Source organism: Struthio camelus, chromosome 6 (genome assembly GCF_040807025.1).
Source record: "Struthio camelus isolate bStrCam1 chromosome 6, bStrCam1.hap1, whole genome shotgun sequence".
NCBI classification, from domain to species: Eukaryota; Metazoa; Chordata; class Aves; order Struthioniformes; family Struthionidae; genus Struthio; species Struthio camelus.
In genome coordinates, this window is record NC_090947.1 from 14,381,579 (window position 1) to 14,616,046 (window position 234,468).

The following is a 234,468-nucleotide window of genomic DNA, read 5'->3' on the forward strand; positions in this document are numbered from 1 at the left end:
AAAGTTAAAAAATACCACAAAAAGATATTAGCACCAGTTTAACTGAAAACCTATTGCTCAGTTCTCAAGAGTTCACAGAACAGTGGTTTCCTTCTGACAAAAGATAACGCTAGTGATGTAGGTTATCTGCATTACAGTAGCTATCGTAGCAGCACTTCTCAGTTTCTGGGTCACAAGTAGGTCATATACCACCACACTGCAGTTTGCAAAACAAGCTACACACAAAGTGAAATTTTTGAAAGATATACATACATTCTTAGGCATGGAAAGAACTAAACAAAACCAACACCGGAAGAATAAGATCTAGATGAACATTCAGAAGCTTGCTTAATTTTTCAGTTGTAGAAGAAAACTACTCTGGCAGCACTTCATCGTGCACCTAACGGACTTAGGCAATGCCCAGATTTTTTCCAATAAATTTAAGAGGCCATTTGATTAACAGAAATTTGAGAAGCACTGACCAAGATGATTTAACCATCAGGATTCCATGTCTGAAAATCTAGGTCTCAAATTCTCATCAGGCAGATGCTAGGCATTATAAGCTAGAACAAAGAGGAAGAAAACTGACATCACATATTTCCACTCATGTTGTTTTTAGGATCAATGATACAAACTGCAAAGAGGAGCTCTTTATTCTGTACTCTAAATATTGAGAAGCATTAAAAATACATATACTTAAATATTATAAAATTTATTCAAAGAACATTAGAAAAAAGGATTATATTTTTAAAAAGTACCTTTATAGTACCTACAATTTTCATATTTTGGCAACATATACATTACTACATTTACAAAGAAAGGGAAAAAGCCCTTTTCTAGTTCTTGTTAGCCAATGTGAGTTTAACACAAGCCTGAGTGCTGGGGATGTCACTCCAGCAAACTAATGCCTAACAAGGACAGATTCGATGATATCTTAATAGTTTTTCAGTATGACCCGGCAACTCAACTGCTACCACCTATGTGAACAAAATAGCAACGACAAAGCTGTTTGCTGTCTAACACAAGTTAGCATATCAAAGTAAATCTTAGCCTCATCTTTAATAGGTAACAAAAGCCCAAAAGCATTTAAAATGAAATTGGGATGGCTTTCAGGAGCCCAGCTGAGAAATGCAATCCTCAAGACAACTGTCCAGTCTTTGAAACACCTAGAATATGTGGGCCTCTGAGTTATGTCATCAGAGTTCTGCTGCTCATATCCAGATGTGTTTAACAGCTTGGTGCCCATTTCATTACCACAAAAATTTGGGTTCAGGACTCTCTTGTGAGGTGAACTTTGGTGTGTTCACATCAGAGCACAAGCACAGATAACACATGACAGGCAAAACAGTCTCTGGGAGGAGCTCCTGCCATGGACACGTTGCCCTTCTCTTCAACACTATAGACTACTTTGCAACAAAGTATATTAATAAATAAAATCCAGTATTTAGCGCATTCACCAGGACCCAGAGAGCTGGGTTCAGTTCCCTTATCAGATTGAGGGAATCCAGACATTCTCTCTTCTCTTCTCTCAGAGGATTCCCATAATCCTGAAACCACAGGCTGCTGCAGGGTATTACAGAGGGCAGATGAGGAGTGCTTTCCCCCACAGCTGAAGCTGGGCCGCTTCATCAGCCCAGAGACCAGGAACAAAAGCCTAACACTGTGAGCCCTCAGCTCTTACTAGGAAGAAAGCTGCAGTGCAATTCCTGCTCCGTGTACACTAGATATAATGACTGCTTCACATAAAATGCTCTTCATATAAAGTCTTATTTCTTTCTTCATCCTATCTTACACTAGCAGATCTTCCAATTATCTCCTACTGAAAATAAGCCTGTTTTAACTTCCAGTATGACCCAATCATACTGAAAATTGATTCATACTGAAAATTTTGAAACATACTGGAAAAAGTTGCATGGAGAACTCAGAAACAATACTGATTTTCAAAATATATACAGGATCATCACACTGATCCATATCAACCTTCCTTCTCCCCTCCACCATGGGATTTTGTACTAAATGATGGAAATGCCAGTTTGCAACTAACCTTCTCATAACAAGGGCCCTTACTTATAGTGCGTTGAGGGGCTGAGTTCCAGGAAAAAGCAGGTTTGTAGAAGAAAAATCTAATCCCAGCTGGCTAGGATTTGTTACAGGAGGCGAAGAGGAATGGAGAGAACAAAGCAAATTCTACTTTCATGCATCTTAGAAACGCTAGAAGAAAAACAATGAGCACACAATAGACATGGGATTGCCACACTCCTTGTGCTATACAATGAAATTAATTGTACAGCTACTCCACAAGTTTGTTGATTTTGTATTGCTTAGCCAAGGAAAAAAGCTGAGGTTATTTCTGAGGGCACATGCCTTAAAATAAAATAAATAATAAATAAATAATATAAATGAAAAAGATGTTTCAGAGAGTAATGTAAATCAAGAGGCTCTTTTGGTACCATCAGAGTTAAAACCTATAACTTTAATATGGAATATTTCAAATATTATCAAGCAGAGATAATCAAACTTCAGTTTAATTGCTCCCTTTGTGAAAAGATTGCTAAATTAATCACGTTATCTTCTCATAGTATGATTCATTATTAATTCTAAAATTATCGATCTTTTTATTTAGAGGTCACTGTTCAGCATCAAACAATGAAAACAAACTTTTCTGCAATTAGCTTACGCTAGCAAGCTCACTAAAACTCAGGGACTCCTCTACAATCCTATTAGACTGCAAAATGGCAATTTCTGAGCATATTTCAGAATATGTTCAATATGCATAGTCCTCCTGATCCTAGGTAAAGAAGGTAATAAGAACTTAAGTAATTATTGAGAGCATGTGTCCTGATTGAGCTTATTACGAAAAATTCTCTTTTCTCTTGTCTAGTCAATATTAATTTTCACACTAATCAAACTGCATCACCAAGACACTCCCCACATTGCCCTCCAGGTTACACCTAACAGGAATATACACATAAAAATCACAGTATTCTCCAAATCACATTAACTTTGTATTCCTTTTTCACACTCTACCCTGGAAAACAGTAATATCAAAGCTCTTGACTTCTGTGCTAACAAGAGTGATCATTAGCAATTATGTATTAAATAAATAAATAAATTCAACATCCTGAGCATCCACACAGTTCACTAAATAGAAAAGCCTATTAAAACAGCACTACAATAATTCCTAATAATCTACAGAACTAAAACCAAAAAAAGGAAACCTGACTCTAAAGTAATTCAGGAAAAGTAAAAGTTAAGTTTGCATGATATCATTTAGGAACTGGAAAGGTTAAAGCAATCATATGTATTGCATGTTGCAAATTGCTGAAAAACTACTTACTGGGGGAGGGATGCAAGGTAAAGTAGATTTACAATGATATTCTATATATGCACTATAAAAAGGAAGTTTAATTTACACTACAAGATAACATAAGGCCCCAAGAGTCCCTTTAAGGAAAGCCTTGCTCTTCTTAACTAATTTTTGTGCCACTTCTTTCCATGCATCCTCCCTTTCTGTAAGCAATAACAGACTGACATTCAGGTGGGATTTCAGGCCTTTCAGGTAACTTTTCCCAGCTTTCATTTTGTCAACACGCAAGTTAGCACGGTTACTATAGGATCCCAAGTGGCACTGGCTTCTTTCCCTTCAGTGGGGTACCTTATTCACAGAAAAACCTCACCAGAATATCCAAATCTTTCTTGAGAGCCAATATTATGGGTTTTCCCAGGATATACATTAAGCTGTCCCATATGAAATTACAAATACAAGATCGTAAGGCGAAAAGAGAAATAAGGCCTGCATCAAACTAACACACCCTCATTGTTCAGAGACAATGGAAGAAGAGCTCCCAACACCTTTGTCCCTGCCAACCAGATGACCCTTTCTGTCAGCTCACTGTACGGAGACAGAACATCCCCCTCTCTGGCAGCAAAGCTGGGTGGCAACCTTCTCTCTTCCTGCAAAGGTCTGGCCACAGCAAGCCACAGCCCCGCATGGGCTGGGATCCTGAGCACTGCTGGCTCAGCCACAAGTCACAGTCACAATCAGCAGTCAGAAAAGCTAATCCCTTACTTACAGGACACTCGTTCTGACCTAATTCCAAATCATGGAGGCAATCCCTCTATCCTCCCGTGCCAAAAAAACAAAGCAGCAGCACGCATCCATAGTACAGCATTCCCGTGCTGACTGTAACAGCAAAAGGCCGTACTGCCGTGAAAGCAGAGACCTGAGCCAAACTCAGTGGGAGACAACTTCATTTTTCATAATTCCTAATTTCTCATTATTCTCCACATGGTAAGTTAATTACTTTTTCTAGCCATCATCATCATGAATGGTGAGATATGCAGCCTTACTTCATCACATTTGTACATCAGTTTTTTTATTGCTGGGAAGAGGAAACAGTAAGTTTTGCAGCAATTTAGAAAAACAAACTAAACAAAAATCTTTTCTATGCATAACAATCATTCTTTTAACCACACACAAACACAGAGCAAAGAGATCTTTCCAGTATTCATAAACCTATGTAACTTCAGGACAGCATTATTGTTCTTTTTTCTCCAAATAGAGGACAGAAAGGGATGTCACCTGCACACAGTAGTTCTGACTTACGTTATGCTGACTGGGAGGAATTACACCACCAATAAGACAATTTCTCACGATTACAGGGTTTACTAGTCTCACTGAGAACAGAAGTCCGAGTTTTGAATATAAGAAGGAAAATTATGAACAGGTCAGATACAAGACATAACGCATGTATAGGATGTACAAGCTAAGCGTTTCTTGTATGTAAGAGATAAACGGCACATACTCCAGTTAAAGGGTATGTCAAGAAGTATGATGACTACAGGCCAAATATTAGACACTATAACCTTAATTACAGGTTGGTCAGCTGATCAGAGTAATAAACGGGCTCAGTATTCTTAGGAGCAGATTTGTGAACTTTTGATTAGAAGATTACTGCATCCAGAATTCCTTTTTCATCACCTGAAACAACTTCTTCCCTTTAAATAGCTCATACAATTTAGACACTTACTTCTTATCCTCCTGTTTTTACTGATGCTCAAGCATGGATATAGTGGAATGAAATGCTACACAGTAAAAACTTACCAAAAAAACACCCCACTTTATTACCATTCACTGGAATGAAAATATTAAGTTGACTGACAAATTTAACTTCAACAAAAATCTACCTAAGGTAAATCTATGAGTTTAACCACAGGTTATTTTTCACTGTTTCTGCCCCAGCAAAAAAGGAGAGCCACAGGAATCACTGAAAGAGTATCAAGGAAGTAGAGGAAGGAGCAAGAAGCTACAATATTATCCCAAACACGACAAGGCACAGGCACGACAGGTGGGACTTTCACAAGGTGGTCACTTGTCTAACTAGCTAAGGTAGCATAGGCATAATGCAAAAGGGAAGACCAAAGGACAAGGCCAAAATTTGAAAGTGGAGAATTTGCCCCCTTTGATAGTATTTTGTTCCCAGCTCTTCATCTTTAAGTACTGAAAGTGCCCTGTTCTAGACAATACAAAATGAAAAAAAAGAGATTGTGACAGCCTTCAAAAACAGCCACCTGAAAGGAAGACGACTCTTATGCCCAGTCCAAGAATGTGGCAGCTTTTTTCCCCCAAGAAAAGCATGAAGTCTGGATGCACCACTGTGCATCTCTGTTAATGCGGATCATCTTCATATTCTGGGCCCTTAGCTTGACTTTTTCCTCATGCAAGAGTTTCTCTCCTTAGTTCTTCTTCCACCTAACTTAGATTCAGAGTCTGAGCTGGGATTATTTTCAGTCCTTCATCCTCTTTACTCCCCCTCCTTCCTCCCAGGTTTTACCTCATCGTTTTTGCCTCCTGGTCTGGCCTGGCCAGGCGCTCTCTCTCTCTCCTTCTGCAAGCATATACTGCTCACATCAACTCAGACAACCTCTCTCCTTCCAGAGCTACTCCATCACTTTCCATTTCCTGCCTGGTCACTTCTCCTATTCAGCTAATGCCCTTGTCCACATGCCGCGTGAAACCACCAGTCTCCTTCTGAACGTCTGCCTGAAGCATTTACCTCCTCCCTCCCCACCCACCACTTCCTGCCTTGAACCTTCCCTGGCCTGTGCCCATCCAAACACCTCTGAGTCCCCACCTCCACACTTGCCTTTCTATTAACAGACCTACCTCAGTTAGAGCATCGTCCCCCAGAGCTGCAGCCTGCCCCACCACTCTACCACTGTGACTCAGGGTAGCTTAAGAAATTCCTTCCTCCCTCAGAGGCTGCCCTAGGCCTCCCCATAGCTCTTTGCTGCATTGCACCCTACTCTGGGGGCATCATTTCAGCCTGTCCTGCCTTGCCAACATGCCTTGCTGAACTCCTTGCCCTAGAGCTTCTTGTGTCAGCCCACACAGCCCTGGAGCAGCTGCCTCCTTCACACCTTCTCATGGGTTACCTCAGCGCTAATTACTGCATAGCCTGTGCTGACTCTACTAGGACCTTATCCGCTTAGCTCCCTTGAGCTGACCTAGCCCATCTTTTTCTTCATATCTCAGTCCTGCTCACAGCAGTTTCCCTTACAGCTCCAAGCATTAACACATCCCTCATGGTGTACCAGCATATCCCACTGACCCTTCTTCCAAGGGCACAGTCTCTCACTTAGCCCTCCCTCCTCCAGCACAACTACTTTTCAACAAGCTCAGGCTGATTCTTTCTCACTCATCTTCCCTCTCAAATGTTCCTTCAGCTCTTTCCACTGAAGCTACCTTGTTCCCAGCTCTGACCACCTCCATAACTCCAGCTTCTCTTCCCCATTACCTACAATGATCTGTTCCTAATACCCTCTAACCTTCTGATACTGGCTTCAGCATTTTTCATCTAAATCCTCCTTGCAGCCCCCAGTTTCTCTGCTTCAGGCAGCAATCTCTTAGCCCTTATTACCCTTATTACCTACCTTATTAGCCTGCTGTGCTATTCCCCACTCTTATCTCCCCCACCTGTGCCCCTCACACAGCCTACCCTCACTGCTCAGGCTGCCTTGTCTTCCCAGGTGCACTCCAGGCAGTAGGGGCCTTTCCACCTCACCCCCTTTGATCAGCCAGCTCTGGTGCCCTGGGCCTGCAAATGTTTTTTTATTCCCCTCCTCCAAATAAAGTACACTTCCCTTCCACCCTCTCCAAAGAGCTTCTGTAAAAGCTGTGAGTTCCCTGGCTTTACCACCTCATCTCGGCTGACTGCACCCATTTCCCTGCAAGCCCAGCACCCCTCACTGCACGAATCACCTCCCAACACTGCCTGCCTCTGCAGCCATGTCCCATCCACATCACCCTGCCTTCCCTGCACAGCTGCTTTAACAGCTGCTCTCAGCCCTGGCGACCCATGTGTCCTCACTGCAATGCGCACCAGAACGGGGAGGAGGAGGGAGGAAGGACATGGGGAATAGGAACCGTCTTCCCAGAAACTTATCTCCCTGAACTTAGGACAAGGAACGGCCTCTGACTACCCTAGGCTTTGGGAACGATACTTAACTTTTTCTCATGGGCTCTTGAAACAAATTTGAATAGAGATTGGTAGAGGATGACAGGAAGCATTGTATCATCTCAACAGCAAGCATTCCACTATATAAATTCCTTTCCAGGTTGGTGGAGAGACAGCAAGCAAAAAGTAGGGTGATTTGATCCCTCTTTCTTTATTGGGATGATATGAACTATCTGTTTTCTTATCATTGGGGATATCAGTTATGTAAGGATGCTTAGACAATGAGATGGGTACTTAATCTACAAGGAAAAATAAATAGTTATCAATATTTATTCAAAAGCAAAAGAAAAAGTACAGTGCAATAGTTCCCCCTACTGACAGCACAAAAGCAAATTACTAATAAATGTTATTTCCTGGACTGTCCCCAAATCACTAAGTCAAAGTCCCAAAGCTGAGGTACCCTCAGAAGCTTACTGGTACACAGTAAACCACATGAAATTCAGTTACATTAGAAGACTACTAAGATTTGCCAAATGCTAGACAACAAAATCTGACAAAATCCTGTTGGTCGCTAAGGTCATAGATCATGTATACAAAATGACAGCATGCAGTCTCACGGAAAGAGAGCTATAAAATGTAGGTGAGCACGTGTATTCTGAATGAAATACAGAGATACCCACCAGCACAGAAGGGAACCATACCCAAAGTGCAGTTGTTTCAGTCTCTATGACTGCTGAAGTCTAAAGGACATATGACAGGTCTGGGTAGAGACTTGCCAAATTCTGCTGTATTTCAGGACTGAACTCTTCAGACAAAGAGTAGGTCTGACACGTTGGTGTTCAAATTAGTCCCCAGTTCCTGAAAAAAAGAAGTGAAAACACTGCCATTCTGCTTCAGTGTCACCTCATCTGATTCAACAACAGCTGAGATAAATCAGGCCCAATGACCTACCACTGTTGCTGCTTCCAGAAATCAAAATGGAATTTGGGATTAGATGTCTACCTGGACATCAACGGAAACAGAAGCATTCTTCTGGCCTTATATGCATACCATTTGTTCCTAGGTTGTAAAGCTAACACACTAGTCAACTAGCAAAAAAAAAAAAAAGTCTGGAGAAAAGCCTCTGATACATTAAATTCTAATATCACTTGAGAAATGCAATGAAAAAATACACAATAATACAATGGAAAAGAATAACAGAAATAAATACAGAGACTATTGAAATACGCACTGGATCACAAAATTCTATAAATCAGAATTTTGAAGAGTCCTGTTATGATCTTGGCAAATACAAATGCCCCTGAAAAATTAAATGCTATTAACGAAAATACCAACACTCATTTCAAGCACTTTTTATAGTGGATATGATGCCTACCCAGCAAATACTCAGCTGCAGATCAACTGCCAACACTTGTAGTATGGTCTTCTGAAATGTACTTCCTATATCAATGATTCTCACATCACTGTAAATATAAATGTATAATACAATATGGAAAAAGAGCAGCCTCTGCTCTATCTGCAAAATGTCATTACACCTCAGTAGTGACACACACCTTCCTTCAAGTACCTCTCCAGCATCTGGCTTTTTCACTTGAAGGAGGTTTCACTTGTGTGAGGCTTTCCCAGGCCGCAGAACGTGTAATACCTTTGCCAGGCTAGTGAACTTCTCACTGTCGCTCTCTGTGAGCATGCCCTTTAGTCACGATTTGTACAGTCCAGCACAGGGAAGGCTCAGCCTGGACTGGAGTTGCTGGTAATACAAAATATGATAAATAAAATAATAATCGCTCAAAAGGATCAGGATCCTCCTTAGGGCAGACTGCAGCTGCTTCACACCACATCAGATCCTGGTGTTCATGGTCTGCATGGCGCAGGGATCTGAAATGCTCATATTTTTGCATTTTCCATTCGCCTTGGTTTTAGGAGCGCTGCATCTGATATGACAGAAATCTTCTTTCCAATACTGTGTTTACTTAGGAAAAAAGTACTTGGAGCATGTATCTATTGCCATAATCCATGCTGTAATAATATATATGTATACAGATGATCTCAGGAGTATTAATTATTTAGGACAGGGACTGAGCCTTTATATCCTGGAGAGACGCTCATGCATCTTGGCTAGGATTTGAAATGAGACGCACTGGTAGCGGCAGCAGTACGTCACCAAGTGTGGTATTTCCACTCTCCAGCACCACCTCCAGCGCCAAGTCCCAAGGGCTGCCCTTTTCCTTTTAACCACCCGAGTTGGAGAGTAAAGTATGTGTGTCGAAAAGTCGGTCACTCACACACCTCATATGGGCCTGGCAAAGCAAAGGCTGGCTCTGGGCGAGGCGCCGGCGGCCGGGCCGGCGGGCCAGGAAAGCCAGCCCGCCGGCCAGCGCCCAGTCCTCGGTAAGGACTGACAGTCGATATTTGGGGGTCTTCTAACGAAAAGCAGCCTGCTTCTTCCTCTAAACCTTTCCCAAGTAATTGTCAGCGTCGTGCGTTCCTCCGGTATCCGTCCTGGATGCTTTGTGTCGTCTAAAACCGTGATGAGACCGCTCAGCGGTTAGTTATCCGTTAGCGGCTCGGCAGAGCGCTGCGCTGCGCCTCAGCCCGAGCGCTGGCCCGCCGCGGCCGACGGCGGGAGCGGCGCGCGCTCGGCCAACGGCCAACGGCCGCGGCGGGCGGTTGGGCCGGGGCGCGGCGCGGGGCTGGGGGGAGAGGGGGGCAGGCGGAGGGCCGAGCCGCGGCGAGGGGCGGCCGGGGGCGAGGCCCACAGGAAGGCGCGGCGCTGCCGTTGACGCACAGGAAAGCCACGAGCGGCAGCGCCGGCGGGGCGGGCGGCGCAGCATAAAGCGTGCGGCGGCGGCGGCAGGCAGGGAGCGAGCGAGGCGCTGCCTCAGGACGCCGCCGGCCGGCAGGGGCTCGGCCCGGACCCGCGCGCACAGGCAAGTCGGGGCGGCGGGAGCGGCGCGGGGGGCCGGGGCGAGGGCAGCCGGCGGCGGGAGCGGCGGGAGCGGCGTGGCGGCCCCCGCCGCCGCCCCCCGGGCCTCTGCCACCGTGACGTGAGGAACCGGCTCACGCGTATAGCCTAAAAGTGATGCGTGAAAGAGCTGCGCTGTCAATATTTCCTTCACTGAAAGTTTACACTGTTTTGTTCTGCTTTTGAAACCTCGTGAATCTCTGCCGGATGTGAAATAAGCTACGCGTGCTCTGCGCTTTTTAACCTGCGGCTCCTAAGAAAAGGAGAACGTATGCCAGGATGCGTTGTTCTGAACGGGTTACACAAATCCCGCTGAGCGGTCGAAGCTTTGCCGTGCGAGCGCCCGCGCGCGTCAGCATCCCCGCGCCTTGCTTGGAGGCCTCCGGAGGCGGCCGCCTGACCGCAGTCTTGCTCCTTTTAGTTAACAAAGTTAAGTTTCCTTACTGAGTTTTGTCAGGACATAGTAAATACTAGGATTTGCCAAAAACTGCAAGCAGAACTCCCACTGAAAATGAACGTACTTATGAATCTTAATTCTTTTGATGAAAAAGAGTTACTAAAACATTGTGATTCAATTTCTCAAGAAATAGTCTGTGAGGGCACATAATTATCAGTGTAGCAAAAAGGAGTAAAATGTACCTATGTATTACTTTTTCTAACTAATTTAAAGACATAAGGTAAAACAATCAGCAATATTTTCCCCTTTACGTACTAGAAGTAATAGGAAGGAGGGAAATGCCGTTGGGCACATTCCCGCTGAGCTGCTCTAGTGTCCTCCATAACACACACGCAATCATCCCATCCAGCCTTTATTATAAAGGAGAAGCTAACGCTGATCACCTCTGCTTTGGCACGAGTCAGTACTCAGGACTCCATTACACCCTGAGATACCTCATCTTTTTAATTTTTTTTCTTTCTGACTCAAGAAAAAGCAAAATGAGAGAACACAATATTAAAAATGCGATTTATTCTGTACTACATTGACATTCTGGAACTATGATTCAACACTAGAAATAGAAAAGTTGTTTCTAAAAAGGTCAACTTTTTATAAAAATGTCAGCTTTGATGAAATCTCTTTTTTTTTTTTTTGCAGGAAAAAATTCCATTAGAACCATTCAAACAGATGTAATATTGACCTGCTGCAACCTTTAATCCATGACTCTGGATTTTATGTAGTTTGTTAACATGAACAAACATAGTATCATAATAAAAGAGATGATGACCTTGTTTATAATGGGTTTCATATCATTTCCTTTTGTTATTCTGAGGCATAGAAAATAGTGATGTGCAGCAGTGTTTACTAAGGATTTCCACAGCATAATAACATAATTATATTAACAACCAAAAAAAAGTAAACTGGATGAGTTACAGCCTAGCAGCTCTGGCTGCCTGACAAGGCTTGGGGCATTGCTGTAGGTGATCCAAACCTGAATACTCCTTCCAGCGTTTTTGTGCTCGATCTTAAAGTGCATTACAGTTTCTGTTCCTCCAGCATACCCAGCCTTCCTCTGGGAAGGGGGAGCGATATGCAGCCCATCTCCCTCTGGCACAGGATCTGGGTACAGGCAGAGCACAGTCAGGGACCAGGATGCCAGGGCAGGCCCCACGGCATCCCTCTGTTCCACTCATCTTCTGAATCGGCTAAGGCAGCAAATCAGTTACTACTTTTCTACTGTATGCACACATTTGAGCTCTTTCCTCTTCTGCTTTTGGCTAATCTTTCCTGCACTAAAAAAAAGCTATGAAAATCGTGTTTTAACAAGTGGAATTAATGATGATGTGGTGCAACCCTAGAGTGCAGATACCAAAAAAAGTAGTGCTCTTCCAAATGGAAATATTCATTTAGGCTGGAGCCTACTTTGAGAGCCTACTCACCTAAAACACCTCAAAACAGGCTCTAGAGAGAAACAGATATTCAAAGACAATTCACCTAATCTAAAATCTGGAACAACTGAGCTTCCAACTCCAATGTCTCACTAAGCAGTCAAAAGTGAATTGGGATAGTTATTCCAGTTAAGAATTTCAGAGCCTATCTTTGGGTGATGCTATTTCTGTTTGTCTTTTATTTTTCATATGGCTTTCCACTTCCTGGGGTTTTTCTTTTGTTAACATCAAATCCCAGACTTCCATACTAAGAAAAAATGGAAAAGATATACTAGATCAACAATTTATGTTGCAAAGCAAGCAGTACTCTCCAAATAGAGAAGATGTGGGGCTTTAGGAACAGCAGAAAAACATACAACATTTAGTGGCCTAAGGAGAAATTTGAGTGGCTGAATTTACCAATAAGAGCAAATTCTTTGCTTTCTGCCCCTGTTTCGTAAGAATTGTTTTACCTGCCTTTGAGATGTACAATTATGTACTTCTCTTCAAAGATGCTATGCAAATGAATGATTACTCATCTGCCTACTTTGTAAGCATCATACAGTACCCCAAAACATTTGCATTAAGGAGGAAAAATGGCAAAGGTGCCCATTCAGTTGTAAAATCTAGAACTTCTCTTACTGGCCTTGCTCTCTTTTCTCCCTCTTTTAACTGATTAACTTCATTTTCAACCCAACTAAGGCTTGGAAAGAGAAATAAAATTTGGAAATGGAAATGAATTTGGACATTGGATATGGAAATTTAAATTGGGAAAGACAAAAGAGAATAAACAAGAATATTGAAGTATGTAACAAAAAAGAGCTATCATGAAAATAAGAGGCTTACACACTGTGGATTATTAATGCAATGTCAGATATCCAACTTTCAATAATAAACATGTTTAACCATTTATTTTGCAGTATGTCCCAATGGAGTCAAGTTCAACAATTGGAAATAAAGTTTTTGGAGCAGGTAGACCAGTTCTATGATGATAACTTCCCAATGGAAATCCGGCATCTACTAGCACAATGGATAGAAAGCCAAGATTGGTAGGATGAAATTTATTCCCTCTTTTAAGATTTGAGTCATGAATCATTTTTTCCTTATTTGGCAGGTTTTTAGGGTGCTTATTTCTGAACTGTACAGGCATCTGTGTTCCAGGAATACTATTCCTCTATTTATGGATTAAGCCTGTTGTTGAACTAGTCTTACCTTTCATTTAAATAAAGGATTAAAGAGGGATTCAGAATGTCAGTAAAGCATTCATAAGGCTTCAAAGTTCTTACTCTAATTCATTGAACAAAAATTTCCATTGTACATATTTTATAAGTCATGGACATGCTTATATTAAAACAGAACAAAATAAGGACATTTGTTTTTGGCTTCTCCTCCTAATAAATGCTAACTACTGCATACTACATGAAAGACAAGGCAGTGCTTTTGAAGAAAAAAAGTAAATGCAATTGGGTATTTTTTGTGCATATGTTGAAATAATGACTTTAAAGAAAAGCAACAAATGTAAAGCTTAATATAATTATGCATATAATCAATGTATACAAATTCTAAATTTGATGGATTTTGTTAGAGAACAGTTTTCTGTCCCTTGCAACTTTAAACTTAAGGCTTGTCTGGGGGTGAGGTTTTGTTTGAACTTATTCCTAAACAAAATCCATTAAGATTGGTTTAGCAATTTAATGATATTACAGCTATTTCATGGAAAAAAATAATGGGCCAGTTTTCAATGGAAATGTTATTTGCTTGTATTTCCAGCACACAATTATTCCACTCATCCAAAACTGCAGTTTAAACTGGATGCATAATTTTGGGGGGCAAGCCAGCTATTTGCAGAAACTATTGTCTAGAAGGTGAATTCATGAACAAATTTGGATTGAATTCATTGGGCATTTGTCTTAAGAAAATTCAGAACTAAATGTCAAAAAAGTCTGTATTAGTAGTACTGGAAAGAGACATTTCAATTTTTCAAGGTAAATCCACAAGATTATTAGAATGCTATTGCAAAAACCTGCTAAGGAATATAATCTTTCCTAACAATTTATAGCCCAGTGTTTACAGGGCTATGGGAATATGGGAAACGGATTAAAATCTCCTCTGCCAGATTTAGAAGGCATATCTCAAACAGGCATCTGCCATTTAGGGGGCAAAGAGAGAGAGCGTGTCCTTAGGACAAGAATGCCACGCAGTCCAAAGGGTATCTTCCTCCATTCTGCTCACTAACGTTATTGCCCTTCATGTAGCAAGCTGCTCCATAAACAGCAGTAGTAGTCAAGCTGTTTTTCCTATGTATTTGTGTCCTTTGTCCCCTACCTACCTTTCACTGGTATTCTCAGCGTCTTCCTGTATCCCCAAATAGTCTGGCTGGGCAAAGGCTCATCTGGTGCCTGGTGTGAAGATACGTATGTGCTGATTGGCCATCTGGCTATTGCCTCCTGGAGCAAGTTATCACTGCCTTTTCCTCAGTGGAGACAGTAATTTAGATCCCTCTGCTCTACCAACCTGCCAGTTTCCTATGAAAGTTGTAAGACCATTGTATCTTTTGGACTTCAAGCCCACGGTCAACTTTGTCTGAAGCTGGGCAGCATGTTCAGAAACTGTATTTGTGTGACTGACAAAGAGGGAGACAGACTGTATGCATAAGCCTAATTTCCTCTGGAAAGCTGACTAAAGATATTTAAATGTTCAGTGGAACAGAGACTAGACCCCTGGCTGTCTTCCCACTGAGTGACTCCTTGGCCTGTGCTCACAACATCCTCATTCTCTCTCTATAGCTGCATATCTAGGGGAATATAAGCCAAAGGATCACAAAATCAATTCTATACATAGCTCTAAGTATATACAAGAAGTAACTATATTTTTAATGCTTTTCTTTACTATCTTAATTTCTGAATGGATTAGAATATTTTGTGCAAATAGTTTGACACTTACTAGGACATTTTTGTTTATTAACATACATGTTTCGCATTCATTTATTCTTCTATAGGGAGGCTGCATCCAACAACGAAGCAATGGCAACAATCCTTTTACAGAATTTGCTAATACAAGTGGATGAACAGTTAGATCGAGTTTCACAAGAAAAGAATCTTCTCTTGATACACAACCTGAAAAGAATCAGGAAGCTTCTTCAGGTAGGTTGTTATTTCAGATAACAAACCTTATACTCTTAGTGATTTCTAAACGTAATGTCCAACCTCTGAAAGTTCAGAGCTGTCCTCATCACTGTAGACTCTGAGCAGCTGTGGGAAGACCAAGCCTTAAACAAGATAAGTCAGATAGTAATTCTGCTGCCAGTTACATTTGTGGAACAGTATTTCACATTTTTAATGGATATTGCTCAGATACAACAATGCTGTGACCTGTTAGCTCAATGTGTCTTTGGTGTCTTCAGTTCTTAAAAATAAGAATGTTTAGTACTTATGGATGTTAATATTTATTACAAATGTAATTACTGGCTTTTCAGACACATATAGGTGTTTAACTATGATTAGTTGTGATTATTGCAGGAATAAAAATGCATATTTGAGCCTTAATAAAACAGCAGCCTGCAAAAGGAACCACTGGAAATCAATAGCATGTTTGCTATTTTATGCTTAGCTTGAATTATTTTTTATGAATCGCTTAAAGGATTTTCCATTAGGCTTTTGCAGAGTGATATTTATTTTGACTGTCTGAATGTTTCTCTAATAACTGTTTATTTTTAAAGCAAGAATTCTCGGAGTTCCACTTCATTAGTCATTTACTTCCTGCCATCTATGTCTTTACATAAAACAGATACACATCTGAGTTTAATGAAAGTTTGGGGGTTTTTCTCTTCTTTGATGGTGTTTTCCATAGGTACTCCAATGACAGTTATATTGCTTGCAAAATATTATCTTTATTTTATATATATGTTTTGGTCTGGAAAATCTTAACATGGCATTGTCAATTATTTTGTTCTCTTTATAGTTGTGTATCTTTCTATTCTGTATCCTTAATGGTGGCCTCTTAAAGATGTGACAATATTTCCATCATTACCACTTTTTCTTCCAGCATTCTGCAAGCAGTCTCATTTACTTGAAACTAAGGTTGCTTTTAATTTCTTTTCTGGTATGTGTAGCAGTATTATCCATAATTTCAGTACGGCTCAAACAACAAATGTAGTTAACTGCTTTTGGAGTTAACTACAAGTTGAGCAGAAAGGTTAATCCTATTATTTCTGTTGCGGTCTTAGTACACGTTACCATACTCGGGTTGAGAGAGAGCTGTATCACCTTAGTATAGTGTGGTTCTTTTTTTTTTCTTTTGCAACAGCATGCATGTAGAAAGTGTGTTTCAGGACGCTAAAGTGAGCAGTTGCATTGCTGTATCACTGGCTTAGGAGATGGTGCATTTATGATTACATTGTCACAATGTGCATATGCAGAGGGATTGGTATATATTTACATACAGGCTCTACAAAATTTGAATCTCTCAGTGTTCCTTCTCCTCCTCTCACCTCTCTTTTATTTTTAAAATTTCACCAAAATTTAGAGTGGCAGCTCTATATAGCCAAATGTGTAGTCTGTGAAATGTGTCAGCTGAGACAATAATCAGGTCTTGGGCCATGCATGAGTTTACATAATATAGTGCCATTGTGAAAACAGCCAGAATAAAAACCATGTCCCTTAAGTCCTGGCACGTGTGAAGATTATATTATGGTGTGCTTCTGAAGAGCACAAAACAAATGAGGCATAATCCAGGAAGGGGAGAGAAGGGGAGTTTTAAGTGATTTCTGATTAAGTGTTTTCTCAGATGGCAAAGACTCGAGTTAAGTTTCTAGAACAAGCTAAAATGCAGAGGAGTCTCCTTTACAACTGCACAGCTACACTACAGTTGCCATATACTAGTTACAGCAGTGGTAAAGCTGGCACGAGAGTTGATCTTTTCCTTCTTTAGACAAAGCAGCAGTAGAAGTTTCATAGGGGTTTGCCTAACCCATCATTTCACTTGATTGCTGGCTTTCTGAAAAGAAGTGCCATGCAGGTTATGATGTGCATCAAGTAGCTTTCTGTATTGCTCTGTAGGATTGATAAGTAAGGCTGTGATTTAACAAGCTGTTTCAGCAGAAAGATCTCTGCTCCATTGGACCTCAAAGGTTTATAGGTTTGCAATTTAAAGCATTATGAATTCCTTGAGAGGACATTTGTGATGCTGGAACTATGCTGCTTATTAAAAAGGGCCTCAGTCTTGAGCTTTGTGGTAAAATGTTTCCAGTTAAGAAAAAAATACAACATCTCTCCCCATTACTAATAATGTTGGCTTTTCTCCATTCTATCAAGACAGCAAATAACCTATTTTTAGATAAAAAGCTACTTGTACAGTTTCAGAATGCACATGCGAACCAGCAGATACCAAATAGCACTTTCACTATTAGAGCTTTTCCTGATTTCTTATATGACCTTTAATACTATGACCCACAGTATATTCTGTTTTCCAAAATAACTTCTGCAGGTTGGAGCAGAACCAGACTTTTGTGTTGCTGGTGGGTTTTTTTTTTTTTTTTTTTTTGATGGAGCAAGTATCTTGAAGTATGTCTTTCTAAGAAAAATCTGTAACACACATTTTGGATTTTTGTTTAAAATGTTACATTTAAAATATGTTCCAACTAGTAATTTTAAAAACATATGATAATTGCATCTTAAAACAAAGTAGGGGGTGCATGTTCTTTAGGGCTGTGCATGCAGCCTTCTGAGCTTCAGCTGTTAAAATCAGGTAACTGTATCAGTGGTCAGGTAACTGTATTAGGGGAAATGTTATGGTACTTGTGATGAACTGATATCCTTACTATTATCTGTCAGTTATTAACAACGGACTATGAGCTGCACATGGCACACAGTATTCACCGTTGTTGCTGTAATGTCCTTAAATTTGAGTATACCAATTATATAATTAGAGAAGTTGTGGCATTTCTTTTCAGATTTACATTTGAGGATTAGGCCCCTGATTTCTGAATGCATCACTGATTGTATTTTATTGCTGAATATCTAAGAAGCTTGGCACTGGGCATTTGGGTCCATTGCCCAAAGCTGGACACACTTGCAGATACAAAACTCCTGTAATTTGGGCTAATTTCTGACAGTTTTGTGAAACAAGACCAGAAGAGGTGGCTGAGGTATACAGTATACTTCCCTAGCCCTTTTTATCCCAACATACCACCTAGAGAAAGGGAGATTGGAAGGGTAAGCTGTAAAATTAAAGAGATTTTTCACTGGCTTTGATGGGGAAAAGATTAGGTCCTTACATAGGAGAGGAAGCTACATTTGTAAACATCTTTTCATTTCTGGTGACTCTGTGAACAGTGTTGGTTTGACTTTCTCTGGAGGTTAGTTACCATTACCCACCTTATCTCTGCTTTGCTCTCTAGCGCAACACTTCTTTGAAATTTCACAGTTCACTCCTCTTCCTTCCCCTCTATACCACACACTTAGGCATACAGACATGTAGAGCACACACACACATAAAGCTGTTCAACCTCAATACATGGTCTGAATGTGACGCTTATTATTTTCAGCCAAATTATATCAAAATATTAAGTAATACTTGTCAAGAAAGGTAATGTTGGAAACCAGCATTTATCTCTAAGTATGCAGAATGGTACCTTGCACTATGATAGAGGTTCCTAAACACTATGATAATAACAATAATAAAATAATTACAAGTACAAAACACACAAAAGCCATACAAAAACAGTCTGTAATTCTTGACAAAAGATAAAAGGTGGGACTAATGTTTAATTAATAACACAGATCTTTAATGAGGAGCTGCTTTAGCAGGGGAAGCAATACACACTTTACAAACGGCCTGTGCAGCTATTTTCTAGACAGCAAACAAATGGTTGGGATCTAGATTCCTGGTGCTGTTGCTGAACTTAGAGACAATTTTGTTTGCTAGTTACTAGTATCACAGCCAAGCACACTCAGTCTGAAAGATATCATTAAGTCTCAGGTTTATTATCAAACAGAGAATATGCTCTGTTCTGAGCTTCACCTGAAATGTCTTTCTGTAAATGCCTTAGTTACTCCATGGAAATAATGATGGAAGTAGTGGAAGAAGTGACAGCTTGCCTGCCTCTGACTTGCTATATGAAACTTTGATCAATCTTAAGAGTTGTAAAGTGCAAAGAGTTGAACTGTTAGCCAAAAGACAGCTCTGTCTAGCGCTCTTCTTTTAGGCCACAGGGACCATCCCTCTTCCTTTAACTTTAGAGAAATACCTATGGAACACGACACTTTTGCTTGGACTGTTGACATTTCCAAAATTATGTTGAGGCAAAAGCAAACATTGACCAGGAAATATGAAATCCAACTAAGCTATAAGTACTTGAAAAAGCACTAAGCAACCTAGCTAAGCAGCTGTGGTTGCGGCTAGTTTTTGTGTCGTACATATAGCTCTCAGTAATTTGCTTCTCCATTCATTTCTTGCTTTTGCTGAAACATCACTTCCTAGCATTCATCTAGCATAAATGTGCACATTATATTAAAATCTGGATCAGAGTTTTAAGCTGAAATCCTTCATATTTACTTCTTATGTTTTTCTTATTTCTCTAGCCAGCAAACTAATTTTGTTTTTATAGCAGTCATTTTCTGCAGAGTGGCCTTTTGTTACTGTACTCTTCAGTGGAAGCGATTATGATACATTGACTTAGTAAGGTTAGATTCCCCTTCCTTCTTTCCACAGAACTCCCATTCACGCAGACTGCAGTTCTGTACAGGGATGAAGGAGTGGAAGCCTTTTGAGGCAGTGCAGGAAGGAGGGAGGAAACTCTGCCTAGGGTTCTTTCTCCTGCTTAAAAACTAGATAGAGAAAAGCAAAGCAAATTAGTCACAAGTACATGGTTTGTGCTGTTGCTATAACAACAAAATGTAAAAGGCATGCGTGAAGCCAATAAGAGCTACCTATCACTTCTAAGAAAGAAATTTTGGATGCAACAGTCTACAAGACCTTAGCCCATGAACAATTACATCTTAGTTTTTAAAAGGATTTTTCTAAAGTGACGGTATGCTTGTCCCTGATGTAAGCCTCTCTGCAATATGTGAGTAGATTCAGCGCACAAGAAGACTGATGAAATGCACAGAGCTTCATGTAAGAAATAAAATGTCAGTATTCCTGACTCACATGCCAAAATGTTGGTTTATTTAAGAGCAGCAGGACAGCTGCAGCACGCCTGTGAGAGCCAAGGGACCAGCAGGCTCTGAGTAGCCCAGGAGTCAGAGAGGGGCACTGTTTCCCCAGCATCCCACTACTCCCACTGCTTTTGGAGTGGTGGTGGGGTGTGACTGTATGTGCATCTCAGAGTAATCCAGTGATTTTCATCTCAGAAGTCCCCATGTCCTTGCTTTTTCCTCCAAGAGCTGGAGATTTGGAGCGCTCAGCAGGTACCTGCCAGCTCAGACTTAGTGCAATGCGATGCAGCCCTGCTGTCTGAGCTATATTTGAGTTATATATTTGAGCTGCCTACAGCTCAAGAGCCACAGGTTGCCTGTGCTGTGTATTACAATGGATATGTGACAATTACATGAGGAAAAAGCAGAAATTCCCTGAATCATCCTACTCACAACTGAAGCTAATATATATACTCTACTCTCAAGCAATCCCCTCTCATTAATGACAGCATGATGTGTCACATCACTGTTTACAACATGCAGAGGAAAACTGATTTCATGAATATTTCTTCATAAAAGTAAAATAACAGATCTCAGGAAAAGGAAGAAGAGCTACTCTGCTCATCTACCATTGAAGCCTGAGTTAACAAGTACACTGTGTACTTTGGGGGATTTTTTTTGCTGTAAATGATGCGTATTAATGATATTCAGTTAATACTAATGGCAGATTCTCAGGTATTGGTGAAATTTACCCGCTCACCAGCCCTGTGGGAGCCTAAGATGAGAAGAGGGCAGGCAGCGGGGATTCTGCCAGAAAAGCATGTCTGTATACACACCATGCATATCTGGGGAAGCTCTTACAAAAAAGGAACACAGGATTTGCTGCTACACATCCACCATTTATATGAAAATGGACTTTTTGGAAGGACTATGTTTGTATTATGGAGTTGTGAATTAGTACTTTGATTATACCTTTTCCTCCCGCACAGCCCTACTTTTGTTACACAGTGATCTGGAAAGGCATGTTAAAGTATCTTCTGCCATCTTAATTGATACATATTAACATTATGGCACTTCTTTCCATATAACCCTGTTTCTAAGCAGTACAAACAAATAGCATCTTACTTTACATGATGTTACTCACAATCCTAACACAGCAGGGTGTTCCTGGTTCTGTTTCGGTTTCTCGGTTACACTGCACAGCCTGTTTCCAACCGTAATGAGAACGGAACATCTTTGTGCTTCTCCAGACAGGAACTAAAATGAACATATGAAGGTTTTTATTTTATTTCAGGACTGTTTATGCAAGTCACTGTACCAGAAATGAAAAGCATGAGGGATATTTCCTAACATTATTTATTTTAGTGCATCAAAGAAAACTGACAAAATAGCATTAGATCTGAAAGAGGATATTCCAGTTGGTACTTAACAAATACTTCTAATAAGCAGTGTACTGAGAAATAGTTGCAAAGAATGGAAACATAGCCATTGAAGTTTAAGTTGCAGTTTCCTGTTGAACAACAGGGTGAGAATGGAACAAAACAGAGAAACAGTTTTTAATACACAACAGAAGAACCATTTAAAAATGCTATTTACATATATGTAGTGTCCATGCAACCTGCCACATCAACAAAGCAACAAATTATAGTAGGAAATGTGTTTCTAACCAATATGATCTGCTGCCTAATAAAATTCAAACCAAATTTTCATATAACCATCTTGCCCCCAATAAGTTTTCTGGAGCAACCACTGAGACAGTTTACTAAAAATTTTGGCCTACAAAGGGGAAACTGGCGACAGTAGACTGTATTCTAAAGTAGCTAACCAATTTGCTGTTAGTGATTTCAGATTAACTACTGAACATTAGCTAATAAAGATTAAAAAAAATTCTAATATAAGACTGAAAGAAGGTTAATTATTAGAGTTAAAATTGAGTTCCCAATTATTATTTAATGAATTCAACCCAAACAGTTTATATACATTTTCATTTGCCTTTGTAGAACAGATGTGAATTAGCTTACAAATTGAAGTAAAAAGACCCAAGCAAACAAGAAACCAAGCAACCTCTTGTGGCTTTTGCGCATTCTTGAGTATTAAGGTCCCAGTTGTGGACAAATATCTGCCAGAGAGATTAGTTAATAATGCTGTGGACTTTGTGTCCATAAGATGGAGAAAAAAAGATCAGTCCTCTTTCACCTATACTTTTTTCTTTGCCCTCTTTTGTAAGGGTCATAGCATTTTTTATTTATTTTGAAATAAATCCCATTTAAATAAGAAGCATCACTGCATTATTCATCCATCGTTGCAGCACAGTTCTACTGTTAGATGATGAGATCTACAGCCATATATTTTTCTGTAAATACATCTCACCTTATGCGCTTAGAAAACTACTGTTTCTATAAACCATTCCTTGACTCTTTTTAGTGTCTGCTGGGAGGTACTTGGTGCATTTTGGGGGCAAATTGAGGGGGGGGGTTGGAAAATAAGATCTCTATCTTCACAGCTTTATTCACTCTGCTCTTACAGTTTGCCTATTGGCTTGTGGTTGCATATGCCCTAAAGAATTTTATGATATTTTGAAAATTATGCATTATACTTTGTGAGAAAAGCAGAAATGCAGCATTCCATACCTGTGTTTTAGGACTTCTCAATAGCATATGAGTTATCTAAAAAAAAAAAAAAAAAACACTTGCCTTTAAAGTTCTCTTATGTATTTTGAGGGGGGGAGGAGGGGAAATATAAAAATAAAAGTCTAAGAACATTGCAAATAGATAGCGTCACAGGTACTTCCTCTTAAAGACCTAGATAAAATAGAGCCATGCTTTTATTAGAATAAGACTTTTAGTAAGAATAGTGCTTGTTTATATACAAGCTTTTAAAAACTCCTAAGTACATTACAAAGAAAGAATCAGTCCTTGTGATCCATCTAAGAGAGAGGTAGTTTAGTACTGTCTTCATTATATTTTCTGTCTGGATACATAAATAGAGGTAGAAAGAGGTAGAAAATAAATCAAGGCAAAATGTTGTTTGCCACATTTGAAGGTGAATTGAAAAAGAGAAATAAGTATGTGTGGTTATGCCTTCCCACCCACACATTTCTTTGAGATACACAAATATAAAAAGTTTTTTTCTTAAAAAAATAAAATGAAAGAGTTTTTTTTCTCCTTGTTGTATATTACATAAAAGATGACATATCTGCTTACCTAGAAAGATGCTTAGAACCAGACTTCGTAAAATAAGGATATCACAAGTGACCAATGAGGAAGGAAATATATTTTCACTTGACTTGGTAATCCTGTTTCCTACCTCTTTGTGTCCCACCTCTCTTTCATCAGCTTCTTTTAAATATTCTTTTAATTTCAACAACTATATCGACAGTCATATTAGTTACCAGTTCCATGCTTCCAATAAAGATCTTGTCATATACACTTTAAAACCATAAGGAAGGGTTTTTTTAGTAGAACCAAGAAAAACCAGAGCTACTGTTTCTGATGCCTTAAAAGAAGAAGCAGAAGAAAGAGAAGCAGGGAAAACCAACTAAATTTTACAGTACTAAAATCTACTCAGGTCCTTTTTCCTCAAAACCAGAGTAGATAATCAGGTAAAACTCTGACTGACTTCTAAAGGTTGTACAGCACATCCTTGTACATTAGAAGTAGGAAACAATAGTCTTAATACCTAGTCCCCTCCTTTAATCACTGAAGACTGAATCAGGATGCTCAGGCAGTGCATATAGAAGTATTCTTCTATAGATGTGCATGGTATAGAGAGACCTTTGACACAGGAAAAGAAAACTGGCAAATATTACTGTGACTGGGAGTGATCCGCTTTGTGATGGAGACGCCCACAGGAAACTCTGTTAAACAAATTTTTGAGCATTTAAAAAAAAGAGAGAGAAAGAGAGAGAGAATGAGAATGAAAATGAATCTCTGGTCTAGATTTCTTCAGTCTTCTCAGAGAAAGCAGTAAATATCAGATACTAAAACTGCCAGTTGTTAGGTGTCTTTTTTAAAAACATATATTTTAAAGGTTTGTAATATGTATTTTAAAATTTCTCCATTATCTTATGACTTACACATCAGTCTTGAATTTCCCCAAGCACTGTTTAATTTTTCTAAAAATATCCTAAATAGTTCAAGCTGTTTTAAAATGTGACTAACAGGGTCTCAACTCTGCCGCTATAACGTATGAATTGTTTTTTACATTAATGCCTTTTGGTTTTCGTCATTATCTAGCAAGACAGGACTACAACAGATGTCTCTGAAGTAGAGCCAATGCATTCTGGGATGTGGCAGGAGACTTTTCTCCCTAGTAAATGTCATCAGCATTCAGAGAAAAAATTTACCTCTTCAGAATGAAAGGGTTTTTTTCTCCATTTGTTTAAATTTATCACATGCTGATAGTTACTGGGAAAGAGCAAGCTCAGATAATATCATTTGTTCTTTATTGTAAATCACAATATGAAAGACCTCATTGATTAGGAAATGGAAGAAAGGAGAAAGAAAATTTCTAAGGAAAACAGAACTACAGTAAAATTAGCAGATAAGAGTAACATTTCCATTTGAAAATTCATCTGAAAAGTGTGATGAAAGATGAAAGAATTCCCAATTTCTCCACTTTGCTGGTATTTAGGAGAAGATGACTGTAAGTTTGCTCTGTAAATATATATGTATTTAAACTTAATGCAAGCTTCCATAACTATGGAATCCATGCCCTCCCTCCTTTGCTGGCTGTTAAGGCTTATGTCACACGTTAGGCTAGGATTCCCATATCTCAAGCTTTTTTTTTGTTTTGTTTTGTTATATTTTCTTATTTTCCAACTTCTACCACTTTTTCAATGTTGGCAAGTCATTTTCTGTTTGTCATTTAGAAGTTAAGTTCAGCTTGAGCAAATTCTGCCCTGAACCAAAGACAAAATTGAAGTACAGACCAGGAAGAGTTTGCTGTAAACTATTAACAAGGGAATACTGACTGAAGTGTGATTATCTTGGAGAAGCATAAGATGAAGGGAGAAAAAATTCTGTATTTACTATTGTTTTGACAGCGAGTCAAATACATGAGTTTTGTTATTGTTACTTTTAAGACAATATTTAACAAGTTGCAATCCTTTACTAGTATTAGTGCAAAAGAGGCTATTAATAGAGTATATATTGCACAATCATAGGAGTTTTGGGATAGAGAGCTAAAGACTGAGAGAAGGGAACCTCCATTCTGGTTAGGGCACACAGCTCAGCTCGGTGCCAGCTGTCCAGAGCTCAAAACATGTTTGCAGTTTGTATATCAGAAAGGCAATGCTCATTCCTGCCCTTTAGTCACAAACATTTGTATTGCGGCGTGACAGCATTTGCAAAGCATTATTCCAGCTTTTCTTTCAGAGGGGCAACAGCCCTGAGCTCTGGTGTTGCACGAAGGCAGGTGACAATTCTCTGCCTCCTGCTCACTTTCTGCTGGAACAGCAAACTGGATTATATGGCATCAAACAAGTGCTAGACAGGCACAGCTCAGGGAATTGCTACAGTACAGCTTATTACTAGGGCTTTATGCGTTCGAGAAGAAAAAAAAAAAATCTTCATCTCTTGGGTCAGACATTTTTCCCTTGATAAAACAGAGAGAAAAAAGTTTTTAAAAAGTTTTGCATATGAATGGTATCTAGAAATGCTAGGAAAGTCCCTAATACCTAGCATTTATGGTGGGGGATTTTAAGTCATCCCATTGTCATAAGATTTTTTGAAATGTTTTTTCTATGTAAATATGTTTTCCAGCTCCAAGAGAGGATTTTCAATTCCTGTTGATGTTTTTAAATAGCTTTTGTTTGAACTCTTTCTGTCACAGCACAATGATGAAAGGCAGCTATCAGTCCTCAGGGGCTCTGAAGGGTGATGGGTACTTTCTTTTTGGATTGCAATTTCAGTACTGAAATGCAGTGGCATTTCCTCCAGCCTGCCTTGATTTTTCCTCTTTCCCTCCTTACGCTCAAGATTGAATCCTAAAAGAGCCTCAGAGGCGTAGCCCAAAGTGATAAAAGCAACACTTTCGTTAATGCTGTTAGTTATCCCAATTGCAATCCCTGCTTTCAGACTTTTGTATCCCGAAGTTCCTTGTAAACACAAGGACCTCCCTGGTTGCAGGATTGCATCTTTGGATTTAAAGCGCTTTCTAGCTGCTTCCACTCTGTTACATATCAGTTAAATTCTGCCAGGCAGGGGTAAGCCCAGACTAAACACTTCTCAAGCTTTTTAACTTCAGATAGCTTGTAGAGATCCCATCACACGGTGTAGCCCTCACATGCTAGGCATCTCCAGACAAACAACTGTGTATGAAAGGTGGTGCTCTGTTCTACCAGCAAAAAAATAACAGCAACAACTAGAAAACAACAGATATTAATGCATAAATTAATAAACACATCAGTGAATTTATACCAATCATAGATTTCTCACCACAGCTTTTATCCCAAGGCTTTTGAAAAGAGGATCAGTTTTCCTCCAGTCATGGAGCAAACCAATGAGATAGGTTAACAATCTAACCTAGCATAGCTGAAACAAGGCAGGCCTGCCCTGCCCTTTCCCAGACAGACACTCCCGACTTCACTTGTGCTAGTCCTTAACAGCCAACTCATCCTTTGATGAGCAATTTCAGTCCAGTGAGGGGCAGAAAACCAATTCAGAAAAAAAGTGAGTAATTTTCATCTCAGTTAGCAATCTGAATTGGCTCACTAAAAGAGTCAGATGGTCACCAGACCAGCATGAGAAGGGCTGGCACTGCACAGCTAAGAGCAGGCCAGGGGAGGGCATGACCATCCTTTTCAGCAATTAATTTGCTCCAGCTGTTCCTGTTGAACCCTGCCTTAAGCCACTTCGTCTTGAAGCTCCATTCTGCTATTAATCTTTTGCAGGAAAATGGTATGTCATTTCCCACGTTCCAGTGTTCCCTTCACAAAGTTGCTTTCTGAAGTTACTCAGACATGGATTGGGAATATCCTCTGTAAAGGAGACTAGTGATATAGCCTGGCCCTGAAGTGCAGCGGTGCTGAAGGAAGTATGCAGCAAGAACATAGTTACTAATCTTATAACCAAGAGCATAGCCACCCTGCTGGCCAGCACAGCTGAGTAGGGGAGAAAAAGCAGTTGTCATTTGATGCAGAAATCAGCAGCGTGCTCATAATGTCGAGAACCGCTGCTGCTGCTGCTGCTGCTCTGCACAGAGGTGGCAGGGAGGGGATTCTGTTTGAGAAGGTAGAATTTCATCTGGGATATAGTGTTTCCTGTGGTGGTATTAGTCACCACTGCTGTGTTCAGAGATATTCCTAATCACAGTTTAGCCCTTAACTCTCATTCCTCAGTGAAACTGGTACAGATGATTGCTGGAGTGAAGCATAATCCTAAACAGCTTTTGAATAAATCTAAGGAGGCACAACACTGGGACTGGTTTGGATGTGCGCTAGTTGCAACGTGGGGCACGTAACCTTATTTATCCTTCTGGCAAAACCTCAGAAGCCCTGAAGAAGTTAGAGAGATTAGTTTCATTGCTAACAATGCCATGACAGTCAAAGTTTCTTTAGAAAGAAACATCTCATACATCACTTATGTGGCTGCAGGCAGTCCTATGTCTTTCACTTGAGTCTCTGTGTTGAAACAGAATATTATCAAAAGCATGGTATTCAATACTGAGCAGCTAGAACCTAGTCTTATTAAAGTCTAGTGATTAAAATGATCATTTTTAATATAAAATTCTTCTACCTTGTAACGGAAGTCAAAACAAACACTGAAAAAATATTTAGATTTCATGCAAAAACACACATTTATTTATTTATTTATCTAGTAAAAAATTACTAAGAATACAAGTATGCTGTCATAGTAAGAGGTGAACGTAAATGGAGTGTGCTCACATTTCTATAACATATGTTCACACCCTTGGTTTCTAATAGAGAAACAGGTGTAAGATATCAAGGGAAAATACAGCATTGCTCTACGTATGTGTAAGCTTAATCATGCCAGGTTCAGAAAAAGTAAAAATAAGTAGGTAGTTCTAAATAGTAACAAAATAAGTTGAGAATAAAAACTAATAAGAAAGATGAGAAAAAAGAATAAATTCAAGAGAAAACTGTGCAGGAAAAGAAGTGAACTGGATTAATTCTAATGAACGGCAGAAAAATAGCAGGATATATGAACACTGACGTCTGAATGAACGATGCACAAATACTGAATTAAAGGCATGAAAGATACTGAGAAACACCAAACAAGTAACATCAGCATGAAAGATGCTGCTTCAGAGTACTCGAGCTTTCCAGTTTGATAAAGATAGCACAAACTAAAATTTGTTCAACCTGTGTCCATTTCTCAGTCACCCATCAACAGTTCTGCTCCTTATTTATAGTACTGTGAAAAAAGAGAAAATTTAGGTTCTCTGGCTTGGGATGAGAGCTGCTTCATCTTAGGCACGTTATTTGTTAACGGAGAAAAATTATTTCATAGACTAAATTTATTTTTTGTTCTTTATGCTGAGGAGGCTTTTCTGACTGCATTATTGCTATATTGATAGGCTTACAATTTTTCAGTAGAGAGGCTACATGCTAACAATAACATCTTATTGAAAAGAGAAAACATGATAAAATCACACATAGAATAGGCTGACAGGAAAGCCCTTTCAGAACAGCTGTGTTAGCAATGAAACAATTTGATCTTCAAATGATTTTCATCTCAGAGTTGTATCTTTATAATCTCCATATAACATTGTTAAGAACATTTTAAAACGATGGCACTAACTGATGCTGCACTGCAAAGCTGCACCAGCACTAGCAAAGGTCGAGAACATTAGGGGAATCTTTTTCACCCACACAAAGGTGTAACTTGTAGACAGTGAAATCACATTATTTGTGATTTCCAGAGGGACACCCTTTATTCTTAATTCTTGACAGTGGTATTTACTTGTGCTTGCAGGGGAAATATCATGGTAATCCCATGCATATAGCAGTGATCATCTCAAACTGTTTAAGAGAAGAAAGAAGAATATTAGCTGCAGCTAGCATGCCTGTACAGGTAATGAATTACATTTCATTAATCTGCTTCCTGTTTAATCTGCTCACTGCTTTTAGGACTGAATCCTCTCCTGTCATTATGAATCCCACTAGAGTGTTTTGCGTGCACTGGGGCTAGAGGGCCAAACTCATGTGTGCACTTCACTAATGGTTCTACTACTGGCAACACTGATAGAAGTGACTTCTATGTCACAGTTTATCTTCAGAGACTTTAATCTGTGGGAAGTGCCTTAGAGAAATTATTCTTTGCAAAGTACATGTGTATGTTTTAAATTATGCAATTCGCTAATTATTCATATTAATTATGCAATGCAAAAGTCATTCCATTCTATGTGTTACAAAGGCGTTGATAGTTTTTATGTTGTTTGAAGAAAGAAATTTTAAAATTAGCTAAAGAAAAACTATTTTGGGGAAACTGTTGTATGGGTAGACCCCAGACAGAATTTTTTCTGAGTCGGCTGTGTTCTGTTGACAACCTGCATATACAATAGTATCCTATTAATCTCGTGTGGCTGTAATATGTATTCTTACATGAATGTTGTGATATAGATTTTTTTAGAAATCTAATAATTTATGTTTCAGTTTCTTTAATTTACTAGATGTTTAACATTTGCAGCATATCCGTATCCTGTCACCTTCTTGATTTCAAAGTTAAAGCAGCATGTTTTTCAAGTCCATGCTAAATCTACATAGATTTAGCTATCTGATCTCTAGCCAGCTGAAGATCTGGTTCTAAATTCTATCTCTGTGCTAGAAGTTGCAGTACAGTTACTTGTCTGAAATATTTTAAGTATAGAGGAAATAGCATTGCTGATTTTAAGCACCACAACTCATCCGCTTATTATTTGTTCAATGTGTTCTAGGGGCCACTGGAAAAGTCTTTGCAGAATTCCGTGGTTTCAGAAAGACAAAGAAATGTAGAACACAAAGTGTCAGCCATTAAGAACAGTGCTCAGGTATTTTGTTTGTCCTGTTTTTTGTTTACACAGCCATGATTTTCTTACAGACATCCTTTACCTATTGTTAAGCCTGACAGCACAAACACTTGCACTAATGTGCCACTCCAGTCATTTCATTATTCTAAAGGATCTCAGCACAGGCCAGCTACTCAAGATATGCCTGGAATCTCAGGCAGGTTTTCACAGCTCCTCTGGATTCAGTGCAAGAGCTAGCTGTTTTAAAGCTATCACACTCATCCTTTTGCAAATTGCAGTCAGAGCACTGAGTGCAGTAAGAAGAGATCTACTGCCTCTAAAAAGGTGGGAGGTTCAGTAAATGTATTTCTGCAACGTCTTTCCATTTATTTGGGTCAGAAGTAGGCAACCTTCCTGGCCTCTGAGTCGCATACCGAGATTTTTGAAAGGCTGAAGGCTACATGGCATAATTACTTGTTTTGGAGACCTGACAGAAGAAGAAGGTTGGGACCCGATGGTAACGATTCTCCAGGAATTGTCATGTGGGGGTAGAACTGGGCTGAGCCAGCCATGTAGCTATATCCCATAGAGACTTGGAAACTTCAGTCACAAAATATTTGCAGGTTCATTTCAAGTCAGGGTAAGGATTCAGATTACCTGCAGCTTTTTTGCCATTACTGCCCCACTTTCGGCTATGTGGCAGTCTTAATGTGGAAGTTATATTTGAATTATTTGTATATGCCATTCAAGAACAACAGTATTGGTATACTGGAAAGAGGTCCCAGTAGCTTTCTCTCATAAGTGTCTGCTTACATGGGGAAGCAGGACAGAGAAATGAAACCCCTAAAAGGATAAAGCTAGCTTTAGAAGAATGTGGGTATACTAGATCTCTATCAATATAGAGCTATAAGATAAGTGTTGCAGAACAAAGGCAGCCAAAGCTGCAGCCCGATAGCCTACCACACTGCTCTTTCAGCCTGTGTCTAGCAAGCATGGACTCCTTTCAACAAATTTTCATGTAAAACCTGTTTGTGGGCCTCTACATGGGGAAGTGCAGCCATCCCTGACGGACCAGTAAAAATGAGAATAATTTCTAGATACAAGATTTTTTAGTAGGTAATTAAGTTGAACACAGAAATCAGCCAGATCCTCATTTATGCAATTTCATACTGTACACATGTAAATCCAAAGTTTAATCCCCAAAATGAAGAGGAAAACAAATTGTTAATTCTGTATGTCCTACTTTAGCAAATGAGCTTTTATACTTTTCACAAATGCTTAGTTTGCATATCTCAGGAAACTAAAAAGGATTGTTTGCAAGTTGTTGGCAGAATCAAGGCTTCCTATTAATGACACAGAAACAGACCCCAGAAATAAGCCAGAAGATTTTCTAGTTTATTTTCCTTCTTTTGAGATGTCTTTTCAATTATCTTTGTAAATTGTATGATTACTAGAAAATATCTTCGAGACTTTTTGTAGTGAGCATGAAAACAAAACCTTACAAAAAGCCAAAGCAGTAAAAAGGTTTTGTTTCTTTACCCAAGTTCTTAAACATTTATCTAAAAATAAAGCCTGTGAACTCTAAACAGACTTGCTGTCTCTGGCTCCACCTTTCTGGTTTTTGCAGGCCCCATTCCATTTCCTATTGAAGTCAATGCAAAGTTATTCATTGGCCTAAATTGTGTAGGATCACACATTTCAGGGAATGTAATCCTATTTTAAGATTGTCTTGTACAAAGGTGGAATAGGGGGCTTTTGAGATAAAATATTGATCTCTATCAAGTTCTCAGATCTTCAAATTTTAATGTATAACAAACAAACGTTCAGAAGAATAAATGAAAATCTGAAGCTCTCAAGAAAGACATTCTACTTTGTGACACCGTCCATGGACAGGTGCTGCTGTTCACAGAGTTAGAGGAATTAGTTTTCCAAAATTACTGCTTGACTTGGGCTTTTAAAAACAAGAATAGCTGCATATAATTCTTGATTTTCACTTTTCAGGGAACATTAATCCACCATGTCAGTCATGGTATTATTTAAGATGCTAACAGAGGTGGGAAAATCTTTGCCCTGCTTTAAAGTTGCAAGCAGAGAGTTACATTATTGGCATAATAATTTAAATTTAACTTAGGCTAAATGTAATAATTTCTGCCTTGCACTAAATCATTGAACAAACAAACAATCATTGAACTAACGATCAGTTGTATCAACTAAAATTTTACTGTGGGTAAGAGAATAAGAGTTGACTTTCTGAATAAGTGAAATAAATCTGTCTAGTTATAAATGTGTAATACAACATTCATTATTCTATCATCTTTTTTTCTAGGAATTTTCAAATGGCAGGAAAGGAAAATACTACATTATGCATTTGTCCATTATAAAACAAATTTATTTTCATGTCACTATAATTACCCAAATAATTTCTTTCTTTTTATTTTCCCTGGGAAAGATGACAGACCAAGATGTCAAATACTTGGAAGACTTGCAAGAGGAGTTTGACTTCAGGTATAAAACAATACAAAGCTTAGGTAAGACTTTTTTGTAATAATTTTTAGATTATCTAGGAAAAGGCTAGAGACAAGTCTCAGTTGTTTTTCATGTATTACCCAGCTAATATATGTAAGGACAAAAACAAATTCTTAGGAAGTTTTTTATGAAATTGTAGTCTGCGACATAATGACTCTTTTGGGTTAAGAGGGTAAATATGATCTCATTGATCAAGTACAGTTATTTTCTATAAATAAGCTGTATAACAGCACAGAAATAGTAATTTTCTTAATTTAAAGAACATATTTTTCAGTTTCCTGTCTGACACGGCCCTTCCTTGGCAGGAGGTGGAAGAGCATCTTATTTCCCATAGTGGAGTTGCATAAAACTAATTTCAATCTCTAACCTGACTTTCTGTTCTTTTTTGACCGCAGTGGTTATAACGAACTGGTAAATATTCTGCATGCATGTTTTACCAGCCTATGATGGTTCTGAGAACTGCACATTGCAAGAGTCCTTGCATGATCTCTTTCAGAAAGGAAACTAGGGTCCACCTGTGTCTGCACAAATATCTTCACGTTACCTCCCTTTTGAACACGAAGAGATACCTGGGGCTTAAAATGTCCAAGTTCTTAAACGTGCCAGTCCTATGTGTTTAAGGCGGGATATGGCCAGGCAGTCAGAAGAGATCAGGTTGCCATAGTTTAATGAGTTGCTGATCATCAGCTCAACCATCACTATTGACCATGCAGATGATTGAAACCTGCCCCACTTGTGAAATAAAACATGCTCGCTTAAATGACTTTCAGAGCTGAAAATCTGACTGCATCAACAAATGCTGTATACTAGCACAGACAGCTTGAAGTGCCTTAAAATGTGTGTGTGAGCAATTGCTGTAGCTGAGTTGACAATCAGTTACTTGTCTGTCTCTTTTGAAACATATACTCTGATGTAATGGGAAGACACTGATCCAGAGCTCAGCAGACACAGTTGGCACCAATTTCTTTTTTGAAGGTAGCATGAAAGACATAAGAAGAGCAAAATGAGAGGGATGGGGGGATGGTCTGCATGTGAAAGAAAATGGGACAAGCTTGGAACTATTGCATGATCCAAAGAAGAAAAAGTGTTGTGGAGAGAGGGCAACACTGAGTGATGAGTACTCACAGCTGCTGAAATCCCCATAGTAATGAACACTTCATCTCCATTTCAAAAGCCTAACCTTCATTCCCTCAACCAGACATGTAATTCACATCGAGTCCAAAGAGCTTTAGTCCAACTGCTGACACCATGAGCACACTTCAGTAGTGCACAGCAGATCAACCATTGATCTAAGCCAAACTTATATAATGCATGAGTGTGTACATGAATAAGAAATGTATAGATTTTTATGCATCTTTTCTACCTTTTCCTGTTCTGTATGCACATACACATATAAAAAGTGAGGTCATAAATCCATATCTTAAATTTGTATTAAAGTTAGTCTATTCAAATGAAATGCATTGTTACATAATTACTGATGTCTGCAGTGAATTTTTTCACTACTTCACATTGCAGTCTGGTTATGGTTTTTCCCCCTCCCCCTACTATAAACACACAGACACACACCCACGCACACATTTACACTGAATTTACTAGGTAATTTTTTTTCATCCCCCTGCAGAGCAGAGTGAAAAAAACAGTGCCCTCATTAAACAGGAAATGTTGACGTTGCAGGCTATGCTCAATACTTTAGACTACAAGAGAAAGGTTAGTGACATGTTTTGTCATTTGTGGTTCCTTTGCTTTCTCCTCTTATTCCCACACTGAACAATCTAATGTGTACGTATGCCTTTTTAAATCCTCTTCTCAAAAGAGCAGACAAATAGAGCATGAGTTTGAAATACACAAAAGGTTTCATGCGCGTGTTTTTTGGACTAGCAGTTAAGAAACTGGCAGTTAAGTAACAGTCCAATCAGAGACATCATTCTGTACACACTAGAAAGAAGGTGAGGGCATCACTTCACATGACTTACGTACCGTGCTAGATGGATAAATTAAATGGAAATCTATAGCTTTTAAAGTAAAGAAAAAGTATTCAAAGTAAATGTAATAAATAAATGCAAAAAACTCACCCACAACAGTACCTTGCTCTGCTCAGCAGCACAGAGAGTATGACATAAACATGATCAGTATTCCCTTGACCAGTTCCTTGCTTGTACAGAAGGCAGATTTAGTTAATTTGTTTGAGTCCATGTGGTTTTTACATTTGAAAGCAAGCAGCCTAACAAAAAATGTCCAAACTGTGCATTGGCTACCAGACAAAATAAAAGAAGGACTTTTTGACCTTGACAGTGCTTGTAAATGTCCATGTCCTGGAATTAGTATGTCTGCAATGATTACAACAATCCCTGTACACTCCCACTCCTAAAAAGAAATTTTACTGAAGATTTCATCAACATTCAGGGTTAATTTTAAGTACAACGGGTGATGAATACAATCACCTATGAATTAAAAAGAAACTAAAGTGGTAGGGGCTAAATACTTTCAAAATAATTCAGAAATGTAATCAGCACTCTATGATAATTGCTGAATTTTGTGGCTGTTCCCTGTGGTCAGTTTGTGACAACTTTCCTATTCTACAGGAAGTACTCAGTAAAATAGGACGTGTGATTCATGAAATTGATGTATTGGTGAACAACATGCTGACTGAAGAGTTGCTAGACTGGAAGAGACGCCAGCAGATTGCCTGCATTGGAGGTCCTCTCCATGGTGGGCTTGACCAGCTCCAGAACTGGTAAAATTACATTTAACTTATGTTTCCACTGAAAACCACAGGAAGCCTGCTGCTTGACAGTGAGAACGAAATCATGATCGCTTTAGATCAGCTGGCTTGCTACCTTGCAACAGCAGCAAGTTCATTAGCAGCTAAGCAAATAAATAACTAAAATATAGTTGGTTTTGGTAGACAATATTTGCTGTTAGAATGAATGACATCTCAGTGAACTGCTGAGACTGAGCCGTTGCAGTTGGTTTTTTGGTTTGACGACTGTTCCAGGTTCATGATACACATCTTGTAGGGAGTTTTGCTTGAGTAAGAACTGTGCTGACCTGAGTTTGTCACTAAGGATAGTGGGAGTTTTGTCTAGGTAGGAGCTGGGTAGACACTTCATGCTTTGAGTCACTAGGTACATCACTCCTCCAGACTTAAAACTAAGCAGGAATTAAATGGCAAAAGTACTTTGTGGTGGGTAGAACATGACTCTAAAGAAGCTGATTGCAACTAAAACCAAAAAGCACTATGTTTAAAAAGATAATGCAGACAGAGAACGTAACCATCGTGTTCATTTCTCTCCTATCAAACTTTTCTACTCTTCTGGAAAAGATGAGGTAAACAGTAAGAAAAAAAAGAAAAAGAAAGGAGAACAACCACAAACTTTATGATTTTATATATACATTTCCTATTAAACTGTTAGCAAGCACATTTGGATTTGATTTTCATTGTCATGGTTTTCATGTTTCTGAAAAATTTACTTCCTCAGACTTGATAACTTGTTCTTTTTATATAAATGTTGTCCTTTTAAAGGGCACATTTTGCAAAACTACTCCTACTAAGCTGTAGGAGAGAAATAAAATTGGCGTAAGTGCCCTGTGTGCAAATCATGACCATGCATATATTTCTTCTAAATCTCATCACAGACAATGTTGCATTGCTGTTAATGAAACCTTCTGAGAAACTAGTTATCTTTGAAAATAAAACAGGAGAGTTTGCCTAATATATTTACATGCTCATGTCAAATGATGATGAGTGGACATTAGTTTGCATAAAGCTAAAAAGCATCAATTAGTACCGATTCTGATTTCCCTAAGCAAGAACTTTAGTATGCATTATGCTCTAATAAATAATTTACAGGAAAGAATGCAAACTAATCTTTTGTCCTGCTGCAGTTTTACACTGTTGGCAGAGAGTCTTTTTCAAGTTAGAAGGCAGCTGGAAAAACTGGATGAACTGTTGACCAGACTGACTTATGATGGGGATCCTATCCCAGTGCAAAGACCTCAGCTGCTGGAAAAAGTCAATTTTCTGCTCTACAATCTTTTCCGAAAGTACGTAAGCTATTGTAAATTTACATCGTTTATTTGAACTGACACAATATATTGGCAACAATGAGGCTATATTGTTACGAAGAAAAAAAGAAAAAGGGCTGAGTCTGCAGAGATTTAAAAAATTGAGTTCCTAATGTAAGAAGTATGTACAGCTTTAATCAAAACTCATAGAAGTTGATGGTGCCAGGCAACTCCTCATGTGTAGCCCTTAATGGTTTGTGGTCAAGTTCTGCCTCTAGGTGAACACAAAAAATCCACTTATTTCAGCAGAAGCCATGCACATACTGCTGAGAAAAGTTCTTAAAGTCATTTGAGTCAATTCCTTCCTTGTCTTTCCTCTTCCCCACCAAGACATTCTTCCCTGCCAAATTCACTCATCTGTTAACATATAAAATATTTACTGTCGTTATTCCTCTTCCCTTTCATATTGGCTATACTAGAGATATACCACAAGTGACTATTCTGTTAGCTTTGTCTGAAAGAAACATAGTTAATTGTCTTTTCAAAAATGAAAAAGAGAAAATGATTATTTAATTTCACTGGAGCCAGGTTCAATGTATTTTCATTTTTAGTTTTATGGTTATGATATATGCCTGGATCTTCCAAGTGAATGTGATGGCTCAATGCTATGGAGTTTGTTCTGAGCTCTAACATATTCCAAATATCTGTTTCTTATGGGAATAATTCAATTGCAGGTTAGACCACTAGCTCATTTAGAGAACTCAGAGTTGGAATATGTACCTCCCACTTCAGCATCTGTAGAGAAATAAGCCTCAGTGAGATAACAGTGCTTTTTTCCCCCCCTAACTACAACTGTTCATTTATGCATATTCCTACCAGTCTATTTATTTCATTTCTTTTCATACTAGTTCATTTGTGGTTGAAAGGCAGCCCTGCATGCCAACACATCCCCAGAGACCAATGGTTCTTAAAACCTTAATACAGTTCACTGTTAAATTAAGGTAAGGAAAGGAAATCTCATATACATTCCTTAATTTGTGTACATTTTATCCTAGGAGACCATTTCAGAATTTTAAAAACAAAGCAGAGCAAATTCTGTTTAGAGTCAGGCAGAGATCCTTCCAACTCCAGTGAGAGTTTTCCTGAGTGCAGATATAAGCGCTGCAGAATCCGTCACTCACAGTAAGTGACAATAAGCAGCAAATCAGTGTAAGGAAGGCAGGCAGATTTGGGGCAAAAGTCAGCACCTTCAGGATTTTTTTTATGTATTGGATTCTTGCTTTAATGACTTTGCAAATGAAGCCAATAGTGATCCATATCATGCAGGCCATTACTAGAATAGTTTCAGAGCCACTCTTGCTCTTAGGAAAGAGAAATTTCTGCATTTTTGGAGGCTCTGGTGTCTCCATGACAGAAATTTTTTCTCTCCTTACCCACTTTGGGAGGAGAGACAAGATTGGAGGGGAACTCGCATTTCATTTTCATCTAGCAGCAAAAAATGTATGGAATGTGTGGGGGTCAGGAATAAAAAAGGGTACATGAAGGAAAGTACACGTACATGTACAATGCAGTTGCAGATTATGCAAAGTCTGTCTCTTGGTTTTCTTTTTTGTTGTCCCTCTACCCATTCCCTCAAACATATACTAACTTTTTCACATACGTGGAGGGAGGGAAAAACACTTGCCATTGGAATCAGCTCTTCCCTTCTTTCTGAGGATGGGACCCTTTGAATCATGGTATAATCCTAGGCACTTAATTTGTTTTTGGATTAGAATCATTGTAGATACTTTGGTGTGGAGATACTGGTCTCTAATATTTTCTGTTGACAAACAAGTTTATTCTGTAAGAGTTTCTGAGTTTGATTGTTAATTTTTACACTTTCTGTTTCAAAGGCTGCTAATTAAATTGCCAGAGCTGAACTACCAGATCAGAGTGAAAGCAACTATTGACAAGTAAGAAACTTTAAAGTGAAGTATTAGACAACTCTCTTCTTCCTACAGAAATAATAAAGGTTTATCAGTTGCTACCCTATTTGATTTAGAAGACACTTTAAAAAGGGTGGGGGAGGGGGGAAGAGAAGTTGAAACATTAAGAAAATTCATTTGTTTCAGAAATACAGGGGAAGGATTTTTATGTTTTTTAAAAAAGCTATTTTTATTTTTCAAATGGGAGACAAGAAGTCTATTTAAGGTTTGTTTCAAGACTTGGATGAAATTCGTCAATCTCAAATAGTAGCATCACACTAAGACTTTGAATTAAGTTCTATTCCATTTATAGGATATATTGTTTTGAAATGTCGCTTATCTTGTGTTCATAGTCCCAGTACGTTCAGTGCAGCTGCTCCAATTAGTACAATAAGTTGGTGCTTGGAAAGCTGATGCTGTAATTAGCAGCTATGGTAGCTTAGAGAGTTTTACCCCTGTCTGAAATTAAGGCTGTTACATAAAATCCTCCTCTATAAGGGGTTCAGTACTCCTTCATGCTTCCATTATTTCTTACAGCGGTCCAGAGTAAACAGGATCCCCAGCTTCTTTGGCTGTTTATAATTTTCTGAGAAAAAGATATCTCAGAGCCTATTTATGTTATGTTTGTGAAAACAGCGTTCATACTACCTGGAGTATCTCTATTTGAGTGATGCATCTTCTCACCAATGTTTATTATTTTCAGTACTATGCAAGACCCATACTCCCTAATGGTAGAGCAAGCTTGGTTAAAGATAGATCAGGGCCCTCTAGCATGATAAAACATGGGGCAGAAGACTTGCTGTCAAAGTGCGACTTCAAAATCAGGAAAGCTGATCCAAGGCCTTGCTGGCCACAGTCCTCCTATCCCTAACCACAGGTACCTGCCATCTGCCTTGTTCAGGCTGCTGTACTTCTGCAGCCCCCTAAAAACACTCTGATCAAATTCACCACATAGACACAGGTGTTGGCCCAAAGGTAGGAGGGAAGACATCTGTCTCGGAAGGAGCAGGAGAGAAGACAGAACTTTCTCTCAAAAGCTATGTACTGTCCAATCTGCTGCTGTGAAAGTGTTCTCCCAGCATACCACAACAATGTACACAGGCTCGCATTCTCCCGGAACATGCTGATGAAAACAATTAGATACCGTAGCAGTTCTAAATTCCCACATATCCTTCCCGTGGCAGGAAAAAAGGCTAGGTGTGAAACATATTACTTTAATTTCACCAGAGCAAATGTCTAACTGATGGAAGTTTCAGTTATTTGCTTAAACAATTGCATTTGCATTGGTAATATGTGTTAACTTTAACAGACAAAGCAAAATTACTGTCTCAAAACATGTTTCTCAATGTAAGTATGGTTTACACATTCACCGATTCACAAGTCTGTTTCTTCCCTCTGCCCCTCTTCTATTTTAGGAATGTTTCAACTGTAAGGTAAGAAAATAAAATACGAGATTGCTTAAATTATCCAATATGATATTGTTTGCCATCGAGTACATTAAGTGTAATGTCTTCCCTAGTAATCGTAGATTCGTTCTATGTGGAACTCACGTGAAGGCTATGAACATGGATGAATCAGCAAATGGAAGTCTGTCTGTAGAATTTCGACATTTGGTAAGTTTGCTCTTTTCTTGTTATGCACCTCTGGTATAGAAATCAGAACTGTACTACTGTTGAATCTACACTTAGGTTTTTTCCTCCTTATATAGAAAGTTTACTCCTAGAACCTCTTAACCCTGTTCCATACTTCTGTGAGATAAACATAACACATTTTCACAGAAAGGACAAAGCAAATCCTATTTTAATGCCAGTAAAGGAAAAGATTAGTCATGCTGAATTACACAGCTCTTAAACTGAGTTTTATAATAAATAAAAAATAAAGTCTATGGGAATTATCTAATTGAATGTTTTAGATTTGATTGAAATTAATGCCTGAGATGACTATCCTTTGCAGGACTGCACTACTGCTTCTGTAACTTCTCTAATATCCTGATGAGTTTTACTTTCTAAGTAGATCCCTTCACCTATGGTATTTTTGTGGCTTAACAACAGATGCAGTGTATCATTGTAGTTTTGCAAAAGAACCTGGAAGTTGAAGGTCTTTACTTCTATGTTGTATTATATACTGAGCAAGCACCCTAATTAAAGCTTTACTACATTAACCTTATTATAAGCTAGTCACTTAAAAAATTCTTTTAAAATATCAAGACATTATTTACTGAATGGACTTCTCAAGGCCTAGTGTCAGAGCCTTCATTAGAGCATATTCATATACTGTAAATAAATCCTAATTATACACATACATTAAGAATATCATGGTTACAAATGGTATTCCTTATGTACTTCTGTCTAATTTATTTTCTACATAAATATTGTTTTGCTTTATACAGCAACCCAAAGAAATGAAATCGAGTGCTGGAAGCAAAGGAAATGAGGTTTGTAGATTTATTTTACATGGTATTTTTGAATACTCTCAGATGTATTTCGGGCTGGCTTTTATTTAATTCATACAGCAACCATATTTAAGTATATTAGATTTTGAAATATACAGTATCCTTATAAAAAGAATAGGATCCAATTATCATATGACAGGATAATGAGACATTTTTTAAAGTAAGTACTCATAGAAATTTTAATTATATGCCTCAAATTTGTGTATTAAAAAGTTACAATGAAGGTAGGAAGTAATAATCTGGATGTATGCATTCCTCTTTAATGCCTTCTTTTTGGTCTGACATTTACATTTTGAAAAAATAAGCTTTTTGAGCTTTGTTTAATACAGGTTTCCAATAGGAATGGTTCTTTAAATGTATACTCTGTTGGCCAAGTTTATAGCTGAAATAAGGCTTTAATTATAGTTCCATCAAAGAGTTTTGTTTGCCTCAACTGGGCCAAATGTGTGATTAGTTTATTAATATTCATCTGAATCTAGTCTTACGTTCCCTCTTGTGGTCATCTTATATTATGACATGTTAAACCTAACAAACAGCATCTTTGCAGTATTCAGACTGCACAAGACATGCATATCAGCTGGCATGTAAAGTGAACAGGTGTTGCAAGTGATTGTCTCCTAGCAGAGGAGCTCAAAATCTGTACATTCCTGTTTTCTGAGAGCCAATTGGGATTTTCAGATAACTTGGTAATTCGCACTGTGGCATACATTTCTCTCACCCCAACATCCCATGCTATACCACACACATCCTCATACTTAGCACACCTGTACTCTGTATCTATGCTCCAACTTCCCAAAGCAAAAGACATCCATTCCAACACACAACTGCTTCCTGCAGCACAGCCAACATGGAGCCTCCACCGCTCCTCGTTACTCCTCCATCCTACGACTCCCACTCACCAGCGCTAATCCACATGCAGAACTGCGTGCCCTGCGCTCCCCACCTCACAGAGCACTCCCACCTTCCTGTGCCATCCCCAGCACCCCTCGCGTCCACATCACTGCTCTGCGTTTCTTCCTCTCCCCCTGCTCCTCACCCTCTGCACAGCTCTACCCTATGTCTTTTTAGTTCACAGCTCTGACTTCCTACAAGCCACTATTCACCCGTGTGCCCCAGCTTTCATAGATGTATTTCCCCTCACAGGCAGAACTGCCTGTCAGGGGTTCCCTCGTCCTTCCCCAGCGGGAGGGAAAGCAGAACTCCTGAGAAGGACAGGAGATGTCATGGATGTCATCCAGCAACTGAAGACAGTGGGGAGGGAGGGGAAAAACACAAATAGATAGCAAGTCTAGGGTGACCATGGGCCAACACCATAAATTTAGCCTTGCTATTTAACAGCAAAAATCTGCAGGTAAATCTCTGACTGAAGCAAGAGTCAAAGCTTGCAATCAATGATTCAGCCACTGCCAGTGCTACCAGAACATGAAAGTCTCCCAAGATAACTGAAGTTATATAAAATGCTTATATGAATGCCATATCCTTACCTAGGAAGTGAAATAGACTATACTGGTTTAAGGCACCTAACAGTAGCCCAACTTTTTTACACAGCAGAAATGATGAGGGTAAAGTTGCATTAGTAAATTAAAAAAAAAAACAAAACTCATATCACAACCAAAATAGATGGAATTATACAAGTACAAAAGTTATTACAAATAGTCTTTAAGTACAAAACAAAGGTGTGATCAGCATGGATAATTTTAGCCAAAAACATAAGCAGAAGATACTTGTGCATGCTTAAGCTTAACACTCTGTTTCTGAATGGAATAACTTGCAACTTGATTAGCAAGACTGAAACTCAAAACCTGCTTCTGAATTACTTTGCTACTTACAAAGTCATTTGCATCAAGTTAAGCAAGTACAAAATGTAGGTGTAAAAATGTTGGTATTTACTTTTGGTACCATTTTACACCCACTTTCGTGTATTCTGCATATATAGCTATATGCAACTATATGGCCGTGGAGAATGAGGACAGCCGTGACATGGTTGCCTGCTAACTGATTTCCTCAAATGGAACTTCTCCTAGGTCAAAGCACAATCTGTGCAATCGTTATTTGTGTGAACAAGCTGTATGATTAACAGCACCTATGATAATACAGAAACTTGTTTTGTTATAGGGTGTTTAGTAAGCTGAGAGCACAGTTGTGAGTTATGACTTACCTTGTAAAAAAAACAAGTGAAAGCTCTCTATATTTGAGGTCATATCTTATACTTTCATATGGATATGCCTTTTTGGCTCAGTGATTTTTTTCCATGGGAAAATTTCAGTTTCTGCAAAATCATAATGAGGGGTGAGGGGAGTTTCACCAACCTTTTTCAACTTTTTGTCAGCAATAGAATTTGAATTAGATTGATTCTACCTGTATGAAAACATTTGAGTTTATTCAATGGATGCAGCTCTATGCTGCATTTTCCTATTACATGGCAAATTTGTAATTCAGATGCCTGAGGCTCTCTTGTGGTCCCAACCCCTCATTCATACAGTATCTTTTGCTGTAGCGTCCTGTACATGCCCAGAAGGAGGTGCTTCATGGGACAGATGAAGCCATGAGGCGCTTTCCTCAAGGAACAGTTTTATTTTTACATTGAGTCAAAGTGGAATATTTCAGTAAATGGAAATGGAAGTATTTTGATTCAGGAACACAAAGATTTCTGTTCTTTTTTTAAAAAGTCTGTCAAAACAAATGTCTGACGATGAAAAAAAACAGGAAAAGCAAAAAAGCTTTTTATATTTTGACTTCTGGGGATCAAAATAAATTTCCAAAGAGCTGTTTCCCAAGAGTAGAGATTCTGATCTTTACTGAGCTATGCTTGTTTGTAACCAAACCAAAAAGTTTCTACTACAAAGTTTTATCAACCATGCCAAGCAGATTTTCTTTTCTCTGAAAGAAAAGCTTGTTTTTTATACCAGATTTACTTTGGATTAATGATTTAGGTCCCTAGTCCTTCAACTAGTGCCATCATAGTATACTAAAAAAACCATGCTCTAAGATGGGGGCCTACTTGTCATTAAAGACCTATCTTCTATAATTGTTTTTTGTTTTATTTCTAGTTTGAAGTTTAACATCTCTAGTTAAATTAGAATTGTCAGTCAGTAAAGAAACTTTAAGAAAAAAGGTTGAGACGATCTTCATCAGACAAAAAATGATCTGCTAACTTTTTGAATGTGCAACACCATGTTTAAATGTAACACTTTAAATGTTAGAAACAAAAGTTAAAAGTTTAATAGTGTTGCTTTGCCAATGCTTAGAGTGTTTTTTAGATTCTTCAGAAAAACCACGAGATTTCTGGACTGATTTAATGTCACAGTGTTTAACAAACAAATTATTTTCTTCATTTCCTTCCTTTCCTGCTCTACTTGTAAATTTGATATATGTTTTCTTTGAATGTTGTGTGATCTCAACAGTTCAGCGTACCAAGACAGTGTTAAATGCCAACTGTGCATTCACGGTTTTATAATCTACTTATTCACATAGGGCCCTCATATGGTGACTGAAGAACTGCACTCCATCAGCTTTGAAACACAGGTCTGCCTGTATGGATTGACTATAAATTTGGAAGTGAGTATTCTAGCCAATTTTCTGTGGCAAGAATAAAAAATATTTTCCAGCTGCTTACATAAGAAAATCATGCTGGGCCAGACCACAGGTCCATGTATCCTAGATCCTTCAGCAGTAACCATAAGCAGATGCAAGACTTTCAGAACTTCTGGACAGAAATATGCAGAGATTTATAGGAACATTTTTTAGCCCTTCTTTTCATAAGCTCAAATACTAGCTCATGTTGTAATTTTGAAAAGCTACACAAAGGCAATACATCTTCCTAAGCAAAGACTCTAAGACCTATTGAAGTCAGTGACAAAATCCTTACCGCATTCACTGGAAGGCACATCCGTGGCATTAAGCGTGATAAATTATGGCTCTGGAGAAAGTCTGATACCAACTGCAAGTCAGAGGCAAAGGAAATCCCTGTGTACCCCATATGATCTTTAGAACCTCTCTGACTGACAAGGACTACCATAAATCCTTTTTCTGGCTGCCAGCAGTCATGCAGTCACTGTTCTGTATAGTTGTCAAGAAGGCATCACATAGCTATGGCTAAGCTTGCTAGTTAGGTTCAGCTAACTGAGTCCTGAACGCCCTCTGAAATTCTGCCCATGTCTCAAAACACAGGCTAAACAAAAGATAAACATCAGTTGGTCCTGCTACATTAAGCTGGAAGATCCCAGGCTAAAGTATAGTACTTTTGGGGGGGGGGGGGGGGAGGGAAAAAGGACGAGAGGGGAAGGAGGAGGAGGAGGTTAAAAGGAAACAAAACATAATGCAGCACTAACGCTTTCCTCTGCAACATTCACGTACTCCGTTCTTTCTCTCCACCAGACAAGCTCTTTGCCAGTTGTGATGATTTCCAATGTCAGCCAATTACCCAATGCTTGGGCTTCTATTATTTGGTACAATCTATCAACCAATGATCCTCAGGTAAATACTGGCTTCCTGCATTTTCAAGTTTCCATTATTTGGTTGCCAAATACATCCCAACATATACAGAAAAAAAAAAAAAAAGGTGTGTTTTCCTCTTACATTGGCCTTATTTTCTTCACATACACCATTCTTATACCCATTTTTAGCTGGTATGAACATCATACTGTGATGTTGTTTGCCTTCCTTTTTGTTCCCTGCCCAGGCATAAAACCATATCCACTGTTACCCTTCACTTTCGTAGGCTAAAGTAGTAGTTCTCAAACTAAGGAAAGATAATAGGCCGTCTCCACAACTTTTCTAGTTTGAATTTGTTTTTCTTGAATGCATTTGAGCAAAACTGTACATGTGCTCCTCAAGAAATAAAAAAAAAAATTCTACTAATACAACACAAAGCTGTCAAACTCAGTGTACAGGTGAGTCTGTACTGTACTTAAGTGCTCTTTTCCTCAGGAATTTCATAGAAAGTAATCCTTTTCTTGGAGCAGATCATAAGCGTCAGGTAGCACCTTCTAGTACCTCTAATGCTGAGCAAAAGCAGGACCATTGTTTCTCAGTCTCCTGCTGGGCTGGGTCAGCACATATTTTAGATTCAGTCCCATCTGTTGCTATTTTTGTAGAATAGTGCTGTCAATAGCTCTCTTAAGTTTTCAGTCAGTGATTAGTTGCTGTCATATAGATGTTCTGAGGAGAGAAAGGGCAAGATAGCTTACCATAGAATGCCTTTAAGAACCATGGCAGGTCAGCTGACCATCAGCCTGGACTTCACTATAACTCTGTGATGCTCCTAAGAGTCTTTTGCATTGGCATCAGTACGTTCATTAGAGGAATAGTCCAAAAATCAAATAAAAAATGAGCCAAATAATTCAGCAACATATTACTGTACAGCTGTGTAATATTGTAAGATTTCCACGTGCCAAATATATTAAAGTATGCCGAGAATATCTGCATTTGTTGAATAGGTTTTAAGCATATTTTCATGGTCCTAACACACGATGCTACCTGAAACATTGCAAGGTATTTCATCATTCAAGACACACACATACTCTTTCATTCTCTCTCTCATCTCCCTCTTCTCCTTCCCCTAGCATTCTTCTTAGCCACCTGAGTAAAACTTGCTGGATGGCAACAGGTGGGAGATCTAGGGCATATTTGCCCCAGTTTTCCCCTGCACCCCACCCTGTTTTTAACACTTCTAGATTCTGCTTAATTACTTACAGCTTTCTTCTGCACCCTGTAGTGGTTTTTTAGGGTTGTTAACTGTCTAAACAAAGCATTAATTCTGTTGCAGAATTTGTCTTTCTTTAACAATCCTCCAGCTGCCACTTTGAGTCAGCTCTTAGAAGTACTGAGCTGGCAGTTTTCATCATATGTTGGTCGGGGACTCAATTCTGAGCAGCTCAACATGCTGGCAGAAAAACTGACAGGTAAGTTTATAGAAACATACAGACTGCATTTGCTTTTAGGCTTTTATATGCGATAGTCACAGGTAATAACTTTTAGCATGAGATTCATTTCCAGTGCTGACTTCAAAAATGCCACTATGACATTTTTTTCTTTAAAGAAAAGTACACGTCAGCTTATTCTTACCACAAAGTGATTCAACTTCGGAACTTCTAAGGCTGCTAAGCTGAAGAAAGAGGGCATCAGAGTCACACTGAACTTCACTTTGTTTCCTCACATGCGTTTGAAATCAAGAAGTCCTTTTGCTTGTTTATATGGTTTGATTCGATTTAGATGGGGGGGGGGGTTGTTCATTTTGGGGTTTTTTTGAGAACCTGTCCTTTTGGGCACGTTAGTTCTGCGATCCATCCTTCAATGATGATGACATAGAAAAGAGGCCCTGCATGGCTTAAGTTCAACAGCAAGATGAACAGCTGAACACTTCATTCTGACTGTTCTCCAGAAAGGAGAGGCTTTAGGGAAAGCTGGCAGAATTAAAGAAAGTTTAATCTGTTTGTTGAGTAGAACAATTGTAAAATATGTCATAAGCTATAAGAAACTCCAAGCTGAAATTTGGTTTGCTGAAAGTACAGGGTGTAACAATACCTCTACTGTCAGGCAAGAACAAAAGCATTTGAACTGCTTTCGTATCTAGGAAGCTAAAACCAGTTTCTCTGGGTAACAAAGTTACCCTTTCTAAAGGTTTTTTTGGATGTTTCTTGGTTAGTGGAGGTAGCGGAGTTGAGAGGTGCCACTGCAAATCAGTAAAAACATGCATGTCGTAAGAAAATAAATCTTAGAACACAGGCTCGAGTGACAGCCAGGAGAAGTAAACCTCAGATTAGAAACCGAAACTGAGCACATAGTGGTGCAGAAACAAAGTCCCAGATTGCTTTAAGCAGTTTTCCAAAGCTACCATTTGTAGTAGCTTCTAAAGGATACGCAAAAGCTGCTGAATGCCACTGAACGCTCTCTCCATGTACACAGCCATCTACAGTCCCTTAGCATGCCCCTCTGAATCCCTCTCCAAGTCAACATGTACGATACTTTTTTTTTTAAACTATACAGATGTCAAACAAATCTATTTCAGAAGCTTCAGAAAAACAGACTCATATTTTTTGCTTTTAGGGCAACAAGTCAATTACAATGATTATCAACTATCCTGGGCAAAGTTCTGCAAGGTAAGATTCTGAAAGTGCAAATAGATTCTTCTTTCTCTCGTTGTCTGCATGCACGCCTAACTCCATTCCGCTGATGTTAGTGACAAGATTCCTACTTGCCATCTGCGGGACTCCTAGGCCCAGCAAAGATCACACCAATTCTAAAAATGTAATTATGAAAATCGTATTTCTAGAATGTTAACGCTTGGGCTAAGAGAGAGAATTAGTTCCATTACTACAGATTTGAGACTGTGGGTAGCTCTTGAACGTTCTAGTCAGTTTATGATTCATTCACTTTAGAAAACATTATACTCAAGAATGCCCTGTGTGTTTCTGTAAATGGTCAGTACAGTTTGTGCTATCAAAGCATGCAGTAAGTAAATTTTTGCTGTCAAAGTATACAATAAGTAAATTTCCATATGCTCAGTTGTGGCCTAAATTAGTTTAAGTCAGTCAATATATTAATTTTGACAGGAATAGACAAAATTATTGAGAAGGAAGGGTAAATCCATTTTGTTGATATTAACTACGTTATATAAAAACATATAGACATAGAACATATAGAACCTTGGAAGAAAATTCAACTTTCTCCCTGTCGTTTCTCTCAAAATAGGATTTCACAATAAGAAAGAAACATTGAATGTGAATTTTCTTTAAAAATGAAAGAGGCGCTTCCAACACTTATTTTAAAAATAAATTGTTTTTACATCAGACAAAGAGAAACGTTAACTCTGAGCAGCAATTCAGATTTGTCATTCTCACTGGAACACGAACTATATTATTCCTAAGAAACTGAGATAGACATGCCATATGGATGTTGTGCAAAAGACAACAGTGCTCTTTTTATGTGCCTTTTTTTCCCCCTACCATTAGGAACATTTACCTGGAAAGTCTTTTACCTTTTGGGTTTGGCTCGAAGCCATCCTGGACTTAATTAAGAAACACATTCTTCCTCTTTGGATTGATGGGTAAGCAATAAGGAAACAGCTGTATATTGATCTCTCTCTACTTTTTCTTTCTTCTTTATTGAGCTCAGTTTTAGCTATACAGAAGATAATTTGCAAAAAGTTGAATACTTCTGTCTACATCTTCCTGTTGCATAACTTTTCAAAAATTTTGCCAAAAGGGAACACCACTGAATCTATTAAAAATACAGTTTTAGACTTCTCTTTTATCAGTTGTTAGTACACAGTCAAGTACTGTGCTGAATTTCATTATGTTTCATAGTTCTTTGAGCTCAGTGCCATATTCCACATGTAATTCATGTGAAGCTTTTGTGACGTTTTCAGGATGATATAAGCCTTTGCAACCAGACTTTCCACACATACCTAGATTGCTATATAAAGTTTGGCCAGATGCATTACACAGAATGAAGTGTATGAAGAATGAATAATCTTTCCAAAAGTAGAACCATGATTTTCCATTAAATTTCAGGTACATAATGGGATTTGTGAGCAAAGAGAAGGAACGAATTCTGCTCAAAGACAAGACACCAGGAACATTTTTATTAAGGTTTAGTGAAAGCAATCTAGGTGGAATTACCTTTACCTGGGTGGATCAATTAGAAAATGGTAAGTATAATTAACAAAAAAATAACACCATAGAACTCATTCCGCAATGCACTTGCAATGCAAGAGCCACAGTTTCTTTGGTTTATAACACTTGTGTCTCGTGGCTTAGTTTGGTTTTGGGCAAGGTACAAGCATTTTATTTACTGAAACACAAATCAACACTAAGAGCCAGTTCTTTACATTTATGTATTCATTAGATTCCTGCAGGCTTTAAATTTGGTTCCATAAGCGCATACTTGAAAGATATTGATTTAAAAAAAGTAAAACTCACGCCAGTTTAAGCTACAAAAGAAAGGTGAACTATGTTCGAGCTACAGCTGTTCAGTTATTTTCATTATCAACAATTGTGGTGCCTTTGTATTTTTACAGGAGAAGTAAGATTCCATTCTGTGGAACCCTATAATAAAGGTCGTTTAACTGCACTGCCCTTCGCTGACATACTGCGAGATTACAAAGTTATTATGGCAGACAACGTTCCTGAAAACCCTCTGAAGTATCTGTATCCAGACATTCCCAAAGATAAGGCCTTTGGCAAACACTACAGCTGTCAGCCAAATGAAGGTTGGGCTCCAGTTCTCTATTTACCTCTTCTGAAAAGCAACTTCAAAGTCACAGGCTACTTGATACATTTGGGGAGAGGAGGAAGGGAACAGATTCAGATGCTTCCTTTAATCAATATCTTCAAGAGAACTGTTTTAATTTTAGACAGCTTCATTTTGCAAATATATCCATGGATTTAGAGGTTATATTAGAGGCTATCGCAACAATATTTAAAAGAAGCTAAGAAATAGACCTTGGGGTAGAAAGAGTAAACAAGGTGGTGGTTTTTTTCTGAGCGCTACATTACAACTCAGATGTTGAAAGGAGATGAAACTGAAAACTCACCCTGCTTATCTGCTTAAAAATTGTGAAATCCTGTAGCATGCTGTTTCTTTCATTTCAAGCAATTTTGTATTTTCCAAACAGCTTGGAAAACCTGCTTTAATTCCCCATCCAGACAGCAGTATAACCCCTGGCTATGCAAAAAAGGCTAGACAAGAATAGTTCTGAATGGGTGCAGGCCCATGCTCCTTCCTATTGAGTTACAAGTCAAGCCATTTTTAAATCAAGCTTGCTCTCCCTAAAAAAAAAAAAAAAAAAAAAAAAAACTAGGTAATACACATTCTTCTTGACTTTCAGTATAATAGGATACAACTCCATCTGAACTCAAGTCCCTGTACCACTCAAAGATATTTGCAGGCTACAAGTGCTTTTCCTCTTCGTTTTAAATCAGTGGATTTTGCCTACTGCTCCAATTCTCTAAATATTTATATATATACGTTTAACTTCATGCAAAATGCGTCTCTGAAGCTTTATCTGTATAGATAAGACTCCATTCAAGCTTTGTGGAACTGAAATCTAAAGGCTGAGACATACGAAGCTTTTAGAGTAACTAAGTATTCCCTTTTGAAGTCCTAATGAGATCTCTTTCAGCAGTTACCGTATGATAGTCTCGCATGGTGATGTAGGTATTTTTCCTATTAAGTGAGCACACTTTTGTGACTAAGGCCTGAATGCAAAGACTGAACTCAGGAATTTCCCTCATGTTTATGACTATTTAAACAGACACATTTCTCTTTTCATATATTATGGTCTGCAGCTCTTAAAGCAGACAATAATTTTCAATAAATAGCAATATTGCTAGGCCCTATTTAATTTCTGTAATATTAATTTTTAGTCTCAAAGCCCTCTGAAGGAGGAGTCAAAGGTTATGTTCCTTCTGTATTTATCCCAGTCTCCAAAATGTGAGTAACTTTAAAGATTTATTACATTTTGTTATTTTCAGTAAGTTTACATACTGTTTCCAACTTTTCTCTGCCTACTTTCCCCTATCCAACTAGTTAGGGATATGTTTTTGTTTGGCCAAGGACTGCCAAAGGCAAATGAAGAACTTCATTTCTGGAGTGCTTTTCCCATCCATGTGGAAAAAACATTTGTAAAAACATAATGCAGGCTTTATGGTACTGTGATCTACATCATCTTTCACTGTCATCCTCTTTTTCTCCCCAGTAGTAATTATTACAGAGTCAGTTTTAACATCTCTTCCTTTGCTCATATCTCCTGCATTTTTAAATATATACCAGGTTGTTGGTAAACACTCACAGAGCTAACAGCAAGCCTCAGTACAGTCTTAATGAACTTAATTAAGCATTCACCATCAGTGATACACCATACTCCACTGCTATGCACCAAGGTAGAGGGATTTAAGTTGCTTTTAACTTTTTTCTTTTTTTTTTTTAAAGCTTAAATGACTCCACAGATCCACATTCTCCATCAGATCTTCTTCCTATGTCTCCAAGCGTTTATGCTGTGCTGAGAGAACACCTGAGTCCCACAGTGATTGAAACAGCGGTATGTTGCAAACTTTTCCGTTCATAGTTTAATACTAAGCAAATGGAACATTTAACACACATGCTGCTTATAAAATAGGCTTTTGCAGTTATGACAAAATTAGAGCTTTTTCATCAGTTGCTGTATTACATTTTGAAATAGCAATGCAGATATTTCCTATTCTAATTAGGCCAACACACTGCAGTGTACTTGGAGGCACTGCTGTATAGGAAATTATCCAATATGCTGGCCAGTGAACCATGAACTTCATAATGCAAAGATCTTGGAGTTCTTACACAAATTAATTAGGCTTTTACACTCACAGATATATAGAAATTGCACTAATTTTATTGATAATACAAAGGACTTGGTTTTGCTGAAGGAGGCTGCACAAGGAGCATAAAAAGTTCAGATTCAACAAATTCGCACAACTTTTCTGTGCTGTAAGTTTCTACATGCAGTACCTAACCTAAAAGCGAACTGAAACATTTTTAGTAACTAAAACAATCACTAAGAGTACATAGAAAGATTTGGGAAATAACATACCAACGTTATATTAAAAATATTTTGTTTTTTTATTTACTGACTAGAAATTGTATTCCCAACTCTGCACTTCTACAGCACAGATCATTTCAGCTTTCAAATTACAAGGCCTGAACTGGCCTAAATAATCATGGCTTAAAGTGGCACTAATTTATACCCACTGCGAATCTGTCCAGCAGAATTATATCAGGAAACACAGCAGTAGTTTGGCCTTAGCAGCTTTAAAAGAAAATATTGATTTTTTTTTTTTAATACTACATTTTAACTTTTAGTTTTTAATATATTCTATGATTTATGATCTTAAACTGGTTATGTATTTAAAAGCCTGTCAAATCACCTTCAAATACTTCTGTGTAAACATTTCTCCTCACTCCCAATAAAACAAACGATACACCAGAATCCTGACTAACAATTGTCTAATCAGTGCAGGAGGTATAAATAGCAAAAATTATTTGGCTGCACAATGAAACTTTAAGTATAAGTAGAGAAATTCTTTATTATAGAACAAACTGAAGAGCTGATTGCGTACCACACAATCTGAGACATGTCTTCACCCGTTTGTCATTTGTTTTATATCTATGAAAACAGTTCCGACTTTAGAAACTGCATTTGTGAACTATATGTATGTTTGCATTTCTTTAAGTTTTGGCAGTGAAAAGAATAGTTGGCTTCACTTTTGTTTATCATCAGGTACCAAGCATTTTCAGTTTCCTTTCGCATGCACAGGAATTCTCAAACCAGCTCTGTGAGGAGCTTCCAAACCACCAGCTGTGATCAGCACCATCTCTTGGGGTCACAAAAAGAAAGTGTTTGCTGCTGAGTTGGGAGAATCGAATGTAATCATGTTGCAATTTAAGGGTACTAGAGAAGTAGTTCAGTGCTGCCAGATGGTAGGTGGATTTCTGGAGGCTCTTGCTAGATACGTTTTCTTCTAATAATTAGGGGAGAAAATAGTCTTTGAAGATTTCAAGACAATTTTCTACTTTTTTTTTTTTCCATTACTCTGCTGAATGAAAATGAGGGAAATTTGGAGTTTTTTACTTTATTCATCTCAAATTCACACATGATGACCTCTGCTAGTGAGTAGCCGGCTAAGTTCAGTAAGCAGCCAGTTTGCATTATTAAAGCGACAGTGTCTCTTCACTTTTTCTCCATGAGATGTCAGTGAAAGAGATCACTGTCTGAGAGGCAGAGAACAAGAGTGAAAGCTGTGGCAGGAAAAAATATCTTACAACTCAGTGACTTGATCCTAGCAAGATATACTTTCTGCAGTCTTGTTGGATTCCCTTTCCATTCCCCTCCTCTAGATTCTCCTACCCATCTGGGAAATGGGACTCAGGAAAAACCTTGCTCTACATATCCATGGGCTACAAGAACCACAGAAGTTCATGTACTTTTATTGCAACTGTTCCCAATAAGTCTTTTCTAATGAATATTACTAGGTTTTGTGAGGGATTAGAAGGGGTATCTTCAGAGCCTTACAAGTTTTTATTAGAGTGTGCAAATGAGACTGCAATTACTTTGAGCCAGAGAGGGCTTGATTTGCAGTAACTTTTGAATGAGCAGCAGCAACTGTCTTGAGGCTGATATTTTTATTCTTTTCTTCTAGCTGAGTTCTCCTTATTCAACTGACTGAAGTTCAGGTACTGGAAAAACAAAGAATCATGTGGACACTGCATGGGTTAAATGAAGTCAATATTTATCATCTTTGTAAATTACCATTTCCTGAAAATGATTGTGATGCTATTCTTGGGCCTTGTTCTGCTTTCAAATACAAGTAAACCAAGAATCTTCTCTGTAGAGTCAGTGGGATTATAAATAGCTTCCTGGAATTCAGAATTGCCATCTTCGCTGATAGAAGGCCAAATCCTTTCTGGCTTCTAGGTCCTTTGACTTCTGTGGGGTCCAGTAGGCACAAATTTGACTTGTAAAATAAACGGCTGTAGGATTGCTGTAAATATGACATTATAAGAAAATGTTTTGCTTCTGAGAACCACCTGAAAGCAGCCTATGGGGATAACTAAAGAGATTAAGGTTTGGGTGGATTAGGATTTCTTCTGCCAAACAGCTTCTATTATACTGTTGGTTTGACTTCTATTTTAAAGAGAAGATTCTCATCCCTCTGAGTTTGATTGTCCCAAAGGTATCTGGGGTTTGTTTTTTCTAGAGATGAACCACCTTCAGCACAGAGGGCCAGAGGTTTTTATCCCACCACAGCAAAAGCCATGGAAGGGAGGAAGGCAAGGCTGGGAAGAGAAGGGAGTTCTAGAAAGTGAACGGACACAAAACTTGGAGTCAAAAAAGCGCTCTGTCTCCATTTTACACCTGGAAGACAGGATTAGTAAAACCTCCCCCTCTCACAGGATAGTTGCAGAGGTAAATCGATTGGTGTGAAGCACTCAGATACTATTGTAAGCACTATCAGGAAGCCTACAAAGAAAATCCTGATCTGGCGCAGTATTTGGATGCTATCTGGTAAGATGCAGACTAGGAAGCACAGTTTGAAAAAATAATTACTGAAGAACTGCGTCATTTGCTGACCACGGGGCAACCTGCAATAGATGATGGAGTGTCACATGCCAGGGGGAGGCTCCTTTAATAAACAGAGTAACTAGTTTTTAAATAAATGGTAAATTGCCTTTTAAAAACATTCTTCTTTCTTGCAGTCACAGTTTAACTTTCTTTTTTCAATATTATCCCTAAAAAAGCCTGTTTATAGAATAATAAACTGGCAATTCTGTGGTCTCTGTCTTTCAAGTATACAGGCTCATTGAATGGCAACTGTATATATAGTTTGGTAACCTCTGTAATTTATATGACTGATATGAATAAAAACAAATATCGGCTTAAAGTTACCTGGTCTTTTGTGGAATTTTTCAAGGTGCATTGAAAACAGAGGCTTGCTTTCTCCTTGCGGATCTTAAATCTAAACTACAAGCAGTAACGTGGACTTCTAAAGTAGCAAACATAACTTCACCTAGCATCAACTACTGTATGATTTTTCATTCTAATCTGTTCTCGCAATTTTAATCCAAAAAAAATGGGAAATGTGCTATACTTTTGATCACTGGAATAGTGTGAAAAGTACTGTGAAAAAGTCTAGTGGTCCAAATGTCACATGTGAACCAATCTTCTCTTCTCTCCTTCCTCCTTGCCCCCCATGCAGTGCAATTATCTGGCTTGACTTGAACTCAGCACTTTTTATGTTACTGGATAGGACTGAGGATCAGGTTTTGGCATTACTATTTTCGTTGTCCTTTTAAAAATTTTGCAAAAGGCAGCTTTAACATTTCATTGGAATGCATGCAATTTCAATTCAGTTCACTGCTTTTAAGAAACACAGAAGTCATCTTCTATAAGATAAACATCTTAAGCCAAAGCCTTCTTCCATAAAAAGGAAGACTTTTGTCCTTAAGTCAGTATGAGTAAGATTAGGGCTCTAATAAAATAGAATGAGAAAATGTTGAAAATTACATTCTTGGATACTGACAGAAAAGATGAAACATGTGCTTTCAAGTGCTTTCACCATGTTTTGCAGCTGCAAAGTCAAAAACAACAGGAAAAAAAAATCACTAAGTGCTTTGTGTTTGACCACATCACCATGATTCAAGTTAAACGAAAACTGCTAGTTACCATCAACTATAGCATTAAAAATCTGTACACAGTACTTGGTACGATTTAAGACTTCATATCATTTCCTCCATTTTGAGGAGAAAGGGATCCAAACTAAGCCAGAAAAAGGTCTGCGCCGCTGGAGACCGGCGCCACAGCCTGAGCTGCGGTTGTAACCGGTCAGAAACAAACGAGACCCGGCACGACCGGGGGGAGCAGTGCAGTCCTAACAGACAAAACGGCTCGCACAGAGAGGGGCACGAGGAAAGGAAAACTGCCAAAACAATTCATTGGGGGGGGGGGAGGGGGGGAGAGCGGGGAATCCCAACCGGCAACATATCCGGAAAGATTATAAACACTCTTTTGTTTGCAGCTCTCATTCTTAAAAGTCACTGCAACTTAGATAGGAAACTGGGCTGCAGTTCATAAACTGACTGCCTTTCTACCAGACCTGTGCCAGTTACGTTCGTTTCTTCCACGAAGAGACGGACGAGACCGTTGCCCTTCCGCCGGCTCGGCCGGCCGCCCGCCGCCGCCGCCGCTCCTTTCGCTTTCGCCTTCCCCTCAGCCGGCCCGTTCCCCGAAATCACGTGACGCGGCTGTTCCCGGGCCTCGCTGCCCCCCCCCGCCGCGGGGAGCCGCGCCTGCGCTCTGGCGCGCGCCCGGCCGGGGGCCGTTGGTAACGGCCGCCCTCTCCCCCCCCCCCCCCAAGGAGGCGGATGCACACGCGTTCCGTGTCGGAACTTGGGTCGGGGTCAGTTTTACACTCTTTCCTCCTAGGACAGGGGCTGTCTTTTCCTACAGCCTGTTACTCCCGACACCTAACCTTCCTTCCTGTTGGCCACCTTTCCTGCAGTATCATTTGCTTCTCTTCCCCGTGTTATATTTACTCATGCGGGTTTCCGTAGGCATCGCGCACCTTTTCGTTCCTTGCTCCTAGCTGGCATATTCTCTCACATATATCCAGCTACGCTTCTAAACTTTTTTTTTTGTGCTAATATTCTTTGCAAAAGCTAGAAATCAAGAAAAATGCAGGCCTGTGCCCTAGAATGACGTTGCGCGCGGTATTTCTGCTTCATCTACTATTGGCAACGTCATTGCTGCTCCATCACACAGCAAGCGGTCGAAACCTCGGCGCATTTGGTGTTTGGCCCGCAGATTGGGCATAGTTCTGCACAGGTAGTCGGCTGGCCAGGCACCCGGACGACAGCCGTCAGGGCGGCAGCGCCCGGCCCGGCCCAGGCCGGGGTGGCGGGGGAGCCGCCCCGGGACCGCCCTGCCTCCCCGCTGCGAGAGCGAGAGGGCAAGGGCAGGGGGCGGGGCGGGGCGAGCGCGGCGGCACCGCGAGCCCATTGGCCGGGGCGGCGAAAGCGAGGCTCCCATTGGCTCTCGGGCGGGCCGTGGGGCTGCGGCTTTGCGAGTATTTCTCGGTACGGGTGGCCGTCGCGGTGCAGAGCTGGAGCGCAGCCTCGTCTTCGAGTAAGTGTGCGCGTGCGGGCCAACGGCCGCGGGGGAGGGGGGTCGCGCGAGAAGGGGGCTACTGCCGCCGCTGCCCCCCGGCCCGCGGTGGGGGGGGGGGATGGAGGGGGGTGCAGGCTCCCAGCCAGCCGGGACGGCTGCCCTGCGCTCGGCCCCCCATCTGCGAGCGCCTGCTTCGCTGGCCGTCAGCCGGAGAGCCAGAAACGATACTAAACATGAGTTGTGACAAGGCGAGCGCGGCGCCCGGCGAGGAGGGGGCGAAGCCCTGTCGCCTCGCAGCGGGAGCGGGCGGCTGCCGGCGGGACACGAAGCCGCACACAGCGGCGGGGGCTGCCGGGGAGACAGGGCCCTGCTGCCCGCAGAGAGGCACGCCGGCTGCCCTTGGGTCACCCTGACCGCCCCGGGGGAGGTGAAGCAGCAAAGCAGCCTTTCCTCCCTGCCAGTTTGCCAGGGCCGGCCTGAGCCCCCCTGCCCTGCCCTGCCACGGGTCTCGCTAACCGTTTCTCCCCGAGCGGTACCGACTTCCTCCCCGCGTGAGCGTTTCCCTGCTCGCCTCTCCAAGGATCACGCCTGCTACGTGATCACGTTGCTCTGTAACCCCCAATTCAGAGGGTTCTCCGCCAGGCTTCCCAAGCCCCTGTCCAATGTGGTTGCTTTAAGACACAGGAGGATTAGAGTACCTTATAGCAGTATTTAAGCAGTGCTTTTAAAAAGAAAGAAAGAAAAAAAACTTTGTGCATTTGGATACCCCCTTCCAGCTTTCCTCACCAGTATCATGCTTTAATTGTTGGCCTTGGTGCCACTACAGTATATTCAAATTAACTACAGTATATTCAAACTAACTGCTGTGTTTTCTAGAGTTGGAATCTTGCCCACACCAAAAAGCCCCAAAGCCCTTACTTTAAACATCATAGCATTTTTTACCTTACACTTGCTCTCGCATAGGCTATATGCAACTCTACAGTTGAGGGATCTGGCATACAAACACTAATGGATTTGGCAACAGCCCATACACAAGGTACTGCTTCACCCCCGAGTGTACATTGTCCTTTGGATAAGTCTTATCACCTTTTTGAAGAGGTTGCAGATGCAAGCGGGGTTACATGTCTCCACCTGAGCCTGACAGCTATTCCCTGGACATATCTTTACCTGCCACTACTGCAAGACACTAACCTGCAGACCAGAAAGGAGGAGATAACTGCTTTCCAGCAAGAGTCCATACATCAGAGCTAACAGCCACTCTATAACAACTCTTAACTGCGCAGCATGGCTTCTCTCAGTCATACTAGTTAATTCTAGATAACCCATGTCTACTGCAGAGACTTGAATTTAGCCTGAAAATCTGATCATAACTACTAAAGCATAATACAAAGAGAATATCTTTCAAATACGTCTCCATTTAAAGCAACCTGAGGTCTAGGCCATTTTCAGAGCAGGTAGGTAGAGACACATGTAGTACCTGAAAGTGAGCCCCTAGAAGTTTCTTTACTTTTCCAGTTACTTCTTCCACCTCTGGGGATTGGCAGGGACAATATCTGCACAGATGAAAATGGGATCTTGATCCTACCGAGTACAGGTACAGGGCACATAGCTGCTCATACATATTTAGGGATATACCCCCTTAACAGGGGGTAAGGAAGAAAGAAAGAATAGAGAATAACACTACTAGTACCCTAAGTGCTGTGAACATGGATTCAAAGGAAAAAAGAAATGCAAGTTTCCATAAAACGTGATTGAACTTTGACTTACTTGTCATGAAATAGTATGGTGACTGTCTTAATTTGCTGTATTTTTTTTAAATTAAAATGGGCATGGAAAAATTGTATTCAGTTTGATGAGTAGCTTTCTCTTGTTACATCTAAAAACCTATGTTTTTACTGAAAACACTTTTCCTTCCTGCTCATCCAATTTTACCATTTTTAATGAGAACTTTAAATGAGTGACTTTTCACTAGCTAAGTCCAAATATTAATTATTTACATTGATTTATTTTTTTTCCCTAGGATGACTCAGTGGTATCAGCTGCAGCAACTTGATTCCAAGTTTTTGGAGCAAGTTCACCAGCTGTATGATGACAGCTTTCCTATGGAAATTAGACAGTACCTAGCTCAGTGGCTGGAAAACCAAGACTGGTAAGCCTGAAGGACAGTGGTGATGTGCATAGAAACTGGCCTTCAGGTTACATGACAAGCAGTGCTCTCATGCGGAGTCACAGGCAGCAAAAAAGTTCTGGGGAAGCAAGCTGCTAGGTAGACCTATGCTGGCAAGGACGTTCAGTAGCTATATCTCTGCTAGTCCATGTTCCCGTCCCTCTTCAGGGCTTTCGAGAGGGGCCTGATGTTTAGACTAAGTATATTATCCTATTTTTCCTTTGGTTGGTCTGTCATGGAAGCAGCCATTTTAAGAAAGACCTGTTACCTTGGTGTCTTAGTCTCTCGCTAGTTGCTGGCTTTAAACATTTACCAAGATGTTTATGGAGCGTCTTCTTATAGGACTGTGGTACAACATGCACATGCATCAAGTTCACTTTAGGCTTCCTGATGTTCATGGAACGGGTAAATGAAGTTAAGACGGTATGTGGTGAGAATACTATAGAGGAAAAGACAGCATTTCTTTATCACAGAAAATGAGATTAGAAGGGAATGAAAGTGGGTTACCTTTACAAGTAATTCTTACTGCTTGCAAACTACAACTGGAGTCAGGGAGAAAAACATGTAGTACACCACTTTGTGTTTCTTGAGTACCTGCTGAAAGTGTATTTAACATAAGCATGCCTTAAATTATTCCAGGGAACATGCAGCCAACAACGTATCTTTTGCTACAGTGCTATTCCATGACCTGCTGTCACAGCTTGATGATCAGTTTAGTCGATTTTTGATAGAAAACAACTTCTTGCTGCAACACAACATAAGGAAAAGCAAACGTAATCTTCAGGTAGGCCTGGGACATATGCCTGTACATTTGCTTGAATTGTTTCAGTTTTACAATTGGATCCCTCTAAGACTACCTTGACATGAGGTATTTTTACACAGTATTTGTGAGAAACCTAATTTAAGAAGTCAGAATTTAAACATTACTCTGTTTTGGTTTTATTTGTCTACAGTTCAACTGTTTTTGAGATCTCTAGAAATAAAAAGTTAAGTTGTACTTTGTAAGGTATTTACTCTGTGTATTTGGCAGTGCTTCTACAAATGGAGTTTCATTTACCTTACCCCTTCCCAATCAGTATCCTCAGTATCCTAATAAATCTCTGAGGCAGCAGAAGAAACAGGGGGACACAGGGGAATAAATTCTTTCCATGTAACTATAGAATCGCAGTTGATAACAAAGGACCTGTGATGAGACACCACTTCTGTGGACCATATTGTACTGATAAAGAAAAGGACCAAAGCAGTTTGTGTAGAGTGTAGCACTGCAGAACACATCTGTAGTGGATTTCATTATTTTTCCTTAGCTGGTCTTCCCCTCCTCCCTGTTCTTTATAAGCTTGCAGAAGGAACTGCTGTAGGACTCTAGAGAATCTTTCACAGTCCCCTTTCCTGCAGCCTGTTCCCACACACCTGGTTTATCCTTACTGCAGATCACCACCGGGGACATGTTTTCTGGGGAGGGCAGGAGAACATGACCACACTGTGCTTATCTGATTATATACCAGCAATGACAGAGATCAGTCAAGAAGGCTGGGACAGCTCAGTGATTCCTGGGGCAGCAGCATCCTGGACAGGGCAGTACTCAGTCCAGAGCACACTTCAACCTTGTGTATGTAAAATGCGTCTAGCCTTGACCCTGTTCATAAACAACAGCAGACCTTTCTCCTTCACATGCCTCAGCAAGGGCTGTACCTGTCAAACTAGAGCAATAACCCTTCAAATCCAGCAACTGCACCTCAAAGGAGTGGAGGGGTGGATGTCAGGAAAGGATGAGCTCTCCCTATGACTATGGTGTAGTATCTCTCTTCTCCCAAACGCAGTTCTTTCCATTTTGTGTGGAGTCCCATCTCTTTTTGTACTAATGAAGTAGACTAGCTGGCAAAGAAATGCATTATTTTAAACAGTGAGGGAATTGCAGCTGTTGCACTCCCTATAATCTTAGGGGACGCTATGACCAGTGTGTGCCCTTGAGGCTTAAGCAATAGTCACTTGCTAATCTTTTTGCCAGTCAGTTTGCTCGAGGACAAGAGATTCAAGGTATGCATGTTTAACAATAGACCGTCTCTAATGCCAGGATAACTTCCAAGAAGACCCAATACACATGGCAATGATCATCTACAACTGTCTGAAAGAGGAGAGGAAAATACTGAGCAATGCCCAGTTGTCAAATCAGGTAATTTAGTCTTATAATCGCTATTGCAGTTTTATCTGCTTCTTCTATTACTTGAGGCAAAGGGAGCGGGGAAAAAACACTGAAAGAAGCAGCAGGTCATTCTCCCTCTGCCCAACAACTCATCTTTTTAAAGACATGAATGTTATGAATGAATGAATATTAATATGCACCATTTGCACAATGTAGCATGTTTGAGCTGCTTGAGATATTTGAAGGGGAAAGAGGCAGGAAGTAAATTTTATTTATTTGAGCAATGTAAAATCTAAGCTGTTTTCCATGCTACTGTAGTATAGCTTGATATGCTCATCAGGTTTCTTACAGTTTAACAAGTAGGGCTTGCCTCATCTCTCCAAGATGATTTTAGCTTTTCCCTCTACATTTTACTCCCAAATTTACTCTATTGAGCAGCTGAGCCTTGGTACTTCTCTGGACTGTCTCTCTGGGTATTTCTCTCTCTCATTATTTCTTAAGTGAAGTCCATTTCTTTCCTCTGAACCATAGGTAAAGCCGTATTATTCTCTACCCTCCTGTGTTCTGAGGCTTCATCTTTTTGTTTTTCCCTCTATAAGGAAAACGGTTTTGCAATAAAAATCTGCAGCTGGGAAAGGTGTGCAATCTGTATAGCTAGATGTAATTCATTTGTGTAGTAATAACATAATGATTGGCCAAGCCCATTGAGTTTCAATACTGAAATACCTTCCTTTATGACAAATTTTGGCCACAGTTTGTAGAGAGTGGGGCGAGTACTTGGTAATGAGCTTAAAGGAGCTAACGCAACAGCATTCAAAATAGCTCCTTTAAAAAGTCATTCCCAGATGCTTTGCAGCTGCAGTACACCTTATTTCATTACATGACACAGAGCCCACACAACTGCCTTTTGAGCATGCCAGGTGTTCTGGGGGAAATCAAAAAGGGAAACTAATTCTTCTATACTGTGTACTTGTTGACGCTAGGTACAATACCACATCCTACTTCTGCCTTTTAATAAAAGTTTCTAATTTTCCAAAGCTGAGAAGATAAAATGCAAAGCAAGCGTAACTATAAGCATCATAAAAACAAAGGATTGTCCCAAAGGTTAAAGTATGCTTAGATTGCTTTAATAGTCTTACTGAAATCTATGAAGAGGACCCTTTCCAGTTTGTATAAGCTAAGGTAATCTAAAGAATTTAAGTTAAAGAATTAATCAAAACAACCCTTAGAAAAGCGTGCATACCAGATTGCCCTGAGTTTTTACACCAATTATATTGTTAAGTGCAGAGTGAAAAAAATCTCGTCTTTCAAATTGCTGCAACTCTGTGTGATGTTATGCTATAAACTTCCTGAACGATAATGAAGTAAGTTTCCAAAGTCACCCTCTTTGCCTTTACACACACACCCCTCCCTTATTCTTAGCCTGTTTCTCCCTTTTTGCCCTTACCCTGTATGGGAGTGTCTTACATTTCATGTAGATGTGATTCAGCCTTCTCCAGCAAGCTTGCCTTTTCCCTAAAACGTGCTTTGAAATTACATGAAGATAGTCAAACAAAAGGAATTTGTGCAGAGAGTAAACAGAAATTTTCTTTAGCATTGTTATGATAGACAAGGAGCGTAACCACACAAATGGAATTTCTTGATCCCATGTTCTTTGCAAACTCACTTGAGCTCGATTATTTTATAATACAAAACTTTTATGAATCATTAGAACAAGCCATGCTTTATTAGCCTCTTTGTCAACAAAGTCACTTATCTGTGTTAGTGAGAAAAATATATATTTGCTGTCACTGTTCTCCCTGGTATGACTTTTGTTGTTGTTCTGTTTACCTCCCCCAGATGGAGGTCGGAAGCATACAGAACACCGTGATTGGGATGCTGGACAAACAGAAGGAGCTAGATGCGAAAGTTAAGGCTGTAAAAAACAGCGTTATAGTAAGTAAAGTCAGATTAGGACCATATTTAAAGTTGTGTTTGTCAATTCATAAGTGTTTAAAAGCTTTCAGTGTATAAAACTGACTTTAAATGGCAAGTAAAAGTAAAATTGAGATAACTGATTTTCAATTTTATCACTAGTGAACATTTGAAAATAGTAAGTAAGTATTTGTCAAAGCTCAGTAATACAGATTTTAGTGATAGGAAATAGTATTGTCTTTTAAAAATACTTCCTGGTGCTCAAGTTTTGGCAATGAAAACATTTCAGCCATCAGAAATACCAGCACTGAGGAAAAATTCTAAAAAGTTATATACTGACTTTTTTTGTTATTAACTACAAGCTAGATTTTCAGTTAGCGTATAGATAGTTACCGACTACAGAACAAATAAGGTAATGACTGAAAGCTTTTTCCAAGCAATACTTGAGCATATGGTAGTTTGTTTGAAATGCTAGCTAGTGGCCCAAATGTTGCCTTCCATAGCCTAAGTTCTCGTAAATTCTGTGAAGCTTGCATGGCTAGACTGTATAAGAGCTTTTCCATACTTCATTATGAACAGACTTTTGTTAGCAGAGAAGAGGGAGGGTGAATAGGAAGCAGTTAAGTTTGGAGGCGTTTCTTATTAAGGAGTTCCAGGAAAAGGTGTTACTGTAAAACCAGAATTCATCTGCGTAAATGGCTAATGCTAGGCAGTTCCTAACCAGCAAAAGTCTTGCATTATATGAAAATATTAAATAATTGTGGCCAACTTCATTCGTGCTTTATAGGATGTGGAGCAAGACATCAAGACATTAGAGGATGTGCAAGACGAATATGACTTTAAATGTAAAACTTTGCAGAACAGAGGTGAGAATTTTTACAGGACAAATCCTATTGCATGCAGTTGATAAGAGTAACCGTGCTGTCTTATATCAGGAAACTAAAATTAATGATATGCAGCCAATCTTACTGATCACATCCCTCCTTCATTAACTCTGTTTTATGCTGAAACTTAATTCCTGAAAGTGTTTTGTGTCTATTCTTATGAGAAGTAAGAGAGCCTATTTGTTAATAGCGTTCCTTTGCACTTTACATCCCTTTGCTGCTAGAAACAGCAAACCCATGGACTCCGTGATCGTTCAACCACACATCTAAATAGTTAAGTTTAGGCTTCTCTTTGCCATCTTGTGTTTCACACATGCCTTCCCACTTCAAGTTTTGTGAGTCCTCATCCACCAAGCTAAGCACATGCATCTAAACTCATCACTAGTTTCATTATGTAGATCTGTCTCTAAACACTTACTAGGCAAAGATAGAAAATACCTTTCTGTACCGACACTTTACGTGCTTCCTCTAAGCCAGGGAAACACACACGCATGCAATTTCAAATGCTGGGGAAGGCATTAGTTTGAAATAGTTAAAAGGCCCTACATTTCTTTCTCCAAAGGAATCTAATGCTGTGCCAAGTAAGTTAGTGGGATTTCTGGTGATACAGCTGAGGTTCATATTTCCATTTCTAACTACTCCATTCTAGAGAGGTTTCAGTTTCCAGCACAATGTGGCAGTTGGCTAGCCCTCAGAAGGCAGACACATTTGGAAGATACTAGGAGAAGCACTAACCTCCCGATCCTTCCCTCTTTGTACTTAGCCACAGGTAGTGCTTCCATGGGGCAGTCAAGAGTTTCTAACGTAAGGTCAGTAATCAGCAGTAGCTGGGGAGACTATATAGCAGCTCTCAGGCTGGGCTAACCTCAGGAGGCTGTAATTACCCTCCCTTGAAATAACACTTAACTTCAGTTGCCAGTTCAGTGTCATGAATGATTCATGTTTGAAGTCAGTATGAGAACAAATTGCTGTATTGTAAAAACAATCATTATTTTGAACTGCATTCTTGGTATCAGGAAACAAGCAAACTCACACTTCAGTTATTCACACACAAAAAAAAAGGGGAGGGGGCAAAAAGCCTTTGCTTTGCATTAGTGTTCGAGGTGTATTCTCTGCCCTTTCAGAAGGGGGAAAAGGAGGAATCAAAAAAAGTTCTAGAGGACAATATTTCCTCCCTTAAGCTTTAAGGATATACTTCAGTTGACGTGAGCCAGTTAGGTCCCCTCCCTCTCTCAGGGCTTCCCCTACCTCTTTTCCCAGAATGGCCCAACCCATCATGTGCCTCACTGCAACTGCAGGCACTCATGAAACTCAATCTCATCAGGCATGCTGTGGATTTTCTGTGCAAACCTGTACAGGTGTTTGTTTTATAATTTGAATTTATTTTACAGAGCATGAACCCAGTGGTGTGTCACAAGATGAATATAAGAAAGAACAGATGAATCTCAAGAAGATGTTTTTATTACTTGATATCAAGAGAAAGGTAGTGCTCTAGTTTTCTTTCAGAGCACAACAGCACTTCATTTCAAACGTTCATTTTCAGTGGGCTGACATATCAAATTATATAATAGTCGTAAACAAGCTTTTTGTTTACTTGAAGCAAAATTTCACCCTTTGCATTATTACTGAAAATCTAGAATCACTTTAAGCTGCTGTGTTTCTCTTCTCCTAGCAATCTTTCTTTATCAAACACTTGAGTAAAGCTAAGGACAGAAAAAAAAAATCTCATTAGTCATGTTTTTGAGGAAAAAATGGTTTCAAAAAGTTGTAGCCATGTTAGAGTTGAACATGTTCACCAATGCTGCAGTCCTTGAATCTAGAGCAAGAACCAGTTGATCCAGTTATTCACTTAGAAGACGTATGGGCAAGAGAAGTCAGTGTCGCTAACAGTGCGATATATCTCCACTTCTAGCAAATACTCCAGCTAAAAAGAAGCAGGCCTTTTAGGAAACATCCTCTTTTAACAGTAGCTGTTTGAGATCCTTGCAAAGTTTTGCAAGACAGTTGCACTCTGTATGAAGTAACTTTATAAACAAATTAATCTCATTCTCCTTAGGAAGTGGTGAACAAAATAATACAGCTATTGAACACCACAGAGCATACTCAGAGCGCTCTTATTAATGAGGAGCTGGTGGAGTGGAAACACAGGCAACAAACTGCATGTATTGGTGGCCCACCCAACGCCTGTCTTGACCAGCTACAGAGCTGGTAAGTCTCTAGCCAGCAGCTGCATTGAACAGGAGCTTAAAGTATGCTAAGAAGGAACACCAAATCTGCCAAATGTACTGATTATTTGTATTGTGCTCGTCTGTTTTGTCATAGCATAACTTAAATTCACTGAAATTATTACCTCACCACATCTCTAATGAGCAAGAACTGTTCTCTGTGCACTGTGTAGTGCTTAAGGACAGTTGTCTCACCAGTGTACTAGCATTATTACAATACAAAAACATGGTAAAAATAGTAAGACTGTGTAATTTTAGGTTCACCATTGTTGCTGAAAGTCTACAGCAAGTTCGTCAACAGCTAAAAAAGCTTGAGGAACTGGAGCAGAAATTTACCTACGACCCTGATCCCATCACAAAAAACAAACAAGTTCTGCAGGACCGAACGTACAGTCTTTTCAAACAACTGATCCAGAGGTAACAGACAAGAAGGATCATGTGGTCATTGTGCAAATGAATGCATGGAGAGCGCTCCTTCCCTTCTGTTTCTTCAAAATTTCAGCACACCAGCTTTGTGTTTTCTGAGGTTTTCTTTGGTTAGTCACAAAAACTCAGCTAAATGACCATTTTTTGAGATTTATCCTATAGGCTAGTAGAAGGGGTTCACAATCTATCATTTAAGCCAGTATGAGATCTGCTACAATATCCATTGACTGCAGGATCAGACTCGTAGTCTCTCAGTCCATTTCTTGCTTTTGCCCCAAACTTGCAAGGAAGCTCAAGTAAACGGAGACAGGAAACCATCTACACCAAGCAATGACCAAGATAAATATGCACTAGACTCTCTCTCCCTTTGTCTCTTGACCCATTCTCCTTGACTCCAGCATAGGGAGCCCAGCCCTACCTCTCTACAGGTGCTTTGATGCAAGATAGTCTAGCTGGTAGATGCCCCACTTAAGAGTCCCAGTCTTTAAATATACAGTAGGCAACAATTTGCGCTGCCAAAGGCTTGCAAACTAACAGACAAGTGAAGGGGCTTATCTATAATATGTAACCTTCTATGCGGGAACTAAAACCACTAAGAACTAAAACTTAGGTTTCTTAAGTCCTCTTCAAATGCTTTGAGCACTGGTCTTCAGTTGGAAGACACAGGTAGTTTTCAAAGCGAAGAGAAATAAGGAAGAGCTGTAGAAGTCCAGCTGCTGTTTAGTTATCTTGCCTGTGAGTACAGTGGAAGAAAAGTCTTGGTTCTGCCTAGGACTCGGTAAAAAAACAGGAATGCTTTAGGGTTTGTATCTACACAGTACAATGCTATGCAAGAGGTGCCCGAGCTAGCAAGAGTATTGAGGGCATCAGAATAGGTTAACCCCAGAAGTTCATGTCCCCTTGGGGATGGCTAGCCCTCCTCAAATACCCTGCTAACTCATCTAGGTCTGTGTTGCTACAAAACACTCTTTCACAACATTATACCCATAAGAGTTTAAGGGGTGCTGAAAACGAAAAAATGAAGTGATACTCCTCACTTTCAGATTATACTAGTTACATCACAATATTTACATGCCATATGATTTCAGGGAAGTTTGAAATTGCGCTTTCTTCCCCAAGCCACTAACATATTTAGAAAAAAAAAGACAACCCTTAAGAAATCATTTACACTTGCAGTATTTCTAGCCCTGTTGAGACAAAAGCCAAAGGAATGCACGCATGGACATTACAAAGATTGAAACAAGCAGTAGATAATGGTGACTGACTGACACTACTGTATGCTTTATTTTTTTAAGTTTATTTTGTATGTAATTTTTTTCCTTAACAAAAGGATTTATTAATGTTCTGTCATCTGTTTTTTCCATAGCTCCTTTGTGGTGGAAAGGCAGCCTTGCATGCCAACACATCCTCAGAGGCCATTAGTCCTGAAGACTGGAGTACAGTTTACTGTGAAGTTGAGGTATTTTTCCCCTTTCCTCTTCCTACTTTGTGATAAACCTTTCATTTCATTGACTTCCTATAGCTGAGAGGCTTGCACGCTAGACTAATTGCCCAAGTCAGGTGCAGGCAGGAGGGAAGTGCCCTGTGGCAGGGGATGCCATCTGTCAAAGCTTAATATGCATTTAAGTTTTTACACTTTACCAGGAGTTAGGAGCATTGAGTGTATGAGAACACAACCAAATAGCTAAACAGACACACGCAGACCATTCTGTCATGCAAAAGAGTAACTTATTTGCCAATCTGGCTTGATCTCTAGACAAGGAAGAGGGGGCAGTATCTATGGGCCTTGCTAATTTATCCTGTCATTGGATCTGCACCATCTTGTATGGAACAAGCTTGGGCCCTGGGCTGTGCAGTTTAAATATAACCTGTGATAAGCAGCACTGTAAAAGAAAAGATTTTTTGCAGTTGCAATTACTTTTTTTTTTAATTTCTCTTTCCAGATTGCTGGTGAAGTTGCAGGAGTTGAACTATAACTTGAAAGTGAAGGTTTTATTTGATAAGTATGTTGCATTTTTCTCATCCCTGTGTATGCTAATGATAAGCAGTCCCTGCATTGAAAAATCCAAAAGGCAGTCATGTTTTAGTGTTGGAGTTTGCGAGGAGCATGCTGCTTCTCTGTGGCAGCAGGTTTACTCTCCCCTTTACTCTTCATTAGGGGCATTAGCCCAAAGCAGGGGGAGGCCTCAGTTTCCCGCCACCAGCTCCGCTCAGGATTGTGGAAGGGGGCTCACTGCCACATCTGTCTGGGCACAGAGTAGCACTTGGTCCTCATGTGCACTGCAGACCACTTTTCTCTGCTGTGGGTGTTTCACTCAGGCTAGTGCTAGCTGAAGGCATAGCACTGAACTCTGTTTCCAGTCTCACACAGCTTCCCTACTTTGCAGGTGTTTCTCTAAAATAGCTTACTTTTTGAATAGCTTTAGGATAGCCTCTAGTGAGGAATCTGGCTATCTTTGACAAACTAGTGCCCTTAAGCAACATTTGACATACAGTGTTAGTGAAAACTTGCAGTTATCTAAACAGACATCTACCAATCCTTTGTAAGCAAGTTCAGCTGTTTACAAACACAGAAGATAAATTTAACACTTGTTTTTAAGAGGCCAGGGATGAGGGAGGACACCTAACAGGCTCTCCAAAATCATGACAGTGGCTGTAAGGTCATGAGAGGGGTTTGTGCTTTTAAAAATTGAGATGGTTTTCGCCTTCGAGTTTGGATCTTCAGGGGACGTTCTTTTTACTCAGAACAGCTCTGGGGCCCAGAAACTTTCTTGCAGGCATAGGGTTGGGGAAGAAAAATTCTAATGGGGATCTGGAAGCTGAGGCTTTGAGAAGTACATCAGATAAGACTTGGTAAAACCCCAAAAGGTGGGAGAGCTGATTCAAGTGATGCAGTAATTTCTTCAAGCTGTACAAAAGTAGATTTGAAAAGAGATGGAGGATGACAGTACTGTATCAGTTGTTTCAGAACAAAGTTACAGCCTGTGTAGTAAAAGAACAGATTTACTTCCGTAAAGCCACCACAGCAAATTTTACACCTCAATAGAAGATAGCCAGTGCAATGCAATGTTTGTTTTGTTTTGACTGCCAGAACTGATTACCTCTTTTGCATGAAAGAAAAAATTTTCACAGGAGTGTTTCACCAGTTCTCAGCTCTGTGAGCTGCTAAAACAGATACCCACATTCTGTGTCTGCAGAAGTTTTAAAAGTGTTTTTTTTTTTTTTGACAGAGATGTAAGTGAGAAGAACTCAGTCAAAGGGTATGTGGCATCATGTTTTAACATACTATTTTGGGGTACTTTGAATGAATTTAAAACTCCTAATTCTTTTTTTCCCCCTCTTTGTGAAGGTTCAGGAAATTTAATATTTTGGGAACAAACACAAAGGTAATGAACATGGAAGAATCTACTAATGGAAGTCTAGCAGCAGAATTCAGACACTTGGTAGGTTTTTTTTTATTGCCACATCCATTTGATTGTGCAGGCAGAGGGTGTGGTAGGAAGACAAGTTATTTTTAATATTGAAGTCACTGTTTACTTTTGTGTTAGAGGAAACATGAAGGCTTCTCCCCTTTCTTTATTTTTTCTACCCCTTTTTTGAAATTTTTGGCTTGTTCCAATTGAACTAGTATTACTTTTGACCCCAAAATATGGCCAGAAAGGCAAACAGTATTTGCCGTTGTAATGTCTACATTGTAATGGATTCCTTGGAGGAGGAGGAGATAAAGAAGCCTAGAAATACTGTTTGGGGCCCCTTCAGGGTAGGGCTCATGGATAGGAAAGCTTGGAGTAGCTTAAAGCTCTTCAAGACTGGAAGAGGAAAATTGTCTAAGGAGGGACTGCTACAAGAAAATCTATGCTTTCAGTAGACTGTGCAACACTTTTGCTCTAACAATGCAAGTTAGATGGATTGCATCATAACAACTGGGAAGGAACTTGCATTTAGTTCTGAACCAGCCAGCACAGAATTCCCCCTTCCCTTCATTATCCAGTAGTCACTAACAACATCTGGAGTTTGTTGTCAAATTCCAAGGAGTACTTGGATAAACTACTACTTTATCTGATCCTTCCTGATTTCACCTGCTTCTGTTCCTGTAAAGCCTCTTGTACAAAGGTGTTGCATCATAAGGCTGCAATATCTATTTGCACAGCTGAATGCTTTATAAAGGATAGTAGTTACCTATAGTTTAATCCTTTGGCTTCCACAGCTGGGAGGCAAGTAGATTCAGACACTAGCACAGCAAGTTTCCATCCATTTAAGCACCTAGGGCACACAAATGTTTCCATTCCCTACCTGCTTTCATTTGTGGCTTAAGTAGATAAGCCATTTTTTTTTCTTCTTGTTTGTTTGCAGCAATTGAAGGAACAGAAAAATGCAGGAAGCAGAACAAATGAGGTAAGCAGCACTTTGTTGACAGAACATTTGCATAATAACCAAAAAGGCAGTTGAACACTTAAGACAGAGCTCCACTCAGCACCATGGGATGAGACAATAATAAACACACAGGATGAGACATTAATAGTAGAGGAGCTCAGTACTTCTAGGAAATGAAGCATCCGTGTAGGAGCCATGCAGAAGAGGGAACTACTGCCAGAACAGCGCCTACTGGACTTTTCCCTCATTGGCAGCTAGCTTTAATGGGACTTTCTGCTAGTGACAGACTTTTCTGTGGCTTCCAGATAGCAGCCATAAAAGGGATGCCTAGAGAGCTCCTACTAAGAGGCAAACAGTTTGTAGGAAGTTACCACTGTCTGTGTCTACTGTAATCTGTAAATAGTTTCTGAAGTCAAGAGGAGGGGATATTCCAGAGCAAGGGCCCTCTAGAGAAGTGAGCTTTCCTCATGCTTGGGCAGAGAAGGTTTTGCCGTGATGTATTCCTCACACCCCCCCATATAAATAGACTTTTTACTCCTGGAAGTTTTAGCAAGAAGTAAATATTAGGGTACTGACAAAGCATTTTGTTAAAAGGTAGGCCAGAAGGAAGAAAACTATAGTTTGTCTGTCTAATTTAGGAGACTATAGATTGAAAAAGAAAATCTCCACCCTCTGATACCCATCTTAATTCCTTGAAACATTCATTTGAATGTCTTAGGGAAGAATGATTCACAGGGGACTTAATCTGTATCAACTACCAAATGCTAAAGGGAACAATTTTGCAGTATTGGTTCAGCTGAAATAATCAAGTAGGACTCAAGTAAGAATGCAGTGTTTGTTTCTGAACATTATTTAATGCAATATTAGGAGGCAATAGCAAGGCTACCGTCCTCAAACAACTGTGAGATTTTTAGTTAATTTTATGATTTTTCTTTCTTTGAAGGGTCCTCTCATTGTAACAGAGGAACTTCACTCTTTGAGCTTTGAGACACAGCTGTGCCAGCCTGGCTTGGTAATAGATCTGGAGGTACGTCTTAAGTAAAAGATAGGTGGAATGAACTCCCTGTATATCACTCACACTGAAAAATCTAAACAAAAAAACTTGTATATTAAACACTTTCAATTGTTTCCAAACATACAGATGACATTTCACAATATCTGTGCAAGAAGCAGGGAACATGCTTTGCAAAACATTTAGTAACTAATTCTGTGTTGTAAGTTCTCCAGATATCAGTTTCCATTTATTTCAGAAGCAGTACATGAACTGTGTTATTAGTAAAGTGCTGTAATAACTGGTATTAAGTGAAAGCCTTTATCAAAGTAATCAGACAAAAATCACTTGAATCTTCCTTTCTAGTACTTCACCATGCTGAAATTCTGTACTGCATGCAAACTTCAAGTAGAAAAGCTAGGATCGCACGAGCAGGGAATTATAGTGGAAACTCATTTGTAGCTAATCTAGAGAAGGACTGCAGCAAGAGTACAGGATAGTCCGACATGTTTCCTCCTGTATCTTTTTCAGACCACATCCCTTCCCATTATTGTGATCTCAAATGTGAGCCAGCTTCCAAGCGGATGGGCTTCTATCTTATGGTTCAACATGCTCTCTACTGATCCCAAGGTATTTGCAGAAAACCAAACCAATTTGTGTTACTTTCAAAGATTGTCTTTTACATAAGTGACTTAGGTAGTTTTTTCAATGCAGATGACTTTGTTAATGGCCTTTGGATGTAGAAGGAAAGGCAGAGAGAGTCATTTCACTGTCCTAATAAGAGGAGTGTTTGGAGCACATGTAGAAATATTGTACATTGTATTCAGTATATACAGTGAGAGGCTAGATATATACCTGAGAATTCAAATCCACTGCACTTGATTAATCTAAGTCTTCTCCCACTGGGAGAAATCGATGTCCAAAAGAAAGTGCTTTTCCAGTAAAGAGTACCCATCAGAATAGCAGCCTTCTTTTCCAGATCTATCTCAAGCTGACGTCCTTTCCCAAATCTCTATTTTTTGGTAGGATGTGCTTACATATTACCTAACTGTATGTTTTATTTTTCCCCTCCGTTCTAGAACTTGTCCTTCTTTCTGAATCCACCTTATGCAAAGTGGTCTAAGCTTTCTGAAGTTCTGAGTTGGCAGTTTTCTTCTGTAACGAAGAGAGGACTTAATGCAGATCAACTGAGCATGCTGGGAGAGAAGCTACTCGGTATGGTCTTATTTCAGCACTCCACACCTTTTGCTTCTGCTGAAGAAGAAATGGCATGTTTGGCTTGAGGCTAATTCTGCCTATCTTCTGCAATTAACTTAAGATTTTTTACTTCCTCTCAATCCTTTCCCCTCACATAGTATCTCATATGCGAGGAAAGTGTTTTCCAGTCTTTAGTAGGGTAGAGTTCAGAAGCAAGTGAAATCTAACAGGATACAACTCACATACTGCTTTTGTGATGTAAAATTTGACAGAATCTCAGTCTCTAATGCTAGCAGTATGAGAAACTAGCTTCCTAACTAAACTTGTTCTTGGACGAGAAGGAAGAAAAGCCGATTTCTGACATAACCGAAATCCATAGCATGGTCAATAATGGGAAGAATTGGGCAAGAATATAGAAGAATATAGGCAAGGGCTGCAAACCTTTAGCTACTGTAGTCAGTGCAAAGAAGTCTTACACTGAGGAAGTGACTACGAAACATGGTTGACATGATTAAAACAAGAAAAAAAACACACTTGATTGTAACAGGAATGAAGAGAGTCCCTGCCTGCTCCAGGCAGGCCTAGGAGTCAGGTTATGGGGCACAAGCCTACAAGTCACCAGAATTGAGACAGCAAAAATGCATAATCTTACAGTGATGTTGTGGGGGGGGGGGTCTACTGAGCTCCTAGATAAGAGGAGCATGCCTTGCAATTTTCTTGTTTTGCTGGATAAGAGATGCAAGAGATTCAGATCCCTTTTCTGGAAGTGTTTTAAAACTGAGAAGTGCTACAGGTAACAGCATAGCAAATGTCAGAATGAATTAAATCCTATTATGCAAGGTCTGCATTGCTCTGTGTGGCCTGTTAAAACAGCTTTTTGTCATTTTTCAGTGAATGTTTCTGGAGGGAAGCCTTACAAGCCACTATGCTCTCCCTACTTTAGCCAGGGAAATACAGTAGCTATTCATTTCTTCTAGTCCAACAGCTAAGACAGTTGTAAATAAACACTTAGAACTTGGTGCTATAGGCAATTTACTTTCCATAAGTAACTTAATGTGACTGAAGTCAATTTATTCAATTTAGGGCCAACAAGTGGAGGATCACATGATGGCCTTATTCCTTGGACAAGATTCTGCAAGGTATGAACTCAGTTTAAAAATTGAGAGAGAACACAGAGCTTTGTTTTGATTCCCCCCCCTCCAGATGCTTTCTTTTTCAGTAGTTAACACTAATTAGTTTGTATAGTTGTAGGGGGTTTTGGTGGTGGAGTTAAAGTAAAAGGGGAAGGAGGGAAAAGGGCTTGCAGGCAGTAGAGGATTTGGAGATGGCTATTAATAGGTTTTCCATTTTTTACCACTACTGAAAGTGTCAGAAACCAGCAAGATGAACTGTTCTTTTGTCTTAGTGAAGGGCATTTCCCACACCAGGAGCAGCAGAATTAGGGCAAGTGTTAGCACAGGGCAGCCAAGAGGGTCAGCGTGACTGTAGAAAGCCACATCATGAGATTTCTTAACCCTGGCTGCAGTAGTCTGCAGTGAGATGGGAAGACTCTTCCCCACGCTTTGGCTTTAAACACTAAGCTGGTGTAGATAAGAAGCAGATGACAGAAGCAAGCAGTACAGGAGAAAAGAACAGAGCCCAGGGGAAACAGTGGCAAAGCTCTGGTGACCTGGAAGCACCCAGGTTCATTAATATGAGTCTATCCTGAGGAATGGAAATCCAAGTCCAAACAGAAGGTAGAGCTCTAACCATTCTGCCAAGGAACCTGGCTTAAAGCACCACAAAATAGGTTGAGTATCCAAGAGCTCTATTAAGAGCAGTACCCAGATTGCACCCAGAGCCTTTTCTGCCTTCTTAATCCAACATAGCTGAACAAGAGGTGTCAGATCACGTTTGTAGGTACTGTAGGCTCAGGCAGGCATCTGTCAGACAGCACGCTGCTGCTTGCCTTCAGATCCAGTGTATGCTTCATTCCCAATAGCCTCATAGCTTCTGGGCTTTTGGAGTAGACTAGCAAAGTGGAAAAATAGCAAAGAACAGAAGAGGGGAGGCAACAGGGGAGAGGGAGGCGAAAAGAGAGAAAACATACACAAAACCAGACAGATGCTGGCACCTGTCAGGACAGAATCAAGAGCCTGCTTGCTTCCCTATCCCCCACACACTTAAGATTCATGTTTCCTTATCACTGTTCTTCCCCTCCCCACTCTTTCCACACTCTGAATTTCAGGAAAATATAAATGATAAAAATTTCCCCTTTTGGCTGTGGATTGAAGGAATCTTGGAGCTTATTAAGAAGCACCTCCTGTGTCTCTGGAACGATGGGTAAGACCTGAGTGGAGTTAACAGAGATGTGGTCATTGCCTCAAGCCTTTCATTTAGGCTAGCAGTTACATCCTTAGGCTGTGATTTTGTTTGTGCTGTTAGTTTGGGTCCAACAAAGTGGAACCTGCAACCAGAAAAGTATGGGGGAACAAAATTCTAATAGCAAGAAAGTCTCTATTGATGCAACTGCTTGAGTAAGAGTGCCAGATGACCAAGACGTGCCACCAAAACCACAGAACAGCAGTGCCTTGAATGTTAGGTTTTTGCCTCTGCTTCAACTATAAGTATATTCTTTCTCCACACCCTAGAACAGACCCTCTTTCTGTTTGTCTGGAAAGACTAAAGTATGAAGAATAACTCAAAAGATCATCCATATTAAAAACATACACACACCCCACCCCCAAAAAGCCCAGCATTTGTGAGCCTGTAGGTGGCAGCAGCCAGGTTCTGATACTAGTAGTATCAGTCCAGAAATTAATCTTTACTGATTTTAGAGTAGAAAGTAATAAGACTGCCAGATTGAAAACCAATTCCATTTGCCTTTTAGTACCAGGTTTGTAAACCTTGAATTCTAGCCTTCCTGCAAGAAACGGGTTCACCCAAGGTCACAATCCTGCATTTTAGTTGTCTGTTTAAGTTCAGCCACATTATGAAATCCTGTGGACAGTTTGCTCACAGCAGAGCATCCTAGTATCCTGCAAGTCTGCAGAATCACTCTGTCTTGCTACAGACTCCAAATTATTACCTCCTACTTTCATATGAATTTTATCTCTTTATTCTGCAGCCTTGTTTCACTGCCTAAAATGCAGCAAGCAGATGACAGGCACACAACAGAACTTCACATTTGCCAAATCTAGAGATGCTGGGATCACTTGAACTAGCGTGCTAACTTGTGACTGCCTTCCTCCCTCCACCAGCAGATTTTGCCCAGCTGGGCAATCTGTGCTTCAGCTGTTTCCTATTCATATCCATGAGCTAGGGATACCACCACTTCCACTTCTGAGCTTAGGCATTCCAGATCAGGATGGAGACTGTGTTCCTCTTAAGGGGCATGTGGGTAGTGCTTGCTGAGCGGTGCAGCTCTACAGGGGTGTCTGGCTTCTTTCAGGCACAGCTGGAGGAGCTGCCAGGCTCTCCACACTGCTAAGAGATCACATTTTCAGACTTTGACTTACATATTTCTTAGACATAGGAGCTCCAGTGCAATGGAGACTTTTGTTATTGTAACAGAGTCGTAATCCTCTCCTATTTTATGTTCCATCTGAATATGGCTGTGTACCTACAGGATGCTTTTTGTATATGGCTTTGACTGTATACAGTCTCAAACAACACTACATTGCCTCTCAGTTATGAGCAATCCTCTAAGTTTTATTGAAAGGAGAGGTGCAAGTTAAATCCTAAATGTAATCAAAAATCAGAGATTTAGTACTATCACTCCTCCACCACCAGCTTAAAAAAAAAAACACACAACCACACACACCACACAGTTTTTTTTCCCCCCTCCTAGGGGGGCAAAAAGGGAAATTGAAGGGAAAAAACACTACAAAGATACTAGAATGGGAAAGATTGCCAAGTGTGTAGTATTAATTAGGACAGTGACTCCCCTTGTATACAAAGGGATAAGTAGTACAGCCTCAAGAGCACTTATCTTCTGCTTCATACATGAGGGATGGGAAGGCAAGAGTTTATCATTTAAAGGAGGCATTTACTACTCACAAAATGCATTTATCTGAACCACGCCATTTTAGTAAAATCAGAACAAAACCAAGACAGTTTACAGCCCCTAAAGTTTCTAAGTAAAAACTATATTACTTAGTAGTTTGTGTAAAGAGTACATTCCCTAACTTAATGGCTACAGTACAGTTGTTCCTCAAAATATTCCATGAAGTTTTGAATAACAAGAAGCAGTTCAAAGAAATTCTGACCTTTTAAAGACAGTCATTTGGGGCTTGACCTAAGGTTATGACTTGGTACTGGCTTGTAAGATTTCCTTTCCCCCCAGTACCCGTAATGCTCCACTGAGCACACATTATTACTACAGTGGCCTGTTTGCATACATTAGCGACTTGCTAAGCACAGCGAATTTTGGTGGTTGAAATAGCACAAGCAGAACAGCTTCTCTGAAAAACATGGAAAGGAAATTAAAAAACCTCATGCAAAAAACCCTACACCTGTGTGGATGCAATCTGTTAACAGGCAAATTTAGTTCATTTCATCTACCAAAGAGAAAATGAGCAACTATTCCTTAATACACTTTCAAGGTTAAAGCTGCTTTCTAGCCCCTGACCATGGTGAACACACATAACTTGACTTCTACTTCCATATCCCAGTTTTAGTAGCAAAAGTCAGTTTCTTGTATTCCAAGTTCAGAAAAGCCACCAGGCAACAGGGAGAGCAGTGAGGGGAGCTGTGGCAATTCACAGCTTACACAGCGCAGCTCCTGTCTGCCAGTGTTGCTGCTAGTTTCCCAGCTGTTCCCAGGACAAAGCCTTCTGGGAGACTTATGAGTGCTTTAGTTTTTTTTTTTTTCCTCTCCTCAAGTGATGGAACCTTTTTAGTTTTGCTTGTTAGATTGGCACAGCTTAGATTTGATACCAAGGAATGAATTCATTTTTTTTTCTTTTCAATGTTACAGCTGCATCATGGGTTTCATCAGTAAAGAAAAAGAACGTGCTTTGTTAAAGGACCAGAGTCCAGGGACATTTTTACTAAGATTCAGTGAAAGCAGCAGAGAGGGAGCCATCACATTTACCTGGGTAGAAGGATCTCAGAATGGTAAGCCAGTGATAGAGAACATCTTTGTCTTCCAAACATAAGCATATATCAGAACAAGAAAGTTCTATGCTCTTCTCTTTCACACCAAGCACCAATGGAGAACACCACCCTAGCAGTACCATCCTTACAAGCAACAGGCCACAAACCACAGCAGACATATGCCTTAACTGGCATAGTTCATAAGGCACACAGTAGACAGTTAAGAGCTTCAGCCAGGACTAGTAATGCTTCTCAGATACTATTTTTGGCTTAGAAGTTTGTTGAGGACAAAATGCCTCAATTGCTTCCCTTGCTTACTTAAGTTTCTTCTTCTTAGCACACTGTTAGTGCAAACACATCTGTCTCCCCCTCCATACCCTTATCATCCTCCTAATCAGAAATTTCTCTCCTGTAGCAGTTCATTCTAGCTACACCCTGTCCCCCATACTACTGTGCTCCCCCTTTGCATTATCTCATAGAGAGCATTCCTTTCTTGGACTGCTTTCTTTTACTCATTGTCTATTGCATTTGTTCTTTCCTTCCCCTGTTCTCCCCAGGTAATTCACATATTCACTTACTTTATTCTCCTAGTAGTTCTCCTTGTTCCTGTTTCCAGGAAGGGACAAACGAACAGCAAGGTACCTCTGTTGGTTGGGGTACTTCTCTCACCCTCTTTCAAGAAGCCCAGAAACCTCAACAAGATACCATCACTTCTGACTTTTATCAGGGTTCTCCCCCTTATCATTCTACTTAAATCAGCCCCACCTGCCAGGATGCTACAGCTGTTGGCACTCCATTTGGCTGGGCCCAAGTTCTGCAACATCTGAAGAGAGAAGTTGCTTATTATAATTGAATAACCTTCTTTTTCTTTGCTATCTTTATAACTGAGATGCTCAAAGACTGAAAAAAGAAGTGAGAGCATTGGGAGCTTTAGAGCAGTTTTTAATCTTTCTCTCTTTTCATAGGCCCTCGAGGTCTATTAGGATCAAACTTCCTAGTAGGTGATAAGGTTTAAATGGCCCCTTCTGGAAGCAGGCTGAAAAGGGCTGTTTACAGTAAATGGTAGCACTGCTTGCATTAAAGAAATACTGCAGTTAATTTCCATGGAGAGGGCACCCCAAAATGCACAAAGAACGATTACTGTATGTTATCCCCCATCTCCTTTACTACCCTGCAGAACAGTGGTGCTCACTTTGAAAATGAATGTTACAAATAATTATACTGTATGGTAGGTGTCATTCAGATAAGCTTTCTGCTCACTTGACCTCTGAACTTGTGGGTGCAGCTGCAGTTTTTGCGAGCTGTTTGAAACCATCTTGAAGTCGTCTTCTCTCGTTTGTAGAGCCCCAGTTCCACTCAGTAGAACCATACACCAAGAAGGAGCTCTCTGCTGTTACTTTCCCTGATATCATTCGCAACTACAAAGTGATGGCAGCTGAAAACATTCCTGAAAATCCACTGAGATTTCTGTACCCAGATATACCCAAAGACAATGCCTTTGGCAAATACTACTCCAGACCAAAGGAGGGTGAGTGCTATAAATGGCTAATGTGGTGTAAGTGTGAGGTTTATTCTTGAGATCCTTTGGCACTGGATAATTCTGTAGCATATGAAGAAAGGGTAACAACTGGACTGAAAGTCTTGGCCACCTAACCTGTGCTTGAGCGCTTCTCAGATGAAAGGTGAGAACAGGCATCTGAGAAATTTAGAAGGTCAAGAAAAAGTCTGTTTTTAAAGAGGCACAACATGAGATCTAGTCAGATCAAAACCTGATAACAGAATTGTTTCTGGCCCTCTAATTCTGTTTTTATGTCTGTCTGTTAGATACCTCAGAGATATAAGGTCCCACTAACAGCCAGAGCCATGATTGTTGTATTTGATTATTACACTGCACTGATGCTGGCTGGCCAGGCCTCGCAGCATGTGTTGATACACCTACAGAAAATGTTAGGGGTGGTTTTTTTGTTTTTTTTTTTTTGTTCCCCAGTGGAACAACTAGAAAAGCAAAAAGGAAAAACTGACCAAAGAGAAATGAATTAACCATAGCGCTGTAAAACGCATACGAGAGACTTGTATGTTATCTGGGCCACCAGCTTTATTTCTGGAACAATAAAGATGGCAATGATGTGAGGTAAACTTGCTAAAAAGAGCTGCTGTTTTTTCCCTCTCCTGCCTTTTTCCTCTCCTTGAAGCCCCAGAGCCTATGGATTTGGATGGTCCCAAGGCAAATGGCTACATCAAGACTGAGTTAATCTCCGTATCTGAAGTGTAAGTTCACACAAAAATGCTGGATTTCTAGGAACTTAATGTAATTTTTCAGCTGTAGTTCATGTGTCTTTGCAATATTTAAGGTGCAGGTGCCCTTATCAAATCTTTCCTCTCGTTCTGCTATGGCTTGAGAATGTGGTCACACCACATTCATGCACTGCTGTCATTGAAAAACTTACTATTTTTAGGTAAAAACCCTAGAAAATTACAGGCAGTTGTAATGACAAATTATTTCTTGAAAAGCAAGTTCTGAAAGACTTGTTCATTTGAATGTAGATCACTGAGTATTCTCAGCTTTCATTTAAAGCCGTGTTGGTTTTGCAGAGCATGGTGTATTTATCACTGGCTCGGTCTCCTGTGAAGGTGACCTCATTAGTGGAACTTTTGGACTTGGAGCCAGACATGGTAGCCCAGCTGTGCCCTGCTTTATTTAAGGCCATCCTTGCTCTTTTCTTCCTATTAGCCACCCTTCTAGACTCCAGTCTCCAGAAAATCTCCTACCAATGTCTCCTGAAGAGTTTGATGAGGTATCTCGGATGGTGGACCCAGCAGAGATTGATACTGTGGTATGTATTATAAAACAGAGTTTTGGGGAGGGGACACTGAGCTGCAGCTAGGGTTTTTTTTTTTTTTTTCCCTCCAAATACTTTAACCCAAGCTAATACCTCAGTATGCTTCTCTTCAAATGGGTAAGAAAAACTGGGAATCCAGACAGTTAAACTTTCTAAGGTTATTCATTCTGCCAGAGTTTGGAGGGGAACTGCCCAATGCTATGAGTTGTTCACTTCTTCACGCTTTCTTGTGGTGATAGGGGCGAAGAACAGGGGAACAAAGCTTCCTGTCTTTATCTTGTAGGGGGAAGAAAGGAGGGGAGGAAGAAGTAGGATGTAGTGCTTTGTGTGGTATTTGGGGGGGTGGGAGGGAAGGTGCTATTTGAGAAGGACTTGTTTGTGTTCAGTAGTTAGCAAAGACTGTAAAATGCTGTGGCTTTACTTGGTTTGAGCTGTAATTGTTAACATGTGCTTTCCTTCTTACAGATGTGTTCAGCATATTCAACTTAAACGTTGAGCTTGCTACTGCACCATTAGCACAGCTGAGTAACTTATGCCTGTGTCATCCTATTCCACAGTCAGCAGCTTAGCCAGAGCCTTCCCAAAGAATTGAAATGAAGCTTGTTGCTATTTCATGGCACATCAGTTTCTCAAAGTGAAGGTCCAGTAGCCATTTTTAATCTGTTAACTAAGATATTTAACTAGCAAGAACATAAACAGCAGTCTGAATAGCCTTTTTATGTGCACTTTTCCTTTCTTGTAAGTTCTTTGTTAAAGAATTTTCCATTAACAAGATGCTGTGCCAGAGTGCAGGAAGAGAGGGGGAATACTTATGCTTTCAAGAGGGGAGTGGGAATGAGAGAGGCCTTCAGCAAAGACATTGAGACAGAGGGGAGAAATTGCCATTTTTTTAAGTGAAATGGTTGAGTTTAACATTTAAAATAGTTGGCTGTACATAGAAGAAGGCTTCAAATGAAAGATAGTTCTTTTACAGAGATTATGTTCAGAAAGCTTGCCCCTTCTCCCAGTTCTACTTCTGAAGAACTTTTGCAGCTTTGAATTTTATTCAGCAGCATAGAAAAGGGAGCAGAGAAATGTTCTGCAAGTATTATGTTGCACTGAATCTGTGTATTATTAAAGTCTGTCCTGGCTTTATCTTTTCTAAGGGCACATAGCCTACTGCTCTGCAGGAGAACATGAGCCATAGAAGTACCTGCATTTCGTTTTTGCTTGCTTCTTAATGAAAGGTCTTTTTGCACAACCTTTTTCTTAAAGAGCACTTATTGGATAATGCCTTAAAGCTGCATTAGCACACGTTGGGCATGCAGGTCATTATGTACCATTAATTTACCTACTCTTAGAGCCCCACAAAAGGGGTTTGAAGATGATGTTACTCACATTGCTTAACTTCCCAAGGTAGGGTCTGGTCACTAGTATCTTTTCTTTTTACAGTCATAGTAGCTACCTAATTTAGGTGATAACAAGTGGCATGGCACTTAATGCACTCTTATGCACTATGAACCAGGGCATTTATTTAACTGTGGATTTGAATAGCTAGAAGACGCTGTAGGCTTTGATAAAGAAATGTATTTGCAGTTGGGGAAAAAGCATAGGAAAATGAAGTTAAATTTATATTGAGTAATGGCTGCAGGACTTGCAAACTTCAGTGCTTAAAGGATGCAGGAGGAGGAACAGACTTGTTTCTCAGCATATTTGAAGATAACTCACAGTTGAGACAAGGTTGTCTTAAGCAGATGGTGCCGTGGACTGAGGGCAGGTGTTATTCAGACTGCGAGTTAGCACACAACTGATCAGAGGAACTGCAGAACCCTGCTGGATCCCGTGCCTCTGGTACAGGTGCTTCTGCTACTCCTGAACGTACTGCTGGCCATTCCCAGTGCCTGGGAGGACAGCACTGGTACGCCTGTCTTACAGGGGCTCTGGAGCTGCTTTTCTGCCATTGATATGCTGAATCACTTAGTTGCTGCTTAGAAAATAAATTACTGGTTTGATTTAGGGCATTGTGCCCATGAAGACTGCTGTACCCTCTGCAAAAGCTAGAGAGAAAAGAAATTCTTAAAGGATCTAGAGCATACAAAGTATGTACTTAAATGGAAAGTATCACCCTCTTGTCTTATTTTTGGTGCCCTAGGTTACTGAGGTTAACAGTAGTACAGAGTATCACAGCATGTTCAGCTATTTAATAGAACTGAAGTTTCTTAGGATTTTAGTAAGAGATTAAACATTTGTTCTTTCAGCTGCAGCTTGTACTCATGTTCTATATGCCATAGTTCTTGTTCTCAGTACTTTTATACTTTATCTAATGGGGTCAAATTTTCTTGTGAGATTTAGAGCAATAGCCTCATTATTCATGGTTTTGTCTTTAAATGGACAATAGTTCTAAAAGCCATTTTTTTTTCCAGTGGAATATTAATTCTTTTGCCATTTTAAATAAAGTCCATTGGCACTTTTGTCCTTCCTCATGTGTTTTAGTTATTACTGTGATAAAGATAATGTATTTTTGAGTTTACTGCATATTTCAATTTAAACTTGTTTGTCCAACTAAGCAGTTTTCTATTGCCCTAAGTCAGAGATAATGTTTTTAATCCATTGCATTGTAGCAAATCAGTCTGCATGACAGAGTTCTCAGAATATGGCTTCAGAGAAGCGGCTGTTAAAACAACTGTTTTATTACTGCATATTGCACATCACTATGAATTTTTCAAATTTCAACAGACCCAACCCATATCTCTAATATGAGTTAAACATGAAAATAACTGATCTACAGCTAAAGTCCTGTCAGCTGAGTCTGTCAAACTCACTCCTGTTGTATCATTTTTCTCTGTGGCTGTTAAGTGATGTGATTCCTTGTCTCACACGCTACTTAAGCTTTTATACTACTCTACACAGGCAGGAGAATAATAAAAGGGAAAAAAAAAACTGGTGGAGCCATCATTGAGGGAATAAGACCAAACAAAAAGCAACCAGTGAAATGACGTGGTCCTAGAAGTCTAGTTTAAAAAGCTAGATCAGATTAACTCATTCTGATTTCTTGTGGGCATTGCAGAATTGAAATGAACAGACTAGGGTTTCTGGGACAGCTTTCCCCAGGACTGAAGTTAATAATGCTTATTTGAATTGCAATCGCATAGATTAATAAATAAAAAGCACCACCACCACCTTCTTTGTACTCCCATTTATTATGCTGTAAAAAGCAACACCATCTGGATTGTATTTCTTAAAATAAATAGCCTTCATTTTCAGAACCAGTACAGCTCAAATTTAGATTCATTCATGGGAAACTGCTAGAAATACATTCATCACTGTCTGTTCCCCACAATACAGAATCTAGAAGTCAAGATCAGCCCAATCAGTTACAATGACCAGAAGTACACTGCCAGTAAGTACAGTTAGTGATAGTCCAGCTCTGAAGCAAACAAAACAAAAAACCAAAACAAAAGCCCAAAAAACTGGTACAACACATTTTGTTCACAAAGATAGGCTAATTAATGCTAAGACTAGCACAATATTTCTGTGTACAAAGCATTAAGTTAGCTTAACCATTTTAGTTTGTGATACAGAAGCACATACATGACATTAAAACAAAGGGGTGGGGGGGAATCCTCTTTGGAGCTGAAGGAAGTCAGCATTTGAAAGGACAACCAAAAACTATGTTAAAATCTACATGTCAGTGTCATGAAAGATGAACAGCCAAACCAATGTACTGCATATATTATTAGTAACTCCATGTCTAAATAACTGCACTAAATTGGACAGTAATGCATTACATAGTGAGGCGTCTTCTCATCACGAGAAGATACTAAAACTAACCAGCAGAAATGCACTGAAGCTAACACTATGGCTAAAAGCACTCAGTATGATTCAGGAAAGCGTTAAGTTCAGGGACAGCCATGATCTTTATGTTACTCAGTTAAAATGCCTTCTTTTGTGTTTTTTTTTTTGTATTTTCTTTTTTTAATATATATATATGTGTGTGTGTATATATAATATACCTAACTTTAAAAAAAAGTCAGTTTAAGCTATGCAAATTTAATTTTCCTTAAATAAAACTAAATCAGATATTTTTCTGAGAAGTTAGAGGATAAGTTTTCATAGAAAAAAATGGAAAAAAAATCAGATTAGCATTGAGATGTAGAATACTAAACTACAGTCCATCTGAAAGACTTTACTCCTCTATATTAATTTGGATAGATCTCTTGCCAGAGAAAACAGGTTAGGATTTAGTTTAGGGTGCAGGAGAAAAAAGGCCCATGTGCTACTCAGCAGAGACCAGCCTGGCCCAGTAAGGAGCCAAAGGCCATTTCATCTCGCTCTTGATTAGAACTAAGGTGGCTGTGACACAGGACATGAAAACATTGAGTTGAAAGATACTAAGTCTTCAGAAAAATAGCTCATCTTCAGCAAAAAAGCAGCTTAAGAGCAGTAAGATTCTGGAGAAAAAGTGTTTGATAACCACGCTGGCAAGCTTGGAAATGGGATTTCAGGGCTTTAGACTTGCAGACTCTTCTAGGATACCATCATCATGAAATCGGTCGTTACTTGTGATGAGTATCAAGCACTTTTCCATTTTATTTTTCCTCCCTGTAGGAAGCAGTATGGCAAACTGACTAGAGGACTGTACAGGAACTCGAGAGGATTTACTCTCAACTATACTGACCTGTTGGGTCATGCTGGGGAAATCTCTTCTCTTTATGCCTCAGTTTCCCCATTTGCAAAAGAAGGATAATGGGGTTCAGATGATTGGTATAAAGTGCATGCACCATTCTAAAAAGAATTTAGCCATTATTTCAGGAGGATTTTGGTGCCTGAACAGAGATCTATTAATGACTTGTACATTGTGTGTTAAGATAAAAATTGCCCTATATGCAATTCTCAAGCATAAGCTCCTTTTCCATGTGCTGCATGATTCTTGCTTAAAATCTATGTCCAACAACTGGGGTGTTTTGTGAGTGTCAAACTCAAGTTTAAGTGCTCACTTTTGAGGTTTTGTACCACATCATTGGTAAAAACAATTACACATGGGATAGGGAACTGACATAACATAGTATTTCTGCAAACAACAAGTATCTGCAACTGTATTTCCCGTGACATGGCACATGCCATGCTGGCGTTAGTGGTCGCAGTTCACCACTAAAGGAATCACTGAATTATGCTCCTATTGCTGAACCGCTGCTCCTGTTTTACACCAACGTAATTCTACTGATGCAAACGTCCTGCTCCTTGGTTAATCATAGTACAAGAGAACATACCCAAAATTTGGCTTATCTCCTGCTCTGCTTATGCTTTGTTTGGCTCTATGCTCCTTAAAGCTGTTTGACTCCATCCATGTTCCTTATTACAAGCCTAAATTAAGTCAGATTTTATATATAATATTTGGTTTAGTACTTTGCCTTTCTCACACTTACATTCCCCTCACTTGCGTAACTGCCAAAAACAAAACTGCACCCAAAATGGGGTTTTTGCAGCTTGTCAAGGCTTGCTGTAGTGCAAACATACCTGTAAGGACCACAACTGCACAGAGTGGAAGCACCTGCTTTCCCCAGTCGAGGAGGAAGTACATTAGCAGCTGAACACGGAGAGAGAGGGGAGGGCAACTAGACAAAGGGATCTGAAAAAAAACATTTCAAAGGAACACTAGACACTGTTAGATGTTACAAATCGCACTCCTTCATGCCATTTGGTCAACTAAACCTTAAAACAGATTTCCTGACAAGACTCTCTAAGGACAAGCCTAGACCACTGACAACTGTCACCAATATATTCTTTTGATATTTATATTATGTAAACAAGGTTGTGTGGAAATTTATTTTATTTTTATAAAGTTAAGTGCAGATCTTTGCTTAACACACCCAGACTACATCTACATCAGCATCCTCAGCTCTTGAAAAAAACCTCACTGACGCTTAGACCTGACAGTACTCGGGCTCATCTTGGCCATACTGGAAACACAAGCTCTAGAAACAAAAATTCAGCAGGAAATTCCTGACCACAGACTAGAGTTCACACAGAACACAAAAATAAATTAAATAGTGCACAGTAAAGCCAACAACAGCTAAATATTTTTATACATCAATTATATGCAGCATGAGGTAATATTGCTCACATTATGGAGGGAGATTCTTACTTGGTTTTGTTTTTTTTGGGAGATTGGATTTGTCCTGTGCGTATAGAAACTCCTGTAACATAACACTGAAGTAACAGACTTCTGTAAAATATATACCACTATCAGATAGAAACACACACGCTCTTCATTACTTATGTATATCACAATTAAATAGGTAAGTGACTTGATTCTTAGGATCTAGCTGAGGATGATTATAGTAACCCATCTAGATTTTTATGAACTGTTCGGTTCTCCTTTCCATTGTTGGAATCTTCTGATGGCGTGTATTGGACCTGATATTCTTGAAGAATTTTAAATACATCATGGTGTCCAAAATGTAAAGCTTCATCCATAGGAGTGTTGTTCCATCTACAGGAAGGAACACAATATTTCTAAGATCAGCATGCAAGTATGGAGCTGAGAGCACCAAAAAATCTGATTCTTTACACAGTGTAACAATAATTAGGCACACAAAACAAACCAAGTTCAGTAACTATGAAAATACTTTGTCAGCTGAGCATAACCTTTTAAATAACGATAATGGTTTCACCACTTTTTATTCCATTTTCTCTGCAGACAACAACTGTTCCTTCTGCTTCAGTATATTTGCCTAATAAATTCCACTATTATTTAATACATATTTTTCCTTATGTAATCAGCTAATAGAGCATCTCTCCTTCGAGGTGGCAATACACACACCTACCTGTCTTTGGGAAAAGGATTCACTTTGCATGCTTCCAGTAAAAATTTAACAACATCCACATGTCCTGTAAGAAAAGCAGGATTATATAAATATAATGTATTTATATAAATATAAAAATATATCTCATAGGTGTGTGTATGCATGTATATATATATACACACACACACATGCACACAAATGCACGCACACAAAATTAAAAAAACACAATAAAGTTACATAGAGAGAGCAGAGATGCTTTAAAGATAACTGGCCAAATTCCATTAATTTGGAATTATATCAAATGATACAGGAGGAGACAGTACCTTCCGCAGCTGCTACATGCAGGGCTGTTCGTGAATCATAATCTCTTTGTTCCATATCCATTCCTGATAGAGCAAATCTAAAAAAATCATTACAGAAAAGTTTTGTAGAATTACAAAAAGAATTAGAAAACCAGCATGAAACAATATCACTCTGCTAAAATGGTGACACATCTGCTGCAAAAGGACAAATGGTATGAAAAGCACATCATGTCTTCAGTTATAATGAAAAGGGCTCTTGCTGCTTTAGCTTTAAAAATAAAGTAGGCAAAGCAGATTTCATGTCAGCTGAGGCAACCCAGAGAACGCTCCCAAGTCTGAGAATCCTGCACAGCTTAAAAGGTACTGGAACAGCTTTTTTGTCTTACTATATTGCTCAGGGATAACAGAGATAAACTATATACATTTTCCCCCTCCCATTAACTATATTCATATGTATTCTAGTCAAATTAATATCTTCATTTAGTCTATTACTACTATTGATTTAAACATTGCCAGATTCTCCTTGAGATGTAGAATTCAAAACTAAATTTCCTAATGTCTCCAACAACAATATACATTTTCCAACCTGATTTCTTCTGGCAGTTGCAGATTTGAATCAAAAAGCAGGCTAGAATTCAGCTAGAATTCTCTGCCAGCACTATAAAAAGAACTGGTAAGGAAAGTTAATTCAATAGGATACAAGGAAATGGAAACAAAAGCAAAAGGATTATAGCAAAGTACTGGAAAACAGTACAACTTTTTGTTGCTTGTGTTTTGTCCGTCTGTTTGCTTTTTAATATCCTTCTAGCTCTCTCTCTACTTGTGCAAAGGTATGATTTTTCGGACCTTTTTAAAATGCATTTTACCTGACTCCTTGTTTGGCTGAATGCAATTCAATTATTGCTTGCAATTAAAACAATGAAAATGCAATAGCTAAAAGAAGTTAAAAGCTTGTTAGCAGAACATATTTCCTCCCTACTGCAGCTCTGATTTTCCTCAGATGGACATAAGTATATATTCATAAGTAAGCGACAAGAGCAGATACAAAACAAGTGGCTTTCCTATCCCCAACCCCACCACGCTCTTTTACCTCCGGAGTGCAGACACATCCCCCGTATAGGCAGCAAACAGCAGATTTATCACAGATTTCACCTATGAAGAGAGATGAAGTCCAGCTTACTGAGTTTCTTTACTCAAAGAGAAAGCAAACAAAACCCCCCAAAAGCCCAGCAGGGTCAGCTGGTCAGTACACCTGGCAGTTTTCTCCTCTTTCCTGGCTGCATTTTGCAGTACAGTGTAAAAACACTGTAAGAATTCGTCCCAGTTTGCTTTGTTAAAAGTACTTTTAATGTCCATCTTTCCAAGGCAGAAGTCATAAAGGACAGCAGAAGAACTGCAATATGTGCATTCGTATCCTTTGTGGTAAAATGCAAGAGCCTTGTTGTGTGGACAAATTGTGTTTTTATCTTTAATTGCTCAGTGATACCAAGTGTTGAATTACAAAGACTGCAACACTTTTCCAGAATGAGTTTTTGTTTCTGGTTGTGAGTTGGGCAAAGTAAGGTTTTTACAGAGCAGACTCCTATTGCTAAGAGCAATCTATGTTAGCAGAAGAGAGGAAATAATACTGGTTTTGCATTAAATCACAGGTTTTCCTAGCATACATCTAATATAGAGGCTTTCTACAAAAAAACAATTTTAAGTAATTTTGTCACATAATGAACAACTACAAGAAAAGCAAGGTTTGTAGGCAGAGGAAGATGGCATCTTTTTAGATCAAATAACATGGGTAAACTCTCAGGCAAAGACTACTTTCTTTTCTCAGCTACATTAACAACTCTAATAAAAGAAAAATGATACTTCTAGCTACAAACCTTGTCCTACCTACATTTTTAACACATCATGGCTACAATAACTCTGCAAGTTTTAACAACAGCTAAAAACAGCAAGAGAGATGGTTAAGCGTACCACATCAGTTTGTTTCATAAACACACGTGGCCAGTTCCAGGTACCATAGCAGAGTACTTTTTCAATAGACTTTTCTGTTGCTGCTTTGCTTTGCAAGCGCAGCCCACCAAGTTCTACTGCTGCCAGCTAAATGCTAGGTTTAGCCCAGAATGCCAGTGACAGAGAAAGGAGAAAACCAGCACTGTATCGATCTTCTACAACCAGGAAAAGGGTCACCACTGTGCAAGTGCACAGATTCCTTCCATCGATTCCTGCAGAAACACTGGCATGTTCACAGGGCCACAGACAGCAAACAGCTGGGCCTCCTATAAACCAAAGGAGTGCAACTGCTTATTTATTACATCTCAAGTACGCACTGAAGCAGAAAGAGACTCAGGCACAAAGACCAGAATGAAAACACAGGGGGAAAAACCAGACATTTTCCTTACTCCAGCCAACCACAAACTCCTGCAGTTCCTTTTCTCTCTGCAGTATGAGATTCATTAGACTGAAGAGACTATCTGTTCCTTTACCTGCCTCTACTAACACCAACACAAACTATGCTCCGACCACAAGCAAAAGCTGGCATAGGATTTATATGGTAGGCTACAGCTTTCCTGGATACTGGGCTGCTTGCTGACTGTATTCAAATGTAAGCACTAAAAGGGAATTTAGTTTAGCTATCTTGAAATTTCATCAGGATGATTCAAGAGTTCTCCTTGCCCAGAGAGGAGTGAGCATTATTCTCCTTTGCTGTCCCCTGCAGGCATACCAGGTTAGTTACATTTAGAAATTTAAGAATAGGCTCGATCCTGCAGGTGCTGAGTACTCTTCATTTTATTGAACCAGGAGGAATAGAGGGCATTCTGTCCTCAGTTACACCATACTAGAGGTTAACTGATCATTTTGACTGGGCTTTATGTTTGAGATAGGCAAATATGCATCAAAAAGATTCCTTCCTTACCAAAAATAATTTTCCAAGTGCAGCTGCGGCAAAGAATTACTCTGGATTCAGCTAAACATATTTTGCTAAAAAGACTTTTTAATTTTCTGTGTCTACGTGAACAAAAGGTAACTTCGAAACTCCTTCAACTTCCTTCTTAGGAGTCCAAGGGCTAAACTTAGGCCATGGTACTCAGCAATCTTGGAGAAGGTAAAACTCCTCCTTTCTTAAGATAAATACTGTAAAATCCAAGGTCACATACTATAAAAATCAACTTTTTGACTGATCAAAAGAACAAAAAGAAATACAAGTGCAGACAAAAATACCTCCGCTTGTTTAGTTCAGAGAAATAAAATTTGAGAGGAAATATGACTGCTGTCTATACAACAGTAAAGGTAATGGGATACAGAAGCAGGAGAAAAAAATTCTCCAATTATGGCAGAAGAATTATCAAGAACTGACCAGCTTTTTTAAAAGACAGATTGCAGCCATCATAGTTGAAACAAATCCCTTAACTGGGCTACTTCCCCCATCCATTTCAAATGATACTAGCAATTTTATGGAGAAATTAGTTTGGATTTGCCAGCAACACAACACATGACGCTGCAACTTCCCCCCCACTCTATCAGCAGCGTAGTGCAGATCAAAAAAAATTAATGGATTTTATAAGGTATCACATTAAATTGCTCAAAAGGCAGTAGTAAACAACAGCATCAGCAATAAAATTCAAACATGTAAAATACTCCAAATACCAAAATCACCTTGAATTCAAAGTAAGACTACAGAGTTTCCATGAGCATCTTCTGGAGTATCACTTAATTTTAAAGATATTAATCCAAATAGTATATATGAAATCACCATGTAAGGGGTTATCATTTAGAGTGAACAGGAGTTATTATGTGAAAAGAACTTGCAGAGAGAAGCTCTGTATTTGCATAAGGTTTCCCTTCACCTGTCAAAATCAAGAGCAAAGCACAGTCAAGACTTAAAGATGTAAGTCAAAATTTCCTACCCCCAAAACTCAGCTTCCTAAGCTAAAATAGCTTTTTCTACTGTACAGAATTCCATAGTTATGAAGATTGAGAGAGAGAGAGAGAGAGAGAGAGAGAGAGAGAGAGAGAGAGAGAGAGAGAGAGAGAGAGAGACTTTTCTATATAGGTATTGGATCAAATCAGAATCCCAAGAGACCAGAAGCCTTATTTTTGTTTTATACTAACTGCTACCAAAGTTTCAGATAAAACACTGGGGCAAAAAAAGAAAACAAGATGATGGGGGGGGTGGGGGGGGAACAAAGCCACCACCACCAAAATTCACCCACACCAATTGAGGAAACAACCACAAATCAAATGCAGAAAAAGCGAGAAGGGCCACAAATTCAGAACTGGAAGTTACAAAGCATTAGAGAGGTTCTTACTCTAATACTTTCATATTGCACTTATTTTAAATATCTTGTAAAAGCTTGATCATGCTACAGATTTGAAACAAATCTCCTTCAAATCCCAAACAAACTGCATATAAAGGAAACCATGGCAAAACCCACAGGCTGTTTCCCTATTTCAGGAGTGCAGTCCCTATGGAAAACAAGTACATTGCTGTCCCTGATTCTTTTTAATGCTTATATTCTCAAAGTACTTTGGTAGACAGGATAGCAAGTATACTTTTTAGACTTTCTCCATGTATGTAAGAAAAATCTAACCAAAAAAACTTAGTTTCAATGCTGATACACTGATGTTACTTATGACAAGCAAAAATTCAACACATCTAATTATCTGAAAGATCTGGCTGGCACGTGGGAACTGCACTAGATGGAATATTAGTAACAAAATAGTTTTCCCTGGCCTAGCTGAGCTGCATACTCAAATCCAGTCCACGTGAGAAGACTTACATAAACAGTCTTAGTCTCAGGATGGTTAATAAACAATCCCCAGACACAGATTTACCAATGAAGTTTCATGCCTCCCATACGTCAACAGATTTCTTCAAAGCAAGACGTGGAAGTCCTGCGCAGTACAGAATCTGACAGTATTTCCTTGCTCCTGAAGAACAAGAGGCTGAAGCAATTTAGTCTGTCCTCCAAAAGCTCTCATCACATCGGGCCTGCTTTCAGTGCTGTAGTCCAATCCTCTAAAACCATTTGTTTTTACAGTATCTTGAATAGGTCTGGATTTTTAATCAAGTATCACGTAATCTCAAAGATTTTAGTGAAGTTGGCCAAGAAGTAAAAAAGGTAACGTAATTGTTGTAATGATGTCTGGAATAGAAAAAGTATCTGAGGCTTTCAGGGATGACAGGTCATCTTTTCAGAGAGTAAATTGGATCTGTGTTTCATAATAAGTAAATAAATAAAATGCTTCTATAGAAGATTGAAACAGGAACCATGTATCATCTCTTGATACAAACAGGCTTAAAAGTGGGTTTTTTTTTCCCCATGTACAAGAACAATATGCGTATCACCGCCTAGCTCCTCTTCAATGCTTCTCAATAGATCTCTCCAAATGCTTTACAGAAAGCAAGTTACTATCATTATCTGCTCTTTAAGATGAAAAACTGAGGCCCAGAGATGAAAATCAACTGCTCCAGGTGTTGGAGTCAGCACAGAGTGACCTGATGTTTTCTGCCCATGAGCTCACATGCTTGATGGCTCTCAAAACCCAGACGTCCCTCTCACAGCCACTGTTCAAGTGTCACGTCAGCGCAGAAGCTCTAGAAAGTTATGGATTGATATTACACACCGCCTTGGCCTGGGTCACTGAGTTAATTACAACTGGGCTACAGAATTGCTGGGTGTGGAAGGCACTTTATTTAATTAAAAGTTTTTCTATACTATTGTCACTTAGCTTAAATGTTACATTGGTACATTTGCCCAAGGTGGCTCCAGTAATTTTTAGCAACGCAGCTGCAGCAGTGAACTCAGTTACAGAAAACAGGCCAAGAGCCAGCCAGCTCCAGGACTCTGCCCAGGCCAGATGCTGTACACCTCTGCGCTGGTCCATGGCAGCGCTGGTGCGTTTGCTTTGCACCGACGATCACCGCAGCAAGCCCAGCGGCGCCTTCCCAGCCTCTGCGCTGTACTCCACCTGAGCCAAACAGCTGGCACCCAAGGAAGAGAAAATCCTTTTCAAAAAATTAATTTAGCTCAAAGCTGGATTAATTCCACGAGATGCTCTTAACAGAAAGGGTCACTGAACCTGGATTTTAATTTACTACTGTGTCCTGCTCTCTGAGAGTTCCTCCCACCCCCAAATCACTTTGAAAACATTACAGACTGAAAAATATTACTTCTGACTTTGGTATTTTTCCAGGTGGTTGAGGAATACTGTCAAGCACAATAGTTTAAAATGGTGCTGCTAAAGGTAATACAAACAAGAATAAACAAACAAAAAAAACCCTAACCTTTCTGAAGTCCTTCACATGATATTTATAAACAATCTCACAGCTTAAACTTTGAAAAAGATGTTCAGAATATTGGAAAAAAAGGTTTTTTTGAATTCATATTGTTTCTCAAAACCTTCACCATGCCTGAATTCTAACATGCACCATATCTAGGGTACTGGTAGGAAACTTTCAAATACAACCAGGCAGGGAAATATAGTAGAGCTAGTTGAGAAACAGGGCCAACAATCTTTTATATCACCCCTCATTTCTGAGCTTCAAAAAAGGGAAGCAAGACCCTTCATAGCCGTTTGGAAGGAAAAACGAAGCCACAATTCAGTGGTCTCTGTCTTCTAAAAACTCATTTCCTGCTGACAGTGCTGTGTCAGGAACACAGTTTGGGGACTGACTTCGGGCATGCTGGAGGGAACCCCACCCTCACGGCCAACTTGCCTGGAAAGCAACTTTTTAAACCTTCCTCTGAGGAGCAGAGACTTGGAGATAAATGACGATACAACTTTCAAGCTGTTGCAGCTCAGGACTGGCCTAATTACAAGTAACTGCCACGCTGAGTCGAGTTCCCAAAGACACTGGAATCTCGGCGGGTCCCAGATAAAAATAAAGACTCCTAGCGTTTGATGCAACAAGAGCCCGGTCACCTGCCCCCCGAACGCTCTCAGCTGTAGGCGAGTTGCACGGAAATGGGACTCGGATCCTGTAGCAGGGAGCTTATGGCAGCTCTTCCCCAGTGCAGAACACCCTAGGGAACTAGGGCGACCTGTCCCGACAGCGCTGACGTATAGCTTTCCAGCTGCGGTCCCGACGTCTCAGCTGTTGTCCCTTGGCACCGCCACCGCTACCTGACGATGACGTCGCCCTGCAGCGCAATTTTCCTCCCTGTTCATATGGGAGTCTGACAAATTATGATCGTTTCCAGCCTGCAGATCATGCCAACGTGTTGCTACAACCAGGTGAAAAATGACAGCGCAACATGTCCGTAACTTCTCCTGTCCAGCCCGAGCTCTCTCCTCTGCCGCTGGCGAGCCGTCCCTGTGTGGCAGCTACGCCGCGCTGACACAGCGGCACACGCGCAGCCGCAGTCCTAGCCCAGCGCCCTGCCTGGCTGCGCTGCTCTGGGCCCGCCGGACTGCTGCAGCCGCTGTGGCACTTGCTGAGCTTTCGCACCTACTGTTAACGGCATATCGCATTACTATCCCAGCTCAGAGCTGGATTAACTCCGAAATTCAAAAAATAGGTTTTAAGCCATCTAAAGCAAGAATTTATATAGTGAACAAGGGTTGATGTTTCACACTGGGAAGAGACGACTACTCTAAAGCCTGCCTACTCCTCTGACCTTTGCAAATGACCAAGTACTGATAACCAACACAGAAGCAAAGAGAGTTTACATTAGCCAAGAGGGACTGCACAAAGTAATAACAACCCCAAAAATCAACAGAAGTTTAATCAACAGGAATACCGTTCTAATACTTCTCCTAAAGCTGGTCCCACGAGGCAGGCCATCTGAACGTGTAGCAGAACACACATTCCTGCATTCCTGAAGAGTTTCAGGATTTTAAAAAACTCATTTTAACCAAAGAAAAAAATTCCTCAATCCTAAGATATGCCAAGGTAAGCTCTGAAACAGCTGTGATGACCTATAAATAGAAAAAGTAAAGCTGGAGCAAAAATTAAAAAAATTTAGTTACTGAGATTTTACAACATTAAACTTGTAATTCAACCATGCCTAAGCATAGCCTACAGGCGAATTTTTCCCTGCGTGTGAGGTTTCTGAATCAAATTCTGAACAGCTCAGTAATTAGTTTTGAGGCTTCAACGTAGAAATTCAACATGTAATACAAATAGTCACAGAAAGAGAAATAAACGAGAGATGCTATCGCAGAGCAGCATGCACGTGTTGGTACATTCAGTCTTAGACACTAGACAGGACTGCTTCTTTTAAAAACCAACCATGTTTGCAAACATTTACAATTACTTTACAGTACATTGGAATCCATTCTCCAGTGTCCACTGGAAAGGCCAGTGTGGGAAAAATCACTATTTAAGTTTACAAAAGATAGCCACATTTTTTTCTTAAAAATATCATGTTTCAATATGAAGTTTTTTGCAGGGAGAGACATTTCAATCAAAAGATGGTATCATTGCTCCTGAGCTTATGCATTGTTTCCTCTGAAATAACGTAAAGTTATTACCTAAAGGTAAGCAAAAAAATGTTTAAAAGTAAAATGAAGACTGAACTGTAAACAAAAATCGCCCTGCAGGTGGGTTTTTCAAAAATCACTTCAGTATTACTCTGTCCCCCCACTGCCATTTCTTATCGCTTCCACAACTGCTAATTTTTCAGTTATTGCACAACAGATCTCTCTAAAAGCCAGTACATTTAAAGAATAGAGACTGATATTTAGATGACCAGACTGTCAGTGCTGGAAAAGTGCATGTTTGTAACGCCTTGCACGTAGAGATCTCAAAGCATGGCTAAGCGTTAATTTACAGCTGACATAACGAACAATAGTAATGTTAAATTACACAGTTACAGTACAAGCAGCCTGCCTGCAGACAAAATCCAACTTAGAGTTTTTTGGGGTTGGGAGGACTCCGGAGTGTGGTCCAACCTCCCGCTCAACTGAGGGCCAGCTCTGAAGCTGTATGGTAAAAACAGAGAGACAAAAATTTTCCAGCCCAGTTCTGAGTATTTCTAAGGACAGCTATTCCACGAAGTCACTTTGTGCAATCCTAATGTAAACCACAAGAACTAGCTTAATCTACAAAAAGCTAATTGTTACATAAGAAAGAATTTCTCAGAATAGCTTTCTGAAGCGTGCAAAAATAAGTGTCTATTTTTCCTTGAGTAAGAACAACCAACAGAGCACAACTACCTCTACACCAGTGCAATGCCAACTGCTGTTGCAACGGAGCTTTTCGCCCTCAAATTAACTGAATACATGTCTCAAAGACTAGAATTCCTTGGGAAAGTCCCTGCCCCTATTACACTACAAACAATTACAGGACATGTGAATGAACTAATACAATTAATCACATAGGGAAATATTTGAAAATGCGGCCAAGGTTAGCTGTTCCATAAAACTTCTTCCTCTTCAGAATTTTTCCTTTTTTTTTAAACCAATTCTCCACATTACTGATCCCAGTTTCCTGATATAATTTGAAAAAGTGCAAAAGAAAGACTAAGTATTTGTAGATGCTGTGGCATCTACTGTATTTTGAAAAAATTTACACAGGAAACACCACTGTCAACGTCTGTCTAACCCATTTTCTAATGCACCAACTACAATTTCTTTGCCTCTAGGTGGTGCAAGCTCTTCTTTGGCGCATGTGTCAAAGCATGACATCCAGCTCCACTAGCTTTACAAGCTGTGGGAGCAGCATTTATTTTTGGAGTCAGAGCTGCAACACTAACTTTCAAAGCTGCTACCACGGAGTTTATTTTTGGAGCCTCAGTGGTGGAATTAACTCGCAATGCTGCTTGCATAGCAATTCTTCGCATACCTTGTGCTCTTGGTAGAAAACCAGTAGACTCATAAAACATTTATTTATTCGTCAGTAACTGCCTTACAGTTTTAACAGTCATGTTCAAACATGATTTGTGTATACACTGAAAATATCTACTCCCATGACACTGAGTTGTCTAGACTGCAGCCAAACAAAATAGAATGGCTGGGAAAATACAATGGCTGTATTTTCACAGATACACACCTGAAGTAGCTTTAAACACCTGTACTAGTATAGCTGCAAAAACCTCAGGTAAATTTAGCAGTCTGGTTATTTACCCAGGTTCACAAATCACCTTTCAGTCCTCACTGAGCTAATACACGCTAACAGCTTTCAATCTGAAATTACTTTGCTGAGCAGCAGTCACGTCCACGGCCACAACCCAGACCTGTTTGCGTGCTCTGCAGCCTGCGTACGGATTCTCCCTGCATCGGCACCGTTTCTACCTCATTACACAGACACACAAGGAACACACCATTTCAGGCAATATAACTGTCTTTTCAGGAATTTATATTTCATTAGAAACTACAACACTTTGCTGGACAATTTGATAAATCAAATATACCTTCTTTTTAAACCTTTAAATCATTGATCTAACTACCAGTCAGGATGGCAATAGTCAGCGACTGCTCTCTAGCAGCGGCTAAATATGCTATGAGAAATGAACCTCAAATCAGCTGGGAGTCAGCAAGTAACCACACCACAGAATCAGAGCACGAGGCCCGAAGGGTTAGGGCTGCCACAGCTGCCTCTCGCACCTCAACGTGAGACAGCATTTAGGCAAGAGACAGCAGGAAGGTGGGAAAACGCATGAGACAGATTTTACTGCTTGCTAGCAAGTAAATCAACTCAGCATGAAAGAAAAATTTAGGCAAACCTAAGGATTTTTTTTTGAAATTGTATATCAAGTTGGTCAAAATCATAGTAAGCTTTCAAATGTTTTTTTAATGGAAAATCCACTTTTGAGATTACTGTTTCAAATCAAAACTCATTCTTCTAGAATAAAATTGACAATTCATTTTCTTCCAATTTCTACATTTTTAAAGTAAAGGGTAGGTACTGAGAAAATGCTTTATGGTCCTAAAACCGTCTTTTTTAAAGTCTGAAAACAGAGTGAAGAGTTTTGACTAGATTCAATTCAGACATAGTAGCAGTGAGATATAAACGAGCTTGCACTGATAGCTCAGTTTCAGTAGCTGTCACTGTAGCTGTGCACCTCAATGAATATAGAAAATATCTAATCACACTAAACATACACAGAGCAGATTTCTCTGGACACAAGAAAATCAAACAAGCAAACCGTAAACCTCTCCCTTCAACCCAAGAAAACCTATTTCCTTTACTCAAAAATGTACAGGTTAAAGTCACAAAAGAAAAGGGGTGGTCTTCTTGGAGGTGAAGTCTGATAAGAATTAGTTTCCCTCTTTTCCTACCTGCTGATCTATTAGCATTGAATGGATTTGTTGCATTCACATTTCCTTCAGTTTCAAACCTTTCAGATAGTACTTTAGTTTTTTTTTTTAACCTAGTTTTTGTAGTACTTGAATTTGCAAGTACAACCTGAATTTGTAAATCAGAATATATACTGTATTTTACAGTAAATTGATTTTCTTTGCCCATCTCTACCTGACATCCTTCTTTCATCAGAATACTTTAAAATAACGCAGGAAACAGAAAACAAGTATGCAGGAAACAGTAATTGTGAGCAGGAGGTACCATCTCTCCTAATCACATCTAGCACTATAAGAGACAGACTAAAGCAGAATTCCCCTCTTCCTGTATCAACTCTTGCTCATAAGACAACCATGAAGTAGACCCACAGTTTGGGAAAGAGTCTGTCTCAGTAGTAGTCCTCCAACCACCTTATCTCTGCTATCTGTGAAAAGGCTGACTCATCTAAATACTGGCAGCAGGGAAGGCAGCAGAAGCAGCACTACAAGGTTTCAAAACCACCACCACAAAAAACCTAGTCCGCACAGAAAAAAAAAAAAAAAAAAACACACAAGAGTCATGGACAGGACTAAGCTCAGTTCTACTACTAACTCAACCACTGCATGCTCTGAGATGATTAAATTCCATTCTCTAATCTTTAAACAAAAAACTAAGATCTAACATCTTTTAAATGCAATTTTAAATACTAAACCTATTTTCAATATTCTGTGCCAATCCAAAACTAATACAGTCTATTTCATACTATGTTTGGCTTAGCTCATGTGCCTGAAAGTCAGTAACAATGACTATTACTGAACTGTCCTTGAAGATGATGAAGTTACTGAAGCAGAGAGCTGATTTCATGAGAATGAATACCCTGAATTTGCAGTGGCTTACTGACACTTTTTCTGGCTATTGATTAATTCTAAAGCATTAGCAAGCTGACTGTGTTGAAACTGCAAATAGTCTATTTAATTAAATGGAATAAAGACTTAAATAATCAAAGTATTTACTAAATTAAAATGAAACATCTACTTACCTCCAATAACTGAGATTCTTTCAGAGAGACCATGCCCATCTACTCCACTCCAGAGATGGAGAAAACGCATAGGGTGAGAGCTCAGACCATTTTGGCCAGCAGTGCTCCTTGACTACCACATCCTCCCCACTGCCTCCCACAACCGAGGCAGATGAATCAAATCACCCAGTGCCCCTATAGTCCTTCAGCAATACAGACTCCAGATCTTGAACTCCAGAATGGGAGAGTGGGTCACATGAATAAAAATTTAGTTGAATCCTTGTGTACAACAAAAACGCTGAAGGCATTTAAATTCTTTTTAATCTAGAAAAGATTAAGTAATATCACAAGAATGTCCAGGCTATATGGGATAGTTCCTCCTTTCTTGTACTGTCATTAGGGAGAGGGGGTGTTTAGTTTGACAACAGCGGAAGTTTGGGGAAAGGGGGTCATGAATGATAGGCTGTGTCCTTCCCCTTCTAGCAGATACAACTACTGTTAAGGAAGATTGCTTGAAGGGATACATAGAAAAAAAAGAACATGCAACTAGGAGCTCAAAAGACAGACTCATCAATTACGTTAGTATTAGGTTAAGATCACAGGAAAAAAAATTATCTAGTGGGAGGAAAATTCCTGTACAAAGGCCTTAAGGTTTCTATATACGTGACCATGGTACAGAAGATTAAAAACAGATATAAGGATGAACACAGCCAATATCGCTGTGACACAGATTCCCCTGAACAACTCACAGATGATCCTAAGTTTTTCCAACACTTACAGGAAGTCTTGAACCACTAATGCTGAAGCTTCATCAGGATTTAAATGTTCATGCAAAGACAGCTAGCCAGCTTCCTTCCCTGTGCACACACACGCTTGGGCAAATAAACAAGTCTGATAGAAGAGCAACTAATCTCAAATGTTACTCAGTAGTAACTAGGCATAAAGCAAAGCGCACAGCATCTGCAACTAGAAACTCTGTTTTGGGGAAAATTATGTTGATTTCAAAAGGTAAGAATACGGAAAAAAGGAGAGGGACTTGAGTACCAAAACTGCCTTCATTAGGCTAATACCAGTATGATCAGCATTCAGTTTTGCCTATTCTTTCTGATTTCTTCCAATATCAATGAATTGATACACTTTTTACTTTTGGAGGCAACAGAATTAAGGAAACTACTGATAAGACTCTCAGCATCTGAAACAAAGTAATGCAATTCTCATTGCATTCACTGGACACAAGGCCTAAAGTCGGTTGATTTCCCATACTAACAGGGGATTCAAAAAACCTTCATAAACTGCTTGCTGTCAAGATTCATGGGAAGTTTTTGAAGACCTAATTAGCAAGAATTAATCAAACTAACTATAATTGAAAAAAAAAAAAATTCCAGACTTGTGACCTCCTGACAAGAAAGAATAATAGAAAATCTGACCTCCCTCCTGTCCTGGTGACAAAAGATATCACTGTTGTGTTGTTCACCATAAGTGACATCATAAAGGTACACTAGGCAGACAGTTCTCCTTGGGTGTAAAGGCTTTCACCCTTCCAGTCAGCAGATGAAGGTGAGGCAAATTTTCAATGTGTGTTTGCCATCCGTATTTTGGGTAGAAACACTTGAATCTTGCTGCCATGTTCAAAGCAGCGAAGTAATGTGGAGAGAAATGCCTCTCTTAGAGGCTTAAGCTTCCCCTGCTGTCACAACAGCTTTTCAGCATTGCTTTGTAAGCAGTGATGTTCTGCCAGTAAATTATGACGACTGGAAATTCCAAAGTTTTCAAAATGGTAGAATAATTGTTGCAGAAACCTATGGCAGGAATCTTAGACTCATTTCATGATATGGATTTCTGTAGTCCTTTCATAGATTAACCACCACAAATGCTTCTACAACTAAAAGCATACAAAACATACAAAAATCTTAACAAGGGGAAGAGAATAAATACTGACTAGTTGACTCTCTGGATATAGGAGAAAAACAAGAGCCTTTGAAGTTGTGGATACCGACCTTACTAACACTGCAAGCTTAGGGACTAAAGGACTGGGATCAGCGATAATCAAATGAATAAAGCAGAATGCTGATTGATGCTTCAGTGAGGTATTAAACAGACGGGACGAAAGAACGTCTGCCTTTTCAAGGACCTACTGGCTATGATAGAAATCTGCACAACTGAGCAGAGCAACACTCCTGCTTTCCTGGCTGCAGATACTTCACAGTTTATGGACAACGGTTTACTCAAACTACAAGACTCATAGCTGTAAATTATTTCATGAATATACAAGGATGTCCTCAATGAGATTTACCTAAACTTTACTGACTACCCCTTACAGGCTGAAATCAGAAGAGGTGAAGTCTTAGCAGGATTTGCACTCTACTCTTTGGGGAAGGTTGTTTCTAGAAGCTCGTCCCTGATAGTTTAGAAACCTCCTTCTGACTTCCAGTCTATTTAGTCACTGCCTGTTTTTCTTGCGTCAGGACTATCTATTAGCTTAAACAGATCTTCTGTATCCATAATTTTATCCCCTAAACCCTCAGAACAATCTTATGCCCCATCAACCTTTAGTATATTAGGCAAAACATACCAAGCTTTCTTAGCCTCCTCTCATAAGACTGGTTCCTCCATTTCCTCAATCACACTTCTTAATCCTTTTCTACACCTGTTCTAGTGTGGGTATTTTTTAAGGCACATATAATCAGAACAGTTCATTCTCAGACTGAGATTACATTTTAATTAGCTGTATTTAATCTTGTCAAACCTATAATTTTTTAAAGAAAAGTCATTTTAGAAAGAGTGTATAAAAATAGAAACGTACTTATCATACAGAGACCTAAAGATACACATATAACCAAACCCAGGTCTACAAATGCAAAAAAAAAAAAAAAAAAAAAAAAAAAAAAAAAGAGTAATCCCTGACCAAATAATAACGTTGTCTTCCTCAAGGAAAAAGTGTGACTAGTGAATCACATCCACAGGAAGCAAGCAAGATTATCTCTTCCTATCGCTCAACTCTATGTTTAGTTCATTGTTTCGTTAATAAGAGGTCCTAAAAGTAACACACTTTCCCTCAGCAAACAGCCCATATATTTTAACAGAGAATGAAGGGGCTACTCTGTTTTTAAAGTCTTGCAAAATTTTTACTTTCAGTGATGTCTTTAAAAACATCAGAATTCAGTAGGAAAATATAGCAGGAGGTAAAGTGTTAGTAACTGCCAACCAAAGGCTATTTTCACTCAGGCTGCTCCTAGGATTCCCCAACAGGACGACAGATTTCCACATGATGGTAAGCTACCTCATCACATGCACTGTGGAAGGACAGAAGTCACTGTCACAAGCTGCAAGAAGCGAAAATTCTACCTGGATGTTAGGAAAAATTTTGGTAAAACATCAGAACAGGTTACCCAGAGAGGTTATGGCATCTCCATCTGTGGAGATTTAACATGTGTCTGGCAGAGTCACTGAGCAACACGATCCAACTTTGGGGTCAGAACCTGCTTTGAGCAGGAAGTTGGACAAGCGGACTTCAATTTCTCCACAAGCCTACGCTGTCACTTGGTTGCTTACAGGCACTAGAACCTCCTGCACTTCATACAAATGTGTTATGACTATGGTACCCAGCAAAGTAAAACTGTCCCAATTTAAGAAAATATACTGTATAAAAATAAATTTCCATTTTATGTCAGTACACAAAGTTTTGCAAAACACAAATACTTTGAATTCTGAATACCAACTGTTCAGCAACTCAAGAGAAAACTCTGCTTAACAATTGCACTTAGCTATTAAAGGATCTTCCAAAGAAATTCAGTTTTGAAAGTAACAGATAGCTGTTAGTTGTTTTTAAAAGGCTGATCTTCAATATAGTTTCTTATTTACTTCCATAAAATTTTGAGTACCAAAAGCACTTCTAATCATTAAATAGCTGCACATAATACAAATGAGAAAGTGAATTAATACAAGCTATGAAACATGTATGTTTTAATAGTCATATAATATGCCAGGCATATTACTGGAACGATTACTTAGAAATCTTGCAATATTTCACCAATGTAAAAATAAGAATAAAACCCAAGCAATTTCACTGAAAAATGATTCCAGAAGTTAAACAGATCAACAGAAGTACAACTACAGCAAAATCATAATTTATTCTAAGCCTGACCAACTAACCATGAAATTAAGGTACACTGATCTTTGAAAGCAGCAGCACTACCACTGCCTGCCTATAATTCACAAAGTAACACTGCCATTTAACCTGAGAAGATCTGCTGTAGGTGATCAGACAAAGAGACCAGAGGAAGTCTGGAAAGAAGATATGCAGAAGACACCTTTTGCCTTCTGCAAGCATAAACGGCATCAAGAAAATACGCAGAAGGCGCTACAAAAGGTACCAGCTACATGCCAGCTAGGTCAGAATCGGAGCAAAGCAGCAGTTTAAACACAAAATGTTACCTTAGAACAGACATGGTCCCCTGCATGCCCAGTGCCTAAATAAAATAGCTGTAAGTACCATTGGCTGGGACATTTTGGAGAGCAGAAGTGTTTTTAAAATTCTCTCCTTTTCCTCTTCTCCTTCATTGAATCCTGTCTCCTGGTAAGTTTTAGTGCTAAGTGACAAAGTCCGTATTATTCTCCCAACAAATAAATACGCCTTTCCTTTTTAAAAATCTGTATGATCCAGTTAACCATAACAACCTTACTATAGGTCAGGCCTCCTTGTTAACTTCATTGCCTAAATTAAAGTTATGTTTAAGCTAATTAAACTTGTGTAAAACTCATCACCAAAATTCTGCCAGACTCTAACCTAGCCTCTGTTTAAGTCAATTTAGTTAAACCGTAAAATCAGAAGCAACCACTAATAAAGTAAGTCTTGCTGTACATTTAAAAAATAAACAAACAAAAAAAACTCGCCAAAAACAAAAAAACCACCACAAACACATCACAGCAGAGTGGTTATTTTCAGAAGTAACTGAACTGTATGCAGAATTGTGCCATTTTAAGTCCTGCAAAAAGATTTTAAATGGTTAAATATTCAAGTGAAATCAAAAGTCTGCATAAAGCAATATTACAATTTAATAATACAATTAACTTCTACTTGCACAAAAAGTAAAAGCAAACTAGACATTTCTATTTCATACACAAAATTCTCCAAAAGGAAGGAACAAATAGTAAAAATCAAAAATTATGCTTGAGTAAGTAGTTTTATGATTTAAGTTACAACAGACTATTCGACACACCAAGATTTAAATTCCTGAAACAAGATGGACCTGTACACGACCCATCTTTTAAAAACATGCCATAACATACACTATTTAATGTGTTATCTAGACAGTACAAGGAGTTTGGAACAGATAAAGTTTTAGTGATTTTAAAAATGCAAATTTTAGATTTTTCACCTGATTTACAGTATCATCCACTTTTTTTTTTTTTTTTTAAGGGAAAACTATTAACTCTTTAGGATTTTAGGAATAAGTATGAGCAAAGCACCTACATTTCAGTAATTAGACAGGTATATGCACTACTATTATTACTATTCAACTGAAGCCGCTCTGCAGAACGTTGTCATTCGTGCAACTACCACAAACATTTGAGACATTCAAATTCCTGAGCAAAGAAATTCTGCACTGAAGATAAATTGTTAGGTTTATTTAGTGACCTCAGTAACAACTCCATTGAGAAAAGACTAGTAGTCTAACAGTAGGAATAACTGTTCCTTAAATTCCCACCTTATTTTTTACAACAGGAAAGTACAAAAATATTTAAATCCAATTAAAAAAAATAAAGTCTCATAAACACAATGTGTAGGTTACTAAAAACATTAAATATAAATGATAAAATTCATAACTAACTACTCCGCTCACATCCTAACTATGATGCATCAATGACATGTATGTATCAAGACTAGGAGAAATAAGAGCATTTTTTCCCCCTAAAACAACAAACATCATTGGATGAATCATGCTAGACTTCCCACTCCCACACACAATGACTTTTGACTCCATTCCCTTTTTATTTCTCTATCCACCCAACGGTCTTTGGCAAGAAATGCACAGGGAAAACCAAACAACAAGAGAAAAAAAAAATCTACAGTAAATCACCTGTGCTTCTCTTCCCATCTACCCTGCTACCTCTCCTTGTCTTGTTGACTTTTGGAGTAAAAATTGCTCTCATCTGTGGTATTTTACATACAACAAATATGCAGCTCATTTTAAAAGCGCTGTACAAGTAACTGCAGCTTATAAACTACTCTACAGAAGAGCTAAATTAGTACTTTTGGCCACCCCTCGCAGGGCATTCTCCAAGGACAAACTCTTGTCTCACACATAGGTACATATGTCTACCATTTAACATCTTGAATAAATTGTTACAGAAAAAAGTTAGCCTGTGACAAAGGGTTAATGCCTTGCCAGGAATTTTATGTTGCTTTTAGAAACACAGATGCAACTAATCATTGTTCAGACCCCACCACTGCTTTTACAAAGTTACATTATTTGGAAGACCTTCCTTGGTACACCTGAGTTAATACAAGCTATACTTTACACTGCGTAATGCTCAGTATCAACAGTTACTCTTCTGGCACTGGAAGCATTAACCACCTTTTCAAGATAACTGGATTAATATCTTCAGAACCACACAAATACACAATGGCATTAACACACTACTGCATGATTACATTTTTGATTACTGGAAAAATCGGTGAAAAAGTTTTACTACTTCTGTTTTTACTTTCAACTTTAAGATAACAGTTCAAAGAGAAAGATAATTAGAATTACTGTACAAAATATTTGAGAAATCTTAGGAATGTTTTCAATGACTGATTTAACTAAACTTGTTTATTTTAAGTACATTTCCAGATACATTTTTATCATTGCTTAAAAGAGTGCTATCTCACTTCAGTCTCAAAAACGTGTTTGAACAAATATGTTCTCCATTGAGAGAGGAAAAAAAAACAATAAAATCAGCTTAAAATAAATTTATTAAACAATACAAAAATAAGCATGCTGGAAATCAAGATACATAAATAACATACAATGCAAATGAAAATGGAAAACGAGACAGGTAACAACTGAGCAAAAAGGTACAATGCAAATGCCAAAATAAAATTTTCAAAAGCATATACATTTCTAATGAAATGTTAATGATGCTGACAAAGAAAAAAAAAAACACAGCAAAAATGCTTGAATATCAAGAATTGCTATTACTGTAGCACAGGTGAACACTAAAACCGTTGCAGACTTGAAAACATCTTCAAACATTCAATGACTAGCCTCCGTCACCACATTCTTTCAGACCCGCTCACCACGCGAAACACGGACGCGGCAGATCCAACCATGGTCCCAGCTACCGGCACCTCCTGCCACTGGCAAGAGCCGCTCGCAGACAAGTCGGGCCAGAGCAAGATGCTGTGAACGCAGGTGAGTTAAAGTCCTTGGTCCAAGGGAGCCTTTTCCTAATCCCTCCTAACTAGAGGCTGGCTTCAATTTTGAGATAGGCTTCAAAAGCATATATTACAAAACTGTAATATATATATATATATCTATCTAAAGTAAAAATTGTGCAAGCTGTACCCTAAATATTCGTATTAAGCACATATAAGATCTAGTTATCATCTTTATTTTATACTTCCCAAGCAGGACTTGCATCTACCACAAGTTTTGTATGTAATTTACACACATAAATATGGTAATACTTCTTATTTTAAAATTGGAAACCAGATGAAAACATTTCTCTGTCTTCAACTACATTTTTAGTATTAGCTCCAAACAGTGCCAAATTCAGGAAATAACGCGTTTAGAAACACATCAAGCAAATCCTGCATCATACATGTTCCTTTTAATTAAATCAGTAATTAATCAGCAACATGTATTCATTATTGTAAATTCTTTTCATTAGCAGCACAGGCACTTTGTGTTCCTTCTTTCAGTTGAGCATTTTTCAGCTAAACACATAGGTTTGCAGGATCTGAATACCTGTTATGCCTCTCTAACTGTTTTACTGCAAGAGCCTCAAACAGGTGAGAAAATTTTTGTAATTCAAGATTTAACTTTCAAAATAAGCACTGACAAACCTACACCAAACATCAGTGATAAGATCATAAAATAGCTATTACTCAGCAATTTACTACTGACATCTGCACCACAGATTTACCTATTCATTCCACTAGGACTTCAAATACACTGAATAGTCATGTTCTGTATTGTTTTGCCTAAACTTTTTAATCATAGGCTTCACACACAGAAATCCGATCCTTTTACAATATATCGCTAGAGGAAGATTATTTGAGGTTAAATCAGAACTTATTACATTTAGTAATATTTAAAATGTTTTTGCAAGACTAATAATACCTAAACAGAGTAATTAAGGTTAGCTTTCATTTGCAGACAACATATGCTTTGCTTTATGCATCTTCCTTGATTCAGACTTCCAGACAGGACAAAAAGAGGGATAGGAAAGCAACAACCTTCCCCTCATGCAAAACTAAAATTTTGGAGTTTTAGATAAATTAAAAAGGGAATGAGATTGACAGAGGGTGTCAGGATGGGAGGTTTGCTAAGGAATCATCTATCATTACCTCTTAGAGCCCTCAGTGAGCTATTATTTACACAGATGAAGGAATACCATTTCTTGTTACTTGGACAAAATTTCCAGAGTTTATAAACTAGGACTCTACGATGTATATTGGGGAGGGGAGGTGGGGTGGAAAACATGTCAAATTATCTGCATGCTTAAAAGGGAGAAAACTTTATATAGATAGAGAACAACCTTTTAAAGAAATTTAGCATCATTAAGAAAACGTACAATAGCTACAAGCGTCAAGAATTTAGTAAGTCAGTGCCCTTGCCCAGCACTGCCTACTAAGCCTAACTCTTCAAAGCTTACATAGATCATTTCCCATATCCTGTCCAAGGTAATCTAAATGATTTGACACTTTTGAGCAATAGATGTAGTCAATTTCCTGTAAAAGAATGGAAGTCCTGATTCTCAGCAAGCTGATAGAAGTGCAAATTCACCATCATATTTTTAAAAAGCAGTTAATGACAACTTTTAAAGTTGCTCCTGTATAAGTAAGAGACCTCTGTTCATATATCTATATAGATATATATATCATATATCTATATAGATATATGAACATGCACACACATTAGCTGTTTTAAAATAAGTTAATTGTAAACAGTTTTAATAACCCAATCAAAATGTTATACTTTGAATATACTTTCTGCTCACTACTCAGTTGGTTACTACGCCAAAACTAAAACTGCTTACATTCCTCTCGAGGGTGGAGCACAGCATTACTAGTAAGGCAGTCTGAGTCATAACGACCAGCTGGCAGTACAAGCAGCTAACAAGACACTCAGAATAGTTTAGCAAGAAGTCTTTCTGCTACATTAACTTGCAAACAAGGTAATTCCCCGCACCGCCCCCAACACCACCACCCCTGCCCATGACACCATTTTTGCTCCTTTATTCAAATATTAGCATTAATAATTCCTAAAGATCTTATAAAATATATCATTTTCACTAGCATGGCATAACCAAGGGATCCATTCCTGTTAAATGCAATTTGAATGTTTGTCTCAAAAAAAGGATACAGTAATAACAAGACTCATAACCTATCTCCATTTAATATACAATTATTTGGAAATTTTTGTCTTACAACTACTACTTCTTTTTTTCTTTTTCTTTTTCTTTTTTTTTTTTTAAGTTCTTGGATCTTTACATTCTGAATCTGATCAGAGGACACATCTTGTTTAGCGCTAAAATTAATTTACTTAAAATTCTCAGATATAAGCAAAGTACATAGATATACACAAAAGCGGTATATCATTCAAAACATTCAAATTCATCTTTTTAAAGTAAGCGTGCTTTAAGTAACTACAAACATCAGTCAACAGTTTTGGTTTTTGTTGTTTATGCGTCTTTTTAAACTTTTGACAGTCTTTTTGGTATAGCATACAGAATTTACACAATATTTATATATAAATGAAATACCAGGCAAACAGTATTCAAATCAGATTTAAATCTAGAGATGCTTGAGGGTTTTGAAATGAAGAGTTTTATGAAACTAGAACCCATTCCTTTAGTTTTGCTCTCCCCGACTTTCCATTCTATACACTATGGTTCTGGAGATGTCCTCGTTTGATTCAGGTGATACTTTTTTCCATACTGTTTCTTTTAAAGCAAGTTCTTGCTGGAGATTCTCATAGTCCATTGGTCCAAAGGAATGCTAGTTGTTCAAGCAACATACATTATTTATTAGTGTATTTGAAGGAAAAAAACCCAAATTTGCAATCAATGCTAACAGACTCAAGTTTTATCTTTCTTCACTTCTTCACACATAAATTGTTATTTTCTGTTTTCCAGTTATAAACAGTTCAAATTTCAAACTGGGTAATTTTTAGATGTATACATGCAAATAAGGCACTTTAAAAATGATTCTACAACATCTCCTATGAAAGTTTCCACGCCTTAGTTAAAACACTAACGGTAATAAAAAGCAGAGAGGTTTTCCTTATCTCAAGCATCCTCACACTCTTGCCGTCTTTCTGTACATGAAGCTGGACTGGATTCAACTCTTTCCCAGAGACTGCTTATACCACTTCTTAGTAACAGGCACTGGTCTACAGCAACATAAGGCCTGAGGTCACTGCCTGTGCAGCTCTCACCCAGAAATGGGGTCTCAGTAATATCACCATGAAAAATACTGAACATACATCTCATGCACAGTAGCACAGAACAGAAAGACTAAAAGCCACCAGCTGGTCAAATCTTTATTAAAAAGCAACCAACACAGCAAAACACTTTGTGACTTCTATCAAGTACCAAATACTTATTCTAGTCAGGGAGAACTGCAAGAGATGATTAGAATTACAAATCTAAGATGAAATTATATTTTATAAAACCCTGTAATAGTGTGGTCCACCCACCTAAGTGTCCACTAATAAAGTACATTGATTAATTTATCTGAAAGTTTTGATGCAATACATGTCATTGAGCAGCTTTACACCTACAGAAGAACTTTCTATTTTTCATCTATACACAATACTCACTGAAAATATGTATTAACTTACCCGCTGATCACCACCTTCTCTGCGAGGATCAAGCTTCTTCGCAAAATGTCTCAAATTATCATAATTATGGAAATTGCACAAAGAAACCAGATCCTGCAAATATTTAGAGAACATACGTTATCCTTTGCATATATGATAGTTAAGTGCATATGAAATTATAATAAATAATACTAGCACTTAGTTTTACATCTGTATATACTGGTAAGAATTGTTTCTCTAATGTTTTAGAAATTGTATACTTATACTACTGTAGAGGAAAAAAAAAAAGAGTCTACAGAAGTTCGACGGTTTCTAATGTAGCATACAGAAGATCAGATTATCTTAAATCATGAAGTATTCCTTTTCAAAAATGTTTCCACAAACAATGTTGCAGAAATACTGATGAAAATGAATACTTCTAAACGCTCACAAAATGAACTGGATATTATTTATTATGAGAATGCAAACTTCTCCTTTTCTAGGATGTCCATCCTTAAAACAGATCAAACTTGGTATGTATGGAAGACTAAAGAATCAGTATTTAATTCAGTCAGATCTCAGCAGGCATCGGTTGTAAAAGAGAAAAAATGCTAAAGGCAACACTGCTTACATGACAAAAGTGAATTCCTTTAACACTGTTGCCCATCTTGTCCAAAGGAGGTGACCAGCACATCAAGCCCATAACATTAGGAACTACCAGAAGAATCCCACCAGCAACTCCAGATTTTGCAGGAAGACCAACCTATTGAAAAATCAGAGAATGAGTGTCCCCTGCAGACATTCTTAACTTCTGTAAGACAATGCTGTAGTTATTTTACTGAAGATTATTATGCAGCACTTTCAAAAATGTAGTTCTGGAAAGCACTTCAAGCTGGGAAAGCATTATTACTTATCTCCTTTTAGATGGATGATAACCTGAAGCACAGTTCATCGCAATTTGAGGCATGCAATCATTAAGTTATTTGCTTTCAATAGCACAGTAAGTCAGTGGGACAGCAAGAAAGATAATCTAAATCTGTCTATTATAACAAAGCAGTAGTGTGCACACACATGTAATATGTCATGAGCAGTCTGCAAGAAAGAAGTGGTCCAAAACAAGTTTAAAAAAAGGTTGTCCATAAATACAGTTATCAAACAACCTATTTACAGTCTGTAGATAAGCATATTGCCTTTTTCAAATAGGAACTAACATATCACATATCCCCACAGCTCAATACGCAACAACTTTTAGATTGCTAAAAGCATTGTAATCAACTTTACCACCTTCACATGTACGCAACGAAAAACATTGAAAAGAGTTAAAACAAAAAAATATAAATAAGATGCAGTACACATCTAAATACTTATATGTAAGAAATGTCTCCGCTATTTTCCAGCAGTACATGGTACATATGCTGCATATGACAGCCACTTTTACAAGATAGGAAGACAATTTAAGAAACAGCCTGAGTCAATGAAGAGTGTGACTGTCTGCTGAGTGTTCATGCTCTCCTCTACCCCCAAATCAGGATTTCTTCAATTATGCTGGTCCCAGATACATCCTCATTAATCATCTGTAACTCTCATGAAGAGAGTTTCTCGAGGGACAATATTTATGTTTCGGGATGAAAAGGATGCCCAGATATGAAGTAGCAGAGAAGAATAAAGTATTGCATACAAGTAGCATCATGGGTTCTAGACAACATTCTCCCATATGTTGTGTTTAATTTCTAAATAATTCACATAACAATCCAAGAACTGGAAGAAGGCAGGGGACAACACCAAATCCAGGGGCGGGGGACATCACCAAATCCCTGGAACATGAAATAGAAGAGCACAGACTAATCTTCCTGGCCAAATATAATTAGTATCTGCAGACTACTTACATGGAAGGCAAACTGCCCTGAAAAGTCATACATGCCACAGGAATGCATTAAACTCAGGGTATTGCGGACTGCTTCAGGACTCAGAACTCTTTCACCAGTGATTGGGCAAAAGCCACCATTAGCCAGAGTTGCTGCCATCACACTTGCTGATTCACATGTTACTTCTATTGAACAAAGCTTATGAAAGAGAGATTAAGATTATAAATAGTATGAAGCTTCAATGCTAGCTATAGCTTTAACAAGTCTCTACGTAAGCAATATCACATAAAATAGCCTGTAGCATAACATTTGTTAAAGTAGACACCAGTAGCATCCATTAGTACTATCTCAGTCTTCCTACTACAAGATCCCAGTGTCAGTGTTTATAACCCTACTTAACATTAATCATGAAAAAAGTTATCCCAAACTATTATCAGCCTGATATTTCCCCCCCCCAATGGCATTCCTTTGAGAGAAGGAGGTGCAGAAAATCATCTCAAGATGTTGCATCTGTTTAAATGGTAAAGCCACAGAATGACTTTTTCCTCAATTTGAGTTTGAGGATTTTTTAAAGCTTTAGAAAGCCACATGCGTCTCTTAAAAGTATATTTTAAAGCTACAAACTCTAGCACTTAAAAATCTTACTGCTAGCATTTCCTGCTGATGCAGCTTTCTTTCAGGCTCCTCTCATTTATGCTTCATGGCACAGTAATGACATGATGACATGGTATTTTCTCATAGGATCCCTGCTTCATTGAGGGCAGGGTGTACTTACCTTTTTTTTTGTTGTTTTTTTTTTTTTAAAACATAAATCAAAAGACAGTTTCAACCTGAGGCTGAAATGCTGCTTTGAAAAGTATGCAAACCAGTGTTTGTACTCTTGCTGGTGCCAAACAGTCTTTACACAATACTTCACAAAATTACGTAAGCCAAGTTTTCATGAGTGGTTACTATGTGGAATCCTCATTTTCTAGGTGCCATACTCAAGACATCTCAATCCAATCATTTGATTTTCAAACCAAGAGAAAATCTGAGACGCATCTAAAATGGCAAGAGTGCTTGAAACATATGAAATGTTACATAATACCACCTACTTGTAAAAAGTATTTTTAGGTTCTCAATTTAAGCGTCTACAAACTTTAAACTTACATTTTGCACCTCAGTTCTCTAAAATGAGAATAATTCTTCCTCACTTTAGAGGGACAGCATGCAAATAAGTTTATTCCTGTTCACCAAGTTCCCAATTATGCTAGTGAGGAAGGAGCATTACAGCTTGAGGAAGGAGCTTTACAGAAAATGCAGGGAAAAATAAATAATTCAGCCTTTTAAGTAGACTCTGAAGAGTATGCAGGAAAATAAGCCTTGTGCAGTGAGGAGAAAAGAAAACACTGAATTACCGCTCACTGTATGAACAGCTTTTTGAGTACTGAGGGGAAAAAGGGATTCTGCTAGGGAAAAAAGAATGCTACACGGTCATAAAATTAGAAATCGAATGCATGATTATGAGGCCAAATTAAAATTGCACAGGCAAAGTTAGTTTTGGCATATCTTACCTTCTGACTAGCTTTGCACTCAAAAGCATATCAGGATTTGGGGCAGTGAGATAGGAAGTATTTTTAAAGCATGTTTAACCACTATATTAAAATAAATTCTCAGTTTTATTCTGTAACAACTGGCCATTGAATGGACTATTAGCTTGCATCTAGTTTCCACCTCAATTAATACAAGGTCAGCAAAGTCTAATTTACATACAGCTTACCTTACAGTCATTCAATTTAATGACTAGAGCAGTCACATCCCAATACAATGAAACTCAGATAAAATTTATTGTTTATAATTTGCACAGGTAAGTATCATGAATCAAAACATACTCCTTTTGAGAACTAACCTCTCGATTTTTTAACCTATTCCAGACAGACTGAATCAGTCACAGATTCTGCCTCTTGAAAACTACACGCAGCAGACCTAACCGAACTGTGAATGTTTTAACGTTAAGAAACCCTTGCAGAGGAAATACCTCACACTTGCCAAGTATTCATTTTGTGACAGTTGCAAATAATTTGCTGAATGCAAAGCAAAAACAAACAAAAAACCCCTCAAAACAACAAAAAAGAAGGAGGTGTTAACTAGATTCTTTGTTTTACTCATACACATCAGATTAAACAAGAAAGAAGGGGATAATCATGGTGCTTTGAACACCACCCTTGAGTTTACAATAGGGCATGCACATACTATCTTAGTTACACATGCAGTTTAATGAGCTCCACAGTACAATGAAGAAGAGCAACCCAAAGAAGCAGAAATTTTCTGCCAAATTCACTTAATACAAGACATTTCAAACCTCTGAACCATCAGTCTTTTAAAGGCTATTGCTAGCAATAAAGACACCTGAAGTACATCACTTAAATGCAAATCTGGATACATCAAACGTACATCATCTGTTTCAAAACAGAGTTTAACAGATGCTGACAAGCTTAACTATAACACATTATAACCTTCACATCTATGAACAGATCAGTTTCCATTGCCTATAATAGTAATTTCAAGTCTGTTATGAATCTCAGTTTTAATTATTAGAGTCAGTTACCTGGAAATAGAAGTCTAGTATAGCAACCATATCCGTGCCTTCTGGAAAGCACTGAAGAAAAAAAAAAAAAAGAGAGAGTCTTTAGGTAAAATTATTTTTTAAATGCATCTTCTAGAGAATCTTAAAAAAATTAAGCTATATTTTTGTAAGCATATGAAACATTGGTCAGATTTTAAAACTAAACATTTACTTAAAAAGGGCAGAAAAATTAAATCACTTCCCATTTAGAAATAATACCATGCTGTGCAGTTTTAATACCTATAACAATCTAGGTATTAAAATCTTTCAATATACCTTTCAGAAACTTTAAAATCAGTGCATTGTAAAAAGCATCTAGGAGTTCTGTAAAGTCATTCATTGTATTGCATAGATTATGAATTTTAGGCCACATAAAACATTACTTTACCATGATTAGTATACAGAAGTAAGATTAAGGGTCTTCTATTAAAATTATGCAACTATTCCTACTCTTTCCAAATTAGATGGAAAAATTTGCATAACAGCATTAAAGCATATACAACATTAGAATTATACAATTAGAATTTATGGCATACTGTACATCAACTGAAATAAATGAAAAACTTCATAGCCAAGACTATGGAAAAAAAACCAACATGCAACCTTGAAAATTTTGATTACCAAAAATTTAAAAAGAAAAAAAAATCAACCTTTTTTTCTTTCAAGTAGTAGCCTATTGCAAAGTTTCTATCTCCGCTCTCTCTTTCAGACTGAAACCTTAAAACAAAAACAAAAAATTCAGAAAGTCAAACTTTCAAAAACGCTGAAATTCAGAGAAGCATAGTGCAATTCAATAAAACCGTGCATAAAGAATACACTACTTTCTGAACACAAGTGTCATAACAACAGAACACAAACTGCCAGAGACGCTCACCCCAGTACACCCAGACCAAGGAGAGGCATGTGAAGATCCTCTCTCCCCAGAGCACAGCAAGGCATAAGCTCAATAAGGAGTCCCAAGTCCTTGGAAAACGTCACCACTACTTACTACAGCTGAGAACCCAGTCACTACATTGTCACCAAGAACCGCAGACAGAGGACTGACTAAGAGGTTCCCAATCTCTTGAATCCAACAGGAAAACATCCCTATTTTAAGGTGTTTGAGCAGAAGAAAGGTATTTATAGGAACAATACAAGATAATTTTTAACTGAAATTGGAAGTGAGCAACAAAAAGCATCAGTAACTATTAAAACTGTCTGGCAATCTAGCAAAAATAAACCAGTAAAGTTTGAGAAAAGGCAAAAGAAAAGTAGATTCGTTCAAAATACATCTTTTGGAGAGCAAGAGAGAAACAGTAGCATGTTGTGACTTTATAATTTTCTATAGCTACGCATCTTTTTTATTCTTCTGTTGCTCCAAGTTTGTTCCATCAGAAGTCAATGGTAATATTTTTATTGACTTCAGGTACATGTCATTGACAAAACTTGTCAGTTAAGTAAGAATAAGATCTTGAGAAATTGGAATATGCCATTTGGCTAACACAGTTAATGGTGCTTTACCCTGATTAAGAATTAGAGATTTCAAGTAGCCATCAGTGCTCCAATTTAGACATAAATTAAAAGCGGAAAGCTGAATTTAGGTTGCTGTGTAGCTAGATCTTACTAATGAAGTTTGTAGCCTTTAAATATTTAATAAAACATTCACTTTCTGGACTGTATTTTATTTTTCAGAGCTAATTGAGTTAATCTTTAATATCTGTTTAAAACAGAATATCTGTTCAGGAGACAGTCTGCAGCCATAATCACAAATGTAAACAGGATCTATGAACAGTATAAAAGTACTAGGATATTAAAGGGGCTTTATTTGTCGATTTTTCCCATCCCTTAATTTCTGATCTGTAAACTTGTATTGCTTTAACTAAAAACATTTCAGGTATTTATTTCTTATCAATTTACTGCATTTGTAGCTGCACAGATACTCATTTCTTATCACAGAGAACAACAAAGAATAAAAAAAAAAACCCACTCAATTTAGTGAGGTAGAAAAACTGCCCTGAAAAATGAAATACTGTTATATGCCAGAAGACTTAAGAAAAGGCCTTGTTTGGTAAAGAATACGCTCAAAAAGACTTTCCAGACATTTAAGAGTAGACACATATGAGAGACAGAAGACCACTGTACAGATTCAGTAGCCTCCCTACAGGCTCTAGCTACTGGGATGTATAAGCAGTTTCTACACCATAGTAGACTACACTCCAAGGAAGTATCTTTCACATTAATGCCTTGCTGAAAAGCCTAATGACCAGGCCTAAGTTCAGTGCTCAAGACAACACAAAAACAAACAATATTTCTGTCTTTCATTTCCTCTCACTTGCACGGTTTTCTCTCGTCGCATAGGAGGAGGAAAGGGAAAACTTCAGCACCATTCCTTTCTTGCACTTGAAAATAAATTACAAAGCTTGCCCTGAGTGAATACTCTGCTCTGTCAGCCCATAATAGACATGACTGAAGACCTGCTGCATGGGTGACCTATTTCCACCCCCACTTTTTTTCCTTTTCTTCCCCCTCCCACCTAAATCTTTTGTTGTTGTTGTTGTTGGCTTAATAAAACGAGGAACAGCAGCGCTCAGGCGTTCTTTCTCTATAATCCAGGAAAGATAGGGTATTGGTTTACGATCGCATCGTTGAAGGGGGCAATCAGTTAAACCAGAGGTTTAGAACAAAATCTTTCTAAAAATAAAGACATAGAAGTCCTTGCAATGAAAAGATTTTTTAGTCCTGGTTACAGTTTTAGTTCCATTCAGCTATATACCTTTTCCTCAGCAGAGGTTATCAGTGCAAAATTTCATTTAGAGACAAACTTCAACATCTCAGTATGTACGGTACTCATTACTACACATATGTAAAGCGACTTGCAGATAAGGCAAAGTTCAAGATCCTAAGCTTAAAAGCGTTTCAAAAAAAGGCAATAGAAGAACGGAAACACATCTGACAACAAGCTGTAATGAATGGGTCATTCACTGACAACACTGATGAAACCACACAGGAATTTGGGGATCAAGTTGCAATTCAATTAATGACCAGGCTGATGGCTACACTGTGCATCACGATGAGTAATTTAGGCATGAAACCTAAAAGAGGAATCTGATTGGATAAACAAAGTAGGTAGTTATCTCCCTTCTGTTTATTTTATTATATTTATATAGATAGCAAAAATTGTAATGAAAGCTAATACCTTTCATAGTCAGCACTCCTACATTAACAATGCTCAGCAAAAGTACTAGTTATCTCATTCCTCTTTCTTCCATGTGTGCGCCAACTGGGACCCTGGAAAGCCCTCTGCTACATGCCATTCTTGAAATTTTTGCAATGTTGTCTCACTAAGCTCTCAAAGTTTCCAGGATACTATACACGGAATCAGTGGGGGGAATTAATCATTTTAAAACAAAAGTCAAATACATTGCAACAAAGCAAAAGGAGTTCCAATTGTATAAAGCATGCTTTCAGCTCTCACTGCGATAGCAGCAACAGAGCACTACAGAGAATAATACAATTTCAAAGAGACAACCAACATTCTATGCAAGATTTAGCCGCTGTAACAGTCAGACATCTATACAAGAGCAAGTTGTGTAATTTTAAACCAAAGGCAGACCCTAAATATTAGGGGTGACATGATGGTTTCAATGTAAATAACCAACAGCTGCTGAAAGCTCAAAAGGCCAACTATCAATTGAGATTATTTTCATTAAGTAAATAAAAGAAATACTCACGTAGCGTTACTGAATCCAACATATTCATTACCCGCCATTTTATTCATGAATTGCATCACCTGGGGGGCAGGGGTGCAGAGGAAGAGAGAAGGAAAAAAAAAAAAAAAAAAACAGAAGCATTCTAACATTTTCAGACGTTAAAAAGTTATAACTGATCAACTTCCGATCCTGGCTTAACTAAGCCTATCTCTTGTAATACAATGTTCCAGATGAACTTTAAACCACCAGATTTTTAAATAACTAAGCGCAGATAAAAATCTGGAAGTTTTGTTTGAAATGGCAAACGTCACATGCAATTGTTGCCAGCTTGAGACTTTCACTGTTGAATTTAATTAGGTAAAACATAAGAATGTCATAACATTCACTTACATAGTCAAACTTTTCAGCATTATTTGCTCCTTGCTGCAAGAAAAGAAAAAATAATTTACAAAAACTGTTAACATATTGAAGAAGTTCACTTAACAGTATTAGGAATTTTATTGCATATAACTAAGGTATGAGGCTACTTAAATATAAAGGTACTACAATTATTTCACATATTAATGAAAAATTAAAGTGTTAGATAAGTAAAAGCTTTAATTATCATTTAAATAAAATAATCCTATAAGATGTCTTATCAAACACCTGTATGTTGAAAATAAATTTAAACTGAAAAAGGTATGCTTTATTTTAAGTGCTCTCTATTCAACTTTATGTACTTATCAAAAGTATGTAGTAGTTAAAGCAAAAAATACAAATGTAATTATGATCCATGTAAATATAATGAAAAATCTAACTTTTTATAGATTAGTTACTCAAAGGTAGTCTTTTATTACCCACAGAGCTGAGCATATAAAAATTTAGGCTACTGAGGTTCAAGTTTTTTCCATGGCAAGTGCCCATACTAAGAATTTGGATCAAAGACTTAAAATAAAGTGTTACCCCTTACTATGAAAATAATTGCATTGAATCAAAAATATCCAATTTGATTATTTTCTGATTAATGCTCTAGCTATTAAAAAATAAATACTTAGAAAAATAATCTTACATCATAAAATAGAGTACTTCATTTTGCTAACGATATAAGGAAAAAAGCTAAATCTGATTTAATAAGGATACTACTGAAACTTAATTCTTAGGGTTGGTTTGTTTCAGTGTTTTTGGGGGGAAGAGAGGGATTGTCATTTTGGGTTTGGTTTTTTTTTTCCCCAAGAATAATTTCAAATTTAATAACTGACAGTTAAAGATGTATTGATTCTTCAACAGTTTGACAGCTGACCTTTCACAAATTCCTACAGCAAGGAGTGGAAAGACGGGGAGGGAGATTTAAAAAAGTACGCATCCTACTGGGGGGTGGGTTTTGTGTTTAATTTTTTTTGAAGTAGCCAAGTATTTGCTTCCAAAGTTTTTAAAAAAAAAAAAAAAAGGAGGAGAGACAATGGCATCACAAACTGGTAGAAACAATACATCTGGAGGGGAAGATTTTATAAATAGTTTTAGTATTAAAGATACTCTGTTTAGTTAATACAATCTTCTGTTTAATGTATCTCAAGCAATTCAAGACACTACTTGCACTATGCTTAGTACGGGAGTGGGGAAAGAAGCGGAAAAAAACCGAAGCTTTAAATCAACCAGTCTTTTACTTAATGAAATGCGTAAAGCCAGTCTCGTTTCCCACTCAATACGTGGATTAGGGTGTTGCAGATAATCTGTGAAGCCCATGCATCAGCTCATCTACAAGAGGATGTGCAGTCATACACGTACGATCACTAGCTGAAAGGAACACCACACTGTTTTGTCAAAATTATGCGCCAGTGGTTACCTTATGCTTAAAAGCTAATAACCTTAAAGTCAATCTCTAGCTCAATAATTTGTTATTACAAATAAGATAAAAAAAATCATGACACATTTCATCAAAATGTTCCTGTATAATACACCAGAACATAAGCCTTAAAAATTTAACTCCAAATCTGTTCAATGAAAAATAATTAAAAGAAGAAATTACCAACTTCATTGAACTGTTGCAGTTGTCAAAATATTCCATAGATCCTAATGCTGTAAAATATGTAACAACATTTAAACCACAAAAACCTTTTCAACCTTTCAAATGCACAATGAACATCTTTTCTGGGAAAGTGGGTCAGCATTAGTTATGGGATGCTGCATTGATAATTGTATGGTTAGACATTTATAATAAATTGAAACAAGTTCTTTTGTTAAAAAAAAAGAAAGAGGGAGAAAGGGATCATGCTTTCTGCAAAAATATAAATACATAATACTTCACTTTTTTTTTCTTTTTGCTCAGTTGAAGAAAAAAAATCCCCTGCCCTTCAACAAAAACCTGACTTCACTAGCAATATATAAAATCAGTGGGCAAAAGACCAGTACAAGCTTCTTCTCATTAGCCTTTTACAAAAAAAGGTTTCTTTTAAAAAGTTGCATCTGATTTCATATATTTTGGGAAGAAATTCTCCTATATACCAACTCAGATGAAGTATTTCTACTCCCTGATGCTCCGCATACTTATACAGATACTTTATATAAGACACAAGAGCAGAGCAGTTAGACTGCTTGTACAGCTAAAATCTGTGCCTAAGTAATCACATAACCAAGACCACAATAGGTATTTAACATAACGCATAACTTGAACAAGAAACACTGCTTCCATACATGTAATAACTTTAAAAAGTATGATTATAATTTCCCTATTTCAGCAGCTGATAGAGGTACACTACTCTCCTAAAAAACAGAAGGGACACCAAGGCAGCACACAGTCTACGATTATAATTCAAGTACAGATACAAAATCCTAGCTTAAAGAATACTGAGCACCTTCTCCATAATAATTTCAGCAAATATTAAAGACAAGACAACTTCTATTCAAGTATTTAGTATTTTTAACTTGATTATACAATACAAGCTCTTGAGGTTGACTGGGGGAATATTTCTAAAAGGCATGTGCTTCTTAAATAAAATTCACCCATCTAAGACATTAAAGAAAACATTCCATGCACTATATCCACAAACACTTATTACATATACTAAAACATATGTTCATATACACACTTACTGTACACATGCTTGTGTGTATATACATATGGAAAACATTTCTAAATGAATACAAAATGAAATTGAAAGTGTTAAGATTGAAGCAGTTTGATAGAAAATTCTAACTTGCAAAACACAGCTCAACATACTTTTTTAAACACTCAAAAGCACAATGGAAGCTATGGCTGTCCATCATAAATTTGAATTTCTTGACTGTGTTGGGATCTTAGTGACTTTCCTTTTGTCTAAACCAATTGCTCTATTATTTGTATTTCTACTGGGAAAATACAAAGCAGATGCATATCTGCATGTACATAGGAAGAGAGAGACCCATGGATACTCACCAGAGCTTGCAACAAAATTGGGTACTGTTCATTAGAAAAGCAGTTACTATTAGCCACTTTTCATTGAAAAACGATCCAGATTCACATGACTAGACCACATAAGCTCCTACCATGTGTCTCATTAACATGATTTTTCAATTTGAATCCAAGAAAAAAAAAAAAAAAAAATAAGAAGAGTGTCTGCATCTTAATTCTTAAAAAGGAAACTATAATAAAAATTTCTGGATTATTTTAAAGCCAAATGTGTAACCTAATACTACAGCGTGCTAAAAACTCACAAAAAAATTCTAACGTTATGTTAGAGTGCAAGAATACAGTTTTCACATTTGTGCATTTCACATTAGCTTAACTTTTAATGGCTTTATTCTAGCTTTCTGTACTTACACGCTTTTTTTTATTTGTTAATCTGGGCATGTGCTGTGAGAACTGGTGTCTTGACTGTTTAGCGTGCCATTTTCAACTCTGAAATACTTGGGAGCACAATGTCACAAACAATATTTGACCCACCAAGAACAATACTATTACTATTTAAAATACATATATGAAATATTTTTGCGTCCTTCAGGTATTAAATACTTTAATATGTGACCACTGAATATTACACATCATTTCAGATATCGTTCCACAAGAGGAAAGTACATTTTACCACATATTGTAGGTCAAAATACGTATTACATCTGAGTTGCAATAAAAAGGGCAGAATAATGTGAATGTACATTCTCTTCAGAATTAGTTACTGCAAGAAAATGAAAAATCCAAGAAGAGAGGAAACTTCAAAAATAAAACAAACCCTCAAGTATCTGGTAGGGAAGATTACAATGCAAACACAAGTTTTTAAGTGATATGCACGTACATTCACGTATCAGTCTATCAGGAAGGATAACTGTAGCGGGTAGCAGAGGGTAATTAAGCTAAATGTGTACTATTTACTGTAACTATACTGCGATACAAACTCAATGAAAAACAGGCATTTTTTCCCCTCAAGGGTTAGATCATGATTGTACAGATTTCCTAATAACTGAATCCTGACAACAAACAGTCCCCCTTGTCACAGCTGGCCAGGTTTTTTTCCATTACTAGTGGCCCCATTTATTTTGTGACTTAACAGCATATTTAAAATCTAAGTATATTAGACACTAACTGCTTGCTATACTTTGTACAAAAAATAGTTTTCATCGCAATAAGTTTTTTCAAGATCAGCAAAATCAGCATTGTTATTTTCTCCTATACAAAGTTTTTGCAAGGAGTATCAATGTCATTTCCCCTAAACATATCTTAAATACTTCCCACGTTAATTCCTTCGCACAGAACGCTTCACTGAGCATTCAAGTCTTCTACCTTTGCTGCCTTGTGTAAGATTCTGTATGTGGTAGTCAGCACTTTAGGGATTTATATACACCACGTTTGCCCAAATCTTTGCAGTTAATACTAGGAAAGGTTTGATTTACAGATAGACTCTCGAAGCATAAAAGAAAAGTGACTTAATATTAATCCTTTGTCCTCTGGCAATTCCTTCCACAGCCATATGCATTCTTCTACATATTTCACTCAGAATCCTTCCCTTTCAGCTCTCATTTGTACTATTTCCATCCCTAATGCACCACCTCCCCAGTCAGTAAAGATACATGAAAGTGGGCAATTGTTGACACAGTCACCAATATTCCTGGAGTTGACAAGTCTGTGAGAATCAAGTTCAAGGTTTTAAAAAAAAAAAAAAAACCACAGAAGATCAAAGTTTTAAAATCTATTTATACTAAGGGTAGCAAAGAGATTTCCCAGTCAATGTGATTTACAGAAAGGTAGTTGGTTGGCAGCTGGAATCTGTTCAGGAACTGAATTTTGTTGTTTTAAGCTCCTGTATGTCCTTGGAGACATGGAAGAATTCACTGTTTTATCTAATACTGCTTTTCTCCTGTAATTGTCATAGTTTTCTTTTGATAACAATTTATATAATGGTTACAACTATATAAATTATAAGTATGTAATTTACATAACTAGTAATAAAGGCAAATGACTGCACAATTACAGACAAGGGAAAAAGGTCCTTAGGGGTTTTTATTATTATTATTTAATTAAACCTGGCCCAAGGCATGCCCTCTATGTTAAAGAATTTTAGTTATACCTATATACTTTAAATTGCTGGAAGAGTCTGGAGTGCAACGTAAGCACGGCTAGAACAGAGCCATGACTTAAGGCACCAAGATGGAAATACATCATAGTTCCTAAGCGCATGACAGAAGAGGAATCAGGTAAGCTGATAAAACTACATGATGTAGTCATGCTTAAGTAAGCCAAGAAAACGTACAACTTAAGATGTACATAGGCTTTATTAGCAAGTACTAAACATAATACTACAGCTCAGGTCTGTGCTCTGTTCCAAGGCGCATATGCCTAATTCTTAATATAGTCAGAATTAGGTAGGCGATTCCAAAAACATGTTTTTCCTCTAAAATACTAAGATGCTACATTTTCTGACAACAACAAATTACTCCAAGTTTCATCTTTCATCCACAAGTAACCATAATAAATGTCAGATTCTACTAGCAGTTATGTACAAGATGATACATACTAACCACTAATAAATTCAATACAATGGATGCACATTTTAAGACTTAACATCAGCTTTTTAGAAAGAGATAAAGTAATGAATACCAAAAATGGTAAAAGCAGTCTTAACACTAAAATATAGCAATAATCTTTTCATAGCTATCAACATGTTAGCATTAAACTGTCATACATGATGTATTTGACTATGTTTAATAATTCTGTAATTGTCTTGGACTGTAAGAGCCACATACAGTCTTCAGTGTATGTAAATAACACCTTAAATCAAACAGAATGAATGCAGAGGAATAAAGGGCAGTTAATGGGTTATTTAAGCCACTTCTTCCAGGAAAAAAAAAGGAGGGGTCTTAGATTAGATCAAATCTAAACTTCAATTATTTAAGTCACTGAAAAATTAGCAGAAATATTGCTAAGTTATAGAATAAAAATTATTTCACATAAGACACTTATTTAATAAGTTTGTACCTGTGACCATGTATGCGATTTTCTCAGAATTATGTTTAGTTTTGTTAGTTATTCACATGATAAATGGCATCTTAGTTGGAGCAGTACAAGAAATAATCTGTATTTTATCACTCCGAAAACAAATAATGAAGTGATAAGTGTGATGTGCCCGATAAGACGTGCAGTTACTACATGCATAAAAATGTCAATGCAGTGCAATACACTTTATAAGGACATTACAGAAAAAAAACCCAATACCCAACAAAAGCAACCCCCAGCCGTCTAACAAATATCACAATTGCATGCAGTAAACAAATCTGTTTTATCTATTCAAAAGTACACCATTTATCAAGAACTCGATGTGCCTTCTGCAAGAGGCATTCTTGTGTTTTTTGCCTGATGACCAGGAGGGCGTGCTGTAGTAGGACTAACGCTTTGACATTTCAGACAAACGGGTTATTAACTCAGACTTTAAAATTCACTATTATCCAAGTGAATTTCAATGCTCAGTCAACCTTTTAAAAAATATATTAAATGTGAATAAATTTACCTGTCATACTTAAGGCCATTTTCTTTCACCTACAGCTATTAAAGATAAATGTCTTTAAGCAGGAGTTCTTACACCTTCTTTAAATATAAAATAACAGAAAATCATGATCTGAGTAATTTTTAAAATCAACAATTTGGGAACAGGAGGTAGGAAATACACTGTAGCTAATGGACTTTGAAACATAAACAAGACAAAGGCTGTAAACAAAGTTTTTAGATCAATGAAGTAACAGTATTAAAGTTTCTTCTTTAGAAGTCTAGGGGACTGACATGTTCCCTAGAATTCGAAGCAGATGACAAGTAAAGCCTCTGGTAAACATTAGCCTTGCATGAAATTTACACCATTTACAACTTCAAAAATAGATACATGCAGCTACTCTAAGAAAAAGAAAAAAGCTTTTCAAAAGCTGCAAGAACATGGACTAAAGACTCTCAAGTCATTATTCAGTTTATTTATGATTTACTCAGGAAAATGCAGGCAACTGTTTCCAAACACACTTAAGAGAGCATGTTTAACATCCCAGCAGAAACTATTTAACAGAAGTTGAAAACGTGATTTAACTGAACAGTACGTTAATAGAGGACAAACTCAGCATTAAGACTTGCTGTAGGAATATAGCTGCATAGCCCCTGCACAAGTTATACAATCCTCCATTTCTGCTGCATGGCAAGAAACATTCCTGTGATTTTATGCTATACAAGAAGATTTGACATTCAGAAACATAATTCTGAGTTTTATAAACTGCATTCCTGAGGACATACTCTTAAGCATTCAATGATTAGTACCAGGCAATTCTCTCAAAAGATACAAGCTCACAAGAAGTCACACAAATGATCTCTCAGTGAGAAAAATCTCTAATTCATTTGCTTTAACTGGCAACAAAGGAAAACAAATGAAAATAAAAATACTGAGGAGAAAGAGACAGTCTTTCAGCTGCACTATTACTTCCCTTAAAAACTGTTAGCCTAATACTGCCTTTGTTTGGAAGTATTATTATTCCAAAAACATCAGAGCTTGTCTACCTGCTAATTAGTAAACCACAACCACAGACTGCACACAAAATGAAAATAGTTCATAATCTGCATAAGATACCTTTCTACATTCTATTAAAATACTTGGCGCAAAACTAAATGTGAACTTTTTACCTTGATTAAGGACGTGATCACAATTGCTCCAGCATTCACCATAGGGTTATGCGGTCTGTCTGTGAAATAAATGCTTCAGTTACAGATATATCCTCAGGCACGCTTGTCAACAAAACCAGTCAAATATAAGCGAAAAATAATCATAAACACAAAACATACCACTTAAAGCTATGTTTATCAAATGTAACCCTAAATTAAATGCACCATAATCCAATATTATACACAATTTTTTGTAAATTTTGCACAGAGTATTTTAGTGCTTAAAATACATTCAGCCTAACATTACTTAGCAGTCCAGTAAATTCATCAGTAAAATCTAGCAACATTTCTTTAAGATCTGGAATCCTCTCCAATGTTCCACAATTTGACCAAACACAACATAACAGCCCCCAAATGACTTCACAAATTTTTGCACAAGTTACCAAGTCCCACTGGTTTCAAAGTTACAAAAGTTCCTTTTATTTTTTAAAGCATTCTTTAGCATGTTTCATTTCTTCCTTTTATTTGCTGTTATGTTATTTCCATATCTGGAAAAACATTCCTTTTAAAGCATGAAGCATTCACTATATACTATTTTCACATGAAAATTAAATAATCATCTGTGACTACTAGACCAACCTCCAAAAAGGAAACATCTCAAGTCAGTCAGTATAAATTTTTTTTTTCCAAGTTATTCTATTAGTGAAAGGGCAAGACTGGTGCCTTAAATCCAAAAAAACTGAAGTTCCCCTAAAATACAAACTTATTTTCTATATACTAAAATATTTTAAAAATTGCCTGTGACACTCCTTATCTCTCTTGCAGTAGACGATCATGAATTGTTTCCATTTTCATTCATCTAACTGTACATAGATCCATGTATATTCCATGTCCTGTTCTATTCACATGTCAATAATGCAAGTGATCCCTGTCAAATATATTTTTGATTAATAGAAGATTCCAAGTAGGAAAAAAACACATCATTTCAATAGCTTCCTAACTCAACCTTCTTGGGTACCAGAAACCTGAATACCATTTAAAAAGAAGTTGCAAGTCAAATGACAATTCACAGCATCATAGACTGCTGGTTGGAAGGGACCTATGGAGGTCATCTGGTCCACCCTCACGCTCAAAGCAAGGCTAACAGCAGCACCAGATCAGGTCACTCATGGCTCTGTCCAGCCATGTCTTGACAACCTCCAAGTATGGTGAGTCCGCTACCTCTCTAACCATCCTGTTCCTCCTAGAGGACGAGTTTTCCCTAACATCCAACCTGAACCTCCCAAGTCAGTGTGGGGCCATTGCCCCTTGCTATATCACTTGCCACTGTCAAGAAGAGTTTCATGTCTTCATCTTTGTAACTGCTCTTCAAAAGTTTTAAGTAGACCCTATATGAGCCATTAAGCTCCCCTCTGCCAACCCAACCCAGAACAGATGCTCTCAACCTCTCCATGGGCGTTATGTGCAGCAGCCCCCTTGAATGAGGGTTCCCAACTCTGCAAACAGCCTCACCAGCGCTGAGTAGAGCATGAAACAGATACCTTCATATTATAAGACATCATATTTGAAAATTGTAGAAAAAAAGCACAGCAAAGCTTGACTAAACACTAGTTTTCCTGTTAATGATATATACTCATGTTGGTACTTCTTTACCACCTACTAACAGTCCTAAAAAGATGGGATAAATTGTCAAGCCTTATTTTACATGTAAATTTGGAAAGCTGATTTTAATGTATGTATTAAATGTTATTTATAGATGATAATTTAATATATTTGATAAGTCTGAATTCAATATAGTCCTTGACAAAGATATGCTATTAACTAAATATTAATTGCAATACCATGACAACTGAAACATCGTCTTTCTCTTACTGAGCAAGATCCGCTAGAAACGTCTGTTTTTCAGAGATAACATCCAGCATTTCCTCTAAGGCTACTTGAGTCATCCTCCTCAGATTTTACCATAGTGTTTTTAGAAGTAACATTTTCACACTGAGTATTAACATAACATAAAGAAGAAACAATCTAGATAAGTAAAGTATAAGAAATTATTGGTAAAGCACTCCTGCCACAAAAACCATTGTTTTGAATCCGTAGCTGAATTCAGTTTAGAGTGATCTGTGGGAAGGCATGTTCAGCTTCTACTTCTGCAAGCCAGCTAGCACTGCCCTCTGGCAACAGCCACTGCTTCTTCTCAGAGGGCTGAGAAGGAAAGTGGCAGACTGATTTTTAAGATATACATATAACAGTTTTAATTCTTTCATCACCATTTTTCAGAAAGCAAGATTAAGAAATACTTGCTACCAACTTTACTAAGTAAGAGGATACAGTACAAATGAACTGAAAGAAATCGGACAGGGCATTTTAGTTTTCTAAAACTGAGTATTTGCATTATTAAATATTCTTCAACTCTTACCATCTTCATTCAGGAACAATTTGTTGAATCTTAATCCACTAGGCTCTTTACCAACATATCTGTGCACATATTCTGTGCCAAGATCATTAACAGCAATAGCATATTTCAAAGGCTTTACACAGGACTGAAGACAAAATGGAACTTTGGTATCTCCAACAGAATGCCTGGTAAAAAGACAGATGAAGATGCTTAAAATTTCCTGCCCATCACCCAGCTTTATCATTTTGTTCAGTTCATAAGCACAACATAACCCGGTCTTAAATAGTATTTAGATAATATTTATTAAAGTATCAAAATAAGCCAGCCTCAACAAAAAAGTTGGTAAAAAAAAATAAGTTCAAAAAACAAGGATGACCAAGTGGATTTTACTTCTTAAATAACTGCAACAAAGCTTTTTCGTTAAACCATAACATATCACCAAATGCTATATATGGCTTTACAGTTTAAATCATTGAAACAGTAAAGTTTACAAGTTAAAAGATACCTCTGCCCATCCACCGTGCAAAGTGATACGCCCCACAAATCAGGGCTGAACTTGGCCAGTTGTGGAATATAGTCAGCAACCTATCATAACACGAAACAGAACAGAGACGTTTACACAAGCCAAAATATTTAGTTAAATGTCATTTCTATGTTAGTTAACTAAAACAAATGCCTGTGGAAAGGATATGCCAAGTATAACAGTTATTCTACTAATGATCACATAACAAATCTAAAATCTAATTATTGATTCATTATTATATCCATTATATCATTACTAAATAAAGTATTTTTTGTAATGAAAGTAAAAGCTTCAACGTGTTCTAAGAGGAATTCATGTCCTGCTAAATGCATATCTAAGATCTGCACATCATATAAAATTTTAGCTTGTAATGAAGTTCAGGTTTTTCAATTAGTTTAATGAAAATAAGAACTAGAATAAACTTCAATTATTATCACAGGTATGGTGTTGGCAATTATGTTGTCTGTCACACCACCCAGCCAATCATGTAAAGTAGCACACTTCTTTTACAGGCTAAGCTTAGTCTTACAAAATTATACAGCAGTTTTATAGTTCATGTAAAATAAAGAACACCACACTATTTTACCTTTCTGATCTCAAAACCTTTAAAGATTGTAAGATGGAGCTGTATTTCTCTCATAGTTTACAAGTTAAGTTGCAGACATAATTCAACTTGCAAAACTATTTTTACCAAGTTAACAGTTTCACTTCTTCCTTAAATGTTAAGGAAAAATCTCTCTACCTAACAAAGAGCAAATGAATTTGATTAATTTCAAGAAATCCATAGTAGTCTCACTGCTTCACAATGGTGATAATACACAAAAGGATGAGACTAGGGTTTTAAATTACTCTAACACAAACCGAAGTTTGAAAAGATCATTGGTTGAAAGAGCTCAAAAAATTTCTGCAATGCATTCTAGTCTCATCCCATTTTCTAAACACCTCAAGAAACAAAACCGTAGCTGTACTTCATTTGTGGCTCATTTTACCCTTAGCAACTTTTGAAGGAGAAAAAACAGACAACAGAAGACTAGCGCGTGCACACATACACACACACTTACAAACAGGTTACCTTTCCTCCTGATTGTTTTTTAGCACTTTCATATAGCTCATCAATATGTGAAGTAAACGACATAAAATCTGGAATGACAAACTTCCGCCTGAAAGCTTGAGTGAGTAACACGATATTACTTTGTACACACCTGCAAAATGTTAAAGCAAAAAAAAAAGTTCATTAGTATTTTGACAAAGAATTACTCTAAATAGTCAGTAGCTGCCACTGAAATAAAGACAGCCAGTCCCTTGAAGTTGTGTCTATAAGAATACATCTTCATTAGAAAGATTTTTCCATTCTCTAAGTTATAATTTTTTTTAATTAATTACAATTGTTTTATTCTGTTCACTTTTATTCCTTTTTATTTCAAATCTCTTATTTGAGGTTTTCACTCTAAGGTTATACTGCAAGGTACTACCGATGTTATATTTTGTCTTCAAGCAGCATCTAAGTTTCCAGAAGCGATCTAAGCCACATATTAGAATCACCACTATACAAAGGTCTTCCAATCCAGCCCTTGTTCAAAGTGCTAATTTCAAAGACAGATCAGGCTGCTGAGGCTGAAGGTTGGTTTCCCTCACTTCCAACTGGTTTCATCACGAATTGGACTAGAAAGCTACCAACAAACCAAATCAAAATGGTTTAAAAAGTTTATAGCCTATTAGGAATGGGGGCGGGAGGGAAGGAGTGGAGAAGAGGAGGAGGAGGAAGAGGAGGAGAGTGGAAGGACTCCATAAGAACTCTTAAACTTAACAAAATTTAACAGTTAGTACCTTAAGTCTATCTCTTCAAACTGTCACCAATGAAGTGATCTTTGTTGTATTTTACCCAAAATACAGTTACAGTTTTGTCCACACCCTCTATATATCAGCCCTTCTGGTATATTTAAAAAACTGATGAGATGAAAAGAAAAAGACTTATCTAGGAGAAACAGAGGACCAAAACAGGAGTTGAGACCTGCTGTTGCAAGACATTGCAAGACATTGCTATGTCTGCTGAAACATGACCTGATAAAGGGTATTAGCAACTCTATCCCAGTGAAAGAAAGAGGAGGGGAGGTTTCACCAAAGAAACAGTAATTTCCTAAAACATTCATATTGTGCTTTCTGGCAGCATTGAAGAAAGCACTAACATATTGTTAATTTAGACACACAAAATGTTCAAACTTAATGTCTAGGCCCATACTACACAGCTGAATGCATTCTTCCAACAAGGACTTCTGAAAAGTTAAAATTGTATTTTTGGGGGAAATATTTTTGGTTAGAACATTAACTTCCAATAATCCTATCATTAAAAGTCACTAGCAGTTCAAAATAAAGTTGCATGAAGATCAGCAAACAGACAGAATTATCTTCCCCTTGAATCCCCCTCCTTCAGTTTGGAGGCTTCAGTTTAAACTTCTTTGTACATAGGAGACTTTATCTCAAATTCAACTGACAACCGTTTCAAACACTGGTATGCACCACTCTAAGAGTGAAAGGGAAACAGTAATCCTGTTCATTTTTGTTCCCAGCAGCCTCCAATCACAGTTACCTAACTCCATGTAGAACATCCACCTTTCAAAAGTAATTAATATCAGTTATGGCAGTTATGCGTGCAGAAGAAATAACATACAGATGCATTAGGTTTAACCTTCAGATGCGCTTTAACATAGTTTGTATCATTCAGTGCTAGAAGCTTTCCCAAGAAACAAAATTAGAAGTTCATGTAACTCATTAGAAAGACTCAACAACACAAAGCGTGCAAACCAGTTGGAAGGCAGATGCATTGAGTCCTCTGATATCACATTACATTTCTGAAACAAGAGGCACATTTATACATGTCTAATACGCTCACTTCAGTAACTCAATTACTAAGCTAGAGAATGATACTCATTACACAAACAGCCTCGCTGGTTAAGGACATTCCCACACTTCTGCAAGTCAAACTTCTGCTAGGACAGTATCTGACTCCTATCCAGTCAAATCAAATTAATTAGCAAATAGATTAAATAATTATATTACAGATTAAATAATTAAATAAACAGGGGTTGAATTAATCTAGATGTTTATTTGGAATAATTACTGCATGGACAAAGCCATAGGGGTCTTAGTAAGCTCCAGTTAATGGGGCAGTAATATTGTCAGCCAGCAGAGGACACGAGTCTTGATAGCCTCTCATCTTCTGCACTTGACATCTCCTCCCCACTGACGCTTCTAAATCACATTCCAGGCATCCTCAGAGAGGAAGGGTCTGAGGCTCAGGAGGAATGAATGAAGCAACATGAAAAGATCATGGGGAGGAATTTAAATAAATTTTTACATTTATGTATTTACTGCTTATTTGTATAAGTAAAGGTGTCTCTGCAGTTAAACTGGAAGTGCAACATAGCCCTTATTATATCCCCCACATAGTAACAGCGTTCAAGATAGGAACACAATTAATCAATTAATCTTCCGGTCTCAGATGTTTCCATTTTTCCAAACTTTACAATCTCATCCTGCCAAATTCTCTCTTGCTAAATGCCAGGCCAAATCCTTCTTCTCCCATTTGAAAACATCTCTCTCTTCAAACTATAAAATCCCCTAGTACATTTGAGTTACAATACTATCACACTGCTTTTCACATGAACAAAAGGTCAAAATAAAGCAAGGTGGAGAAGATAGTGTTATGTTCATCAGGGACTGAGTCACCTTTCAATTTTTATGCCTATTATGTGCATATGTTGCACCTGCCCATTCATCTTCAGCAAGGTATAATTCAGAGGAATGTGTTAGTACTACACTTGAACAACCCGTTTTCTCTAGACTAAATTCAATTAACCCCCATCAGAAAGATGGATGGGCACAGAGAATAGTTTTTCATAGGTGACTCTCTCATGAACGTTCTAGAGGTGAGTCAGAAAGCACTGCATCTGTTCCTTGCCACATGTTTGTAACTAGTTTGCTTACTTCCTCCTTGAGGAGGACAAAACAACTCTCAAATTTACAGTACGTTACTCCTCCAACAATAAAAAGCCCTTCAACAAATCCCATTCCCCACAACCCTCTAATAGAAGATTAAGATGAGAGTTTTATAAAAACTGAATCTTCAGTCTCTAGCACAAAGTTAGGATCATTTTGTTCCTTCGGCCTACAACTTGTTACATTTACTCCAAGATATTTTCTCTCATTTTGAGTTCTGGCTCAGAGTGCTGATTATTGCTTTCATCTGCAAGGTATACAAAGCAGAGATCTGCTAAAGACTTACTCATGAACTCCCACAGTTCCCAGGGAGTTGTTAGACTATCTATATAGCAGAATGAGAACCTGATAAATCTTTCTGTTTAAAAAGTTATACTATAAGCACTACAGTAAGGAATGTGAAACTTCATTTCCAACTAGCAAGAGTAGTTTTGCATAAATGCTTAATATATTTAGACATTTTAGAGAAAATAAATGCAAGACTAATAGCTTTCGATAAATGAGACTAATATTAAACACAGCTAAAGAGCCTTCTACGTCTTCAGTTACAAAAGCTTTTTAACCACACTAATAGGATAAAAACATTTTTTAATATCTAGGTTAAGTAAATCTAAAATGAAGGGTTTCAGGATTTGCTATCTAGATTTAGAGAGGAGCATAGCAGTTCTACAGAAAATAGCTAAGCCTGTTTGAGATCTAGTAACAGATTGTTAGATTTATGCTTAGAATGGAACATATCCAAATTGCTGCTCCCTACCAGCAGATCAGAGAAGATCTGGCTAGCAAAATCACAATTCAAGGTCAATAAAGTGGGACAGGCAGTACTTTCTGACAAAGGCTAGGTCTATACAGCCAAGTAAGTTATTTTGAAAAAGAAACGAATGTAAACTCACATAGTACTCAATAGGTACTATTCCATTCAAGTTTACACCCTTTTCAGAAAAGTCTATTCCGAATGCCTCACAACTTATGCCTCACAGCTTTTCTTGTTTTTTTTTTCCTTTCTTTCTTTTTTTGCCATAGACACTGACCAAAGTATTACTACTTAAGGAAAAGTGCTTTCACAAGTCTATTTTTCCAGTTAGCAAAGTGCTGTGAGTTAAAGAAAAAGCTAAGGAAAGTGGGAGGGTTGTTTAAAAAGATTAGAAATTTTCAAATAGAGTAGCTAAAATGTTATAACTACAGACCTAAATATTAGGATATGTCATAACATGCACACACTTCATGAGGAAGATTAGAGCGCACAAGCAACCAAACAAATTCGGAAGATTAAGTTTTACCTAACAGTAATTAGATTTAAATATAGTAATATAGCTACATTGGTAGCAAAATAAACAAAAACAAACAAAAAACCCAACTCATAGCAACCTAACCAGCACACCATGCTGCTTTCATTAAGTAAGCTTTTCTCAATGAGATATCATGCCACCAAGACTACATGTAACATTATGTAGATATATCATAAGCAGCTGATTCAAGAGATTTGTCAAGCTCTCCCTCTGAAACACCTGCACTAAGAAAGTCTTCCATGGCAGCAGTTCTGGAGATAAAAGATGAAAAATTCAAGTCCTTTTGCCTGCAATATGAAGATTTTCTCCCAATGTTTACTTGTCCTTTGAAATGCAGAGCATTGAAAAGCTTCACAATAAGGCAATTTTAATCAAATTGCAATCTAATGTTTAGAATAAGTAAAAAGTCATTAAACTTCTTTTATAAAGATATACAATACAGAAGCATGACCTAAAATGTTTTACAGGTAGTTTGGACTGGAATGGATTGATTTAGCTAAGCTTCTGCTATTGATACTCTATGTTATTTACCCCTGCTGCTTTATTTGCTTTAACAGCTTTGGATTCAAATTCAACAGGAGAATTCCCAAACACAGAAGTTGGTGAGGTAACTGAAGCTTTAAAGGCATGAGGTAAGTACAGTTGAGCAGTTAAGTGACTATATTTCAAATCTTAAACACTTGGGTAGGAAAATCAAAAACAGAGAACCTTGTGCAAGTTTCCAAAGAGCAAATGCAGAGTGCCCCAGAGGAACAGGTAACTTAAATTTTTTAAAATCTATTTTTATAAAAACAGGTTGAGAACACCTTCTGCTATGAAGGAAAGTCTGCTATGTGAAAAGGAATCACCTTTCCATCTGCTCTAGTCTTCACGCACAAAACTGTTCCTACAGAAGATGCAGCCATGTAAGTTTTCCACAAGTTACTATAGCAGCATGCACTCCCCTAATACAGGGGATCAAATCCTAGAAATATGATGTAGAACACAGTCCAATCGTCAAGCCTCTAACTAGCAATTGCTTGTGGGTTTTTTTTTTTCCCCCAATACAGAGACCTTGCCTACCCAGAATTTCTAGTGTACCAGTAAAAACAAGCCCTTTTGGTGTTAGTGTAACGCACAACAGCAGATTTTTCAAATCCAACCATACACGCAGAAAGTTTCTGACTCTAACACAGAAATAGCACTAAATAGCATTATTTCACAACTTCAAAAAATGCTTGTCCAGTACAGAATAATAGAAATGTACCACTCTGAAAAAAGTATACTCTTCATGAAAGAAGCAGCTTTTAGATATTATGTCCTTTGCCCTGTAGGGAACAAAGAAATATAGGCTCAAAAACAGTCTACAAATTCCATTTCCAGATTTGAGTCCCCAAATTTACAAGTTTTTGGCACACAAACTGTAAATAGCAGAGTGGATGAGTGTGCTTGGAATGAACTGAAGATAAGCTGACAGTGCTTATACTGTTTAGCGGACTACAGACATTTCTTAAACAGAAGTATCAGTAAAACACTGCACATAAATCTTTTCCAAAACAGACCATTAAAGCAATGCCTGCAGCCCTAAGTGCTCTCATCTCTACATATCTTGAAGTTTAGTTCACCTCTCTATTTTTCATATATTCATTTTAGAGTTAACTCCACATATGCTCCTAACTCAATGCTAGAAATGCTCCGAAAATCTTATGTTACACAGAAGCAGCTCACTGAATAGAAGGTTAAAAACCGATGATGCAGTGAGAAGTCTATGTGCTCATACTGAATATATCATGTTGCAGAAATTAGTTTATTTGACACCCAACTCAAGAGTTGCAGTAGGGGTTCAGATACACGTGCAAGTAACACTGATACACAGAACTCTTTTGCTGAGATGTAACACTGCGCTACATTTCATGAAACCACAAAAAACCTTAATATGAAAACAGCATCAGTATGACTGAGAGCAGGTTTCACCCCCTTTCTAATTACACAATGATTTATATACTGTATGTCTCTCCTAAGACAGCAGTCAATAATACACACACAACATCCATTCAGAATTTTACAGTAACATTATTAACAGGAAGTTTACTTTTTAAAAAGGTCTTTGTCCAGCATAACACCATCTGAAGTTGTCTGAAGGGTCAGTCTTAACATATCCATGCACTCTTTCAATCTGGGATCAGATGTACGTAATCCTGTAGATTTGAGTGCCTATTACAATAAAACAATAATTACTAAAATGAAAAAATGTTATTACAATAAAGCTCTCTATTGTTCAGTCTTATTTACCAAAAGAAGAAACATCTGCTACTACATATAAAGACATGTTGTTTTTTTTTTTTTTGAGCCTTTTGCCATTTCGGCTACTTCTGATGTCAAAAGATCAGGTCTGATATCCATGGCAGTCCATCTACGCTTCACACAATCATAAATACTACCCAGGTCTAACCATACACATAGCCCCTTTTAAGTATACTTTTACATTCATTATGTAAGTGAACAGTAATACTAGTAGGCTCCTGGTAGTTCTCTTACTTTATTCAGAGACAACATTAGGAGGGAAAAAAGTCACAACCACGCATAACATGGTTGTTTTCATGATAATATGCTTGCACTTGAAATGTTTATAAAAATAAAAACTTGTAAAAGTTTTCATATAGCATTTTGGAACAGCAGACTTACAGTAATGAACTTATGAACTGGTATTTTTTCTTGCCCTTCCGCAATAGTATAGAAGAGCAGATCTTCCAAGCTAGGCAGGAGACCTTGCTTCATCTTGCTGAAAGAAAGAAAACACATACACAGATTAATTTAGTACACACACATTTTTGCACTGTTTACAAAAAAGTTTTTATTATCAATATAACTGCTACTATTAACTGCTACTATTAAAAGATTGTTGCAATCAAAGTTTAATTCAGCTTGAGACACAAAAAACAGTAATAATAAAAGGAGCATATATATGATTCAGTTAAAATGTTTGTCTGCTATTGTAAACCAAGTCATATTTTTACTAACATATATTTATTTCTAAGATTATATTTTAAAAAGTTCTTGCAGCAGATCCATCACATTTTCCTCTTCATGACGTTACAGAAGATAGAAGTGTTACTTGTACAGAGGGTAAAGTATTTGTAAGACTCAGAGCCCTGCATGTCTCCTAAAAACACTGTTAAGAGCAGACTGGCACAATTCCACAGACTAGAAAAAAGTAAAAGATGATGCATGTGTATTATTTTCTTCAAAATACTGTTTTTAAAAGCCATATTTTTTAAAAAAGAAAGTTGAGAAGTGCTAATGACCACAGAAGCAATTTAAATAGTTCAGTAGGTTGTCAGTTAACACTAATGATTCAAATTAAGATGCAAGAAATACCTGAAAGGCTTTTGTCCTTCTAAAAGCTTATGTCGGTCACATCAGTTACAGTGAAAGTAAGCAAAGCCATCTGCAGCATTACACAGTAACCTGAACCAGCTCAGGCACCAGAAGCGGTAGTTCTCAGGAAGCAGACTTAGCAGAATTAACATGCAGCATAGGTTCATCCCTAATGATCAGTGTGTACTAATAAATTGACTTTAAAATTATTCCATGTGTTAACTGTTTTACTATATGAGATGTACTACTTATATGCCTGTACCTTATCACAACTTAGATATCCATTTCAAGTGAAACGTGAAGGAAATCTTCCAGATTTAGTATCAAGACTTCTTCCAAGTAGGCTATGATACTGACAGTTTTCCTTCAAAACCTTCAAAAGTTCAAAAAAAGTCTTACCTCACAGTTTCATCTTTTCTTGCTATTCCAATGTATCCTACAGCAGGTAGGAATACAAGTCTCTACTCAACTCTTTATACTTCCCCTGTAATTACTGTATTGCAACAGATTGCTGGAATCCTACTTCAGGAATGTGCACTTCCAAACTTTAACAGGCAGTGACAGCAAACAGCAGATCAAATAGATCAATCCTTTTTGTCTAGAAAGGAATCTAAGCACTTCAGAGGACTAAATCAATTTAGACAAAGCCAGTGCTTTAATAGTTGACGCACAAATATGAAAACAAAAATAAAAATTATCCTCCAGTAAATGTAATCTAACTAAAATGGATAATATGTAGTCCTATATTATTACTAGATCATGATTGATCGTTGAACTTGATGGCTAAAATATTGGGAATACTTTGTTACTGCCCCATAACATAAAAGTTATTACCTAAAACAAGAGAGAGACGGAGCGAGAGCGAGCGTGCGGGTGCGCAAAAGAAGCAAACAAATTCAGATCATGAAAGTTTTCACGTGATTACAAATTCTTTGAATTGCAAAGAAAGATGACCCTCAGTATTCTGGGTTATAAGTATAATAAATACGGCAATTGGACATAGAACCTAGGTAGGCCACTGAAGCTTTATAGTTAGACTTAATCCTTCCTCTTCTCCTATTAGCTTACACTAGTTCAACAGCACGTCAGAGTGACGATTAAGTATTTTTAATAAAAAAACTAAATACCTTTTAAATTTTGAAGACAGCCTTTTTGATTAACTTGCCTCCCTCCTTTCCTCACAACCAGCAATAAAAAACTGTAGTAAAAATCTCACTTCTTATTTTCCAATTTAATACTCTGTACCTACATACTAAGAACAGAAGACAGCTTTGTAAGGCAACAGAACTTTCCTTGTTTTTCAGCCAGGATTAGTCCGGCTGACTAATGCATAGACAGGCTGGCAGTTCAACCAAGACAAACACTTGCAACTACCTCAAGCAAATTACTGAATAGCATTTCTCTTGAAGAAAATTTAAGTCATCCATTTTGCACGTTGCAGCTCCAATCTTTCGAGAAAAGCATTTCCAGACAAGCCAACAGAACCAAAATAAACAACATACCAATAAAATTTTCATCCTAAATCTGCATCTTAGCTGTGTAGCTGTGTACTTTTCTTAAAGCTATGCTGAGTAACATATTTAGTCTACACCCCTGAATTTCACCCATTTAAACAGAGCATTTAAGTAAGCTCCCCAAAGCGCTGAGAATAATCTAATATCTTATGTAATGTCTCTGCTACCAGACTTGCTATTGGATTGCTGAAGATCTGGTAGCCTACATCCAAACTTATATTCCACTTTGACACACAAAAAAAAAACACCTTATAAACATATTCAGAAATTTTAACTGGTAATCAACTTCATTACAAATTTCTTAACTGTTACTCAGATTTTTATAGCTGTCTCAAATGTGGAATTCCTTTGAAGGGTGCAGAACAAAACTTCAAAATTTGACCAATATTTTTTATCTGCCTCTTTGTAAGACTTTCATCTATTAGATGTGCACTTTTCATAGTATATGTATTCTCTCCTGAAATAATTTCCGTATCTTTCACATCTGCTGTTGCTCCATTTTGAGTCAGTCAGCTTAATTTAACAATAGATCTGCACTGGCTGCCAAAGCAAAGAGGACAGCATTCAATATATTTACAGAAAATTATTCTTTCTCAAATAGTCCATCTTTTGATAAAGTTTATCAGTTAAATAGAGGTGGAAAAGCTTGCTCTGCAGTTTATCAGGTCAATGATGTCAGTAACAAATGTTTGCTTAACCTAAAAGCAGTGTTTTGGCACCAGGAGCACACTTAGCAAGACAGTGTTGTTCAGCATAGGTTGTAAAGAGCTATGTTTTTGAAGTCAAGGGAACTCGCTATTTTCACAGCCAAGGTAAAGTGGAAATTCGAGTTTATTCTCTGCTTTATGAGTCAGGCTGCATTCTGACAAATTAGAAAACGTAAAAGGAAAATAATTAGCACCAGGTTATTACAACTAGAATTCTTCAGTGGTACTCTAATTTATAGACTAGAATATGGTAGATGGTCCACTTTTCACAAGTAGCATGCAGAAACCACAAGTGCAAGGCTTTTGCTGTCCATACCAGACCCAGAGGTCCTACAGAGACAATCTTATTTTAAGAAAAGTCAAATTATAATTCTTACAATATAAAATAGTTTTAGTATGAAATAAGGTGGGTGACTTTCCTTGTATCAGACAACTGCCTTATAGCTTATAACTGCCTTATCTATATATAGATGGCCTGAAACTGCCAATTCATTTCACACAGGCTGCTCACCTGCTAATGAAACCATCACTTCTGCTATCCAGCAGGGATGAATGGCTAGAGCAAGAAAGCCTTCTCCAATTAAAAAAGAAAAATTTCATGCTTTACACTTACAGTATAACTGGATAAAATGCAGAACAAGATTTACAAAACCATGAATGATATAAAGATATGACAAGGTCGATGATGGTATCAGACCTCATCGTTAACAGTAAGACATCAATATAAGCTCACAACAATTAAAAGCTACAAGTAAGGGGCTGCAACTTGCAGTCTGAATCTACTCTCTATAAAGCAGGTACCCTGCAGAAGCTGTCACAACACTATAGATAACTGATCTCCAGCTGAAACATGAGTGCCTGTCATGTCACCGGAGCACTAGCTCCTGCCCACATGCAGAGCCAGGCCCTAATCCCATTAACAATGGTGGGCAACCCTTTACCTATGAACTTTCCAACATTCAGAGAAAGCTGTATTTATATACCTTCTTACCAGAGATGGTCACGTTTTAGACGATATCAAAGTGTGTTTGCTGAAAACAAAATCTGTTACTTGAAAACTTTAGTTAGCCTCTAAGGAAATTATCAACGGCCTGATGGAAGCCAAGGTCAAATATAATTTCTTGCAATCTGCAAGTAATTGTATCCACTCTCTGTCAGCAGAGACAAGGTGAGATGAACCACTGTTACTTTATAGTTATTCCTCTGTAAGCTGGCCTGGATATCAAAGTAAAATGAATTTAAAATGATATCTCCAAAGTTTAATCCTGTCCTTAAAAAGGAACTACTACCACTCCCCTGTCAATTTAAGAAGAAAATGAGGAAACATTTTTGCTAACCATTTTATTGTATTCCATAAACCAGTACCTATCACTATTATATTTTCACTATACATTAAAAATCAGAATCGCTCATGTTTTGCTCCTTCCCCTCACCTTACTAAATCCCTTTGTAACTTAGGAACTGCTTATATGAAAATAAAATACATTTGGCCCTACTACTATCCAATATAAGACATAGAAAGAACAATGCACAGTTAGACTGAAAGTAGAATTAGACACTATTAAATATTATACAAGTTTACAATTTAGGATTGTACTAGGTTATTGCTCCTTAAATACTTAAGCATAAACATAAATATGATTACAGTTTCATCCACAGCCTTCGTTAGTCAAAATTAGTGGTCTATAACCACTTCTCAGGTTAACCCAATATATTTTCGAAAGGAAAAACATTTGAAGTCTCAGTTGAATATGTACATGCAGGCTGGAAAGCATGGAGTAAAGGCATGAAGGATAGATATTTAGGAAAACACGTGCAAGTAGATCTGGAGAAATAAACAGGTTATGCAATGGGATCCTAGTTATTCCCCCAGGCCGCTCAAGGGGCCTACTAGGGATTAACCTGTTCTACATTTCTGTACAGTCTTTGCATGAAACATTTTAACTTTTTAGTTGCAACTACTACTCTCTTTGCACAAGACTGTTAAGCAAGCAAACAAGGAAGAAAAATCTCAGTTCTGTCTTTTGACATCGCAGGTTATTCCAGTTTCCCAGAACCATGACTTGATAACAGAAGAGCAAAAGAGCAAAAAAAGATTGTTGTCCGCAATCCATCTGCAAAACAACTCCAGTGCGAATGACAGGATGGCAAGGCGCTGGAATCGGAACACAGACTGGACTAACTCAGACCGGTTGCCAAGTCAGTCCAGCATCCGAGAGATCTTCACGTTCCTTCCAAATCCTACACCCTGCCTGAACACAGCAATGACTTCCACATGCTCTGTACCACATAGAGATGCTTAAGGAAGACCGTCACGATCCTGCATTGAGGAAAAGAAGAACGAAAGCGTCCAGCAGTTTGGCTGATCCACGTTAGCCAGAAGTTTGGCTAATGGGCCACCAGGAATTCCTGCACAGCCTGAACTGAAAAGAAACTGTTTTTGTTCCTAACTAAATGCACAGCTATCCTTTTTTTCAATGCTTTAGATAATTGTTCTTTGTATATTTGGAGGCAAGGCTCAAAGAACAAGCATCTGACTTTCAAACACATCCGGTTGTCAAAGGAAAAAAAATTTTTTTTAAGTGTTTAATCGGTTCATGACCGTACAGCTTTTCCAAATGTATTAGAAATAATACAAGTTCTGTCAATTAGGGAAATAGTTATAAATACTCAGTTTAAGAAAACATCACCTTTTGGATATATCACCTTTCCAACATAAGGTCTGCTATGAAATACATATTATTTAATAATTCAAAGAAAACCCTTTACAGTGGGTTTTTTTTTTGAAGTTTTTAGTGGCACTGTATGTATTTCTCATTGAAAATGAAAGAATAAACTTTATAAACCACACCTACTTGAACCACCTTTGAAGTAATTTTTTTGTTCCAAAACATTATGCATAAAACTAATTCAAACCACAGGCTTCATATACAACAATGTACCAAACAATATAATCTAATAACAATAAAATATATATATGATATGTATTATCATGCATGGTTACATAATCTGACATGCATGTGTATACACTTTTTTTTTTAAAAGCAGTTTGACAGCAGAAATTACACTTGAAGCCTTTAAAGAAGGCAGTATGCCACTGAAACAAAAGGCTTGAACCAAGCCAAGCAGCAAAATATTTGGTGGGAGGAGGGGGAAAAGAAAAACAAGATAGATTCTTTCCTCTGCTACCAGACTGGACGAGTGAGTACAAGCTCATACTAAAAAACGCTCCCAAAACTAAAACTATTACCAAGCTAAGGGCTGAAGCCTTCCAGACCGACCTCGTAGAATCTCTTCCAGACTGCCTCGTAGCAGTAGGTTAACAATGACTTCTCTCACTGTCAAAGCACCATACCCTGTCTTGGTCTTACTCCCTCCCTTTTTTGCCTTTCTTCTTCCAGCTAATACATGCAGCAAAGCATGGGAAAGAAGCTTGGTTTTACAGATTTTATTTACACCTCCCTATACAGGGCACAGGGAAGTCGACACGTGGGCAGTCTGTGAGAAAGCCAAGGGGCAGGTCCCAAACAAGCATGAAGGGGATGGGTCTTCACAGGGCTTGCAGCTAGGCTGTTACACTTTTTCTAAGAGGTTAACAAAGATACAAAGTGTACACAGGCTCAAAAAAGCTAAGGAACAAACTAGGAGGCAAAAACAATTTTTTTTTTTCCCAAGAGACTCTTTGCAGAACTGCATAACGCTGGAGGCTAACAGAGCATTCAAGAGAGTCATCGCTATGTTTGCCTTGTCATTATCCTCTGTCCCAGGTAGCTGCTGCTGGTCATCACTAGGGACACAAACGGGAGTCGCTATGCCTGCCCCGACCCATTCTTGCAGGAGTATTTGAAGTTCTAGCTGAAGGAATACGAACTTCAAGGTATCATTCTCACACCTTCACGTACCTTTGTCACCTAGGCACAAATCGGGACCTCCCTGGCAGAGGGACACAGGCTGTAGCGCCCCGTAAACGCTTGCCCGTACCGCCACCTGGCACCTACCCCTAAGCACACCAGACGCGGATAGGCATGCTGAAGACACCGCTGTACAACTCCCAAGGCAGACCTACGCCGCTACCTCAACTACTACTGGAAGATGACGCAGCTCTAACTTCTCGCGAAAAAGCACCTTATGCAAACAGCAGCCCTAGGGGGAAAAAAAAAACAAACACACACCACCAACAAACAACCACAACGCCCCACCGGCCTCCTCCCGGGGACGCGGCGCCGACCCCGAGCCCGGCGGCGGCGCCAGGACGGGGAAGCGACTTCGAGCACGTGCGCGCGGGCACGGCGCGTGGGGGGGGGGGGAAGGGAAACGATGCTGCCCCGCCCCACGCGCGCACATCTCCTGCCCGCCTGCGGCTACGCTCCTAGGCCGCCTTTCACAGCCGGCTGGACCCCACCGACCTCCGCGGCCGCCTCCCGCGCCAGCGGCCCACGCAGAGCGGCCCGAACACCGCGCGGGCACCGCGACGCCCGCCCCACGCCCCGCACTCGCCGCGGCCGGCGGCGGCAGGACCCTGCGGCGGCCGCGGAGGAGGGGTGGGGGGGGGCGCGGAGGGCGGAAGGGAGGGGGGGGGCGGCGATGCCCCGCACCTGCCCCGGGCCCCCCCGCCGGCCCCCCGCGCAGGGCGCCGCTCACATGGCGCCGCCGCCGCACGCCCCGCCCCGCCGCACTCACTTCTCGCCGCCGCCGCCTCCGGCCAGCTCCTTGCCGCCGCCGCCGCCGTGGTTGTTGTTGGGGCCGCCGGCGGGGGAGGGGGGCTCGGCGGGGGGCGCCGGCGGCTGCTGCGCCGCCTTCCCCGGCTCCTCCAGGGCCCCCTCCGAGCGGGTGCAGAGCCCCCGCGCCGTCGGCAGCGCCGGGCGGCGGCGGGAGGCGGGCGGGCTGGCGCCGAAGGCGGCCAGCGGCGGCGGGAGGCGGGCGGGGCCGGCGGCGGGGCCCGGCGGCTGGTTGAGCCGCAGCAGCTCCCGCAGCAGCGCCGAGCGCCACAGCCGCATCATGCTGCGCCACTTCCCTCCGCCGAGTGCCCCAGCCGGCCGCCTGCCGCGCCGCTCGCGCCGCGCCGAGCCCGCCCCCGCGCCTCCCTCATTGGCGGCGCCCGCCTAACTGTCAGCCAGCCGGCTCCCTCATTGGCCAGCGCCAACGCCACTCCGGCTCGGCCACGCCCCGGCGGCAGGCCGGGCCGCCGCGGTGCACCGGGGTCTGGGCGCCTGAGGCCGCCTGCGCGGGGCGGGAGCTCCGCCGGGAGCCGGCGAGAAGGGCGCCAGCTGGCGGAGGAGGGGGCGGGCGAGGACACGGCAGCGGGCCGCCAGCGGCCGGGCCGGGCCGCGCCGCCACCATTTTCGGGCGGCTGCGGCGGCCCCGAGGGCGAGGCCGGGGCAACGGGGGCACCTGCGGGGGGCGACATTCCGTGCGGCGCCGCCGGGCCTCCTCGCAGCGCCCCAGCGCCCGTTTCTACTCCCGTTTCTTGTGAAACGCGCTAGGAACGGGCTTGGCTCGTGTCACGTTGGCGTTGCCATGGTTACAGCCCCCCCCCCTTCCCCGAGCAGAGAGAGAAGAGCTGGGCAGCGGGACGAACGGAGCGCGGCGGCCGGCGCGCAGTCAGAGCGAAGGCCGCGCCGCCCCTCCTTCGCTCCTTCGCAGCCCGGCGCCGGCCCAACCGCCGCCTGCGCGGGCGGCGGCGCGGCGCGTGACGTCACGCTGCCGCGGGCCGGAGCGGGCGTCGCGGCCGGTGCGGGCCCGGCCGGGCCTCGGGGAAGGAAACCGCTGCTGAACTGGGGGCTGCCGGCCCGCATCCCAGCGGCCTGGGTCGTGACCAAGGACGCTGGAAGAGGAGATCTCTCTTGGCCGGCGACGCCAGCATGGGAGCCCGTGCTGGGACTGCTGTCGCTTTCCCCCTTCTCAGGGGCCGTCAGGCTCTGAGCAAAGGCGCTTTCAGAGCCCGGTGCAACTACTGCTGAATTTCCTTACAAGCAACTTAACTCGTGCGCTGAGGCTCACTCCTTGTTCTGTCTTCGTGCTCCGGGCAGGGCTGTAGTGCTGCGTCAAAACGAGCTTGCTGCAAACCTTATCGGAAGTGCTTCACGCTAAACATACTGGCGTTTTATTTTCTACCTCCCGAACCAACAGTTGTCTAAGCAGAGTAAATCGCTCTTAAAGAACCATGTAAAACACAAGTTGGGGTTTTTTTTTTGTTAGTTGCTTGTCTATGCACTTAAAGTTTTACATAATTGTAATAAACGTGTGTTCAGAAGAGCCTTTGCTTGTGCTTACACCGTAGCACAAATGCCCACAGGAGTTTCCTGTGCTAATAAATCATCACAACAGCCATGAGAATTTTTGGAAGCGGATTCAAAGAGAGCTGATAATCTACGCCTGTAAAATGAGCCTCAGTGCACTAGCGGTTTTACTTCCCACTGAACAAGGAAACTTGAAATATCACTGTGGGATGTGTAATCCTGTGTTACAGTTACCTCACATACAAAAATGCAAAGTACCTACAGTTCTCACATATTTATTGTGTTACCTATTACATTTCCTGGAATGAACTCCGGGTTTCCATTTGCTAAGGCTGCTTGGCAAGCCAATAACTGCATCTTTCATCATGCAGCCCAATGTTATTATTTCTCTTAAAGAAACATTTTTAAAATTCCGTTGTTCGAAATACTCTAAACAAAGAAGAGAAGCATCTCCAGCCCCTTTTCCCTTCTCTCGGCGGGGACCACTATTCTGAGATCAGAGACAGCAAGCACCTTTCCACTCGGTCACTAATTGAACACACAGCCTTACAAACACTTAAAAGATTCCCTGCTGATTTTCATTGCCAAGGTGAAATTTTGTTGCGACAGCAGCACTCTTTCACAAACCAGCTGGTGAGCAACTGACCTAGTTGAAAAACTTGGCTAATTCCTCCCTTATGCTATAGGGGGGAAGAAGAGGAAGAATGCAAAATGCAGTGATCTGGATCTTTCTGTTTATTTTTCTGATTTCTGTTCAGAACATTATTCTGGGGAAGGAAATAAAAAAGGGAAGGAAAAAAAAAGTACTACATTAACAATAAAAATACTTCCCTCATAACAGTACCCCGTGTTACACATTTCTGACCCTATATTAACTCTTTTATTTTACTCATTTCCTTTTTTTTACTTCATATGCTATTGCTTTATTCCTTTATTTAATCTTTTAGTATCAGCTTCACATCACTAACCTCCCAATGCAAGCATTCCTCATCAAACTTTCTCTTGAAACTTCCTTCAGGAAATGAATCCTCAACTTCTCTCCCTGGAAATTGCCCTGCATGTGTTTCAGCTTTTCAGGGCAGAGAATGCAAGTTGTTCATTGTGTAACTACAAATGCACGACTCGGGAACAATGCAAATGATAAATATAGTTTCAGATTCACAGAGTTCAAGGGCAAGTGACTCATTCCCTCTTCTGAGAGCTTTTGCTGCATACTTCAGGCCACATCTACTTTGTCTTACTATTACTAACCTTAAGAAGCTCCACACAATGATTTTCTTCCCTCCTCCCAAAGGCACAGATATACTAGAGATTCTCAGTTTAAAGGTGGCTTTTTTTCCCTTCTAAAATAGGCGCTAAGAAACATAGTAAGGATAACATCAGAAATAGTCATTGACTTGTGAAAAGAGTTATTATACATTAAACCTATTAAACTTACTCAGATTTTTGTTTTGATCCAAATGTTAGATTGGGCTAGCCCCTATCACCGTGAAACCCCTCTCAGACTTCCTTTTGAACAGAATATTACTTGTCTTTTTTGAAATAGAAGATGGGCCATCTGCTCTGCCATTATGTGTTTCACAGAGCATCCCAAGAGAAACAGAAAATTACAAAACCAGTTTCCAGATAATGCAAAGGAATTGGTAATTAAAATTCTCTGTAGTTTTTATTTTCTGAGTTGATTACACAACTGGCAGTAACCATAAGCAAACAATTCTTTTTTAATTTCCACAATTACACATGTATCTTTGTAAGACAGAAATTAAGAGAGACTATTTGAGACGACATGGTTCCTCAATAAAAACAAATACGGATCTTTTAAATGGGCATTTTTTAAAGTATTTTCCTTAATTCCTAAGTATTGTAGAAAAATATTCACAGTATATCCCTCTAAAAATAATCCATATTTCAGAGACGCTTTCTTTCTAAAAGCGGTATGGGTTAATCCTCTGGGAGAAAGGGCTCTGAAAAGCAGGTGGAAAGAGGTCTTCCCAGTTCAAGTACATACACAAATAACAGCTTTCAGGAAGGTTAAATCCTCCCATCAGATCGGCAAGGCAGATCTCAGATAAGCAGCAGAAATTAAGGATTATCTTGACTACGACATGAACTGTTTACTTTGCTATTTTAAATGGTTATGCTGGCTTCATTTCATTTGTTGCTGGGTAATGCTTTCGCAAAAGAGAACTAAGGACCAGACGCTGCAATCTTGACGCTATTCAAGTATTTCTACTGATTCAAGCAATGCTGTTTCTAAAATTTCGTTTTCCTTTTGTGAGGCTACCACACTGAACACATGAATAACATGTTGACACTGATTCAGACAGAAGGTGTTCTGTTGCAAGAACTGTTCCATACAGGGTTGTACAGAGGATACGGAACGGCCTTCTCTGAGCCCAGAAGCGTAAGCAGTTAACTAAAGTTACTATTTAATCTAAAGAAACGAGGGCCGAAACATTTAGGCATAGTAGCTCAGAAATCCAATGAGGAGGAAAGATTCGGAGGAATCATTTACCTGAGAGGTAATAATTGAGAGAGTAACCTGAAGTGACAAGCAATGGCAAAAATTCAAAACCATCTCCCCCAAGTCTAGCGATCAACCCGTCAACGATCTCATCATCAATGAGATCATAGCTCATTTTTCAACACCCTCATTCCAGGCAAATATAGACAGTAATGAATGAATTCAAGGGAGAGCAACAAAAATATTTAGAGAATTCGCTGAGACAGACATGAAGAGAGACTAAAAGGGCCAAAGACATTCCTAGCACGGCTAAGAGACAACATACGATCTTCTGTTAACGTGCATGACTGAGATGAAACAAGTAAGAGACGGATGATCTGCAGTCACCATCCAATCCACTCGTCCTGATTCTTATTGATTGATATTCAATCTTGCCAATTGATATTCCTCCTCCTCTTATTGCAGATGACCTGCAAAGATTGATACAAACTTGTGGGATGAAATCAAGGAAACTCATAAAAGCCACAGAATTCCAGTTGGATTTTGCATAAACTGGAAAGAGAATAATTAAAGTACAAAAACAATTTTTAGAAAATGATAATATTAAAATATTTCTATTTTGACTCATTTCCTAATCTGAGTGTTAGGGAAGATTGTCTGCCATTGAAAAATCACTGCACAACAATAGACTCTCAGGAGACACAAGTTCATTTCCCACTCTTGGCACTGATTGGATGCGTGTTGCTTATTTATCCACGTCTCAGTTTTCGATATTGACCTTGTTTGTTAACTGCTTTGAAATTAAATGATGAAAAGAGGTACGTATTAGAGGGGGGAAATGGAATTAGATTTATTTAAGATACAACTAAGCAATGCACTCAAGATCTGTAGGGAACAATTATGGACATGTGATGCACTAATTATGCACTAAAAACTATAAATCGCTTTTCCACCTATAGCATCAAAGAGGAAGCCACGTGAATGTATGAATTTGGGCATTTTATATGGCCAAATAATAAAGTTATTCCAGTTCCAATGCTAGAAGTTGACTCACTGGTAACCTTAATTCTTTACTTCTGCATTCATATATCATACGCACATCTACCAGAAAACTGGGGACAAAATTTCTTCCACAACTGCATGGATAAATTACATACTCTGTAATTTCTGAATTATGTTTTTAACTGTTCAGTCTGTTAGCCAAAAATTCTTCCCATTATTCTTTTTGGGAATCGATTTCCTTTAATCCTCTCCAGTGAGACAGCACAGCCATTCCTCATATACCTTGTTGCATATTGTGCTCATCAGATGTAAAATTCTTTGCACGTCAGAACCTCCACCTTTGGAAGCCAATAGCTTACCTATGAGAGACCTATGAGAGAAGTATCTCCTGAAGCATCCAAGACATTGCAAAATATTTGCTCTAATATATATATATGCATATATATAATTGTAATGTCACAAAAACTATGCATTCTGGACACATTTATATTTCATAGTTACCTCAGACAATATTTGCAAAAACGAAGCAAAGCTCTTGATACTATAGCAGGCTGAGGAGTGGGAGCAAAACTGGATCTTCTGCTCTTATCCCTTATCCTCAAATATTAATGCTGGTAACCTTGCTTCAAGTCAGTGAATAGAAAGGAGTGACAACATCGTGTAGCTGGTCCATCGTACCCCAGATGCCTGCATCGGCTGTGCATACAAGAGCACGTGGGTAGAAGAACAGGCTGCTCAAGTGAGTATGTGCTTCTACCTGCTTTTAGAAACAGACATATAATCACAGGCCTGCATTTAAGCGAAGGTCAGGATGCTCTGGTTGACCACAAGCTGGGCGAGCAGGTCCGAAGGCAAGTGGTGCTGGGCTGATCGTGAACATCTACAGGCAGGAACGTGCCACACAAGCCTTGAAGCGAATGAGATGGCAGTGCACCACAGCCACACCTGCTCCAAAAATGGTGGTTTTCAGCTGTGAATTCAAGCACCTTAGGAAAAGGCCCTTGGAGAAATGCAGTCTGTAAGGTAAAGAAACACAAGTCAATCAATCCCATTTAACATTCCCATGTGGGAAAACCCTCTCTTCACACATCTATTTTTGCTGTCATGAATTTAGGTTGAAATTACTTGTGGCCGTGTAGAAGTTTAAGCCTACAAGGCCTAGGAGCAGGGCTATCCATCCTGCAAAAAAAATCAAGCCAGCAAAACAAGCAGCCAGCCTTTACTGGATGCTGCCTCAACACAAGCAATCACGCAAACAGTTAAGGAGTCTCCAGGCTCCAGAAGGGTCCTCTGGAGCTCCATAGAAACCACTCTGAGAGAGCGCGGAGAATAACACTCGTACCAACAAGAAACCGGTACCTCTGAAATGGCAGACTAATAACCAGCATAGCAAAACCACACACTGCTTCTTTCTGCCCTGATATTTTTGTTACTTTCTCACACAAATATTTATGTTGGAGCGCTGCGGGAAGAAGAACGGACAGTCCAGGTGATTCAGGGCTCAGCCTTCCTTTGCTGTGAATCTCCTCTCGACTCAAAAACAAACAATCCCACAAAGATTAATGCAACAATGTTCAATATTTTTAGACTCTTGAATGCTTTTACTCTGAAGGAAGGTTATTCTTTTTCCTGTCTAGTGCTCTCCTGCCTAACTTGCTTAAGCAGGTGGAATGACGGAGGCAAGGAAGCATAACAGAGTGGACACTTTCAGCAGCAGCAGGTGAGGCCCACTAAACGTTTCTGGTGACTACAGACCTGCTACCAGTAGCAATTCCAGTAGCACACAATGTTCCATTATACTCCAAGGTTATTTAAAATTTAGACAGGAACTTTTGAACAGTTTCACAACACTAGGCCAAAGCTGACTGAACATTTATGAAACTGTATTCAAAGATCTGTGCCCCCACCCCCCCCAAAAAAAAAAAAAAAAAAAGGAATAATCGAGACTATAAACCAGCCTGGAATAAGCATGTGTTTTTCTTAATAACAAGTTTAGTGCTTATATTAGTACATCGTAACTCCCAAGAAGTTATACATTTGAAGTGCTCGTAAGTAAACTTTGGCGCATTCCAAACATTTGTGAAAGCACAAGATTTTTGCTTGCGTCAAATTAAATGCTGTCACAGAACATCTTCACGTTATCTTTACCTGCTTCGTAACACCTTATCTTGTCAGATGCTTAACACTTGAAACAACTCTCAAGCAAGTCAGGAGCACTCGGAATTGATGGAAATATGCACAAAAAAAAAAAAAACCCTCAACTTTTAAATAGTATTTTCAGTCCTCAGCAGAGTTTCCTCTCCATGCAGTACTAGACCCAATTATACAGGTTCGTGCCTTGACTGACTGGGTCCTGTGGTTGAAATTTGGGGCATTTCTCACATTACAATATCTCTGGTGGCAAAGTCATTGGTTCTCTCTTTCTTTCTTTCTTTCTTTCTTTCTCTCTCTCTCTCTCCCTCCCTCTCTCTCTCCTCTCTCCCTCCCTCTCTCTCTCACACACACCCCACAGCTTATCAGCCCCTCACAGTTGTTCTGAGGTAACTGTTTAATTGGGTCATGCTGTGAACCACATGAGTGAAACAACCTGGGCTGAAAATCAATGAAAGGCAATTCTCTTTGAGAAAGAGGAGAATAATAAATCTATGAAACTTGTTTTGGAGAGCTTTGAATGAGATATGGTATAGGATGCCTCAAAAGAAGAGTACTAGCCAAGAAATTTTGATAAATTCGTTCCTATCTGTATACTTGGCCTTGTACCACAGGAAAGGGATGTTATCCGGACAACAGACTTTAAAGCCTTCCTGACGCAGGCAATTTTTAAATCATGACCAAGTGTTTGGATATTTTGACTATTTAGATAAAGTTTCATTTAGTAGCTTGATAAACAAGCACAGCTTCAGGCAACTAGACACCCTGACGAGAAAGCAAGAAGCCAAAGCAGCCCACTGTTTGGATAGCATGGTGATACCGATTTCAGGAGGAAATAAAAGCAGTTCTGGAATTGCTTGAACATCCCTCATTCTGTCACATACCTGCGCACAAAATAACCTTATAATACTCTACAGTAATTATCCAAGACATCACGGGCCTAATTCAAGAACAAATCTAGTAGAGTGCACTGGGTGTCCGCTTGATACAATTTCTGCCTTCAGACTCCTTGCTATATACGCTGCTTTGCACTAAACTCTCATTAGACCCTTAAGGATTGAGTCTGCTAAAACAAAGTCAAAAGGGAACTAGTATATTTGAACAATGAGATCAGAACCAGGCTGTGCTAGGGAAGATATTTTGCTCTGAAAGAGGACTTTAAAAGAACACGTGCAAAATGAACCACGCAATGGATATCGGGCCAATAGGTATCCAGAGTAGATCTCTGTAAACCTGCAGTTAGGAAAACATCGTCCAGCCACGTTTCTGTTTCCTCCCCAGGTTTGACTTATTGCATCATGTCTGTTGCAGAGTCATAAACTCCCAAGATAGTGCAAGTGTCTTCATATTCCCACACACCTGCAATATCCTCAAGGTGTTACAAATCAACATCGTATTAATCGAAGCCAGTCAAGACAACCGGGAAAAACAAGCCCAGCTTCTAACTCAGTAAGAAGGACACCCTGAATGCCAGTTTTAAGGCATAATTCCATTTAGTTATACCCGGTATAAAATCCGTTACATCCTATGAAGGTATACGGGACTGGCTTGGGTCAAGATGGTGCCAGACATTTTACAACAAATAAGTGTTCTGAATCTTTCCAGAATCTACACTGGTTGGCTGCAACAGCAACTCTTGTGACAGTTTATAAGAGACATAATTACAAATAAAAATAAGGAAATAAAAATAGAAACCTCTCCATCCTCTCCTGACGCACTTTTGGATAAGCGCTTTTATATCTTCAAATGTGTTAACGTTATATGAACTTTGTACAGGACAGAAAGATTATTTTAAAACCCAGTGTTTCACGGAGAGCTGCACCAAGATGCTCTTATAGGGTCTTTCCAAAACCGACAGGGTTAAATACAATAATAAATTTCTGTATTTGCCAATCACTTTACTAAAATTACCTTCTCTAATTTACACAAGGCATCTCCTTGTTCACCAGCAGAAGAGAAACTATTTAGTTACGGGTTTCACTGAGATAATTCTATAGTGAAAGTCACATTCATAGTGGCAGTCACAGCATTCAAATATACTTGTTGTATTAGGCTGCTATAGGCTGTTATATTAGTAAAGGATAACACAAATTATTCTTTTTATTATTCAGAATCGAAACATTCAAGAGAATCCTAAAATCTAGTATTGAAAATGAACAGAAAGCCAATTTGAGAAAATTCTCAGACTGAAGATGACAACACATTACTTACAGCTAGTCCTCTGTCATAGTTATGCTTAATCAAGAAGTTACATTTGCTTTATTTCTTGGACTTTCATTCTGTGTATTCTCGTGCAGTTATCTAATTCATCTTCGGTTCATATCATCTGGTAATTTATCTTACACATTTCTGCAAGTTTTTCCCCCTGGTTATCTGTCTTTAATTTGCATCTCCTAGTATGTCTTCTGATAACAGAGAGAGCATGATCTAAAAGAACAGTTTGAAATGGTGACTTATTTTGTTCTGCTTTACCTATTGGTTACATTGTTTGGTATGTCAACATATTTTATTCATACTAAAGGAGAAATTCAGAGTCGAAAGAGCATGAGCAGTAAAATGTACTGTATACAGCACTAGGATTGAAGAGATAAAGGTAATTACTCCTCAAGGTGGCTTAATCTACCCTGATATAAAGCCAGATAAATTCTCCCCTTTGAAATAAAAAGTAATTCTTAAACTGCTAGTAGTTGTTAATGATTACCAGCAGTGGAAATAATCAAAAGTCACATACTAGTGCTAATAATCTTCTAAAAACATCCTGAACATAGAGATCATGCCCTTTATTTTAATAACTAGTAGGGAAATGTTAATTTACATATAAATACCAATCGGCATAGCAAGAACCATTAGCCTGTGAAGTTAATGAACTGACACATCCATCAGATCAGTGCAATTACTGTGTGTTTCAGGAAAAGCAGAATGATTTGTGTAAGGTTACGTTGCTGGTAATTTTCCAAATATTTGGCTCAGTTCTAGATGCACCCCAGCCCTGAAGTGGGCCGAACTCTACTCAGAGTCACCATCAGTTCAAATAATTCTTTTGAATAAGACAATCACTAGGAATGGCTCTCTTCTCTATGAGTATTAGCTGTTCTTAAAAAGAGGTCCATGCCATTTTTTGCACCCCTGAATAGATCGATTTGACCAAACACTTTCATTTAGACATCACTGGGAGGAGAAAAAGAAGCCGCTTTGCCCATCCTTGCTATTGTTACAGCTGTGCTTTCTTGCCCGTTCCTTTTCCACCCTTTGTGCACTCTTATTTTTCAGGCATTACTTATGGGCATGTTGAGACTTACAGGAGGACACTTTAAAAAAGGCCAGGAGGGCATCCTGCGCACGAGATGGGGGCAGCGGCCCTGGGGTTACCAGGTGGCTGCCGCCCAGCCGGACAGCCGTGAACGGCACTCTGAGCTGCGGGCTGCTGAAACTCAACTCCACGGACTTCGTGTTGCCCACAACAGCTTGCACCGCAGCAGCCGGCCTCAGCTGGGCCGCAGCAGGACGAAGCTGGTTGCTCTGTACCTGCGTTACCTTGTGTTTTTTTCTGTCCAAGGGCATGGGTAATGGGCAGCTGTGCCTAGGCGATTACAGGTGTAACCTTTGAATGCGTATTTCAGAGTTCATTTGTAAAGTCAGCCTGCTCGTACCAGCTGCAGCCTACGCTGCTTAACCTTCAACTCTCACGGGTTTTCAGATCTCAGCTGCAAATGGATAGAGCGGATTATTTTTAAATGGCCTAGCAGCCTGTTACATATTATCTCAGACCAGGGTGGGCAGAGGGATGGGAGGACAGTCCGTCTCAAGTTGAACAAAAGTGGATATTGTAGGAAACGGCCAATGCACGAGGTTACAGCTTGCAGGCGTGCAAAGGTTTGCGCAAGTTTGTTAAAGGGCTGTGTGATGCCTGAAGAGAGATGTTTATGTAAATGCCCTCCTCAAAGATGGAACAAAAGGTCTGAAAAAAATGTTAGGCCTCCACTGAAGTCAGTAAGAGTGGTCAACGGCTAAAGTTCCTTACAACCGGGCCACACAAGCATAAGGTTTAACCATTTCACTCGTCTTTCCTGAAGAGATACGTACTGTTTTTACTACACAATAATACAGTGACAATAGGAGAAATTCAGAGAGGAGGAATAATCTTACTGGTCACCATGAGGTAGGTAGGATTTTTTTAACAAGCCAATTAGATTTATTTTTAACGCATAGAAAACGTCATCTGTGTGCCACAAGTAATCCTACAGGGGCTAGCTGTGTCATGGTCTATTGAAAAAAATCCAGGACTCCTTAGAGGCGATTTTACATAGAAGAGCGATCGTTTGAAAAGATATCTTTCTCCCGAAGAAAGCAGAACGCCTGCTTGCGTTCACTGCCACGGGTCTTGTCACTTCTTCCTCCCGTTGCTCTCCTTAGACTGCGCAGCCCGGCGAGCGGGAACCGCTCCTTTCTGCTGCATTTTATGCCCCCGCAGCAAACCCGGCTACGACAGCTACCTTTCCGTTGCGCTGCCAACCCGTTCGGCTTTTTTTTGCCGCGTGAGGCAGAGCAAGGAAACGAGGATGCCGGCACGAAGCGGCGGTCAGCAGCGCTCTGCCGAGTCCTGCCGGCCGCGGCACCGGGGACGCTCTGTGTTTTCATTGCACGATGAGAAAGGCAGAGCTGAAACGGCTTAACTGATAACCAGCACAGGGGCAAACGCACCGTTCTTGTGGGTGCCTTTCGGGGCTAAGCAACTGCTCTGAGCGGAAAAAAGGACGACGACAGAAAAACCCAGAAAATGAAACAACAAAAAAAAAAAAACCCCATTGTCTCCTGTGAAGAAATTCATCTTGCACAAAAGCCGGAGAAGCAGACGGTGTTGTGTTCCCAGGCGAGTGAGACCTGGAAGGAAACGAACATTATTATCCAGGAAGTGAAAACGATTGAGAGCAGCTGTAAGAGGAAGCGGCCGGTCTGTCGGGCGAGCTCGCGCTCCGCAGCCGCTCCCCGCCCGGGCAAGGCTGAGCCCTGGCGCCCCTTTAACTCGTTTCACACTGGCAGGGGCCAGGCACGGCCGCCGCCGCCGCCCCGCTCACCTGCCTGAGGACTAGTTTAGGGCAAGCGCGGAGACCGCGGCGGGGCAGCCGGGACGCAGCGGGAGCGGGGTTACTGCACCCTGGGGTTACGCCCGGCCGGCGGGAGGCTTCGCCCGGCGAGCTCAGGCAGCGCTCCCAGACCCGCGCGGCGTGCCCGGCCTCTCCTCGCCGGGCGGGAAGCCTGCGCTCCCCCAGCTCCCCGAGGGCGCTCCGCGACCGCAGCGGGCCAGCTTTCCCTGCCCCGAGAACGGCAGGCGAGGAAAGAGGCTGTAGCGCTCCAGGGGCAGCGACACAAAGCCAGCCTCTTCTGTCTAGCAAGCGTTGGCAGTAACACAGATGGTTTCACTAACCGCTTGCATTTTTCACACGCTGAATCATCCCCAAGAACGCCGATAAACGGCAAGTGGAAGAGTTCGTCTTTCTCGTTCATCTGGGGACGAACAGAAATCTGCACGCTGATCCCGACAGGCGAGCCCTGCTCAGAGACCTCCCGTGATGGAGCGCTTCGTGACACGCGGGTGACACCAGCCGCCACCGTTGAGGAGGTCCCGGGACGGCGGCAGCGCGGGGCCGAGCTCTCTCGAGCGAGCGAGGCAGGGCCGTCGCACGGGCTCCCAGCCCGGCTCAGAAGGTCACAGCCCTGACACGTTATCCTGTGAGTCACCCGCTGGCGCTGCTCGTGTCCGGCACGGCTCGTGTGGTTTGGCAGAGCCGGGAGGGATTCCTCCTCTCCTCCTGCTGCTCACAGTCGGATGCGCCCCACAAACAAGACGGACGAGAGAGTAGAACGACCAGAAGCCGTACGCCCTCCGCCCGGACCATCTGGCTAGCCGTCGCCTCTCAGCCCCAACGACGCTGGACGGGATTGGGGGCGCAGATGCTACTTGCAAAGCTGTCTCGGGGGAGGAGTCCGTATCAAGACAGGCAAAAGCTGCACACAGTTGCCTACACCGAAAATAAAAGGCCACAAGGCAATTAATTAACCGATGAATTGACTGACACTCTCTGAAGTCGCTACCTAAACACCCGAAAGCGTGCGGATCTTACCCAAACTTACGCCACGGACGCATACGTGAAAGGCGAAGGTGGGTGCCCGGCTCGCACGGTCCTGCGTAGTCCAGCAGTGGGAACTGCGCCCCTGCTCTACACCGTTGCGCCCTCTCTATCGAATTCCCTGACCAGAGGGCGAGAGCACAGGAAACTTGGCTGGCGCAGTGACAACGTTAGCGTATCGCCGAGCGTCACTCCGTGAAACGGATACTCATTCGAAGCCGCTGGCATCCTGCAAAACAACTATTTCTGCTCGAGTCGCCAGGCACTGAAACCAGAGCCACAGCCGGCGGCAGCAAACGGCGGCTGAGTTCGGCTGGCTGAGAAACCCGGCTCTCGAGGCAGACGCCGAAGTGATGAGGCTACATTAACCGCACAGAGAGGCAAAAATCTCAGATGCAGTGGTTCCTCTGGCAGGACACGGGGCGGAGAGGTTTACCAGCAAGGAAAGAAGAAAACTACAAAAAAAGAATGCACGTGCAAAAGTCAGGCCCAAGCTCCCTGAGTTTTGATTAAACTTGAACAAGAAAAAAAGGCATACAGCAGAGAGAGCGCTCCGTCGCTGCAACAAGGATACGGGAACGATAGACAGAAGGAAAGAGCCGAGGTGAGGCAGGCGGCCTGCCGGCTTACCGGAAGGAAGCCGAGCAGCCGCCGCTGTTCCTCAAAGGCCCCGAGCGACGCGCTCGGACGCAAGCTGCCAAGCCATGCTTCGGCCTCCCCCGGCGGCAGCCGTGTTGGTACCGCTGCTGGTTACGCGGCCGGGCTGCGGGCGGACCCTGAGGAGCTTCCCCAGGAAGGAGGACCCACCGCCGGCAGGGCTGGCGTCCCCCTCTCAAAGGCTTCTTCAGGTGGGGAAAACCAGGAGCGCTCATACGGAGGGCGGGGATTGTCAAACGGCAGAAAACGCCACACGCGATATCGCATACAGGACAGTGAGCTCCCCTCACGGGCAACGCCACGTAGCACGGGGAACCCTAGATCTTCCCGCTCGGCGCGGCGTCCTCGGGCCTCGCTGATCCCAGAGCTCGGCGCAGCCGCGGCCGCTCACTGTTCAGACCCACCCACCCATTTGAAATACACGGTCGAAACATGCAGAGAATAACTACAAGCTACATCACGCCGTAAAGTAGTGCCCTGTTTCTCATCTCTACTGCCTCTTGCAAACATTCTTTTCTCCTTGTGTGCATTGAACAAGCTATTGAAATCAGGAGAAATACATCGTCATGTGCAACTGTAAGAACCCTTCAGATGTGTTAGTTGCGCAATTTAAACTCTTGACTTTTAAAGCCCTACCCAAAGATAGCTTGCACTTGAGCTGAAGGAGCAGCTGTGAGCTTATCTTGGGCCGGACCGAGAGAGGGAACTGCAGAGCCCTCTTCCAGGCCAGCGCGCGTCATCTGAGGACAGCAGCAAAATATTAGGGGTCAGAGTTTCTGGGTACACTTTCTTAACCACAGCAAAGACTAACGGATAAAACATTGCCTGGAGAGGACAGCCGGAGCTATCGCCTTGGCTCATTCAGCCTAAATCAGCGGATGAGGCGCAAGGTCTGTCCGCAGCCCAGCGTGACGCTTCCTCGAACAAGCTCGCACGTTACTTCGGTAACAAGGGGGAAGGTACGATGCTTGGCTGCCTCCAGTGTGGTTTGATAACAGGGGTTAATTACACAAAAATGAGCAGTACTGTTGCGCTTGAAATTTCTGACGGCAGTCAGACGGCGCAAGACCTCCCCGAGCGCCCTGCGTGAGGTACGAGCTGCACCCGGCCGCCCTACCGCCGCCTCGCTTGTGGTTGTTTTCCCAGAAGCGCGTGGTTTCCTGGGGAGGAGGGTCGGTCATTAGCTCCAGCCCCAGCCCCAAGCGAAGAGGTTAAACTCTCGGGGGGGATGCAGCAGCGCTGCCCTCGCCCGGGCAGCTTCTAGCAGGTCTCGCTGCCGGGCGGCAGGCTGAAGAGCGGCGAGACGGCCCTGTCGGGAGAAAGGGCACCGCACCGAGGAGGATCAGGTGATTTCATTTAAATTCAAACTTTTAGAGCCTTAGTAGAAGCGCTGTGGAAAAGGCCTACTCGCTCCCCACTCCTTGGCCTTGGGTTTTGCTAAGATTTCCTGCTGAAGAGGGAAGGCAAGGCGCTAGGTTCGCACCGCGGGTTTGCGCAGGCCTTCGCAGAGCCCCTTCCTTACACGTTTAACATTAAGGAACAACCTTGCCCTTCGCTTGACTTATGACTTTAAACCCGCTCCTCACGCCCGGTTGAGGGCTCGGGTAACAGGCGCTTCTGCACAAACGAAACTTTTTCCACGCAGCAGTTTGTATTTTTACCCTTCCGTACTGCCTTTCCTTTCGATTAATACCGCCCTTTCTTATTATTACCCCGCAAAAAGTTACTCCCGCTTCGCGGATACGTGGCAGGGGAGCGCAGCGCACAGCGCGCTCCCCAGCCGGGCTCAGGCGTGGGGCGAGCCCTCGCCCCACGGCGCAACCCAGCCGCTCCCCGAAAGCCCCAACGGGGCTCCGCGCCTCGCCGACAGCCTGCGCTGACCCCCCCGGAGGTGTCCTGATCCAGGAGATGCTTTTCAACCCCGAAGCAGAGGGAGCTCTCGCCGCCCTCCGGATAATTTCCGGGCTGCGGAGGCGTTCGGAGACCCCGGCGGGCCCGTGCGGCGCTGCCCTCTCCGCCGCAGCGCCAGCGGCAGCAGGCGAAGGGCCCGGGCCGGGCGAGGCGGTCCGCTCGCGGCAAGCTTGCGGCTCTTTCTCAGTTTTGGCCCTTCTTTCCGAAACTGAGCAAGGGAACTTCCCTACATCTGTTAATTTGCAAATTCAGTTTCTGCCTGCCAGGAAGTTTTACTCGCCCGCGATCGCAGCGGCGGAGGAAGCACGAGTAGGTCTGGGGCTGGAATAGCGGCACGGTGCTTCGCCTGGGCAGACGGCCCTACGGACAAAGCCGACCTTACACCCACGTGCCAAGGCTCCAGCTCGTTAAATCCCAGCTCAGCGAGCGTCTGCAGCCGCTGCCTCGTGGCCGAAACGCCGAGCCCAGCAAAGTCACGTGGCTGCACGGCAGACGTCAGCAGATCTATTTAGATTGATTACGCTTCAGACAAAACTGTTTCTGTCGGTGTCAATTTGCATTAAGATTTCAGGAACGTTTCACAACTGCTTGCTCTCTTAATTAAAAAATGCGCGTTACCTTGCTTGCTGAGGCAGCAGTCTTTGCAAGCGTCTTTGACGTGATACCGCTCTCGCTAACGTGAGGCTGACTGGGGAAGGGAATCGCGGGGCGCTGAGGGCACGTCTCAGCCTGGCTGCCCTCTCGGACGCGGTGCAGACTGATCGGCCCCTTACTGACTGCAGCAGGAGCGGTCCTGCCCAGGAGCTGGAGGCGGCAGCCAGAACTGGGCGACCAGGTGGAGACCAGGAGCTACGATCAGGAACGTTTCCCAAGCAGATGGGAAGAAGCCACCGCGAGCCCTCTCCACCCAGCTGGAAGTGCCTGGTAGTCCCAAAAGCGTTTATAGCTTCCAGCTGAGGAGAGCTTGCCTAAGTTACAGGTCTGCAACAGAAACTCTGCAAACTGTTATGACGGAGGGTACTTTTCCAGCAAGCTTGCAAGTTTTTCTTCAGCGTGATTGCACATATTCCATCACTCTTCAGAAGAAGGCACGTGGCCTCCACACGCTGAAGTTTTGCAAAGTTATTTAGAGGAGTGTTGTTGTTCTGGCCATCCATGCCGACTACTTTCTGACACATCACCACATTGCTGTTCGCGTTTCTCTGCAGAGGAGAGTCTCGCTGAAGAACGGCACTTTCTAGCAGTTCCCATATATGGTAAAGCTCTGTGCTCAGCTTCGCCTAGCTATTCCCATAGTCCTTACTCTTCATTACAAAAATAGACCTGCACTCCAGTATCTATTGTACCAGTATCAGACTGGAAAGAAGAAAAATCAGAATGCCTCTTTTTTCCTTTGCTAAATGCCAACTGACTTCAACATTAAAAAAAAAACCCAAAACCCACAAACACGGTGCAGGGAAGGCGTAATGCTTGTATAATTAGCTCTGCACACCAACAATAGACTGCAAATTCTTCAGCGCTGCCTCTTCATCACGTGTTCATACAGCGCTTAACTCAACCGAGCTCTGACCCCGGTCCCCGATCGCTCGGCATCACAGCAACAGAAGCTTTATGGAAAATGCTGAAAGCCCATCAACAGCGCCCTGGGACAACCCAAGTTTAAAGGCGGCTGGCTGGGTCCTTACTCATCTCTCCTGAGGGCGCTTGCACACGGGATCAGGCATAGCACGCAGCAGCTCAGCTAACTCCCTTCCAAGCCTGCAGCTAAAACCAACTATTGTCTCAAATACGTGCCCTGTAAAGCTATCTGAAGATGAAAAGCACTTCACTTATTACAGATAATGATACGGAGAGGCAGAAGGAAGGGACAGAGAGACAGCCCAACCATGGATACATATATATTCTACCTCACGCTCAGGCTGGAAGTCAGGTTAAGCCCCAACCGTGTTTGTGCTTGAAGCATTAAGGCGCAAGCTCAGGCCTAGATCTCCCGATCACTAAGATTTCCAACCAGTTGCTCCTTTAAAGCCAGCAGTGTGTCAGCACAGAAGGGTAAGCTGCTGCTTAGCGTTTCGTATGGGTGTGAAGCACTAGATAAAGTTATTCTGCATCAAGCATCCTAACCCGTGAAGTCTTAACAATTAATACCTCACTGACTGCTGCAGAAAGACAATTAAACATTTGCCTAAAATTTCAGTTTAGGGCACAGATTCAAGAAAGAGTTGAAGCAACGTGACAGAGAAGATCATAATCTCCAGCAGCTGAGGGTGGCAAGCAGGTGCCTCAAGTATATTTGTAACCTTCAACCTTCTCTGCTGAAGCAGCTGGCAACCATCAATTACTTTGGAAAAGTACAGCAACAGCGTTTATCATTTATTTGTAAATGACTAGCAATATCACCAGTGGTTTTTCTGTAGGCCTACAATCTCTCTGCTTAAAGGTTGACAACTCAAGCCAGAGATGCAAGCCAGTCTGCTGTGTAATGCTATTAAAGGGAGCCTTTGTGTCCTCCTCAGCTTGGAGATGACTCACTTTGGAGGCTGAAATTCCATTTGCCCATTGGTTATGTGGTGGCTGCTCAAACCCGAGAGCATTCGGTTGGAATGATGCCACCAGAAAAGAAACCGCGTTAGCTGAAGGGACAAGCTGATATTCATCATCTTACAGCTTCTGCCTGCTTTATTTGTTATCTATCTCGTGGAACATCACCTTACCACGTGCCATTTTCTTTTTGAAGTGTCCCTGATGAGCACTCGCAAAGACAGCGCATCGTCGGCTCCCCTTGAGCATCCTGTGATCTTTCCACCCTGCAGCCAAACAGCTGCGCGAGAAGCGGCCACGCCGTCTGCGTTCAGCCTAGAGGCGACGGCAGGCAGCCCTGTGCACGGCGGCGGCGGCAGCAGCAGCCTGCGAGCGCCGCTGACGGAGCCTGTGGACATGGGCAAAGTCAACAGTGGATTTACTCCTCCACCCAAAGTTAATCTCCTAATAATGGCATTTGTGCACCAGCGTGCACCTCCCTCGGGAGGGCAGCCAGGCCTGCCGCGCCACCGGCCGCCTGTGCGTGAGGTCGGGGTGCTGAGGCTGTCTTCCAGTGTTGCACGGCTTATCTTACAAATGCTGCTGCACTGATCCAAACGAAGGCCAGAAGTTTATAAAAGCTACCAGAGGACACAAAAATAGTTTTGACTGTTAAGTTGGTAGGACTAGGAGAAAGATTTGGGGGCATGAAAATGTAAAACAGCCAGTGTAAGTGTCCTTTTCTGCTGACTTCCTCCAGTAGCACCACTGTGCACACCACAGCCATGGCTTAATCCAAAATAACATGTTTTTTCACATATGAGGAGAAGCAGAACAGAGGAAGGAACATGCCATAAAAGCAACGCAAACTGGATATGCAGCAGCGAGCGCTACTTTTTCTTCTACTGTACAGCAGCAAAGTCTTCAGGCAAAACAGAGTGAAAATCGTAACACAATTCAAATTATTTTGAGCCAATCTCTGTATTTCCTGCTGTGCACGCCATGTCTGCATTACTTCTCCATTTGGCAACGCAAAGTGCAGCCCTTCCCTACTATAATGTCAAAATCAGCTGGGACTTTTCACCGCATTTCATGACGATTGAAAGCTGGCTCCTTCTCAGGCGTGCTCAGTGCGAGGGAGCTGTCAGCATGGAAAACAAACAAAGACACAGGAGCTCCAGCTGCAGAAAATGTGTCAGCCCTAGCATTCGCCTCGTGCTACCGAAGTTAATGACATAATCAATAATATTATTGCTCAAACATAAAAATACATGTGCTTCGATTGCTGCCCTTCCCTGCATGCAAGTGCTGCAGGGCAAAGATCCATCTCCCAAGTCTTTGAAGTCCATAGCACACTATCGGCATTATAGAAAATGTTGCCTAAAATGTACACAAACATATCTGCATGGATGATTATTATTAGGGATACTATTATATTTGCTGGTTATTTTACTGTGGCTATTTCACCCTAGACTATTGCGAGCTCGTTATAGTTTTACACAAATTTGAAGGCCAGCTGCCGAAGGCAGGCCATAATTTCCCTGACAAATTTAATCCGAGAGAAGATAGAAAGTGCGTCACTTCACAGGACCGGGCTCCGAGCCTGGTTGCACCTGAGGAGAAAAGCTGTCCGTAAGCACAGCCTGCAGGGGTTCGCCGACACTGCAGCTCAGCCCCCAGCGCGCCCCCGCCGCCAGGCGATCACCAGCGTGGCCGGGCTCCCCTGAAGGACAGCAAAACACCGGCATAATCCCGCCCGCGGGGCGGTAGCGCGTGACCACGGAGAAGGATGCAGGGGTGGAGGCGTCCTGCAGCTTCCAGGACTATCTCAGCCAGCGACTGCCTGGAGCAAAGCACCCAGCTGCCGGCCGGCGTCCGCGCCGCGCCGCGGGTTTCCACCTCCGTCCCAGGCCGAGCTACGTCAGACAGACACCGCTAGGACGAGCAGCGCGCAGAAGTTTCCCGCTCTGCCTCAGAGACAGCGTGCGGAAAACAGGTTGCTCATGAAAGCGGCGGCGTCCTGAGCGGAGGAAAGCAGGTCGCGCACGCGAGGGGGACGCGGGCTTCACAGAGCCCAGCTCGTAGCAACGTGTTTTGTAACACCCTCTCCTCCTCCAAGGAGCCAGGGAAACTCGGAGGCCACGCAAGGGTGAATTGCCCTGGACACGGAGATGTTCAGTGGCAAAAGGAAAAGGCAGCTTGCCTCCCGGGCGCAGCGCGCGGTTTCCAGGGGGCTTCACGGCCAGCTCCGTACGCAGCCTGCCCACCCTGCCCTCCTCCGCTTCCAAAAGGGAAAACTTTTCAAAAGCAGCTCTACCTGAGAGGTTTCAGACGCGATGGCCAACAATTGCTTACGACCTCCAGAACACGAGCCTTAGCATTTGCTCTGTGAGGCCCAGACACTTGGGCGATACCTACAGTGCCCAGCGAGTTCAGCCCTTCTGCTGACAGCGGCTTGTCCACGTAGGGCAGCTGCCTGCAGCAACTAGTTCAGAGTCGCTTCCAATACAGACATTTCATGTGGGGAATAAAAGGGACCTTACTTCCATTACTCTGGAAGAAAATGCTTTTTTTTTTGTAGGAAGTCATATGGAGGCAATCATCACACGGGGCATCTGGGAGGATTTCCAGAATAGAGTCAGAATTTTTTTTTTCTTTTTTTTAAACTGTAGCTATTCTGGTAATTTTATTTGTGTGGAAAATTCTGAGAACGGCCGAGTCTGCACTGTTGCTTAGTTTTGTTCAGGCACAGAGACATGTCAGATATAACCTACTTTAAATCTTAGCCACTTCAGCTATGTGTGTTGTAAAGTCACTCGTACAGAGACCTGGTAGATCAGGTTTCAAAACCATTGGCATCTACTGCCAAAGTCCCGCTGTTCGGGTGACTCCCCTTACTTTTGGGAATTCCACCTTAGCAACTCAGAGATCACTGTCTTTCTCCGTTTTCAGAAGAGAGATGTAGTATGGAAAAAAAATAACATAGTTTATAAAAAGGCAGGAGAACCCTGAAAGCTTTTGCTTTTGCACTGCAGAAATTCCTTTTGCACTTTCCCTGAAAACCAGCAGGCTGTGCCTGTCGACCAGCTTTGTTACACACACACGCACAACTCATTTTCCATCTTAAATGATGCAATCTCTCTTTTTTATGCATCATAGTTTTTTTCAGTCAAAAAAGGGTATGCACCCAGTTAAACCAACCAAAAAGGACCATGAGCAAAAATGAGCAGCAAGCAGGGAAACGGGAATAACCTCTGTTTTTTTACTAGACATAAAATACTGTCAGGCTCCCCTGTGCGCTGCCGGCTCTTCGGCCGACCGGCTTGGAGCGGGTCTGCTCAAAAGGACCGGGGAAGCGAGCGGTGGAAAGCCGTTTGAAAGGCCTGCGCGCTGCTAGCGGGCACGTCCGGTTTTCCCCTGCCGCTGTAGGTTGCAATATCGCACGCGTCGCTCTGAACTCACCCCCGTTGACCCAGAAGGGATGCAGCTGGCACTTCATCTATTTCTGGCACTAATGCAAAAAAGTTGTCCTGGATCACCAGCTAGTACCATCTGCTCTTTGAAAGTGAAATGCCACCAATGCACAAACCGGGGCCAAGATTCTCAGAAACAGTTAGTCTGAAGCGGTGCCTCGATCCATATTTAGGCACCTGCCCGACTTTCGGAGAGAACGGAGCGTGCCATCACCGCCGCTAACCTGAACTTCCCGTCAGAGGCGGCGGGACGTCGCCGTCACCTGCCTGTTCAGCCTTGGCAGCTCCCTCCAGCCCCCCACGCTTTCAGGCTGCCTGATGATTGCGGGTTTCTCCGCGCTGGGGTCTAGAGAAGAGGACTGCCTCGTGCCTAACGCGGATCTAGCATGTCGTCTTCTACATCAGTCAAAATCTCAAAAGCATCCAGGCAACCCAAATTTGAAGCATCCAAACTGCTACTCACTTTTGACTTCTTAGATCAGGATCATCTTTTAGCTCTGTTACTACAAAAAAATAGATTATCGTTGGTTGGAACGATAATTTTCACCTTACGGAGACAACAAAAGAGAAAATCCAGTTTTGGTATTTACAGGGTTGAAAACAGTCTGCAGAAAGTGTCAGAAAGCTGTACCAAAATTTGCAGATACAGTCCATCGTGTCCCATTTACACAAAAGACTTTCAACAAGATCCTTGTTCCTACCGCGCACGGCACTGGTATACAGTACTCATCTTCTTTTCAAGAGGAGGTGAAAAACACATTCTCATATCAACTCTGTCGGTCCAGGAAGACATTTCTGTACCAGTGGAGATCTGGCGTTTTTATAATGCAATATAGAAATCCTGAAAGCTATGAAAGATGTTTTCACTGTATTAGTGACTATCATTTTGATGTGAAACACACTCTAATGAATACCTGACAACTAAACCTTGTAAAGGAATGATTTAGCTTGACGTGAGTGCATTCAGCTGCTGTTTGTTGAACGATGCTCTTCTTAAACAGCCAGTAAAAGAATACAATGTCATTGCAAATCAAGGATTTGCAACCTTTGCAGTGACGAGGACCACGCTCGCAACTTGTCCTCGGCAGTACATGGAGCGTTTGGGCTTGGTCGGGGTCACCAGCTTAGCCAGGCCTCTTAAGGTGGCCGTAGGGCTCCCGTCCTCATGGCTCTTGCAGCGTCCTGGCTGAGACGCCGGAGGTTAGAAACCTTGTGTGCGCGGGGGCTCGCTCCTCTGCGCGCCGGGGCCACCCTCCCACGGCCAGGCCCTCCTGGCCCCGGAGGCAGCAGGGAGCTGGCGTACCACAAAGGCCGCACGAAGCTGATCAGTGCTAAAGTATGGAGTAAGCCCTGGTGACACTGAAGAGCCCCGTTTTGACCTGTCTTTAAAGTAAGTGCGTTAGGCTGTGTTGCATCGGTTCACGTCTGGAACAATTTTTGTCCCAGTCAAAAGAAGTGGTAGTTTAGTCAGGTGGGTCATTTTTTTTTTTTTTTGAAAAGCAAAAATTTTTTTTAAAAGAAGACAATTCTGCAGAATCACAGAAATCTAGCAACCAGAGAGACATATCCTCTATACACACATGCTTTGGACAAAAGACTTTCTAACCTGCCAAAGCGACTCAAAATACTTTCAATCCTATAGAGGCAAATTGCAAAAGATAGGCATTTTTTGGAAAAATAAAAAAGCCACACAAAGCAGCTATCCTACTTCTGCAGGGCAGCCATGCCATCTTTTTACCAGCAGGTGTCATATGGAAATAAGATCTCATCTCCGTTAACATGACATGGCTGTGCCCTCGCCCGGGGGACCGCAGCAGCGGCGCTGGGGCCCAGGAGCAGCAGGCCCCCCCGGGAGCGCCCCCGCCAGCTTCCCACCCCTCTCTCGCCCGAAGGCTTCTGGAGCACAAGGTCTTGGTGACAACCCCCACGCCCCTCTGCCCACCCACAGCTCCCGCCGCAGCGGCCGGAGCCCCAGGCCTTGCACAGGGTTGTGGCAGGGCCGACCGGCTGCTCTGCAGACGGTCCAGCATAACGCACACGGACGGAGGCGACTCCGGCAGCGGCGTTGAGAGCGAGGTGCTGTGCACTTCTGGACGCTGCGTTTCGTTGCGTTTGGAGGCGCTGAGGTTTGCAAAGGGACCCTTTCCAACTTGCGAGCGGTGAATGGGGAGTAAAATACAACCAACCAGATAACTATTTCTCACCTCAGCAATTTCTAAGCTTCAAATAAACAGAAATATTTTAAAATATTTCACCAGCTTCTCTTATTCAATTAGATCCTACGGAGCCCAAATCCCTTCTTGTTCAGACCTTGAGAAACGCTGTGGATATGTTTGCATCCCGGCTCTACTAATTCCCGTGCTAATCTGAGGTGACAGGTATCAGCGGTAGGTACCAACTCCCTTGTGTGCCCGCATGACTCTGGCTACCCAATGCTAAGGCCGGGCACCACCCTCCCCTCCACCACCTGCCAGAAGGAAGAGGGTCTACGGTCCTAGGTCCTACGGTCTCCCACACCCCAACGACGGAGCAGAGCTCTCCATTTCGCAGCGGGAGGGAAGCCTGCATGGACGCGCACCAGGAACACGCCCCGACCCTCTACCACCACCTGCTCGATGGAGCCCTTTGCAGCAGAACAGGCTGCAATTTGGCCGAAAACCATGGACTCGTCTCTTCCAGCCGACTGTCCTCAGCCGAGGGCGAGCAGGGGAGACTGGGAGTCCAGTCATGCGCGTGGGCTGCCCAGACAGCCGTGCGGGGGCAGCTCCTGGCAGCACCCGCGGCGCTCCCCGCCTACGCTGCGCCAGACCAGGAGCCAAGCAGAGCGAGACGGTTATAGCCCTCCATTAATACCCACGTCGGTGATTATCACGGCCGATAACGACAGAAGACTTCTCGAATTTTCCCATCCCTTCTCGCTTTAGAGGGCGGCGAGACCTCTTCCTCCTTCCTACCTTCGCCACCGGAGGCGTGGGCATCCTTTGCAGACCCCACGTAGCCTTCTACCGAGTTCCCGTTTCTGGGACAAAAGCCAAAGGGGGGAGGGCGCCCCAGAGAAATCCACCTCCCGCAGCCCCGGGGACACGCGGGAGCACCGGCGTCCGACATCCCCCCGCACAGCTTCTGGCTTCCTCGCGTCCCACGGCCTCTGCCAACGCTAACCCGAAATACCTTTGCAATAACGTGATGTATTTGTACGAAGTAGCGGCTGGTATTTCTTCTGTCCAACCTGTCTGAACCAGAGACTTTCAGTAAGATAAGAAAGGCCGAGAAAAGCCTCTTTCACCGAAATTAAATACTCCAGCAAAGTTTAAAACTTAAAAACATAATAACAGGGTAGAGCTGGGCAGGGGGGAAGGAGACTTACATTTCTGGGCAACTCTCTCCTCAGGCACAGGTTATTTTTTCCCCCCTCATTATTCCTTCGCAGGGCCCCAGGGATGCGCTCCACGCGCTGGGAGGGCGAGGGGGGGCCAGGGCCAGCAAGGGGGCAGCTGCCCAGCCCCCAAAAGCACGGGTAGGCTTGGGAGAGGGGGCGTCACCCTGTGAGCCACAGCCGCCAGCGATGCCCCGGGGCGTCACTGCTGCCTTTCGCACTTCACACCTCTCTCCTCCCATCCCCGGCTCTCTAATCCCTCTCTCTCTGGACTAGGGATTGGAGCGATTAGAAAGTTGAGGTGACAGAGGGATAGGGACCAGAGTCAGGGTCCTGCGAGGTGGGGAGAGGTGTTCTCACCCTCTTTAACTCCCAACTTGAACGTGAGTGTGCCATAAATTACGACGAGCGATACCTCTGCAGACCAGAGCCCATTCAAAACAAAGACAATAAGCAGCAAGACGCTAAGGAGAGGGGGACGGTCTCCATCGAGCGTCCCCACGGAGTTACCTGCAGGCAGAGCTGCACTGACACCTACGGGGACCAGAAACCGCCACAATACCATTTTTCACCTCCGGATATCCAGCCTTGAAGCCTGGTAACTCCTCACGGGCGTCCCTCTTTCCCACACCGCCAGCTGTGTGTGAACCCCATAAGGGTATGAGGCAGGCGTAAGGAGTCAGCCGCCCTGCTACACGTGAATGAGGCGCAGACACCAGAAGCACCAGCGTCCCTCCAAAGCGGGTGCTTGGTACCACCAATCTCCTGTCCGGCTCCTGCGAGGAGACTCAGCTGGCGGTGCACGTCTGAGGCCGCAAGTTTTCCATTTTGGTCTTCAATTATTAAATGAGATTAACTAAAAAAATCAGGTTCACCTAATGCCACGAGAACTTACAAAACCGGACTGGCAGAGCGTGAAACAGCAATACCTGAAAACAGCAGCAGAGAAAAGAGTCTCTCTTTCTGCGCCCGTTCCCCGCGCGGGAGGGCCGCCAGCGGCAGCGGGGGGAAGCTCCCCGCCGGGGAGGCGAGGGGCGCGCGGAGGAGCCGACCCCGCGCAGCCCGCCGCCCTGGCGGGACCCGGCCCCGGGGACCCTCTCCGGCGCCCGCCGCCTCCGGGTCCTGGGGAGGCGGCTGACGCCCGAGCCCGCGGTGCCGGCCCGAGAGGCGGAGGCGCAGCCCAGGGCCGGCAGGGTGGGCTGCGCCCAGTCACAGCGAGCTCCTGGGAAGCGGCAGTCAGACCCAGCGCCAGAGTTTACAAACCATAGCAGCGGGCAGTAAAAACAAATAATAATTTTGTAAAAACCCCCACGCGCTCCAGCCGAGCTTTGCTGCGCGCTCTGGGCGTGATCCCCATCCTACAGGAGCCCGCGGGCGTTTTGCAGCTCTTTCCAGCGAGCGCAGACCCGCTGGCCGCCCGCCACAGCCCCCGGCTGCGCTCGACGCCTTTGCGCCGCGCGTGGCATCGCGACGGATGTTACGTTTAGACTCGTATAGCTGCATTTGCAGAAAAAAACCCAACAGGGAGCACAGCAGAGGGGACTCGCACGTCATCGCGAGGGTCATCCCATCCCATCCCATCCCAAACGCTACGTTTTCAGGAAACCCGCGGCCGTCCCGCACCCGCCCGGCAGTTTCCCCCAGAAACACGTGATCAGGCAGCACTTTGGGACCGCACGGTCCCTTCTCCCCCCGCCGCTCGCTCGGTTTTGTCCGTCTGCTGTCGTTCGGGTTGTGCTGGTTTTCAGGAGAAGCGGGGGAGGAGGGAGCCGAAGGGGAAGAGTCGCGTGGTTCGATTTCAGTCTCCTCACGCTTTCCCCAGGTTTTATCTGCCTGATGGGAGAATCCCTGGGCAAACGCAAGGCAAGTCGAGGAGAACGGCGTACAGCCTGGAAAATATTTTCCTGGGCCTCACCCAATTTTCGCTGGTTCAATGCAAGCTGAATCACCTCTGCTTGAATGCCTACTGCTAAAGCCTAGCACGCCAGGGACTTTAAACAAAAGACTTTGATGGGGCCACTTCAGTCTCAAGTATCTCGAGGATTTTGGGCGGGCGAGGGGCAGGAGCAGATTTTGGGCCGGCGAGGGGCAGGAGCAGCGCTGGCAGCGGCGGTCGGTGCCCCGTCCCCCCGAGGAGCCCCGCCGAGGACAGAGCCGCAAAACTGCCAAGGCTTAGCAGGGAGATTTTTCTCCCGGGTTTCAAGCACTTTATTCAACATATTAGTGGGATTGGAAGGAATCAAAGAACCTCAAAACCACCTGTTTTTCCCCCTTTTCCCCCGACCCATGAGCTCTCAGCGAGACGCCCTCGAGGAGCTGCAGCTAAAGCATTGCTGTTTACGCAAGTATTTCCAGACATATGTGTTGTTTATTTGACGTAAAGGCAACAGGGACTTGCTGGCACATGCTGCTGGCACTGATGGGGCCGGGGGCTGCAGCAGGCAAGCGTGTGGGTGGGTGAGGGCAGGGGCAGCACGTGGGGATGGCACACGGGGGCGGCCGCTTGCGTGTTGGAGCAGGGCTTGGGAGCCAGCAGGGACGAGCGTTAGAAATGCAGAGCCTTCCCAGGGCCTTGCACAACAGCAGGGTTTTGTTTTGTTTTGTTTTCATTCCCCCCTCCCTTAGTTTTTCCTTTGCAAATTTTTTGGTGGCTGAGATGCAAAGCGTTGGGGTTTCCACACAGGGAGCGAGCACCATGCTGAACCAGCCCTGCAATAACACAACATCTCCACCTACCTGCCACCAAAGCCGTCCCACCTGGGCTCTGTGAAGAGCCGCTTTGAGGCTGGTCCACACGCAGCATCACCGGTGCTTCAGCACTGGCCTGCCCACAGCATCCCCTACCTGCACCCACCACAGCAGCCTGCACCAGCCCCAGGCCCTTCCCGGCTGTTTATCTAGGCCAAGAACGGCTAATTTTGTTTCAGATGGATCCTGTTGCCATTTAATTGACACCAACCAACGCCGGTGTGACACAAAATGAGAACACCAGAAAGGCTGCTGCACCGGCACTCGCACACCTGGCTGTAGTCACCTCACGAGCACCTGAGCCAACCCGCCGGGCCACGCTGCCCCGCGCCGCCCCGCAGCCCATCTCTGCACCCGGGACCTGCCTCGCAGCCGGGGGAAGGCATTTCCTTCCGTTTTCAGCAAGCCAGAGGGCAGCGCGCGTGGGACGAGTGGGCATCAGAGGTGGTCTGCAAAGCAAAAAGGGACTTTGCCCCTTCTCCTTTGAGGCATATATAAGGAACAACTAGCTTAAAGGGGGGTTGTTCTGTTTTGTGTTTCACAATGGAAATAAGAAACGAACTCGCAATTTCCTCCCCCTCCCCCAGCCACAAAGACTGCAAGTCTGTTTTGGGAGAAAGCAAGACGGCACCTTAGCGACTAACACGCGCAGAAGGCCAGGTGCCCCACGACGAAAGGCCAGCGTCCCGAGAGAGGCGACAGGAGAAGCGGGCCGGGGCGGACTCTCGGTTAGACGTCTAACCGGCAAAGCACACCTGGGCCTGCGGGGCGAACTCTCGGGTTGACTCCGTGCTTATATCGCTTCAGCACAGCGGGCTCCCGACAAGGTCGGGCCCCGGTCGGAGGAGCCGAGAACTAGGAGGCAGGCGCCGCGGGGAGAAGGGCGCCCTAGGCGCGTGGAGCGCGTTACGCGGCAGGCACGGGCTTTCCCCAGCAAACCGGCGCCCGCCCGGCGAGAGCGAGGGGGAAAGGCCCCTGAACACCACCCGGGGATTAGCTCGGTGGTTATGCAGTTTCACAAGAAGCAAGTTAATTTGCCGCTGCCAATAAAGCCAGTGGGTCCCAGCAGAAGCCGTGAGGTGGGGAAGCAACCTCGATCTTCGACAATTTGTCAGGCCAGCTTGGCGGCCCCTTATCTCGAACGAATACGGACGGGAGTAACTGTACGCGCTCGCACACACGCACAGAGGCAGGTACAGTTGGCGCCCGCACAGCGCCTTCGCCCTGCCGCGTCTCCCGTGAGGGGCATCAGCGGAGAAGCTGGGGGAGAGCTGGGGGGCAGCAGCACCCAGACCGGCAGCAGGACGCCGCGCGCCGCGTCAAGGCTTTGACTCGACCCCCGCGTGCAGCTCCGCACCGGGAACCAGCAGGCGCCTCTCTGCGGGGCGCTGGCCCCCCGCCTGGCGAAGGGTCCCGTCCCGGGCAGCTCAGGCCTCCTCGAAAATGGACACCGCCTCTGTAAATGCAACGAAGTGGATCGGCGGGTTTAGGGGAGGAGGGAGGTAATTCTGCCGGAAATGGGGTCGGCCAAGCCGCGGAAACCAATAGAAACCATCCCCGTTTCGCGGAGTCTCCGTCTTGCAGTATTATTTTTACTCATTGAATTGCACGTCTGTAGTAGTTATTGTATCGTGTCATATTATGACAAGAATAATAGTTGAAAAATTCTCGTTTTATTTTCTGCTACAATCACAAAGAGCAGCTGCTATCTGGTAGGGCTGGAGACATCTCTCCGTTTCCAGATCAAAGCGTCGCCTGCTTGTGCCCTAACGAAGCTGTCCAACCCTTTCCTTGCAACACAAACAAGAGACACTTTGATCTAGGAAGAAAGGAAAGAGAGTTTAATCAGTGTCAAGCACAGGCTGCTCTTAATTAAAAAATAAAAACCAAGAATTGTTTCAGCTCCTACGTCATATCATGACGCGTCAGGAATTGTGAGGCGTATAACGTGCCGCTTTCACCGATGCGCCAGGAACTCCCCGAGTGGCAAAAGATCCCCATACACGAAGCAAACTTTGCAATTTTCCCTCAAAACTCTAAACCATAAAATTTTCCAAATTTCTATTCCTGGAAAAACCATTTTTTCGAGGAAAACTTTTTTTCGAAGTGAGAGTTAGTCTCTTGTCTCCTCCATCAGCTTGAACTGCCGTCTCTTTTGCTGCGTATGGCAAGGAAACGCCCAGCCTCCTCCTCCTCCCTGGGAGTTTTCAGGGCAGCGGGGAAGGCAGAGGGGGCGGCGGGCTCCTCCGGAGACCACGCTGCCCCGGCTGCAGAGCATCTCTCCTCTCTCCTTTGTCTGCCGCTCCTCAGCCTTGACCACTGCTTTTATTTATGCAAACCTGAACCTGCGTATGTTAAAGGACTGCTTCCGCAGTCCGGTCGATGCGAAGCACAGCAGCTGGATATGAGTGGAAGTTGGCTTCACAGCCTTTTCTTTTTTTTAATTAACACCACGCCATATTACAACAAGGAAATATTTTTTCTTCTTTTATCACGATCCTTACCCTGAGCCAAGTCTTAAACAAGCTTTAATTTAATTAGCTCTTCTATGCTCCTCTCTGGCAGGATCATTCAGTAACACGAGCTTCTCACCCGGCTCCTTTCCCTGCAGCCAGATAAAAATCCTGCCGACGGCGGTGGGAACACGCCGGGCGCCGGACCTGCCGGCGCGGCGCTGGGCGCGCAGGGGTGGATGCGCCGCACGCCGGGCCCGGGCGGCAGCGCGAGCGAAGGCTGCGGCGGCGGCGAAAAACGCTGCGGGCGAGAAAACGCAAGGTGGAAGGTGTGAGGAGAGCAGCGAGGAGGAGGAGGAGATGTGGGCAAAGGCGTAGGTGGTGCCGCATAGCAAGTGCCTGACGGAGCCGGGAGGAGCAGCCAGCGCTCCCCATCTCCCGTCCCACGCGCGAACCGGGCAACCATCTGTCCTCGCCCCGGGGTCGCGTGAGATGCCTTCCCGCACCGGGCAAAAATAGCACGCCACGCTGAGCCGAGCCGCCGAAACATCCCCTCCCCGGGGCCTCTGCGGCGGCAGCTGTGCCCGGCGGAGCTCGGGCACGGGGCAGGACGGCTCCGCTGCTGGAGGGGCCGCTGCCACCAGCCTCCCCCCAGCAGGCTGCTTTAAAAATTCAAAAAAAAAAAAAAAAAAGTAAAAATATTGGCACCAGTGTTTGAGTTTTTTTTTTTTTTTTTTTCAATCCAGTTCCTCCCTCTGAACCGCTCCCGAGGGGCAGGCGCCACCCTAGGGACGGGCTAGCGGGGGGCTCAGCGTGCCGTGCGCCCCGCTTTCCTTGGGCACCGTCTGCGTCCCGTGCCCGAGCCCACCCAGCCGCCCTGGCCCCACCGCTGCCGCCGAGCCCACCCGGGCTCGCAGCCGCTGGGGGACACGAGATGTCTCGGGCCGAGCAGGAGGCCACCAGCAAGGAGGCCGCCAGCAGGAGGCCACCAGCAAGGCCGCTCGCGTGGTCCCGGCCCTCACAGAAATTCTTCTCTTCGTCATAAGTAATTAGCTAAGACGCAGCTCTATCACCGACCTCCTGCCGCTGAGGCTTGCTCTAACACGGCCCACTTCGCGCGCTGCCCCAAATTTTTCCCCTGGCAAATTTAGATACATTCAGGCTCTACCAGCCAGCAGGATTATTTTTCAGCCTTTTGACCAGGTTGTTCAAAAACAGGAAAGGCAGCAACGACAGAAAAGAGTTTCTCAGGAGACGCCGCGAAGAGAGAACACGGCAGCGGGCACGTGTCTCGTAACTACCCTGGTGCAGCACTGCCGTCTTCCTGGGCCGCCAACGGAGGCGCCCTGGCGTGGAAACCTGAGCCTCCCTCCATCCCCCCCGTTTTGCAATTTATAACTCCTATCGAGCCTTAGAGCTTTTCTCATGTTCGTGAGAAGGACAGCGATAGCCCTGTAAAAACGGCCAAACGGTTAATGCAAAAAAAAAAAAATTAAAAAACGCAGCATTCGCACCGTTTCGGGCGTTGCAGCGTTTGTTTCGAGACGCGCAGCCGGGACGCCCGCGCAGCCCAAAGCGACCCGGCCGCGCCGCCCGCGGATCCGAGGGCAGAACGACACCTCGGGCGAGCGCGGGGCGCGAAGGGCTGAGGGAGGAGGGGGCCGCGGCGGCGACACAGGCGCTCCGAGCCGCCCGGTCTCGCGGGGCGCCCCGCGGAGGAGCCGGCTGCTGCGCGCAGCGCCGCCGCCGCCGCCCGTCAGCGGCTGTCACAACACGCAGCGTGTCGTGCCTCGCCGCCTCATCAAGCAACAAGCAGAAACGAGAAAGATTGGGATCTAATATGTGAGTGGGCCGGTATGTGCAAAAGAAATGGATATGAAGGAAAACACGCTGGATGCTGAAGTAATAACCGTGCGCGTACAGAGACGACTGGAGCTGAGCCAGGAGGGGGAGGGATGAGAGGGCTCCTACCCAGCCAGGTTTATACCCCCGGGAGAGCGCGAGTCCCCGGCTGAGAGGAGCCGGAGCGGAGGCGTAAAGCCGACCCCGCTCGCCCACGGGCTTGGGGCACCTCCCGCCCACCCATCCCACCCTCCTGTTTAGCCACAGGGCTCACAAGACACCCCCCCAAAAAGGAAAAAGTTCCGTTTCGCAGACAGGAGAAAGACCCGATCCCCTCTCTTAAAAATAAGGCAGCTTTATTGTTTAGCGTCCAGGCACAGCGTGAACGTAAGGGGACAAACGTACCGCTCTCGAGAGGCTGCCTGCTGCTGCACGTGCGGACGAACACAAGGCGCCAGGAAGAAAGCTGCGGGAGGAGACCCCCCTCCAGGCCAGCGAGCACGCCTTGCACACCGCGTCCTCCCATCTCCCCAGCTCGGGACGGCTTCCAAAGGGGGCACAGCTCCATGGAGACGCAGCTGGGGAAAGAACAGCTGAAAGAGCTGCAGGCGAGGTACGCGAGGAAACGGCCGAGACTCCCAGCCGCCTCGAACAGGCACGCTGCTGCGGGGAAGCTTAGACGCCGATCTGGCACCAATACCAACTACCACCACGCGTGGCCTGTGCAAAGCCAGCGCTACAGTCAGGGCCAGACACACCCACGCAAACAGGCATCGGAATAGGCCAGACACGCTTTTTCCACTGATGTTTCCCCAGTTACAGGAGACCTTTGTGTCTAAGATACAGGTATGTCACAACAAAGAGCCCCTAGCCCTACGTTACGATGGAAATGGTTTCAGAGATGTCCACAGGTGACGTCAAGCTTCCCTCCACCTCCCTGTTTAATAGCTTTGCCCAGCAGATTTGGGGCAGGGCTCATTCAACTAGTTTAGCTGCTGTTCAATACCTTCTTCACCTGGGATGAAGAGGCAAGGACACGCACAGGTCCACCACATCTAACACCTGCACGCTCCAAGCACACGGCAGAACACAAAGACGAGTCACGTTAAGTCTTTGTGAAACACAATAATTTGTTCCTCAGCATTTCTGTTTGTATAAGGGCGGTACGGAGGGGTGGTACATGACCAGCCTGCACTTCTTTTTATGGTGCAGCAACCTTGAAGCTGAAGGCCACCACAGCAGCTATTTTGCATTCTTGCAAAATACCCATTTGCAGACAAGCTCAAGGAGGGATGAGGCTCCTGCTCAGCGCCCACCCTGAGCCACGTCCCACACGCTTGTGCCTGTGTGACCTATCCGCCAGGGCACACGGCAGGAGCAGGCGAAAGGGCTAGCTGGCTGAGGAGGCCGTGGGTGTTTGGCATGGCACTTCTTACGCAGGCAAACACAAATTTATCAAGTGCAAACTTTTAATGGCATATAGATGAGTCATTACAGGGTTTCAAAATGTGTAAATATGATCACATTTTAATTGTGTGTCACTGATGATTTACAGTGAATTTGTCAGGTTACTAGGCTATGCATAGAGCTCGGAAATTCCTGCTCAGTCTTGTGATGAAAATATTCATTTGCATTCGTGTCACCGTGTAAAGAGTTAAATGGTTTTATTTTTGCTTTGGCACTGGATTTCAATGGAGACTTGTGTGCAGTTTTACAACCCAGTAGTGCTATATTTTGCACTGTTATTTTTCAGTTGTAAATTAAGAAAACAAAAGATTTTTTGGCTACATAGGATTTTCCAAGGTGATTAAAAAATTTTCAAAACAGCTCTGAGAATGAAGCTATCTAGATTCCCCAAGGTAATAAGAAATTAGCTGTATACACACACATTTTAGAGATATAGTAGGAATTTGAATTTACTAAGTAATTTAAAATATTTTAAGAAAGCAACATAATTAAATAAGAACTGTTGCAACTTAAGTCTGTCCAAATTAATAGTGACTATCTTCATTGCAATGTCTCCTCAAAGGCTGATGTGGGAATACACATGTGTGCTAAGCTCTGTACAGTATGTACTACATGAGATACCATAGCAGATGGTGCACTTTGCAAACAAACACATTTTAAAGACCTCTGAATATTTTGTTAAGCAGGCAAAAGCATTAATCAAACCTTTCAGCATCTCAGATAGCAGCTCCCAGGAGAGCAGGACTCCTTGCACAAGGCAGGCTTTGCGGACTTGCTCAAAGAGCAAAGAGTGAGTAACACCACAGATTGGGGCTTGGGGGTTTTTGGGAAGGAGTTAGCTGGCTGGGGCACTAGATGACTCAAGGACTTGGCAGTAGCCCATGTTAGGACTTCCCAAACCTTTCTGCAGCAGGGGCCACTCCACCGCTTACCTCAGCCCCAAGGCTGCCGCTCGCTGCCACGGAGCCGCTGGCTTACAGGGACACACGCAGCCAACCCCGTCCATCTCCTCTGGGCAGGAGCCACGGCCCAAAGTCCCGTCACACGGGAGACAGCCCTGCACCAGCCTCGCTGCTCCAAACCAGCAGGGCAGGGTGAGCTGGCCTTGGGCCAGGTCTCAGCTAAGGCACACGGTGGAGCTGCTTGCTCCTGCTGCCATTTGGCCAGGCAGGGCCGCCGGAGGAAGCGCTTTGGAGAGCCATCCTTTCTACTTGGCCCCTCCCAATCAGCTCAAGGAAATTCATTTTTCATGTTCTGCTCCTTCTCTGCCCACAGATTTCTTTCTCGTGGTGGTGCGTAGGTGTATGTGAGGGATTTATCCTTTCCCCACTGAATCACTGCAGCATAACATCTTTTCAACCCTTCTGTACAGCAGAAAAGAACCTGACGTTATTTCTCCTCATTTTCCTGCTTAAGGAGACATCCAACAAGTTCCCCAGTATAATCTGGCTACATCCCAGCTTAACGCTGGGAAGCGGCACAACACCTTCCAGTCCCCGTGGAGGCTCACCTGGGGCAGCAGACAAGCTCCCTTCTGGGAGCCAGCTGGTCCTTAAATTGCAGCTGAGTCCACCTGTGGCCAGGCTGAGGTGGCTGGGGTGTGGCAGGAGCCCCCTCGCTGGCATGGGACTGCCTTGCCACAGCCCTGCTGCAGTCCTTTGCTTCCCTCTCACACCTACAAAATTTTAGCCTTCTTTACAGATTATTTCAGAGAGAATACCATATTTCAACAATTCCACTGCATATGCGTCACTGTGATAACAGATATCTATATGTGTATACATGTATGTGGCTATACACTATAAGACAGTAGAGCTGAGAGGAAAAAAATTGCTTATGAATTACAGTGGCACTTTCCAGGTCTGATCTAGCTGTCAGCTGAGAAGTTACTCCATATGTAAGAAAAGGACCAGATTCTCCTACCCTCAGCACAGTATGTTCATCTCACCTCTGTAGGAGTGAGCTCAGTGCAGCAGTCCGACATTATATGCAGTGAAGTGAAAGAATCAGATTTAAGTCAAAGTGCTTGCTAAACCCAAATCGTTGCGCTAATTAATGTTGGTGCTTTAACTATGGACCACTGGAAGACTTTTCATCACCATGTCTGAAACCAGTGTTTTGTGTTTTAAGCTTTCATTATTTCAAAAATGAGGCTCTAGAAGAAATGAGTTCTGCACCATTGTCATGAATAAAGCCATCACCATGACTGGATGCTTTTCCCTCAAACTCTCACATAAATTGCTTGTTTAGAGAAAGACACAAGAGCTTTCAGTGAGTAGCCAGCAAACCAAGTTTATAGGCCAATGAGCTTTTTGGCTGCATGAGAAACAGTTATATCCTGAAATTTAACATTAACCACCATTCTGCAATAGGTATTTAATCTACTAATGCTTTCCAATCAAGGATCTTACAGTATTAAGCTTCACAGTACCTCAATGAGACACCTGTAAGCAGTAAGCACCTTTTCACAAAGGGTCACACTGTTGCCTATTCAACGTCTGCCCAGGATGATACAGCAGGTACGTAACCCCACTTCTAGTTCTGGCTTAAGGTCATTATTTCTTCATAGAGATAACAACCTGAACCTGGTGGGCCTGGCACAGGCCTGTGCGCTCTAACAGGACCATGCCAGTCCAACATCACATCTTTTCTTCTGTCACTTCTCCGCCCACAACAAGTAATAGATTTGAAAGTTTTCTGATTGCATTTGTATGCAGTCTGGAAAATCGTCAATAAACAACTCGCACCAAATTCTGTCTCATCCCTGCATGTTCAAGACAACAGTGCTTAGCTCCTTCCTTCCTGTTCTGTTTCCCCTTCCCTGATGAGGGCAAAAATAATACTGGAAGAGTAGAGGAAAAAAAAGACAACAAATATCAAGCCATTTGTTCAGGTTTCCTACACTTAATCTTCTCCGAGTTGGACTGAGAAGACAAGAGGGTTTGCATCCTACTCTGAACCCACCAGACTGAATGGATTCCCCTGTCTGTTTTGAATCACACCTGACTTCTATGTTACCTCAGCAGCTTGCAGGCTTTTTTCTTTTCTTTGAAATTTTTAGCCTCCGATTGGTTCTTCTTCCCTTTTTATACCCAATCTCCAATATGGTTTCTGTCCTCCAACTATATGTTATCACTTGATCCCATCCAGAAAGAGGTTGCCTTTCAGAAAGCAAGTTGAAACATGGTGGATCACCTCCACCAAGGGGCTGAGCAGCGAGACATTCCATCTCTTGAATTCCCCAATACAATCTCTGCAGCCTAATATCACCGCCCAGTGAGGTGGTCTTGCGCGAATACAAGCGCATACAAGAGCGAGAATGAAGAAGGAGATGGCATCAAACAAGACTGCCATGCTGCAAACCCTTTCTGTATTTTATTTCCTCCCTATTTGCCTTGGCCCACTAAATGCCTGCAGGCTCTGCACATAACAAGGCCACCCATAAAGGAGAATTCAACCACAAAAATCAGGAAAAGGCTTCCTCCAGTGAGAGCTGCATTTCAAGCTACTCCCCTCCCCTACCCTCAAGAAAATTAACACATCCCTTCTAAATAACTGTTTAAAAAAAAAAAAAGAAAAAACCCTGGGAAAATTAAAGAGTTCTCACAGTGAGTTTTATTTTGTAAGTAACAATAATAAACATGTGAATAAGAACAGGCATCATTTGCAGGGCTGGCCTTGGATTAAGAGTACCCTGAATCTAGCAACTCTTCAAAGAACAGAGGAGGGTAAACCTTAACCTTTGACTCCAGAGACTACGGTCACTCCCATGAGCCACGCTGCAGTCCAAGACCTTTGTCTTTGTCAACGCCTGTCAACCAGGCGTTGAAATATTTGCTATTATCAATCGTATGTGCAATCGTGGAATGTATTAAGCCCCTCTCCTCTCCCTGGGTTTAAAAAAAAAAAAAAATCATACAGCTGCAAACCAGTAAAAAATTGCTTCTGGCTTATTGAGACTGAAAGGGCCCGTCAGACTATAAACTGAAATATCATTCTAGAGATAACCAGCTGGCTGGGACACAAAGTATTGTATTTACAACTCAAAAATATAGCTGTTATATACTTTAATTCATAGCAAATTTAATACATTAGTGTTTACAAAATAAGTTCTGGACTCAACTGAAACAGCGTGCTGCTTAATAAGTTCTTTTTCCTTCCCTCTCACTACAACTGAAAAGACCAGTAAGCTAGAGAGCTTTTTCTGTGGTCCATGCACAACTTTTGATCATATCAGATGCTGAAAAAAGAACACTTCCTGCATCTTTAACATCTTCTTGATTGATACATTCTATTACTCAATCTGTACAGTTCAAACCTTAAGCTGTCCTTTAACAAGTTCCATACATGTCTCACAAAAACTATTCAGATACTAACCAGTGCACTGGCTAACATTACAAACTGAAGAAATATCTTATCCATATTACTAGCTCACACAACAGGAAAGAGGAAATATAACTACACATTCAATCTCTTATTTCTAACAGCAAAGCTGCAAACTTCATTGCTTGAAGTAAGATATTTCAGTAAGTGAAACAGTACCATACAGTTCAAGAAACTTTTTTTAAAAAAACAAACATTTTAATAGTATAAAAAGTTGTTTACTGGTGTCTCTACTATAAAGCTTTGTTCCACAAATCAGAAGTGATAAAATAATTAGATACGTTTACAGTGATAAGAGACTGCAGTGTAGACATTTCAGCTCACATTTTGCTGATCATTTCAGTACAACATACACTGTGACTGAATCATTAATACATACCTAAGACGCAGAGCAAACTGCAGACATGAAGTGCGCACCTGAATATGGAAATTCATCCACTGCACAGTAACTTACTTTCTTCAGCCTTCCCTTTCCCCTCCAGAAAGCACTGCAGCAAAAACTGTATTCAGAAACTAAACACATATAACTACTTTGACTGCAGGAAAGCAACTCTTACTGTGGGAACTGCACAGAGAAAAATGGATGCACATGAACACACCATGGTCAATTCCAAAGTTATATGCCAATTATTTTTCTTTAGATAAAATGACATCTGCAAAAGTGAAAATGTACAAAAAATAAAAACTGTCAAATAAATAATGAATACAGATGTTAATTAAACACAAAGAAACGTATTGGCATACTGTATGCAGTATACGATATATTCATAGAATCATGTGGGCTGGACAGCACTTAATAAGGGGTCACCTACTAAAGATAAAACCCCTCATCTCTCTCCTCCAAAAGATTTTATGGTTTCTGAATATCAAGTGCAACCTTTTACACTGATGCATAAATCCTGCATCATATTGGATCTCTGCCACATCTAGGATTCATTTTATCATTTTAAATATCCACAGAGAAGTTCCAAAAAGTTATAATGATCTGAATCACAATTTTTGCAGCCCTGTCCACGCTACCTTGTCCCTTGGGTTTCTTACCAAATGAGATTGTATTAATTGTACAGTATCTCAAACAATGGTTTTTCACCATGAAATTGGAGCTGATAATATGGACTCTTCCATACTCTACTTGGCTTTTCCTACACTCCTGAACTGTAGATAGGTATTATACTACAAGTGTTACACAAAGGCTGCTGAAACCGTTAAAAGTGATGTAACAATAGTGAGTGTCAAGTACATCCGCTATAATACAGGATCAGGGTCTATCAAATGCTATATCCACATAACATTTTAAACCATTAAATATTTTATGCATTTTTCATTTTTCTACAAATATTGTTGCAAACTTGCTGCTGTGTTACAAGGTTTGCATTCCTAATTCTCCAAGGATTTTTAATTCAAACGTATAACAACCATATCTACGCTAGGTACATTTTAAGTAGACACTGAAATTTCAAGTAAAATGAACTGTAGCCACATCTACTGGACTCAATACATGTCCCAACATCTAGATTTACTTTGATAAGTTATACAAATACATAATACATTCTTAAATAATGAAGATCCACAATATTAATTTGTGAATCTTTCCATGTTATAAAACCACTTTTACAGGAATGTTTATCTACCTGTATTACTGTTTTAATTTGCAGTGTCTCTTGCTTTTCTGTTTCCACAGACTACTGTACCAGTTCTTAGGCTTTGGCTATTGAAATCTCTTATTTGAATGAGGCAACACTGGTTATTAAGGCTGTTTTTTTTTTTTTTTCTCTCTCTCTCTCTCTCTCTCTCTTCGGAAGTTTCATTCTTTATTGTGATACCGTTATCCAGAGCAGAATGACTATCTTGTGTCTTCAGGTTCTGTTTTTATGACCTTCCTTTCTATGTTGTTAAAAGCCGAATGAGGAAAATCCTTTAAAATACCAAGGCCTTCTGTGTTAAAAGAAAACAAAAGAAGAGATGATGTTAAAGAAAATACTGCTTGAAACAAATATATTCTGGTCTTAATCCAAGAAAAAGGTCTATGAACTATATGGATACTAACAGTTGAAACAATTAATTCTGCCTCCTACTGGGCTTTAACCCAGATTATAATTATAGCCACACTTACGTTACAGTGATGACAGATTTACTTCAGTTCTCTCAGGGAGCAGGCCTTAATGGAGATGCACTCTTTGCTAGCATTTTGAAAGGGAATTGGTAAATGATCACCAGCTAGAAAGTTCACCGATGAATAATCGATGAGATTGGGACAGTCAAACTGCAAAGCTGAGCTAAGATTACAATACACCAAGGTAAGGCTCCGCTCTGTCTTCAAAATAACCTCTTTTGTATCTCATTTTCCAAACTCAGGTGGGATTTTATTATTACTCCTAAAGCTGAAGTTGTGAGCATCTCAAGAATTCCTGGCTTTACCTCAGTGCACCAGTTATTACATGGAAACTGCTGATACAGAAGTCACAAGAAGGCTTCTTGCCAACCTCTACCAAACTCATTCTGAGTTACTCCCATTGTCAGAGGCAAATGACAGGATAAACAGTGAGCAGAAGTCAGTGAATCGAAAACCCAGTCCAAGAAACCTACTGTATTATTTAGTTCAGAGTAGAAAAACAATACTAGGTCTTTATAAACCAGACTTAAAAGTCCTTTTTTATAAAGAGCCTATTTATAATTTGATTGATTTATACAGAGTGAAACCATGGTATAATCAAACCACTTTACAATTACAGCAACATAAGTATTTAACAGAGTAGTTCTGGTCAATAGTTTATAAGGACTGACACGTGCCTGAACTTGCTTATCTGAACCTAGTAACTGCATTTTCTAAGCTTATTCCAACTAATGGTCATCCTCTTTCTAGACTACAAGTAACATTACTCTTAAGTTTTGTCCTAAGCCTTTGTTAAAAGGTTACACATAAAGCACAACAGAATAAGCTACGCTCTTCACTCAGAGACACGATGTAGTAAGTAGTTCACCCCAGTCTTGCTAAGAAACTGTGGTTCTTTTACAAGGGACAGCACTAACCCGAGGACTGAGACTTTGCCTCACCACTGGGGTAAAGTCGGATCAAATCACTGCACAGAGGCTTTCCAACATGCTGTTCTCCATCAAGTGAGATGTGTTGCAACTGTCTACTTGGCAGATTTGACATTCGGAGATTCAACGGTCTCTCACCTGGAAGTTGTTCACAATGAAATATTGATGCATTAAGCAGTGTTAAAAATCAAATAAGAGACTTAAAGAAACACTAATTCTATTAGAAAAAACACATCCTGAATTCCAGTTGCTCAGAGAAGATTTCTAGCAAAACAGGGCTTATGCAAGTGTGCTGTTTTGCAGACTATTCTCTTCTTATCAGACCACAGGCACTGCTACAAAGTGACCATCAGCCATATAGAAGTCTCTTACTCTGATCAAAAAACTCTTTAAGAACCTACACAGTCCCACTCCACAGTGGATAAATGTATAAAAAAAACCCTCACACTCAAGAGGAGCTGGATCTGCTCATCTAATTCTTCTAGTATACTTGTATACTGCGTTGCTTGACCAACGTACACAAATGAAATACTGTGGACTAATGTTTATCTACTTCCTTAGCTTCTCCCTCTACTGCTTTTCTTCCCTCCTTAAACAAAACTTGCCTTTAAAAAAAGAAAACAAACCAAAAAAGCTTCTGGTTGTATTTCTTGCATGTGATTATAACATTTTCTCTCATTTCACAACAGTAAAAGAGAAATCCAAACAGAAAGCACTCAAGCAACCCAAACACTCCTAAAATTAACCCACACTGATGAATAGCCAGTTAGTAAATTGCAGAGATAATCACAGAACTATAAGCTTTCTGAAGAATAACAAATTATGAAGAATATTATAATAACCTGCTTACGTCTAAGTAATTTAGATAGCCAGCTCCTCAACTGCACAAACAGGGAAATAAGAAGGGGTACCAACTGCACTATAAACTTTAATTTCAACTTCCACAAAGTTTAAAAAAAAAAAAAAAAGCAAAATTCAACATTCTGGTGTATTTTCACAACTTAGGATAATCCTAGAGCCAAGTTCTACCCTTAGTGAGTGCACCTCACATTCTTCCCTCCCCACATGTTATCTTTAGGGAAAGCAGCTTGCCCAGAGATACATTAGAGTAACAGAGCAAAATCTGCCTCTGCATCTGAATGCATTATTTAGACTGTAAGCACTTCAGGGGAGAGATCTTGTCTTGTCCATTCAGTACTCAGTGTTGTTTGTGCTGTGCTAGATAAACAACATCAATGACAGCAGTTGCATAATATCAAATGCATTTGCTGGCAGCAATGCCATGCCTGGAAGCTACTGTACCTTGTCCATCAGCATTATCTAATGCCATGCCATTGGGGCTGTGCTCTTCCGAGTTTTGCCTGTAACACCCTGTGGAAAGACGTCTCTCTAATCCAGCCTGGTTGCAAAGAAACTCCATCTGTTTTGCCATCACCTTTTCAGACTGCAAATAAAGCAAAAAACCAATCTCTCTCTATATATGCATCTATATATAGTGAGTCTAAACACAGGAGAAAAACAGTATCAGATGATAAGACTAACAGCCTAGATATGTTTTTTGTTGACTCATATGTACAGATGTGTGCTTAACAGTTTCTTCAAAACTATCAAGCAAACAAAATATTTTTGCAGCCATAGATGTACAGTAAGAATATCTCTGAGTCACTCAAAAGGACTAAAAATGTCAGCTGCTGTAGTTCATCCATGCAAAAATGCAATGCTAAATTCTGTTCCTCAAAAATGTATTTTCTACACTTTAGGACTGCAGGTTACCTGGAGAGAAACTCAACAAAAGCAAAAGATAACATCTTAATCATCCAGTTTAGCTCTGCTCAAATGTACGTCTCCACAAAGTATTCCAAGAGCAATGGCAACATCTGCTAAAAAACTTATGCCAAGATTTCACCAGACATCTTGGAATCTTTATTTCAGGAAACAGCACTATACAAGCTTAAAAATCTGCCATCCTGAAAGTGTAGGATGACAGTATGTTTGTGGGGGATAAAGGTGTGAAATGTCTGTCTAGAAGAAGAACAAGACCTATACACCTCTAGAGAGTGAAATTAAACAATGCAGTGCAACGTGGGAGGAAGTGGCGTCTGAATGTTTGTCATTGCCTTTAATGCCAAGAGAATTTTAACTTTCAATATAATCTTGCTGAGAACGTAAATAAGCATCTTGCAAAAATAAAATCATAAGTAAAAAAGAGTTGATGTAGAAGAGCCACAATGAACATGAGAAAAACAGAAAGTATATAAAATTAACACCTAGGTATAATAAGAAAATACCTGAAAGAGAAATGAAGTTTCTCTTAATTGTTTCCACATAGCAGAGATGCCTATCAAAAAGAAACAACGGAATTTTGCAGAGCACTTAACTTTTTTGGGAGCTGATGAAAGCCCTGACTTCCCACAGAAGTCTGCTTGCTAAGCATAGTTCAATACCTTACAAAATAACGACAGCATAGCAGACCAGCACAAATTCAGCTTCTCCTGCACAGCGATGGCCCTGAGAACAGGGTAAGAACGTGACTGATACTTACTTACTCCGATTCAGAGGTCTTCAGGTTCTGCAGAAGAACACTGAGCCCTCAGGCTTGGTCTTCGGAGGTACGTAAAGTAGTAAGCTATTTTCAAATAGTCTACTTTCAAGTGCACTTTAAGTTTGCTATTCCCTGTCATGCCTATTGTTACTTTTGAATTGTAAAACATTTTTTCTAATAAAAAAGTTAAAATTCTCATTCTTGTTATCTTTGTTGTTTAATTGAGATTAAAAAAAAAATCAAAACAAAAATGCCACAAAACCAAAACATTTTAAACTGTAGTGTTTCCGATCACCATAAAAGAAACCGTAGAGCTGAAGATGTACTAGAGCGTAACATAAATTTCTATTCCAATAGAAATGGCCAATGAAAACTTTAACGCACACACAAGATCAAAATAAGCTTGCAAAAAATAAGTTCATTTGGTTCGTTATGCGATATCAGAACACGTAGTGCAATCACTTTTTCATATATCAAGATGAACTGAATTTGCATGACTGTACTAGAGCACTACTTTGCAATACAATAAAAGAAAAGATAACATATCTATTCTCAGAAGACAGGAGTACAACTCTTAAATGTTGTCTTACATGAAAATTTGGTGATTTTATTTGCCCAAATCAGCTATACAAAATAAGTTTGTTGCAATTTAACAGGAAATCCCTCCTTGGCAACCAATTGACAGTAGGAAAACAGGAATTGGGGCTCAAGGCTGGGATACGCTACAGAAAAGACAAAGAAAAAACAGAAACTGGTTTTGATGAATAAAAAGCTTTCTGGGTGTTCTGCAAACACTGCACTTCCACCAGGCTGGGTGTTATTTAGAAAGGCAATTTATCCTCTCAGATCCAGAGGTCCGTTTCCTAAATACACTGGACTTTCTACCTACAGGAAGCATCATAGCTGAGGACTCCAAGATCACCTACTCTATTTATTCCACTAAACTCAACAACTAGAACTTTCCATTTATAGCTGAAAACGCACGTAATATAGCACATACTGTACCAACAGTACCTGCTTGCTCCCAACAGCCAATCACATCTTTCTTTTCAGGCCTACCAGACTAGATCGTTACCTCTGTAGAATGAACAAGGGTAAAGCTGTAGCCCTGTCAGAACAGTTTCAGAAGGTAAATCCTAATTAAAAGCGAGGCAATCACAGCTAACCTAGGCAGCCTTTGCACACTGAAGGTAGTAACTTTAGTCATGAAAATAACACATCAAAATCATTGTACAAAGACACAGCCTCTATTATTCACAGTCTCACATAGCTGATTTACCTGGGAATTAAGAGCTGCTGAGTCTTCACTCTTTCCTTTAGCCAAAGCAAGGGGCATTTTGTCCTGCTGATAGAGCGTTTGGACTGTGTCCTGGAAGTCAGGATAACCATCCTAACGAGCAGAAGAAGAAATCACACAGCAAGAGAGACGTTATTATTGATTTTTCACAAAAAAAGTATTCCTGAACTTCTGCCAAAATTTTGAACTGGAATTTAAGTGATTGTGCTATACACTTCATTTAAGTATGTATATAAAAAGCACACAGCTCCTTCTACAACAACTGATCTATATCTAACATGGCACAGTCTACACAGATCTACACAATCATATCTCATCTCTCCCAGTTACAATGTGAATCCAGACTACTGTCATCACTGCAATCAAATAACTTAAATCCAGCCTTGCCAGACAGATTGAGGCCAATGGTTTTTCTCCTTCTTTATATACAGCAGCTTTGGGGGTTCTTAAGAAGTCTAGTTTACATGTAGTCAAGACTATAGGGCAGCAGCTAGATTTACTAACCTTAAGAAACTGAGTAAAGCCTCACAAAATTCACCATGTTTCACAAAGAAACTACACGGGTATCAAAGCATGGAATACCACCATTTTACAAGTAGAGTAACAAAAGCTTTATGTACCATGGGAAACCACGATTCAGTAATTCTTTCAGTCTCAAACGGTTATGACATGCAAATCTCTTTTGCAGCTTGCATATGCACAAATGAAAGTCTGCTAAACTGTTAAACTGAATTAATTGTTGAAGCAAAGGTTCAAGATGAGAAATTTATCCTGCTAGGGAAAGCTCACGTAAACCACAAGAACACCCATAAATGTCCACAAAAGCACACTTTGGGTGATTTTGTTAAATTAAAAGAGGAAGCTAGAGATCTTAAGAACGCGTCAAACCCAAAACAGAGACACTCATACCTGAGGAACACCGGACTCAGAATATCAAATATATGCCAAAATATGTACGTTTTTCTTTGGATTCTGAAGGCACATGACTGGAAGGAATAAGATCTTTGGCAATAACTGAGGAAACAGGTTACATTTCAGGAAGATGAAAAGCTATCTTCCAGAAAAAATACAGGGAAGAAACCCTACAATGTCTATGCAGTCGGCAGGCTCCACACTGACCTGTACAGTGGTGGTCAGACCTTTGTCAGCCCATGCCTCAATAATGTAATGCCAATGAAGTTACCCTTCACACTCATTTAAAAAAAAAAACAAAAACAAAAAAAAAACCTTCCTGAACACTGTATATTGCTTTCATCCATCCAACATACTCTCCCCAGGGAAAAATAAAACATGATAGGTATGTAAAAATTCATAACCAGGTAAACTGCCACAAAACCTCATCCTCTAGAAACAAAGACTTAGTAGTGCATTTCCATAAGTGCTGACCACTTTTCTAGTTAGACCTGAATTTGTCTGGGAGAAGAGAATGATTACATGTACGAAGACGAAAGAGGGAATGCACAAAAACCTATCACTCAGGATCATATTTTTGCAACAAATCACGTAATGTGGTTCTTTAAAATGCATCTATGATCACATGCCTACACAAAACCAAAGGCAGTTTCCTAAAAACAGGCCTCACAGCTTGCTGGTGACTGCTGCCTGCGACTCCTGCACACAGCTCTTGGACGACAACGTAATTCTGTATTGCCTTCTTGAAGGTCTTGTTGCTGGCCCTTCTCATTCCCACTGCCCTGTCAATAAGGACTGATGACTAACAGGTTGTGCTAGGCAACCTGTCCCACACCCAGTTTGTCTGCCTGTTTCTGCTGCCTCCTAGGTCGGCAGGACCCTGCTGCATGCAATGTAGCATTTGTATTTTGCCATGCTGCTGGCTCAGTTGTTTTTCAAGTGGCTTCTTACAGCAGATGTTCTCAGTCCCACATGTGCTTTTTCGTTCGCTCTAATGACATTTTTCCTATGCAAACAGTAGGTTCTACTGCTTCTGCTGTTTTCATGAAGGTGACAGAAATCCCACACTGGTACTGGTATTCTTTTCAATCTCCTCAGCCATGACGGAAGCAGGCATAGGTCCTTTCTCTCCTCTCTCTCTATCTGTACTGGCACCAACAGGAGATGTTTCCTCACAACCTCCACTTGGATCTTCCATTCCTGTCTGTGTCCCCCCTGCTCCCACCGAGCTTTGTGAAATTAACTTTCGCAGGCTTTCCCCACTTCTCCGTTCAGCAAAAAAGGTGATGCCGACACATCACTGGCCCACAGAAAGCAAGAGTGTTTTTAGTTTTCCCTTTCTTTGCCCTCTTGACTGTCAATACTGTATCTGGAAGGGTAATCTTTTCATTCACAATACAAAGCAGCAGTAATGATGATGAGCAGGCTTTCCCTCTGTGCCTTTTGCAAAATATATCTGAAACTTATTTTGCTTTCTGAGCTGGTGCCTCAACACCTCAGCGCTCTGAGCAGTGCCGGTACTGAGTCACCAAAGATGACAAAATAAGGGATGCCCCCGCCCTGCTAAATCCATGCAAAAGAGATGGCTGGTCCATAGGAAGAAATGCTGTTTCCATCCCTGTTCTTCTATCCTGCTCTTTGTCCAGAATGGATTTAGGAACTGCAACTCTGTTTTCTATCTGGTTCCAACTCCTAATTCATTCCATACCTTGTTTCATTCCCTCTATGTGATTCTTTGTGTGTGATTCTGCGTTTGCCTGGAATTTTTTTTCCCCTCTTCTCTGTACACTTCACTCCCACAACTTGCCCACCCACTCTACGAATAAGAGGGGGAGCACACAGGGGAAGAGAAAGGCTTTTACAGGTAATTTGATGTAATTCACAGCATAGTGTTTCTTTGTAATGCTTGTGTGAGTTCTGTAGTCAAGAGGAGGATAAATTTACAGTGGTGGCTGAAACCCAGCAGCGTTTAAGCTTACACACAAAGCTCTGCTAGCTCTGCTCAAGTGTGACCTTCAGAATCTCTATGGAGGATTTTTTTAATTATATTTTAGGAAGTTGACTCATTTTTTTTAAAGTAATCTTTTGCACTTAGCCAAACAGGGTGTGAAATCTTTCCAAATTCAAGCACTAGCATTTTAGACCAAGCTTTGCAGAGGACATTAGTCACTAACGGGCAAAGGAATGGTTAATCAATATAGAGCTCAGCCTTGCCTTAGAACAGAAGGGCAAAATGACCTTCGCTTAGAAGAAAAAAAGAAGAAAAAAAAACATTAAAGCCAGTTACAATAACAATCACCTGTGTTCAGATCCTCTGCATAACACCAGTATTAGTGAGCTATTCTGAGACAATGTGAAGAATTACAACTTTCAAAACAGAGACAGTATTTCTCATCCAGAACAGAAATGTTCTGTAGCGTTTGCTACCACTTTCATTTTACCTCCACTTTTCAAAAAAAAGAAAAAAATTCCCAAACATAATACTAATAAACACAAATTTTTTGCAAAGTGCAACCCCCAAAAACTGAAACACCACGTGCAAAAGTAATCTGTATAATAGTCCCTCCCTTAAAAAAAAAGAGAAAAGCCCATGATTTGCAATGTACCTCAGACTCGCAATGCACCAAAGTAACTGTCTCACTCCTTAGAAGATTCCTAGATTTGTTGGGAAAAAGGTATTTATAATGACACCAGTCATTTTATAGTTAGGTAAGGCTATACTACTGAATGAAATATTTAATTTTCCATTTCTTATTTTGAAAAAGCTTTCTGAAATAGTCAGTGGTACAATTATCCTAAAATTCTACTAAAAAGATCATAAGCACTTAAAAATATTGCTGGTAATTTTAAGTTAAGAAAAAAAAAAGCCCTACGTAAACATCTTCCTCAGAATTACTGAACTAGAAAGAGTCTTTGAAGAAAACAGGTATTTAAGAAAAAAATATTTTCTTATTCAGAAAATAAGAGACTGTACCCTCCCTAAGGTTGTTCTAATCCTCCCCTCGCTCCCCCAAAAACCTGAACTTTCAGCCTATATTTTTCAGAGCTCTAATTTTACTTTCATTTCAACAAAGATCCTACTTAAAAAAAACAAACCACCTCCCTGCAGTGTGTCATTTTAGATGCTTGGTTATCATCAATTATTACTGAACAAAGGAAAAACTTTTTAAAGGTGAAATCTATTAGCTGTGGAGTATCAGGCAGAGAAGCGGCAGCTCCCCACACTAGATTGGATGAAAGAGGGAAGAATCAAGCGACCATCCTGCCATATATCGGTCAAGGCTGATAATGGTATGAAGATGGATTAAATCACTTAATGCAGCTTTTCCTAGCTCTCTTCCGGACTGAAGAACAAGCACAGGTCAAAGCAACTCCCCAAAACATCTAAATGACATTACAGAATTATCATCAAAGCTGCTAGGGAACCCTTAGCACACATGTATAATTTTTATTATATAAGCTCAGAGTACAACTGTACACAAACCGCTTGAACTTAAAAAAATTCTATTCATAACTGGCTTTTCAAAACTAACTGCCCTTGCTGGGATTCATCATGTGGGAAAAGCCCTTGTACATATAACAAAGCACCGCACTGCTGAAAAACAGTAGGCCTTACAATTGGTGCATCACTTATCACAGAATGAGTTAGATATGAGAAATATGTATTCCAGAATACTACAAACCTTTCCTCTGCAGTTAAAGAGTAAAGAATGTATCACATAGCTGTGTGACATGCAATTTCAGCACAGGTCTACTATACATATTAATCTGCATTTATACATTTTTTGGAATAGATAGCACATTAAAAAACCTCACAGCACTACAGATGAATTAGACATTCATGTAACAGTGAAAAGACAATTAGTTTAAAAATAAATAAATAAGGAACATCTACTATTCTTATGAGGTATATGGGTGTATATATATTTACTACTTTTTATGCAAGTGACAAGGGCTCAAACGTACTTTCCAGCAGTGGAAACTCAAGAGAGAGTTATTCTACATATATTCTGATTCTGCACTCCTAACAAGAAGCTCCCAGGAGATCTTGCATTTCCCTAAGCAAAAGTTCATGCAGGTATACATGTTAGCTGTGCATACACATCATCTTTATATAAAATTAATTACAAAAAAAAGTAAGTAAATATCTACAAGTCCAACAATGCATGTTTACGTATAGTTTTCAGTTAACTTTTGGCTTCTCAATGTTGTGGGTTTCAGAATTTATAGCAGCCAGAAATGGCCAATATGCTGCCATTAATTCCTACTCAAAACACTCTGGACTCTGTAACATTCTGGTCATGATGAAAAACTGACTCAAGCAATTAAAAAATACACACACTGACTTCAAAGCAGTAGGCCTTATGGAAAGATAGTTCCCATAAGTTCTCGAGTTTATTCCACTGCAGGAAGTCAGTCAGTCCCATTCCTCCCCCTCCTACCCACTTGGAGGGCAAAACATTGAGAGTTAATTTACCATGAAGCAAATTGTAATCTTAATCTTTACCCTTTCTCCTACAGGTTCTTCCTATAAGCATTTATATTTCCTGAAACAATGGCGATACTTGCTCTTGCACACACATGCACATCACCTCTCTGTCAGATTCTTTCCTGACAAGTTTCTTTAGACAGATCCCTGATCTTCAAGATAAAAATCAGTTTTAGCATGCATAGGTCAAAATGCAGGAGTCACAATACCGTACCTCTAGCTTAATCCTCTTTGGTGACAGTTCATCCCTTTCTCCACATTTAGATCTAGAAGAAAAGATACATACACTATCAGAACACAGTAGATTAAACTCTGATTATCAGAAACAAGCATGAAAAAACAGAGTCAAGACAAAAAAAACCACCACCACCACCACACACACAAAACCCAGGTGAGAACAAGCGAGATCCTCAAAAAAGCCTCAAATTCACTTGGACTTGGCAGTGAAAAAAATCATATTGTCTTCAAAAGCGTCCAAAGATCCACGTATTCTTCATCTGAACAGAAGGGAAACCTACTTGAGCACAGAGAATTACAGAAACGCCTTTGGCTTTGCCTACCCTGAATAAGCATACATTTACATTAATTGACATTGAAGAACAGAGAGGGAAGGAAAAGCACAAGAATTACTAGAACTGTACAAAAATATATTTGAATTATATTTTATTAAATGTCAGGAAGTTAACATTTGACAGCAACACACCAAGTGTCAGGATTTTTCATTGCATTTATTAATTCTAAAGTTTTAATTGTTTAAAAAAACAATCATCATGCCTTTGTTACTTTTTTGGAAAGTAGTTCACTGAACATTAACAACTGAAACTAGGATTCAGCTTCAGTTCTTTTAAAGCAAGTTTGTAATCCACTCCCTGTGGCCTTTGTCTTTTTCATTCCCTGAAAACTAACAAGTCAGACATTTAAAAACAAATGAACAAAAAACTCCCAATATATATTCAGAAACTTTGGCTACTCTGTCCATTTATATTAACCTTGAAATGAACAAATGCCTCAAAGACTTAAAATGCTAGTCTCTCAGATGCCACTCAGCACACTAGTTCATTACAAAATCTAAAAAGCTAGACAAAAAATAAAAATTCAGCTAATTACTGCTAATCTTAGCAGTTTGAATGCTTCACGACTTACATAGCACTTTCCTCCTCTCATCAGGAGAGCATTTTGCTAGCTACAGAGCAAGAAGAATGCATCTCTGCTGCTTCAAAATAAACACTATCAAATTGACTAGTTCACTAGAAGTAAAGGTCCCTTGAGTTAATCAAAACCTTACTTGGTGGTCCTGTAAGTATACTTGTATGTAACTTCTCGAGAGATCTGCCGAGCTAGCGCGAAGAGTTCATCCCTCCTGGTCAACAATGCATTATCTTTTACACACAGCTGAGCGGCTGCTTCATTAACTGTGAGCTGGGAATTAAACACAAAAAACAGAGATTCATGATCTTGCAAACCTTTACCCATTGCGCTTGTAAATGTACTTATTCTTCTGAAATAATAAAAGATTTCAATGGCAAGTAAAATTACTTAAAATTGTACACTAAACCCTGGAAGGTTTCTTCAATCTATGTATATCCTTAATAACAGAAAAGCCTCCAGAAAGAAAAAAACCCATATATATACACATAGCTGCTGCACTTAACATCCTTTAAGGTAAAATGTTGTTGTAAGACTCGCTTAATGTGCACTGCTTGTGCCTCATCCCAGCATTAATTAAATTTCAGTATAAAACAGTAGCTCTAAATGTTCAGTGTTTGGCTCCCAAAGCCTAGTTTACAGGGAGTACTATTTTTATAAATGCAATATGCCCAGAACTTGAAAAAAACTACTGACAGTGTGGGTACAGATGGCTTTCCCTGGCGAATATGGCATAAATTCTGTAGAAGGTGATGGTTTAAGAAACGATTAAACTTTTTTTAGCTATGTTTCTCACCCTTATGTTTGTGAGGACTATCTTCAGACATGAATTGAATGCAACTTGTTTCAAGGATGTTTTCCTGAGCCTGCTGGGACACATTTCTAGTGCCTCTGCTGTTGGCAACAGTTTCATAAAGAGATATTAAAAAAAAAAAAAAAAAAACAGCCTTAAGTTAAGGCTCAAAATGGTTTTGTAATGCTTTTCAGTAGCCTACGGGAAGTGGTGATACCGTCGTGAATTATACCAGCTTAACAATATTGCCGTTTGAAAAGCCTATGATCAACAGTGAGGACAAACATCAAAATTTTTTATGAAAGGAGAGACCCCAAAACCCAGATGTTGGAGATGCTGTATAAGAGATTCCCTGCTCCTTGCACTCAAAGAAGGGGCTGAAGAGACATTTTCACCTGCTCTTCAGCTGAGGGACAGCTGACACTTGTAACGAGACATAACACCAAGCAGACCACAAACTATTAAGGGATTTTTTCCAAAGTGCACACAAGTGTTGAGCCCTTTGTTTTTTTAAAATTAAGCAGCTTTGAAGCGATTAGGCTTCTCACAAATCAACAAACTTTATGTTCTTTATCTGCCTCAGGCTAGTGAATGCTGTAAGGCAGCTAGGTTTTTCACAGCACAGTCAGCATGCTCATCATGGACTGAGTTGTATCATTCTCGTTCCTTGACCTAACAGGGCTGGCAGTGTAAGAGAGCAACTGTGACCCCAAACACCTGAAATACAGCTCTAACCAGAAGCTTTTTTCATAGAAGCAGATGGGCAGCGAAGCAGAGGACAGACCAGCAGGTCTGCAGTTACATGGACTCTTTTGGCAAAAAGGCCGTGACACTCAGTCCTTTACCCCACGTTACTGGCGAATTAAACCATAAAGGCTGGCAACTCACCTAAAATATTGCAAAGTCCATCCCCGAAGGATGGAAGCTGTCACATAACATGAACATAACAGGAATATGCTGTCTTTAACCACAGTTTTTGATATCATCAGAATTAGAAAAAAAAGATTTGCTCTAATGTGATGCTAGTTCTCTGGGAGATTAAAAAAACCTAAAAATAGGCATCAAAAGAGCTGAGATTCTCTCAGCAGTGAGTGCCTGTGCAGTGTTTCTAGTAAAACCCCATAAGAAACTGCTGTCCCTAGTATTTCATAAGCATTTTTCCTGTTTAGCATAAAAGCATCTGACATGATTAGCATATTTCCTGTGATACCTGAATGCTAATCAGACTGCAAACATGCCTTCTAATACATAAGCTGGATATACTGCCTGATCTCATAGTCTCTGTAGAGTCAAAAATCTCAGAAACTAGATGTACAAAGGTGAGAAGTTTAGATTTAATGTGTGAAATATCACCAGGATACTATGTTTCTATAACATAGTGTAATAAAATAACAAAGTATTACCCACTGGACAGAAGTAGTTGTCCTACAATGTCTATCTTTTCAGAAAGATCACAAAATAACACAAACATAAAGGATTAAAACAACATTTATGAAAAGAATTGCTACCCAAAATAAGTATTAATTTCTGTAACAGTAATAGCTGTTACTTTGCACAGGATAATATGGTTAATGCTTACAAAACAGTTCAAGTTATTTTTTTATACCTTGCTGAAGCGTTAAGAGGTCGCAAACAACTGAAAAGACTGAAAATGTTTCAGGTATTTGTAGACACGCTCTGATTATCCTAATACCTGAGGAAAGCTAAACGTTTGTTTTTCCTGGTTTCTCCTTTTAGGTCGCATTAAGACTTAACACATTGAAGTACACCGTGCTTCCTCCCTTTTCAGGAGGCATAACACTACAGCTAGAAAGTGTTGTATGCCTAAAAATAACGATTCCCTTCACTGAAGTCCTAATGATACAGAGTAGTATATAACCATAGAGACTATACAGAGAGGGAAGGATATATACCAGATATATCCTGTATATATTCCCACCTAATGGGGTTCACAGGTTCCCCCACTAAAAACACTATTAATAAATACCAAGCCCTAGTTTCGGTGAGTCAGCAAAAGAAAAGGAAGACAATGAGTTCGACTAAATTCGCTGCTTGTATTTCTTATTCCCATTTCTCATACTGTGCCTCTTAAACAGGATTTTCTTCTGTTTTATAGGTAGCTGGACAAGCACTGAAATATTAACACACCAATTACAAATCTGACTCAAACATGCAAGAGTCACCGAGTTCAAGGGCAAGCCTCATACTCGTTCTTCCTTCAATCCAACTTAAAACATCAAGTGTTCCTCATACATGAAAAGCTATGTAATATTGAAACAACAGGTGGACGGATTAAGGACAGTGTATTTATTAATATTGGAACTCCTTTGTTCCCAAGACTCTGTATCAGATTTTATACTAGATCAGTTTTGCACATAGATAATCCTACTGAACCAATAACATACACTTTCAAAACAGCTCAATACCCACAGCACTCACTGGCTTCTAACAGCAACTGAAGACCTTTGAGAGACTTTGGTGCTCACATTATAACTCAGAAACAGTAATAGTCTCAATAGTTTACCGCTAAGAATTCCATCAAGTTTGAGTTAAATCTGTATGCAACTCTGTTCTGCTCTGGAAGTCAGAGATGCCATGATCTTCTCATTAAGAAGCTATACGCTACTTAAGCTTTTTACATTCACGATGAAATTTACTCAGCTTTTCATTGCCAGCTGCAAAGAGAAACTTTGAGTGTGAGGCAGAATGACAGGCTTGGGATGTATTAACCCATGTAGAAACACAGTATCAGGACAAGCAGAAATTTATCTTCCCAGTTGTTTGCGGTCCTTCCTTCCCCAGGGAATTATTTAGAAGTCATTGAAAACAGCCATTAAAGTTGAATTTACAAAAGGTAATGTCTGGTTTAGTAAATTTTAAGCAAAGAGCAGTTGCCATGTATAGCAAAACAAATTTGTATATTTTCTACTTTAAAATGGAAATAGAAAGCAAGCTGTTCAAGAGAAAATTTTGTGAAATCTGGCCTTAAAAAAAAAACAGTAAGCCCATTATGAGCAAATTCTTCCAATTTGCACATGTGCAGTTCCCACCAAGTTTAAAGAGGCCCCACATGCATCAGTGAGGCAGAAGTCAACCACATATTCCTTTGATCTTGTGCTCTTAATCAGTGATAGTGATAGAAATATTTCCTAAAGTCAAACCCCACTCTCATTCAATTTTTAAATATGGCTTTACAATGACGTAGTAAAGATCTGTAGAGCCACATTAACACACTCCTCCTACAGAGGAAAGTAGCCCTCCTTTCTGCCAGTTCTTTGCTACACTGCCCCTTGAAACTACTCCCCCAGCTTCAGAGCTGCCCTCAAGCCTACCACACATTTTACACAAATGCTGACCCCAGCACCCACCTCACATTACGCTGCTGGATGCCAAGGAATTATACCCTTGAGGAGTCTGCCCAGCCTTCATAGTATTTTCACAGCTGCTACCTCAGAGAGAAAGCGACTGCAAAAGCATGCTGCTGTACATGCTGTAAATCTTGAGTGTCTCTAACCTAAGGTAAGGAGAACCCCATTTGCCCCACTCCAGATTGTACAGCAATGCATATGGATCATCTACCCATCTAAGCCTTTCATGTCCTGCCTCCATCTCTTAAGCAACTTGTCCTCTTACAGGAGAGACTTCTGCAGAGACAGAGGAATAAGACAAGATTTGTTCCTGCTCACTGGATGAATTCATAGATATACATATTCAACACAAAGCCGATACGTGAAAGCTGCACAATTAAAACTATGCAGCATAAGCGTAGCTGACTACTGATAAGTTCCCTTGGAAGTGTCTCCCCAATTTGTAGTAACAAGTCCTTTGAAGTCACTGCTGGTGATAAACAATTGCTCCGTAAGTGTAAAAACGCAAACAAAAAGCTAAATAAGTATTCTTTGTTTTCATTTCCTTTGTCCTTCTCTCAGGAGCATGAAGAGAATCTACTCTATGGATAACTTGCATACCAACCTTCTTTTTGAAGTGAAATAAGTGTAAAACTAGTACAGTTTTCTGGCACCCCTGCAACATAAACACTGCCTCTCCTTTTGGGAGCTAACTCTTACACGCCAAATTTTAAATCCAACTGAAATTTTGCAATCATTTAACTGTGAAAATGCTGAGGCAGCATTCATACCAGCAGTGTTTTGGCACTGCTTTGAATTAATGTTTGTTCTCCTCTTGTACTGTACTTCGGCACTAGGGAACTATTCCCATCACAGACACACCTATTGTATTACAACATATGCAGCATGAGCTTCAAGAAAGCCAGAACAGAAACGAAGCAGGCCTGAATGCATTTTTAAGAACAGGAAGCAACACAGATGCTCTGCAGGTACTGAAGAACAAACCTTCAGATTTACAGTCACCCATCAATACTGAGGACACTCCTTTCCCTTCCTTCTCACAGCTCTCAGCCTGCACTTCACTTGACTGCCTAAGACCACCGTGCCCAAAGAAACATAGATGTTGTACAATTAAGCTTCATCCCGATCCAGAAAAATAACCAGGTTGAGGGACCTCATCAGCAGAATTATCTTTAAATTGCACAAGCTACAGAGCAGGGTCTACAGGTGAGGAAAGTTAGCGTAGTAACCAAGCTGGGTGAACTTGTTCCAGAAACAAACCATTTTAGTTATCTTCAAAACAACCAGTCTCTTCTCAAAGGGGCAGGGGAATTTAAAGACAGGACTGGTTTAGAGATAGGACTGGTTTAGAAACATGCCGAATGCTTAGACTCCCAAGGGACAAGCTCTGTGCAATACTGGTTTGCTATTTCCGTGCCAAGCTATTTCAAGCCTCTGTTTGACAGACCATACCAGTGACTGAGCACTCTGATGACACGAAGTTGAAATCATCAGCGCATACATGCATACACACCCAAGAAAGGGCACTCCTACTTCACGCAAGACGTCTGTTCCAGGGCAGGCAGGGCTGGCTATGGCCCTTGCAGACACACAATTCTCATTACTCAATGAGAAATGTCTGTATGAAAAACATACCCTATAAACAGCATCTCATAAAAGAAGTAGGAATAGGGGAAGAAGCTCACTGCAGCTCAAGGGATTTTACCTCATGGAGGGTGAGATGCTTGCCATCCTTTCTTTTCGAGTCAAATCTGCCATATATTGCACTGTACTTCCTGATCTCCTCCTCTTTGTGAGGGTCCTCATCACTCATCTCAAAGATGTGACCAATCATCTTTGCCAGTTTTTTATTTGTTTTCAGTAACTCCTTGGCTTCATTCAAGTCACTTTTGGGCAGGGAGGGAACCATACGTTCCACGCATTCAGCAACTGACAGAGCAGCAGCGGCATCCAGGGTCTCACTGTTTTCCTTTGGTGAAGCTGGAGAGCCAAGGTCAGCTGGGGAAAGACTATGTTCACTCTCGGTAGTGTGATGTCCCTGCCAGAGTCTCGGTTCATTGCCACTCTGCAGCGATAAGCTCCCCACCACATCAGATTTGCTTGCACCCACGCTTTGCACGCACGTAGTGGCAGCACATTTTGGAATCTTCAAGTGAGGCTCTCTGGTACTACTGTTCCTTTCATAACTACTGCAGGATATCCCCAGCCAAGCAGGAGAGCCTTCTGGCAGTTTATATATTGGAATGCTACTGACCGGTAAGGAAGTGAGAGGTTGGTTAAAAAGACCAGGGTTCGTGACCCAGTCCCTCAAAGCCTTCTGCAGCCTTCGGACATGAAGTGGCTTGCTAGCCATGCCTACAAGAGCCATTATCTCCAAAAACTCCTCTTCACCTGCTTCACAGAGCTGCTGGACATCATCACCACCCTGCTGAATGAAGGCATCGAAGTAGAATAAGAGATTTGCTTTTTGCAGTATTCGATATAGCTGCAGTTCCCCAAGGGTTCTGGGTAGGGCTGACGCCATCACGGATGACAGAACCTGCAAACAGAAACAAAGAGAGGATGAGCATCGGAGTGCCAACATTAAGATGCATTCCCCCCACCACCCATCCTTCCTAGATTTAAGACTGTTAAAGGACAACATATTCTCTTCTCATTATACAAACATATCAAAATGAAGAAAGGGGCTACAGTTTTCTTTTTCAACTAGTTAACATGTTATCAAGCAGGAAACTTATTTCAGGAACAGAGTGGATAACTGAAACATTTGTGGGGGGAAAAAAAAGAAAAAAAACAGCAGATAGTTGCAGTGCACCTACAAAGAAGATGATTCAAACAAGAAGCCAGCTTGTTTTCAGCATTCCCACTTCATGTTTGTTCCCAAGAATGTCACTCAATATTGCTCACTGCTTCTACTTGGCTCTTCTTTATATCTTCAGATCAAAATGATCGCAAAGCAATCCGAACAACTACTGAATACTTGATCCCCTGAAGAAAAATTCCTCGGTTTTGACTCTCTTTAGTTCTCAACTCAATTTCCCCCATAGCATGGAGGACTGTAAGAGGAAAGCAAGGAAGAAAGAAGCGTTTTACAGAATCCCAGAAGATTAATAAAGCTGGGTCAGTAAAAGGGTATTTCAGGACCAAGCATTTCTAGCTTTCCCCCTTTCTTTAAAAAAAAAAAAAAAAAAAGCAACAACTAATGCCTCTGCTGATCTTTATGGCAGCAACATCCACAGAAAAAGCAAAAGTTCTGATAGATTTCAATATCCATAGTTTAAAAACATTCTGAATTCACCTGCCTGTTCTGTTTATTCACAGGCCTGCACATCACTGATACTTATGTCATGAAATACCATTCAACAATACAGCAGTTGTGCTCTGAAGGCTCCCAGCAGACAAACCGCAGCAGTATTCTACCCTTACGACTGCAAAAGGATCATTTCCCCAAGTTTCAACCCCAAAAAACAGTTTCCATAAAATCCACGTTATCCACAATTATCCTGCAAATAAACACTCCAGAGAATTCTAAGGTCACACACACATCCCCCTCTTAACTCCGCAATGGCTTTCACAACTACAAGCAGATAATTTCCAATCTTACTGTATTAAGCTAAACCACCAATCAACAAAATCTAAAGTATGTAATTTGCAGTTGGTGGTGAAAGTAACAGAACTAAAACATGGAGCGAGTCTGCTAACATTACCCTGGTTCTATCACTTTGCACTTTAAAATGGACAGAATAGCAACCTAAAAATCAGTACTTAAAGAACAATCTGTACACACCACACTTTACTAAAATGGTCTCCAAAAGACCAAACAACCCCCCCCCCAAACTGATGCAAGAATGAATACGTTTGTGTGCATAACAGAAGACTGCTAATCAAGAGTAATAATGTAATAATGAGGCAGTAATAAATGTAATAATGAGGCAGAAACTACTTTTACATGTTAAGTACTCAAAAAGATGCGTAAGAAACTCAAATGTGAGCTTCAATGAGGAAATCCTTCAAATGCTATATAATTCAGTATCTTAAAAATTGTTTACCTCTCAGAAGTTCTTATAAAAATCTTCCTATTCCATACAAACTTTGACAAGGCAAACATCACTAACAGCTGGCATAACAGCAGTATTTCAGTAAACTGTTCCTACCCTCCCATTTCACATGCTAGGTTGACTTTCTCCCATCAATACCAGAAATTAATTTATATAACTGTTAAAAGAATACCCATTTTCTCTGAAAGTCATCCATCCTTGCACAAACATCTACATAAATCTACATAAACGGTCTTGGTGCAGAGAAGTAAATTGAATTCTGAGAAGAAAGCGGCAGTGGAATTACACACAGCCCAAGAGCTCCAGGCAAGGCACGGAGCTAATTTTTCCAGCCCACAGGCTGGAAGAAGCAGCAATAGCCCATGAACAGTCTTTACCTAGAGGCTTCTAATCAACAAATCTCCTCATGTCAGATAAAACTGGATTAATATGTAGCATGGAGGCGTCAGTAGCGAGTCCACAGTTCAGAATGCACCGAGATTTGCCTTGAAAACAAGACTGAAGTCCCTCTGTTTTGCACTTTAAAGACCGATTTTGTTTTCCAAATTTAGCACAATAACTCCTGCGAGGACCATGCAAATTTTCCATTTAAGATCACTACTAACTTCTGCGGAGAACATATTTTCAAACACTCCTCCTTATGACCTTTTTTTCCCTCCTCTCATTAAATCTAGTTCCTTTAGTTCATCTGCTCTCACCCCAACACCCCGAGTACTTCTGAACTTACAAAACAGAAATGGTCCCTCCCTTCTTCAAGGGAGCCTTGCTACGTGGTCAGCTACACTGGTTTTCAGATGTTACTGGTCTGTCCCACTGGCTCATCTCAGCTCACAGACCACAAAGCCAGACAAGGACGTAAGCTAGTCAACGTGGCAGAAGATAACGAGGACCGGCAAGGAAAATAGTCTGTGGGAATCAGATGGGATTGCTGAGCCAGAGGGTACTGAGCATTGCTATGGCTGCCTGGCTCTGCCAACCAATCAGGCGATGTCAAAGCTTTAGTGCACCCACTCAAGTCTCTGTGCCATATGTCTTTCAGGTGACCTGTAAGCAGTATTTTCCACTACTGTCATTCTCATTTCTTGATGCAGCAGCAAAAGCGCTTTTGGGGCAAAGAGTAAACATGAGAAGAGGTTAAGCAATGAGAAGACACGTAACAAGCACACATCCAGGAGACTTGTGCATGCTCCTCACCAAGGGGAGCACCCTGTGCAAGACCAGAAGACACCATGTGCATTTCCCCTCTTCCACAGTATCCTTGGTAAGTCATAGGCCTTCTCATCTGCAATCCTAAATAAATCTGGTTCAGGAGCAGCAGTCTAGTAACATCCTCTGGCAAACCACAAGAAGCTAAGCAGAACGAGTTGCTGCCTTAGGAGAGAGGCAGCAGATCATCTTCTAAGGCACGTCCAACTGCAAACCCCTTCATGGCAAGAGACAGGAACGTAAAGCTGGCATTGGAGGGTCTGCAAGAATAAATGAACGCAGCAACAGCAGTTTGAACTGCTGTTTCTCCCATATCCGAGCTCATCGTCCATGACAAATAGTAGGGAAAGACAGCCTGAGATCTGAAGCTCAGAAGGGGGGGGGAAGGGGGGAACAGAAATATAAAGTAATACAGAATACCCGTAGGGAGTATGGGAACACACAGGGAAGTGCAGTTGTCATTTACATTTTTCACTTATAAACAAACAAAAAAGCTAGGAAATTCCCTGTAACAGAAAAAGCTGTTTAAAATACATTTAAGGTTGCATACTGTTATAGCCACAGAAGAACCAGGAAATCACAAGTTAAATCTTCACTCAGCCTTTGCAACCCACAACCATGCATTCTCATTTTCCACATTACCTCATTCATATCTACAGCCTACCACCCCATACACTCTGCTCCAGACACTGGATGTCACCTTAACTCCAACCCCAAATATAACTCCTAGCAAAAAGAAAAACAACAACAAAAACACCACAGTGCTACTAAATATTTGTAAATAATCAGTGCCAGAATTAAAATGTGCTACTGCAACTGACTCCATCTATGGCGACAAACTGCTTTGAGAGCAGCTCAGCTCAATGTTTTAAAGAACTGGAAAACACCTATTTCTACCCATTCGGCATGGTCAGAGTTCAAAGCTGCACATTTCCTGGAGCTGGCAGGGAAGACACTTAGCTGCAGTAAGCAGGTGGTGGACATTGGTGAGGCAGTTTGGAGACAGAAAACTCAGGAGTTCTGGGATATAAGCATAGGGCAAGGACTTATCTAACAGTTTTCCTGCCTTTTTTTAAGGTCGTACCAGAAGCAAAAGTGATTGAGCAACCCTAACTGATTTTCAGAGGAATAGTTTCAGGTGAAATATGTTTGAGCTGTCACCAATTAAGTTAGGAATATGCATAAGGAAAAAGTGTGGAACATCAAATTCTTGTATTTTAGGCAAAAGTGATTATTTCATAATATATCTTGATCACTTTAGGCATTTTGAAAAGTCTCTGAAGACAAACTGGATTTGGATTTGAGAGCTGGCTGCTTTGCATATTCATTACATTTTTTGCAGCATTTCCAAAGGACTTTTAGCAGGAGAAGAAAATTACATGTAGCTGCAGTAGCTAGACTTAGCAAATTAAATAGTCTCGTCTAGCTCTTGAATGTGCCAAAATACAATCTATTAAATAATTTCATAGTCAAATACAGATGTATATCTTGCTGCAACTAATAAGAAACTTGAAGCATGCAACAGTCACATAAAGAAAAAAACAAAGCCCAAATACTTTACAATTTCCAAGTATTCACTAGAGCTGTTCCATCTTGACTTCACCTTGCTGTGCCAAAGCGATCCAGAGGGTTTTATTTACAGCTCCTAAATATTAGTTACAGCCAGAACTGCAGCTCTGATCTCCACACAGCTGTGACAGACTGGTTAACAGAGCTGATGGGAAGAAGGGGAGAGAAAAACAAAAGCAAAAGAAGTAGGTGTGTGGTGGTGGTAGTGGGGAGGCTGAAATTTATGCTGATACAAACTCTACAGTCTTTAAGTTTGATAACAAAAAACATGCCTAAACACAGAAGGCCAATAATATCCTATGAAGAGGAACGCAAGTCCCTCATCCCTTGTGCCACGCCGTATTCAGACTCTGGCAGAGAAAAAAACGCTCTCAAAAAAGGAAAAAAAAAAAAAATCCACAAGCGGGTTTATTAGTGGGGACGGCTCTCTGTAAGGCTACAGGCACAGGAGCGCACACGTTTCTGCAAACGTGGGTGAGCGTGCCGCTGATGAAGTAAACCAGACACCTAAGTGCAGGAGAACTGCCCCACTTGGCCCGCTTTCCCTGGCTCCCGCAGGGGGCAGCTCTGAAGCCGCCGCGAGCGCCCCAACGGCCGCCGCGAGCGCCCCAACGGCCGCCGCGGCGGTGGGGGGCGGGAGCGCCGCGGCCGCGGAGGGGGCCCTCGCCCCCGCCCCGCGGGCGCAGACAACGCGAGGATGTTTCCGCACTTTCCGCCCACTCCCTCGTCCCTCGCTGGCGCTGGATCTCTCCGGGAGTCACCCACACACACACACACCAGCCCGCCCGCTCCTTCCGGCGAGCTGCGAGCAGCGCCGAGAAGCGCCGCGGCGGCAGCGCAAACGCTGGGGGGCGGAGGACACGGCGCTGCCCCGGCTCCCTGCCCCCGCCGCGCCGGCCCGGCCCGGCCGGGCACCAACTTCGCGCCCGGCGCGGTCCCCCGCGCCCCGGCGCGGCCGCAGGCGCCCCCCCGGCGGCCGCACGTACGTACTTCGCAGCCGGCCGCCGCCGCGGGCCGCCCGGGCCGCTCCTCGATGCCGTCCCGCCGCCGCAGCCTCAGCCCCGCAGAAGTTCCTGCCAGCGGCCCCCCCGCCTGCGCGCCGCCGCCGCCGCCGGCCCAGGCTCCTCCTTCCCCATCGAGGGGGCGGGTGGGCGAGCCCGTCCCCGCCACCGCCTCGCTCCCGCCGGGGGGCCGCGCGGCCGCCCCGCCGCGCAGCTCGCCTCGTCGCGGCTGCCGTGCGCGCGGGCGGGGGCGGGGCGGGGCGGGGCGGGCGGCGGGGTGGGGGGGCGGGGGGGAGCGGCCTGCGGCGCCCCCGCCCCACCGCCACCCCCCCTCCCGCGCGGTCACGTGGGCGAGGCCCGCGCGCTCCGCGCCCCGCCGCCCGCCCACGCGCGGCCGCCGCGTGACGCAGCGCCTGGCGGGGGCCGCTGCCGCGCGGGGGCGGGGGCGGGGCCGGGCCCTGCCGCTGCGGGCGGGGAGCGGGGAGCGGGCGCCCCGGGGGAGCGGCGGCGGCGCGGGGCCGTCCTCCGGGGCGGGGAGCGGCCGGGCGGGGCCGCGCCGGTGCCTGCTTGCCTGCCCCCCGCCGCCCTGCGCGCCGCCTGAACCGGGCAGCGGGCGGGCAGGGCGGGCGGGCGGGCGGGGGGACACGCCGCGCCCCGGGCCTCCGCGCTGAGCGGAAAGGGGAGGTCTGCGCGGGTGACGGCGGCCGTGCGGCGCGGCCGCCGGCCACCGGGAGCGCTGGCCGCCCGCGGCCCGCCCGCGGCTGGAAGGGGGCGAGCGCTCCGCTCTCGTGGGCTTGGCGGGAGAGGAAGCGCTGGCGGCTGCAGCTCGGTCCTGCTGCGCCACGATGCGCTAAGGGTCGCCCAGCGCGGTGGAGGCGCGCGGCCGCCTGCTGTACGGCCCGGGCCGCGGAGGGCGCTCCGGAAAGCGGGCACCTCGGGCGGTTAGTTTTCCTCGGGAGGAAGGAAGGAAGGAAGGAAGGAAGGAAGTCCTTACGCCTCGTAAGAACTTAGGCACCTGAGATGAATGGGTTGTGCACGCTCTGTAAAACACTCGTGCGCAGTTCTTGTGATGGCAGAACACAAGCTGCTGGGCTGTACCCACAGGGCGCTGTAACAGGCGATCCTGCCTGCCTGACAACTTTCCAAGCCTTCTTTCAGACGGCTGGGGTTTAGCGGTACCGTCTAACGCTGACCGCTCAGGGCTCCTTCAGGCAGTGATGTCTCGCATCTCTGTCTCTGCTGTTATTAGATGATCGTGATTATCCATTTGATTACCCGATAGTAGTTTAAAATGGCAGTGATCCATTTGATTACCCAGATGTAGAATTTTCTTCTTTGTAGAAACGTGACATAAAGAACGCAACACAGCAACGAGAGAGATTGCAGTCTTGCTCATCACTTCCAGCAGTCTTGGCGAGGCTGGGATCAAAACCTGGTTCTTGTTTTAAGGAACTACCATTTCATTAGAGTTTCTTCTTTTTATGTTTTTAAAACTATTTAAATACCTTCAGACCACATCAAGTGAGGAAAAAAACATGTTTTTTAATGTATTTAACTCATCAAAAGTAGATTGAAATCTGAGTTTATAATAGTGAAAATCTTATTTAGTGTAAAGAGCAAAAGAAAAAGGATGACATGTCAAAACTTTAAAGAGGAAAAAAAACTCAGTGAAATATGTTTATCTCTTAGGCTATGTACAGTTTTTTTCATAGCCAGAAATATCTATCATACTCATGACTCTTTTGGTTTTCATTGCCTTCAAATCAATACATTGGCTATCAAAACACTTCATTGTAATTCACAGTTGTTTGTCTGACAGGACAGGCACTGGTGTGCGAGGGAGCTGAGTCACGGACTAACTCTTTGGTTACCACATTCAACTGAAATAGAATTTGTGTTTCAGTTTTTCACATACAAGTCTCGCAGGATTTGAAGGATCCTACTGATGAACCTGTGGCAAATCACGACCATATAAACTATGTAAAGACATCTGAAAATCCATATATGACCAAGCATGAGGGTGAAACACCGTTAAGTTTTCAAAAGATACGGGACTAAACTGTGTAGCTGGAGAAATGCAAGGCCCTCCCCAAAGATGGAGACTTTATACTGATACAACAGGTCAACTTGACTTTTTTATGCTTTCTCATGGTAAATCTGCCTTTTTTCTTAGACTAACTGCTAGTATTAGCTAAGTTTATAAAATAACAGATATCTACCCAACAAAGGGCAAATAAAGTGCTTGCACCTTAGTGCTTACACCTGAATGATAGTACTTTTTCACTCGAGAGCTGCTCTTAAAACTTCTCCAGTGCACTGTCCTGAAGACACTGTTTCCCTTCTTTACACCTACATACCATAAACTCTCATAAACTCTAAGAACTTATATCCCTGTTGTGGGATTTTTTTCCCTATTTTTTAAAATTAGTTCCAACCAAGTAGCTATATTACTTTGCATTAAGACTATTTACATTGTTTTAAGGCTTCCTCTAGCGAACTCTGCCTGAAGATTTTTGACCCGGACCCTCTGAGTGCTAGCACAGCTACACAAGGTCCCTCTGTTGTTCTCATTGTCTTTCCCTCTGCCCACATATACATAGTATGGACGGGTGGGAGTTCTGAAGGAGTGAATACTCCATTTGCATTGTATCCTGTGATAAGAAATAGGCATGTTACTCTTGAGGTTGCTGTTCTCAGTTTGATAAATCAGTGCCACAAATCAGCAGTTGCCCAATCCTAACACTGTTCCTCTGGCAAAACTGCCACTGATTTCACAAAAGTAATGTCACCCGAGGAAAAATACCTGTTGCATGCAGAAATGGACAGCACCTGCCTTTGGAGCTTCTCTACAAAACACAAGCATGGGCAGACTAGCTTTTACTTGAAATTGAAATGACTATAGCAGTGTCTTCTACTTTGGGGTGTGATCCAGTATCCCAATGGAGTAGACAAAGGGGTGCAGGCAGCTTTTCTTCCTGGCATAGTGCAGTTCCCATGAGAAAACTCAATTGCGCATTGCCCAGCAAAACCACAAAAATGTTCACAGTGCTGCCTTCTCTCCTCCCCCTCAAATTGTTTTTGCATACACCCTTAGGCACTACAATCATGGTAATTAAAGCTGTAAAATATTATTAGTATCACACTTCTATAGACTTTTCATCCAAAATGCTTTATGCACCATACACACAGTGCAAGAGAAATGCAGCCACTTCTGTGGAGAAAAGGGGCAGCGACAGTGCACATCAAGATGAGGAGTAAAATTTTCCCCAGGGACGTTTGATGCAAACCCCTTGTCCTGCAAGATGTTCCCAGGTGCCCTCTGAAGTCCACCCGGTGCGATCCTGTACAGGGACTCGGGCAGAGAGTTTGCAAGCGGGAAATCACCTGGAACGCTGTATGCCTATGTTAGAGAAAGAGAGGCTAAATTATTTCTTTGGGAGTGTTCAAACTGGCTAGCACAGATGCTTAGAAGACCTAGCCATGCTTCTGACAGCTGCCCAAGAATGATGCATATATCCCTCTTGTCCTGGACTGCTTAATATATCAGGGCAGATTTATGAGCGGGCTAAGCAGGCTGTACCCCCCTATTATAACTGCCTGCTGCGGTGTGTGCTTGGAACAGAAATGGTGGCATATCTGTGCAAGTCTCACATCTTGCGCCTGGGAAGAGGAATAGGACAAACTCGCTCTGCTATCTTCCTTCGTGAGTAGATTTCAGAACACCGGGCAAAAAGCCAGAGGCAGCTGATGAGGCAAATGGAGACTTCCCCAGTGAAAAGCAAGGAATTGTTTTTACAGTGTTTTTTAGCACTGCCCTATCATTACAATTCAAATACTTTTCTGCCCAGGTACTGCTTCCGCTTACGTCCCAAGCAGTCCCACAGAGGACAAACCATTGCAGTCCTGACATCTGGAGCTAAAAGTCTCCTTTTGCAGATGTCTGCCCTGCACAAATGGGAAGGGTGTGATGGAAAGAGTTCTCCTAATTTTACGGTTATTTTCATACTTTTGTATTATGGTTTCAAAATGGTTATACGATACTGAGTGGATAGGTTAAACCAAGACGTAATAACACTCAAAATATAAATAAATCATCAGGATCCAATGACGGAGGTAGCAGAACTCCAGCACGCAAGAGAACCTCTATTTCAGATCTCCTTTCTTTCCTAAAATGCTTGCAGGCGACAGAGTAAATGTCAGAAATTTTAAGTCCCTTACCTAGCCTGAAGATTATCTAGTCTGAGCTTCTCCATGACACAAGCCTTACATCTACAGAGTGCTCAAAAGTTTGTGATGAAAATACAGAAGTAATACATAAATAGCATACACCCACTTGCACTCAAATAAACCCATCTGACCTTCTACACATACCTTCTCTACCAGAGTGCTAAGGTATCTGGGTGGATATAGTTTACACACAGAAGAGAGAAGAAAGGTTCTGTTTAAAATCTTTGCTAATTCCGTGAAGTGCTTTGGCTCCTCATGACCTTCACAGAACGAGAAATGGATTCATCCCCGAAACGCACAGATCTCCAGGCGGACGTACTGTTAGAGGGCTCACTCATGGCTCTTTATTGCTGCCACAGAGGGCTCTGCAAGAAAGATTATATGGTCTGCCATATGAAATCTGCAAGACTGTGGAAAGTGTGTGTGTGGCGGGGGGGGGGAGATAAAGCACAGGGTTAGACAGGGAGCAACAACAGATCTGCTGTCACCTTTGTCTCTTGAAGCACCTAGGGAGCTGCAGGCAGGGAATATCTCTGCAGAAACTCATCCTTACTTCCCAGCTGAGTGCACAGACCTTACCAGTACAGCCTGACTCTTTGATGTTCTTTCCGATTAAATGAAAAAAGATTAAAATCACAAATGGCATAGGGACACTTTCATAATATACAGAAGAAATTCGCAGATGATCAACCCTTTATTTCCTCAGACTCCCCAGATTGTGAGATTGATGAGAAGCCTGAGTAGGATACCAGTGCCACAGAATCAAAGAAAAAATCAGCAGCAAGCAATTATATGCAAGGAGGCAAGCCGGCAAGTCAGACCCAGAGGCAACTCCAAGGCTGCCAACACAGCAGCTGGTATAGCTCCCCAAGGAGCTGTGCGCAGAATGTCTCCACGGTTGGTCCCAGCGTCTCTGACTGCCACCAGAAGAGATGAGGGGAGGAGGAGGAGGAAGTGCCGAATGCAAGGGAGTATGTGCCACCTCTCCCCCTCACTGCAGTCTGCTTCCTTCTGACAGGTCACAACTGCTAGCTAGGTCATAACACACACAGAAGTATTACCGAAAATGCCTGTTGAAACATATTTCTCAAGGATGCTATTAATGCGTGTGAAGAAAACACTCGAAATGTTTGATGTTAATGGAGAAGACAGAAAAATGCATTGCATAAGCACTTATTTTACTAGCTATCGTTGAGGAGGCAGCAGGGTCTAGCGGCTGGAATGTATAACTGGGACTGGAGACAGCTGTGCTCTCCTTCTAGCTCTCCTCCACCCCGGGGTGACTTCAGACAAGTTATTTCACCTTCCAGTACCTCACCTCAGTTTCCCTGTCTGGAAATGACTTGACTTCCTTAGTGAAGCAATTCTGGATCTACTGATGAAAAGCTCTCTGTAAGAAGTGAGGATTATTATTTAGCATCATACATATTCATTACGTTGTACAATGCACAGGATTTGCTGAGCAGATGACAGTAGTTGTTAAAGACCATGCCCCAGGAAGTTTGCAGTCTCCAAAATACACATATGTATAAACTCATGCAACACAATGAAGAACAAGTATGGAGCAGGATGTGTTTTTGGCAGCTGGAATACCTCCCTAAACACATGGCTAGCAAAAAGAGTTTTGAAAGAGAATTTACATGCCCAGTGCATGGAAATCGGAAGGTGGCTTCAAATTGGAAGCACAGTACAACCCCCCCTGCCACCACACTCAGAGGCAGATGAGAGACTGGGCAACAGCGGTGAAGACGACAGTCAAGAAGAAAGTTTGGGTGAAAACTAGGAAATGGAAGGGTGTGTAAGCTTCAATGAGGGCAGAAAGCTAGGCAGGATGGAGTAGAGCAAAACTTGGAGAAAGAAAAAAAGTTAAACTTGACAGGAGAGCAGAAACCAGGAAAACAGGGTCAGGCTGACTTGAAGAGGAAATTATCTCATCAACACTGCAAGTGATATCTTTCCACTGATTGTCAAATTAATAGATTTTTATGGCCAGGAGCAACTGTTTAAAATCATCATAGTCTGACCTCCTGTACCCTGAAGATCAAAGAATTTCATCTAGTCATTTGAATTACATTAATCCTACATAAATAAAATAGCACACTAATTATAATTAGTTGAAGGGTACAGATTCATCACAAAGACCTTTGCAAGCATATGGTTCATGAAACAAGACTTTGCTAACATCGCTTATTTAGTCTTCACCAAAACAGGCACGAACGTGGAAAAGATTCCATATCAGAGCTGTCTCTCTACAGTATTTAGCCATGCCTATAACAGTCAATAGGAGCTGCTCAACTAAAACTGCATATCCCTTGGGAAATGCAGATCCTGCTGCTGTCCTCCTCTGAGGCACAGATAAAGGCAAAATCCCTCTACCTTGGCACTGAAAGAGAAACTAGCTGACTCGTCAACATCAATAGTTCCAGTCCTATTTCCGAAGATCAGCATCTACATTTTTATGAATTCCAGCAACAGCACTGAAAAGCTCCCCTTGGAGCTGTCCCTGCCAGCATAGCTCCAAGGGTCTGATCAGCTCCGCACATCTAGCATGCTGAGACCACTGGCAGCAGATCAAAGAAGCCAGTCATACTGGAAGAAGCGCAGGTATCTAAAGATAGATACAAGTCACCTGAACAGGTCTTGATCTGCATGGTTTCCACTGTCATCAGCTGTGAAACCAAGCTATGAATTGCAAGTCTGACTCTCACGTGCCCCATACACACCATTTCTTGCTAGACCAAGAAGGTAGCAGTGCTCATTTGTCTCTGGTGCCACTTACGCATGTCCCCTGGGAATAGTCCCAGGGCAAGAGCTAGGAAAAATACTTCTGATAACTAGGAAATTTGATTAAATGTGGAATCTTAAGAGGGACTGAACATCTTCACAAATTCAGTCTGCGTTTGACAAATAGCTTCATCTGGAAAAACATAGGGAGGAGGAAGGACTTTTGAGATGTCAAAATATACTGTTTCATTTTAAAATAACAAAGCTCAGCTTTTGTTTTGAAACACCCTGTTTCTCATAATAAGTGCCCTAAAACTTAAAGAAGAAACAAAATCAGAAAAAGCACTTTTGAAAGCTCAGTACTGTAAGTATTGTGATTAATCATCATTTTGGGTCAAATTAAAGTCTTTAGTCAAATAAAAAATACCTCTCTTTCATTTTGTATCACAGACACACACGTAGGCACAGCGAAGACTTGTGTTTTGGAAGGCCTGGAACTCAGTTTTACTTCTGTATCTTTCAGCCCTAAGACCAAAAGGCAATTCTTCACCCATTCCTACTGAAGATATGGGGCAAATGTGAGGAAATGTATTAACAAATGGCAGGAGGGAATATAAAGCTGTGAGCATATTTAATGGTAAGTTTGACAGAGCGAGGCTCGGATGACACCTCTCTGGAGGAAAGAGCAGGCACTGAAGAACTCGCACACTTCCCCTTGTAGTTACGACAATTCAAACTGGGGCAAATTTCCATCCCTCCTACTCCTACGCTGGGCCTCTTCAGAACTGAAATGATCCAGAGGTTGTGATACGGGCGAATGAAGCACAGGGTAAGGCTGCCAGACAGTTCTTCATACTCCAGCAATTCAGGAGTGCATAAAACTATCCACATGATCACCTTTATATTTCTGAGGTGTTGCTCACAAGGGCAGAACTAGCTTATTATTTAATTTTTGTTCTGTAAAAATAGTGAAGCTAGTGGCAGGAGGGGATGGCAGAGGAAAGAGAGAAAAACTGGTTTGAGTGACAGCGAGTGTGGCGCTGCACCTCAGGAGTGGGAGTTTGGCTTAGCATCCAGTCACTTAGATCTCATCAGTAGCCTGAGGTGGTTTTTAGTTTGTAACTTTAATCTTTTAATCTTTCTTTCTCCTTGAGTGTGTGGGTGAGCAGCACACATTGGTGGGTTAATTCTTTAACTTCTCTCACTCACTCACTGCTCTCTGCATGTACAGCGGACCCAAATTTAGGACAGTGTGGATTAAAAAAAAAAAGTACAGCGAGCTGGCAATGGGTAGAGTGATCATTCCCGGCAATGGCTTTCAGCATGAGGTAAGTGAGAAGACGCAACACCCCGCGTTTCCTGAAGACAAGGCAAGTCAGGGCCAGCAGTATAGGCCCGCACTATGTAAAGGTGATTACATAGGGAAATGAGGATCAGACAATAATTTAAAAAAGTCTAACCTGATAATAAAAAGACATAACTTCAAATGGCTGTGTGTACTCGCACGTGAGACAAGGCCTGTTCCTGCTTATGCAAGGATTTACACAGAAACTCTCCGGTGTCCTCTAAAAATCCCCAAGAACAAGAGGCCAACCTCCTTGCCAATGACCCAAGGCTGGAATTTACTCTGCAGCTTTGGACGAGTCTCTCACCACAAACATTTAAAGCCAGGGAGCAAAATCTCGACCTCATAGAGGCTAAGTTGTTATTTGCTTGAAGGGGTTAATATGTTGCCACAGTTAAGTAGCCATCTTGGTCTACATCCAGGTCCTTTAAAAAAGTAAGCTGGCTTTCAAACGTGCTGTGCACTTTCATCTCCTGAGCTCCCAGTGCCTTTATATGCCTAAATTTTAGGCACATGAACTTAAATACTTTAGTGCCTCAAGTTATCCATCTGCCAAATACGCCTGAGGAGTATCTATGCCACAGCATTTTGGGAAGCCATGTGCTTGTAAAGAGCTCTGAATGCTACAGGTAAAAAACCTACAGAACAGAGAAGTTATGATCATGCTCCAGGCCCCTTTTCCAAGCAAGGAGAAGGCTTTGACACTTTCCAACTTCTCTCTTGGCAGTGATTTACGTGTAGGCAGTGGTCATAATCAGGAAGTGCCTCCTCCAATTTACAGCTGGTGATACCACCTGTGCCTCTCTAATTCTAGCCAAAACAACCACCTCCTCAAACCCACTGGTAAGGAAGGGCAGAGGATCCAGCAATAACAACGTCAAGAGAATAGCAAGGCTCTGGTTTAAGCACTGACATTTTCCCTAGCTGTATGTTCCTGTTTATCAGTAGAACATTCTCCTTCTCATTGCAAATACAATTGCGCTGCCTCCACAAAAAAGCTGACTCTGCCATATCTGGTGGTGGGTAACTGGTCAGTGATAGGTGAAGGTCAGACATGGGCCAGTAATAAAAGGTTAAAAAGTTCAAATTCGCTCAGCAGTAGTCGGACCAATGTACGTATCTGTGTGGCAGCAGGAATGAAAAAAATTAGAGTCATTACTCATCACTTAAATTTCATCAAGGATTTTCTTTCTGGAAAGAAAACAGCAAGTTAGTAACTGATGGTGAGGCAGAGAGACATTTAATGTACAACTGAGACGTAACTGCACATATGTGGGTGTATCTACAGATACATATCTTACTGGCTATTGCACTATCCTTTTGAACCCTGACCAGGCTGTCCATCTTCTGAGAACAAGAGGTCTTTCAGCCAAGTAACATGTCCAACTTCTTTGACAATATCTAGCACTCTTAGTGCTACACAATTGCAAACGGTTCTCTCTAGACAGGAAAATCTAGCAAAAGGAGGGTAAAATAGTGGAGATAAGTAGCATAGACTTTATCATATGCTTCCAGTCAACATATAAACTTTACAGGAACCATGAGAAACAGTCTGGTTTTCTGCAAATGGCAGCCCGTATCACTGCCTTTTTACTGACGCTTACACGTTCAGCTAGATGAGCTGGAATAGGGTAGATTTTTATATTACAGCACAAAGCTGATACTATGGTCTTGACTATCGATTACCACACCAGCTTTCACAAATGGTAGGCCTCAATGTCTTACGCATTACCAATTGAGATAGTGGTTTTCTGTCTACCTTACATCCCCAGGAGTACTACTGCATATGAACATTTTTTGGTCTTTCCTATTATGTAGGTTCACTGAGCATCATTAAATGGCTGTTACAATCCTCTGTAGATTTTTACCTTGTTGCAGTTGAAGGAACCTCTCCATCTGTATAGTGTCTCAAGAACTAACGCCAGATTAGTATTTACTGTTTTAATCTACTTCAGACCATGAATGGAGCTCTTTGCTTTGGGAACTGGAAACTTGAGCTGATTTTAAATTACATAAATATATACAAATTATATCTGTGGTCAGCTGAAACTAATATCAGAAAGGGTAGTCTTGCCCTTCCCATCCACGTAACCAACAACAGAACTTTCCTGATTTCCAGGAAATCAGGAGCCAGTTTGGACAAAAAAGAAGAGAGGTCACCATTTTATGAGTCAGCATTCATTCTGGATTGCTTGTTTTTTTCAGATATGTGTCCCTTGTGGGGCACATATGGTGTTCCTGTTCTGAGCCTACCAACAAAACTTCCGTTGACTTTTCTGGAGTAAGCAGGGCCTAGAGGCTCCGATTTTCGGATTTACTACATGCCTGCATTTCTGGTTAATCTGGAGCTGTGGGTGCCAAAACCTCAAGAGAGTCACTTACCCTCATTGCAAGTATCATTTCAGCCTTTCTAATGCCACTGGAAAAATAATAACCTTTTGAGAAACCTGAAGTGCGTTCTAAAGGCTATATGCAGAAATAAGAACAACAGATCAGAATGAAAAACAACAGTTTCTGGTATCAGATAAAACACTCGCTTTCATCAGCTTTTCCCCCTTCTCTCAGTAGCTGCATTTTATTTCAGTTCACCCACTTTCCATAGCCTCAGGAAGTTATTTTTGAATGACCTGTTTGCCATCGATTTCCTGAATAGGCCAAAGCATTTACTCATCTTTGAGAAAGTACATTCCTTTTGCCTGTTCCTATAATTATTTGTATATGAATTTAGAGTGGGCAGGTTCTCATCTTCCATTTAGTCTTTTGTAATAGATGATAAAAGAAGAAACAATTCAGCCCTACAACTCTGTAAAGATTTGATCTTTAGAGCTCTCAGTCCAATGCCATAGTGACAAACAAGCATATGAAAAACCTACTGCACAAAAACCAAGAAATATACACATTTTACATTGCAGAAAGAATGCTCTTAACACGGCAAAAAAATCTGTCAAAAGTTACAAAGCTACCATCTTACTGTCCTTTAAGGCACTTCTGCCATGATGCCCACAAGTCACACTCTTTAGGAAAACGGGATTTTGTCATTATTTTTCGGCTAAACTCCATAAATGCATCTGTTCTTCAAACTACTTCCCACCTTATTTGTCTGTTAAATCCACATAGCATATTCTTATCTCCTAAAACAAGGATTGTCTTGTCTACTGACTGTACAGCATCGAGCCCAATGGGGTTCTGATCTTTGACTGGGATTTCCTGGTGCTACTGTGACACAAATAAACAGTCACTTTTCTTCCCCTAATCCAAAAAGACTGCCACGTTTTCCTGCCACCTCATGTGCTTGTGTCAAAGTGAAACTCTCTGAGACAACTGGAGGTGTATGCCACAGCGTCAACAGCTCTGACAGCTTTGACCAGTCTCATGGCTACTTCTTCCTTCATTTAGAGCAAGGAGCTCCACTGCTTTCTTTTGCTAGCTTCTTCCTTGAGTTAGGACAGCAAAATTTGTCTTCTCCTGCTTTAGGATCCAGGTGGTGAGGCCTCAGAGAAAATGAGTGACAGATGAATGAGCTAGAATAAAGAATAGCCTTGTGATCGCTGCATAGCTGTCAGAAAGGAGCTGGTGGGTGGCACAGACATGTGAGATACGGGGTTTAGCAACCAACAAACAAAAGCAAAGACTGCAGCTTGCTTTCCCTTGTTTAACATCAGTGTGAGAGGTCACAAACAGGTATTGAACATAAATAAAACACATGCTCAACCTTTTCAAAGGTCGAGGTTCTTTTTGCTAAGAAATAGAGCAGAAAACACATGGTCACAACTGAGTAATATCCAGATAGCTGCAAGATTCACTACATTACTAGCTGTACAGGTCTTCTTGTTTTCAAAATTATCTGCCAGCTTTTCAAAGAGAGAAAAATATATGATCTTCTTAATGTACTGATCCATCTTAAGGTGATGATTACTAGCAGGGCTGAGAGCTTCATCTTTTACCGAACATATCCTCTAATGAGATCTTGTTTTGAGGTGCTTTGATCTTGCTAAACTTTAATCATTTGGATTAAAATTTTCCATGCCAGGTATTTACCTCAAGTTGATTTTTAAAAATCAATACCTTTTTGTACCTGTTGTTAGAAGCTTAAAATTAGCATTGTCACTATACAAGACATTCCAGTCCCTCACTAGACTCCCTGTATACAGGAGCTGGGTAAGTACATCTAGTTTTATCTCACATAGAGAAATGTTACATGATCAGTGCTCTTGACAACAGATGAAATTTCTGCAGCTGGATTTGCTCACCTCCTAAGCCCTTTCTATACTCAGATTTATTTTTAGCATTGGCAAGACCTAGCTCATTAAGTTAGACAAAAGATATTTTACAATAAATTAGTATCTCAGTTCATTACAATGGAAGCTCAATGTATGGAATTCCGCAACCATCCAAAAGCAAGGCACATTTAATTTTAAATGGAAGGATGTTGTCAAAGGGTATCGTTGACCTTTCAAATGTGCTACTAAAGTGAAAATCAGATGGCATCCAGTGTCACCTTTTACTTGTCTACGTGGATTGCTAGTCTGTGGCTGGGGGCGGAACAGGTTCTGTGGGATCACAAATGTGCAATTTTGTTAGGGGAAGACTTGGGAGCAGATGAAAGCTTGGGTTCGCCAACCCCCAACATACCTGCCAGAGAAGCTGAGCTGGTATAGGGTAGGGAAATTAACTGTGCTAGATAAAGGAGTAGTACTAAAATCTCCTTTTGCCTGGAGCAGTAGAGAAACCAAAAAAAGGAATAGCGACTCTCCGAGGGATACAGCTGCATGCCATTCCTTTTTGAGGGTAAACTGTGATATGTCAGTCTTACCTGTTGAATTCATGCCCAGGGAATTAGAGGCTAGATGAAAACTGGATTTTTTGTATTTTACCAACCCATCATGCCGCATTCTTTATCTATGATTTAACAGGTCTTTTACCATTTGTAACTTCCGTGATTTGAACTAGAGGGAAAAATGTGATAGGATTTTGCATGACTCATGGGTCTTGTGAAATATTTAAAAATGGCTCATCTTACAGGCTTTTTAACTGGATTGAAGCACAGTAAAAACTTGAATTCTGTACAATGGCCTGGACACTGAGCTTCTGTGAAGTATATTTTGTGCTTTTAAAATGTGATTTTGTTCTGAACATACATCAAACTGCTGTATCAAACTTAGCAAATATGTAACTGATTAGGCACACAAAGGTTTCTACATTCTTGGGTATTTTCTTATACACTTGCATGAAACTTCAGGCAATTTTTTTCATCACGGCCAAATTTTCAGTTAGCAAAGTACATCTGTGGATCTGTGTAAATCTGTGGATTTACTAAACCAATGAAAAATATGACCTGATGCTTGCATACATGGTTACTCTGCCTGCGGCTCTACTGCCAGCTCTCAGTTTCTGGGGCCAGATTCTCAGCTGGCATGAATCAGCTTAGGGCACCAGAGTTTGACTGCACTTTTAGTGAACATGTGGATTTTCCCTTTCCTTTTTTTTCCCCTCTAACTGGCTTGTGTCCTTTTTCCTGCTCCCTTATATCATTAGCGCTTATAGCAAAAGGGCATGCAAACTCCAGTAACTTCCAGAGAGACCAGTTGAGCATGGCTGCAAGTTCCTTGAGTGTGTCAATACACTTCTTTGTACCACAAATACTCTGCCTTCTGTAACACTGATGCTGTACCTATCACAGGCATCCTGGTCTTCTGTTCATTTCTGACGACGACAAAGGCTAACTACAGCCCTACACCCTAGTCCCTGAATTTCTCTGGGTCCTCTTTGTTCTTTCCACCCATCTCTCTTTGGTCATAGAGCATTAATTTAGAGCTCTGTAGTTTTCAAAGGTGTGTACTGTTAACTGCTTTGCCAACTTCAGCCAACGACACAGGAGCTTGCTCTTGGATACAGAGGCATTGTAAGGAGCTGATGGGCTTAGACTAAACAGACGGCAAGAGAGAACAGAAGAACGTCCCTGGAAAATGTTCAGTATAATACTGGAAAAGAACACCTGCTTTTGAAACACATGATAACGGGTTACAGGCTCCAAGTGGTGGCATCTGAAAATCCTGACCTTACCCATGTTCAGGAGGATTGGTATACCGCTACTCTGAGTAATCCCTGTACAAGACTTAGTAATAATAACAATTAGCAATAATAATAATAATAAAGAGTTACAGAACAAATTTTGGTTTCTGAATATCATTCAGCAGGAAAATAGATCACAACTGTCTGTTTTAGAAGCGTTGGGAAAACTTGTCATAGTTAAGAATGAAAGTATTAGGCAGATGTGACATTTAATATCTGAACTGTCATGAGACAGGAAATTACATTGTTACCTAAAAAAAAAAAAAAAGTTTGACGATATGCGTTACGGACCAACTTCATCCCTAGTGCAATGCTGTTAGTCTGTGCCTCTGACACCTAACTGTGGTTCCAACACAAAAAAAGTCCTTTCCACGTCAGTTGAACAGCTCCGTGCATTCTTATTCAGCCCTCTCCACTTCCTTGAGAAGTTAAAATAAGATTCTGCTCTTTTCTTGCTCCTTCTGGTACTACCTGGGCCAATACGGCTCTGAGAACGCAAGCAGGATTCACTTGTGGTTCATGTACAGTCAGCATCGTTCATTCCCTTTGACAACAGAAACGCTGTTGTTTGGGCTGATCTCAGAAGTCAGCAGGGTGTTTTCAGGGGTTTTCTCTGTCCCAGAGAGAACTGGCAGGGCTGGCAGATACTGCTTAATGGGAAAGAGCTGATGTGGGAATCCCTGAGAAATGTAAACATAAACACAGATTTCAGCGTTCCCCTGAAGCTCATGACACATACTTTCAACTAGAGTTTAGGGATTATTTTTGCCTTGGAATTTCATTTAACGTAATTGCTTTGTGTTCATAAATCGCATGTTAATGCCTGCACTGGGCCATGCAAAGCTAATGGAAACCACCTCATCAAGGCCACACTTGGTTGTCGACTCAGCTGCAAAGCACACCATGGTCAGTGCATTGCTGTGCTACTCCAGGAGAAGCCCTGGAGGCAGCAATGCTTTATAGACATCTCTGGGGGTCCTGGTTCCTCCACCTGCCTGCTTTCCCTTGCCAATAGGCTCCAGCTGCCTTGTTACACGTTTGAGCGCACTCCTAGCTTGCCTCCAGCGAGCTCCAGTGGCTTGCACACAAGGCAGAGCCACGGCTTTGCGCCCTCATGCCGGGCCCTGTTCTCCCTCCTCTTCCCGTGACACAACCTGGAGATAACCTGCAGGACCACACAGTTAACCCTCACAGCCTGGAGAAACTGCATCCATGGCTGGATTCAGCCATGTATTAACATCACTTTGGTTCACCTCAGCAGTTAGACAACATTCAAGGTGGCTTGTTTTGGGAAGCAATTGTCAGGTGCTTTACAGAGGCAGTCCTGCCCACGTACTACACTGGATGCAAGAATAGAAAAACAATTGACAGTTTCTTTTTTTTTATTCCCATCTACTTCCCATAAAACCCCCTTGGCTTTTTCTCAGGGTTATGCCAGAAAGCCTTCCCAAGCTATCCTGTTGTTTTTTTTTTGCTGCCCTCCCTCTCAGAGTCTGCACCCACTTTTCCATACGGTTGCAGTTCAGATCATTCCTCTGCCCCGGAGCTTGTTCCTGGAGCCTGGGGAAAGCCCCAGAGTCACATCGCCCAAGTCCCCCTTCAGCCTTGTGGCAGCCTGTGCTGCAGCAGCAGTCCCTGTTGTTTCAATGATCGGTTCCACCAAAGAGCTTAGTTGCTTTCTACGTTTACAGTGCACAAAAAGCCGTTGTTACACCCACCTGCTTTACTCACTCTCCATTATAGTAGTATTAAGGGGCCACACTCTTCTGAAGAGGTCAAAGGCACTTGTCCGTCCTGAATACGGCTGCATCAAACACGGGGCAAGTTTCCAGACCAAATTATATGGTATGACAAACCAAATGAAAACTAAGAAACTTTCCAAACCAAATGAAAGTTATTTCACTTTTCAATCTCTTATCTGTGAAACGTCTCACTGCTTTTGCTTCAAACTTTCAGCAATAAAAAAGCTGCAGATGGCTGTAGAATGAATGCAGAAAACTGCAGATAGACAGACTTAGTTCTGGCAAAGTTAGATGGAGCAGGAAGGAGAGGTTAATGGGGAAAAAGCTTCACATTTCACTAGACAGTGACAAACATTTCTCCATAAGACAACAGGATTTGACAGGATTTCTTGTGTTTTCAGCTTAGCATGCCTTTCTTGATTAAAAAAAAAAAAAAAAAAGATCCAAAAGATCCCTTTCTCCTTCTGACATAGTATATGATGCCTTCAATAAAATCCTTTTGAAGATCAATATGCACGTACAATATAATCTGACGTTATCCCAGTGCTACAGGGAACATCTTGAACATAATTGCACCACATGGAAGTTGACTTGCTATGAGAAAACCACACAAAAAAGCTTTCACAACAAATCTGTAAATACACTTATGCTCCCAATAGCCATGATAAATCCAATTAAACAGCCAGGATTTGTGCTACAAACTGTCACTAAAGGAGTTAATGCAGTTTCTGTTGTACAGAATACACCAGCTTCAAGAAAGAAATCACATTTCCTAGTAGCCAAAGGTTCCTAATCATTCTGTAGCCAAGCCTCGCTTGAGAGCTGACAGCTGAACCAGGGCATATTCGATGCAGCTCACTCATACACCATCCACGGTGGCACCTCGTTGCCTCATCCTCACTCTCCCTAGTGCTGACATTGTCACTGCTCCCTTTCTGCCTTTCCTCTGCCTCCGAGAGTGTTGCAGAACTGCACGTGCTGCCACCACTGCTGGCTCTGATGCCGCCTCTAGCAGTGCTGATGAGAGCAGCCAGCACTCGGGTGATCCTGGACCCTGCTCCCCAGTATGACCAGTCCCATGAGACTCCTGCAGCCACCCAGATTCAGCAGAGTTTATTTTCTTCAGATCCTCTCCACAGTGTGCAAGGCTCATGCCTCACCAGCTGGACCAGCCTACCCGTCGGGAACCACCACTATAAAAAATATCTGCAACACATACAATATATTGGAGCGGCTGAAAATTAAATTCAAAGTTATTCTTACTTTGGACAAGAAGATAAAAAAGCCCAAGCAAGACCAGAATGCTTCCTAACACAAACTCTGATCTCAGTCTTATTTTGAAGGACACGCAGAATGAGGTTTGTTTTGCTTTGTTATGAGCATCAGTTTATTTCAGATATGAGGCTGACACTGCAATAACAACAAATAGTACCAAAAGTCAAATACAGTCCGGCAGTCGCATGTGCCATGCCACACACAACACCATTAAGTTCATTTTCAGAATGTGACACTACAGAGAACCACTTGTGAAAGCATAAGTCTTAAATGTGAAATGACTTATTTCCCAAGGTGCTTAACTTCCCTGCAGTTTACAGGATGTTAAAAACTGTGATTAGCAATAACAACCACATTCATAAAGCCAATATAAGCAGAAGGCCTGCTTCTAGTCTGATGTTCTGCTACAAATGCACTGAAAATATAGAGTTCCCACAGTAAAGAAATTATTTCAGTCTAGAACTGAACATTTCATTTTCTGCAAAAGATAAGTACAGAACATGGAAGGAATACGGTCTTTGCTCTGGAGAGACTACGGTGTACCAGGGGAGCAAGATACTCAGTCCAGAGAACATCCACTCCTGAGGAGCATTAAGCATTACAGAGTAAGGTTTGCATTTGGCTAGCTCTTAGTGATCCTGAAAATGAATGCTACTAAGAACAACAACAGCACAATATCTATACCACTGTTCTGCATCTGGGTTTTTGAATAGGCTCTACATAAAAATAAAAACTGCTAAAACAATTAAAATCATCAGTGTTTCTCATGAGAGAGAAGAAATTCTATTTATGAGTGCTTAAAACAGATCAAACAAAGGAGCAATGGCTGGTGTAGATACCCACTGAAAAGACGCCCTTTGGATTGGTCAGCAAACTGCCAGTGGACAGCAGCACAACAGTGGAAACCCTGAACGGCGGGTGGTATCCCAGCACTCAGTTCCACTTCTGAGCATCCTTACTGCACATTAGCCATTTAGGCAAGACTTTGAAGCTTAATGGTTAATTATCCTCCAAACAGTAATCGTACACAGAGTGCAATGAATCCAGGTGTGTTGCATCCTTCAGCTGAAAGAGGCAGAGGAACACTCTAGATATTACTCTTGTTCACTCTCCCAGTTGCTATTTTCACTTGGACTGCAGAAACTCTGGAACACTGCATCCTAAATAAGTATAATAGCTATTGTCTTTCTCCAAAGGACAGTAGGTATAAAAAGATATCTATAGGAAACACCTGAGAAATATGAGTCAACATCCCTTACCTTGCTTTCCCACTGCAGAGAGGGCCAGTCACTGCGCACCACAACAGATTCCAGCATTTTTTGATTCAATTTGCTTCCTTCTTTTTCCCTCTAAATGAAGCACTCGAAGCATGTAGTTTCATATGGACAGAGTCACCACAGGAACATTGGGCTGTATTATCCCTCCAGCTTAAAAAAACCCACAAACAAACAAACAAAACACCACCTCCTCGCAATATTCTGATTTCTGCTATTCTTCTTGGTACATTTCACACCTCCATTTTCAGTAGACATAGGAAATGTCTCTTTCAGGGCTGGGATGCTATGACCAATAGTGAAAGAAACTAATATAACACCCTGCCTCAGTGAACAGCTAGTAACCAATACCAAGAATGGAAAACACTTAAAGGGAAATATATGCCTACATAACAATAGCTAATGATTTTGAGTGTTTCAAGTTCTGGTCCCCTAAAGATTCTTTAAAAGCATCTAATTTTCACAAAGAGCTGTAAGTGCCTTTCTCCAGGACTAATATTCTTCTAAAGACGTCCCACAGCCATGCAAGATAACTGACCAGTTTAGAAAACACAGGCATTCAGGATTGGAAGATGCTGCTCCTGACTGACAGCCGGCGCACAGGAAGAGCAGAAGCAGAAATCATGCCATAGGCAGCAGCCCACCAGCTTAGAACGCTGTGCTGTGGACTGGGACTGTTTCTAAATCCATCCTGGATTGATGCCAGGTGACTTCTTTTTTCCCCCCCTATGAGAACAACCACGGATGCTTTTATTCCTGTCCTTTTTGTGACCATACGCCTGGAAAAGCTGTGATCTTCTCTCCCTACAGAAGGAGTATAGAGACATATATAGCAACAACAAAAGAAAAAAAAAAAAAAAGACAAGCGTTAGTTCAGTGATTGAACTGAATTGAGCCTGCTGAGTTTCTTTGGGCATCTAAGCTGCTTAAGCCACACCTGTCTGGCTCACACATTGTTCAAATGTTTGCAGAGCTTCTAGACACCTTGAGCAACAGCAGTTAGGCTCAACACTTCATGAGTTTTTCCAGGTGTGTCTAAGTTGTTTCTGCCCCCTTAAATCGGCGTTTGTCTTATGGAGCTGGTGAGATCCTCCTGGTGTTTGCTACTTTTAACTTTGTTTGAAGCAGAGAATGGTATTTGTGAGTTTACCAGTTCTGTGGTGTCTCGCCACACTGAGGAAGCTTGCTTAGAGCTAGTAACTGCTGAAGGCCCAAATCAGCTGGCAAATAATACCTGCCTATGGCAGCTTTCCTTTGGAAAAAACAGTTCTGGGCATTCAAACTTCAGAAACAGAACAAAAACTGATGTTTCTAAATCTTGTTGCTTTTAAGATTAAAAGCTTAAAAAGTTTTTTTCAAGAGCAAAGGCACTGTCCAAGTCAGAAGCTCATTGTTCCATTACTGTGAAACCTCTGACAATAAAATGGACACGTAGACATATAAAATCTCCCTTTGCTTTAATACCAATATGATACAAATGAAAAGGCTAGGAGAGGAGCACGTTGCAGTTGAAAAAAAGCAGGCATATCATGGAAACAGAATTTCAGCTTTAAATCTGGAGTCACTCTTGCGCATCCATCTTTTATGCATTTTATGCACTAAACATACACAGTTTAGCAAGCCTAATCCTGAGGTGGAACTGCCCATGAGTGAGTACTTCAGAAAAGGGTGGCTCCTGGTACTGATGCCATTGCCTTGAATAGATTTATAACCAGACTGAATTTGGCTCCACACGTCGAGGGAACGAAAGTATGATAAAAGGCTGGTCATAAGTAAACGGTAAGGACTACAGCAACCAACCCAACTTCTACCCTAACTTTCAGAGCATGGTCTCTAGCCGTGCACCACTGTGATAAAAGACGCTGTGCTGTAAAACAGGACGTTTCCATGTGCAGCATACCCTCCTCCAGTCTCAACTACACAAGAAGAAATTAAATTTCTTACTAACCACATGGACAGGGCTCTCCTGTTCTTTTATACACCAGAAATGCATGCTACTGTCAGAACAAGCAAGATTTTTCAAAAGGGCTTGGCAATAGTCTCAGCGTTAAAGGAATCCCACTGACATCAGCAGAAACAGAATAGCACAGTACAGGGAGCAAGGTGTAATATTTTAAAGACCTAGGACAGGTATCACTGCAGGGGCATTTGGCAAGTACCACTGTTGCATTTGGCACTGGATCAAAAAATTAAAACCTGCAAGTGCTTTGAAGAGAATTCCACTCTCCTCTCCTTGCCAACAGATTTTTAAAATTATTCTCTCTTATCTTGTCAGGGTAGATGCCAGATTGAAAAGACCCACTTTGCTAGGAGGATAAAGCGGGAAAGTGTTACTTTATGCTTGTTCTGTTCTTCTACTTTTTCTTTAAGCTTCCATGGCCACTGCCAGAGACAGGAGCCCAGGCTTGTTCAGCCCTTCATCTGACTCAGTACAGCAAGCCTTGCGTTCACTTTTTGCCTGGCATGAAACAACCACTTGTACTCTGCTGCACTCACTGCCACTAAAATCCTCGGTTGTCAATGAGAGCTAATATTAATACTGGGAAAGGATGAAATGACTGCAGCAAAGAATGATTTGTAAAGATCTGTTTGAGGCACATCCTGCATTCCACAAGCGTCTGCAAGAACGGCTGTGACTAGTAGGGACAAAATGACTGTACATCCTGACTCTCCCTACCTTGATTTTTAGATACGTATTATGTTTTGCTTATCAGTATCTTACAAAGGTAGCCCTTTAAATAAATTGCCTTATTTTAGGGAAAGGCACTGGAAAGCTGCCTATCTATTGTGCAAATCCATCAATCAAGCATCAAAGCCATTCACATATCTCTACCTAATCATTCAATAGCATTTATTTCTCAGTCTCTCCCATGTGTACATTTAGATATGGAAAAAGTCAATAGCCAAATCTTCCAAGTTAGTGAGAAAAAAAAATTAGTCATTAGACACAGATACATTTATACCAAGATAAATCTCTGCTGTCATAGAATGTTAGGTGTCTTATTTTAAAACATCGCATGGAAATAAATACTTCCTCTCACAGAGTCTCCCAATTGTTAAGGTAATCTAAGAAGCCTAAGAAACTACAACGAAGGAGGGCTGTGTGTCAAAGCAGGAATGGGAGAAATTTTAAAACGGAATGTTGAGAGTGGACTGGAATAAGACCAAACTGGCATGTTGCACTGGTAACAGGAATCGCAAGCAACTGAATTTTATGTGGATGTTGGGGGTGAGTGAGTACAGAGGTGCATGGGTGAGCAATAGCAAGCTGCATGCATTGTGAAGAATAACAAAACAAAACAAAACACTAAGCCACCCAAAACACACAGGCTCTGAAAGGACAAGGAAGAGTTTTACATAGTTTGAAAATGCTAGATTATGGGTGTGTTAACAACAGACAGCCTGAGCTGAACTAGTCAGGGCATGCACGTAAAAGAAAACAGGAAGCAGTAAGACACCAAAAACTTTATGGGTCAAAAGGTAGAAGAAAGTCACAGGCCGCCTGTGTGTTCCTGAAAGACTTGTACGAGGGATTGTCCTTCCTGGACCTTCTCAATAGCTTAGGTTGGCTTAGGATGGCTTAGGTTGCCCTGTCTTTCTTATTATTTTCCTAGTTAAAAATCAATAGCAATTGTTTCACGCAAAAAAGGCTGCCTCTGCCAAGAAGTCAGTACTCTCTTCAGTGCTGGTACAATGCCTGCTCCAGTGCTTGGCTATGATATGCTGGGTGAGAGAGGCAGTTCTCGTGAGCTCTTCTGTCCTCGATACCTTTGTTAACACCAGTTACTAGCCCTTTTTAAAGTTTCTGGGGGGACATTTTCTACAGCGAAGCCTCACAGGGAAGATTTCATAAAACAATTGGCCATTAACCAATTACTTTACTCATACTCAGAGCATTAAAGCGAAGAACCAGGTTCTGAGCTAGTATTACTCTGATACTGGCTTGTGTGACTTTACAGTCACAGTTAGGAAAAGGTGCCTACCAAGCACACACCTGGCTTATCCAAGTGCTTGATTATCCTCAAGGTGTATAATGACAGGCCAGCAACTGTAATGGTGTTACTGCAAAAGTGTGATTACAAAGTGACAGAAAGACATTATCAGAACCTTCTTAATACAAACAACCTCCTCTGATCCAAGAGAACTTGACAAGCTTCTTTGACAATACATAGACTAACCATTAAGGTAGATGAGCACATCGGGGCTAACATTTAATTGCAGGAAATAAAGAACTGCTGGAAAGAGAATAATTCTTTTCACATTTGCTTAATACCATTAGCAAATCATTTTTCCAAGAGTGCTTTGTCAAGTCCTAGAATAATTATTAGAGGCTACTGTATAGACATAACAGTTAACATGAATGTAAATCTGAAAGTGCAAGACAGAGACAACACATACTTAACCACAAATAAGACACTGTTCCCATATCCTCTTTGTAAAACCATACCATGTGATGTGAATTCTAACAACAGACACAGTGGGTTGACTTTATTAGTTCTTCTTCCTTTTCAAACCCTACTAAGATTTTTTTTTTTTTTATAATCAAATACAGTGATTTGGAATGATGTTTAAAGTTCATTACAATGGGTAAGCCCTCTATTTCTCCACAGGACAGACGCAGCAAGAGAACTGGTCCTACAGGATTAGGACTTGCCTTTCTGTCTCTAAGGGGTGAGGACTGTTCAGCTGCCAATGAAGTCTTAGGTACGCTTCTTAGACTATCAGCTAGGATGCCAACAGTAGCGGTAGGGCTAAGCTTTTGTGATGTGGTTATTTATCAACTAAAGACTAGGCTAGGATCACCCATGTATTTACCACAGACCATCCAAAATCAAAAGCAAGTAATAGTATTTGGTAGCTGTTGAGCTGAACTGCATATAAACTAGTGGCCTAAGAGCCAAAAGTGCTAATTTCTGAGTCATCGTGTAAAACCACATGCCAGTTTCTGATATTTCCATTCACCAGTCTAATTTGTCCTTTGTACATCTTTTCAAAGGGAATTCTTTCCCTCTGCTATCCTGGCAAAAACACAGGCTCACTCACCTCAGGGCTACCATCT

At 41.1% G+C, this 234,468-nt stretch overlaps 4 protein-coding genes and 1 long non-coding RNA gene across 17 annotated transcripts; 2 read left to right on the plus strand and 3 right to left on the minus strand.

Moving 5' to 3' along the window:
* Positions 1–10,220: 10,220 nt before the first annotated feature.
* Positions 10,221–55,712, plus strand: STAT4 (signal transducer and activator of transcription 4). 2 transcript variants are annotated; one of them, XM_068948297.1, is made up of 25 exons: positions 10,221–10,366; positions 13,185–13,313; positions 15,263–15,407; positions 29,336–29,434; positions 30,297–30,389; positions 32,797–32,875; positions 34,495–34,580; positions 35,456–35,607; positions 36,759–36,917; positions 37,787–37,879; positions 38,771–38,830; positions 40,258–40,275; positions 40,362–40,455; positions 41,232–41,276; positions 44,769–44,852; positions 45,672–45,770; positions 47,062–47,197; positions 48,342–48,394; positions 49,247–49,341; positions 49,808–49,944; positions 50,314–50,505; positions 51,662–51,728; positions 52,227–52,335; positions 54,467–54,500; positions 55,025–55,712. In XM_068948297.1, exons 2-24 carry the CDS (start codon positions 13,186–13,188, stop codon positions 54,491–54,493), a joined length of 2,250 nt encoding a protein of 749 aa, XP_068804398.1. In that variant the 5' UTR covers positions 10,221–10,366; position 13,185; the 3' UTR covers positions 54,494–54,500; positions 55,025–55,712. The 2 variants fall into 2 exon arrangements, with proteins under 2 accessions (XP_068804398.1, XP_068804397.1); XM_068948296.1 differs by having other exon boundaries at positions 54,467–55,712.
* On the minus strand, positions 54,376–57,059 carry LOC138067628 (uncharacterized). Of its 2 annotated transcripts, XR_011141866.1 has the most exons (4): positions 56,921–57,059; positions 55,714–56,395; positions 54,577–54,808; positions 54,376–54,503 (listed from the first exon to the last, which is right to left on the minus strand). It is a non-coding gene; the product is annotated as an uncharacterized lncRNA (long non-coding RNA). The 2 variants fall into 2 exon arrangements; XR_011141865.1 differs by lacking the exon at positions 54,376–54,503 and having other exon boundaries at positions 54,540–54,808; positions 56,921–57,051.
* Positions 57,060–57,766: 707 nt separating this feature from the next.
* Positions 57,767–84,625, plus strand: STAT1 (signal transducer and activator of transcription 1). Of its 2 annotated transcripts, XM_068948300.1 has the most exons (25): positions 57,880–57,948; positions 58,894–58,966; positions 59,951–60,079; positions 60,737–60,881; positions 62,172–62,270; positions 64,080–64,175; positions 64,942–65,020; positions 66,430–66,521; positions 67,095–67,246; positions 67,522–67,680; positions 69,056–69,148; positions 69,633–69,692; positions 70,920–70,949; positions 71,039–71,132; positions 72,043–72,084; positions 73,007–73,090; positions 73,586–73,684; positions 74,134–74,269; positions 75,335–75,390; positions 76,479–76,573; positions 79,209–79,348; positions 80,670–80,855; positions 81,520–81,595; positions 82,059–82,161; positions 82,633–84,625. In XM_068948300.1, the coding sequence occupies exons 3-25, from the start codon at positions 59,952–59,954 to the stop codon at positions 82,654–82,656; spliced, it is 2,268 nt and encodes a 755-aa protein (XP_068804401.1). In that variant the 5' UTR covers positions 57,880–57,948; positions 58,894–58,966; position 59,951; the 3' UTR covers positions 82,657–84,625. The 2 variants fall into 2 exon arrangements, with proteins under 2 accessions (XP_068804400.1, XP_068804401.1); XM_068948299.1 differs by lacking the exon at positions 58,894–58,966 and having other exon boundaries at positions 57,767–57,948.
* Positions 84,626–85,327: 702 nt separating this feature from the next.
* GLS (glutaminase) lies at positions 85,328–147,528 on the minus strand. Of its 3 annotated transcripts, none has more exons than XM_068948303.1 (18): positions 147,194–147,528; positions 139,600–139,696; positions 139,007–139,128; positions 132,723–132,852; positions 131,633–131,712; positions 131,149–131,312; positions 128,754–128,812; positions 121,049–121,081; positions 120,680–120,738; positions 117,620–117,686; positions 116,952–117,002; positions 114,386–114,562; positions 113,131–113,262; positions 112,542–112,634; positions 90,345–90,406; positions 89,276–89,352; positions 88,974–89,037; positions 85,328–88,639 (listed from the first exon to the last, which is right to left on the minus strand). In XM_068948303.1, exons 1-18 carry the CDS (start codon positions 147,511–147,513, stop codon positions 88,483–88,485), a joined length of 1,944 nt encoding a protein of 647 aa, XP_068804404.1. In that variant the 5' UTR covers positions 147,514–147,528; the 3' UTR covers positions 85,328–88,482. The 3 variants fall into 3 exon arrangements, with proteins under 3 accessions (XP_068804404.1, XP_068804403.1, XP_068804402.1); XM_068948302.1 differs by lacking the exon at positions 147,194–147,528 and adding an exon at positions 146,512–146,557; XM_068948301.1 differs by lacking the exons at positions 85,328–88,639; positions 88,974–89,037; positions 89,276–89,352; positions 90,345–90,406 and adding an exon at positions 111,173–111,697 and having other exon boundaries at positions 147,194–147,520.
* A 39,577-nt stretch (positions 147,529–187,105) lies between these two features.
* Positions 187,106–210,902, minus strand: NAB1 (NGFI-A binding protein 1). 8 transcript variants are annotated; one of them, XM_068948309.1, is made up of 9 exons: positions 210,740–210,893; positions 209,784–209,894; positions 204,622–205,455; positions 198,895–199,028; positions 197,824–197,875; positions 192,191–192,301; positions 189,672–189,813; positions 188,358–188,507; positions 187,106–187,259 (listed from the first exon to the last, which is right to left on the minus strand). In XM_068948309.1, the coding sequence occupies exons 3-9, from the start codon at positions 205,438–205,440 to the stop codon at positions 187,171–187,173; spliced, it is 1,497 nt and encodes a 498-aa protein (XP_068804410.1). In that variant the 5' UTR covers positions 205,441–205,455; positions 209,784–209,894; positions 210,740–210,893; the 3' UTR covers positions 187,106–187,170. The 8 variants fall into 8 exon arrangements, with proteins under 8 accessions (XP_068804410.1, XP_068804412.1, XP_068804413.1 ...); XM_068948311.1 differs by having other exon boundaries at positions 187,106–187,262; positions 188,382–188,507; positions 210,740–210,892; XM_068948312.1 differs by having other exon boundaries at positions 187,106–187,262; positions 188,382–188,507; positions 209,742–209,894; positions 210,740–210,892.
* Positions 210,903–234,468: the final 23,566 nt, after the last annotated feature.

Bases quoted from the DNA above. Each gene is read 5' to 3' on its own strand.
- NAB1 (XM_068948304.1), bottom strand. From the start codon at position 205,440: ATGGCGTCAGCCCTACCCAGAACCCTTGGGGAACTGCAGCTATATCGA. The intron at 197,876-198,894 runs GTAAGGTTTTGA...CTTTTCTTCTAG, and splicing joins TATACTTACAGGACCACCAA to ATCTAAATGTGGAGAAAGGG. The intron at 188,508-189,671 runs GTACAGTAGCTT...AACAACTTCCAG, and splicing joins AGATAATGCTGATGGACAAG to GTGAGAGACCGTTGAATCTC.
- STAT4 (XM_068948296.1), top strand. From the start codon at position 13,186: ATGTCCCAATGGAGTCAAGTTCAACAATTGGAAATAAAGTTTTTGGAG. The intron at 30,390-32,796 runs GTATTTTGTTTG...TCCCTGGGAAAG, and splicing joins CCATTAAGAACAGTGCTCAG to ATGACAGACCAAGATGTCAA. The intron at 40,456-41,231 runs GTAAGTTTGCTC...TGCTTTATACAG, and splicing joins CTGTAGAATTTCGACATTTG to CAACCCAAAGAAATGAAATC.
- STAT1 (XM_068948299.1), top strand. From the start codon at position 59,952: ATGACTCAGTGGTATCAGCTGCAGCAACTTGATTCCAAGTTTTTGGAG. The intron at 65,021-66,429 runs GTGAGAATTTTT...TTTATTTTACAG, and splicing joins TAAAACTTTGCAGAACAGAG to AGCATGAACCCAGTGGTGTG. The intron at 82,162-82,632 runs GTATGTATTATA...TCCTTCTTACAG, and splicing joins CAGCAGAGATTGATACTGTG to ATGTGTTCAGCATATTCAAC.
- GLS (XM_068948303.1), bottom strand. From the start codon at position 147,513: ATGATGCGGCTGTGGCGCTCGGCGCTGCTGCGGGAGCTGCTGCGGCTC. The intron at 139,697-147,193 runs GTGAGTGCGGCG...TCTTTCTTTCAG, and splicing joins GGAGGCGGCGGCGGCGAGAA to CAAGATGAAGCAAGGTCTCC. The intron at 117,003-117,619 runs GTTGATTTTTTT...TTTTTTCTTCAG, and splicing joins ACTACTTGAAAGAAAAAAAG to TGCTTTCCAGAAGGCACGGA.